Source organism: Akebia trifoliata, chromosome 3 (assembly GCF_017979445.1).
Source record: "Akebia trifoliata isolate Shusen 1 chromosome 3, ASM1797944v1, whole genome shotgun sequence".
In the NCBI taxonomy this organism is placed as follows: Eukaryota; Viridiplantae; Streptophyta; class Magnoliopsida; order Ranunculales; family Lardizabalaceae; genus Akebia; species Akebia trifoliata.
Window position 1 is genome coordinate 58,301,511 of NC_141377.1, and position 265,820 is coordinate 58,567,330.

General features: G+C 34.5%; 21 protein-coding genes, 2 non-coding genes and 2 pseudogenes across 35 annotated transcripts; 15 read left to right on the forward strand and 10 right to left on the reverse strand.

Moving 5' to 3' along the window:
• Positions 1-1,618: 1,618 nt before the first annotated feature.
• On the reverse strand, positions 1,619-8,287 carry LOC147408371 (myb family transcription factor PHL11-like). 2 transcript variants are annotated; one of them, XM_086437351.1, is made up of 7 exons: positions 8,083-8,287; positions 7,369-7,567; positions 4,846-4,922; positions 4,224-4,287; positions 3,577-3,649; positions 2,286-2,355; positions 1,619-2,092 (listed from the first exon to the last, which is right to left on the reverse strand). In XM_086437351.1, exons 2-7 carry the CDS (start codon positions 7,508-7,510, stop codon positions 1,664-1,666), a joined length of 855 nt encoding a protein of 284 aa, XP_086293477.1. In that variant the 5' UTR covers positions 7,511-7,567; positions 8,083-8,287; the 3' UTR covers positions 1,619-1,663. The 2 variants fall into 2 exon arrangements, with proteins under 2 accessions (XP_086293477.1, XP_086293476.1); XM_086437350.1 differs by having other exon boundaries at positions 7,945-8,287.
• A 9,309-nt stretch (positions 8,288-17,596) lies between these two features.
• Positions 17,597-25,033, forward strand: LOC147408372 (transmembrane protein, putative (DUF1218)). The gene is made up of 3 exons (XM_086437353.1): positions 17,597-17,756; positions 23,223-23,425; positions 24,396-25,033. Exons 1-3 carry the CDS (start codon positions 17,661-17,663, stop codon positions 24,724-24,726), a joined length of 630 nt encoding a protein of 209 aa, XP_086293479.1. The 5' UTR covers positions 17,597-17,660; the 3' UTR covers positions 24,727-25,033.
• Positions 25,034-25,943: 910 nt separating this feature from the next.
• On the reverse strand, positions 25,944-28,686 carry LOC147408373 (cell division cycle 20.1, cofactor of APC complex-like). 2 transcript variants are annotated; one of them, XR_015177082.1, is made up of 5 exons: positions 28,357-28,686; positions 27,585-27,854; positions 26,644-27,495; positions 26,336-26,546; positions 25,944-26,238 (listed from the first exon to the last, which is right to left on the reverse strand). XR_015177082.1 is itself a non-coding variant. In XM_086437354.1 (4 exons), exons 1-4 carry the CDS (start codon positions 28,450-28,452, stop codon positions 26,406-26,408), a joined length of 1,359 nt encoding a protein of 452 aa, XP_086293480.1. In that variant the 5' UTR covers positions 28,453-28,686; the 3' UTR covers positions 25,944-26,405. The 2 variants fall into 2 exon arrangements, 1 of the variants encoding a protein (XP_086293480.1); XM_086437354.1 differs by having other exon boundaries at positions 25,944-26,546.
• Positions 28,687-31,032: 2,346 nt separating this feature from the next.
• LOC147408374 (scramblase-like protein) lies at positions 31,033-39,880 on the reverse strand. Its single transcript, XM_086437355.1, has 12 exons — positions 39,723-39,880; positions 37,973-38,584; positions 37,271-37,357; positions 35,978-36,019; positions 35,795-35,839; positions 34,034-34,099; positions 33,869-33,925; positions 33,680-33,741; positions 32,694-32,814; positions 32,489-32,566; positions 32,288-32,394; positions 31,033-31,602 (listed from the first exon to the last, which is right to left on the reverse strand). The coding sequence occupies exons 2-12, from the start codon at positions 38,555-38,557 to the stop codon at positions 31,572-31,574; spliced, it is 1,281 nt and encodes a 426-aa protein (XP_086293481.1). The 5' UTR covers positions 38,558-38,584; positions 39,723-39,880; the 3' UTR covers positions 31,033-31,571.
• A 5,282-nt stretch (positions 39,881-45,162) lies between these two features.
• LOC147408375 (acetylajmalan esterase-like) lies at positions 45,163-47,106 on the forward strand. The gene is made up of 5 exons (XM_086432902.1): positions 45,163-45,649; positions 45,785-45,997; positions 46,086-46,234; positions 46,348-46,624; positions 46,740-47,106. Exons 1-5 carry the CDS (start codon positions 45,364-45,366, stop codon positions 46,952-46,954), a joined length of 1,140 nt encoding a protein of 379 aa, XP_086289028.1. The 5' UTR covers positions 45,163-45,363; the 3' UTR covers positions 46,955-47,106.
• Positions 47,107-51,821: 4,715 nt separating this feature from the next.
• Positions 51,822-84,492, reverse strand: LOC147408376 (DNA (cytosine-5)-methyltransferase CMT2-like). 4 transcript variants are annotated; one of them, XM_086437356.1, is made up of 21 exons: positions 83,880-84,486; positions 82,330-82,364; positions 82,129-82,234; positions 76,509-76,616; positions 76,299-76,418; positions 74,002-74,089; positions 73,032-73,237; positions 72,858-72,923; positions 72,511-72,759; positions 65,156-65,214; positions 65,011-65,077; positions 64,510-64,839; positions 64,367-64,435; positions 64,204-64,290; positions 64,039-64,126; positions 59,120-59,241; positions 58,950-59,054; positions 57,547-57,590; positions 56,410-56,479; positions 56,220-56,323; positions 51,822-52,289 (listed from the first exon to the last, which is right to left on the reverse strand). In XM_086437356.1, exons 1-21 carry the CDS (start codon positions 84,114-84,116, stop codon positions 52,115-52,117), a joined length of 2,535 nt encoding a protein of 844 aa, XP_086293482.1. In that variant the 5' UTR covers positions 84,117-84,486; the 3' UTR covers positions 51,822-52,114. The 4 variants fall into 4 exon arrangements, 3 of the variants coding, with proteins under 3 accessions (XP_086293482.1, XP_086293483.1, XP_086293484.1); XM_086437358.1 differs by lacking the exon at positions 51,822-52,289 and adding an exon at positions 53,376-55,580 and having other exon boundaries at positions 83,880-84,489; XM_086437357.1 differs by lacking the exons at positions 82,129-82,234; positions 82,330-82,364.
• A 6,293-nt stretch (positions 84,493-90,785) lies between these two features.
• On the forward strand, positions 90,786-95,288 carry LOC147408377 (small ribosomal subunit protein uS3x-like). The gene is made up of 6 exons (XM_086437360.1): positions 90,786-90,978; positions 91,116-91,263; positions 92,214-92,385; positions 94,387-94,441; positions 94,596-94,727; positions 94,941-95,288. Exons 1-6 carry the CDS (start codon positions 90,949-90,951, stop codon positions 95,100-95,102), a joined length of 699 nt encoding a protein of 232 aa, XP_086293486.1. The 5' UTR covers positions 90,786-90,948; the 3' UTR covers positions 95,103-95,288.
• Positions 93,195-93,361, forward strand: LOC147408378 (small nucleolar RNA snoR143). Its single transcript, XR_015177138.1, has one exon. It is a non-coding gene; the product is annotated as a small nucleolar RNA snoR143 (small nucleolar RNA).
• A 1,791-nt stretch (positions 95,289-97,079) lies between the features above and the next one.
• Positions 97,080-101,374, forward strand: LOC147408379 (putative polyamine transporter At1g31830 pseudogene; annotated as a pseudogene). The gene is made up of 2 exons (XR_015177085.1): positions 97,080-97,372; positions 99,476-101,374. The product of XR_015177085.1 is annotated as a putative polyamine transporter At1g31830 pseudogene (transcript).
• Positions 101,375-104,045: 2,671 nt separating this feature from the next.
• On the forward strand, positions 104,046-107,277 carry LOC147408380 (putative polyamine transporter At1g31830). Its single transcript, XM_086437359.1, has 2 exons — positions 104,046-106,737; positions 106,812-107,277. Exons 1-2 carry the CDS (start codon positions 106,041-106,043, stop codon positions 106,829-106,831), a joined length of 717 nt encoding a protein of 238 aa, XP_086293485.1. The 5' UTR covers positions 104,046-106,040; the 3' UTR covers positions 106,832-107,277.
• Positions 107,278-108,261: 984 nt separating this feature from the next.
• LOC147408381 (putative polyamine transporter At1g31830) lies at positions 108,262-112,380 on the forward strand. Its single transcript, XM_086437361.1, has 2 exons — positions 108,262-108,903; positions 110,516-112,380. The coding sequence occupies exons 1-2, from the start codon at positions 108,784-108,786 to the stop codon at positions 111,956-111,958; spliced, it is 1,563 nt and encodes a 520-aa protein (XP_086293487.1). The 5' UTR covers positions 108,262-108,783; the 3' UTR covers positions 111,959-112,380.
• Positions 112,381-113,768: 1,388 nt separating this feature from the next.
• Positions 113,769-116,270, forward strand: LOC147408382 (large ribosomal subunit protein eL13z-like). Its single transcript, XM_086437362.1, has 5 exons — positions 113,769-113,922; positions 114,627-114,742; positions 114,901-115,034; positions 115,596-115,754; positions 115,877-116,270. The coding sequence occupies exons 2-5, from the start codon at positions 114,634-114,636 to the stop codon at positions 116,096-116,098; spliced, it is 624 nt and encodes a 207-aa protein (XP_086293488.1). The 5' UTR covers positions 113,769-113,922; positions 114,627-114,633; the 3' UTR covers positions 116,099-116,270.
• A 7,519-nt stretch (positions 116,271-123,789) lies between these two features.
• On the forward strand, positions 123,790-126,851 carry ACBP6 (acyl-CoA-binding protein 6). Its single transcript, XM_086437363.1, has 4 exons — positions 123,790-123,949; positions 126,194-126,311; positions 126,500-126,562; positions 126,650-126,851. Exons 1-4 carry the CDS (start codon positions 123,938-123,940, stop codon positions 126,718-126,720), a joined length of 264 nt encoding a protein of 87 aa, XP_086293489.1. The 5' UTR covers positions 123,790-123,937; the 3' UTR covers positions 126,721-126,851.
• A 2,663-nt stretch (positions 126,852-129,514) lies between these two features.
• Positions 129,515-134,605, reverse strand: LOC147408384 (E3 ubiquitin-protein ligase SINAT2 pseudogene; annotated as a pseudogene). The gene is made up of 4 exons (XR_015175730.1): positions 134,244-134,605; positions 131,162-131,778; positions 130,286-130,669; positions 129,515-130,016 (listed from the first exon to the last, which is right to left on the reverse strand). The product of XR_015175730.1 is annotated as an E3 ubiquitin-protein ligase SINAT2 pseudogene (transcript).
• Positions 134,606-137,881: 3,276 nt separating this feature from the next.
• LOC147408385 (uncharacterized protein At1g51745-like) lies at positions 137,882-144,861 on the reverse strand. 3 transcript variants are annotated; one of them, XM_086437366.1, is made up of 4 exons: positions 144,101-144,834; positions 141,012-141,208; positions 140,166-140,435; positions 137,882-139,571 (listed from the first exon to the last, which is right to left on the reverse strand). In XM_086437366.1, the coding sequence occupies exons 1-4, from the start codon at positions 144,292-144,294 to the stop codon at positions 138,328-138,330; spliced, it is 1,905 nt and encodes a 634-aa protein (XP_086293492.1). In that variant the 5' UTR covers positions 144,295-144,834; the 3' UTR covers positions 137,882-138,327. The 3 variants fall into 3 exon arrangements, with proteins under 3 accessions (XP_086293492.1, XP_086293491.1, XP_086293490.1); XM_086437365.1 differs by having other exon boundaries at positions 137,882-139,544; positions 140,166-141,208; positions 144,101-144,861; XM_086437364.1 differs by having other exon boundaries at positions 140,166-141,208; positions 144,101-144,853.
• A 2,138-nt stretch (positions 144,862-146,999) lies between these two features.
• LOC147408386 (ATP-dependent Clp protease proteolytic subunit 4, chloroplastic-like) lies at positions 147,000-154,098 on the forward strand. The gene is made up of 2 exons (XM_086437367.1): positions 147,000-147,555; positions 153,469-154,098. Exons 1-2 carry the CDS (start codon positions 147,107-147,109, stop codon positions 153,950-153,952), a joined length of 933 nt encoding a protein of 310 aa, XP_086293493.1. The 5' UTR covers positions 147,000-147,106; the 3' UTR covers positions 153,953-154,098.
• A 3,343-nt stretch (positions 154,099-157,441) lies between these two features.
• TRNAK-CUU (transfer RNA lysine (anticodon CUU)) lies at positions 157,442-157,514 on the reverse strand. The gene has a single exon. It is a non-coding gene; the product is annotated as a tRNA-Lys (tRNA).
• A 3,794-nt stretch (positions 157,515-161,308) lies between these two features.
• Positions 161,309-166,004, forward strand: LOC147408388 (replication protein A 70 kDa DNA-binding subunit A-like). Its single transcript, XM_086437368.1, has 3 exons — positions 161,309-161,579; positions 161,693-162,004; positions 163,268-166,004. The coding sequence occupies exons 2-3, from the start codon at positions 161,724-161,726 to the stop codon at positions 165,660-165,662; spliced, it is 2,676 nt and encodes an 891-aa protein (XP_086293494.1). The 5' UTR covers positions 161,309-161,579; positions 161,693-161,723; the 3' UTR covers positions 165,663-166,004.
• Positions 166,005-177,025: 11,021 nt separating this feature from the next.
• LOC147408389 (mechanosensitive ion channel protein 10-like) lies at positions 177,026-185,252 on the forward strand. Its single transcript, XM_086437370.1, has 5 exons — positions 177,026-178,406; positions 181,185-181,305; positions 182,986-183,279; positions 184,207-184,409; positions 184,721-185,252. The coding sequence occupies exons 1-5, from the start codon at positions 177,220-177,222 to the stop codon at positions 184,989-184,991; spliced, it is 2,076 nt and encodes a 691-aa protein (XP_086293496.1). The 5' UTR covers positions 177,026-177,219; the 3' UTR covers positions 184,992-185,252.
• A 5,376-nt stretch (positions 185,253-190,628) lies between these two features.
• LOC147408390 (cyclin-dependent kinase F-4-like) lies at positions 190,629-199,304 on the forward strand. 2 transcript variants are annotated; one of them, XM_086437371.1, is made up of 19 exons: positions 190,629-190,786; positions 192,825-193,086; positions 193,164-193,214; positions 193,325-193,896; positions 193,977-194,055; positions 194,158-194,226; positions 194,306-194,395; positions 194,478-194,616; positions 195,270-195,372; positions 195,500-195,552; positions 195,643-195,709; positions 196,096-196,204; positions 197,546-197,611; positions 197,757-197,825; positions 198,019-198,082; positions 198,198-198,314; positions 198,461-198,492; positions 198,589-198,664; positions 198,877-199,304. In XM_086437371.1, the coding sequence occupies exons 4-19, from the start codon at positions 193,889-193,891 to the stop codon at positions 199,062-199,064; spliced, it is 1,329 nt and encodes a 442-aa protein (XP_086293497.1). In that variant the 5' UTR covers positions 190,629-190,786; positions 192,825-193,086; positions 193,164-193,214; positions 193,325-193,888; the 3' UTR covers positions 199,065-199,304. The 2 variants fall into 2 exon arrangements, with proteins under 2 accessions (XP_086293497.1, XP_086293498.1); XM_086437372.1 differs by lacking the exon at positions 193,164-193,214.
• A 1,646-nt stretch (positions 199,305-200,950) lies between these two features.
• LOC147408391 (thioredoxin-like protein YLS8) lies at positions 200,951-206,567 on the forward strand. The gene is made up of 2 exons (XM_086437373.1): positions 200,951-201,164; positions 206,052-206,567. Exons 1-2 carry the CDS (start codon positions 201,045-201,047, stop codon positions 206,358-206,360), a joined length of 429 nt encoding a protein of 142 aa, XP_086293499.1. The 5' UTR covers positions 200,951-201,044; the 3' UTR covers positions 206,361-206,567.
• A 6,022-nt stretch (positions 206,568-212,589) lies between these two features.
• On the forward strand, positions 212,590-216,041 carry LOC147408392 (L10-interacting MYB domain-containing protein-like). The gene is made up of 4 exons (XM_086437374.1): positions 212,590-212,722; positions 212,914-212,967; positions 214,817-215,161; positions 215,247-216,041. Exons 1-4 carry the CDS (start codon positions 212,651-212,653, stop codon positions 215,823-215,825), a joined length of 1,050 nt encoding a protein of 349 aa, XP_086293500.1. The 5' UTR covers positions 212,590-212,650; the 3' UTR covers positions 215,826-216,041.
• A 153-nt stretch (positions 216,042-216,194) lies between these two features.
• Positions 216,195-218,999, reverse strand: LOC147408393 (uncharacterized). The gene is made up of 4 exons (XM_086437375.1): positions 218,495-218,999; positions 217,775-217,870; positions 217,624-217,672; positions 216,195-216,515 (listed from the first exon to the last, which is right to left on the reverse strand). The coding sequence occupies exons 1-4, from the start codon at positions 218,831-218,833 to the stop codon at positions 216,421-216,423; spliced, it is 579 nt and encodes a 192-aa protein (XP_086293501.1). The 5' UTR covers positions 218,834-218,999; the 3' UTR covers positions 216,195-216,420.
• A 2,238-nt stretch (positions 219,000-221,237) lies between these two features.
• Positions 221,238-237,342, reverse strand: LOC147408394 (GPCR-type G protein COLD1). Of its 2 annotated transcripts, XM_086437376.1 has the most exons (13): positions 236,945-237,340; positions 236,466-236,566; positions 233,701-233,808; positions 232,592-232,712; positions 231,860-231,989; positions 229,998-230,076; positions 229,153-229,241; positions 226,995-227,087; positions 225,321-225,347; positions 223,838-223,924; positions 222,520-222,591; positions 222,084-222,214; positions 221,238-221,572 (listed from the first exon to the last, which is right to left on the reverse strand). In XM_086437376.1, the coding sequence occupies exons 1-13, from the start codon at positions 237,157-237,159 to the stop codon at positions 221,419-221,421; spliced, it is 1,407 nt and encodes a 468-aa protein (XP_086293502.1). In that variant the 5' UTR covers positions 237,160-237,340; the 3' UTR covers positions 221,238-221,418. The 2 variants fall into 2 exon arrangements, with proteins under 2 accessions (XP_086293502.1, XP_086293504.1); XM_086437378.1 differs by lacking the exon at positions 233,701-233,808 and having other exon boundaries at positions 236,945-237,342.
• Positions 237,343-250,727: 13,385 nt separating this feature from the next.
• On the reverse strand, positions 250,728-254,986 carry LOC147408395 (growth-regulating factor 4-like). 2 transcript variants are annotated; one of them, XM_086437379.1, is made up of 4 exons: positions 254,281-254,986; positions 253,313-253,679; positions 251,118-251,602; positions 250,728-251,035 (listed from the first exon to the last, which is right to left on the reverse strand). In XM_086437379.1, exons 1-4 carry the CDS (start codon positions 254,477-254,479, stop codon positions 251,028-251,030), a joined length of 1,059 nt encoding a protein of 352 aa, XP_086293505.1. In that variant the 5' UTR covers positions 254,480-254,986; the 3' UTR covers positions 250,728-251,027. The 2 variants fall into 2 exon arrangements, with proteins under 2 accessions (XP_086293505.1, XP_086293506.1); XM_086437380.1 differs by having other exon boundaries at positions 251,118-251,599; positions 254,281-254,985.
• Between the last annotated feature and the right edge of the window lie 10,834 nt (positions 254,987-265,820).

Genomic DNA, 265,820 nt, shown 5'->3' on the forward strand with positions numbered 1-265,820 from the left:
TGGAGACACAAAGGTGACAAAATGATGTGGTGTCGCGCATATTACTGTAGGTGCTTTTCCGTAAGATAGGAGTAAAAAACATTTATGATTATGTGCATGCCACCACATCATATTTGTCACCTTTGTGCCTCCGTTTGTGTCATTCCAGCATTTTCCTTTATTTTATTTTCTTCTCATGATTTATATGACAAAATTTTAGAGAAAATTGAGTAATTAATCAAATCATATGGAGAACAAGTAAGAATCTCATGGCCAAAACAACCCAAGGTCGAAGACGGGGTTTAGGGAAAAATTCAACAAATTTTGGCAATAGATTAAAGATGAGGGTATTTTAATCATTTTAGCAACTTTCTTAAAAGAACATGGTCAAGGGATCACTATATGTCAAAGAAATGATAAATTTGACGCTAAGATCCATTGAATTTGCTTGAATTTAGTTGAAGTTGTCGAACCTTAAAATCAAATTTACCCATTTTTTCACGTAGTGGGTATATCAACAATTCGAAAACATAAGGAGGCATCTAAGAAATTCACTCAAATGCAAAGTTGGATGTCTAAATCACCCTTTTTGAAATCATTGTTTATGGTTTTCAAAATTATTGTTCTTTCCAAAAATACATTAAAAAGTAATCAATTTTGTGTTTTAATGGCAAAACACAAGAAGTTTTAATGTCATTTAAATAGCATTTAAAAAAATATATATAACTACAAAAAATTATCTACAAAATGTTATTGCACAATGATGTTAAAATCCTTGTATTTTTTTTATTAAGATATAAATAAAATTATTTTAAAAATATATCTTTGAAAAAGATCATGATTTTAGAGATTACTAACATCACATACTTAATTTAACTTACCATCCCCCCCCCCCCCCCCCATACACACCCCCATCACAGAATCGTAGATCATTTGCCATTGGATACATAGAGTCATAAATCTTTTTCTTGTGTATCCCAAAGCAAATGATCTATGGTTCTATGATATGGATGGGTATATCAGAGGGGGGCATCAGATTATCACGACTCTTTTTTTTTTTTCCAGAATTATTCCTTGCGGGCAGTTTTGCCCACTACCAAAATCTATTAGGGAAAATATGGATCCAACCTCGGGAGTCTACGTCCATTGTGGTCTCTATAATAACAATGGGCACCCCTGTTCCTCCCTTCATTACATCTACTCGAGTGAAAGTGCACCGACAACGTTAGTGGAAGGTGTGGCGACCCATGTATCCTGATGTAAGGGTTACTTGTGGACCTTGAAAGAAGGGTACCAAAGTTAAAAAAAAATAAAAAATAAAAATAAAAAAAAAACACACCATAGACATCGATTGAAGACCATAATAATGTTACAACGATTTAAAAAAAGAGGGCTTACCTTTCTGCACCACAAACACCTAGGTACTTTGTGTGTATTGGTTGGTTTCCTATAATAAAACCATGGTGTGTAGTTATTGAATTGTACAAAATTTGTAGTCCATTTTTCCTCATATTATGAAATAGCTCATTTGGAATCAATGTGTTCTCTGTCATTTTGCAAAATACACTATAGATATCAATAATCACATATATAAAACTGAAAGAAGCCCCCCTTCCCCCCCCCCCCCCCCCCCCCAAAAAAAAAAAAAAAAAAAAAAAAAATCTACAATGAAGTGATGAGTGAATCAGCTCAAGTATGATTGTGTATGCATTTGTGATTCAAACTCGCTTCCCTTTGAACCGAGATAGTCATAGCTCCCTTTGACATTGAGATCAAAAAGGATTGAACCTCCCTCGACCTTAATCTTTACTTCTTTCTTCTTCTCCTCCTCATGTCCCTCTTGGTACTGTTGAAATGCTGAATTTTTAGCCTTCTTATTGCTATTATCCAATATGTTCCTCCCAATTACGTCTTTTCGTTCTACTTCATTTACTTGGGTCATGTTCTCCATGAGGCCTGATAGAGCTAAATTGAAGTCGGTGAGTTGGGTTCGCGTGGCCTCTAGACTTCCAGCACAGTTCATGTTGGAAGAGAGGCTTTTTTGGGCTTTATCTAATATCACCTGCAGATACTTCCCCTGGGCTTCAATTCTCATCTGTAATTTCCTCTGCACCTGTGTAAAACATAAGTGCAAAGATACGGAATTATTATAAAAACCCAGCAAATCCCGGCATGTATTAGGCCCCAACAAGGTGTATCATCTAGCCAACATGGTACATTAGTTAGGGTGGGAGCCTGACTAAGCCGGTCAATCTAGAATTTTTTTAAATAAAATGTACTATTGTAGAAGTCAGTGAAAGGTTTACCTCTAATTGATCCTCCAATCTTCTTTGTACTTCAATCTGATACATTAAGGCATCTGCAATCGGGATTTCTCTGTTTATAACACCCAATATTGATTATTATAGGTATACTCAATCTCAAAGAATTTCACATTAAAGTAACAAAAAAAGATGACCACTTTAAGTTGATATGGGTACGGGTGTTAAAGTCCAACATTGATACGGGTATGGGAACAGATCCAATGGCGGAGTTTGGTTTCAGCGTTGATGATTACTATTTAAATTTGTATTCATCTCTTCTGAAGTATGTGTGAGGAGCAATCAAAGAGATTGGGTGCCAGAGTTTGTTGCTTTCGGCTATAATACTAAACCATCTTGAATTTATGTGGGTGAGCCACATAAATTTCCATGCATTATGAGATTTGCTTTGTTATTTTTCTCCTAGTTTTCACTCCTCTAACCATGTTTGTTTCCTACACCACAAAAAAATATTTACATATTTCACCTGATGTGATTTATATTCGAAGAGATTTAATACTAGAACTTAGATCACCAACCAAAGGAGTAAACCTTCTTTTTTTCCTTTCACAGGAAAAATGAAGTCTAGAATCATATTTCTAAGACAACATTCAGATCTATTCTTAGTGGGATTACTTCCCCCTTTTTATCCTGTATTAGACAAACATGTAAACTAAGGGAAGAAAAACGGCTAAGATGGTTTGAGCATGTTAAACAAAATCTGACTACAGTTCAAGTTAGAAGAAAATTCAAGTTCAAGGTCATAAAAAATGAGAAGAAGACTCAAAAGAACGTGGGTGGAGATTGTCGAGTTTAGTCCCACATCGGACACTCATTACCTTGTCTCCCTCCTCATAAGTTTCTGGGCCTCTCCACTCATTGCCAATTGAGTTGAACCCACAAATTTATCATGGTATCAGAGCGGGCCTTTCTCTCCTCCACGTCCCCTAGCTCATGTCTCCATGAGCTATGATCCAGTCCGACCCACACGTGCGGGGGCGTGTTGAGTTTAGTCCCACATTGGACATTCATTGCCTTGCCTCTCTCCTTGTAAACTCCTGGGCCTCTCCACTCAATGCTAATTGGTTTTGAGTTGTACCCCCAAATTCATCAAAATGGTGATTAAACTCACTCTTAATAACAAAAGACTTGGCTTTGAACAAAATTAAATGGGAGAACATGATTAATGTCATAGACAAGCACATAAAGGCAGGGTTTTGATTACAAGTCCAAGGCATTATCACTCACAAAACTTTACCGACACACACAAATGCAGCTTAATGAATTGACAACATACCCTTCATTATTCCCTCCTTTGGGATTGGCACTTGTCACTGTGGAATGCATATGGCTATGTCCATCTGAACTTCCTGAAACCAAAAGGCAATGTCACAAAACAAGGATTTGTAGCCAATGACTTGTGTCGATACCCATACTATATGAATCGAGATCCAGCACGGTGTCCCGTTCCTATACATAGGCAAGGAATCTATGTGTCACATTTGAATTGGATAACATTCACATTGGGCTGTGTGCACGGTTTCATTAGGAGTCCAAGGTGATTTAAAGTCCAACTGAAGAATGCCACGTAGACACCTTTCCTATTTTTAGGAACGGGACTCTGTGTTGGATCCTGAGTATATATCTTTGGGAAATCAGAGTTTCCCACTACCTCCCCATTGTTAGAGATCAATTTCTTGGGAAAATGGATTTTTCTGAAGAAACTGCAAATCACATTTTCCAAGAAAAACTATTTTCCTCCTACGTACCATCGTGCAGACCCAGTCTATTTGATTTTTCATTGTTCCCTGAATGGAATCTAACATACAGGTGATGCTACATCTAAGAAGTGTCCCACCAATCTAACAGTCTGGAATCTAAGCCTAGATTGATGAATCAATTAGACATTTTGTACATAAATTTTAAATAAGAAGAGCCACTTACCAGCACTGTCTTTGCTTTGGTCTAAGCTGCTTTCCTTTCGAGCCTGCCTTCCAAGTCTATATTTCTACACATACACCACCATTGATGCTTAATGAGTAAGCCAAAGTTGCCCATGTAGGATAGTATTGCATTTATTGAGAGTAGATTAATTTGTCTTCTCGCATAGACCCAATATTATTATTATTATTATTATTTTTAATTATATAAGTACCATTAGATCCAATATTGACGTATTTGAAATAATGTAACTATAATAATATAAAAAATAAATTTTTTAAAATTCTCTTAATAACTAACAAAATATACAACAAGAATCGACATTAGTTAATTTGTGAGTGCATATTATAATGAGAGAAAAATGGGTATTATTGATGCAAAACCACACTAGTTAATTTTTTTCTACTTAAATTACAAAAATGTTCTTGCATTACGTTTGAGAGAAAAAGTGAGTATTATTGACACAAATCCACAACTGAGTTATACAGTTAGATTATTCATTTGAATTTCAAAATTAATTTCTTAAATTAATTATAAAGACAATTCTAACCTTACGAAAGACTTATTTTTGTACTTTGTGGCAAAAGAAAATTATAAGAGAGAAATAGATGAAAATCAATCAAACCTGCAAATGGCTCTTTAAATGATACAATGTCAAGCCCTTGAGACCCATCGTCCTAAGGACCGACTTAGGCGTTGCTTCTGTAACAATAGAATCAAAAAAAAAAAACTATTACAAGAACATCAAATAATAATAATAATTATTATTATTATTATTATTTAAATATCCTAGCTAGCGCATAGCTAGTACGCCTCAAGTGCATCTTGCAATTTGTTGAAAACTGTCCATGTGTTGGTGGCATTGTTTTAAATCTTGTTCAAGACCAAGTTGTCTCGATATCATCCACCAATAAGATGAGTTAACAAGTTGTCTCAAAGACATGGCTTGTTCTAATTCTAAGGCAATTTTTTAAATCTCATTTGAGACGATTTAAATAAATAGGATATCTCGTCCTAGACAACTCAGTCTCATTCATTGGCGATGAGACGTCAAATCGAGTTTTAAAACCATGGTTGATAGGAGGTAAATGGACTGAATTCGGACTGTGTTATGTCTGGACCCAGCCCAGGACATGCAACTGAGTCCGACTCTGACCTGGTCTACTGTAGGCTCAAGTCCAGCACAATAGTATGTCTTAATGGGTATAAGGCTTTATTAATTTTGTTGAAAGGTAGGTCCAACCCTGGCACATTTTCTATCATTTGGCCTTAAAAATCTGCCAAACCTAGTCCATTGGGCCTATATATACAGACTAAAGCAAGTCTATTCATGATTTAATAAGTGGGCCCAAAGAGTACAATGCAAGGCCAGTCATATTCATAAAGCCAAGGATAATAATAAATAAATAAAAAGGCCCAAACTGTGCATGGAAACTAACCACCACTAAAACTGATTTTGGTTTGTAACTCTACCAAGGGATTAACAAAAGAAGCAGATTTTTATTATCTAATATCATATGGATAGGGAATAATTTAGTAATTTCATTTGGTGGGCAATTTTACAAAGTTATATGGCTGGGGCGTTCTCATTTCACCTATCTTTTTTGTCTAAGTGCACCACCTTAGAGAGCCAAACGTTAAAAAAAGGACAAATGATCAAATTGACCCTAATCACAAAAAAAAAAAAAAAAACTCTCCACGACAATCTGTTTTCAAACTTTCTATTTGGTAGTTGGAAGCCTTTGGAATTTTTCAATGTGACTGGGTTGGATACTACCGAACGTACCAACATTTACTCGATAGGAACCTACTGAATCTCTATTGGGAAATTTGGCGCTAACTTACTAAATGAAGGGTTCGCTTGATTATTTTTTTCTTGGTTGCCGATATTTCCTAGCAACCCTGGACAAGTAAATAGTTGAAATAGTTGGAAGAAAGTGAAATTTACTCTCAAAATCCCATCAAACTTAATATGAAATCCTCGTTGAAAAAAAAGATGGTACGAGATTAGGATTACAATCTTTTTTTATTTAGGAAAGACGAATGAGAGTGGAAGAATAAAATACCAAATGAGATTGGATTACTTTAGTGAAGAATAACAGGTGGGTACACGGTCATGTTGATGGAGAGGCTATTTATTAATTCGGTGCTGACAGGATTTGAACCCAAACAAGGGCGGGTTTATAGTGGGGGTACTTACGCACACAATTTTTTTGTAAAAAAAATCACACTATCCCCTTGAAAATTTGATATATTTTGAGCATGTCCCCACAAACTTTTGACGATAGCTCCCAATCTCACAACACTCAAGTTTTTTGGGTTTATTAGAATATTTCTATTTGATTAATATTTGGCAGTTGCTCCTATCTTCCATTGATGACTTTACCTCTTCACTTAGGTCTTCTCTCATAAACTCATATGAAATGACCTAAATAACCCTTTCTATAACCCCTAACTAAAAACCCATGAATTTGCACTTCAAAACTATTCATCGTCATGTTCTTCAACCTTATTTCCACTACAATAAAATTTTGACTCTGCTCTTGAGCTCAAGTATTTGATATCATCACCTAAAGACTTTACCAATTAAACTAATTGGCACATACCACTATCGAATAATTGACTATAGTCAATTTTATTGTGTGGGCACCATGATGCTCATTTAGAGTTTTCATGTGCCACATTGCACGCTCTTTTGGGCTCATTGATCCATGAACATTTGGCACACAGCAACATTTGAAATGCCAGCAAAATTTATCCGTAGAAAGATGGGCGAAATATTCATCAACCATTAGTCATCTAAGAGTATTCCACGTGGCAATTAGGGATTTTACATGATTATACGAAATTGGGAAGGAAAATGCCAAAGTGACTTACTACGACATTGCTTTCAACACTACGCTGACATGGAAGTGAGAACACAGAAGAACCACATGCTTTTCCTCGAGATACGATTGAAAAACATCTATGGTTCTGTGCACACCTCCACGTCAGCTCAGTGTTCCACACAGTGTCCGTCCAGTCACTCTAGCATTACTCAATTAGAAATACTCTGGACGCCGAAGGCTCATGTTAGAAGATCCCAATGAAATGGATATGCGAGGCTAAACTACGCCGGAGAGAGAGAGAGAGAGAGCAAGAGACTCACTATCAGGTCCACCAAGCTTGTTGACAGCATCAACGAAACGATCGTGAAGATCAGGCGTCCATCTTAGCCTAGGTTTGGGATCCCTAGAGAGCACGACACCTGTCATATCGTACGGATAACTGCTTCCACAACCTCTCTCCATCTCTAACTTCCTCTTCTCCTCTCCTCTACATGATCAGGATTACCGATTACCTTTGTTCTGCAAATTCACAATTCTTCTCTTTATCAGATCAACAAAAAACAAAAGAATTTTCGATTCTAAAGCTAGCAAAAGCGCGTTCTTATTCCGATTCTTAACTCTGTAAGAAAAAAGTTAATTTCTTTGAATCAGGACAGATTCTTCTAGAAATGCTTTTTGGATAAAAAGATCTTTCTTTTCTTCAGAATAAATCAAGGTATCAGAACAAAAACTTAAATAAATTTCTGATCTGATTAGTTTTTTTTTCTTATTTGAGATCAAACAAGATGTTGAGAACGATCGCGACATCGATATGAACTCTTAGATGATAATTTTAAGATCCTAAATCAATAATTTCGAATCGAAGAATATCACGAACGGCAACAACGAAAACTTACATATAATAGAAATTCTTGGATCAACGTAGATTAACAGATAAAGATCTCAACTTTATATAAATTGTATCTGAATTTCTAATCTTAATTACTCAAATTTGATTCAGAAATCCGAGATGAAGATGATCGAACCGAGAATACCAAGTGATTTCATCGTTAATAAGCTTCGATGAGAAATACTGAAGATGAGAGAGAGACAGAGAGACAGAGCAAAGAATCAAAGACAAAGCCTTTAAACACGGAGGTTCCATCATCGCTTAAAAAAAAAATATTAAATAAAGATGAAAAAAGAATAAATTCAAAACCCTAGATTCCCGATATAAGAACATGCAAGTGGGCGTGAGAGACTAAGAGGACCAGATACCTGAGCGACCAGGCTTGAACTGTTGAAGTATAAAATACTCATGTTCCTGTACTCCGGGAAGTTATTTAAGTATCCAACTACATTTCTTCCTTGGTGATCCACATGTAACTTCTTTTTCATCCCATTAAGGCGGTGTTTGTTTGCGCTATTTTTCAGTGCTTATTGCTGAAAAAAATTAAATTCAGCACTTTTGTCAAAATAGCGCGTTTGTTTACTCATGCTTATTGCTGAAATAAGTGAAAAAAATTCAGCACTATTTTGATGCTGAAAAAAAGTGCTGAAGCGGTAAGCACTTCGTTTTTTTCAATACGGACAAGTATGCCCTTTGTTTTTTTGAACATGGACAAGTATGCCCTTATTCTTAAAAGGATATTACCTCTTATATCCCATGGTAAGTATATAAACACCCCACAAATTAATAAACCCACACCATAGCTAAATTATTTTGTCTTATATGGGTTAAAAGTTTTGGAATGAGTTGATTTTTGGTGAGTATGATCTCTACAATGAGTAGATCATCTTCACAAAAAATCAGCACATCTTGAAACTTCTAACCCTATCAAAACAAGTTCAAGAACCGTAAATTGTCCCTTTTTAAAAATAAAAAAAACTATTTTTAACAAGTTAGAAGTTTCAAAATATACTGATTTTTAGTGAGGATGATCTCTAGACCATATAGACCATCCTCACTAAAAATTTGCTCATTCCAAAAACTTTAACCCATATAAAACAAAACAAAAAATGGTTATAATGTGAATTGTCCTTATTAATTCATAGGGTGCTTTTATAATTACACATCCTTCATTTTCATCGAAAATTATTCATCCAAAATTAAGTTCTTTTAAAGTTGATTTCAAATTTTGGTGACTTGTATGACATTATTATTTTTAATTTGAAATTTGTGGGTTTTTATAAATAGAAATTATTATTTATAAATTGAAGATTATTTGAGTATTATTTATTATTTAAAAATAAATTGTATTTTAGTTTTATAAGAAATAATATATTTTATTGTGTTTGATAATAAATAAGCATTTGAAACATATAAATAATGTATAATATGATTGTAAGGGCAACAAAGACAATTTATCAGTTTCAGCAATGTGTAACAAACATGATTCAGCATCTAAACAAACAACTTTTTCAGCACTTAAATTCAGCGCTTATAAGTTTCAGCACTTATTTTTTTCAGTTTAACAAACAGCACCTAACTAATAAAATAAGAGAACTGCTATTGCCCCACCATCTTTTACTAACACCACACTTAATCCTATGTAAATCACTAAAAAATTGTACAAAATTGGTGTTGCGTTAGTAAAAGTTGTTGTGGCAATAGTAACTCTCTAAAATAAATATAGATTTGTATTGTTGCACTTTTTTTTTTTCCTCCTTATGAATAGTAATCGTGAATATTAAACATAGATCATTGAGATCAATTTAAATATTGTGGGAGAAATGACGTAAGAAAATTACTAAACAAAGGTTTAAAGAATCTAATTCTATAAATAAACGAGAGATATAATAAAAAAGTGAGTCTATTCTTGAATCTATATTTATTCTAACTTAACTTTTTAATTTAAGCATCGGAGACTCCTTGACACGTATCACATTAGTGTCAAGAGATTATGAAAGTAATAGCAGACATAAAAAGATATAGATGAAATTTGTAGGTTATCACCAAATATTTCTGGTCGAAAAAAAAATCGACTCAATATACATAAATAATAAAAATAATCAAGATTATAAGTATTTTTTATCATTCAATCTTACTTTAGAAGTAATCATGATTGATAAATATAGTCATTCGATATGAATATTTTTGTATGGGCTTAGATTAGACTCCATTTGGATCTAAAGCCCGTAAAGAAAAATAATTGAATTTACTTGCTAAAAAATCAATTTTGGTGTGTAGGTTGATCAAAAGGTGAATCAAATTTCTTTGGTGAATGAGACATACTATTAGCCACGTGGAAAATAAATGATACATGACGTTGTATAATTATCTTACTCCCTATAGTACAAATGAGAAGTAATTTAAAATATAGAAAAAAGCGAAGGAAAATTTGGATTGACACGTACATAGATGCAGGTGAGATGTTCCATGTGGATGCTTTCGTGGAATATTCGCCCGGCAATTCTGGCGTGGAATATTCGGGTCCAGCATAAAACCACGTGCCACGTCGGCAACAAGTCTTATGTGGGGTCCACATGGATTAGAACGTATCACGTCTGAAGTGACGCGAGAATATTCGCTGGGCCGAACGGCGTGAAGTCCGTGAAAAGCCGTCTATTGCATGGCCTTCTATTATGCTACTTGTGGGCCTTCTATTATGCTACTTATGGGAAACTGTCGTTACGCGCTAACGCGACGACGTTGACATAAAGCCAATTTGATAATTTAGAAAAACCCCTTTGAGGTATCGTATATATTTGAGATGCCTTTGTATTTTAAACTTGATGAAATGTCCCTTGACCAAGGTCTTCTTACACAGACGAATAGATAATGATCTAAATGCCTTCGTCTTCAGCCACTAGTAAGGCTGCAACCTGGGTGGGCTGACCCGAACATAACCCGATTGATGCAGACTCAACTTATGTCGAAGATGAACTGAGCCTGGGTTAGAATATCTCAACTTGACCTCAATTCTGATTGAGCTTAGGTTGAGGCATCAAGCAACCCTACTCAACCTGAATTTGATACCTATGTACTAATATATAAATATTTTTATATTAATTATATTTTTTTATTTAACTTTTTTGATTCCATCTTATTATTATAGCTTGTGGACAATTGGATATTATTAATGAGAGCTTTGATTTTTCTTAATATTCTCTCAATGATGGATTTGGTGGTTGTATGTGATTTTATTTACTAGTAATTTTATTTTTTTTATGTTGAATTGTTTTAGATATAAAATTTAATTACAAGTCAAAATGAAATTTGGATTATTCGACGAGTCCAACCCATCCAATTTGCCCAAAATTACTAAACTTGGGCTAACTCGAATTTAGAATATCAAACTCAGCTTGAGCTTGGGTTAGGGAGCATAGGCCCAATGGTCAAGTTGAGCGTTCTACCAATTGGGTTCCAACCCACCCAAGTTGCAGCCTTAGCCAATTTTTTTCCATAAACTTATTGTCTTTTAATACTTTTCCATCATTATCAATACATCATCATTATTAAAGATTTGGGATCAGTTAAATGAATCATGTTCCTCTATCTACTATATCTAAAGCCACATATTTAGTTATTGAAAGTATGTTCATATCTATCTTAAAATTCTTTGGTTTGAATATAACTTTTTTAACCTATTCAATCGTCTCTAACCCATCAACCTTTTACCAAAAATCCTATATATATATATATATATATATATATATATATATATATATATATATTTTCACACAACTTTGATGTTCTTCAAGTCCCTAAAGAATTCATTTCTTGCCCTCAAGGTTAGAAAAAGGTTGAAGGAGATATACCCTTTGAGGTTGAAGACGATGGGCTCTACGGAGAAAAAAAATATATGGTTCTTTGTCAAATATTGAAAATGAGTTTGATAAGATTATTTTTGTTAGACTTAGAGAGAAGGCCGCCATAGTCACGTGGTGTGTCATTAGGTAACAAACATGGGGGTATCTCAAATATTAATATTTATCATAACCTAGAGGACTATATCAAAATTACTACGTGGTATGAACCATCTTTTACTGTAAGTTAAATATGGTGGCATGGTGTGGGTTATGGTCTCCATCGTACTCCATTGAATTGTGTACACCATTTCATCGAATTATTATGTAAGAAAGAGGTTAGGATGAAAAACCATGGCCATCAAAGTAGCAATCAAGAGTTCAAGACCATTGAAAATCGAGATCATGGTTATAAGTACGTACTACAACAAAAATAATGTGGATTTAAAACTCAAAGTGCAAGGTGTGTAGCGAAGTAATAAAATTCAGGGAGTCTAAGGTCGATCCACGGGAAATGTACCAAAAGTGAATAGAAAACATGTGTGAGGTGGAAAAATATTTTCCTAAATTATTAAAACATATGGGGTTTTCATACTTTCATATGGGAAAAAAATTAACGGATTTGAAATAAGAATTAAAAGCTAAGGTATCGAGGATCCACTAAAAAACACAATTTTATTTTGTTCAATCTTATCTCAGGATTTGAATAAAAAAAAAATTATATAATCGAACAATATCTCAATTAACACTATAAATTTATCTATTAAAGTATTTTGAATAATCAAAAGTTAGCATGTGTAACACATTTACATATCACAAAGATTATCTAATAATGTAACATTCATCCACACTAAATTACATATATTTTTTCAAGCATTCAATGTGATGATCATAAATAAAAATTCAAAAAGAATTTATAGTTACAAAAATCAACCAAAAGAAATAATTCATTTTTAAACTAATCTAAATAAAATTATAAAAATTATTTTTTGAATAAAATAAATTTATAAATCTTCAAATTTTACCCTTATCTCTTGTTAGGGTTTTAGTCAACAACCTTCATAGAAGAATCCATTAAAATTATTGAATAAAAAACTATTAAAATAAATTAAAAGAAAATTCAAGTGAAACTAGAAAAGAATAACTAGAGAGAATGAAGAAGTTTAAAAGAATAACTTTTTAGAGAATAAATAAAAAATTAGGAGAAGAAATAAAATAAATATAAATATAAAACAAGAGAGAGATTTGAAAGGAAGGGGGGGGGGAGAGAGAGAGTGACATATGGAAGAAAGAAAATGAGAAATATGAAGAAAGAAAAAAAAAAAAGATATGACACAAATGTATGGAATCTTTTAGAAAAAAAATAAGGATGTTTTATTTAATATGTCAGAAAGACCGAGTTTTTTTCTCTTAAATTTTGAAAAATTATTCTTTGGCCCGTTTCCTTTTATTTTTCTAATAATTGCTCATTTCTCGGTTTGCAAGTCTTCTTCACAAAAAATCTATCTATAGTCTTTTTTATCACATTTTGGGCCTTTAACACATATAAAGTAAAAATTAAATCAATTAGCTCCAATTAATAAAATTAATATTACATAACCATCATAAATATATTATAAATATCATTATTTTGTGCCTTTATCCATATGTATAAACAAGGGCGGAGCTAGGATTTTGCTCATGTAAGGGCATTCAAGAGTAGAAAACATTTTGTGGGGACAACTAAGAATGAAAAAAATAATTTTTGAGTAATTAAGAGTGGGAGTTATTTATTTATTTATTTATTTTTTGTGAGGGAAATAGTGGCAAATTTTTTATTTGCCACTAAAACTTGTCGTATTAACTCATTGTGAGGGAATTTTGTTTTTTTTTTAGGGAAAGTGGCAAATTTTTTATTTGCCGCTAAAATTTGTCACAATAGCTCATTAATTTATAGACTTTGAAAATTCTTGTGGGGGCACATGCCCCCACAACCCCCACTGTAAATACGCCCTTACCCATAAACTCATATCCTATGGTATGGAGTATCTAAGTGCGGTGCAAAGCTTAATAATGGTCATGATAAGTGTAAAGGTGAATTCCATCCACTTCTCGAAAAACATAACTATTTTTTAGCACCAGTGTAATATCTTCTAAAGAAACTCCGACGCCATTGTTTTGACTAACTTTCCTCCCTTTTCATAACAGTTCGTTGTTATTTCCACTAGGGATACTTAGTGTTCATGATTAGATTAGTGTTTTAAATTTTTTGAAGTCAACTATGGACATGTTCCACATTGCTTTCACTATTCCATCACTTCTCATTCCTATTTCTACCTCGGGATGTGACTTGATAGTGGTCATCTTTTTTACCCTTGCCACATTGATGGAGTGAAAATTTTCGAGTGAGTCAGATTATCATTAGTCTAGGAAAAAACTTTGAAGTGGGAAGGCCGCTCCAAAATTTTGAAGGAACCCTCTCCATTGGATTACGCGTGGCATTTCCAATGAGATATTCCTACTTTTGGGGGGAAATGTATGGGTGTGAAATAAATTCAAAATGCCATGTGTCTTGTAATGAGGAGGGTTGCTTCAAAAATTTGTGAAATAAAAGGATATAAGAGCAATTAATGAAGTTCATGCTTGTACGTAGTCGATCACAATCGACAAAAATGACTATTTAACATGGATTTCAACACTCTGATGAAATTGTGAGGCTATTTTAATAATGAGTTAGATGCAATTGTGGCTTTTATTGAGATTATTTTCACCCCTTAGGTATAATACTCCCCAAGAATCTTAGAAATCTCATATTCTATCCAAAATCCAAGTTATTCTAAAAATTTCTATTATTGATGATAAACTTTATTTATAATTAATAATCTCATAAATATTTGATCCATGATTGCATTAACTGCATTGGAGAAATAGATTGAAAACAAAGTTCCAATATTAATTTATGCAGAAAATCAAGTTATACAAAATGTTTAGGTGGCATACTGATTTGACTTACAGTTTCAATATGTTCTTACTGGTTGGGAAGATCTTATTACAAATTCAAAAATACTAAATTTCGAACCACGTGGCCTAATTATGACAATAATTTGGTGTTCGTTATTTTAAATAATGATGCTCGTTATTATTTAAAAGAATAGGGTTGTCTTCAGTATGAAAATTTAATTTCAAAGAGATTAATCTTTGTCATTTATCATTAAGAAATGCAATCGAAAGTTTTATTGGAACGTTAATAATGCCTTTTTCTATTTCGATGATAGCATCTCCACACCCATAGAGATAAGAACTCAAGTAGGAATCCAATATCCAAAAGTTATTAGTACATGGATACGACGACAAACAACTCAATGGCTTTGAAGATCAATCATAGAAGCAATATGGAATGATTATCAAAATCATGACTTAAAGTTGAGGAGGATGATTTTTTAAGTGTGTTTTTAGTAATCAGGCCAGGCCCGATCCATACTTAGGGCTGGGCTCAGGTATGAGAGCTAGATTAGTTGGACGACTTGATAGCTTATATTATATTTATATTTATATGTTAGAAATTGGATCCGAACCAGGCCGAATTGGATCCAAACCAGGCCAACCCATGAGTAGGCTTGAATAGTTTCAAATCGGACTGATCCAGGCCTAGCTATTGGTAATTTTATTTGGCATTATCCGACCCAACCATTAGACGGGCCGGACTTCAGGCCTAAATAGCACTGACCCCTTGTGACCCGACCCATTTACAGAGTTATGGAGACTAGAGATGAAGACTGATAGAGTAGTATAGATATTTTAGTGGGACCGACTAGTTGCGCACCACTGGTAGCTGGTTGCACCCCAATATTAAAAATTTACTCTTTTTTTGTATGTTTTGTATTTTTATAATCTCTCTTAACATACAAGTTGCACTTCATTAGGATAATATGCCTGTTCATCTTCTTTGTCCTCTTTTTTATTTTTTATTTTTATTATAGATATTTAAATGTTTATTGATTAACTGATTGGGTTAAAATGATTTCTTTAATGGAATTGGAAATATGGCTGGATGTACAAAGGAAACTAATAAAAAATAATCAAATATCTTTTGCACAAATTTATGGACAAGCAATAATTTTTGTAGGTACAATTGATGAAGAAAATGAAGGAAAAAAAAAAGAAGTGCAACCTTTTCATTTATTTGTTATTTTTATTGAAGTTCAATAATACAAATGAAGTGCAAGAGAGAATTTTTAAGCGAGGGAGTGCAATTGGTAATGGGTGGTGTGCAACTAGTTGGTATTTTTTAAAATTTATTTAACTAATTTAAGGTATTTTAAAGGGTAATTTATAAATACCCTTGTGAAATTTAGAAATACCCTATGCGGGGACAATTAAGAGTAGACTTTTTTCTTTTTGGGACAGCTAAGAACGAAAAAAGATTTCTGAGGACAATATTGGTAGATTATTTTTTTCACTGTCGCAATAGCTTACTACTTTGAAAATTCTGTAAATCCGCCTGTGGTGACATAGGAATGTCACGGGAAAGTCAATTTCAACCGGCTTTTTCCAGCTAATACATTTCCTTTTCTTTCCCAAGAGAATATTTTCTGTGGTACAGTTTGATAATATTATATCACAGATATTACTCTATTTACGACACGTGGCAAAGATCAGAGATAGTACTCCCACTATCTGATCTGATAGGTTTAGATATTGAAGTTTCTGACGTGGGACCTTTTATATTTGGTTTGACCTCTTTTGAAATAGGAGACTGTGCATGTCAAACAATTGCCCAAAAGTTGGAGTGTGTACTACGTTATTATTATAGTCTTAGAGAGCTGCTATCGGCACCCCAACTTTTAATTATTCAAAATTTTAAATTATTCACCACACCCGAATTAAAGATTAAAGAGTGAGTGAAAATCTTACTCAGGCAAGTGGCATACTCAATTGATGATAGACTAGAAGATGGTAGATCTACTTTTATTGGGATACAAAATTGTACCTTTTTATAAGAAATCATAATTTTATATCCTGAGGAAAGCACATCTATGATTTCAGAAGCTATCATGTCAGGTAAGTCTACGGAGTTGCCACAGGCCTAAGTCAGATTATCTAACAGAAAAACACACTATTCAAATATTACAATGACTCAAGTTATTATGAATCGTGATTTTCAGACTCAATCATTTTTTCGGTAGTTATTTTCAATTATGATTAGGTTTGTACAAAATACTAAACCCAGAAAATTGAAATCGAATCACAAAAAAATGAGAGAAATTTTATTGGTACCTAAACTTTTACTTATTTTCTTTATTTTTAAGGATTTTGTACGCCCACACATTAAAGTACAATAAATATACTTTGAAAATTGGAATAGGAGGATATTTCGGAAAAAAGAAATTATTTGAAGGGCTTGTTTGATATAAAATTCAATTTTTAAAGTGTATTAATTACACTTTAACATGTGCCATAAACATGATTTTTAAACTCGTCCGAGATCGAGACGTATCATCCGAGTTAACTTGATATCAAAACTGAACGAGACCAACTCATAAAATCATTTTTTGATCGAGATTAAGGATTCACTTTCAATTTTTTGATTTGTCTCTCACAAGATATCTCAATCATATCGAAAAATTCATTTGAGATGGCTCGGTATCAGGCCTGAATGAGACCAGACGCGAAACTGAGTTTTAAAATCATGGCCACAAGCACACGTTAACAAGACCAAAAGGTATTCATCATTAAATTCCTTTTTTGCCCTTCTTTTTTTTATATGGTTCCTCTTTTGCACTCTCATAGGGATAGGCCCCACTTAAAAGTAATTTGTCTTAGTCTCATCTTTTTTGCTTTTTTCCTCAGTGAAGTCTGCACTCCAAACCCAAAGACCGTGGGAGAGTTTCAGAGGAGAAAATTAATGGAGAAGAGGGTCTTAATGGTCTGTATTACTGCGGGTTTTCTAGGGATTTTAGCTTCTATATTGGGTTTTGCTGCCGAGGCCAAAAAGATCAAGGTATTTCTTAAAGCTTCTTAAGCTTTCCTTCCTTCCTTCCTTCGTTGGGTTACATTTTGTTTAGTTCTTCTCTTGAGATGGGTATCTTTGCAGATTTGATCTTTTTTATGTTTTAAAACCAGGTTTTCTTTAATGGTTATTTGAATTGTTTGTACTTCTCTCTATTTTTATGTGTGTATATAATGGTGTACAGGACCACTTGTTACCTTTATGTTTGCATTTATTATTATCGTTATTTTAAAAATCTTTTTCAGGAGCATTTTTTCTGTTTTTAAATGTTTTGTAAATGGATTTTACTCATTTAGCCAAGAGGGTTGTTGGGTTTTTTTTTTGTTTTTGTTTTTCATTGTAATTGCAAGCCCTTTTTATATTTATTTTATTATTTTTTGCTAATGAGGCTACAAGATCTAAAGGCTACAAGGATGAGGTAATCGGGGTAGTTTCTTTAGAGACTCACAAAGAAACCATCTAAGGGGATAGGGCTTGAGCCATATTTTTAAATCATCACCTAATAAAAAATCCAACTAATTCTTTGTAATCCAAATTGTTTTAAGTTCAATGGAAGTTGTGATAGTTGAAGCACTTTAAGAATTAACCAAGTATTCATTCGAAGAGGGAAAAATAATTGATAGCTATAATGGAAAAGGAGATGATCACTCATTATTCTTATTGACTCTATACCATGATATATTAATGCGTTTGTTACATACCTACTTAGATCGGATCATAAAAAATAATAAAAAGAAGAAAAAGATTGAGATTGATCTTGTTCGAGGGAGATCGGACCTCCTAAGCCACCAATTCAAGATGGTGAATCTCCAAATCCCAAGGGACTTTTTAATAATAATAATTCTCTCATTTCTTTCATTAATCTAATAATGAATTTAAATACAAAGAAATACTACCTTAACCACCCACTTATCCAAACTACCCACTCTCCTATTCATTCAAGTAACTATCCCATAACCATAACTCCATAACTCCTACACAATTCATAACTACCCTTACCCATTACCTAAGACTCCTTAACTAATTAAAACTCTAAAACAATTAAAATAAAATACATCAAGATGCATCAAATCTTGATACAAGATAATAATTTATAGGCACATAATAGCGTTTTATTACAATGACTCATTTGACAGGTTCACCTGAAGACAACTATTTCATCCCTTTATCAGTTCAACATTTCTTTGAGTTTTAATTATTGAGTCGTGATAATCTGACGCCACCTTTGACAATCGCCCCCATCACAGAATTGTAGATCATTTGCCTTGGAATACACAAGAAAAAATTTATGATTTTACGTATCCCGAGGCAAATGACCTAAGGTTCTGTGATGGGGGCGTATGTTAGAAGGGGGCATCGGAAAATCATTAATCTTAATTATTTGGTAATTAAGTAATACCCCCCAACTAACGAAATAGGCAAAATTAAAGTCACCCCCCTGTGAAATGCAAGATGAGATCTATCCTCCTGGACTTTCGTTGACCTGGTCAAACCGTTAAGAAGAACGATTGTTAATTAAGAAAGATGGTAAAATGTCAAAAATACCTTTATGTATTAACATTACAAAAATGTCCTTCTATTAAAGCAACTCAATCGTGTTCGATCTAATCATTCTAAACACAAGAACCTTGAGAACCCTAATCGTTTTCAACCAAGTTTCTCATCGATTTGAACCTAAATATTGTAGTTTTGAAGCTTAATCACATTGTTTCCAACCCGTTCTCATCATTTTCAACCCAATTTCTTATTTTTCAACCTAATGTCATCATGTTCATCCCCAAGCTCATCGTTTTCATCTCGTCCCAAACGCTTTCTTTGACCCAAAGCCATATACTTAAATCCCTGTAAGATTGCTTTGTTGCTTAGGATGACAGTCTTAGGCAATGTCAGTTGGTTGGTGACTAGATTTACTTTGTTCGGTTTAGTTGCATGTTTTAAATGGTTTGACATGTAGCTTGGATGGTCACTTTGGTAATCAATGTATGAAGTTCATCTAGAGTTTCAAGGTTCTTACTATACTATTATACACCCCAAATATAATGAGGAAAAAATCATGAGGGTTTACTATATTTTTCATGGTATTAAATTAAGGTATCAAATGATATATATTGTTTTATGTGGGTCTGGATATACTATGCATAAGGGGGTAACTGGTTATAAATTATTAAAACGTATCGTAATACGTTACCTGATACAATAGGATTCTAACTGTTAAATCTCATAGCTGAATCCAAGTCTTTGGGACAAGGATTTTATTATTGTATTAACATTGATTTTGTCTATGGTCCATTAAGCTTGTGCCCTTGTGGCCCATGGTCCATGCCTAAGCTCGAGGCCGAGCCTGGTTCATCATTCTGTGGCTTGTGCTTGAATACATGTGGCTCTACAGCACATTGCCTTGGGAGGTTTACCAGTCCTTCTAACAAGTGACTAATATTAGTCACTCAATTATACAAAAGTTATAAGCTTCACTTTTATACATAATCTCAAGTCTCCACTCTCATAAAGGATATTCCAACATGGGTGCCCACAACCCATAAAAAATGGGTCCCAACAAGTCATAATGATTACACAAAACCGAAGAAGCTAACATTTAATTTTTGGAATATTACTAGAAAAAGGGTTGATATTTTAATTAATTATTAAAAAAATAATATTTTTTAAGAAATTACTGAAAATGATTTTAATACACTAAACTATCCAGCATTTTTTCAAATTACTGGACTGTCTGGCGTTTTAGGCTTTAAATGACTACTATGAATAGAATAGCACGGCTGAGTATAGAACGATCCTTAGCTTCCTGCGCTCTCGCTGATCACCAAGAGAACGGACCAAGGCAAAAGTCTACCCGCAATCCGAACGCTCTCTTTCGCTCCAATTATCGAGACCGGATTGCTAGTGTAGTGGAATGAGAGCTGAACAACGAAGCCAGGAGTGGAAGGAGGGACTTGAACTGAGTATTTAAAAGGGTAAGGCTAGCCTTACTAAGGGTCATTGAGTTCCCCTAGTGGCATACAAAAACATGATTTGATTCCACAAGGATGTAGAGGACACAAATCTTTGTACTTAAAAAAGGTTATTTTCTATTGTTAAATTTTAATTTTAAATTTGGGAGTTGGGTGGGAGTTTAGTAGCCATCCGTTTTCAAAACCTTGGATTAAGCCCATTTTTTTTTTTTTTTGATGAGTTTTTCCATGAAATCTAGAGGGTTGTGGTGCTAGATTGCCAATTTGGTATTCCATTTGAGTTCAACGACCCCTCAAATCTTACTAAGTTAGTAGGGCAAGTGTTTTTCTACAATGTCCATAGCCATTTTTGGCAGTTAGAATATGTGATAGTGCAGCATGCTAAATTGGTTTTGTAATTTTTAAAAATTTATTATTTTTTCATAATTAATTAAAAAATTAACCCTTTTTTAGTAATTTTCCCTTTAATTTTTATAACTTATTACATGGAGTGCATTTAGTTTATTTATGATTGCTAGAGAAATAGAAAGGTGGGAAAAGGGAATACCTGCTTTGATGCTAATAAAAGGATAGGGGATGCATGGAGAGCAAATGGTATTTCCATGTCTATGGCTAACGATGTTGCGATAATGCCCAATATGGCTTCATTAGTAGGAACCACCAATGAATCCCATCTATTTAGGACATGGTGTGAGTTGTTATTGTTTGAACAAGAGATTGGTAGTCCCTTGGAAAACTAGATTTTGCATAATTTTGATTCATAGCTTGGAATATAGACACATATGTATTCACCCTCTAGAGAAGATAATTAGGCTACATATTTCTTTGCTAAGTTTTTTTCCTCTATAATTGAGATATATTCTCACTCCTTTTGAGTTCACTAGTGATCTATGAAAGATAATTGAGGAAGATGCTAGTAGTTGTACATGTCCCACATCATCACTCGTAATTTCCATTTTTATACTAATATATATTCTAGTTGGGGTACTTCTAACCCCAACATTCCCTCCAAAGAAAGGATATGGGATGAGTGGGTTGATGTAGAGTTATCACTTCGAAAGAGTAAGAGCATTGTGTAAAGGGCATGTGACGCGGTTAAATTGATTGAGATAAGGTGTTGAAGAGGTGGATTTTCGTATCACGAAGAACTAGAAGGAACTTGGGGCAATGGATTAAGAATTTGCTATCATCTAAAGGAATTATGTTCCTCAATTCATTTTTTTTCTAAAGCCATGTCTTCTGTTATTTCAAGTGTGTTCTCTGCTCTCACTATCTTGACCGACATTTGTTTTGGCTTGAAACTTATATTTTTTGGCCTATTCTGTGTAACCTACAAATATGGTAAGTGGTCCCAAAATGGAATAATTGCCCTGCTTGGTACACCACAAATTGTTTGCATTTGCATATGTTTTACAATTTAGGCCTTGTTTTGTGTGTTGCAATTTGCTGAAATCAATTTTATGGGTGCTTGGTTACACAATACAGCATTATTTGTATTACCAACATTTGCATGGATCACCTAAATTCTTAAGAAATTTTAGCAAATGATTTGTGGCATAAAAAGTATCACAAATCATTTGCAAAATTATTCAGCTCCAACTTAAGTGGATCAAAATTACTAAAGTATTCTTTATCAAAAAACAATCAAATTACACAAATACCCTTAGTCCTTGTTATTGTAATATACATCTAAATTTACGAAAATACCCCTCATCAAAGTTAGATTTAATTACACATTGAGATTACAAAAATACCCCTCATCAGAGAAATTTTTAAATCACAAAAATATTCCTCAGTACTTGCTAGAATAACATGCGCATGAATTCACAAAAATACAATTACTTGCATATAATATTACAAAAATACATCTCAATGTTTTTATAAAAATATCACTCATCATAGGGGTATTTTTGTAAATTCATATGCATGTTATTGTAACAAGTACTAGAAATACTTTTATAGTTTGAATAGTTTCTTTGTTGATAGATATTTTGTAATTCTAATATGTAGATATTGCAAGTTTTTTAGACGCATATGAATGTTACCAGTGTAAGTTTTTGGGGTACTTTTGTAATTTAAATAATTTCTTTCATGAGATCGAATAAGTTAAAGTAATTTCCACATTTTATTTTAACAATAAATAATTTGAATTTTTTGTATTACAAACATCAAGCTATCAACCAAACACAAAAAAATGATTTTGCAAGAGATTTTCTGATGACTACAAGCAATAGTAAATTTTTCATCACAAATCATTTGCATTGCAAATGATTTGTAGTGTACCAAGCAGGGCCCACATATCGATTAGATATGCGGTTTTAATAGTCCTCCAATTGCAATTGTTCAACAAAGTCTGATACTCAAAGTTGGGCTTACCAACCTAAAAAACATAAACCCTATGTGTATGATTAAATCACATTGTGTATTAGCAAACTTCTTAGTTTCATGTATGAATATGGTTTGAGTTAGTTTTTGCTTCCTAACCTTGCAGGGCTCAGAGATTCAATTTACCGCTCCTTCCATTTGTAAGTACCCAAGGAGTCCAGCTTTAGGTCTTGGGTTAACTGCATTGGTGGCTCTTACGATTGCCCAAGTAATTATTCATGTTTCAGCTGGGTGCATTTGTTGCAAAAGAAACCCAAATGCTACAAACTCCAATTGGACGTTGGCGTTGGTCTACTTCGTCTTTTCCTGGTAATTTATCTCAACTATGAGGTGCTTAATAAAGCATTGGATGATACCGAGTCTTGGTTTTCATTGTATTGCTTTTGATCTTGTTCTTTGAGGAAGTTTCATATACAAAACACTAACACTTTCCTTACTAACTTAGTAGGATTTTAAGCCTTAGTAAGGCTCATTTTACTCAAATGGATTACCACATTGGCAAAATCCAACATCACAGCCCTCTACATTTCATGGAAAAACTCAGATAAAAAAAAAATCTTTTGGATTTGATCCAAAGGTTTTTAAAATGGACGGCGACTGAACTTCCACCTAACTCCCAAATTTAAAATTAAAATTCACCAGTAAAAATAACTTTTTTTTTCCCGAGTTCATAGAACCTTGTCCTCTCTACAGCCTTGAAGCATCAGATCATGGTTTTGGATGTCACGAGTTGAGCCCAAGGACCCTTAGTAAGGGGGAAAGGGTGAAATACTTACTTAGTAAGGCTAGTCGGATTCTATACAAAATAGTGTATGAGACAGGTCTATCTCCTACCGGAGTCGATCCAGCGTGAATAGTATCCTCAGTTTCAATAATTATTTACATTTTGTGAAATAGTATTTTCTGGTTTGAAAAATTGCAAAGCAACGTTGTGGTCGTGGATTCAAGTCTAGCTTACCCATATAAAGAAATTCTGTTTATCCATTGGTTTAGGAATTCCTCTAAAACTAACCATTGTACTTTCATTTGGAAATCAAGGAAAGATTTGATCCAATTTGCATAAAAATCCTAGGAGGCTCACGCCCACCTAGAATCACGATGCACAGGAGGTTCGATCTGCCTTGAATCAGACCATTCTCACTTCCTATTTCTATTTTATTCTTTGTTTTGACATCCGATCCTCAAGTTATGGCCTCGATTCGAAAGCGCCTACGCCTTATCTGCATGAATTCATTTATGAAGGGGATTGAGAAATATTGAAATTGGCATCATCTTGCAGGTTCACATTTGTTATAGCATTTCTCCTATTGTTAACGGGTGCTGCACTGAATGATCAACACAGTGAAGAAAGCATTTACCTTGGAAATTACTGCTATGTGGTAAAGCCTGGGGTCTTTGCCGGGGGAGCCATATTGTCCATTGCAAGTGTTACCCTCGGAATCCTATATTATCTTATCTTAACATCGGCCAAGAATAGGGATCAATGGGGACCTTCTACTCATCCTAATCAAGGAGGCATTGCAATGGGCGAACCCCAGTTCCCTCCTCAGAACACTCAACAACCAGTTTTTGTACCAGAAGACACATATAACAGGCGCCAATACTCGTAAACAGTATGTTTCCCTCCAATAACTTAATGGGAAAGTTTGTTTTTTTTTTGGCTCTCTTGGCATGCAGTAATCGATATGTTCTCACTGAGCCCATTAATTGATCATTACTGAATCCTTGTAGCTTATCTTGAGAGATGTTTTCTTGTGCTTTATTTCTGTGGGTTGGGTTTTTGTTTGTTTTGTGTCAGCATTGAAGTGTATTTCTTTGTAGAGTTTTAGGAATGTAATGATGCTAAGTGGATATCATTTATACTAAAAAATTCAACATTGTATCTCTTCTGTTTAGTTAGATGGGTGTTTTTGTGAAGATGTAGTAATAACTTTTTATATTGGTTCTGGTTCTTCAAAGATGCAAAAAAAATAAAAAAATTGTGTTTTCATTCATACCATTGTTCAAAAACATTGTCTTTCTCATTCACATTCCACGCATAATTGTGTTTTTAATAGGAGGATGGTCCTTGAAGTCATTCCCATAAATGTATTTGAAAGGAAAAGGGGTGGCTTCATTACACTGAAAATGTTGCAAATAAAGAGAGGAAAATGGAGAATGTTTTGGGGGGTAAAAAGTTGGTGAATAAATCCATTCCAAATCTCTCACATAGTTGTCACATTTCAATTCAAACCAGAATGATTCCAAATCTGTGTCCCAGAATTGTGTTTTCATATGATGTTCCAATTGTCTCATGAGCGTGGAATTGTGTTTTTCTATACCATAAGTCATTCTCATATGCGATATTTGAAAGGAAAAGAGTTCGCTTCTGTACAGAGAAAATGTTGCAATTTAAGATAGGATGTCGGCTTCAAATGTAAAGGGGGAAGAAGAGGGGGGGGGGGGGGGGGGGGGGGGGGGGGGTGGAGACACTAAGACCTCATTCTCCCCTGAAGTCTGAAATATTTTGTTCAGAATTATGTGGAAGTTCCAAATTTCCACACGTAATAGAAAAATGTTGCAAATAAAGATAGGAAAATAACTACACAAACTTTCTATCCAATCTATATATAAAAGTACAAAGAAAAAATGTTGCAAATAAAAATGGGAAAGATCTACAAACTGAATTTCATTATAACAATGTACAAAAAAACATACATCTACAAAATGAATTTCATTCTATCAAATACGAATAAACAAGGTGCTTGTTCTGACCTCCCTCTCTTGAGTTGGGTGAAGAAGCTTGCCATTAAATTCAGAAAGAACGAAAAATGGCAACAAAATGGAGGGGAGAAAAAAAAAACAACGAAATTTCATTTGATTCATTTACAAATTATATGCACACACAGTTAACAAATATACAAAGTTCAGTGGTTTGTGAACTCAAAACGAGGGGGGAGAACAAAAAAAATCATTAAATGTAGAAAGAATCTACAGTTTTTCATAACTTTAATACAATGTAATAGTTTTTCACAACAACTCCCTCAAAAAAAAAAAAAAAAAAAAAAGAAGAAAAAAAACAAAAACCAATGAGAAAACGAAATGTCCAAATTGGACAAGACCTAGCAGTTTTCGGCGATTATCTGCAAGAGAACAAATTATAAAAGAAATTAGTGTAAATTAAGAAGACGTTGACCCAGTTTAGATAAATCTAATTAGTGTGGAATGGTGTTTATGTACCCAAAAATTACTCTCCAAGCCGATTTGATGGAGCAGATTATGATTAACAGTAAACCCATCTTGTAAAATCTCATCTGATGCGGTTTAAGTTAGCGAACGGCTCTGGATTGGCTTTGGGTGCAGGTTTAGCCACTTCAGGAGTCCCAAACACATTCCAAAACCTTAGAGTTTCATCCCCGGCTGCAGATGCTACCGTGCACCCATCTGGGCTCTGCAGAAGATTTCATTAAACGAAACATCAGAAAACAGTGACACAATGAAGAAAACTCAAATCCATTTATTAAAAAGATATATCTGAATTCAAGTACCTGAGCCATGAACAAAACTCTAGAAGTGTGACCATTAAGTTCGGCGATCTTAACCATTGATGGGTACTTCCAAAGAGTTAATTGGTTCTGTGTGAACCCATGAGAGCTCAGAAGTTCTCGCTCGTTCTTGTTCCACAACAAAGAACAGACCTGCGAGCCCGTATCAACTGAGTTCAAGCAAGCACCGGTGTGTGTGTTCCAGAACTTGATACAACGGTCACCTCCACCTCCACCTGAGGCAAGCAAATTACCCTGAAAAGGACACCAAGCGAGGGCTTTGACCGCCGCAGTGTGGTCTTCTAACCTATGAAGCCACTGAGTTGGAGAATTCGAAGATGCCACTGACCGATCCCAAATGTGAAGAAGGTTATCGTTCCCTCCGCTTGCTAGTTGTTGACCCGATGCAGACCATTTTAGCCCACAAACCTCTTGATGATGTCCTCTGTATGTTTCGATAACGTGGGACCTTACCCTTACGTCATTATTGACAATCAAACCATCCATTCCGCCGGTTGTCAAGATGTGATTGTTCCAATCGAGTGACCCCACTCGTGATCGATGTCCTCCTCGCAATGTTCTTAGTTGTCGATTGGCTGTTGAGTCCCATAGCTGGACCTCGGAATTGTTCAAGCCGACAGCAATGTGACGGCCATCAGGGGCCCAATTCACACTCGTAATGGGGCCATTCTCATCGTCAATAGTCAGAAGTTCGGAAGTTGATGCATCCGAAGCGTCCCATAGATATACCGTATTTCCAAGTGCGATTGCTAGAACGTTATTGCTACCCCAATCAAGCAAATTCAAGTAGTAATCATCAACAAGCTCGGGGGCATCCAATGTCCTCTCCGAGGTCTGTATATAATCAAACAAACCAGAAATGTTAAAAGCTTGAACCCATGCATACATTAAAGAATTGAGAAAGAAAATAAGAGTAAACTCACTTGAGGAATGCTTCTACGGGGTTTTACTGGTTTTGATTGTTGAACAGATGAGGAAGGTTCGGAAAAAGATGCGTCAATAGTGGGTGGCTTGTTCTTGAAAGCTAGGATTCGGGTTCTGTTCATGTTGAATGTCTCAGCAAGTTGTTTCCTGTAAGCCTCTTTTGATGGAGAACTCGCGACTGGGTTTTCCTTACCTTTCCTTGCCTCGGTTAGCATGTATTGCGCGTAGTCAAAATCCATTGCAGATCGGTTTGGGATGAATCTGTCCAACTGAAATTACCACAAATTACCCAATCAGAACGTACAAATAAAAGAACCCATAAATCCAGAAAAGGATTGAAGATACATGTAATATAAAGTCATTCATTCAGAGCCCTTTAAAAAAATTAAGAGAAATCCATATTATATTATAATTAAATAAATCAAGATCAGAAAATAAGAAAACCCCACATTTTAATAAATCCATTAAGAACCCAAAATGGAAAAAATGAAACAAAAAATCTGAAATCATCAGAACATAGAAATGGAAAACCCATGAAACATGGATTTTAATAGAACTCAGTAAAACCCCCCAAATACCCAATTTATAAAGAAAATAATTAGAATCAAGAGAATATAAAACCCTAGATTTTTAATTAAATCAACTAACAAACAGAAAATTATGGAAAAAGGCAATCAGAGATCACTGATATAAATTGGAGAAACTGTAAAAACCAAGAAATTGGACAAAAAACATGAAAGTAGATTTTAAAAAAACTGTTGATTTATTTACATTTTCTCTGGAAGTTTTTCTGTGGTGGATCTGTTCTTGAAGAGGGTATCGAGATTGGGTCTTGTTTGAAGAAGTGAATGATCCTCCTGTGTCCATAATGTTAAGAAAGAAAAAGAAAACAAACAAACAAACAACAAACAAAGAAAAGAAGAAGAAGAAGAAAACCTGCAAAACAGATAAACAGATCAAACAGAAAGAGAAATAAAACTAAAGCAAAACCAGAAATAATTATAGAACACAGAGAAAGAAATAGAGATGATTGATTGCGTCTGTGAGCTTTGAGCGTTGCTGAGAGAGCGTCACGGAGAGAGGGAGAGGGAGAGAGAGAGAGAGTGTTTTCGAGATATGGGGTCTAAAGTCCTTCATATATACACGTTTATTAGCAAAAGTAGATTTAAAAATTTCGAACGGCTATATTATCATAAAGAGCCGTTGATTCTTGGTTTGACGAAAATACCCCTTCTAGAAAACGGAAAGATTGCAAATGGCCCACGCCCTCCGATTCCACTCGTCTTTGTTTGACCAGAATACCCCTAGAAAGGATTACAATGTCTCCAGCCACGTCTAGTCTTGTTTCGACCAAAATTTCACCGTTAATTTCTGAAAAAAAAAAAATGCGCATTCACTCAAGGTGTAAATCTAATCTTGCATTTTGTAGGGGTAAATTTAATATTACCAATCAAAACAAGGGTTTTATTATATTACCTTTCAAATTATTTAATAGGGTTAGACCCCTTGTAAGTAATTCGAGATATGACAAAATTTGATTCGTGAAAAATTCAAGTTCTATTTGATTTTGGATGATAAAAATCTAATCTAAAATTCGGTCAAAAATTCAATAAATGAAAAATATGCGGCATATGCTTCATACGTGTATTAATTCAGTTATATGATAGTGATGGTGATGATGAAATTGGTGATGTTGATGGTGGTAATAATGAGGACATATTATTCCATTGAATTTTAAAAGAATACCGAAGTAAAGGTAAAAATTATCAATTTGAAAAATTAAGGTGTAATCTTAAATAAATGTAGTTGTGTCATAATTTTTTTAAAGATAAAAGGGATATTTGTCACTTAAAAATGTAGATTCCTTCAAAATTTTGATGCATGATGGTGTCAAAGTCGACTTGTATTACACATCACACCTTACAAGTTTACACTTTACAACATACAACAAGTTATAGTAGTATATTTTTTCATCAAACTTTATAAAAATTTGTAAAATTTATAAAAACCGCGTTTTATTATTTCTAAACTTAAAATCCGTGAATTATTCAGAATAATTCAATAACCCCAAGAATAATACTTTCATTGAAAAAAAAAATTGAAAAATTCATGAATTTTTCAAGAATAAAATGGGAGATTGCTAACAAGGGTTAAACCCACGTAGTATATCAATATGCACATCCAAAATTTTATATTCAACCAAATTTGGGTCGGATGGGATTATTTTGAACATTTGGCCTTTTGTGTGTGTATGTGTGTGTGCGTGCGCGCCCGCTCTCTTATTTACTTCTTTCTAAGCTTATAATAGAATTTTATTTTACTATGATACTCTTTCAATTTATAAGAATCCATGTGGTAGAAAAGAATAATTTCAAAACTTAAAAAATAAAAATAAAAATTCAAGGCAATATATTCGGATTTGGGTGGATCCGACCACATCCAAGTCCAGTCAAGGTCACTAAATCATATTCGGCCTATTTTTATTATTATTGCTTATTTACTTCTTTCTAAGCTTATAATAATATTTTTGGATCACTCGTATGTTTCGGGTCAAGTCTGACCCATTTTATGTCCCATTTAGGGCACCATTAAATACTAAATAGGGTAATTGTTGTTCTAGAAGATGAGATACTACGTGGGTACGTGCCTGGTGCATCCGGTTGAACCCATTTATAAATATGTAGAAAAATGAACTTCATTTTAATATACTTTATTGATTGCAAATCTAGATGTTCAAGATATGTTGGCATATCTCATGCCCCCATTACTTTAATGCATACACCTTATCTCTATTTGAAGACATACAATCTTAGATTACAATATAGATGGCCCGATTGAACATGTATGCTCACTCCGGTTTTAAAACTATTGATAATTTAAATAATTAGTGTCAAAGAAATCTTCAATACTGATCTAAATAATAAATGATTTGACAAAAAAATATTAAAATATAAAAAATTGCATACCTTTACCTTCTAACAAAAATAATTTTAAAGACTATTTTGAATCATTCATTTGTGTTGAATCAAGATGTCATACATTATATTATCAGATCTTGCCTTTCTTGATATATATACTACCTTATGTCCATCATTATTTTTGTAAACCCCAGCTCCAAGACTACCTAATTGCGAGTCTAAAAATACTCAAATCTCCCATCCAAAGATTACTCGATTTCAAATCTGAAGATAGATCAGGTGGAATTGGAGGTAACAAAAGCTAGGAGTATGATGTGTGTAAGATATTGAGATTTCTAAGAAAAATATGACACGAAATGAAATGACAACCAACAAAACCGAGGATGATTTAAATCAATTCCATGACCTATTACTTCAAGGCAATATTTGTGATGTTCTGTATAGTCAGCAAAAACTAGTTCTCAAATGTAACATGAAAAAGAAACAAACTATAAACATATTCCAAAAAATTGACTCCCAAGACCAAGAATAGGAGGATGTAATCAATGATTGGAACGACGAATCCTGCAAATGATTTGAGCACAAAATTGTGATAAGAAAACCTTCTAGACCATCCCACATCGCACAAGAGTAGGAAGCCAGAAGGCCACTTCTACTCTCCATGATTCTCACCAGACCATATCAATCTTCTCTACAAAATATAACACAGCTTTCACCCAATTTTGAGAATGACTGGTTAGTATAAGAACCAAATGTTCATGGAATGCAGAGTCTGAAATTCCACACAAATTCAAAGGATTTGCACAAATACATGGTTGATACTTGAAAACATTCTTTTGATCGCCACTTGGGTCACTTACATATTTTTCAGGCCATCTCAGATTCATGCCTGTATTTTTTATTTTTCCCTTTTTCTTTTGATAAATTCGGAGCCCCATTGGTGAAAATCCTCCAGAGACTTAAGAGTACGGAAAATTGCAGAGTGATTCCAGACAGATTCACGTGAAAAGAACAAAATGTACCTCCGTAAATGAATGGGATGCGCTGAGTATATACCTGTTTGAAATCCTATTCTCCCACCACAACAAAAGGGATTCCCCTGAGAATAAACCAAAACAAAAGAAAAAAGAATCACTATTATTTTTTCCTAAAAAACAAGAAGAGAGAAGTCAAATAATAATGAATCTGTTGTGCTTTGGATGCTCATCACATATTCGGAAATCTACCCAAACATATCATGAACCTCATTTATTTATCTTTCGTTCATTCTCCCTAACAAGAACAATGAGAATTGCTCAAGTAATCCAGAGGTCCCACCCAAACCCCATCCCCCAAGATATGCAATAAAAGTAAAACTTTTAAGCATCCAATTATAAGGTTCTCTTAGAATCAAACTGGCCTAAAATTCTTCAAAATGACCCATAGCTCAGTTGGTCTGACACATTGCAAAACAGCTTTTGAGGTCGTGGGTTCAAGTCCAGCTTACCCATCAAAAAAAAGAAAATAGCAATTCCTGAAATGGTGACCAAGTTCATCATTACAACATGTTTTGGACTCATTGCTTTAATCATTAATTATAATCAAATGGTAGCACGGATTACCAACAAATACATGGTAGCCATAAATGAGTATATGTATGTATTTGTAGCCGACGATAAGGTTTTGATGATGTATATATACTAAGGAAAGAAATTATTGGGTGAAATAAATTTCAGAAAAAATTATCATCTACAAGAGTTCATGGAGAGGAATATTTGTCAAAGATCAAATTTTCATAAGCTTACCACCCCCCATGCCTCGAGAAATAGTCATTATCCAGTGACACGGCAAGAGCAACAGTCACAGCTCTCTCTGATAGAGTCAATGGACGGATGACCTCCAAGTCTTTTATCTGGAACACAAGCAACATAGAGAGAGAAAACAAATAAGATTATTATCATCAAAACATAACAAATGAGATCCAGAAATCTGCATTGGTACTTTACCGCTCTAGCAGGCCCAGTCTTAGAACTTGGATCAACATCTCCAAATCGGATCACATACTGACCAGCATCAGTAAAGAGCTGTAACATACATTATCAATTAAGTTTAGATTATTGTGGGAAAAGCCTTATATTGACAAACCACTATGCTGACCATGCATTGCAGATTATTAGAGTAATATTAAACACCGAAAAGAAAATATATAACCTCAAAGCCAAAACCCCTCCAATCACGATCTATCTCAGCTAGCACATTCCCGTCGATATCCTTTAACGTAAATGTCCAATTCCAAAAGCCAGGATTTTCAACCACTGCAAACTGCTTGTCCCTACAAAGTTTATCATGTACAGAATTAAAGTTCCAGTATATTTCCGGAAGATGATTTGACAAATACAATTGAGATTTTTAATTCAAGCCAGAAGCTTCTGATGCTGTAGCTTTGAAATAAAAAATTCCCCACGTCAATAAAGTTTTGTCAAAATAATTTCTTTAAGAGGTAACATCCATATGAAAGTAAAGTGCTCGAGCCCATAGTACAAAATAATCACTTTGCATTGGGTGTGTGTCATTGAAATACTCCAAGCATAAATACAAGTTCATCAATCTCAATATCAGAAAACAACAACTTGCAAAACTAAATAGAATTTACCAATACCTTACTACACCCAACTTCTTGATATTTTCTGCCATTTTAGTACTTTACAGTTTAAACTAGAAGGAGCTTCTTCCTATCCCACAATCTTCACATTTATTCTGACTTTCTGTGAAATAATTTCCAATCTTCTTAAACTTTCATTTTTCTAACTATTCTCTGTTATATATATAGTTTTTGTATGTGCTTGATTTCTCATCAACCTATCACTTCACCCTCCTAAAACAATGCTCTAATGTGAAATAATAAAAAAGAACTTTGGGGAAAGGCACTATTACATTTTTTGGCTGAATTAAACTAAAACAAATAACAAGTATTTTAACTTGATGTCATAACCTCCATGGTTTGCACTACGGGAAATTCAATTTGAATCCCGAACTTAACGAATTCATGATCTATGATTTGTCAGGTGGATTAATTAATTATGCTACAGAAGAAGTTTTTGAGCATAGTAATAATCATAATGGAAAATGCAAATTTTGATTTAAGGAAGTAATTTTTCTCATGAAAGCATGAACACAAATCCAGAAAGTCACATTACCCCAAATACAAATCATAAACTCTCCTCCAAAGATGCCATCTTCTGTGAACCACTCCAATTTCCTAGAATAGAACACAAAAAATGTGAAATCACCATAAGCAGATCTCCTTCTACCTAAAGTCTTGCTACACTACCAGCTATTAATAAACCATTTATATGTTATGTTGATAAATAAATCATGATACATACCTTACCATCTATCTCTACAAAAATTGTGCTGTTTATCAACCAAAATGGTCTGCGAACCTAAATTTAGTGGTAAACAGTCATGAAGCTAAAAAACAATACATTCAAATCTAGAATAGCTAACAAAATGAAACTTAGTTCAAGGAGAAAAACGTATAGAGTTCTCACCCTAAAGAGTTCACTCCCCATGCCATCCGTTATATAAGCAATGAACGGGCGCCTCAGGCGGAGTACCTGCAGTGTTTTGTAACATAGGATCCACGCTCAGCAATAAAGTGAAAAATGGAAGAGGAATACAGACACGCATTATGTATCATGGATGACTGTAAAAAGATTGAACTTGATATGGATATTGGTTTTAGTAATCACAAACAAAGTCATTTCATAGCACACACTAAATTTACTTGTTACAACAATATATATATGGGAAGCGTTCAGAGGCCCTAAAGAGAGCCAAACATTGTTCAAAATGGGGGTTAGAAGTTTCAGAATGGGGTGATTTTTTGTGAGGATGATCTCTATGGTGAAGAGACCATCCTCACTCATTCTGAAACTTCTAACTCTAGTTTACAAGTTGAAGAATCGTGGACTGTCCGATTTTAGTAAACCACTTTTGATGGGGTTAGAAGTTCCAGAATGAGCTGATTTTTTGTGAGGATGATCTCCGTGTTACTAGTTGAAGAATCGTGGACCGTCCGATTTTGTAAACTACTTTTGATGGGGTTAGAAGTTCCAGAATGGGCTGATTTTTGGTGAGGATGATCTCCTCATCACGGAGATCATCCTCACAAAAAATCAGCCCATTCCGAAACTTCTAACCATTGACTCATGAGAAAACACATGATCCCAACAGTTGAGATTTATTTATGAGTATCTTGATAACACAATACTTATCCCAAGGATAAATCACAATCATTGGATTTTGTGTTTAAACGGTTGGGATCATGTGTTTTTTTCATAAGTCTAGGGATCTTGACCCTATATATATATATGGTCCCATTCAACAACCCACATTGGGAGTCAAATTTGTCCTATATGGGTTAAAAGTTTCGGATTGGGCTAATTTTTTGTGAAGATGATCTCTATGGTGAGGAGATCTTCCTCACAAAAAATCAGCACATTCTGAAACTTCTAACCCCGTCAAAAGTGGTTTACAAATTAACAGTAAAAATCGACGGTCCACAATTCTTCAACTTTGTAAACCACTTTTGATGGGGTTAGAAGTTTCAGAATAAGCTGATTTTTCTGATTTTTTGTGAGGATGATCTCCTCACCATAGAAATCATCCTCAAAAAAAAAAAAAAAAAATCAGTCCAATCCGAAACTTCTAACCCATATAAGACAAATTTTGGCTCCCAACGTGGTCGCCCTAATGTGGGCTGCCGAACATGTCCCAATATATATATATATATGTAACTCAAATGTAAATGATGGGAACCACTCTTGAGTTTTTACTCAACAACGTTCTATTTGACAATAGTGGGCTCTTGCAAATGCTTAGAAGGATCACAATTTTTTCTTTAAAACCATTACTAATGTTTTTTCCAATTGAGGTTGAGTAGCCTCTTTCCTTTCCAATTGCTAAAAGATTCAAATTTGGATCAAATATGTGATCCAAGCTCGAGAGTCAAAATAAGTCTATTAAATATTTCAACCGAAAGGATTACCTTCTATAATAGTATTCAAGTCGAAATGCAATGTTCACCAAATTTTGGTCAATGACCAGTGATCTCACAAAATATATTCAAAAGGAAACATGTGATATCTCTTGTTGATTACTTTAGAAAAGGAATATTTTGCAAAATGATGGAAAATTGAAAACTAGGATCATATGCAATAGCTAGCTAATACTGAACTTCTAAATGATGGGGAATGAATTATTGAGATTAAACTTATTGGAAATATAAACAAGGAGAACAAAATATATACCTGCCTAGCAATCAAATTACTCTGCTCACTGATAAAGCCCACCGGCTGGAAGTAGAAAACCCAAGTTAATATTAGAAATTTTCTTAGAGTTCAAATAAGAATCAGGAATGCTTTTGTTGTTTAGGACTAATATATGATTGCCAAAATATCATAAGACTAAGAGAAAATATAGTGGTCACATACCATTTGGGGGTAGCAAGCATCTACTATTGCATACCGATTTTCCTGCAATTCCAAATATTAAATTACTAGTGAGATAATAAAATTGAAATTAAGCAAAGACCAAGGGAATCCAATTTTTTTTTGATAACCAAGAACAGGGGAATTCTCAAAAAGATTCTCTGAAGTGTACAAGGTTGAGTCTCTTATCCGGTAACTAAACATGGAAACATTTTGTAATTGGAAGGTTTTCATTGCAGTAAATCTTTGATAGAGAGAAGGAAACATTTGGTATTAGTAACTGACATTAGGAACCTTTAAATGTGAGTGTACCGTCAGAAACCTTTCTCGGGTCTTGACAATATTAAGAAAAAATAAAGCAATTAAGCAACACACAATCACATTGAAGTAGCTGACCTGAGAAAAAAAGACATTTATGTATAATATGGCCAATGGAACTTGAAATTAACGTCATTGAAGTACCAGTATTCAATCTAGCACCCACCACAAATACAACTTTAATTCCTAAGTGTCAGGTAGTTAAACTTTGAAGCAAAAAATTGCAAGGCTGAAAAAAAATTGATGTAAATCATCAACCAATCATTTAATTTCACTATCTGCTTGTCATTTTAATATGAAAGGTACCACAGAAGAAAAGCCAAAAATCTGAACTTGTCAATCACAGACAGTTGGCAAGACCAAAATACAGAGGAATGAGTAGGAAAGGATCACATAGAACAGAATCGAGAGAATATTATCCATGCCATATTCAGAATGAGACAAGAACTTCCTGAACAAATTAAACCAAACAAGATTGGACCTAAACATTACTCGTAAACACAATCTTTCACCCCAAAAATCCTAAGTTTGAGTCCAGAGTCCATACTTCCATCTAGGAATCCTCTAAGTTCCTACTATGGCCATTTGAGTCAGTTATTTGACCAAGAACTTTTTCTATCTAAACAATATAGACAAAGGAAAAAAATATTAAGCTTCCATGGTTTAAAATCTTGGAATGTGTCAGTCAATATGCATCGGTATTGGCTGAGACCAATACGAAACAATGACCCCGAAACATTGAGTGTATTGGGTATTTATAGTAATAGATCGGTTTGTATCAAATGTAACCGTATCAGTTTTTCCATTAACCGAAACATTCAATCGATACGATATTTTAAAACTTAAGCTAGACAGAGAAACACAAAAAATATTAAGTCAAACATAAGCATTATAACCATAGTCCCACATTGCATTGCATGTTGTAACTTCAAGTGAAAATATAGATGGAAAGAAACAAGTTTGCAAAATATAAATCACCTGCTCAAAACCAAAAACAAGATTTGCCCACTCTATATTTCTAGTAATGAGCAGATTCGACCTTGCAAGAACAGGTACAACTTTGACCTGGAAAAAAAGAAAAATAAATAAGCCATCCAAGGAACCATGGGTATAAAACAAATTTATGTAATACTAAAATCTTACAAAGGTATAACACCAAATAGCAAGAAAACATAGCAAATAGCAATTATAGTCTCAAGTGCTCTAAGAACATCTTTTAAAGATTCAACAATCCTAAAACCCATTGAAATCCAATAAATACGTGAAACAATGAACTTATATATATATAACGGACATGTTTGGGGAGATCCAAAACTGACAACTATTTTTACACAACCACCCAGATGCTGTCCATTTTTTTAATGTTTTCTACAACACCGCCAGATGCCGTTGGATCTTGTAAAATGGATGGCATCCGAACAATGCAAAAATAGTTCACTTGTAGAAGTCCCCCGAACACGACCCTATATATATATATGTTGCACTGGAAATATTTAAAGTGACACATTAGGAGAAATATGCAGAATGAATTCATGATATTGTCAAAATAATTCTTCAGTTAATTATAATAAAGAGCATTTAAACAGAATATCATGGTATCTCAACTTCAATGTTACTATAGTAATTGAAGAATAACTAGTAACTGATATAGAAATATTGTTAGAAACTTATTTTAGTTACCTCTTCTGGAGAAGTAGGCTTCAAGAAACCTGTGGCAGATTGGCTAGGGGGCGGTTGCCTAAGAAAAGGTTTGACCTCCTCATAAGGTCTTTGTTTGGGTACAGATGCACGTGAAAACCACCTACCGAGTTGCCGCTGAAAAGAAGGGTGATTTTCAAATAGGCCGCCACTACTTCCGCCGTTTTGCAAAACTCTCTGCCTTTTCTTGCGTCGGGAATTTCTCAATTTCTCGTCTGAATCCCATAGCTTTACTAACCAGTCTCTACTTATGGAGGGATCATTTTGAGCACGCCCAAATCGACGAAATGCAGTGAGAGGAATCTGATTTATTCTCAGAGGATTTCCCTTGCAAGAAGAATGTAGTCCAAATCTACAAAACTCATCTTTGACTAAGCTCAACCTACCTGAAAGACTTATTGAACCAGTCCCCGAGCTTGGCTGCTGCAACAATGTCGGCGAAAGACACAATATATCGTTTACAATCTTTTTGGCATTAGAGATGGAATTCTGGTACTCATTTTTTGATGAACTCAATCTGGGTTTAACATGCTTGGGAAAGAAACCTAAATTCTTTATCCACTTCATCTAATTTATCTGCCAGTATGGAAGCACCTGCACAAATAATAAAATTTAAGAGAACACAAAAAATATCATAATCAAATTCTATTTCGTACGGATCCCAAATTAATCTATTAGATTAGGAAATTGGATTTTAGAGATAAGTATGGTGTAAAGAGGCATTGAAAGTGAGAAACAAAAAATTTCTTTTATTGACAATAACAATGACTAATAATGAAAGGTCTTCCTTTTCACAACATATACATCTGATTGATGGGAATTTAAGAAATCTGATGCGACCCCTTTATTAATAGTATTGTTCTTATTAACTTTGTTCGTTGGATAATTGGAACCATAGGAATTCCTTTCGATAAAAGAGGAATGGATTTTAATATATTATCAAAATGGTTAACTCTGTTGATAAACCTTTTACATCCAAATTGTAACAATTCTGTTGATTGGTACGAATTTCTGACAAAAAAAAATGAGCTTACATCGGAATACTTATATAGCAAAGAGATTAAAAGAACTTTAGTCTATTCTACAAAGTCTCAATTGGGTTATATTATGTTAGCTTTAGGTATGGGGTCATATAGAGCTGCTTTATTTCATTTGATCAGTCATAATTAAAACCAAAAAATTTGGGGTTTTATCTCAAAATTAAAAAGAAAAGAAGAGAAAAAAAATTTGGGTTTTTGATTAACACAAATTGGGATTAACATGCTTGCGATAGATACCTACATTTGTTATCCACTTCATCTAATTAATTTTTCCAGTTTGGAAGAATCTGTACAAAAAAATTAAAAGAATACAAAATACCATCACCAAATCCAACAAAATTAGGGTTTTATCTCGAAATGAGAAGGAAAAGAGGGGGAAAAACAACCAACGGGAAAAAATTCTCCAGTCTCGCAATCTAAGTAACATAGCGAAAACTGGAAGAATTAAAAGATGGAAATTTTGTTACAAGTTACAAGATGATCGATCAAGAGAAGTTTGTTTTGAAGAATTTATAGATCAAATGATACCCTAGAAACACTAGTTTGACATAATAATTTAAACATCAATAGAACAATCTGATTATTCTTCAAGAACAATATCAATCAAAATGTCTGCTTTGCTCTTCTGATTACATCACGACATCCACAAAATTATTTTAAAAAAATAAACGAGATCGATTAAAAATGCGCACCTGAATTCAAGAATGTTTGAAAAAAAGAAGAGAGAGAGAGAGAGAGATTTCTCGTGGGTTCTCAAAATCTGTAAAGAAGGATGGGAGACAAATATATACATCTGTGTCTGAACCTTTCATATTCAGAAAGACATCAGTCTTCTTAATGGACTAATGATAAACAGACCGAAATGGCCTCATCTTCAATTTCTAGTAAAAAAAACGGTGATTTTTCTTAATTTAACCAAAATATTTTAATTCCAGCAGAATTAAAATGAATTGTATACTATTTAGAAAAAGAAAAAAAAAATCAATTTTCTCCACTTTTTTTAGAATTAAAATGAATTGTATACTATTTAGAAGAAGAAAAAAAAATCAATTTTCCCCATTTTTTTAGAATTTCCCCAGTTTTTAATCCACTAACCTTTATCTTTAATTCATTATTTTCAACTTAAAAGTAACCATTTACCAAAAAAAGAAAAAAAAAAAAATATATATATATATATATATATATATATATATATATATATATATGGGTGGGGTTCCTACGACCCCGTTACGACTCACATTGCAACACACCGTTTATCTTATATGGGCAAAAATATTTGGAATGGACTAATTTTTTGTGAGAATGATCTCTGTGATGAGGGGATCATCCTTGCAAAAAAATCATCACATTCCAAAACTTCTTACCCCATCAAAATTGATTTACAAAAATTGGACGATCTAAAATTTTTCAACTTGTAAACATGGGGCTAGAAGTTTCATAATGAGCTGATTTTTGGGAAGGATGATCTCCTCACCATAGAGATCATCCTCACAAAAAATCAGTTCATTTCAAATATTTTTGCCCATATAAGATAAAATGGTGATGAGGGTCTACGGAACCCGACCCTATATATATATATATATATATATATATCTTAGAATATTATCTTTGTCTCTTTTAGAAAATTATAGGCTTTTTATACAAAATACGATTATTTTATAATTACACAAAAATCCTATCCATCTTGCCTTAAGATTTGAAGGTTGAAGACTTAAAGACATAGAATCTCAAGGTTATAATGATAAAGGTTGAAAATTTTACCTACAGGGGTTGGAGGTGACTAACTTTTAGATTTTCAATTAGATGACAAAGATAAGAGTATTTGTCTTTTTCAATCAGGCAGTTAAAAGTGAGTCAAAATGCGAGTTTCAGGGGCATGTCTAAATCACCCTGCTCTACAACTTCAAAGACGTATTGACTTTGTCTTCTCTTATATACTAACAAAGACTCGTAAAAATAACTAAAAAACCCTTGATTTTTTTTTCCAACCATGATAAAATAGATGATGTTGATGAGATAACCATGACATGGTGAGGGCATTGAGGACATTTTCATTAATCTACAAGAGAAGTCCTTGGTCAAGGGTTATGTTATCAATTTGAAACATACAAAATGAGTTGTGCTACCTTTGTTGGACACTGGGTCCAACATTGAGTTGACCAATCAATATATAGATAACCATAAATTTATCTCCACGAGATATAAGTTAAAAAATATACGATTCTCTATGCATTGTCAAGTCAACTCAATATTGGACATAGTGTCCAACACAGGCAATAAAGCATTTTCCATACATAAAATACATGTATCTCTAACCAAACAAGAAGGCAATTATTATCTAGTCAAGAGTCCAAAGACGATCTCTAGTTCATTAAACTCAAAATAATATACAATCTTGAGACCAAAGACTATCAATTATCCAATCCCAAATACGAATAGACGTTTGATACTAGCTCTTGAATCCATAGACACTCAACCTTCAATCCTAAGATCACTCACTCCCAAGTTTGATGATAGCAAAATCGAAAGTAGTCCCAGGGTAAAATGTGCCTTGAGCCCAACATCACAATTTTCGAGATGGGTATAACATAATTGTAGAGGTAAAATCTTAGATGCCACTGATTCCTCAAGATTTACTTTAACAATCGATCTTCATTTTTCTTAATACAAAATAATGTTAAAAAATCATACATAAAAATTATAAAAGAAAATGGAAAAGGGGACAGAAGACAATAAGTAAGAATTGTTCACGGAGTTCATCTTAAAATCGGATTACGTCCCTGAACTTTGAAGAACCATTCCATTATTCTTGAAGTCAATATAAGATTTACAAAACTTAGCCTCCTCTACTCTTTTTCTCTTACCAAGAGTTCCTTTCTTCTACCTAATAATTCTCCTTATATAAATAAAAAATCAAACCCTAAAAAAAAAAAAAGTAAAATAATTCAGGATTCTTCACAAAATCTATCATTGATTAGAAATAAATATTTTCTAAACAATTAAGTGACTTTCTATTTCTGAATAAGATTACAATCTTAACCAACTAAAATTCAATTCAAGATATACCAATCAATATCTCGAGATACGCATTAAATATGTCATGTGACTAATATTCATCTTATTTATGTCACGTGTCTAATATCGATTTTACCCTCTATAATATCCATTATATGAAGCGACAACTCACTAATTCTCCAATTTGTCAGTTCACTAACTAATGACATGTGCGAGTCAATGTAAAGGCATGCATGATAAAAGTAATCTGACAGTTTTAGTGATTTTAATTTTCAAATAAAATTTTTGGCATGTGTTCATCACAATGCACTCCAAAAACATACCTCCTCTTTAACCTCTAAGAGAGCATTTGTTTGGATTGTAAAATCTGATTCTTGCTTATATTCAGATGTTCAAAATCACATATATTGTTTCGTTCGGATTTTACAAGTGTTTCTTTTACAATCGGTACCATTAATCACCAAAAATCAGAAACTGAGATGCCCCTGTTCTTGTGTTTCTTCTCTCCCTCTCAAAGCCCAATAAAGTAATAAAGTTAAAAAACAAATTAATATCACTTTATAAGTTCACTAATACAACAACCACTAACGAGAGCTTAATATTTGGCTAATCATGTTTTTTTTATATTTTTTTAATAGTAAAAATTTACTTCTTCCTCAAAATCTCTTCAATCCTATTCTTGACACAAAAAAGTCAATTCAAATAGATCAAATATTAAAAAGATTAAACAAAACTTTTAGCATGATTTGGTTCCAAAGTTGAGCACACCTTTTTAATATTTTACGAACCAATAAGATTGAAATTGGCAAGGATGTTTTTACGAAACAATAAATTATTATCTCTTTGTTTGAATATTTTACTTGTTTTTTCCTAACATGTTTGTTGTCATGTTCGCTTGAATTTCATTATTGTCACTAGAACATCGATAGCTTAAGAGATAAAATTCAGTTAAATGAGATATAAGAGTTGCATATTATTTTTTTGGAAATGCTATTCTTAATTGGTTATATTCTATTGGAAAAACACTTTTATTAGCATTGCAATGTTTAAAAATTAAGTAGTCATATAAAAGCATTTTTATTTTTGATAAGAAGGTGAGCGCGGCTGGGTTTTGATCCTAGGTCTTAGGTCGTGAGTTCAATATCCAATATGAGCATTAATTCCTCAAGAGGCACCCACGAGGGCGCACCCGCACTTACATGGTGTGTGTGATGTGCGGGAGTTGGCTCGAAGACAACGAGCATTAATTGGTTAATGTTAGATGAATGGTTATTGCCATTTTCAGTTATCTAAATCCTTTTGTGCTTTCTTATATATTATAAACCTAAACAATCATTATGACTTTCTCAAGGTAACTCTGCAGTCCAAGCAATTGGACTTCCCATAAATAAAAGCAACCAGTTTGGGGTGTAAATTGTCACTACTTCTCTCTATGTATATATTGAGTCAGTGAGACATGTTATGGATGGGATTGTGATTTTAATTTTCCACTGCAATTTATCATGTATATGTGGATAATATCATTGATCAAAGTTGATATTGTATTATATTTTCACATTTATATGTGACAATTACTAACATGGGTTCATAGCGATTCATGTGGGAAGTTTAGTTCATTTTGTTTTTGTTTATATTATATTTGAAAATTTGAAGTCTGAACAAAGGCTTTTCTATGTAGAAGCTAACATCTCTCAGTGAGAAACCTTGACAAAGACATGGGTTGCAAATTTATAAATTTTAGCATATTTAGTATAACTTTTCAGACCCCTCGTCTTTATGGTTTTAAAACTCCTTTTCACAACTCGTCCCGGATGAGTTTTCTGATACATTAGAGTTGTCTCGTTCAATAATGAGAAAAATGAACCATGGTTTTAAATCTCGTCCGATACATTTGACTTGTCTATCTGCCTCATTAGTGAACGATACCAAGACGTATCAGACGAGTTGCAATTGTCTCGGTCTGACGAGATTTAAAACTATGCCCTAAGTCCTAATGGGCACTCCCCAATGGAGTTACAGTATCTCAACTGGATCTTAACCACCTAATTAATTGAATTATTTTTTGACAGCTGTGAATCATCATCATCATCAAAGTCTTATATCAAATATTTTGGTTTGGTTGAACAAATAATGTTCCTCCTAGGGTTGTCAATGGATCAGGCTTAAATTTCGGAACATGGTCGATCTAGGACTGATCTGATAGGGATTAGATTCGGAATCGATCGATATGAATTAGATTGAATCCTTGTTGGATTGGTATTTATTGGATCTCAATATTAGGATCTAAATCTCATATGATAACAATTAGTTGGGTCAAGATTGAATCAAATTTGATTCATCGTATATAAAATTTAAGTAAACCTAATATGTTCAAATAAAATAAATAATTTTACTTACATAATTTCCTAAACTTTACGGGATTGGGACATGGTTAATTTATTCCAATTTGATTGATCATTTAATGGAATCTTTATCAAAACCCTATCCTTAATCAGATCAAAAGGATCAGATTTTGGGTCTGATTTGATCTATCGGTAGACCTAGTTCTCACATTCAAATTTTAATTGATGAAAAGAAAAACACTTCCTTTACCAACGAAAGTTTCCTGACTGCATCACCTTATGACATTCAAAAATATGATCATGCTAGAAGAATCTCGAGATCTTTTTTTACACATCTCAAAGTCTTTTGACTATGGATAAGGCTTAGTAATAAGGCCTTTTTCCTCACTATCTTAATAACGAAAGAGTTTCTCTTTACTTAATGGATTTTGGTAAAATAAAAAAAGTAAGGGGATTTTCGATTAAAAAAACAATTTCATAAGTGTATTTATTTCACTTTAACAAGTTCCCTAAGCGCACACGTTAAGAAGACCTGTCTTAGTTACATTTTCATGAAAGTATATTCAACTCAAGGGCATAAATGTAATTCAATGTAGCAATTATATTTTTTTTTTTTAACTACCAGTCTCTCTCGTGAGAGTCAGAATCCATAATCCAGTCTACGTGGCATGTTTTAATTAGAGATTAGATACACCAACCAAACACGTAGACACATCTCCTATTCTAATAGGAAGTACACACCCTATCTGATTCTGATTCTGATTCTTCTATTAATTCTCGATTGAGTTTCTGTCTCCCCATCGACTTCTACTACAATTAATTAATTAATTAATTATAATTTCCCATCTCTAATTCTACTGTGATTCCATCCTATACTTTTCTTATAAATAAGCCCATAGGTAATCACTTCAACACATCGTTGTATTTTCTCTTTCTTCTCTCTCTCTCTCTCTCTCAATTCTCATTCATTAACGAGATGCCTAATATTAGAGTTATTCCAATTCTCTCTTTCCTCTTAATCATCTCATCATCTCTTCTGTTTGTTTCTGAAGCCACACTAAATATTCCTCAAATATTCAAGAAATGCTCCTACGATGCTATTTACCAATTCGGAGACTCCATATCCGATGTGGGAAATCTTATACGTCAAGGAACAGCAGAAGGTGCCTTCGCTCCCATTTCTCACCTTCCATATGGTGAGACCTTCTTCAATAAACCCACTGGTCGATGCTCCAATGGCCTCCTTATGATCGATTTCTTAGGTAATGTTTCTTTAATTATTTTTTTAAGTATTATTTCATATATATATATAGTATTTTGTTTTTGGATTTTTATTAATTATTTTTCTCTTAAATATAATTAATTAATAATATTTGATGTACGTTTGTTTTTTGCAGCTACTACAGTTGGTCTCCCACTCCTCAACCCATACTTGGAGAAAGATGCTTCCTTCAAAAATGGAGTAAACTTTGCAGTAGCTGGAGCCACTGCTCTTGATTATTCTTTTTTCCACAAGAATGGTATCCAATTGCCAGTCACCAATACTTCTCTTTCTGTCCAACTCGATTGGTTCAAGACTCATCTCAACTCTCTCTGCTCCACTCAAACAGGTATATATTATTAGATTCTCTCTCTCTCTCTCTCTGGATCGATATATTTTTGACTTGTTTGATTAACAATAATAATTAATTGTTGCAGAGTGCGAGAAGAAACTTGAGAAGGCTCTATTCATGGTAGGGGAAGTTGGAGGCAACGATTATAATTATGCCTTCTTCCAAGGCAAAACAATTGATGAGGTTAAGACTTTCGTGCCACATGTTGTCAACTCTATCAAGGATGCTGTTGAGGTAATTAATTTTTTTTTCTCCTTCTAATAAAATATATTACTAGAATTAATTATTATCCTTAAGTTGTCACTTGGTTTCAATCTTACTAAAATGGATGTTGTTTGCAATTACAGAAAGTGATTGGTATGGGTGCACGTTATGTGGTGGTACCCGGAAACTTCCCAATTGGATGTATGCCCATATATCTAACTGCATTTAAAACCAACGATTCGAGTGCCTATGATAACGACTTCAAATGTCTCGATAGCCTAAACAGCTTTGCCAGGTATCACAACCACCAAGTGCAGAAAGTCCTGGATGAGTTGAGACAAGAACACTCTGAAGTTGTTATACTCTATGCTGACTATTATAGCACCTTCATGTCCCTTCTTCGCTCTGCCTCCACCCTTGGTAAATTTCCATAACTCTAATTAATGTAATTACAAAGTAGATATAGAAACATATTTTAGAGAATTAAAAAAGGAGAATTACCAACTAATGACACTCTTATATATTTTTGATGTAGGATTTGAAGAGGAATCAGTGTTAAAAGCATGTTGTGGAAGTGGAGGTGATTACAACTTCGACCCGTTCAAGATGTGTGGAAGCAATGGGGTTTCAGCTTGCCCAGATCCGGAAAAACGTATTAGTTGGGATGGTGTCCATTTGACTCAGAAGGCTTATGAGTACATGTCAATATGGCTCATCGGAATGCTTCGTCCTAGTTTCTTATGCATATAGTTGGCGAATTTGAAGCAGTTCTTTGTTTCTTGTTTTTTAGATTACATGGTTATTTTAGTTAGAATATCTAGTGTGTTTCTATTAATAGATGATGAACAAGTGATTTTGTCAAATATATTTCTTATGAATTAATTAGAAGACTATGCTATTTAATTTTTGGGCCAACCTCTTTTATTGTGTGTATGAATCTAGTGCTTGGCAATGGACAATGGATCTCTTTGGCTGATATATTTGAAGCTCAGTTTGAATTTGTGGTGGCATTTAACACTAAAATTGCAATTAATAGGAGGGAGGTAACAGACTATTCCATGACCCCATCAAAATCTTCGATTAGATTCATTCTTTGGGACTTGGATTGTATGAACATTTTGGCCTACCATACAGTGAACCAACACACCAAAATCAGATTGATTTTTTTTTTACTTATTCAATTTGACATTTTTTTCCTCCCAAATGATAACTGGTCAGTGGCATCAGGGGCGGGGCGCTGTATTTTACACTTAATATTAGTAATTTTGAAAGGTTAGCTGAAATTGAATGTAGATGGCTCTTCTAATGGCAATCTAGGTCCCCCATGGGAGTGGAGGGGTTATTGTTATTTCATATGGTAATTTTGTGGCTTCTTATTTTCCTTTGGAAATTCAACGAGAAAGAGTGTACGAATTTCTCACTCAAAAAAAAACAAGCGTCTCCAATGGGAATTACATTTTAAATGTAAGTCGTTTAAGGTTGTGTGCAAGAAAACTACGAATAGTAATGTATTTAACCCAATGCAATCCTTCAAAAGCATGAATTAACATAAAAAAAGCCTAACAAACAAACAATTATAAGTTACTCTTCAAAAAAAAATACAATTTTAAGTCCAATTTCCAAAGATAAATAGCATTAAAAACCAGAACCAAGAGACAATAAAAAGCCCAGTTGGCCATTAAGCTGGACCATCACATAAACAAATAAATTCAAGAAATTCATAGAGAAAGCCATACTACGACTATATACCAATTCACAGATTTCTTTAGGATCCACTTACATGAGAATACTTAGGAATATTCAGCCATCTCAACTTTACATTTGATGTGTAATGTGAGCGTGAAATAAAAAAGAAGAGGTTTACACTAATAGAAGTACTAAACCTTTTAATGATTGAAGATGTTTGAACATTTGATGTGTAATGCGAGTGTGAAATAAAAAAGAAGAGGCTTACACTAATAGAAGTACTAAACCTTTTAATGATTGAAGATGTTTGAACCGTACGTGGAGCAAATAAAGTCACAGGGACACAAGCAACTAAAGCTACAAGAAGGGCAATCAATGCTAATTGGCCGTTATAGAGAAGAAAAGTGTAGTAAGACCAATTATCAACTTTTGTGGTACTAACTTGAGGAAATCTTCTTCAGCGTAGCGAGATATGAGGATGGATAAGAATATTAACACTGAAGTCAATGAAAAAAAGAGTGGCTAGTGCACTTGAAATAGCAAAAATCTTAAATGGTCTATCCTTTACGAAAATGGGGGTGCCTCCGTCACTGTTTTTGGTCAACGCCCCTAATGCCCTTTTCTCTCTCCTACCTATAGTGAAAAAAAGCAAACTTTCTAATTTGATCACCTTGCGACATTCAAAAACATGATCCGATGCAATGGAGTTGTAGAGGACAAAATTATATGGCCTTTAAAAAAAAAAAAAATTCACCATTGAATTTTATTTTTAAATTTGGATGCTTGGTGGCCATCCATTTTCAACACCTTAAATTAAGCTTAAAAATTAATATTTTTTTAATTTCTATTTTTTTAATATGAATATTTTCAAGAAGTCTAGAAGGCTGTATTGTTGGATTGTCAATGTGTGCTCAACGAGCTTTTTTAAGATTTGAAATCTAAAAAAATAAATATGTGGACAACGGGGAAGATAGAGAAGCTCTCTCTCTATTGCTGATGTCAGTGCACCACATGTCAAAGATTTGTTGGGCTGTGAGCTAACGTCATAGGGCATAAAAAAAAATCGAGAAGTTTTATTTTATTTTATTTTTTTAAATCGGCAAATTTGACACTTTAAATTCCATTTTTTTTATTAGGTCCCTTTTGATAATTATAAAAAAATGTGTTACTTTTTTATAATTAATGTTTTTTAGGCTTTTTTTTTAATAATTTCCCCTTGATTTTTTTAGTTAATCGATTGAATTTTTTTTATTTTTTGAATTTGTAGTTAGGTTATTCAAAGGTTCAACATATTATCCATCGATTATATCACAAAAAAGATTAAAAAAAATTAATACAAAAACTTATTAGTACATTTGCATCTAAAAAAAGGAGCAAAATAGATTTTAAATAATTATAATTATCATATAAAGAATTAATTAATAATATTTATATTAATGTATTAAAAAAAATTATTTCAAGTTTTCCGCCTTAGGCCTCAAGTTGTATTAATGCTCTGTTTGGAAAAGTTGTATGTAAAGTTGCTGATGCTGAATTAAATTGCTAAAGTTGAGATAAAGTTGTTGTTGCTGTTGCTGTTGCTGAATTGAATATACTATTTGATAACATGTTGTCTAATTGTATTGTTAAGATGTTAAATTATTTGGTAACCTGCTGTCTAGAATTTACTGGATGGAATTTAAAAAAAAAAAAAGATTATTTATCTTATATAAGTACTAATATGTTGATAATAAGTATAAACATAGGATTTAATATTACAAAATAAAAAAAACGAAATTAAACTTAAGTTCGGTTTTTTAATCATCTCAGTCAAGAAAATCCAAAACACCATCAAAATTATAATAAAAAATTAAAATTAAAATTAAAAAAAAAAACATGAAAAGAAACACAAAAGAAGAAATTTACAACAAAAAAAATGACCACCCAAAAAAGTTTAAATCAAGATATCAGAAAAAAACCTATCAAATTCTTGAATTATAATTTTATAATATCTTGTTCAAGAAAACCCAAATAACCATCAAAGGGGTCGTAGATAATAATATGACTATGATTATATTAGAGAGCCACTAACTTATTACATCCACTTTCTTAAATTATTTATCACACCCCAATTAAAGATTAATACACACGTTTCAAACATTACAAAGGTTCAACTCAAATTATAATCTCAATATTAAAAAACATTATAACACTTGTTGAATAGTGTATGCACTATTGGTATTAGAAACTGATGACATACCTCCGTCAACTTCATACTTCTTAATAGACTAATGATGAAAAGACTCAAAATGCCCTCATCTTCGACTTCTCGTAAAAAGCCCTTGATTTTTTTAATTTAACCAAAATATTTTAATTCCGTCAGAATTAAAATGAATAGTATAATATTTTGAAAAAATTCCAATTTTCCTCCAACTTTTTGAGAACCCCCCCTCCCATTTTTTTTTATTTTTTATTTTTTATTTTTTTATCTCCACTAAACTTTATCTTTAATACATTATTTTCATTATATATATAAACAAAACAAAAAACATAGATTTTTCTACCCAAAATTCTGATTTTTTTTTTCCATTCCAAAACCAGTCATCTTCAAGTTCTATGATAACTTTAATCTATAGAAAATTACCATGATTTTTTTTCCAAACCTATTGAATGATTGATGATGGTGGTGTAAATGAGATAATCATGACATGGTGAGGGCATTGAAGACATATCAAGGGGATATGTCACCCATTTGAATCATATTAGTTGGTTATTTACATGAGTCGTGCTGGGGTGACACAAAGGGAGACACAAGGGTGATAAAAACTCGTGGTGGCGCACACATTACCTTAGATCATTTTTCATGAATTGTCACTTTTGTGTCTCCGTTTGTGGCATTCCAGCATTTTCCTATTAACATTTAAGAAACACGGAATCTCTACCCAAACGAGGCAATTATTATCTGGTCTAGAGTCCAAAGACGATCCCTTTTATTCAACTCAAGACAATACCCAATCTCAAGACCCAAGATTATCCCAAGACCAAAGGCTATCTCTTAATCAGTCCCAAAGACCAAGACGTTCGATACCAGCTCTTGAATCCACAGACACTCAACCTTCAATCTAAAGATCACTCAGTCCCGAGTTTGAGCATAGCAAAGATGAAAGTAATCCCAAGGCAAAATGTACCTCGAGTGCAACATCACAATTTTCAAGAGAAGTGACACTCCATTGGGTTGTAATAGCGATTGGGAGTTTACATATACACCCCCCAGGGAACGGTCCCTACCATCCGTGTGTGCTAAGAAAGGTTATATGTATAAGGCCTAGGCCTCAATCGTCTCAACAGCTCGGTCTGGGCTATAAGGACTAGGTCTCAACCATTTCAACAACTAGTGTTTATAGGAGCCCTGGTTCATCGGTAAATCATACCCAAACAATGGTTATTTTGTCTCTAACAATATTCACTTAATAAGTGGCGACTCATAAAAAATGCAACGCATCCAAATAACCTTTTTGGTATTTGTGTCTAACATTGCACTCCAAAAGCGTACCTACACTTTGCCTGTCAAGCTTTGATTCTTGCCATTTTTTTTTTCTACGCTTTTAAGATTTTTCATAAATAGTAGAGATACATTCTTTTATTGCAAAGAAGTTCCAAAAGTATAAGTGTATTATAGTAATACCGTTAAAAATGTAGGGATGTTAGATTTACCCTACCCCTATCAAATGCAGGATTAGGTTTACCTTGAGAATCCCTTTTTCATTGATGAATGAACCCTAATCTAGAATTTTACAGGGGATGAACTTAATATCACAAATTTCACAGGGGGTATTACTAAAATTCCCAAAGTAAAAAGGTCTCCGCCTAGTAATCTAAAGACCTCTTAAGCTAGAAAATGAATTCTTTTTTCCAAAGAGACATCTAAATAAAAATACAGCACCCCCTAATATGAATTTTGATCAATAGAAGATAAACGACTCCAATTCTCTGAGATAAGACTTTGTTGTTGTAACAATTACATTAAGAAGATCCATGTGCAAAGCAACTTTGATCGTTATAAAAAAGGATTATGTGCCAAGATGCATCCTTCTTCTTTTTTTTTTTAATTATATTGATTTTGATCAGTATAAGGGATTAGTAGTCTTCAGTTGTTCCTAAGCTGGATTATTGGGGGCAAAGGAACAATGAATAAATAGAACAGTGCCTTCAAATTAAAGCAAGGCATAGAAAAATTGGTGATTACTACTCTTCAGTCTCAGAAAAGGATTGTACCAACTGAATAGCATTGGAATGGGAGAATTTCGGTGGGAGCGTCATGAGTGGATGATCCCCACTCACCTTCAGCGACGCCATCCCCAAAGTATATCCTAAAGCTCTTGAAACAGGAACAGCAACTGCATTGCCAATTTGACGGTATCTGCCCAAGACCAAACACCACTCCAAATATATAAATGTTTATTTTCAATATCAATAAGAAAACACATCAAAAGGGCTATCATAAAAAAGAAGACCAAATGATCTCCCATTGAAATAGTAATCCATGCCTCGAACACAATTGCAGTCAAGTTCACTTAACTTTGTAGCATAATATTCTGAGATTACAAATATACCTAAAACTAAACTATAAATAGCAAGGATATGCAAGAGGAGCAAAAAATATACAAGAACTCACTTCAAGATAAACCTTTGCCTGCTAAGGTCATGCCAAAGAGTTAAATGGATTTTATTTTTTTTGGGTGTGGTCGGATGAGAATATGCCTTACTTGGAAGTTGTATGATTTTTAACTTCCCTTTACTATGCTTGAGTATATAGAAGGAGAGGAAAGAAAGGCTATTTAGGATTATTGTGGATCCATGGTATTAGAGGAATTAGTTATGATGCATTATAATAAGGTGTACTACAATACAACGTATCATATCTATTGAGATTAAGATAAGGTTAGATTGATTTGGTTGAGAGTTATTAGGGATAGAATTTTATCTCTAGATATGATTTGATTTCTATAAAACCCTATTTGGGTAATTGTAATTATTATCTAAGAGAATCAATAATATCTCATTGTCTATATGGTATCAGAGCATAGTCTCTTTAGAGAGATCCTGACGGTGGCAACAGTATCGATAGGTTGCCATTCATTAGATTCTTATTTTTTTTCATGAATAAACAACCCCTATTCTACAATTTCCATCTCCTTAATAGTCTCCATTTTTCGTCATTTATAATCTCGATCGAAATATAATTATTAAGTCATGTTATCCAATCAAACACTTTTGGGAGAGATCATATGATATGATTTAGTGACTACCGACTCCGACAAACTCCTTGATGAGCGAGATACAGCAGTGATGGCTTTACAAACAATCAATGACCACTAAAAGCACGATGGATGCTCGTTTGCAATACTACGCATTTAATAAATGAAGTCTCAAGGAATTTGATATTAACCAATTGTATATTCCTTATTTAAAAGAACACGCGATTGCGGGATGGTATTGGAGTAATTAGTTATAATGCATTGTAATAAGATGTACTATGATACATGTCATATTTATTAAGACTAAGATAAAGTTAGATTGATTTGATTGAGATTTCTTAGGGATAGAGTTTTATCTCTAAATATGATTTGGTTTCTATGAAACCCTATTAGGGTAGCTGTAATTATTACTTAAGAGAATCAATAATATTTCATTCTTCCATAAATGGAACCAGTCTTCAACAATATAAAGATCGCTCTTATTCATTAGGTGTCTAAGCAAAGGAGTTCCAAATGGGTCTCATGCATCGAAATACATTGTTCAAATTTATTTATTTCATAATTTTGTATCCATGATCATAGTTGGAATTAATTAAGTAATCATAAATATAAAAGCAATATTAACATAATAATCCAATAATTGTGCTCGAATAGTAACTTTATAATCCAATTAGTGAATTTTTTTCAACTAAACACTCCTCGCCTTAAGAAAATGTTTCAAATACCAAAATACCCTTTCTTCTCAAAGGAACGTCTCTTTTAGCATACATGAGATTTTCCAAGGTTATTGTGACAAAGTCCACAATTTACAACGAATATTAACATTCTCATAGTTTTTTGAAGATCTAGTGTTTCCATGAGAAACACGTCTCGTTCAACCAAAAAAAAGAGATTAATTTTATCAAAAAAATCTGCATTCTACATCATAAACTAGCAACAATTTCGTTGCTTGGTAAACTCATGTGGCAAATTCACTACCTTCTTGGATTTTAAAGAAGCAAATTCGCTGATCTTTGAATTTTGAAGTGACAAATTCTCTGCTTCTGAAAAGTGACATAAATTTTCATCAAGCAGTCTATTTGGACTTTGGCCATTATCATACATGCTTTTATGCCATTTTTAGAGCAACGAATTTGCCACTTTGTAGAATCCAAAAATCAGTGAAGGTTGAAATAGTTCACACTTCACAGTGAGTGACATAATCTCAAAAGTTGGTCGCTTGTAAAAAGTGCCATAAAACATATATACTAGACAAATGGACCCAGCACAAGGTCAAAGTTATGACACTTTTCTCGACTCTTAAGGATTTTTTTAAACCAGTAAATTCTTCATTTGTGAATTTTAAAGTAATGAATTCATCACTTCTAAAAAATTGATTAACTTTTGATCCAAAGGCCTGTTTGACTATTGTTATATATGATATTGCAGTAGTATCTTTGCGAGCTGCCCCGTAAGAGATGAATTTGCCGCTTCTGAAAAGTGGTGTAATTATTGATCCAAATGCCCTTTTGCTATTATTATACATGTTTTCCAGGTAGTCTTTTAGAGCTAACTGAAAAGCATTTATAATAACAAAATAGACCACAAAATCAAAACTAATTCCACTTTCTAGAAGTGATGAATTCGTTACTTTGTGGATTTTTAAAGCAATAAATTTGTTACTGTTAAGTAGTGTCAAATTCACCTCCTCTGAAAAATGGCATAACTATTGATCCAAGTGCCCATTTGGTTATTATTATCTACCCCAAAAGCATATAATAATGGCCAAACAGATGTTTGGATCAAAAGGTACACCATTTTCAAAAGCGGCGAAGTCATAGCTTTAAAATCCAAAAATACAATGACATCAATGCTGGTTTATAGTTAAGATAGTTTAAAGTGTAGTAGCATGACGGAATTTTTTAGAAAAATGAGACATCTTAGAAAAAAAAAAATGATGAATATTTTTTTTTTCTTTTGAAAACGCGACATTGCATGCTTCACATTGAAGATTAAATTTTCCAAAAACTATGAAAGTATTCATCGTCCTTAAAAATTGTTAGACTTTTATTGCAACAACCATTGAAAATCTCATTTATCCTAAAGAGAGATGTTCGTTAATAATGAAAGGGTATTTTGGGTACTTGAAATCTGTTCTTAAGGTGAGGGGGCATTTAGTTGAAAAAACTTTACTAACTAGATAATTATGTTACTGCCCCAAAATTAGGGGGCATTTCGATACAAAACTCTATATTAGGGTCCATTAAGTAATTTCCCTTAAAAAATCATTTTAACATGGACTGAATGAAACATTACTGTGTATTTCCACTTCAAGTAAATATTTTTAGAGTCGTGCTGGAGTGACCTCAAGATTGTACCTCGTATTGCACATCTTGGCGTGAAAGTGTGTAGGAACGTTCCTTAGATACTTTTTCACTCTTATCTCGATGAAAATCATCTATGATTCCTACACACTTTAAACGTCAGGATGTGTGATATGAGATACAATCTTGAGGTCACTTCAGCATTAGTCATATTTTTAATATTTAAAATACATAAACAATGATAAACAATTGTGAAGGTGTATGAATTTTTTTAGGAAACAAATTACAGTTCATTAGTAAAACAATTCTGCCATCTAAAGTCATCAGAAAAAAAAATATACAAAAGATAGTAGTATGTAGATCAAAGTCATTATGACCTCCACTGTTTGTAACCAGTTGTTTTTGTGTGCTTAAATTAAATGGATATGAACATTAACGTGTGTATTATTGACACCCTTGAGTCTCAATGTTTGGGTCTCATTTGCATGTACCACCATGTACCAAACACTATTGACCTTGCTTGTTCTTTTTTTTACTACAAATGGTTGTTTATTGCAAGATGAGATGTTACTTGTGGGTGTGGTTTCATGCTTAATTTATAGCTTGCTAAAATTTCAATACATCTTGTAACTTTTCCATACTATTTCCCTAATTTTTTAAAAAGTTGTAGCATTTCTGTACTAAAGAATATTTCCATGAAATGTTTTCATTTTCGAGCTAACTAAGATGTGAACTTGAATTAAATGTAAAACCTTGAAAATACAGAAATAAAAGAGCATGAAAACATACCTTTCTTTAACTGACCCACAAAACTTGTAATAATCAGGAAATCCTTGAAATCTTGCACACTCGCGTACGGTAAGGACCCGGTCTTGCTCAGGATGTAACATGACCTACACAAATTGGCAAGTTGACAACAAAATCCAGGATACATAAAGGACCAAAACGATTGTGAATAGAACTCAAAACGAGATCAAACCAGATTTCGAGGTTCCGGTGTAGTCAATATAGTCGGCACTGTCTCGTCCCACCATAACCGTGCAAAAGGTCTACAATAATCAAAACCAAGAGATGTCAATAACAACTTTCATGGAATAAAAGGCTGTGGTATAGAAGACCAATACATATTGATCAAGACAAACCAACACAGTGGTTATTGAGTTGACTAACCTGTCTCCATGGTGAAATACTGAAATGACTAAACTGCCCCTAAGGGATTTGGGAGTGGGTGGGTGGGGGGCAAGGAAACAATTATCTTAAATTTGATATGTGAGATGTCCAATTGTAAAATAATTTGAAATCCAAACATTAGTTTCTTTTGGAAATTTGTAATTGCAAAGCAGCAGATCTTAGGCATAATTTATAAACTAGATCACCAACTTTTGAAAGTTCTTTCTTTTATAAAATAACGCATATACATCAGGGCATTCAATCACTTCACCCTGTAATAGGCTTGTAATATAGGTCATAATATCTGAACAAGGGTAGTTTTAAACCTCTGTTTGTTCAGAAATCATCAGAAACCATAGTAGCTTATGAATAAAAAAATTATTGTACTAGTAAAAAAATATTTTTGATTTGAACTTGAAATTAGAAAATAAGACACCATATCATATAAATCCATATGTGTGAATATATAATGCTTAACTGAACCCCACAAAATGCATTTATAATTTATAATTTATAATTACATTTGTACATTATAAGACTATTATGTGAAGGTTCCCATTTGGTAGTTGGGTTAAAGTCTTTGGATGTCGATACCATGACCTAGATTAAAAAACCAACTCCACCTACATGTTACTGAAAACTAATCTCGCTTGCCTAGCAATAATAATAATGACTATCATGTGTAAAGTAAAATGTGTCTCTCCTGTCTGTGCACACAAAATGCTTTATGTAAGTACCATAACCATAATCATGTGATTTATAGAAGTAGATTGATCGGATATGTACTTCAGCGTGAACATATGCTATTAAACTTTTTAATCCAAAAAAATCTGATCTTTCTTTTCCTATTTCCAATGTTTCCACAACACTATCTTTGAAGAATGAAACATAATTAGACAATGACCTTTTAAACATTGCAAAAGGCTCCCAGAGAGCAAGGGCTTACCTTCTAGACTTCCCTTGAGATAAACTAAAAGCAAAGTCTGGAACCTAATTAATAACCAAAGCAGAAAAAGAAACATCACAACAAGGTAAATAATAAAGACTTATTGCAAAACCCATGAACAAACACATGAAAAAAACTTATACAAGTGTGTGTGTGTGTGCGTGGGGGGGCACGTGATCCTGCACACAAACATATACATCAATTCACTTGCAAGACAAATGCACTGACACAAAGGATAAAACTGAGAAAAAATTAGTCCAAAGAAGTTAAAAATGAATAGGAGATACAAGTGACTGAGAAACCTGAAACATAAATAAATTAGACGAAAAATGCAAAAATTAAAAAAAGGAACAATAAAAAAAGAAAGAAAGAAGAAAAGAAACCACTCAAATTATGTTGAAAAAGGTGAACCCCGTGTTGGTTCAATCACATTCCCCATGATTTGCAGGGCTTGCTTTAAAGGAAACAAGCTAGTCAACCATGATTAATATTGTGGGCAGGAGGGATGATATAGTGCATTTGGCATATCTGTTCTAAAAAATATCAACACCCAACCATGTTAACAAGTTGTTCCAAACTTCTCTTTGAGACACTAATTTAATAACTATCCAATGTCATGGTCAGTCATGGATCTTCTAATCTGCAATTTGATTTTTTTGCTAAAGGGTTTTTCATTCCCCATATTTGGTGTTCAATGTTAACCTAGCTAGCAATATCAAGCATGGTTGTAAAAACAGATCTATGAGAACGAAACGTCAGTTTTCAGCCAAACAACTGATACTATGATAATTATAAAAGATTTTTTCATAGGTATGAATATCTTATTAGGAGATGGTTTGGTCATGGCAGTTTGGTGGAAAATTCAAAAACACGAGGAATATTAAAACGGATGGATCAAGGTAGTGAAAACAGATTTTAAGACACTTGAATTAACAAAATACATAGCTTTCAACATAATTGAATGGAGGAATAGGATCCATTTAGCCAATCCTAGGCATTTGGGATAAAGGCTTATGATCATGATGACATTGTGTCAACATTGCCATACCCAATTTCTGGACTCACTTTAACAGAGTACTTGTACCCAAAGAGTTGGGGGTTCGGATGGATAAAACTCCTAGATTCATACCAAAACCAAGCAACCTTAGCCGAACACATCTTGTTTCTACCATAAATGCTTTTGTATTCTTGTTGGTTTGATATCACGCAAGCTCTGGGAGGGCAGCATATGGAAACAATGCAAAAGCATCTACTTGTACAAATAAAACATAAGAGAAAAGAGGATTAACAGAAAAAGAAATACAGAAGAAAGAATAAAAGAGTAGCACATCTATTTACAAACGAGAAGCAAGTATGTGCACCAAATTCAAAACTAAAAAGTCAAATATCACCAAATCTCGCACCAATGGCTTTCCAGATGGTAATAGCAACCGCTCCATTTTTGGATCCAATTGAACAACATTATCAGGTCCAACAATTACTCCAGGGAGGTCCCTGAAATTTGCTCCCTATAAATTGAAAAGATTAGAAATTACAGAATAGTCCAAAAGATAAAAGTGCTCAATTAGCCAACCTTTCTTCGTGGGATTTGACAAACACGCAAATAATTATCTTCATTTAATGGAAAAGGCCGATGATCATAGAGTACAGATTTTTTAGGGAGCTTCAAACCACTGGACATAGAACCTGTCATTTCTATGAAAAAAAGTACAAGAGGTTGCAACACATCAATTTGGAATATCAGATCAAGAAAGTATGAACCAATGACAGATTAGATTAAAATGTTATAAATAAGCTGAGTACACACCAAATGCACTGCATAGAATGGTAAATTAAGAAGACAAAAACTCTTTTGGAAAATAAGAAAATAAAGAATATATATATATATCTATATACAAAACAGGGTTTTTGTCCCAGTCATAAACACAATCCACGGTGTTAGATAGAGTTGCGAAGATACAATGGTTGGAAGCACTCCCACAAACATTAAAAAAATAAAAACTACTTGAAACCACCACCATAAACCAACTCATGATCTCAATTTATCCTTAAAAATTTTCAAAAATCATACTTTGACTGAAAATTTTTTATAGGACCGACAAATATATTTTTTAATATCCAATTTTCAATGCGACATGAATATTCAATGTGTAAAGAACATGTGCACGTGCCATAGGCACGGGCATCCACTAGTATATATAATAAAACAGCGTTGTCCCCCCCCCCCCCCTTTGGGGTTTAATCTCGTCATGAATCTCAAAGACAACTTTCAACTTTATTGTCTTTTCTATTCTCCACATTTCCAAGAATACCCCTCCAACTTTATAAATAGTCTTTCCTCTTCCGACACGGGCAAACTCTAATATATAATAAGGGAGAACTGTTTCTCCTCTCCCTCTCTTTTGTCTCAATCTTTCTCCCCCTACAAAGAGTGGTTTAGATTTAATCTCATAACGCATCTCAAGGAAAATTTTAACCTTATTTCCTTTCTCTTCTATCCCCTTATATATTGAGAATATTTAAATCAAGAAGTTACAATTGATCAAATTATAAGACCAAGTCACTAGTGAATCTATTGGACTAGTTCCGTTTGATTTTGTTATGATTTTAGGGAGTTATGATTGAAAACCTTCTATGCATGTGTAACCCATGTTCCAATACGCAAGACTCAAATTTCTGAAATCTAATGGTTCAAAACCTTTTTGGAAGGTACATCATGACTTATTTGACTGATTGTGACATCAATTAGTGTGTTGTGAAGGGAATGTATCATATGGTGAGTTGACCAAATATATGCTCTCCCAAGAGTCATGGTGGGATAGGGTTCAAGAAACTTCAGTGGATGAATGATACTCTCTTAGGGAAATGGGTATGGAGGATTGGGAGGGTGGGGGGAGAGAGGAGCTAGAGTCTGGAGGAAAGTGGTGGGAGAAAAATATGGGGTGCGGGCTAGGGATTGGGAAAATGAGAGGCTTAAGGGTCCTTTGGGGGCAGAGTTTGGAAAATAATCCTCAAGAGGCTACCTTCATTTAGTAGAAAAGTAAAGTTCAAAGTGGGAGGGGGAAATAGAGTTCAGTTTTGGGAAGATAGATGGTGTGGCGAGAGAATGGTATCTAAACCTCTGTGCTATCTCATTGAAGAAAGGGTTAGTTCTTTCAAAGTTTTTCACTATAAAAGGTATTGAAAAAGTGTGGGGCTTTGGTTTTAGGTGGGCTTTTAATGATTGGGAACTAGAAAGGGTGGGAAGTTTGCTAGAGGACATTGAGACAGTTACATTGCACTTGGGAAAAGAGGACAAGAGGTTGTGGGAGGGCTTAAAGGATGGTAGGTTATCGGTGGCTTCAACGTATAGAGGTTCCTTTGCCTCTTCGCGCCCCATTAAAGTGGATGGCTACACTTGGTATGGAAAGGTTCCTTCCAAAGTCAATGTTTTTATTTGAGCAGCGACTTTAGGGAGGCTAACCACGTTGGACCAAATCATTAAAAGAGGTTTCATTATTCCAAACTATTGTGTTATCTATGGATCATAACACGATGTATTGTGTTATTACAAGAACTATTTGGTCGCATTTTCTGGCGTTGTTTGCCTTAGTAAGGTGCCTTCTCAGCTCTATTATTCCTTTAAGAGTGTTGGATGCTTTGGGGTTCCTATTTTAGAAAATCAAAGAGAATTATGTGAAGCCTGCTTCTTTTTGCTATTTGTTGGAGCCTTTGGAAGGAAATGAACAAAAGCATCTTTGAGGATAAGTCACACTCGATTCATGAAGTGATTATTTTGATGTTGGGGCTGCTCTTCTACTAGGGAAAGCTTTTCAAAGAATTCAAGGGGATCTTTTTCGAGGATTTAGTTGTTCGATGGGATATAATTTGTAATTTAGACCTTGTTTAGTTTAGTTGTGTTGTTCTTCTTCTTCTTTCTTTTGCTGCTATAGGGGTCATCTCGACCCCGATTTTTGGTGAATTAATAAAATATCTTTATTCATAAAAAAAAAAAAAATATTGGCAATGATGCAAAACTTCTATGATGAAGCTTTTTTGGATTACGGGTCAAATTATGCTTTTATTGAGTTGATTCCAAAGAAAGCTGGAGCGGAAGACATTGACGATTTTAGACCTATTAGCTTGGTGGGAGCTACTTATAAAATTATCTCCAAGCTGCCAAGAGGTTGAAAACAATCTTGTCAAGCATTGTAGGGTAGACTCAAGACGCTTTAGTGAAAGGAAAGCATATTTTAGATGGGATTCTAATAGCAAACGAATGCATAGATTCCAAATTGAAGTCCAAAAAGCCAGGGGTGGTGTGTAAGATAGATTTGGAAAAAGGGCCAATTACATTGTAAGTGGCAGTTCCTCGAATATCTTTTGGGAAGAGGACCCATTTTCTCTCCCTCATTCTCTGTCTTAATCAATTGGTCAGCACATGGGTTCTTTAGAAGCTCCAGGGGATTGAGACAAAGGGACATATTTTCTCCCTTCTTGCTTATTATTGTTGCAGAGATGAAGGGTGTGGTTAATGGGGAGCTTTATGGGTCGGTGTCAGATCAAGGAGATTTTCAATCTCGAATCTACAATTCGCGGATGACACCTTAATCTTTTTGAATGCCTCGATAAGTCAACAAAAATGCATGAGCGTAATGTTTTGTTATTTTCAGGATGTTTCTAGATTTTCGATTAACTTCCAAAAGAGCAAGGTGTTTGGTGTAGGAAGGGTTGAGGATACTGAGTGGTTAGTTGTAGCATTGGACTGTCAGGTAGGGAATCTGTCATCATCCTATTTGGGTTGCCCGTAAGAGCTCCTATTAATAGTAAGAGCATTTGGGACCCGATTGTGGAGAAAGATGGGAAGAGGTCAAGTAGATGGAAATCAAGTATTATCGAAAGGTGGCAAGTTGACTCTTTTGAAAAGCACCCTCTCCAACGTACCTGTGTACTTCCTTCCCTTATTTAAATTACCAAAGTGTGAAATTGTAGTTGGAAAAGATATTTTGAGATTTCTTTGGCATGATAGAGAGAAGAAAAGGTATCATCTTGTTAGTTAGAAGAAAATTTTTAAACTAAAGAAGAAATGAATGCTAGGGGTTCGAAGATTAGGGGATATGAAAAAGGTGTCTTTGGGAAAATAGAGGTCTGAAGAAGAAACTAATAGTCTTTGGAGGGAGGTGATGATGGCTAAGTCTGGAGTGAGGGAACTTGGTTGGGAAAGCAGGACTTCAAGGAGGACGTATGGTTGTGGGGTGTGGAACGGAATTTTGAAGGTTTTGCCTACCTTCTAGAACATGATTTTCTTTAGAGTTGGTTGTGGTTGAGGGACTTGAGTTCGATTCTGGGAAGATGTTTGGTGTGGAGATGAGCCTTTGGGAGTAAAGTTTCCACTGTTTTGTGACCTGTCTACAAAGAGAGGGCAGCCAATTTCTAAAGTTCTTGTTCAGTGGCTCATGAAATTTGGTCGGTCTTTCAAGATCTGTTCGGGATCGTTGCTTCCCTAGAAGGGTGAGAAGCCTTTTTGAATCATGACAAAGAGGATTGAGTGGTTACTTCTTCCTTTTGCCGTGTGTTGGGGCATTTGGAAAGAAAGAATCAACTAGTCTTTGAAGAAAAAGAGGGTACAATTGAGAGTATTGTAATCTCCATAAAAGGTTTTCGGTTCTTTTGGTGTAAAGCCTTTGGTGAATTCAAAGGGATCCTTTTTGATGATTTTATGGGGCGATGGGATTGGATTTGTAGATTGTAAGAGCGAAATTGGGGTTGTCTTTGTTTCTTTTCTCCTTCTTGTACTATTTGCTGGTCACTTCCACCACTTTTAATACAAAATTGCATTTTCTTATCAACAAAAAAATCAGTGAGTTTTGTTAGGCTAGATCACTGAAAGACCATTATGCTGAATTGTGTGTATGAGGGATGAACATAATCATTTCCAGCCAATTTCCTTTAGTCATTGGGCAGTCGAGCAACCAATATATTATTGAACAGAAAAAGAAATTTGACCTTCTAAGGGGATTGAACTCTGACTTACAAGTTTGCTCACTCTGGTTTACTTGGGGCGTGAGACCCCCTTTTCTTTTCCTTTAGGGACTCCTCTTTGGAGGGCAGAGGATAAAAGACACTTATGGGTCTCATGTTATCAGGGACAATCACGTCAAGTAGAAAAAGGGGCAATGGTCAATTTGGAGGAAGAGGTAGGGGTCATGGTTCCTATCCCATAGAAAGGGAAAGCTGAAGAGTAAAATCTGTGGTAGGTCTCACTCTCACCACGCAAAGCAAAATGTGTTAGATCTTGTAGGCCAGCTGAAGCCAGAGCATGTTCATGCCTACCATTTTGCTTAGTGATTCCAATCATGGGCAACCCTTCTTGGGAGAGGTGCGCCTGTTGTCTTGATAGATTCATGCTTTAAAATCAGAGAATAATTAGGAACAAAAATTTCATATTAAAGGGTTTTTTTTTTCAGTGGGTGGGGTGTAAGAATCTTCATTTTTAAAGTAATATCAACTTACCATATTCACTTGATCTAATATACTTTTGAAACTCAGTTTGTGGAGTATTTTTGTAAGGCATCTCCTCACGAATTTCTTGACTTGTGACCTGAAATAATGGGGAAGTCTTAGAATATTATCTGCATAAGAGCATCTAGTCAAACAAATTGAAGGAAGTGAGAGTACAGCTGGAAGATCAGATATAGCATCACGAAGAAGAACTGGTTTTTCAAGATTGTGTGCTTGGCCTTCGTCATAAGCAACAGTGCTACGCTGCAAATCAAGTGAATTGACAACTAAGGACAAATCAATTGAAATGTCAGAAAAGATAAGCATGTGTGATCAGCACCTCAAACTCGGCAGGAACACCATATTTCAAAACCACATCATGTGTAGGAAGTGGAAATTGAGGCAATTTCTGCAAGCTAGAAAAAGCAATCATTAGAAACAGATGAGCTTGCAAAATATAAAACAAAACATACGCTTACTTGCCTCATTAGGATGAGCCCCCCACAAGAATGCGCGCAATCGAAATTGTGGAAGACCATAACAACCAGCAGCCATAATTCCAAGCCTTGCTTGGTAATTCATATGAACCAAACGATTTATGGCATACCGACCAAGAAATCCATTAGCAAACCTTAAAATGTCAACAACGTTTTCCATTAGAACATATTTGGGCTTCAAGAACCTCACGATATCCATGAAGACTATTATTTGACGATTTCTCTCATCATCTAGAGGTGCAGCAGAATTTCTATAGCGATTGTAGCCACTGATCCCTTGGCAGGGAGGACCCCCACAAACAACATCAACATCTCCCTGGAATTCATAGATTTTGCTGAGAAAAGGGAAGTTTGATACTAATGGCAATAAGAACATGACAATCTATTGACTGAATTAAATTATTAGCTACTTCTGTAACACAAGCAATTTCCATAATCAATTCTTGGGGAAATATAATTGCCGAAACATTCAACGAATAATAATTACCGGAAGTGGCAGTATCTTTGATTTATGTCCTTCTCTTACAAAATCTCGTACTTTATCTTGGCATTTACTGAAAAAATAAATGTATCAATAAGAAATAATGTAACAAAATGCGGATAAAATTATTAACACCAAAACAGCACCATACCTCAATGCTTCAATTGGTTCCCATGTGTCATCACTTGGACCGTAACCCTTCCAACGCACCTAAAAAAGATGAACATGTATTAAATTCAATCGCAATGCACTACTTTCTCCAGCATAAGAGCAGAAGCAATTTAGCAATATCTCATCATGACCTATGAAAAAGGAGCAGGGGTCGACTATGGGTACAGTTGTACTGAAAGTTGAGGACAGGCATGGTGGATGTGATGCAAGATCCTCTTTTGTTGATGATGTTTGCAACAAGAAGTAGGTTGAGGGTCAGCTTATATGTACCCAAGAATCAGCAACTAGCATATTTTGTTCAGTTTAAACACTATCGTGCATAAAAGATCATATTTTGTTCTTGAGCATTAGATCATGATCATCATCATCCTCAAAGCCTTACCCCAAATATTTAGGGTTGACTAAATGAACCATGTTCCACCATTCTACTCTGTCTAGAGCTGCCATGTTTTTTGTTATTGAAAGAGCATTTATATATGCTTATCTCAATCAACATTCTTTTGGATCTTCCTCTCGCTCTTTTAGAACCTTCAACTTAAATATTTCTTCTAACTGGGTCGGTCATAATCTGCCTTTGTTGAACATGCTCAAACAATTGCAATCAATTTCTCTCAATTTATTGCCTATTGGATTTACTCCAACATTCCTTGAATATGCCCGTTTCTAATTTCCTAGTCTTCCCCCAATCCATCTCAACATCTTCATCTCTACTATGCTCAATTTATTAACATGATGCTTCTTGACCGCCTAACATTCAACTCCATAAAGAGCTGATCTAATCCTCATCTCATATAATTTTCCTTTTAATTTAATTGGTATGCATCTATCACATAGCACTTCAAAAGTGAACCTCCTATTGGAAATGATCTAGTTACTAATTTAGTCCAAATTGTTTTTTAGTGATAGTTTTTAGTTTTATATTTCTCATATGTAAGGACAATTTTATCTTTTGACTCTTTTATTAATATAAATTCTACTAAGCTCTCACATTGAGACTTGACAATTACTTTTGCATAATTCTTCTTGGTATCAAAGCCTTAGAAGACTCATCGACCAAGCATCTCCCCTCTTCTCCTCTCTCTTCTTTCCTCATCAAATCTCCAGAACTTGAAGACTTAATAACCTAGCAAGAACTTCGTAGGAGGTCTCCCCTTCGGTGGTTTCTTTTTTGTGTTTATCAATGGTTCCTTAATCGCGGGTTGCAATAGGGATTGATCACATGCTGCAATAGACTTTTTGAGCTGCATTTCTGCCCTATGCTAGGGTTTTTGCCTTGAAATAGGTTGTTCATCGTTATCCCTAACCTGCATTACGGTTCTCTCTATAAAAATTGGACTTTTTGGTTTTTGTGACAGCAACTAGAGGCTGATTTGTGGCCTACGATAGCAGCTTAATCTCTTCTTGGGCCTACGACTGCAACTGGTGTTTGCTTTGTGGATTGCGACAGCAACTACTGTTGTGTTGGTGATTTGCGATTTTTTTGTCTGGTTGGTGACCTACGACTGCAAGATAAGACTTTTTGGGGGCCTGCAACAGCAGCTACTACTGTGTTGGTGATCTACGATAGGTTGTTTTGGCTGGCAATGGTTTTTTGTGGCTAGTTGGTACGCTATGATAGGTTGTTGGGGCTGGTTGGTGACCTACGACTGCAAGAAAAGGTTCTTTGGGGGCCTACGACAACAGTCATTGTTGTGTTGGTGACCTACGACTGCAACAGAGGGTGTTGGGGTTGTTTGGTGATCTACAACTACAAGAAAAGGCTCTTTGGGGGCCTGCGACAGCAGCCACTGCTGTGTTGGTGACCTATGACAGCAACAGGGGTGTTGTTGGGAAGTGCTCTACCTTGTATTTTTTCGGTCTTGCGACTTTGTTCTTTAGACCTCCTTTCAAACCAAAGAAGTGAGAAGACTGACCATGAGTAAGCACGTTACATTCAGCTCTATCCTCATCCGATATTACGATCTCCATCCATTCCATATTTGGGACAGTCTGCTCCTCGTACCGCTACAGTGGAGTCATCATCCATTTCTTTCACTGATCATCCTTCTTCACTTGGCACAATTGAGTTGCAACAGCTACAGACTCAGATTGCCACTATTGTCTAAGATCAGATTCATGCTCACACTCACTTCTTTTCAACCGTGGCCTCAATTACTATGCCTCTAGGTACATCCTCTACTTTTCATGTCATCCAGTCTAGCTCTGTTCCTCTGACATGGGTTATTGACTCTGATGCTTTTAATCACATGACCGGTGACTCCAACCATTTTACTTCCTCAACTTTTCCTACTACTCATAGAGAGGTTCGTCTTACTGATGTATCTTATACCTATCCATAGCAAGGGTATCATCCCCTTATCTTCTGCAATTTCATTAGATTTTGTGTTTCATGTCCCTCGCCTATCTCTTAATCTTTTGTCTGTGAGTAGCTTACTAAATCTCTAAATTGCTCAATTACTTTTTTCCTTCTCATTGTATTTGTAAGGTCCTGACATCAAGGAGAATTTTTGGCAAAGGGTATGAGAAAGATAGGTTGAACTTGTTTGAATCTCAACCTACAGCTGTGCTGGCTTCTGTGCTTCCTTCCTCTGGGAGTCACGCGTTTACATCCTAGACTCTAGACCTATGGCATGCTCGCTTAGGACAAATCAATTTTCAACACTTATGTTCTTTATCACCTACCTTAAAAATTGCTTATAGTGGACATGAATTACAGTGCTCTGTGTGTGAACTTTCAAAACACACACGTACTTATATTTCTCGTATGCATCGATTTAATGCAATGTTTGATTTAGTTCATTTTGATGTGTGGGGACTTTCTCCCATTACTGCTTTTAATGGTCATATATATTATGTTACATTTATTGATGACTATTCTAACTATACTTGGGTTTATCTAATGCGTTCTCATATTGAGGTGCTTCTTTTTTTTAAAAATTTTCTTAAAATGATTCAGATTCAACACGATGTTACAGTTAAATCTCTTAGGTCTGATAATGGGGGAGGGGGGTGAATATATATCTGATGGGATTCGTTCCCATCTTCATGGGCATGGTATGCTTCAACAGTTAACTTGTCCGTACAATCCAGAGCAGAACATGGTGGCGGAGCGTAAGAATCACCACCTCATGAATATTGTTCGATATCTTCTTCAAGGAATGCATGTTCCTAAGGCATATTGGAATATAGCAATCCTTACTGCGGCTTTTCTTATTAACCGCGTCCCAAGTCGCACCTTAAAGGGACAAGTGCCTCTCCATGTCTTTCAACCTAATAGTATACCTTTCCCCATTACACCTCGAGTCTTTGGATGCATGTGTTTTGTTCAAGACAAAATCCCTAATCGCACAAAATTGGATGACAAAGCTATTTGATGCATTTTCTTGGAGTATTCCTTTATGTCAAAAGGGTATCGGTGTTATGATTCAGTTTCTCACTGTATTATACTCTCTTGATGTTGCTTTCTCTGAAAATATTCCCTACTTCCGTATCGCATCTACTTTGCAAGACTCTTCTACCTTACAGAAACCGTCTCCTATAGTGCTACCTTCTCCAGTCTTTTCTCCATCTTCGCAGACATTTAACGTCTACACTCGTTACGCTCACCCTCCTCCACATTTGTCACCCTCTTCCTTGGATTCAAGTATATAATCTCCTACCTCTACACATATACCCGTCTTTATCCCTTCCATTTTTTACTCTCGTCGATTGCCATTCACAAAGATAAGCGATGGTGTGTGATTAATCATCTTATTGTCCAGTTTGTTCCTTAGCAAAGTATTTCTTCCTCTTATTAGGCCTACCTTACGGCCATTGATTCTATCTGCATTCATCGGTCTGTATCAAAGGCTTTGCGAGACCCTCAGTGGACTAGAGCTATGATTGTTGAGGTAGATGCTTTGCAGAAAAATAATACATAGGAACTTGTTGCCGTTCCATCTAGGGAGCGAACCGTTGGTTGTAAATGGGCCTTCACTATGAAATATCTCGTTGATGGGACTATTGATCGATATAAGACACACCTCATTGCTAAGAGGTTTACACAGACTCTTAAAAAAGATTTTAGTGTTACATTTGCTCCGGTTGTCAAACTTTCCACTGTTCTACTTCTTATCTCTTTAGATGCATGTCACTCATGGGGACTTCACCAATTCGATGAGAAGAACGCATTTCTGAATGGTGATTTGACTGAGGTTATTTATATGGACTCCTCTCCTGAGTTTCGTCTTCAGAGGAAGTACTCTGGGAAGGTATGCCGCCTCCTCAAATCTTTGTATGGCTTGAAGCAGTCCCCGCAAGCTTGGTTTCAGCGTTTTTTTGAGGTTATTTTATCTATGGAATTTTCTAGATGCCACTCGGATCATCCCTGCTTTGTTTGTTGAGAAGTGGATGGTTGTTGTACCATTGTTCTGGTTTACGTGGATGATATTATTGTGACTGGTGATGATGTAAAATGGATTGAAAAAGTTAAGATGTTATTGGGTCGTGTTTTTGAGTTAAGGACTTGGGTTCACTTAAATACTTCTTCAGGATAGAAATGGCCCGTTTTCGCCGTGGTATTTCACTATCTCAACGTAAATACACATTGGATCTTCTTCAAGACAGTAGAATGCTTGGTTGTCCTCCTGCTTCGTCTATTATGGATCAAAATCGTCTTCATATCAACTCCAGTGATCTTTTATCGGACCCTTCTTATCGAAGACATATAGGTCATCTGATTTATCTGACTAATACTAAACCAAACTTGTATATTCCGCGTACTTCTCATCTTGATGTCATTTATGGCATCCTTCGCTACTTGAAGTGCGTCCTGATATTGGGCTTTCTACTCTTACACTACTCAGCCGCATTTGTCTTGTTTCACAAATGTTGATTATGTTGGTTCTCTCACAGATAAGAGATCTACCTCTGGTTTCTGTACTTTTATGGTGATGATCTTATCTCGTGAAAAAGTAAGAAACAAAATCTGATTTCTCGTTCTTCTGCTAAAGCTGAGTATCATGTTATGGTCCTTGGCACATGTGAACTAATTTGGCTTCGATCTTTACTGACAGAGTTGGGATTTCCTGTTTCTGGTTCTTCTACTTTGTTCTGTGACAACAAGTCTGCTATTATGCTTGCTTCTGACTCAGTTCTTCATGAAAGAACTAAGCATGTTGAGGTTGATATTCACTTTCTCAAGGAGAAAGTTTGATCTAATGATCTTCAGATAGTCTCCGTACCTTCCTCAGATCAGCTTGCCGTCATGCTTATGAAGTTTGTTGGTCCTCTATCACTAATTCTCACCTTGACAAAGTAGGTTTAGTTAATATATTTGTCCCAGCTTGAAGGGGAGTATTGGAAATAATCTAGTAACTATTTTAGTCCTAATTGTTTTTTAGTAATAGCTTTTACTTTTATATTTCTTATATGTAAGGGTAATTTTGTCTTTTGACTCTTTTATTAATATAAATTTTACCAAGCTCTCAGATTGAGACTTGACAATTACTTTTTCATAATTCTTCTCCTCCAAGTTAACCGTCCAACTCTAATTATGGGTAACATCTTCCTCAATCTCTTTCTTTTTAAATATAATAGACCAAAGATAACAAAAGTGGTCAAATCAGGTTACTCCATCAATTTTTACTAGACATTTCTCCTTCGAGGTACCAATGCTAAATTTTGCACTCCACGTACTCTATCTTGCTTCTACATATTCAAAACCCTCGGACTCCAACACTTTTCTCCATAATTTTAGTTTTGTGTTGACTCTCTTTCTAGTCTCATCAACTAAGACTACACCATCCACAATATAACATACATCAAGGTATGTGCTCTTAATTTGAGCAATTACGGACGTCAATGGTATGATGAGGAGGAAATATGCTTGAGGACAAGATATCTTCCAAAGCGGTCAACAAGATAAAGCTGATGAAGCTGAACTAGTTAACAGGATGTTTGGTCAGGGTGGTAGTTAACAAAAGATTTGGGGGGAAGGGTTCTTTCTTTAGTTAGGACATCCTTAATTAAATATTCTGACCACAAGGAAAAGCCTTTGATTTCTTAGAAACATAATAATAAGATAACCTTCAGTTGAATTGACATGTTACATTCTCATTAAAGCACAATGGCTCAAAGATCAAAGATCTAGGTTATGAGGCATTTGGTCAGGGTGTATGTTAGCACTTAAAATGTCAAAGGTGTCTTATCTCCCTTATTAGATTTGTAGACACGCCAAATTGCTCAAATCCCAAAGAAAATATTAAAAGAATCAAAGACATAACCAATGGTTAATTTGGGGCAAAAGGCCCAAACCTAAATCCAAAATTGATTTAGGTCCAATGTGGTATATCCGACCTGTATCAAGTTTATTACAAAAATGGTCCACACAAGACACATGGATCTCCAAATTAGAGTGAGTTAGACTCTTTGGACACATAACATATCTAAAGGGTGTATTTACCACCATAACCTCTAGGTAATTTTATTCCCTAAAAATGCCAAGGTACGTGGGTTGGGAAATCACACTTTAAAATCCACCTTAAATAAATTTGGGGTATATACCAAGGTCCCCTTATACCTCTAAAACTTTTCTCTAGAAAGATCTTACAGGTAAATTACTACCTTAACCTTATAACAATAATGTTTGTCAAGACACATGAGAGGTAAATTGCCACTAAGACCTCATTAATAAGGGTAAGGCCATGATACTATCAAGGTAATTCTTGTAATTATTCCAATTTAGGGCTATGTTTGAACAATATCTAGTTAACTTGTATCTCCCTGTGCTCTGTTAATTTCTTGTGTTATGTCCCTAGGTTGGACTGAGTCTGGTTCGAACCTTGGATGTTGCCTCTGACCCTCTAGGTTGACTTTTTTTCCTTTTGAAGATTGGAACTTAACTACATTCCGTAGCTAAGTAGAAGTGAGTGTGAAGTGCAATTCTGAATGAAACTGAACCCAACTTACGCTTTGAGTGTCATGCAAGACTCATTTTCTAATTAGAATCACTTTGTAATTGAAACAGTAAAAGTCATAAAGGGCTGAGATCTAGAAACTTGGGTTACAAACAAGCCCACCCATGTGGTACCTAAAGCTACAAGTGCATAACTCAAGTAGAATAAAAATTCATAATCGAGTGTAACCAGTTGATGGATGCAGAAAGGAAAGTCATAAAGATCTCTAGAAAAAGTAAGATCATGAGTAGATCATGCATGTCTGGAAAAAAAATAGCCATGAACAAAACTCAACAAATCATAGGGATTCCAAAATTAAACATAAAATAAATGGTGTCAAATATAAAGAGTATGTAATTCTGCATTACACCTCCTAAAACAAATCGAAGTGTTACTATACCTTGAATTTCAGCCCACGTTTGCCTGTATCACTAGGATCACTATAACATATATCAACAAGGCTGTAAACCTCATATTCACCAGGTGGAATCTCGGAATCATCATGTGCGGCTGCTTTGGTCTCACTTATTTTTGAGACCCTTGACATAGATGTGCGTGTCTTTCCTACACTGTCAACCACATGCCTTCTGCAAAGTTTTTCCCATTCCTTCAATAGGCCAAGAAAATCCTCTGCAGACTCATTCCTAATCTGATAAAAAAAATAAAAGCATGAAAACATAAATAGCTCCAAGTATTTCAACATACACCTACTTGACCACAGTTCCACGAAAGATAAGGCATATTGACCTGTGTTTCAGGATGATTTAGACTCAAACTTTCACAGGCAGATTTACTAAAATCTAAGGCCCATCTCTGTGCAAAAGGTTAATGATAAGTTAGATAGGACCATCACAAAATTCAAAGGCTGGTTCAACAGTACTATTGAATTTGGGGGGGAGAAAGATTGAAATGTAACTTCACCGTCACTAGATTTATGCGAGAGACTTTGGCACCAAGGCACAATCCAGTTGACATTCCACCACAGCCAGAGTACAGATCTAATAGTGCTAGCTCTGATTTGTTAGATTCAGAACAAGGTATTTCCTCCAACTCAATCTTACTTCCATTCATAGTGATTGTCTCAATGCCACTAGATGAGGATAAATCACTGGTTTCTGCAGGATTGTCTGATGCAATGAAAAGTCACATAACGTATCAAAACAAAATGAAGACTCAAGAAAAGAATGCCAAAACCCTCTTTCATAAGTCAATTGATGCTCAAATGAAGGTTACCACTACATTATTGTTAGGATATCTATTAGGGTATATAGGAACATGTGTCCAACATGAAAAAATCACTAAAATTGTTGTCCTTGTTAGGATATTATTTATTTTTTATTAAGACTCTTATGTGCTAGATTAGAGAGGAATTACAATAAGGGTGAGGAAACCCACATGGAAAAGATCAAAATATAATGCAATCCAATGACTTACCCCTCCCCCTTCACAAGGCTATCCCATCAAAAACAAGGTGTTCAAAGAAGAAACATGTACACTCCATGAATAATGTAAATGAACTAGTCTTGTTCTACTCCATCCTAAGACCCAAACATATTGAAAATAGAAGCAGACTCCAAAGAATCCAAATTCTAGAGAATGCCATTGTAAGTCAGCTTAAAAACTATCAAGCACCTAAAAAGGTAGTGTCTGACAGATACCAAATTGGTTCAAGAAATAGTTAAAACGAATTTGGTTTAATTAGAATTCCGGACTGGAAGATGAAAAGGAAGTCTATAAAAAAGGAGTGGTGAAATTAATTTGTCCATATGTAATTTATGAACTCTTAGTGCTTAGTTTAGCTATACCCTAGGTCCGATGTCAAAGTTTAATTATAATAGTTTAAGCCAACAAGTCTTGATACTATAACTAATCACTACTACCACAAGCTTACCAGTCACCATGGAGCAAAATGTTGAATATTCCACAGAGTATTTCATGTCATAATAAAAGTCGCATGATAATTTTACTTTCAAGTCTACCTGCCACAAAGGACCAAGTTAGTCACTAACAAGTTCAAAAATGAGATGCAAATAATCAACAGGAAAAAAAAAAATTAACAATGCTGAAAACTGTCATATGTTGGAAGTGTTCCTTGAAAGGAGTTTTTTCAGTCTGCTCATTATATGCTTGATTTGTGGGTTAGGTGGGATTCATCCATGAATGCAATAGGCATTCTGCAGAGATGTAGGACAATAGAATCCTAAGCTCTAATACCAAAATTCATGTAGAACAACCTAGGTTTTTATCGAATGTAGGTTTGTTCTACTCTAGGAAAGGTGAGGGAAAGTCTACTTAAGTGATGACAAAGAACAAATAAAATTTATAGAAAGGGTTTTAGGCCCAAAAGGTTTTACTGGCCATTGTGAAAGGTTTCACAAGGCCAATTGGCTACATTTTAAAGGGTATTTACAAAATTTTGCAATAGGGTGTTGTAATAAGGTTTAGGGGTATGAAAGAGGATTAGGTAAATAGGGTATAGGGTAGATTTGAAGAAAAGGTCAACGGTATGGGGTATTTATGGTGAAATGAGAATTGGATGGGTCTCTTGATGGGGTTTGAAGATTCCTGATGGTTGCTTCATGGGTTCAAGACAGAAAATAAAAGAAAACTGAAAAAAGATAGGATTAAAAAGAAAAAGATGACAGATTTTACTTAGAATCAGCCCAATGATTTCCATGGTATCACCAAGTTGAATGCCTCAATATTCAAGCCATAAACAGAAGAAAAAAAATTATAATTTTTCTTACTCCTTCGTTCATTGTCTCCCAAAAAATCTATGACATTGTTTAAATAGAAAAGACCAGTTGGTAAAAGCTGAAGGAGTCCTAATTTGACTCTACATTGTAGTCCAAGATAACTTTCCCAAAATAATAGTAAAATTTATAATTCAGCAGAAACTCTTCTACTAAACTTAACATATACAATAATAAATTTCAAAAATACTTCGGGGTCCAAAATAACCTAAAATAAATATATAAAAAAACACGTATATCCTTAAAATTTGTCTAGCCCATTAATGAGTTACAAAAGCTACTCCCCATCATGCAGTACCTCATAGGGCTCAAGCTTTCATCTGGACAATGGTGCTGGATAAGATATACAAAAAGGATTACACGAACCATAGAAGAATAATGCTCCCTAATTACTTTTCAAAAAAAAGATAATGCTCCCTAATAGAGATATGTGAACACAATTAAGGACAAAAGCTTCATCCATCCTTTATTCCTACATAGTTGGGGGCTGCTTGGCAGGTATAGAGGTTTCCTTTCTCTCTTCACCTTTTCAAGGGCTCCCCAACCTAAGTGACTTCAATTCCTGGCCTAGAGATAAATTTGATTTTTTTTTGTGTGTGTGGGGTGTGGGGTGGGTGGGTGGGTGTGTGTGTGGGTGTGGGTGTGTGTGGGTGTGTGTGTGTGTGTGTGTGTGTGTGTGTGTGTGTGTGTGTGGGGGGGGGGGGGGGGGGGGGGGGGGAGAGAGGTTGTGAGAGGTGGTGAAGCGCATAGATAGTACCATAATTTTTTTAGTACTAGAGCTGTGAAATTCAATTCAAGAGATCTGTCAACCATGAGCCTATTGTTTTCTGAAGGGATGGTGTTTAAAGAATTCAAAAGAATCTTCTTTGAAGACTTCTTCATGGTATGGGATTGAGTTTGTAATTTAAACCTTGATTAGTTCCGTTGTTTGGGCTTTTGCGCTTTGTTTGTTTCTTGTTTGCAGGTTGGTCTCCTTAACCACCCGTGTTTTGTTTGTTAATAAAATTTTACGTATCAAAAAATTCAAGAGATCTATAGTGCAATTGAGTGACTTCTTAAAAATTGGAATGACTAACGAATTTGGTGGCATTATGGTAGACGTCTATGTTGAGAATGGGGGAAGGGGGTTAGTATACAATGTATTATTAACAACACATAAGGAGCTTTGGTCTCTTTTATTCTTTATATTCCAAGGAAAAAGGTTTTCCCAGTGTTGTGTGCTTTTCATGCCTTCAATACAATTTTGGCTATCTATCAAGCGTGTATATGTATATATGTTGTGTGCTTTTCATGCCTTCAATACAATTTTGGCTATCTATCAAGCGTGTATATATATATGTATATTGTTTTGTAATGCTCTCTCAAAAATGATTGTTAAAAAATAACAATGGAAATTACTCAATTTAAAAAAGTAAAATTCAAGATTGAAGCGTACTTTAGGTGCTACTTGAATGATTTTGACTTTTGAAACAATGCAATCCAATAAATTATCATTCATTAAATCGGAATAAAACAGACGCTTCTTGTCATGGGAAGCGGCATGTTCTTTCATAACCTGAAAAATACATAAAAATGGTAAGTAGTAAGTATTAGAAGAAATAAGAACACATGACCAAATAAAATTCAAAAATATCAATATTCTTACAGTATCTTCAGCTCTGAAGAACCATTGAGCCCTAAAATAGTCTTCGTCCTCCACCGTCTTAAAAAACTCTAAGATCCTGCAAACATAATTTTGTCCTCCTTCTTTTCCCTAAAAAACATAACATGCCAACATCATTATTGTTTCAAAATATTCAATATCGTGTAGTACACAATTACTACAATGATGAATTTTGACATAACCAACTATGGTAAGAGAACTAAGTGTTCAAGATGGTCACTGAAGGATTTAACAAAACTCGAATAGTTTATGAAATGTTTCTCCTGTTCAAAGAAAAAGGGAAATAAAAGAACTAAATAAGTTGGCAGTGAATTGAATTTGTTGATGTAGATGAAAATTAAGGTTTCAAATTTTTTAATGTTGTTATAGTTACCACCGTTGTAAAATGATGTCTTTCCATCTTAATATAAAAAAGTTCACGACAAGCATGCTCTGCTTATAAATATGAAAGGTATCATAGTATAACAAGGGTGAACATGAGTATTTTGTTTATATATTATATGTATACTTTAGAATATTTAAACAAACACCTACTCCACATTCTTTAGTACAAATACATTTTGTGGTTTGATAATCAACCATCTACTCTACATTCTTGATCTATACATTTAAATGTTTAAGCATGTGAATTGATTATCAACCACCTACTCCACATGCTTGATTTATACATTTAAATATCTAAGTAAGTGAATTGAGAATCAAACACTTCCTCCATATTTTTAATTTATAAATTTAGATATCTAAGCATGTGAATTGATAATTAACCACCTACTCCACATGCTTGATTTATACATTTAAATATCTAAGTGAATTGATGATCAAGCACCTACTCTACCTTGTTCACAACAAACTAAGTTGCTGAAAATTATTGACAATAATAGTGTTTTTACTAAGTTTTTTATAAGTTTCACAACAAACTAAGTTATTAGAAATTCTAGGCAACAATAATGTTTTCTACAAAGTTTTTCATAAGGTTCACAACAAATTAATTTGCTAGAAATTCTGGACAACAATAGTCTATAAGTGTTTTTACAAGTTGTTCATAAATTTCATAACAAACTAAGTTGCTGGAAATTCTGGATAGCAACAATCCATAAGTATTTTTACTAAATTTTACTTTATTTTCATAAGAAACTATGTTGCTGGAAATTTTGGACAGTAGTAATCCATAAAAATAAAAAATAAAAAAATTAAGTATAAATCACTAAGAATTTAACTTTAGCTTCGTCTACAAAGTTGTAAATCATAAAATTTATAAGTTTAGACCTAAATTTTACTCGACTTGGATTATTTTTGCCTAGATTCTAAGTATCTAACTAATTTAAATAAAATTTTATTTTGGTGTTAGAAAAAGTATATATAAAAATGATTTATTTTTTCGAAAAGACAAAGTTTAGTAAGATGAAACTTATTTAAAATTCAATTACATTACCGTGTTTGAAACTATTACCAAACTAATAAGTTTTCCTTAAATTATAAAAACAAAACAATATTAGAGGACGTAATTTCAAATGAGATACTATAGACTTATTCAGATGACTTGGAGAACAAGTATCTTAGTTTGGTTGAATGTATAGTGTATGAATACCCACGTACATTAGATGTAGCTCGCATGATCACAAGGTATAGATTTAGCTCGCGTGATCACGAGGTGTGCTTTACATACCTATATTTGGCTAGCATTACCATGTGGTGTATATGGTGACGAAATGCTATTTTAATGAAGGACGAGGTATTCATACTCATACTGAGAGCTATTTTTCAGTTTAATTTATGTTTTGAAGAAAAAAATAAAGATGTTTAATGTTTTAGAAATAAAAAGACTAATTATACTTTCTATAAAGAATAGTTAATCGTAACTTTCTTGAGTGAAACACTACTCTAAGATGTAGATTGAGATGTTTGATCAACCTAGTTGGAGATCAACACCTCTCCAAATCCGGAAATTCTCCTCTATCTTTAATAGAAAACAAGGTGTAAAGGTAGTGCCTATATAAGACTAGAGTTATTTGATGTTCACATGCACGCCCGATAGGTATAGACGAAGTTGGTTAGCCAATGATCATTAGCAATCTAGAGTAGTCAAACAAATTTGACCGGCGTTAAGGAAGCATGTTTCACTATTGGCCTGGTCAAACGACCAACCTGAGCCTGATAAACAACAACCCCTAGTGGTTTGCCTTACTGGCCACAGAATCAGGAATCAATAGTGAGTTCCACACCGGTAAAGTACTGGAGCATATTCATATCTTGACTGAGATGTTCACATCAGTCGTGATCCTCAAACCTCTAATTTAACACACTATCATTGATTATATATTATGTGGATGTCGAGATGATTTACGGATATTTACATTTACAGTATTTCAGATAAATTATTTAAATGCAATTATCCTAGTTTGTTAATATGTCTATAGTTGAAATAAAACCTGCATAGTTTTAAACTGCTTTAGTGTGATTAATCTGCATACTTAGGACTATTATTTAGAACTATAAGAAACTTGTTCAATAACTACCTTGTTGCTCACCCTACCAAATAAAAATTTTAGATATACCAACAACTAATGAGCTTCCACTTCAAGGAAGGACAGATTGATGACAAGACCAGGCTTTCAGGGGAGGAGTTTGGAGTTATTACATTGGGTGATTAGTGAGAGTTAAGAGTAGTATCTTTTTAGAGGTCTATCTTCGTATATGCTTTGACATGGTATGTATCTATCCTTTTTATATGTATAAAGTTTTTAGCTTAAGAAATGTTCCAGTGACATTGGGTTATGTGGATGTTGTTCATACTCTAATATGCAAATATTTCAATATATGTTTTGTGTAACAAAAGTTTCGCTCTTATTATGTTAAAAATATTGTTCAAGTTATGTCTATAAATTTATTATCATGATATGGGTTAGATATCATGCCTCGGGATTCAACTAGGAATCATGGGGATTCAGATTGAACTTTTGGGGCGTGACATTCTGCACCACAAGTCCCTCCCAAAATCTAACTAATGAGCCTAAACCTATTTTAAAGCAAGCTCATTCACCCTTCTTCATAAATTACCCATTTCCTTTCCATTTTTCCACAATTAGTTCCAAGCAACTTATGGTTTATCTCCTTGAAATTCCCTAGCCATAGTCTTCCTCAAATTTCAAAAACACGAATCGTGTTCCAAGTCATCAAGTGAATTATTTGTTATCCACCCTCCCCCTTCTCCAACCACTTGGCTACCGACATCAAAATTATAAACAGGGAAAAAAAAATGGAAAGAATCGAAATGATGTTTCTATCAACCCAAATTTAGTCCCAATGGATATATATGTTCATGTCTAAGAGGTCAATATGTTCTCACAACGTTCAATAACCAAGTCATAATCTACCTTCAACTTGTAATTGACCCCTAAAGGAAGCCTCTTAAGAAAATGACAACTTACCCAACTAGCATCCTGAACAAACAGTCAATAGCTCCCAAAACTCCACCCCCTATCCTAAATATCTAGATTTAGTTAAATTAATGAGCAGACCCCAAATACCCTCAAAGCACCTTAAGGTACACCTCAAAAATAACTACAACTGAATAACCTCAAATCTCAACGAAAATAATCAATCATCGACGAAAAAAATATGAGAAGTGATTGAACAATCATCTGACAAAGATATATCAAAGGTGATTGGACCATTCTCCCAACCTAAAAGCTCATGATTGTCCTTTCCTCGACTACTCCAGTTGTTATTATGATAAAAGCTTTTGTCACAGTTATGAGCAGAAGAAAGCAACGGATCGCTCTGCCTCAAACGTTTGGAGTTCTTGAGAACCCAACTAGAAAGTTGTTATCAAAACTAAAATAGAGATTGTTGACACACACTTATCCACCATGTCCATTTCATCCCAAATCTTGACTTGCCTGTCATGCAATTCAAAAAAAAATGACACCCCTGAAAAACTATCTAGACCCAAAGTTTTGCCCCTAGCCAAGTCTTCAATGGTTTTTTTTAGGGGTGCAACTTGATTCAGGTTGGTTTGGTTTAGAGCCAAATCAAAACCGAACCGACGAAGGTCGGTTCCATGGGTTGCCATAAAACTTGCAAAACCATGGACCAAGTTACAAAAAAAAAAAAAACTGTTTTTCTGAAATTTTATTTTTTTGGATGTGAGTTTTTGAAGCAACTTAGAGGGCTATGGTATGGATTGTTGAGGACGTAATCCCTTAGATAAAAATAACCCTTGATAAGGATCAAATCTGGAATAATGGTTTCACGAGTGAATCAATATATATATATATATATGAGACAAAAAGACTGAGAGAAAGAGAAAGAAAAGGATAACCTGATGAACTCGTCGGAGTTGAGAGGCAGCCACGATAGAAATTGCAACAAAAAAAAGTCAAGTCTTGCAGGTTGTTACCTTGTATAGAGACGAAAGAGAGATGAGAGGAAGACATGTATTTCCTTTTATGATGAACAGTGTCTACCTGTACATGGCACTTTTTGGTTGGAGAATAAACACATTGGGACTGCTTTGTTGGAGACAGTTTGTCTTTTACTTGAGTTTCCTCTTTCAAAGGAATATAATATATAATATTATGTAAAAGAAAATTGGTGGAGACAGTCTATCTTTTACTTTACCTTTTTGAAATGAATTATGATAGAAGTAATATAATATTATTTAAAAGGAAAGTGTTGGAATGCTTCGTTGGATACACCATTGTATATTATATATCCGATTCCCGATTTGGTTCAGTTCTTTACAATGCCTGAATCGAGAACCGAACCGAATCAATCGATTCTTCATTTTATTAACCCAGAATCGAACCGATAATCAATCCAAACCGAACCAACTCAAAACTCACGGTTTGGTTCGATTTCAGTTTTAACCAAATTAAGTTGCACCCCTAGTTTTTTGCACCTCTTATTCATCAAAAGGTCTATCCAACCACATGTTTAGTCCCTCTCAATTCACCAAAAATGAGACCACCGATAGTATGGCAAAAATCATAGTGACTTGTATAAATATCCTTCTAAAATCATACCACAAACGCAGGCCAAACCAATAGATCCACATACACCGTTTCTTCTTTTTTGATTTGTCTGGTTTATTTTATTTGCTTTCAGTTGTTGGTCTAAGAAAATCCATGTTCGCGCAGTCCACATTGATATCAATACAGGAATAAAAATTAGAAGCAAATGAAATTTGGTAGTATTCAGAATCTTCTTAATCAACCATGTCAGATCAATTGACAATTTCAATATAATAAAACACAACAATAGTCCCACTCTCTGTCTCAAGATTTACACCACCCCCCCTAACAACATATTTTTAGGACATGCTTGGTCTTTCTTCCCTTTCTCTTCTTCCTCTTTCCAAAATGCCTCTAACTTTATTCTCTTTCTTCTTCTGACATTTTCCAATATTACTCCTCCAACTTTATTGTCTTTCCCCTCCCCCCCCCCCCCCTTCTTTATAATACATGTCCAACTTTATTATTTTTCGTCTTTAACTCCCCTTAACCCCACGGCATGGACAAACTCTAGTTCTAAACATTTTATAACTGCTAAGAAAAGTAAGCAATTAAAACAACTTGGTGGCTGATAAACAAAAATGATCTACCTTTACATATGCACAATCTCCAATGTCGAAAATACACTTTTCAACTTGAGCTTGAGCATAATGAAATTTCACATTCAAAATCATTTCGTCGTCATCATCATCGTCACTGTAGAAAATGGCATGCACAATATTAAGCGAGTAAAGAAAGGGGAAGAAGGATAAATGTATTAAAAAAAACACAATTTGTAGATTATTACTCACTTAGGCATAACACTTCGACCCTTACTCTTTTTACCCTGTAAAACATATGACATCATTAATCAAATTTTCACATCAGCATTTTGTATTAAAATTTAAAAATTTTAAAAATAAAGATTTAAAATATATAAAAATTAAAAACAAGAGGAAGAAAATAATGGAGGAAAAAGAACTACTTTTAACCACATCCCAGGTCCAAACATGAAATTAACAAGATTCTGTAGAAAATTAATTTTATTGATAATTCCCGGATGAATATTACATGAACCCTATTAAGGTATTTATAGAGATTATTACATCAACCAAGATATTAGAAACTAACCTAATTTAGATATACTAATTATCTATAACTCCTAATTTAGAATATCTTAATAGATATTACTAAATATTGTATTCTCGATCACCACCTCAACCTTCATTTTATTATGAGATACATTTACAATTATACAATGTATGTCATGCATCATAATATGATGCATCTCTTACATCCTCCCTCAATTGCATGGTCTTTTGAAGAAAGAGTATGCAATTGGTTTCTTTGAATGAATGTTCTCGATCTCATCAGTTGATATGCTATTAGATCGCCCAAAATCCAATCTTAGTTCTTGGTGGTCATCGCATGTTTGTAAAGTCTATCACTGTCGCCTCTCGCTCTTTAGTTTAGTTTGTCAGAGCTGGTGGCTTACGATACAAGATCTATCATGATCTCTTCCAAGAGCATACAAAAAAGGATTATGCGGTTTAAATAAAATAACTCTCATTGGAGAGATTTTAGATAAGAAAAAAAGAAATGAGATTGTGAGAGATGAATGTTTCGATATAGGAGATTCGTAGAGATATAAAAGGACGTGTGATTTTTATTGAAGAAAACTAGAACAATAGTAAGGGGGGGAAGAGATTTAGGTCTGACGATGACCCCATCGCCGAAGAACGGCTCACCAAGATCGATGTGCTCAGTGGAGCTTGAGCTTTGATACCATGCATAAAATTAATTTTATTGATAATTCTTAGATGAATATTACATAAACACTATTAAGGTATTTATCATCAACCAAGATATTAGAAACTTGCCTAATATAGATGTTATCTATAATTCCTAATTTAGAATATCTTAATAGATATTACTAAATATTTTATTATCAATCACCACCTCAACCTTCCTTTTATTATGAGATACATTGACTATGATAAAATGTATCTCATGCATCATAATATGATGCATCTCTCACAGATTCATCTACCAATGGAAAAAATGATTCACCCAGACTACCCAAAAAAAAAAAAAATTGTAGGGCTTTGGTAAAGGTGATGAACAGAGAATTAAGGGATAATATTGAGTGCGTCCTGTAGCGAAAATCAAGGTTAATAGATTCTGCGCCAATGTAGATGGATATATTGGTGCATAATAAAAATGCCTCATTTTTGGTTCAGATTTTCACTGCTACGACAGATAAAATCGTTATTCTTCAGATTTTTCACAATGTAGATCAAATCTAGGTCGTATAAAAGCAATGTAGATCCAAATTAAGCGCAGGAAATTCTAAAATTTTCACCTTTTCTTCGTAACGCCAAGGCCATCTTTTCTTAGCTTCGTCAGCTGGGATCGGCTCTCCAACGAAGAAACACGCATTCTTCGATTTACTTCGTGATTTCTTCGAAGGAGAGGAGATCTTCGGTTTCTTGGAAGGCGGGGATCTGAGAGAAGATCCGCCATTTTCAACCACAGAAGGAGTTGAAGGAGATGATTCCAAGATTCTTGGTGATCTCCTCAAGATCTTCTGGTTCGTCATTGCGACGATAAGCTAAAACCCTAGCTTGGAAAACTAGGGTTTCGAGAGTTGGTGAAGAAATGAGGAGGAGCGTCTCTAGCTGTCACTAAGAACAGAGAAGAAATTAAAGTTATTTATATATTATTTAAGTTATTTTGAAGCACTATCTTCTTCCGTTGGCTTTTTGGGACAGACGAAGCTTTGGCGGGAGTGGAGATCTATCTGAATTGGCCAATCGTAGCGAAATAATAGGGAATGATAATGCACACTTATGCGCAATATAGCACGTACCCTAATGAAATTTGAAGGCAATACAAGCAAGAGGTTGTTAATTTACCAAAAATGGAACTTTTGATATTAGGGCTTGCAGTTTGGGCTTCCAATTGAGACAGTAGACCTGACCCAATGCTGTTGATACATGATTCACGGTTCCGAATGTATTGGAATCTCTTTTTTCTTTTTTTTCTTTTTTTTTTCTTTTTTTGTTTTCGAGAGGGGGAATTACTTAAAGGACCCTCATGGAGGGATTTATTTTTAAATAGTCCTTAAATTTTTAAGGATTGCTTGGCAAGACATTTAGTAATTTTTTTTCTTTTTAAATAGTTTATGGACCTCATCTCCCATATTTCTTACGATTGAATGTCTAATCATTCGAATTCATCATTTTCATCCAAAAATTGAATTTTTGACAGTTCAATGGAATTTTTTAGAGTTCATTCCGTCATAAAGGATTTAAGAAAGAATAATAAGTTATTTTCAATGATTTTTTCAAATATTTTGAAAATGAACGTAAACAAAAAAAATTATGATTTTTTCAACTTTATTTCTTAGTTTTTTATGAAAATCGATCAATAATGATTCTTTTAGGTTGAAATCATTTAAACAAACTTATCTCAAATTTTTAATCGATCTTTCCATGTATTTTAGTCGAATAAACTCGAAAATTGAAAATTTGTGGGTTTTATCAATATTGAGTTCAAAACTTCTTATTTGAAAAAATGGTAAACTCGATGGTAATTAAAAGGGTGTTGAGTTCGACAATAAATAAAAAGTGGAGAACTCGACAGTAATTAGTAGTGAGTTCAACAGTAAAAAAAATGTGAATTCAACATTAAATAAAAAAACATCAAGTTTGATAGTAAAAATTATGAACTGGATGATACAAGGGGCCATTAAGAAAGAAAAAATTTACTAAATGTCTTGTCAAGCTAACGCGCAAAACTTAATGACTATTTAGACAGAACCCCCCTTCTGGAAGGGTCCTTTAAATATTTTTCCTTTTTTTCTTTTTTTTTTTTTTTATTTGCTAAGCAAGTAAGTTAGGTGTGAAAAAACATTAAAGTATATATGTTCGGGCATAGAAAATGGGTAGAAAAAGGATTTTCCATGAAAATTATGATTTTCTGGTGTATGGTTGTGCATTTTCTCATTCAAAATGATTTTCCCACCCCACCCCCTAGAAAATGATTTTTACTAGTTGAAAGTCCGACTTTGAACTTTGAAGCGGGCATCCCACTTCAAAATATTAGTAGAACCCTCTCTTTGCCACTTGACAAGTGGCTTTTGTATTTATTTCACATCCTAACCTCTTCATCAATATTTGGGATACCTGCTTGGATATGCACGTGCAATCCAAAGAAGAGGGTTGTATCGAAATTTTGAAGTGGACTTCTCTTTTCAAAGTTTTTTTCACTTCTTGATGTTTTTTTCACAAATTATCCTTGAAACTCAATTCTATATCCAACGAAATAATTCATTTTCAAGTGATCATTAGAATCACCCATCAAGGATTAACTGAGATGGTAAGGATGACTAGGTATACTCCCAAGTCACACCTTTGAGTCTTTACATGCCCTTCCACATAAAGTGGTATATTTATTACAATAATGTGTAGATGGATGGTACGTGTGGCTTATCAAAGCAAAAAAAAAAATATAAAAAAATAAATATCATTAGAATTTAAATTTATTCATAAACAAGATTCTTGCAATCATACAAACCTATAGAGTATAGAGTTAAAAATTCAAGATGCTATCAATCATTAGATTCCTCCATCAATCATAGACCTTTGAATTGATGTTGCTTTGATTAAGAACATAGTGACAAATACAGTAAAAGAAGGGAGAGAACAAGATAAAGATTTGTGCAAAGGGTTTATCATGAACCCAACAATTACATCTTCAACTTCAAAAAGTCATTCTATCAAGATTCAATAAGTCAAACATTACATTTTCTTCCTCCCCTCTTACAATTGAGACATGTCATCCACCATTTTTTTCTCTTTTTGTGATAATTGGGTATCCCTGAAGATAATGGACCAGACCTTTATCCGGGCTTTGCCTAGTTCATAGACCATGGTCCTATCCAAGATTGGTCTTGAGGCATGTGCATTGCCCGCACAGTGCACCCTTGCGGGTGGCCCCTGAGGAATTAATACCAATACTAGGTATCAAACTCATGACCTATATACCAATACTAGGTATCAAACTCATGACCTATGGCCATTAACTGTTTATCGATCAGAAATTGCCATTGAGCCAACTCCTTGGGGTTGAGCCACTAAGATTTAGATATATGCACTTAGTATGCTCCCTTAAAACTATGTTAGATCATATCTATTACAAGATTTGTACTTTTGGTGCCATGTGTCAAGTTCAAATGGAATACTATTTTATCTTTATACGAAATACAAATCTTTCTACAAAGTACAATACTAAGGAGGTGAGCCATACTTACACCATTATTGAGTAATTGGGTGCTAAGATTTTATTATTTTTTCTCAAATCTGATTGTAGATTAACTATTTTGTTAATAGCTACGATTGAAGGTAAAGTACTTGAATTAATTATCTAACGGTAAAGTCACACAGCTTGCATTTCCTAACTTCCATAAAGAATTACAAGTGCAACAAATTCATGAAACTAGAAATAACATGGTAGACCAAGTTAGGTAGAAACCGCCACTTGATTTTGATTGGTTGTTAAATATTTTTGGACAAATATTAGGGTAATTTTGACGAGTTTTCGCATATATTTGAGACTCCACTATGATTAACAGAAGATTATTAAAATTTTGAAATACCCTCACTTCAACCCTTATTTTTGGGGCGATTTAAACACATCCCTCCATGTTTTATGGAAAAACCATGGACTTGCTGGGCATAAAATGGGTACGACTTGACCCAAAATCCAAGTGATCCTAAACCAAGTTTAGCGGGTATGAACCCTTGACTGAGATTCGAAACAAAGGGTTAAATATGATTTTGATGTCCCTTGATCCGAGTCGAATATGGGTCGAGTTTGATCTATCCCTATATTCGCCTGGATCCAATAATAAATTGGTTTAAAAATTATACTTTTGAGATTTTATTTAATGTCATTTTCTTCTGCTTCAATACAATATGCATTCTTATAAAATGAAAATTTTGTAATGGTAAAATAGAGTAGTATACTAGTAAAGTAAAAAAATAAAAAATTGTTAAACGATCTGAAATTACCCAATCCAACTCGGCCCAATCAAGGAATTTGTGTCATTCTTGTTTTAGTGGAAAAAAAATGGTTCGGATATGGATTCAAATCTAGATAAAAACCAGAGGCCCAAAGGTTGATAGCAGAGAGTATGAGACATGAACTCATCATATAGTTTGGGATCGTTGTGAGAAAGTTCTTTTCTAGAATTGTCCAAATCAAAAGACTAGTAAAAACATGTAAACGATGCAAAGTTAGAAAGAGATCAATTGAAGATAAATGTTAAAGGAAATACAATTTATTAGAGATAGAGATTGAAGAGGAAAAAATAAAAAATAATCTATGGATAAGAGCAACATCAACATAATTGAGTTATTTTGATATTTGACACAAAAATATCATATGATTGTGCCCTAACTTGTGTGTCAGAGTAATTTTGATAAATAGACCATAGGAGAGAAGTTCGAGACAATGAAAGTAAACAAAAAAATGATAGGAAGTTCACAAGATAGATCTCGAGTTATATACGAATTTTCAAATAATCATCCTTGCATGAATTAGGTATCGACTCAAGATCTAGTGTGGTGTTGTTCATACAAATAGGAATGGTGTCTACGTGGCACAATTTAGTCAGTGTTTAAAACATCTTGGGCTTCTAACTAAGCTGTGCATGCAGACGTCGTATTGGCTCGCAGCTCTTATGTATTTGCCTACTTATGGACGTGATGAATGGTACACGTTGGGAAGCTCCCAGCTTGGTAAGAATTTAATTAAAGAAATCTTTTAGGCCTTAAAATGGGATCAATTTAGGTTCCATTGTGGGCTCGAGGACCATTGCCTCTTTTGGGTCTTAGATGGTCTCAATGCGACTTTATCATGGGCCCAATCATTTACTCTAATATGGGTGATATATTACTTTATTTTAAAATTAAAATATTTGCATTAAAGTGAATTTATTTTTCCCATTCTATAAAATAGTAAATACTTTCCCGTTTTAATTCTAGTAAAACAGTTAAAAAGAGTTTAGTTTTATAAAACAATTATATTTCCCCACAATTTAATGAAATATTTAAATTTCGAAAATGGTAAACATTCAAAATTATAATGAATAATGTATTGTTTTGATATTTTTCAATTTTCAATGCATACTTCCGTAAATCACCCCGGTTAAATTTGAAAAGTTGTGTTTTGCCATCAAAGTTGACACAACTTGGGCCAAATATGGAATTAGGCTAGGATATAAAAAGGGTTTTAGTAAGAAGACCAACAACTTCCAGATGGACTGTGGTTTGTTATGTAGATGGATGGAAGGTTGAGAGGAAGGAAGGGTTACTTGTGCTAAGTGTATAAGCAACATAAAGGTGTTAAATACGGGTTTAAAACGACAATGGAAAACTTTGAAAAAAACGAGAAAGATAAGAGAAGAGTTGAGGATGATGTAGCCATTTGAAAGAGAAATATGAGATTACAAGAGATTAGTTGAGAGGAGAAAAACAAATAAGGAGTTAAGTTGATGGCTCTGATACCATGTGAAGTCACAGAGTATTGGATAAAATCCTTTATATTTCTTGAGATGACTATATTAATTTATGAAAAATGCTGAAGTAACATAAAAATTGACATCGATTCTCACATTGTTGATGTGGATGCAGAACCATAGATGCTTTTCATCAAGGTATGATTAAAAAGCATATATGTTATGTGTGCACCTCCATATCAGCAATGTTAGAATCGACGTCAATATTAATGTTACTTTAGCACGACTCTTAATCTATAGTATAACAGTGAGATTAATTTGGGAGAGGTTAATTTTCTCTCAATTACAAAATGAGCCATGGTAGAGTTACCTCAATAGGGGACATCTTGACGTGGTGGCACACACATATCCATGGATGTATTTTTCTTGTTTCTCGGAGAAAATGCATCTACGAGCATGCGCACACCACCATGTCGAGATGTCCCCCACTAAGATCACTCCAGCATTAATCCTAAAAAATATATGTCTATTTAAAAGCTCGCTATAGATAGTTGGTATATTCAAAAGATATTATAGTGCCAAGAAAATCAGTCAACTAAGGTAACTCAATCATCTTAACACCCCTTTTATTCTCTCCAACATGTTTCCTTTCTTTCTCACGTTTCTATCTTCATCCTTCCAAACTAACAATTTCAATATAATTTCATCAATAGAACGTTCAATCTCAAGTTTTTTTTTTCCCGTTATTATTATTATTATTATTGTAAAATTGTTGAATATCTTAGGTATATTTACGAAAAAATGGTCAACTTTTGACGAACTTACGATTCAAACTCACTATTCATTTTAAAACTGCCGAATTCTCTATTGTTCTAATTTTTTTTTTTTGTTGAGAGATTTACCCGACAGACCCAACTGTTGCAGTTTTATTACAAAAACTCTCATAGAGTTCTGACAATTCCAAGGAAATCTTATTTTATGAGGTTTATAGCCCACCAAATCTCACTTTATCAAGTTTGTTACGGAGCAACCCCTGTAATGGGGATCCACGTTATAAAATTCAAATTTATATAATTAATTTGTTACTTAATATACCTTCGAGTTGATTCTAAACACATCAATTTTTTGCGTTCAAAAACATGATCTGATGTGTTATAGGATTATAAAGGACAAAATTCTAGGACCTTAAAAATATATATATATATATATATACAAAATTAAATTTTATCGTTGAATTTGAATTTTAAATTTGGGAGTTTGGGAGCCATCCATTTTCAACATCTACAATGAAGCTCATAAAGGTTTTATTTTTTGAATTTTGAAATTTGAATATAATTTTTTTTTCACTAAATCTAGAAGACCGTGGTGATTAACAATTTGATAATCCATGTGACCTCAACAACCCTCTTAAGATTTTAAACCTTACTAAGTTAGTCATACTCACCTGATTCATAAAGTAAGATTTGTTGAAGTAGCTGGCAAGCATTATGGTAGTGATAGTAGGGAAGAAGAAAAGATGAAGTTAAGATTTTAATTTAAGAATGAAAAATATGGGTGAATTTTATTTTTCTATGGGTATAAGTGAAAAAATAAAATCAAAATGAAATTTAGATTTTATGGTAATTTTAAAGAAGGGTGAAAAATAAATTTTCATGTAAAAATGCAATTAAATATATGAAAAATGATTTTCCACTTTATTTTTCGTATGCAATCAAACATACCCTACCAAGAGTCCTATACCGTCCATGGCATTTAGAAGTTCGAATCTTGGAGACCACCCACTATAAACCATATTTGTATGCCTTGTAACGCTATCTCGAGATTCCTCAATCCTACTAACTGGGATCTAGGGTTTTCACGGTTCTGAGATTAAGGTCTCGTCGACTTCGTCCTCATCAGAGCATCAACCATGGCTACTCAAATGAGTAAAAAGAGAAAGGTTAGTACCCCCTCTAAATCCCAAATCCCAAATCCAGATCCACAACCCTAATTCTCATTTAATCTCTCTTCATAGAAGCCCATATCTTAACCCTAGATTCGATCTTGTTTCCTTTTTCGTGTTTTCTGTGATTTTAGTTCGTGGCAGATGGAGTTTTCTTTGCAGAACTCAACGAAGTGCTCACTAGAGAGCTTGCAGAGGATGGGTACTCGGGTGTCGAGGTTCGAGTCACGCCGATGCGCACTGAGATCATCATCCGAGCTACAAGAACACAGAATGTTCTCGGTATGGTAAATTTATACAGTAATAGCTTTCAAAATCATGGTAACTAAGTTCGGATTCGGTGATTATTATGTGTGGGGTTTAATTCGAGAAAGTTTCGTTAAAGATAATGTTTTTGGTAAGAATCTGAAACCCATTATCTTTAACGTGCCTAGAAACCTTATATTGTTCTTGAAATTTGAAGGATCAAGAAAATAAAATTTTGAGCGTGAAGGGTAAAATTGTTACCATATTCTGTAATTGACCGATAATCGCCGACAAGTCGTTGATTTCCTGATTTAATTGGATAATCCCTTATTTGGAGAATTTTAAGTTTTTATAAAAGATTCAGAGAATTTTGTGACTATCTAAATCAAAATTGAATGTTGATAGAAACATGCTCTAAAAACAGTACTGATATGGATCTCCATGTTCGTCGTCCTAGTGTGCAATGCCAATCACGTTCAGAAGTCCACAATTAATGTTTAAGGCACACAAAAATGCCTTTAGTTTTCGTTTATAGAGTTCTTTTTTTTTTTTGTAGTTAAAGCTTTAAACGATGGATGGCGAGGGAGGTAAGGATTGTTTGGGTGCATGAATAAATCTTTTCCTGCATAGACAGAACCAGATAAGAGTTATATATGTTGTTTGTTTTGTACATATAAGAGACAATCTCAACTTGAGAATCAATAAGTTATTATTATTACTTAATTTATTATTAAATTTTTTTTTTTGGGGGGTGGGGGACCAATCATATATTCTGACCAGAGTTGTTTTCGTCGAAGCGAGGAAGGTGTAGAGGGAAAAAAAATACAATAAATGTTTATTTATGTTCTAGATTGTTAACCTATCAAAGTAGAATCATGTCTAGCTCAATCAACAATTTAGATGTGTCACATCGGTTACCTTAATTTCCAAGAGAAATGATATTGAGATTGAAGAAATGAACGGGGATATGTAATCTTTATCTGTAGGTGAGAAGGGGAGAAGAATCAGGGAATTGACCTCTGTGGTGCAGAAGAGGTTTAAGTTTCCGGAGAACAGTGTGGAATTGTATGCTGAGAAAGTCAATAATAGAGGGCTTTGTGCAATTGCTCAGGCAGAGTCCCTACGTTACAAGCTTCTAGGAGGTCTTGCTGTTCGTAGGTAACCCCACTTTTTTGTTTTTTTTCTTTTACTACTATTTTTAGTATTTGAGGTTTTTAATCCAAAATCTTAGTTGCTGTCTATTGTCTCGATGATATGTTCAGGTGTTATTTTCATTTGTTATGTTGCAAGATGCAACTTCGAAAGCTATGAATGCTTAATTCGTGGTTCTCTTAATGATTTAGAAATATGGCACAAGAGCGAGAGAAAAATACTCTAGGCTTGGAGGTTCCTTAAGATAGTCCGCGTCTTACACTGCGGTACTCGTTGGCATAACTAGGACCCATGAAATGTTGGCCACTTCTCAATGAAGCCTTGGAAAGAAAATTGTAATGGCCGAGTGATCCTAGCCACTAGTTTATGTTGCTTTTGTTTCATGGGCCATCCAATTGTGATGCACTCCCACCCTAACCCCAATTAGGTCTATTTCAAAAGCCCACAGAATTAATGATTCTAGTCCTTCAATTGTCTATTGACATGTTATTTTAGCATATGGTCTGTTGTCCTTTAGTGGTGAGATCCAAATACAAAAGATAGACAGACTTTAGAATCCAATGAAGCAGTAAAATTTTAGAAGATGAGACTTTTTTTTTTTTTTTTTCAAACTATATTTTTTTTACCTATGTATGTATGTAAAATTTAGCCCAAAGCTTTGCTTGCCCAACTACTGAAGCATTGAGGTTTACATTTTTATTGGGTGAGTGGGGTGAGTCTTATACTTTTGAGGCCAGGTCCTCGTGAATTGCATTGAAACGCGAGCGTCATATGCCTTGTATTTGCACGTATCCGTTTATGTTTATTTTCTGGTCCTGCATTTGTTGGATAGTGAAGGCGTTCCTACCTAGCGTGGGAGGCCTCAAAAAACAATGCATACGGGAAAAACCCTTCAATAGGGCAGCGGCCAGACAACCGTAGATATGGATCCACAGGTAAATAGTTATAAATACCACTTGTCTACTGATTCCATCTCATATTTATCCCTCCTCTCCCGCTCTTTTTTTTTTTTTTAACTCCTCAATAGGCAGAACCATTACTGCCTGGTCATGCCTCATTCTTTAGGAAAAAATTGCCAACAGGTGGTGGGTGCCCTGCAAGTTGCTTCCACTTTTGGAACGTTGGATTAATCTAAGACTAATAACAGCAAGTATTTCTATGGTCTGTATAAGAGAGTTAACTTCCGGCATGCAGGTTTTTGTAAGGATGTGTTCTTGTTCATGTGCAGTTACACTTTCAGGGTTTGAGTGTGTGTGAATGTTATCTGTCATGCCCTTAGTAATAGAAACCGTCCACGAGGGTGCATACAACACAAGCTGTTCAATCTGCAACGGTCAGATAACCATAGAGATATATCTAAAGGTGAAGGGGTCCAAATGCTTCTTACCTACCGATTTCATCTCATTCCTTTTTGCTGAAGATTATATATATTAAACTATAAGTCTGAGAAATGGAAGAGGTTTACATTTGAACGCTACTTCTTGGTTGATACAGACATGCGTAGGAATGTGTCATGGTCAGGTATTGTTGTATTTGATTACAGAGGGATTACTTGGGATGACAAGCAGAGTTTCATTTTTGAGTCCTGATTTGTGTGGATGTGTTTGTATAATCATGGGATAGTGTTTCAATGTGTATTTTATATCTTATTTGCACTTGTATCAAAAGACCAGTCTAATTCTCATAGTGGGGCCTTGAGATGGTGACCAGTATCCATAAAACAAAAGCTGTTATATCAGCAGTAGCTGGACAACCATGTTGATGGTTCCACAGTCGACCGTATTCTTAAATCTTGATCTTTCTACCGGCAATCATTCTATTTGTTGTCATATTGTTGTACTAAAAATAAGCAACAGACCTAAAAGAGAATTTAAAGCCCAAAAAAAGTTGAACATTAAGAATGACATGAATTACATGGGAAACAGTAACTTTATCCTAAACTTATGTCATTTCCCGTAACATCTTCATTTGCTTTTACCTGACGATTAAACTCATTTCACATTCTAGGGCTTGTTATGGTGTCTTGCGCTTTGTCATGGAAAGTGGTGCAAAAGGGTGTGAGGTGAGACTCTTGATCATAGTGCTCCTTTATCGTACTTTTGAGTGGTATTTTTTTCTTTCTTTCTTGGTAGGTGAAAATGGAGTCTATTCTTAGTTGCACAGAATGGTGTGGGGCTTAATATATTTTGAGCCTAGTACATGATGCTCTTTGACAGGTCATAGTGAGTGGAAAGCTCAGAGCACAACGTGCCAAATCGATGAAGTTCAAAGATGGGTACATGATCTCTTCTGGTCAGCCAGTAAATGAATACATAGATTCGGCAGTGAGGCATGTTTTGCTGAGACAGGTCAGTGGACGGTGTAAAATACATGATTTCTTGTAGCATTTTAGGTTTTGAGTTCTGCTGATATTCACATTCAATCTCAAGTTGGTTGGGATTGTATCTTCAATTCATATTGTCCCTACTAACCAGCACACCGAGTAGAATGGTGGTTTTATTTATTTTTCAAGGAATTGGTTCCATCGAATAATTGCTGATGATGAGTGTTGTTGGATGCAGGGAGTACTTGGGATCAAGGTGAAGATCATGTTGGACTGGGACCCAAAGGGGAAACAGGGCCCAACAACTCCACTGCCAGATCTCGTCACCATCCACACCCCAAAAGATGAAGAGGAGTTCATTAATCTGCCTGTGACCAATTTAATCGAAGTTGCTCAATGAGACAAATGCTTTTCCAGTGATTAATGTTTGAGAAATTATTTATTGGATTGGGTAGAGCAGTTGATTGTTTTGGTTAAGTGTGTTTTCTTTTTGTTAATTTTCCAGATAATTTGAACGCGACTGCTTTGTTTCTGCTTGCAACAGTTTTGATTCTTGAGAGGGATCTATCTCTGTGATTGTTGATTAGTTGGTATTTTGTGTTTCTTCTGCTCCTTTCCCTGTGTTTTGGCCGGTTTTGTCGAACAAGTTTTTCATGTATGGTTAGTGTGTTTGTTGCATCACATTGGAAGCTGTGTGTTGATGAGGTTGAGCTAATTTTCTGCTGGAGTTTTGGTTCTGACACCTTGATCAAACTTTGTTTAAACAATCCTTCAATTTTTTGTTTGTTGAAGAAGCTCTGAAGAGATTTTTTTTTCTTTTCTTTTTTTCTTTGTTTGTTTTTGATAAGTAAGCTCTAAGGTTTGCAAGGTGTGCATCTCAATAATTCAGACTGTAGATAGACTTGCTCAAGAATTGCTCATTGTCATTGTCACGCATGAGATCTGAATTACAGTTTAGACCTATGTTTTCTTTTTTATCCTTTTTTTAAATATTAAATGCATATGAAAAATAAGGTATAAACTCCAATTTTCACGTCGTCTTCACAGAATAGTTGAACAGTTTTATTTTGATTAGACAAGGGTTTTATTTTAGTTTGAAATTGATTAATTGATTGTTCATTCGTCCTAGTTTTATTAGTTCTGATTTGTTTTGTTGTTGTTTGTAGTCTACCTTTTGAGACCTTTGTTAAAGTTTGTTTGATTATCTATATGATTGTTTTAATTGTTATTTAATTATGGAGTGTGACTTGTGCTGCTACTTCAAATATAAAGAAACTTTGATTATGATCTATATTTCAAATTCATACTAGGTATTTACAAGGAAGCTCATTCTGAAACTTAAATTTTTACTGGTTGGGGGGAAGCTCTTGCGTCTTCAAATTAGGCGTGGCAATGGGTAGGATTTGGGAGGTTGAGGTAAGGATATTCTAAAAATTTACCTAATACAATCCCAACAGGTATGATAATTGGGCAAAAACTAAAATTCAAATACAACAGATTCCCTAAATAGGGTCACCCATCTGACCTGTGTAACCCATCCAATAAAGTACTAATCTTCAGTTTTCATAAAATTTTAATTCTAAGCGAAAAGAATAGGTTTTATTTCCACATCCAAAGAAACAATTATGGTAAGACTGAAAACGATATGAGGGGAGAAAACCCGATGAGCATGTACTTGATTTTGTGCATCAAATTTTTTTTCTAAGTTAATAAAGTAGAATAAATTATAAAAGAAAAAGATGGAGAGACAAATAGAGAAATACAGACATGGACACAGAGAATAGTGTCGCAACCAAGAAAATAAGGATTGAGAACATTGTAAAATTTTTCCAAGTTAAAAAAGTAGTAGAAATTATAAAAGAAACAGATGGAGAGACAAATAAAGAAATACAGACATGGACAAAGAGAGGTATCTATCACTTGTTTGCGACAAATAAGATCAGAGAGAATCGTGTAGCAACCAAGGAAATAAGGATTGAGAACATTGTATCGCCACAAAGAAGATCAGAGAGAATCTTTTAACCAAAGAGAATTGTAACCAAGAAAATAAGGATTTAGATAATCGATGTGATCTTGTTTTATCTGGGTTCGAATATTGAGATCCATGATAGAAGTTTGGATTGGTTTTGAGTTCGATCCAATCCTTATAAGAACACTGCCAGGTGCCAATTTGAGTATCACACGTGGCATGATGTGAGCTATTTTACAAGAAGTACGACAAATATTCATGGCAAATTTATAACCTTTTATTCTAATTTAAAATTAAGTTAATAATTATGTATAATTATATCCTAATAAAACTAAAATTGGGAACACTGTTACTGTGATTCGTCAGTCCTCCATCCTCTTAAACAAAATTATTTCTTTATTTATTAATTTTACTAATTAGTAATTTTTTTTTATATATAATTCCTATTAAACAAAATTATGTGTTCTCTTTAACAGTTATTTCAGAATTGAAATTATTTTTTGTTTCTTTGGTTTCTCTACTGGAGATATCTCGTATTTGTCTGTGAAGCTCGTAAAACCCTATAGAAGATGTTGGGTATCCACAGCGTATCGGAGAGGACACAAGTTCCTCCCAATATCATCCACCAAAACCAACTGTTGATCATTATTCACCGCTTCTTCCTCCTTATGTTCAATCATCCTCGTCAGATGTCGAAGAGGGTAAAATAATTTTTCTTTTTTGGTGGGTTGGGGTATTTTAGTAATTAACCAGTGAAATTGGTGATATTAGGTTCATTAGCCTTACCGAATGTCAATGTAAGATGATTTAAAGGTGAAATTTTGATTTGCCGGTAAAATTGTAAAATTTATTGAAAAATGCTAAAGTAAGATTGAAATGGACATTGTCTCTCGCACATTGCTGAAGTGGATGTGTATGGAACCATAGATGCTTTTCATAGAGATGTGAGTGAGAAGCATTTATGGTTCTCCGCATACCAATGTGTGAAATGGTGTTGATTTCAATGTTACTTGACTAAGACTCAAATTTATTTAGGAAAAATGCTGAAGTGGCATTAAAATTGACATATCATTTCACACATTGCCGAGGTGGATGTTTATGGAATCATAGATGCTTTTTCATTGAGAAATGAGTGAAAAAGCATCTATGTTACGTGCAAACCTCCACATCAACAATGTGTGAAAAGATGTCAATTTTAATGTCACTTGAGCATGACTCTTTGTTAGGGGTGTCAATCAGTACCCATTTAATCAGAATCAAAAACTCCAGTTCCAATTTTCTTTTTATTGGAACTTATTAGAGTTGGGTCTAAAATGGAATCGAATCGATAGGAATCAAGACAATTAGGTTCTATCCAATGGGTATTTAGAATCGATTTATTTTATCATTTCTTTTCATATTATAAAATAAATGCATGTTATATAAAATTATTTAGTTTTTCATATAAATTATCAATTGGAGTTTAAAATGAGTTTTCTTCTAAGATACATTTTTTACTTTAAAAAAAAAAAATCATTAATTTGTATCTTTAGTATGAAAAATTATAATCAAGTTAAAATTTTATTGATAATATGTTAATTTTTTTAAAGGAAAAAAAGATATATAATGATTTGAATTACTTTTTTTCTCATTCGATTCTTGAGAATCAGAACCGATAGGTACCCATGATCTTTGGCGGTTCCAGTTTCGATTTAATTTATTTTGGAACCGAATCCGAAACTAATAATAACTAGAACAAAATTAAATATAATGGTTATGGTTCTAAGTTCCTTAAGAACCAACCCATTGACATCATTACTCTTTGTTAAGACTCGACTCAATGCTCAAAAAGTACCTAGGTATTAGTGGAGTGGAAAAATTAAGTCTTAACTCAAGGATCCTAACATGCCCCCACACTTCAAGGCCGATCCCTTATATGTCCACTTTATGGTGAGCCTCTTAAAATAATCACAATGGCATATTATGGCGGGCCCCTTCCATATCCCATACTATGCAAGGAGTCCCATTTTTTTTTTCCTAGAACCACCTCCCCATGACTCAAACCTTGGATGTGGGGTTGGCTTTGATACCAAATGTTAGGACCCAATACTCCAAAAATACCTAGGCATTACAGAAAGTTTAAGTCTTAACCCAATGATCCTAACAGAATTAAGATGAGTTGGGTTGTAACCAAAATTTAGTTTGCTCTTTTATATTTTGTTTTAACTATTTGGATTTCTATTTTAATATGTTTTAATGTATTTGTTGTCATTGCCTTATTTAAAAAATAGTAATATTATTAATTATAAAGGAGAGATTCTCTGATTTCTTATTTGTGCAAAACCCATTGCTCAGCATGGTGGGAATTGATCTTGCATGAACTGAGAACACCCTTTTCCTTATAGTGATAATTTGATTTTGAAAAAAAAAAAAAGAGTTTTTCTCAGTTCATTTGCTCGCTCATTTTTCACCTGATTGGAAACTGCACCCTCTTTTTTTTTGTAGCTTTTAGTTCATATTCCTTCTTTGATGTATCCATGTATCAATGTGCAATCCGAGAGAAACCCAGTCTCTAAATATGGTGAGAATATAATTTTACATGAAGAAATCGAGGTTTAATCTTCTTGTTCAGAGGTTTTTATTATGCTTTTTAAAACTTTTGTTATGTCCATGTTTCTGCAATCTAATAAAAATCAATTTTTGTTATGATTAGAATTTGTTTTCTCTTGCATTAGTTAAGAATCAGAACATACTAGTAGTCATTTGAGAACCCCATTTTCATTTTAGTGAGAATTTGTTTTGTGTTTTTTTTTTTCTGCATACAGAACATTAGGACCACAGAGAACAAACAAACTTCGGTTCCAATGGGGGAGCACAATAGTGTAGAATATGTGGAGTTAGGGGAAGGATCTCCTCTGAGGCCACAGAGTTTCAATTCTACCCCTTGTTTTCTGTTAGACTTAACCCTATGATCCGAAGTATAAATCAAGCAAGAACACAAGAATCTCACACGACACAAAATATACGTGGTTCGGTCAAAGAATCGACCTACGTCCACGGGCGAAAACGGCGATTTCACTATATCAACCAAAGAAGAACGCAGTTACAATTTCTCTTTGTCTCTCGTATCTTTCACACACCCTTTAGGGTTTTATCTCTTACCCTTTATATACTTAGGGTTACAAAGAGATTAAATGGGTCGGATCCAAAACCAAACCAAATGGGCCCCATATTTTGCCCGGGGCGAATTAAACGGGTCATGCGGGTCGTTAACGGATCTCAAAAGATCCGGGTTGAATCCACAACAACCCCTCCACATACAAGAATAGAAGACATAACCAACATTTTCCTTATCTTCTATGAGGTATCGGCAGGACCTTTTGGTGTAGAGGACAGTGTTGGTGCTGCTGGTCCCCTTCTAGTTCTTATTGGTTTTCTAGTCTTCCCATTTATATGAAGTGTCCTGGAAGCCCTTGTAACTGCAGAAATGGGTACCATGTTCCCAGAAAATGGAGGTTACGTGGTTTGGGTTTCGACGGCTTTGGGTCCTTATTGGGGTTTTCAAGTAGGTTGGATGAAATGGTTGAGTTGGGTTATCGATAATGCTTTATACCGCACTATGTTTCTCGACTATTTGACATCAACGTTTCTGGCATTGAGTAGTGGTTTTCCTAGGGTGATAGCTGCGCTAGTGTTGACAACTATTCTCACTTACATGAACTGCAGAGGTTTAACCATAGTGGGCTGGATGGCTATTTTTCTAGGGGTGTTCTTAATCCTACCTTTTGTGGTTATGGGACTCATGGAATGGTTAGTGGTGAACTTGCACAATGTGAACTGGGGTTTGTACATGAACACTCTATTCTGGAATTTGAACTACTGGGATTCAATTAGCATTCTTGTAGGAGAGGTAGACAACCCGGGTAGAACTCTCCCAAAGACTCTCTTTTATGCTCTAATCTTTGTTGTTGTTGGGTATTTCTTCCCCCTTTTGATTGGCACGGGAGCTATTCCTCTCAATGGCGATTCGTGGTCTGATGGGTATTTTGCCGATATTGCCAAAATGATAGGTGGGGTATGGTTGACATGGTGGGTTCAAGGGGTTGCGGCAGTGTCAAATATGGGGATGTTTGTGGCCAAGATGAGTAGCAACTCTTTCATGCTTCTTGGGATGGCAGAACACAGTATGCTTCCCACGTTCTTTAGTAAAAGATCTCTTATGGAACCCCTCTAATTGGTATCTTGTTCTCTGCTTCGGGTGTGATTTTGTCTTCGTGGTTGAGCTTTGATGAGATTGTAGCTGCAGAGAACTTCTCATATTGTTCAGAATGCTATTGGAGCTCAGATCTTTTGTTCGACTAAGGATGAAGTATTCGACAGCCTCACAGCCTTACAAGATACCCTTGGGAGCAATTGGAGCCATTTTGATGTGTACACTTCCAACCATATCGATCTTTGTAGTTCTAGCTCTATGTCCTCTCAAGATCTTTCTTGTAAGTATCTTCACTTTGGTGGTTGGGCTTGTAATGCAACCTTGTCTCAAGTATGCCGAGAGAAAGAGATGGCTCAGATTTTCCATCAGTTCCGACCTTCCAGATATTTATGGTGCTCTGGAATAACTAATCCTTAATGGACTTGATGAATCTTATTTAATTAACTAGGATAGAATTGATTTTCACTATATTTGTTAAAATTGCATTTATTTGAGTATGTTTTGTTTCTTCTATGGTTTGTGTTAAAGGCTGGCTCCCAAATGTTTAGCTTGGGCGTCCATTTTCAAAGGGGCGAACATGTTTTAAATCCGATCTTTTAAGTTTAACAGGGGCACCCAAATTCACACAGGTACCCACCGATTTATCTCTTCCTCATCTTCTTCACCACCACCACCAACGTTGTTGCACCTCCCACAGTCGAAAACCACCACCCAACACTCAAAATCTTCATCTTCTGTACCCAGTTTCTCAAGTCCTTCGTTAATTGGGGTCAAAACTCTAGAAATTACAAATGCCAAAATAAGCATAACACTTGATATTATTAGAAATGCCTAGAAAATATAGTATTCGTGAAGCAGAAACATAAATGCATTCCTATGAATTTCATTTTGGAATTCTTTTTAGTTGGGGATGATTTGGATGAATAGTCAACCATATCTTGACTTATTTCTATTGTTTCTAAGAGTTTCAAACCAAAAATGATATAGAGAGGATAAATAGAAGAGAATGAAAAAATGATAAAGTTTCTCGTCCGAAAATGACGATTTTAGATGGAAATTATAGAGGTTTGGCCACCGTCGTTAAAAAGGAGCATCAGGTTTCATCGTGAGTGGAGGAAGGTAAGAGAGAGAAAAGAGTAGAATGGGAGCAAATCAATGGGAGTCTTTTTTGACGATAACATACGTTTTTCTCTGAGTGATTGGGAGCAAATCAACATAATGGGACCCTTGACATTAATCCCTTCTTGGTGAGAATCTTGACTAGCACATATGATACACTTCCCTATCCATAATTTTTATAATAAAAAAATAAAAATGGAATGTTTCATCATTTGTTAGAGTTGCTATTGGCACCCCAACTGTTACTTATTACATCTCAATTTTTTAAATAATTTATCACACCCGGATCAAATATTAAAACACACTATTCAAACATTACAAGGGTTTGGATGAACTTATTCTTTCGTCATTATAACACTTTCACACAATTTCACTAGCTGTTTACTATTACGGTTAGGCTCATATAAATTCCTATAGACAAAAACTAGAAATCTAGAGAAGAAAAATGAGAGAGGCCGTCTTGGGCTTGGCACCCCATTTTTTACATATTCTCATCCATCTCTTAAAAAAAAAAAAAAATCTATTAAGTCCGAAATCAGAACCTCAAAAGAAGGAAATCCAAAAGAATCTCCAACTGTTAATCTTAAACTAGTGAGTAGTTCAAACGCACATGCATAGTAGAAAGAGTCTTTTAGGGGCAGACACAAAGAAGTTGAAATAACCTTTATCCAAACTAGTGGTGCTTGAAGAAAGAAGAAGTTTACTAATTGGACCATTTAGTTATAGCAAAAACTTAGGGGTTTAGAAAAGAGTCCCTCCCACAGGGTTCGTTTAGTAATTTTAACTAGTAGTCTTGTGCAATTTATAGTGATAATTGTCTAACAATAATTCTATCGTTCGTTTCTTTCTCACTTCCTGTGTTCGATATCGACATCTCTCTCTAAAAAAAAAACCTGTATCGCTAGAGAAGATGTCAGGTATCCACAGCGTATCGGATCCGAAACTTATCGGAGAAGGCATAAACTCTTCCCAAGATCATCCACCAACACCAACTGTTGATCAATCTTCGTCTTCGTCAGATCACAAAGAGGTAATCAAACTCACCTTGCAAAGATTTAAAAATAATATTTTTACATTTTTATTTTTCGATTTTTCGAATCTCAAACGATGTTACTTACGACTGAGATAAATCGTAACTAAGAGAAGTTTCCTAAGGATCCGTTTCTGTTCGCATCCCTAGGCAATGTCCTCTTATCTTTTAATGTATCTTTAAGAGTCATAAGTATTCTTCCTGCGCCAACTCAATCGTTACTTTGGATAACAGTCTAAAACGTTGTTTACGGTTACAAAATATCCTTTTATTTAGGAAAATGTAAGTCTCAAACCTACGGTTGAGATGAGTGAATTTTTAGATATTTTCAAAAAATTGTATCCCTAGGAAACTTACATTGCTATTATCTCAATCTATATGATTGAGATCACCTGTTTAGATTTTTTTTTGTTGTGAAATTCCCATTTCAAAGCGTTATTCATTTTAATTAAATTACCATTTTCAAAATTTAAAAAAAAAAAATTGTTATCTATTTTAAGTAAAATATTTTAATTCAAAAATGTTGATTTACCATTTTTGAAATAAAAATGAATAGTATTCTCAAATGAGAATGTCATAATTTACTGTTTTATAAGTTAATTATTGCGTACTTATGTTGAATTAATTAGGATTATTTTTCAATATTTTAGTTTAAAATTATATTTATTTAATTAAGTTATGTTTCTTCACTCTCTTATATGTGAAGCTTTTTAATTTTTTAATTTTTATTATTTGATTAATTCAATTATGTTGACTGATGATTATGCCTATGTGTTGATTACTACTCATTTATACTGTTAACCATTGTAACGAAGTTTGGATTCTAATTACGTACCAAAGGTTAAATCAATTCAATTAAATTAGATAAATTCGAGAAAATTTCATAAAAAAATATTGGGGAAGTAGACAAGTGATGTTTTAAGATTTCTTCTCAAAATGCATCATCTTCAACCTCTTTACAAATCCTACCATGTTCTTGAGATTTAAAACGTTGAAGGAAATGAAATGTTTTTTATCATATTCCATGATTAAAATTGACATATCATTTCACATATTGCCGAGGTGGATGTGTATGGAATCATAGATACTTTTTCATTGAGAAATGAGTGAAAAAGCATCTATGGTTATGTGCAAACCTCCACATCAACAATGTGTGAAAAGATGTCAATTTTAATGTCACTTGAGCATGACTCTTTGTTAGGGATGTCAATCAGTACCCATTTAATCAAAATAAAAAACTCCAGTTCCAATTTTCTTTTTATTGGAACTTATTAGAGTTGGGTCTAAAATGGAATCGAATCGATAGGAATTAGGACAATTAGGTTCTATCCAATGGGTTTTTAGAATCGATTTATTTTATCATTTCTTTTCATGTTATAAAATAAATGCATGTTATATAAAATTATTTAATTTTTCATATAAATTATCAATTGGAGCTTAAAATGAGTTTTCTTCTAAGATACAATTTTTACTTTAAAAAAAAAATCATTAATTAGTATCTTTAGTATGAAAAATTATAATCAAGTTAAAATTTTGTTGATAATATGTTAATTTTTTTAAAGGAAAAAAAGATATATAATGATTTGAATTACTTTTTTTCTCATTTGATTCTTGAGAATCAGAACCGATAGGTACCCGTGATCTTTGGCGGTTCCAGTTTCGATTTAATTTATTTTGGAACCGAATCCAAAACTAATAATAACTAGAACAAAACTAAATATAATGGTTATGGTTTTAAGTTCCTTAAGAACCAACCCATTGACACCATTACTCTTTGTTAAGATTCAACTCAATGCCAAAAAGTACCTAGGTATTAGTGGAGTGGAAAAATTAAGTCTTAACTCAAGGATCCTAACATGCCCCCACACTTCAAGGCCGATGCCCTTGTTGGCCCACTTTATGGTGAGCCTCTTAAAATAATCACAATGGCATATTATGGCGGGCCCCTTCCATATCCCATACTATGCAAGGAGTCCCATTTTTTTTTTTCCTAGAACCACCTCCCCATGACTCAAACCTTAGATGTGGGGTTGGCTTTGATACCAAATGTTAGGACCCAAAACTCCAAAAATACCTAGGCCTTACAGAAAGTTTAAGTCTTAACCCAATGATCCTAACAGAATTAAGATGAGTTGGGTTGTAACCAAAATTTATTTTGCTCTTTTATATTTTGTTTTAACTATTTGGATTTCTATTTTAATATGTTTTAATGTATTTGTTGTCATTGCTTTATTTAAAAAATAGTAATATTATTAATTATAAAGGAGAGATTTTCTGATTTCTTCTTTGTGCAAAACCCATTGATCAGCATGGTGGGAATTGATCTTGCATGAACTGAGAACATCCTTTTCCTTACAGTGATAATTTGATTTTGAAAAAAAAAAAAAAGAGTTTTTCTCAGTTCATTTGCTCGCTCATTTTTCACCTGATTGGAAACTGCACCCTCTTTTTTTTTTTTTTTGTAGCTTTTAGTTCATATTCCTTCTTTGACGTATCCATGTATCAATGTGCAATCCGAGAGAAACAAAGTCTCTAAATATGGTGAGAATATAATTTTACATGAAGAAATCGAGGTTTAATCTTCTTGTTCAGAGGTTTTTATTATGCTTTTAAAACTTTTGTTATGTCCATGTTTCTGCAATCTAATAAAAATCAATTTTTGTTATAGTTAGAATTTGTCTTCTCTTGCATTAGTTAAGAATCAGAACATACTAGTAGTCATTTGAGAACCCCATTTTCAATTTAGTGAGAATTTGTTTTGTGTTTTTTTTTCCGCATACAGAACATTAGGACCACAGAGAACAAACAAACTTCGGTTCCAATGGGGAGCACAATAGTGTAGAATATGTGGAGTTAGGGGAGGGGTCTCCTCTGAGGCCACAGAGTTTCAATTCTACCCCTTGTTTTCCTTATCTTCTATGAGGTATCGGCAGGACCTTTTGGTGCTGCTGGTCCCCTTCTAGTTCTTATTGGTTTTCTAGTCTTCCCATTTATATGAAGTGTCCCGGAAGCCCTTGTAACTGCAGAAATGGGTACCATGTTCCCAGAAAATGGAGGTTACGTGGTTTGGGTTTCGACGGCTTTGGGTCCTTATTGGGGTTTTCAAGTAGGTTGGATGAAATGGTTGAGTTGGGTTATCGATAATTCTTTATACCGCACTATGTTTCTCGACTATTTGACATCAACGTTTCTGGCATTGAGTAGTGGTTTTCCTAGGGTGATAGCTGCGCTAGTGTTGACAACTATTCTCACTTACATGAACTGCAGAGGTTTAACCATAGTGGGCTGGATGGCTATTTTTCTAGGGGTGTTCTTAATCCTACCTTTTGTGGTTATGGGACTCATGGAATGGTTAGTGATGAACTTGCACAATGTGAACTGGGGTTTGTACATGAACACTCTATTCTGGAATTTGAACTACTGGGATTCAATTAGCATTCTTGTAGGAGAGGTAGACAACCCGGGTAGAACTCTCCCAAAGACTCTCTTTTATGATCTAATCTTTGTTGTTGTTGGGTATTTCTTCCCCCTTTTGATTGGCACGGGAGCTATTCCTCTCAATGGCGATTCGTGGTCTGATGGGTATTTTGCCGATATTGCCAAAATGATAGGTGGGGTATGGTTGACATGGTGGGTTCAAGGGGTTGCGGCAGTGTCAAATATGGGGATGTTTGTGGCCAAGATGAGTAGCAACTCTTTCATGCTTCTTGGGATGGCAGAACACAGTATGCTTCCCACGTTCTTTAGTAAAAGATCTCTTATGGAACCCCTCTAATTGGTATCTTGTTCTCTGCTTCAGGTGTGATTTTGTCTTCGTAGTTGAGCTTTGATGAGATTGTAGCTGCAGAGAACTGCTCATATTGTTCAGAATGCTATTGGAGCTCAGATCTTTTGTTCGACTAAGGATGAAGTATTCGACAGCCTCACGGCCTTACAAGATACCCTTGGGAGCAATTGGAGCCATTTTGATGTGTACACTTCCAACCATGTCGATCTTTGTAGTTCTAGCTCTATGTCCTCTCAAGATCTTTCTTGTAAGTATCGTCACTTTGGTGGTTGGGCTTGTAATGCAACCTTGTCTCAAGTATGCCAAGAGAAAGAGATGGCTCAGATTTTCCATCAGTTCCGACCTTCCAGATATTTATGGTGCTCTGGAATAACTAATCCTTAATGGACTTGATGAATCTTATTTAATTAACTAGGATAGAATTGATTTTCACTATATTTGTTAAAATTGCATTTATTTGAGTATGTTTTGTTTCTTCTATGGTTTGTGTTAAAGGCTGGCTCCCAAATGTTTAGCTTGGGCGTCCATTTTCAAAGGGGCGAACATGTTTTAAATCCGATCTTTTAAGTTTAACAGGGGCACCCAAATTCACACAGGTACCCACCGATTTATCTCTTCCTCATCTTCTTCACCACCACCACCAACGTTGTTGCACCTCCCACAGTCGAAAATCACCACCCAACACTCAAAATCTTCATCTTCTGTACCCAGTTTCTCAAGTCCTTCGTTAATTGGGGTCAAAACTCTAGAAATTACAAATGCCAAAATAAGCATAACACTTGATATTATTAGAAATGCCTAGAAAATATAGTATTCGTGAAGCAGAAACATAAATGCATTCCTATGAATTTCATTTTGGAATTCTTTTTAGTTGGGGATGATTTGGATGAATAGTCAACCATATCTTGACTTATTTCTATTGTTTCTAAGAGTTTCAAACCAAAAATGATATAGAGAGGATAAATAGAAGAGAATGAAAAAATGATAAAGTTTCTCGTCCGAAAATGACGATTTTAGATGAAAATTATAGAGGTTTGGCCACCGTCGTTAAAAAGGAGCATCAGGTTTCATCGTGAGTGGAGGAAGGTAAGAGAGAGAAAAGAGTAGAATGGGAGCAAATCAATGGGAGTCTTTTTTGACGATAACATACGTTTTTTCTCTGAGTGATTGGGAGCAAATCAACATAATGGGACCCTTGACATTAATCCCTTCTTGGTGAGAATCTTGACTAGCACATATGATACACTTCCCTATCCATAATTTTTATAATAAAAAAATAAAAATGGAATGTTTCATCATTTGTTAGAGTTGCTATTGGCACCCCAACTGTTACTTATTACATCTCAATTTTTTAAATAATTTATCACACCCGGATCAAATATTAAAACACACTATTCAAACATTACAAGGGTTTGGATGAACTTATTCTTTCGTCATTATAACACTTTCACACAATTTCACTAGCTGTTTACTATTACGGTTAGGCTCATATAAATTCCTATAGACAAAAACTAGAAATCTAGAGAAGAAAAATGAGAGAGGCCGTCTTGGGCTTGGCACCCCATTTTTTACATATTCTCATCCATCTCTTAAAAAAAAAAAAAAAATCTATTAAGTCCGAAATCAGAACCTCAAAAGAATCTCCAACTGTTAATCTTAAACTAGTGAGTAGTTCAAACGCACATGCATAGTAGAAAGAGTCTTTTAGGGGCAGACACAAAGAAGTTGAAATAACCTTTATCCAAACTAGTGGTGCTTGAAGAAAGAAGAAGTTTACTAATTGGACCATTTAGTTATAGCAAAAACTTAGGGGGTTTAGAAAAGAGTCCCTCCCACAGGGTTCGTTTAGTAATTTTAACTAGTAGTCTTGTGCAATTTATAGTGATAATTGTCTAACAATAATTCTATCGTTCGTTTCTTTCTCACTTCCTGTGTTCGATATCGACATCTCTCTCTAAAAAAAAAACCTGTATCGCTAGAGAAGATGTCAGGTATCCACAGCGTATCGGATCCGAAACTTATCGGAGAAGGCATAAACTCTTCCCAAGATCATCCACCAACACCAACTGTTGATCAATCTTCGTCTTCGTCAGATCACAAAGAGGTAATCAAACTCACCTTGCAAAGATTTAAAAATAATATTTTTACATTTTTATTTTTCGATTTTTCGAATCTCAAACGATGTTACTTACGACTGAGATAAATCGTAACTAAGAGAAGTTTCCTAAGGATCCGTTTCTGTTCGCATCCCTAGGCAATGTCCTCTTATCTTTTAATGTATCTTTAAGAGTCATAAGTATTCTTCCTGCGCCAACTCAATCGTTACTTTGGATAACAGTCTAAAACGTTGTTTACGGTTACAAAATATCCTTTTATTTAGGAAAATGTAAGTCTCAAACCTACGGTTGAGATGAGTGAATTTTTAGATATTTTCAAAAAATTGTATCCCTAGGAAACTTACATTGCTATTATCTCAATCTATATGATTGAGATCACCTGTTTAGATTTTTTTTTGTTGTGAAATTCCCATTTCAAAGCGTTATTCATTTTAATTAAATTACCATTTTCAAAATTTAAAAAAAAAAAATTGTTATCTATTTTAAGTAAAATATTTTAATTCAAAAATGTTGATTTACCATTTTTGAAATAAAAATGAATAGTATTCTCAAATGAGAATGTCATAATTTACTGTTTTATAAGTTAATTATTGCGTACTTATGTTGAATTAATTAGGATTATTTTTCAATATTTTAGTTTAAAATTATATTTATTTAATTAAGTTATGTTTCTTCACTCTCTTATATGTGAAGCTTTTTAATTTTTTAATTTTTATTATTTGATTAATTCAATTATGTTGACTGATGATTATGCCTATGTGTTGATTACTACTCATTTATACTGTTAACCATTGTAATGAAGTTCGGATTCTAATTACGTACCAAAGGTTAAATCAATTCAATTAAATTAGATAAATTCGAGAAAATTTCATAAAAAAATATTGGGGAAGTAGACAAGTGATGTTTTAAGATTTCTTCTCAAAATGCATCATCTTCAACCTCTTTACAAATCCTACCATGTTCTTGAGATTTAAAACGTTGAAGGAAATGAAATGTTTTTTATCATATTCCATGATTAATGGGTTAATCTCTAATTCAGAGAAATATTCCAATCTTGTGATGAATGCTAAACAGATTCATGTAAAATGAATCTTAATGAGACTCCTGTCAGTTGGGTATTTATTTTGAGAGAGATTCTATTGACACACCAACTTTTACTTATAGCACGCCATTTCCTTTGAAATAATGCAGTTGTTTCATCATATAGAGTTGGGCAATAACCCTATATTGCCCAACTTTTACAAATTGCACCCTCTTTTTTTTTTTCTTTTACAATTCTTTTTTTTGTTCATATTCCGTCTTTGTTGTATCTGTATGCACTATGAGAAAACCCCATTCTTTAATATGGTAAGAATTTGATCTTACATGAAGAATTTGAGGTCTATAACAATTAATCAATCAAATAATTATTCTTGTTATGCGGGTTTCATTTTGCTTTTTAAAACTTTTATCATGTGAATGTTTCTGCAATCTAACAAAAACCCAGTTTTTGTTGTAACTAGAATTTGATTTTACTTGTACAAATTAAGTAACAAAACATATATTTATTCTTTTGAGAACACCATTTTCATTGCAATTAGAATTTGATTTTGCAAACAGGAAGTGAGGACCACAGAGAACAAACAAACTTCTGTTCCAATGGGGGAACACAATAGTGTAGAATTTGTGGAGTTTGGTGAGGGAGCTCCGTCAAGGCCACATAGTTTCAAGAAGGTTTCGGTTCTACCCCTTGTTTTCCTAATCTTTTACGAGGTATCGGGAGGACCTTTTGGCATAGAGGACAGTGTTGGTGCTGCTGGCCCCCTTCTAGCTCTTCTTGGTTTTCTAGTCTTCCCATTTATATGGAGTGTACCAGAAGCCCTTATAACTGCTGAAATGGGTACAATGTTCCCAGAAAATGGAGGTTATGTGATATGGGTCTCGGCGGCCTTTGGCCCCTTTTGGGGTTTTCAAGAAGGTTGGATGAAATGGTTGAGTGGGGTTATCGATAATGCGTTATACCCTGTTATGTTTCTAGACTATATGACATCAACGTTTCCGATACTAAGTGGTGGCTTTCCTAAGGTGATAGCCGTATTAGTCTTGACAGCGATTCTCACTTACATGAACTATAGAGGTTTAACAATAGTTGGTTGGTTGGCTATTTTTTTAGGGGTGTTCTCAGTCCTTCCTTTCATGGTTATGGGACTCATAGCGATCCCCAAATTGAAGCCTTCGAGATGGTTAGTTGTAAACTTGCACAAAGTGAACTGGGGTTTGTACTTGAACACTCTCTTTTGGAATTTGAACTATTGGGATTCAATTAGCACTCTTGCAGGAGAGGTTGACAACCCAGGTAGAACTCTCCCGAAGGCTCTCTTTTATGCTCTAATCTTGGTTGTTGTCGGGTATTTCTTCCCCCTTCTGATTGGCACGGGTGCTATTCCTCTCGACCGCAAGTCATGGTCTGATGGGTATTTTTCCGATGTTGCTAAAATCATAGGTGGGGTATGGTTGACATGGTGGGTTCAAGGAGCTGCAGCCATGTCGAATATGGGGATGTTTGTGGCCGAGATGAGTAGCGACTCTTTCATGCTTCTTGGGATGGCAGAACGTGGTATGCTTCCCGCGTTCTTTGGTAAAAGATCCCGTTACGGAACCCCTTTAATTGGGATCTTGTTCTCTGCTTCGGGTGTGATTTTGTTGTCGTGGTTGAGCTTTGATGAGATTATAGCTGCAGAGAACTTCTTATATTGTTTTGGTATGATATTGGAATTCATTTCTTTTATACGATTAAGGATAAAGTACCCGGCTGCCTCACGACCTTATAAGATACCCGTGGGAACAGTTGGAGCCGTTTTGATATGTATACTTCCAACAATATTGATATGTGCTGTTCTAGCTCTTTGTTCTCTTAAGATCTTTTTAGTAAGTGTTGTTACTATATTGGTTGGGCTTGTTATGCAACCTTTTCTCAAGTACGCTGAGAGAAAGAGATGGCTCAAGTTTTCCATCAGTTCCGACCTTCCAGATATTTGTGGTGCTAATCGTGATAGTACTTAATCCTTAGCCGATTGAATGAATCTTTAATCTGCACAATCCACATGTGAAATGCCAATCGAGTAGAACATAGTGTCTTCGGTGGTATTACGTGTCAATAATCAACATTCAAAGAGATTTCCATCTTACGTAATATCGATGATCAGAGTGCCACTTTCGTGAATTGCAAATCATGCATCAGTGAAGTAACCCAACCTGACTTTGTTATTAGAAAACCATTATTTCTTTTTGTTTATAATGGTTTAATAAAGGGTAGCTTCCTTGGATGGTTATTTCATTCCATTGTTTTGGATCAGGTCTTCCTTTAATGTATGGACAAGTAGTGATTTAGTGTATATAAAGTTCTGAATTGGTTGTCTTTGTTTTGTACGAGTTGTTTGATGATTATCATTTCATTAATCACATTCCACATGAATTTTATTTGATGTTGTTTCCATAATCTCCATTATGGTTATTATTCTGTTAGATTGGGTGAAAGATTCATTTTTCAAAACTGAATCCTAATTGATGAAAATTTGATCATCTTGGCTGAGTTTTTCAAAATCTAGATGTTGAGATGGCAGAGTTACAGCAGAAATCTTGCTCGGATGCCTTCGAGACTCAGGTTAATTACTAGAACCGTCTCAATCTTGTCCAAGACATAAAGTGTCAGCAATGCTTGGAGCTCGAAAATCATGAGCGAAAGACCATGAAACATATCCATCCGTTCCACTTTTTTTTGTAAGGAGTTGTGCCGGAGTGACCTCAAGATTGTGACATGGAAGTGTGTAGGAACCATAGATACTTTTTCACTCGTATCTCTATGTTTTCAAATTAATGATATTCCCATTAAGTTTAATTTTTTGTGATAGATTAATAGAAAATGACGTGAATTCCCTAGTCTTTAAACCTATAGTCAAAATCCATGATAGATCTTCGAAACCTGTAATATTCTTCAACTGTAAGGTTCTATTTACCTTAACCTAAACAACCTTGAGGAAAAATTAGATTTTTGGAGAAGTAGAAAATGATAGAACTTTGGATAAAAAAATCAAAAAAATTTCTATAAAATGATGAAGATGAGATTGAAAATGTTGGATTGAAAAAGAAAAATATTTAAAACAAAATGAAAGCAAGGTGGGATTTTGATAGGATTTTTAGGATAGAGAATTGATGGTGTGAGCCTTGAGAAACCATACACCCCTCGATCTCGGTCTTTAGCTTTATCTTCTCGAAATTCCTATTTTGTTCTTGAGGTTTGAAGGCTGAAAGAGATGGAATTTTGATTCAATTTAGAACCAATTTGATAAAAATCTATTCCAATGAAACCTATCTAATAAAAATTGGATTGGACAAATTGGGTTTTTATTTATTTATTTATTAAATTTCAAATTAGGAACCAAATTTCATAAATAAATAAATAAATAAAAAGTTGGATCGGCCCAGAGGTTGACCAAACCCAGTCTGATATACAAGATATAAATAAACTTTCTAAATTTAAATAAAAATATATAATATGATTTGCATAATTGCTCTAAGGCCCGTCATTTCGATTGATAATAATTAATCTTATAGGCTATCAAATAGGATTCTTATCAGATGAGAATGGATCGGATTTGGGTCTGATCTGATCCATCGACACTCTCATCAAGAGTTGGATTTTATGCCACGTGGTACAGTAGCCCACATGTTTGGTTCACATCATGGGCTTTGTGGAAGCAAATGGTGAGACTCTGAGCCCATGCTATAGTAGCGACAATTTAGTACTTTTATCCAACACTTGGGATATCTTTGTAATTTCAGTTCTCAATGTGAATCCCGGATCGAGTAATCTTGACCGTCCAAGCTAGGGTTTTTTGTATAGGGTTTATCTTTAAAACTAGAGAGGCCATTTCTTTTGCACAGAGAGAGAGAGAGAGAGAGAGAGAGGTGGGAGTAGATCTCTCCAGCCAAGTCGACATTTCCCGGAGACGTAGTGTCAGATTCCGGTAAGTTCTCCATTTTTACTGATCACCATCTCAATTTCTATATCTTTGCCTCTGTTTTAGTGTTGCAGAACGAAAGCCATAGAAAATAGCTGCCTACGATGCAAGTTCTAGGGTTTTCGATTCTTCTTCTTCTGTTCATGGAGATCTTCAACACATTTAATCTTACAAATTTTTTGCTATAATAATTACAAATTGATCAATATAAATCATGGTTTTAATTCTCTGACGAGAACGGATGTTTCGGGTTCGAAGGCATTCGAGCATAAATTGCATTGTGAATCGGCGTCTAAAATCCTGAGTCATCTCGTCTGGGATTTTGAAGAGCCGTCTGTTTTTCGAGAACTCGACCATTGGTTTAAGATCAATTTTGTGTTTTTTGAATATATTTATATTTAAAAACATACACATATGGATTTTGTGATTGAAATATCTATTTATCTGGTATTCTAGTTTATAATAGAAGAAAAATAACTATATATATTAATAAAATCCATTCGAGTTAGTTTGAAAGGGTTTGATTTGCCCGATAAGAGACTGCTTAACCAAATCATCTTGGTTTCGATGGGTGCCGAGAACGATCCAATAAAGAGATTAGAAACCTTGCTATGAATTATGTTACATATTAATATTTGATCCCATGAAAAAATTGATAAATAGTGTTTCACATTGGTGTGTCGAGATTCAATCTTGTTGTCCTTGTACAGGTAAATCATGGTTAAGCATAACAATGTTGTGCCAAATGGGCATTTCAAGAAGCATTGGCAGAACTATGTTAAGACTTGGTTCAACCAACCGGCTCGTAAGACTAGAAGACGTGTTGGTAAGTATTTTTTTTTTCCAATTGGATTCTTTTTCCTTGTTCCGATCTTTCTCTATTGATTAAATGATGCTAGGTTTAAGAATTTGCTTGTTGTGCTTTACACATCATTTTTAAGGTTGAAGGTTGATTTATGATATTTATTTTTCATGAAATTCCAGCAAGGCAGAAGAAAGCCGTGAAGATTTTCCCACGGCCTACAGCTGGATCACTTCGCCCTATTGTTCATGGGCAGACCCTAAAGTACAATATGAAGGTCAGGGCTGGTAGGGGATTTTCGCTCGAAGAACTCAAGGTGCGATATGATTTGTGATTCAAATTTTTTTGTCTTGAGTTCATTTTTTCGTGCATCTGTTTTGGTGATGATTCGTGGTTATCTGGTATCATTAACTGGAACAAGCAAATTCCTGTTCCATTGGTTGAAATTTATGAATGAAATTGAGGAGTTGATTACAGTTTTCTTCTAATCTTTTAGTTATTAGTTCAATAATCTATTAAATTCTTCTGAAATAGTAATCAATCTGGCTTGCCACTCATTTATGCCAACAGACATTAATTCATTTTGTAATTCATAGAGAGATTTTTGTGGAGGGTTTCAGACTGAGAACAGTTTATCATGTTTTTTTAGAGAGCTTCTATTAATTAACACACCAACTTGTACTTTATAAGCACACCAAATTACACCTTGACAAGTGTTTAATTTGAAAGGGATTTGTGTTTTATTAGTAAAAGTTGGTGTACCAATAGAATCTCTCTTTTTTTATTTGTGATTTTTCTAATTCCTATTGGCTTTGTTCTCTTTTTTGGTAGAATGATATCATGTTTTGTTAAAATATTTTTACCTCGTAATTCCCAGGCTGCAGGTGTCCCGAAGAAACTTGCTCCAACTATTGGCATTTCTGTTGATCACCGCAGGAAGAACCGTTCCCTGGAGGGTCTCCAAGCTAATGTTCAGAGGTTGAAGACTTACAAGGCTAAGTTAGTTGTCTTCCCAAGACACTCCCGTAAATTCAAGGTAAAAAAGCTTGCTAGCCCGTTTAAAATTATCTAATTTAATGGCTACCTGTAGAGTCATGGGTAAGTAAGTAACCTATGTTCCTTAAAAAAATCTTGTCTCCAACGCACTTCTTGTTGCAGGCTGGTGACTCTAGTCCCGAGGAACTTGCCAATGCCACTCAGGTCCAAGGTCCTTACATGCCCATTGTTCGTGACAATGTACCTGTTGAGCTTGTGAAGATTACGGATGAGATGAAATCGTTCAAGGCATATGCCAAGCTCCGTGTTGAGAGAATGAACGAGCGACATGTTGGCGTCAGAATGAAGAGAGCTGCAGAGGCAGAGAAGGAAGAAAAGAAATGATAAGGTAAACCAATCAGACTATTGTGTGATGGTTCAAATTTTGGGACCTGGGTTTGATAACTGTAGTTTCTACCATGGTGCTACTATCATTCAAACGTTATTATATTGGATTTCTTTAGGTATTCAGATTCAGTTTTAAGAAATAGGTAGTACAAATACGTTTATTGCTTAATGCAGACCTTTCGTGCCATTCTTTCAGAACTATATGCCATGATTTCGTTTCTTTTTCATACCCTTGCACTTCCACCAAAATTTGGAATACCTCCTTGAAATGTCATGTGTAATTCACTTGTAAGGGTTCCTTCAAAATTTTAAGCCCCCGCTTCTTAATAAGTTAATTAATTGCAACGCGCAACCTATTTTTTATTTTTTTTCTCTATTAAGAAATTTGTGGAAATTTATTTTATAGTAGAAGTGCCTCCTCAATGAGGTGGCGTAGATCAGAACCCTCTCACTTAAAAAGCTATCCTCTCCTCAATAGTGGTCGATCCGTGAATTAGTTCTCATGTCTCCACCTATTATTACTGCATATAAATTAAATTTCTTAGTTCAAATCCATCTAGAGTTACATTTTAGGGAAAATTATGAAAAAATAATGTTTTTTAACAAAAAAAATTTAAAAACTTACAATACTTAAATCGATTGAAGTGGATAGCATCCAGTTGATTTGAATGTTTTATGCAAAAAAATAGTTAAATATCAAAAATACCCTCTACACATGTCCAACAAAGTAAAATCCTGAAATCACCCTCAGACTATTTCCTATCCCAATCGTGCACTACAAGTGGAAAATAACACATATTTGTCCCAACAATTGTGAAAATATAATCTTTGTTGAAAACATGATGTTTAAGGCATACCTGGATTTGATGGACAACTTGTACCCTTAAACGAGCAGTTAGTGACAGTTGGACATGAACTGTTTTATATTTTTCAAAATAAAAAATTGAAAACATTTTGTTCAAATGAATGTTTTGTTACCTTTAAAATTTTTTGTTTTTTAAATCGTTACTTTTTAAATAATTTTTTCTTATACTTAAGTGTAGTTTCTTCACCCTCTTCAACTTTATAATCTTTTCTCTCCTCTCTCCTTCCTCATTTTTAAATAATATCCCTCCAATTTTATTACAATCTTTCCTTTTTATCATTTCTGCCTTTCTTAATAAGATCTCTTAATTTTATTATTTTTTTCTTTTACCTCTTAATGCCAAAGATTTTTCATAATAAATGTTTTTTTATCTTTCTGGTTTTACACTCTTAACCTCAAAGAGAGATGTTAGGCACGGATGAACTCTGGCCAACTAATATGTTTAACTTTTACGGACAATTATGCTGACTATGTAAGAATATAATAATTTTTTTTTTTGATAATAATTAAATTGCAAGCAACTGTATTACGTGGTCATTTTGTTGTAGGAATGTCAAGAACTCAAATGTGTTATAACAATATTCATATGTGAAATGAAATGTAAAATATGGATTTGAAATATTTTATTATTATTTTTTAAAAACAAAAGAAAAAATAAACTTATGATTGCAATGATAATGTAGTTTTAATTTCTTAATGTAGTGATCATTATTACATCGTACTTTCTTTTTTTCATTTTCACCAATCATTATATTGTATTGATGCTATCTCACCGAAAAGATTGCTATACTATGATACCATAGCGACGACTATGAAATGATAATTATACTTTCATACGATTGTTATGTTTATTTCTTTAAAAAAGTAACCCTAAAATACTTGAAATCAATTTTTTACACTTTTTTTTTTTTTTTAAATTGCAAGCGTTATTTGATTCAATTGAGATATAGACTTGTTATGATTTTTCTTTACTTAAAGCAATTGCGTTTAGGGCTCTAACGATGGAAACAACTATGTTTCCAACGAAAATGTCAAAAAAAAAAAAAAATGAAAAATTGGAGTTTGGGAGATAACAAGGTGTAAACTTCAGTTTAAATTGTTATTAAAAAAAAAAAAAGTAAGTTTGAAAACCATTAGAGGCGTGTTTGAAAAGCTAGAGTATTCCTTGAGAGTTTAGTCTTTTTTGGGGTCAACTTCCTAATGTAGAACTCATAAAAGTTGATGGGGTTTCAAAACCTCATCTTTCCAGCCTATTTTTGGATTCCTTAGGTTATTTTATGCCTTTGTTTATGGTGAGGCTTGAGGAGTGTTGATTGAACCCACCTTCACCTCTATGGGTCCCTCACACTTAAGCTTGCCTAGCCAAAAAAAAAAAAAAGTCTCTTTTTATGGTGCTTAAATTTCCAATGATTGAGACAAATCTTTTATGCGCAGTTTTGTTCATTTTAATTTGTATTATTGCTGAAGATAACTTGTCGTCTATCACAACAGAATTTTACTCATGTATCACACGTAAGGGTCATCATTCATCTTCTTCTCTCCTTAGTTTCGTAAGGAGACAACTTTCGCCTTTTTTGGGTAAGATTTGAAATACTCCCAAAATTAGAATTTAGAGAGTTGACGAGTTCGCATGCATTAACCCTTTCCTATGAACAATAATAATCAAGTCATGGGAGTTATCAACTCTCACATTTAACCACCACCTAGGTCTTTTTTATTTATTTATTGTCACTGAGATAGATTACAATTCTTGAAGTTTAATTTTTTTTAAGGATATCTAATTTTTTTTCTCTCTAAATATCAAATGTGAGCATTTTTTGGGTTGCCGTTGATCCCTTGTAAGATGCATCATAAAATATAAAATTAGACAAAAGAATGATCGAGAGAAAAAAAAAAGAATATTAGTCGATGATTTGTTGATGAGGTTTTTGACAAATTGTTAGGTACGTCTCTGAACTCATGAAGCCATTTGACTATGAAAAATCTATGAAGATAATACAATTAATCTCTTCTAGGACTTAAAACGGATCTGATACGGTCTAGATATGAGTAAGTCCATATCTATATCCAAATTGTTTATTTAGATTCAAATCCGACTCGGATCTAAAAAGGAAAATCATATTTGAATCATTTTACTTTCATCAAATTTATATTCGGGTCGATTAGGTTGGATAATGTCAAACCATTCAAGGTTATTTCAAATAAAATTATAAAAATGTAGTCAAATAGTGACTTAAACTCATAATCTTTTCATTTTGTAGAGAGATCTTGACCACTACACTCAATTATTATTAGTTGATGGAAGATAATTTGAAAAATATAAAAATTCAATTTGCAAAGTAATATATCATTCGGATCTTGGTAGACCAGACTCGTATCAAGGGACATCAACCCATATCCAAACTATATTTTAATTTGAATATACTTGATGTAATCAAACCCATTAAATTTGGATTCAATGCACTCAAATTTTGAATAAAATCCGTCCCATTTCAAGTCATAATTTCATCCACTATTGGTTGTCCCCTCTACCATTCATCATAACTCTTCCTCCCCTCCTTTTATGGGGAAGATGTCTATTTATAAATTTACAACATTACGTCTTAATATCTGCCAAAGCCTTTTGAATTCGTAACCACAATTTCTTAAATACACTATTATAATTCTAAGAATATCTTTTGAATATTCTTTGAAGAATTTCACTTCGATATTGAATAATTAGTTTATGAGATGATAATGACCAAAAAGTGTCATGAGGATGATGAATAATGTATGCAAATTTATGGCTCCCACATCAAAGAAATATAATCTTCAATATACATAGATGAGGTCCTAGACTCATTTACGATTTTGAGAATGGCAAACAACTATATATATATATAAAGAGATAATATTTAGGGTAATTATAAAAGCACCCCACGAATCATAAGGGCAACCAACACCATACTTGAATTATTTTGTCTTATATGGGTTTAAAGTTTCGGAATGAATTGATTTTTAGTGAGACTGATCTCTATAATTCTAAATCTTCTAATTCCATCAAAACTAATTTACACAAAAAATGGACAATTTACAAATTTTGAATTTGTTTTGATGGGATTAAAATTTTAGAATGGGCTGATTTTTGTGAGAATGATCTTGTCATCATAAAAACTTTTAACCTAAATAAGACAAAATAATTCGACTATAGTATAAGTTGACTTTATTAATTCGTGGGGTGCTTTTATAATTATCTTAATATTTAGTGTCAAGTAAGTTGGTGCAAACCCATTTACTCCAATGTTGGCATGGGTCTTCAGTGTGACTTCATTTTGTATTCTTTTTAAGGGAGGTATATTCCTTTAATTGGTTCCATATTCACATGGTCATCCACATGCTTTTCAGCTAAGGAAGACGTGGACAAAAACCCATTTTGTCGGTTACCCAAACTGTTACCAAAACATTAAACCCTCACCCCAAAAAAAAAAAAAAAATGTTAGATATCTTGAGGGGTATTTATAAAAACATGAATCGTGATAAGCTGACCACCCACGTGGCAAACTCAATCAATTATCTTGATGTGACAAGTTCAGGAATTATAGATCTGTACTCTTTGGGATACCTAACTACGCTTCCCCATTAAAAAAGTGTATCTTGAAGGAAACATATTTCCTGATGAGCGTAGATCTATGATTCCCAAACTTATCATGCCAGATAGTTAATTCAGTATGCCACGCGGGGTGGTTAGATTATCACGACTCTAAAAACACATAAGGTGGTATCTTAAATATTCAACAAATCATGGAGGAGTGTTTATAAGACCATAAAGAACAAGAAGATATTTTAATTTTGAAGGGTCATCAAAAGTGTCCCAACATAATTAATAGAGTAGATATATGAAAAGGAAAGAAAATAAAGGACTATAAATTGTCTGGAGTGTCACAACATCATCCTTTCCAATTGAGACGAGGATTTGCTAGAATCTCAAGGTATGATGTGGCATTGGATCATGCATTTAATAGATAGGTGATAATGTAAAACTCTAATTACGCTTTCTTGGAGGTATATTTTCTCTTTGTTCGGTAAAATGGTGTAATCTAAATAATAAAAAAAATTCTCTATATAATGGAATCGATGTGGATCTGTGGACGCTCCTCAATCTTGAGGGAACCACAAAAAATCCTTGTGTTTGAGTATGCATGTGTGTAGAGAACCATCAATTTTTCTTGAGTGTATAACACTTGTATCTCGAGAAAAACCCCTATGATTTTCTGCACACTCGAGTATTCTCAATGCTACTTAGTATTTTTTTTATTACCAAAGGGGCATCCATTCTAGTATTACTTTTGTGATTTTAGCTTTAGTATTTCTTAGTCTTATGGATTTCTTGTAAAAAATGTATTATTATAATAAAAATAAAAATAAATCTATGCATGTTATTTTTTATAATTATTTAAAAATGTATAAGTCACGATGAATGCATGCACTTTTGATGTGGCAAGGGCACAGAATCATAGATCTTTTTCATCGAATATATAGGAAGAAGATGTGCGGTTCTGTCACCTTACCACGTACCAAAACCGTGTGCGTTCATCATTATTCAAAATATATATCTAGACCAATGATTTTAAAATCATAGGCATTTTTTGTGTTTTACTCATATAATTAATATTGGCTTATGAAAAAATATTAAACATAATGGTATGCTAATGCATTTTTCACAAACACAAAACTATTGTGGTTCTCTTAAAAGTGTCTCTGTTGCACACTTACTTTTTTTTGGGTAAAATAAATCAATCAAAGATTAAAAATCAACCATGCCAACTTAGTAAATTAGTAATTGAAAATCACAGTTGCTAAATTCTAACTCGATGGGATAAATTATTTTCAAATTCCGTTAAAATGTGATTTTGGTAAATAAATTATTTTTAAATTTGTTAAAAGCTTTAGAGTGAAATACCAATTTTCCCTCGTTATTTAGTATATTTCGTGTTAAAAAGCATACCATTAGCAAGTGTTTCTTGACCTAGATCAAATTTAAAAAAATAAAGACTTTTATTTTCATTTGATCCATGGCTTTGGAAATAGATGGCCATCTAACTCTCAAATTTAAGATTAGAATTCAATTGTGAAAAGTCATTTTTTAAAAATTATATAAAATTCCTTAATATTTTGTGATCCAGAACTACCATACAAAGATTTTTCCATGCCAACATTGAAGGCCAGTCATGGAATTTTTCTTTCTAATTTTTAAGGAAAGTGTTTTTCATAAGAGCATCTCCAAGAGGCTTGTTGGGCGTAGGGGTGCACCTTGGTTTGGTGTGGGGGAAAAATAGAGCCGAACCAACCTAGGTCGATTCCATTATAGAAGAACCAAACCAAACCGACCTTAGTTCGGTTCGGTTCTATGGGTTGCCTGAATAAATAAATATTTCTTAATAAAAGTGTTTCATAATTGAAAGAAGAAAACTACAGAAAGAGATGACCCGAATGAAATAAGAAAACTAGAGAGATGAGTCAAATGTGCTGAAATGGATGAGTTGCCGGAGTTGAGAGGCAAAAATTAAATTAAAAAATGTCAAGTCTTGGAGGTAGTAGTCTTGCATAGTGACAAAAGAGAGAGAGAGAGAGATAAGAGGAAGACATGCATTTCCTTTTATGAATTGTGATCCCGTATAGTATCCCGTTCCTATGAGTAGTGTCTAAGTGTACGTGGCACTCTTTGGTTAGAGAATAAACACATTGGGCTGTATGCATGATTTGGTTAAGAGTTCGAGTAGTTTAAGTTCCAACTAAAACATGCCACATAGACACCGTATAGGATTTGAGTATTTTGCTTGAGTTTCTTCTTTCAAAGTAATATAATATATAATATTATGTAAAAGAAAATTGTTGGATTACTTTGTTGGAGAGAATTTATCTTTTACTTTACCTTTTTGAAAGGAATATTGATGGAAGTTTAAAAGGAAAATATTAGAATGTTTCGTTAAATACACCATTGTATACTATATGTCTAATTCTCGATTTAATTTAGCTCTTTACAATGCCTAAATCAATAATTGAATCGAATTAATCAGGTCTTCATTTTGTTAACCCAAAATTGAAAAGATAGTCAATCCAAACCGAACTGAACCAATCCAAAACTCATGATTTTGTCCGATTCTCGATTTGAACCAAATTAAATTGCACCCCTAATTAGGTGTCGTACTCTCTTTAGAATAAAAAACGAAATACATTTTTTCACTTCTAACAAACTCATTAGATGTCAAAATTAAAGTAGTAAACTTGAAAATCGATGAGATGATTTGTTACATGTACCAAAGGCCTTTGACTTATTATAAATAAAAATATAACATAAAAATGTTTTTCTTACTAATTTAGTAAGGTTTAAAAAATTACTAAGGGTTGTTGGGCCCACATAAATTATCACATTAACAATTCAATACAAGGTCCTTCTAGATTTTATGAAAAAACCCATATTCAAAAAAATAAATTTAAAATATATATATTTTTTTTAACTTGATCCAATTTGTTAAAATGAACAATTACCAAATTATCAAAATTTAAAATTAAATTTCAATAGTAAAAAATAATATTTTTTTTTATTTTTTAGAATTTTATTCTTTAGAAATTTGTAGTATCAAATCATATTTTTGGATTCTAAAATATGAGATCACGACTTTTATTAAGATTAGTTCATTTTCAACAAATAAAAAAATTGATGAAGAGTAGCTAAAACAACATTTGTGAAATTTTGACAAAATATATACTTTATTTCAGAGAGCATTGCTGGATAAGCTATAAGACTGACACCTTATGATCTGTCCTGCATACAACCTTTTCAATGGTATAAACGTAATTTACGAAGAAATATTGTCCACTTTATCTATCGATTCTCTATATAAACGTGTATTCATGTAAATCATGGGAGCGGAGCAAACGATATCACTGATATTTGGCGGAGAGAAGCAGAAGATCGGTTGGAAGAGAGAATGGGTTTGAAGGTCTCTTTCTCTCTCGTTTAATTTCTGATTTTGATTCTTTTCTTCTTCTTTTTTTTCTGGATCTTTATTGGTTATGATTATAGTCGAATTGTAGACGACTTGAAATCTGCATTAACAAATGGAATCCAATTGATCTGATTCTTTGATAATTTAGATCTTTTTAGCTCTGATCACATTAAATTTCATCCAGATTTGCGTTAATGTCGCAGTTCTCGATCTTAGGGTTTTTTTTTTTTTTTAATCTTTTGTTTGAGTTATTTAAGCTTCATAGCAAGGTTGAATCTTGCGGTCTTACAAGGAAAGATCTTACAACCTCAATGAATTTCGGTGAGAAATATCTTTAGATCAGATTACTTTAATAGATATATATTTATTCTGGGGCTGATCTGAGTCACTTGCAGGCCAATATGATTGCTCAAAGATGGATCCTACATACGTCCACCAAGTATTTTGTTGATTTTTTGAATGAAATATCTGTTGTTTTGGGTGAGATATCAAAGTTTTTTGGTGTGATCTCTTACTTGAGAAGTAATTCGAAGAGCCATACAGAGATGAAAAAAGTTTAGTTTTATTTTTTTATTTTGGGGGGTGGGGGGATTCTTGTCGTCGGTGGTGCTGTGGCGCAAAAGAAGAAGATCAAACCAAAGAGAAATGTCTCTATCCTCAATCTAACGATCCATTAATATCAAAAAAATTAAATAGTAAAATGGGTATTTACTAAAATTTTGTGGTTTAATAGTATAGTGGGATTTATAAAAAATTATTGAAGTAAAACCCTAAGTAATCTTGTAGGAGCCTTCTGGCAACAGTCATTTTCTTTCTCCTCTTAATGGAACCAGTCCAGACTTGGTACCTCATCTTGTAAACTTTTTCTTGATTTGTTCATCAAAAGAACATGTTTTACTCACACCTAAGTAGCTTACTAGTATATATCTATCAAGGGCAATTTTTCCAAAAATAATAGATGAAATAATCTAATTTTGTGGGGTACTTGTTGTCTCATCTTCTTTGATACCATGTGTCTTGAGACTATTGTAATGTGATGCTCCTGCATCAATTTAGGTGGGAGGTTGGATGATCTCATCTCAGTTTAGGAAGCCCAACATATTCAATCCCGTTGGTATTCAAATCACCAACGGGTTCTAATGCACTACTCTAAAACGAATGAGAGTGGACACCGTCATAGGAGGATCTATCTCACTACTTTTTTCTAGAGGGACCAAGGTCATGTAAGGTTATGGAATATCACAATAAGATTCTGACTCTTGAAGTGCTTTTCCAGACAATGATGCTCTCAGTATTGACCTTGAATAAAAGAAGTCAGCATTTTCAAGGCATTTGTTTAAGAAGTTGGGTCTGAAAATGTTTCTCTCATTACCCCATAGCAGTGCAAGTTCTCACCACCCATCATAAGCCTTATCACAATTGTATGGAATTTATTGCACAAATCTCTTTCCGCCATTCCATCATATTGAAAGTCATTCTTTCTTAAGACAAGTTCATTATATCTCCTCTCAATACCCGAATCCTTGTGTACCCCCTAATAACCAAGATATCAGTGATTGCCACTTCTGGAAATCTCCATTTTAAGTTGCTCATGCTCTTTGTGTCTATCCTTTTAGTAATGAGCTCGGACATGTTTGGATTGGACCAACCAACTGCAATGAATGTCGGACTTAAAACTTGAATGCAAGAGGTTTTATTACGTAATAACTGGAGCAAAACTACACCTACCTAGTTTAGAGTTAGGAGCTAAGCCACTTTCTTTAGCCTCTGTTTCATCCTCTGTTTGCTGGGCCTAGCCTACTGATATCAAGTGTAGTCAGGGCCTCCATTTGCTGCTAGCATACTATGGCACTTTAAAGCCTACTACTCCTTCACCTTTGGTAAAGTTGCTTCCTTATCTCCTCTCCTTCAAGTCGAGTGGCTTCACTCCTTTTGCCCCTCCGTTTGCGTAGTCTCTAAAGGAGCACTCTTAAGAGATCCATCAAATGCCATCAACGGTAGACATTTAATTTTCTGTGGTGTACGAAACAGATAGTCCATGAAAGATTGGCTGTTTTTTTTTCTTCGAAAAGCAAGTTATTACCTTTTCTGCGGTTCTGGCTTTGTGAAATTTTTTTGTGGTTTGGTTCCTGGAAATGTTGATGTAACTCCTCTTTAGAAAGAAAGGAAAATTTTAATTGCTGTTGTTATTTTGCACTGTTGCTTGAACTAATATGTTGTCTTTTACACACGTCGCAGGAGGAGTTTGAGGAGTATGCTGAGAAAGCTAAGACCTTACCTGAGTCCACAACAAACGAGGACAAGCTTATTCTTTATGGGCTTTACAAGCAAGCAACTGTTGGACCAGTGAACACCAGTATGTAATAATCAATATCAATGTAATAATGTTAAATTCACGAATGAAAGTCCTAATTATAGACCTGATATTTGCTTTAATATATGAGATGAAACAAACCAGCTATTTAAGATAAGCAATAACTTAGTAATTTATTTTCCTTAGTTGAGTTGATTTTCCGTTTCTTGAATTCCTTGTTATCATTGCAGGCCGTCCCGGTATATTCAATATGAGGGACAGAGCAAAGTGGGATGCATGGAAGGCAGTTGAAGGTAATGGACCCACCCACCCTGGAACGTTTTTAAGTTGAAATGTTTGATGTTGGTCTTGGAATTCTTATTCTGATTCTGTTCTTGCAGGAAAATCACAAGATGAGGCAATGGGCGATTACATTACTAAGGTGAAGCAGTTGCTGGAAGCCGCTGCTTGATGTTTATTTCCATTTTCTTTAACTAAGAATGAGAAATTCCATATTGTGTGTTATTGAGTATAAGTACTAGTACTTGTACTGTGTTCTTTCTTGATGTTTCAGTCGATAAATCAAGTACTTCCAATTGGACATATTTCTGTTTATGCTTCTCTTTTAGTGTGTTTTGGGAATTTGTCAGAAAAAAAAAAATTCACTAGACAATAGGATGTCTGGAAGAGATCAGGTATGTTGGATTAGAGTTTTGAATCAGCTTTAGTGCTTCAGATATCCTCTCAATTCAAGCTCCTCAAAGTCCCTCTAATTATATGGGCTCACAATGAAGTGAAAATGCTGAAATCTGCAAGAAAATGATTGTCTGGATTAAGTGTGTTTTTTAGGAAATTGAGGATTTTTTTCTTCTTCCCAGTTTAATGACAATGGGCTTTTGAGAAATGCTTGGGTGGGAAAATATTTTCACCTAGTTCGGAATATCACTTTGGTTGAGAAAATAAATTCCAAGGAAAATGTATTATGATACACATGAAAAGTACATTTCCAGGGAAAATAATTTTTCCACTCATTTTCCATGCTCAATCATTCAGATCCTTAGGGAAAAGAGGTTTCATAGATAAAATGGGAGCATTAGCAAAGTTTTTCATAGAGACAAGGTTTGTTGATGTTTTGACCACTCACTTCTTGTAACTGGTTGTTGTCTTAATTGTCTTAATTACCATGTATTATTACATTTAGAGAGTTGTATGAATAGGAGAACATAAGGGGGGGGGGACTTAGAAGGATGACTGTGTCAAGAATGAACTATGGGGCACGACCCTTAATGTTCAAATTTTATAATAACCAATGGTAATAATTGTAATTTACTACTTATGCTGTTATTTTGTTAATTTGTGGAAGAAGAAAAACCAAAAGCCTAAGTCAGAATAAACTACAATTATTAACATTGGTTATCATCCTATATCATTGATATTCTCTCTCTTTATTTCACCCCTCCATTTATCCACATCCCTTTATTTTCATTTAACAACCTATAATATAATCAGATTGATTTTTCTTTGATGAAAAAAAAATAATAATAATAATAATATTTCAGTTGTTACGACTATATGATGGATATATCATTTAGTGACTGGTTCCTTGATCCAGATAATATGCAGTAATGAGCTGGTTATTAGTTTATACTATGGGCTGGTCCATTGTGTTTTTCATCCTGTGCTTCCATTCAATTCTGTCTAAAGTTATGATTGCTCTTTTCGAAAGCGAGTTCACATCCTCTTTTATTTTCAGTATTTCAATCCAACTTTTTTTGGCAGATGAGAATAGATTGTAAAGAAAAAGAAATTTAGACAATGGGTTTTGGTGGAAGAAACCCGAGGGGTATATGATGCATGATGTGATGGCAGTAACTCAATTTTTAGGGTTTACTTTTAATTTTCATGTGCCGGATATTTGGGAATAACTTTGGGCCTATTTGGTAAGTGCTAGTTAGCTTACTTAGTAAAATCTTTGGGTGATAATGCCCAAGACTTAGGTTTGATTCCCGCCCATGGTTTTAAAACTTGTTTTGACGGACGAGTTGTCATATTTATTTGTGTTGTATCAGCTCAACAATGACACAATTGACTGACTTTTAAGAGACACATCAAGTTTGAGTTGTCTCTGCTGAACAATGACACAATTAAGAGATGACACCAAGACGAATCAGACAAGTTGTCTCGGTCTCAGACTCAGAAGAGATTTGAAACCATGTTCTCGCCAGCACCAAGTTATGGATCACATTATTATAATAATAATTAAAACGTGTTTATCAAAAAATAATAATAATAATAATGTGGGCTATAAAGAAACTGCAAGGACTTTTGACTATTTCTGTTATCGTAAGAGAGATCTTCACTTGATAGAATTTGAGTGGGTACCTCCCTTTACCCCACTGATTCAAGGGGTACGTTAATGAAATCATGGTTTTTAAACTCGGTATCACGTCTCGTCTCGTTCAGCTGAGATACCAAGTTGACTCGGATGATACGTCTCGTCTTGTTCGACATTGAGACAATGGTTTTTAATCATTTAAAAAATCTGAAAAAATTCAGAAATGATTTCTATTAAAAAAATGAATTCAAAAAAATATATAATTAAAAAAAATCGATTTGGGGGTGAAAGAATAGAAGGTTGAGGCTTTAACTCATTGTCTCGGTTAATTCGGACGAGATTTTAAAAATCTCACTCGATACGTCCTATTTAACTCGTGAGTTAATAATTTTCTGCACTGTTTCATTTGTATCATCCGAGATATTGGAAAATATTGTCTGAGACAACTTGTTTATCTCACGATACGCGATCATTTCAAAATACTTTGTGAGTTGGTCTCATTCAACTCTGATATGGAACTAACTCAGTTGATACATCACGGTCTCCGACAAGTTTAAAAACCATGAATGAAATCCTCTCTATTTTCTTTCATTTTGTTTGATGGAGAAAAGTGAGTTCACAAAAATTAGGGTCTTGCAATTGGGATTTAGTATTGTCCTTGAGAATGGTTCTCCCTAGTGGTTTTAAGAAACTTGGACATTGAGGTACTCTATAATGCAAATCCTTCGCTAAACCCTAAGCTATCAGTATAATTTTGAAAAAAACCATCCTAGGGGTTAGGGTTTCAGGCAACCGATGGTGATCAATTCCAGGTAGCCATAAGGCAACAAGGCTGGGAGAAGATTTTCAAAATATCTGCCATCAACCAATCATGTCTCAGATAGCTTGATACTGTCAACCAGCACTACTAATGACAATGAGATGACATACGTGCATGACAACCATAATTCACATACATGTCATATATAGTCTATATATAATTTACAAGTCCTTAAGCAAGTACCAGATCGGATAACCATTTTTCGTTCTTGGAAGTAAGTTTATTCACATTTTCATTAATAAAGAGTGAATATAAACCTTGCCTCGAAAACAGAGGAATATAATTAAGGTCGTCATTGCTCTTTCCATATGCGACCAGTCACTCGCAGCTTCAATTCCTGCCTATTGCCACCAGAGAAGAAGAGTGCCATGTTCCGATGAATAACCAACCCATCATAACTGTCCCGGACCTTTCTGTGGTTGTCCCGAATGCTCCTTGGCACCCCCTGCCATGTTAGTTTCCGACCATTGCCACCCACTTCTAGACTATAACTGAAGTTCTTCGCTTCGTTTTCATCTCCCATGAATCTCAAGAATGCCATATATACCGGAGCCACTCCCAACAGGAAGGCCTCAAAGTGGAGACAGAATTGTTGTCCAAAGCAATTAAAAACCTGCAGAGAAAATTTGGAGTTAAAAGAGGAAGAAACTAAATGTAGAATACTATAGTAAACAATAAAATTAAAAGAAAAAAAAAAAAAAAACCATAAATCAATGTGCATATGTGGGCATCAATCCCCAGTGTCCCACTTGATGTGCATTTGGACATACTACATAAGTAATATAACTTGAGCAACTCCAATATAATCAAGTGTACCAACTTATAAAGCAACCTTATAAAGCATTGAAAAAAACTAAAAAAAGGAAGGACAAAAGGGCTTACTGTGAGCATCCAAGTTGCATTCTCAACTTCTTGTGGATTGGATTTGACATATCGATGGTTGAATGTGCACCCATCATGCATGTCCACCTTGTGATCATTTTTCAAGTGAGTTACGAGAGTAGGAATGTCACCGGTAACCAGGCACTCCGAACCTGCATAGGGGCAATTATAGGGCCTGTATCTGCACAGATGCTCATGTTTCAACTTGCTGTAATACGGAAACACGTCAGGGCATCCAAGGATCTGATACCGACAGGGGAGTTCAAGGGACTCGGCCACTTTCTCAAGAGCAAGGCATCTTATGTTTCCCAGTTCATAGCGACAAGTAGGGCAGTGATTATGCCTGAGTTTGCAGTTCGAGCAGAGTGTGTGACCATTAGGACACTACAAATGGAAATAATGGGAAAAATAAATTTAATAGCAAAGGAAATATAACTCTCGAATATAACATGGTAAAAATATTAGTGGTGAAATATTTTTTATTGTTTTATGAAACTCCAGAAAAACTAAGACTAATGGAGCAAGAATTTCCGAAATAGCATTGAGATAAAAGGCAAGTGATTGAATGTATCTATAAAATAATGGGAGCTTCTATTGCCACACCAACTTTTACTAATGCCACCTCAAGATGTGAGTTACTTCTTTGGTGATTTACGTATGAATTGGGGTGGTGTTAGCAAAAGTTCGTGTGGCAATATAAACTCTCAAATTAATAGAGGGAGAAGGAGAAAAAAATCAACATCCATGGGGACACTTACCCAACTATTGACTTAGGCCTTGGGAAAACTAATCGCAAAAATCTTCAAGATGACTTGACAAACATTATTTAAAAAATAATTCAATTCGATGGCAAACATGATCGCAGCCATCTTACACAGGAACAATAGAGCATAAGCTTAGAAGACAGGAGAAAGACCTGGTGTATGGGGGATACATTGACTTAGTGCAAACTGTGCACTCAAGAAGCTCATGCACACCATTAGTAGAAGATATTCCTGCTTTAGTGCAAGTATTGGAAGGCTTACTAAGCTGGAAATTCTCTAGTTGGTCATTTGCGGTAGACAATTCCATATCTTCGGATGGAGATTCAGGAACCTCCTTATAAATGCTGCTTCCCGGAGCCATACTAACTTACCAATCTTGGTTTCTCAAAGATTGCAACACACTACTCCTCAGGAATGCATCTATTTGATTTTTGTATCAATGAATTTTTCATGCTTGCATGAAATGCAGTACATGGTGAACAGAATTCCACTCCACTCGCAGCTTAAGTATCAAGCATCCAAATCAGTAGATCAGATCACTTAAGAAAATAATACCAAATCAGGTTTCTCAGAAAGTGTGTTGATAACGATGCAAGTTTACTTAATGTTTAATTTCACAAATAGCACAATGTTAGTGGCAAGTAATCCAACCAAAACAAAATGTCGAGACTTCAAGATCAAATCCCATTGGTTACAAATAGAGCTGTTTTAGGCTCAACAACCATGCACCTGACAGGAAGGGCAAAGAAGAGGAAGGAATAAGAAATAGCACATTATTTCACCTTTCAAACAAAAAGAGTGGAACGGCAGTCGTGGCCCTTAACTGTAATTCACCAGTACAATAGTTATAGCGGCTATCACAATGGAGCAATTTTTTTATATCTTATTTTGTGTTTTTCCAACAGAATACTCCATATAACTTATTTGAAAAAAAAAAATGACAAAATATTATTTTAAGGGAGGTGAACTCAACGACCCTTTAGTAAGATTTCAAATCTTACTAAGTTAGTTAGGCTAGTCTTACTCTTTACAATACTCAAATATAAAAGAAGCCTAACACGTTGTAGTCCAACGATTTGAAAAAACACTGCACAGTTCAGTATGTTAAATCATTTTCGGTAATTTCTCTAAAAAAAAATTAATAATTAATTAAAAAACAACCCCATTTTAGTAATTTTCCCTAAAAAAATTATAGATAAAAATGTAAATTGCTTGTACAAAGGACTTGAAAACAACAAGAATAATAATAATAATAACTAGCAAAACAACTTTGAGGTCGGGGGTTCAAGTCCAGCTCACCCATCCAAAAAACAATAATAATAATAACTAATAAAAAATGTACTTAATTTTCATACTGTCATACATTAATTTGAGTGAATTGTGATTAGTCAAATATTAATATCATCTTATTTTCATGTATTCTAAGCATATTAGTAGATTTATATAAACAAGTATGCATCCATGCTTTAATTAATTGAATACATTAATATAAAAAATTGATTGGTAAAAACAAATCAAATGAACCGAAACAACTAAAAATCTCACCTTGTGATCAACGTGAATACATTAACAATTTAGCCATACATATTTAAATAAAAAATAAAATAACATGTTTATGTTGTACTTAATAATTTGATCATTTAAGCACGTGATTTATGTATTTAAGTGTATGCAGTTAATGTGACATTGTTATTCTAGTTTCCATGTAGAATACTATCGTATTTAACTATTTGGATCTCAAATACGTGTGCGTATGCATGGAAAAATGTTGGTGATCTTCCTTTCCACACTCCATATGGTTGCATATTGTAAAATGATGGCCTAATAAGTGTGATATAATACCTATTTTATCATTTCCGGAAGTTTCAATAAAGATTTCCACAACATTTCCATCGTTTTAAAATATTGTAATGATTTCTACATTGATCAAAATATTTCCATTTCTAGGCTAACCAAAATAAATATTGAAATAGAAATTCAATGCTTTGCTCTCAATCATTAAGGTTTCACCTAAAATCGAATCTGAGACAAAACCTCTCCTTCTCATACCATAAATACTTTGACAGGACACCCCTTCTTGGAAAAAGGACCAGATAATTGATGATACAAGATATTCAAAGGATGGAAGTGAGGGGGAAAAGAGTTACCCAAGAAACTGCTGGAAAAAAAATCGATTTCCAACAAAAGTGTCACACTTGACCAAATCATCTGTAAGTACCATTACCATCTCTACCACCATAAAGGCCTTAGCCTTCACAATCACAATTTTCACTAGAGCCATGACTATAAACCAAACTCACACAGCAAACAAAAACTCATCGGCAAGAAGGATTTGAAACGAACAAAAGAACTCAAAGAAAAAAAGCCTCCAAAACCAAAATATTTGACTCCTAACTTCAATTGTCCAAAACAACCAAGGACCTCAGAACAATGTGTATTAATATTTACCTCTTGAAAGTAATTTATTTCCTCATATAAATTTTGCAAATCAGTAGGGCGAAATTGCAAATCTATTAAAATATCAAACCCAACAGTTTTCGGTTTACAGAAACAAACAATAAGTCCAACGATTCTTTCTTCTTTTCTCGGTAAGTAGGTCCAACAATTTTTAAAGCCAAAATGGCATCTTTTCTGTCCCGAAGAGATGTCTTTTCTTGGTGTGAAACTGGAAACAACGCCACCACTAACGTAAACTCAACAAAAGACAAATTTATCCACTGAAAAAGCTCCATAATTAAAATACCAACAACAAAGAATATTTTGTTGCCTAATTTCCCTAGAACACTTGTAAATTGCAACCAATTTTTCATATTTTCCCCTTGGATTAACAAGAAGTGTAGAGGCACTATTTGAATTGCCCTTTTTTGCACCAAGAAAAGGCATGTTTTGCAAGTAAATAAATACAAATATGCAACCCCAACAACAAAAAGCTTTTGTTGCCTAATTTCCCTAGACAAGTATAAATTTCTATCCAATTTAGCAAATTAGGTTAATTTTCCCTTATCAGATTAGATCAAACTGAGCTGCACCCATGTCAAAATGATTTATTTTATTTTATTTTAAAAAGCACCTTGAATCAAACCCTAATACCCAAACTGTATTCAAATCATTATTCAACATAACCCTAGATTCAAATTCAAACTATAATCCTAACCTCAGCACAGAAGATCAACCAAAACTAAGAAGAAAATTACCAGAACAAAGCGTACTCTTCAGAAGAATCTGAAAATGGTAATTGGAGAGAGCTTTAGAGATTGAGAAACTCAAAATTTTCTCAAAAAAGAGTAGTGGAATCTCTGATTTTGAATTCGAATTAGAATCATATAGAACAAAAAGCGATTGAAGAGAAAAAGCGGAGAAGATTCGTCATCTCGATAGAAGCCAAGAAGAAAAATCCAAAAAAGAGAAAGAAAACCCTAGTTTTCTTAGTGGTGGTCCGGCAACGCGTGAGGAATTTTCAAAGCTTTCTGCCCAATCTCCACTACAAAGCTTTATACGAGTTTCTGCAAATATTGTTGTTGTCTCAGACTCTGCGCTCTGTCTGTCTGCATTGTTGACTCGTCCGTGATAACTGAGTCAACCCGAAAAATGGATGATTTAGGCATTGCCCCTTCCAGATTTTGATGGATATTTGAAACTGATTGTTTACTCCTTGACCATAGTCTTTTATAAGAAATTAATACAGAATGACTAAAATACCCACACCTACACCATCTTTAGATTTAAAGTTTTGCTTTATTTAGTATCACCTGATTCCACACAAAACTCTTGATTTTATCTCCCAAAATGTCTTGAACGCTTCATTTATTTGGCTAAATCACCCAAGTTAAAACTTTATTTATTTATTTATTTATTTTGATTTGTGTGATTGTATATAAAATTGGATGAGAAAAATGATTTTCTTTTCGAAAAATGCAATTTGTAAGTGCATGATTGTAATTAGTGGTAAGAAAAGAAAGCAATATTCACCTCTTGTCGGAAAATATTTTTTGATTCAGCCCTAGCAAAAAAAAATACTTTTCTCATATCTTTATGTCATTATCTCATTATTACGCCCGTCCCAAAACTAAAACCCTACTCTCTTTTACTTTTTCTAATATTTTCTCAAGAAATCTATTTTTCTATGAAATAATGTATTTTTCCTTGAAACTTCTTTCTCTGCAATAGAATAGTAGATACAAATATGAGTAATTAACCAAAATGTATGGAAAGTGTCATAAAAAATCCTAATGTTGAAGAAAAGGGTATTTCTACCATTTTTCATTAGTCTCTCATTGAAGATCACAGTCAAGAAGTATGTAATGCCTTTGTGAAGAAAATATGGAAATTTAGAAAAACCACCTTCATGTCTTGGTAAATATTTGAGGTACCCAGCATTTTTAAGTGATGACTAGCACCTGATCAGGGTCTTCTATGTTAGACAAACAAAAATGATTAAAATACTCTTTAGTTCGTTGACTTGCCAGACACGCTTGAATTTTTTTTTTTATTTTTTCTTTGTTTTCAACCTTGGTTTAGTTTAGATGACAAAAAAAAAATGCCACTTGTACTCATCACAATTTCAATTACTTTGCCAGATAAATTAAGGATCGAAAACAGACAAACCTTTTAGGGAAAATTTTAGGAGATTTAGAGGGGAGGAATTTTCTACCATACAGATTGAAAAAGTCGTCCTGATGGAATATTTAAAAAATCCAGGATTTTTTGCAAGAGAGATTGAGGATGAGGGTACATTAGTCATTTTATTAGTACATCATAGTAAAACGATGGTCAAGAGACATACCATCACTTTGATATCACGGAGGGCATCTCAAATATTCACCTGAACTTGTAAAGGACCCACACACAAAAATAAAATATTTCAGTGGGCCTAAATTAGGATGCCCATGTAACACAATATATATTGGTTCATTGGAGTCATTAGGGGCTTGTATTTATTAAAGAATCTCAAAAAAATATATATATATATATATATATATATATATATATATGGGTCAGGTTCAAGGGCCATATGAGAAAACATATGAGAAAACTTTCGTTTTTCAAAATAAGGGTTAGAGGTTTTGGATTGAGCTGATTTTTTGCAAGGATGGTCACTATGATGAAAAGATCATCCTCACAAAAAATCAGCTCAATCAGAAACTTCTTAATCCATCAAAAGTGATTTACAAATTAGTGATAAAAATTGATAAAAAATCGACGGTCCACATTCTAAATCACTTTTAATGGGGTTAGAAGTTTCAGATTGGGCTGATTTTTTTTTTTTTGGATGATCTTCCCATCATAGAGATCATCCTCACAAAAAATCAGTTCAATCCAAAATTTCTAACCCATATTTTAAAATTTTTTGAAAAACGAAAGTTTTCTCATATGTTTTCTCATGTGACCCTTGAACCTGACCATATATATATATATAGAGCGGTTCAGCAGCCCCATTATGGTGCCACGCATTTTTCAAAACATGGGTTACAAGCTTTGGAATGAGCTGATTTATTGTGAGGAGGATCTCTATGATGAGGAGATCATCCTCACCAAAAATCAGCCTATTCCAAAACTTCTAACCCATCAAAAGTGATTTACAAAAATTGGATGGTCCACGATTCTTCAACTTGTAAACTTAGGTTAGAAGTTTTAAAATTAGCTGATTTTTGGTGAGGATGATCTCTTCACCATAGAGATCATCCTCACAAAAAATCAGCATATTCCAAAACTTGTAACTCCATCAAAAGTAATTTACAAAAAATGTATGACACCATGTGTGGCACCATAAGGGGCTGTCGAACCACGCCCTATGTGTGTGTGTGTGTGTGTGTGTGTGTGTGTATATATATATATATTGTTGTCTACCATCTATTAGGCTCCCATCATGACCGCTTATTAGTGATCTGTTGTTGACATTAACGCTTCTTTTAAACTTACGTTGTTTCATTTTTCACAAAATAATGCCCTACTTGTTGGATTTGCACTACTTTACGAATAAGGATCTCATAGATAGATAGAAAGATTTTACGACAAACGATAACTACAATATATTATAAATAATGAAGGGTTTAATTTAAAAAATTAATTAAAAGATAATTTTGAAGATTACATAGTAAAAAAGATATTTTTGTAATTTTGAAATCTAACCAAAGTGATTTTAGGAATAAGGGATTGCAATTTTCTTGATTTTTGACCAAAATGACCTTAATTATATTAAATTTAAATGTTATGATAAGGGCATGTTTAAAACCCCTTGTCACCTCTGTACCTTAAACAGATGCACACTGCACTTTATGATGTGCGAGTTAGTCCTAGTTCTTGTAGGAAGAATGGGAGGCACATGGCAAAACCTGCTTTCTTTCACACTTTATGAGTCTTTGCCTGCCAGATGAATTGAGAGCTCTACCTCATCAACCAGCTGGCACACTTTCTTCACATACATCTTTGAGTTCCCAAGCAAGCACAGCTTATAGATACATCTCCAGCTTGAAAGTTGTGTATCATACATCCTATGCCTGCTTCAAAATGCTTCAAAAGAGACATTCCAACTCCAGAACGAAACACTGAATTTTTCGAATTGTCTCAAATCTTTCTGAGTGAAATATTGCCTTATTATGTAAATCTCACTTTTCTTGGCGGTCTAAAAAGATCCATAGTGCTGCTAGTGAAAACTGAACTGCAAATGATGAGATGGATGACGAAGAAGATCATCCTAACAACTGCTGTAAGCTATGAAGTTTTTCAAGAAGGTCATAATCAGAAATTGTTTGTATAAGCATAGAAACCTTAGTCCAAGCAATTCTACAATAAATTTAGAGATATATGTAAATCAACACAGAAAGGATGGATATAAATTCCAATTTCTGACCCTATTGTATAAATGTTATTAACGAAATCGTCTATTTCTATTTTTGATAAAATGGCTGGCAACACTGACATACTAAACAGTTGCATTAACTACTTTACATGAGGAAGCCAGTCCTTCAGTCCACATTTATAAAAATAAAAATATAAAAAAAAAGACCTTATCTTTGGACTGAATCTCTCATAAGGTAGTAGTTTCGCAGGAAGCATCTGCATCAATATCTAACAAGCAAATTGTGATAGAACACATAAGATTTATGCCAGAATAAAACTTACATCACTCTTGATGAAGCATTCAGAGCACGAACGGGTTCAGTGGCTTCATCCGATTGAGAATGGCTGACTCACCTACCTCATCCCTATGGTTGGCGAGTGGCATCATTCATTGTAAATTGGGAATTGATCCCAAATTTAACAATTTTATATCGGAACTTACGATGGCTTCCTTTCTGTATCACCATGGATCGGAACACTATGACATGATGTCCTAGATGGAGGCCTACCGACTGCTTCCAGTAACCTACTGAATGCAAGTTTCACAGGGATGCAAGTTACTGTAGGCAGCCCAATCTCAGGTTTGATCAACCCACCCAAGCTACTCTTATTAGCAAGTTTGGGGTACCCAGCCTTGCTTCCGAGTTTCTGTTCGGTGGCAATTGAAGATAGTGTTCTTGTTTTCTGACTAGACAGGCTTACTTTCCTTGTTGGCTTCTTTGGGCATTTCCTTTCTGTTGGAGGCCGATGAGTGTTAGTGAAGCTCTTCCTCACTGGTTGTGCCTTGTATGGAGGCTTGCACTCGGGATCTGAATTTTGAGGAGGATCAGCAGCCACATCACCATCTAATGCCGTCGAAGGATGAGGACGTGGGACTCGATGCATGGCTGTCCGTCTGCCAGTCCTCCAAACCGGGGTAAGCGCTGCATTTCCATCATTATCGATGGGTTCATCACTGAAATAATCAGTTGTAGAATGAAGTAGATCAGTGGAGCCGTCTTCTAATGCTTCAATTTGTATTGGATGTCCTATTATTGCTTTCCCATTCAATCTACTCATCAGGGAAACCAGAGGGACATGTTCCCCTTGATAGCTTGCTTGGACCTGCAAATCCACGTCTACCAACATGGGTTCCTTCCCATTACCAAGAAAATGGCCACCATACATTGGATCAAAGCACTTGCCTGATTCATCCCAGTACCCTCGATGAAGCTCATTGGCCTCCCAAACTGAATCTTCTTCAGAGTCAACAATATCAGTGTTTCTTCTGCCACGATCTTTTGAATTTGCTTTTAACATTGATGGGTATCTTCTATTTCCAAATCCTAACTTTTGGGCCTCGTCATAGTCATAGCTTAAAGCCATACTTCCATGGTAGAAGCCTTGTCGTGGGGCCCTTCGATTTAAGCTGTTTGCCTTGCCTTCCAAATATGTTCCATGAATGGACCCATTGGTAGACTTTCCATCCAACTCCACGGGCCGCTTCAGTAAATTACGAATGTTTCTTTTCCCTTTCAATTGCCATTTGGACACTCCCAGATCAGCATCTGCAGTTTGATCGTGAGTATGAAAGTGAGACATGTAACCGGTAACTGCTGACTCATCTAGATCCTCACTGCTCATACTTCCTTGTTGCCCTTGAGAATTTCTTGATCCTGCCACTCTCAGAGTCGGATCAGAATCTGTACAACCGAAAAAAGGGGGAAGAAAATTGAATTTTGATCAATGAGAAAGCAGAATGCAATGGCAAATCATGAAAATAACTTGGAAATACTGATGCATTAGCTTTAAAAAAACTAAAACAATAAAATGAACTTAATCAAATGGAGGACAAGAAAACACGGGTATCTATTTTTGTTCAAGAAGTTCCCAGTAAGGAAAAATATATATAAGAATAAGAATTGGATACATAAGTCATTGCCAAGAACAAAGTTCATGAACAAATAAAGGGTTAAATAAATTGAGAAAGTTGTAAAATCTATGCCGCAGTTTGGAAATTACTCATGCATAAATGAAATCTTAACTTTCTTTGCTGCTGCAAACCAACAAGTAACATTCTTCGGTTCTCAGCAGTGACAACAGAGGTCAATCAATCTAAGTGAGACTCACCCAAACTCATTCCCCTAAAGCTAACCTTGCCAGTCCCAACTCCCAAATTCACTCTCAAATTCCACTAACAGTTCACTCTCACACCCTTTCTTTTAAATAGGCCAAGTAGTAAATTTAATATTCAATCCAACGGAATGGAAAAGCTAAAAGAGAGTTCAAAATCTAACCTGAAATTACAGCTGTCTCTCCATTCATGTCTGGATCCAGAAAATCACTAAGAGAAGAATCAGATTCTACCTCCTCCATCAATCCAGAAGTGTGCTCTTCCACCAAAGAACCCGGTTGGAGATGACAGCTATCTGTTCCAAACTGGGATGGTGTTATCTGCTGCTGTTCAGAGGGATATTCTGTATCATCCAAACAATCACTTGACGCAGGCAGATAGACACATCGGCTTCTTTTTCCTCGGTATACTCCTCCTGTCTGCTCCTTTCCTCCTTGCATAGATAAAGAAACACCATCACCATCAGACAGCAAAGATTGAGAAGCTGACAACTTTGCACTACTTTGTAATACTTGAACAAGAGGACGACGTCTATCACGTTTCTTGACAAGGGATTCCTCAATGAGACCACTTTGTGTTCTTTTCCGTTTGATGGACAATGAATTTTTACCATTCCTAACATGGTTCCCACTTCCCATGCTTTGAGCACCACTAGGAAGAACATGGTTATCAACAGAGAAAGGTTTCCGAGAACCCTCAGAGACAACTAAACCAGAAAGCTTTCTCTTTGAGGCAATCCTGAGCCCAAAGTCCTGCAAACCCCTCATCCGAGGTATAGCGGCTTCAGAATTATCATCTTCCAAGCTCAGTTGTTTCCCATGTTTGGCTTTTTGACCATGTAAAGTATTGTCCATGCTCTCTTCCTCAAGAGAAGAATCCAGTCCCTTGGAAAGCGACTGAGATTTGAGATTTACAAATTTGCAATGTTCATTCCCTAAATTTTCTGAAGTGGTAGCCAAATCTTTTTTCAAAAGCATGGCCATTTTATTGCTTGCACATTTAGCAATACCTAGTTTCTGCTGTTTCTTCTCCAGTTGCTCCCTCTCAAGCTCAAGAGCGTGTAGAATAGCATCTTCTCGGCGTGCATATTTCTCTCTTTTCTTTATAGGAATGCCCTGGGAAGATTCTGCTCTTTCAATACAATCATCGAATTCCCCACACCGAAATGCCTTTACACGCTTTGATTTCTCTAAATTGTACCAGTCCCTGAAAACAGATTCCAAACATCAAATTACTAATGATCACACATAACTCAAAGAGATAAAGAAGAAAATCTAGGTGCTTGTATACATGAATGGGATCAAGTTGCAAAGTGAGATATATATTTTAAAACAATTGAATAGTGAAACGTATCAAGCATGAGAAGCTGAAGTAAGACTAATGTGGTCACAAAGAGATTCAAAATACTACAGCCATTATTATTTCTATTTTATTTTTATAGGAATAGGGTTAGTGGTTGGCAAATGAAGTTGGGTTCAAGGGGGTTTGAACCTAGACGTGGGAACAAACTCCGCACGTCTTACCACTTAACTAAGTTGGCACTTCAATACTACAGCCATTAATGAAAATGGAAGAGTAGACAATAAAAGTAAGGAGCCATAAATAACAGGAGTTCATTAAGCATTTCCTGCAATACATACTCTAAGGGGAGTACCCACCATACTCGAGCATCAACTAAATGATATTTCTTCTTCAAGACCTTCCTCTGTCATGTTTTTTTTTTCTGATTGATAAACCTGTTTTTACCATCACCAATATACATGACCAACTAAGCTAGCTGGCACCTTGGGCAGCACTGCTTTCAATAGAAGTGTTTCTATGGCATCAATTAAGTATCACGGTTGTGATATTGATTTTTTTGGTGACCAAGGAGTCCTTTTGGGGGACTAGAACCACTTCCACAGGCTGTGCGGATTGAGGTGAAAACAGTTTTTGTATTCTTGATAAAGAGGAGTTAATCTTAGAATAAACATTTGAGTAATTGACTTTAAAAAAAGATATATTTTTGTCCAAAAACTTCCAATTTTCATCCCATCTGATTTCCTGCAAAAGCTAAACGCCAAATGCAGGGTTAGGCAGCTTCCGCTTCTACATTCTGTAGGAATCCAGAAGCTGAGTGCCTACCAAACAAGGTTTGGAACCTAAAAGTACTTTTGATGGGTGGGAAGCTAACCACCAAAGCAACAGTAGTACGCTAACTAGCAAATCTAACACATTCTTGACAATACAAGTGGCCCTAAAGAGAGAGTACTTCATTTCCTCATTTGCAGACCTCCTTTCAAATAGGGTACCAAATTCTTTCAACAAGGGAATGGGCGCCAAGAGGAAGACCACGGTATTTAACCAGAACGGAAGTCAAGGCACAACCCATGCAATCATCAAAAGCTTCTCCACCCAACCAAAAGGCTCTCTAAAATTGATAATTAGGCACACTTCACCTCAAAACACCAACAAATGCTTCACAAATTCAAGCTCGCTGAACTTTGGCTACACAAAAGATTACAGTATGGTAATTATTGAAAAAGTAATTATAGTATGGTAAGTGGATTCAAGGGTGACCAACTCAAAGAACCAAGTTGCTATCAGAAAACTTTAACTAACAACTTTCCAGGAGATAGCTTGGTCTAAGCTCTCCAGAGCTACCAAAAGAAAGCCAACTAGGGAGTCATTCATCATTATTAAAATATTTAGGCAAAGCATGCCATTGCCTAGCCTTTATTTCAAAAAGAATCCCATTATCCATGTACCACATTCGAGAATATCACACTCAACATGGTTGTACACTTTTTAAAGTAAAGAATGTATTTATTCCTTGCCTACCGATTTTTTATCGTTGAGTTCACGCATTACTTAGCAATAAATGATATCTTAGATTTGTTTCACAAAAAAACTACAATGATTTGCTCCTTCACCACCTCCTTCATTCTTGAAAGACTTCCATTTTCAATCAAGTGCAAAAGGGTCCAAGATCAAACCAACAAAACTCGATACACCGTACCTCAAACAAGCACAATATCAACCCATCATCCCTCATAGAATGAGTTTCATTAAAAAGGAAATACTCATTTTAATAATGGCCCATTCCTAGACTATAAAAAATGGCATATTCTTTTCCAAGAAAATCATGTTCCATTAGAGGTAAGAAAATAAAATCTATGAATGAGCAACAGTGGTGGATAACAATATAGACAAAATATTGCATACACAAGAACCTTTGTGATTATTACTTCATGGATAACTAAATTGTTATCTAATAAAATGCCTAACCAACAAATATAAGCATCTCATCTTCAAATAATAGACAGTGAGGTTATGGTACCTTTGCTAAGAGGTGGAGAACGCCAAAAGGATTTAAATTCTTAATTCTTTACTCAACATCTGACAGTAACCTTCGATGCAAAGAATTATAGGGAGGATACTTGGAAAAGACAATCCCATTCCAAGGAGTCAAAAAACTCCAACTTCTATCCCATGAGAGTTGTTTCAGCTAGACTAATAAAGGCAAGAAACACGAAACTCATAAAATCTCCAATGACCATCATCATGCATTAACTCAATGCGTCTCTCAAGTTTTTAGCTTTAGCCATCTATTAAGTCGTCGCATCTAAATTTCCCTGAGGCCTAGGTGAAGGTTAATGAAAAGAAAACATGTATCATACAAGCCAATGTCCAATAACACACATTTTGCATATTCTGCGATATCTATCTTGGCCTCATGGTTGGGTCTGTGTTTTTTCCATATTTCTTTTTTTGTTATTTTTGCTTATACTTGTAAAAAATACAAAAGCAAACAATCACTGAGTTCTGGCAGCAAATAAGATGCATGAACAGCGAAATTTGAATAAATAAGATATCCAGTAAATGATAAGTCTTCAATCCTTAAAATTACAATGAAGAACTGAACTCAGTTTAATTCTACTAAACAAAAGCAACACAAATTAAAGATCCAAAAATTCTAATAAACAAGGTAATTCAAACACCAACTTAGTCCACTTAAAAAATCATCAAAAACTGAAGGAAAAAAAAACGGATAATAATTCACAATCCAGCAATCAACATGAGAGCGATTAACATAAAATTCTAAAAACTGAAACTTACACACTGGCATCTTCTCTTCCAAGAAGCTTAACTGGAGTTCCAGATCTCGGTGACATGAGATGAGAAGCTGAAAGCTCGTTAGGTCCAAGTATTTTTCCAGGCCACCATGATCCGTTCCTGCGTCGAACCCAAACTATAGTACCGACACTGCAATCAACCTCACCTCCCGATCCCAAACCATCCGATATTCCCATCTCTCTCCCTACCTACCTAAATGCAACTAACAAACCCTTGTAAAGCAAACCCTAACAGTTGATTCGTTCGATCACAAACAACCTAATATCACTGATCTCCTACTCAACCTCCTGCAAAGGAAATAGCGAACTCGTAATGGCGCCAGAGGATTGGAGACCACCCCTGTACGGGCTTTCTTCTGGTTTCTAGTGTTAGGGTTTCCATTCAAATCCCTGCGAATTTCATATCTAAGGTTTCAATTTCTTCGATGGTTCAACGACTTGCATACGGCAATGGGTCGGAAAGGGTTTTCGATCTAAGAACAGTTTTTTCTCTCTCTAGATCTTTTGTCGTTAGGGTTTCCATTCAAATCCCTTCGAATTTCATTTCTAGGGTTTCAATTTCTTCGATGGCTCACGGATTTGCAGACTACAGATCGATCGGAAGGGTTTTCGATGTAAGAACAGTTGTTCCTCTCTCTCTCTCTTCTCTCTCTCCTTCGTTAGGTAACCCTAGGTTTGACTCAAGGGTTAGATTTAAATCACAGTTGGGAAATATCGCGAGTTGAGCTTTAATTTCTCGTCATCTTTTGGTACGATACGTCAATACCAGTTTACCACGTGTGGCCTTCGGTAAGCGTGCTCCTCAATATCTCATGAAGCGATCTTTTCGCAATATGAAAATAACGAGCAGTGATTTTGTACATCGCGAAGTAGTAAATTAAATAGTACCGGTGTTTCAATCAGAGAAGCTACGCGCCCATCACTTCTTGGACAGTTCAAATTTTGGCTGATCTATTCACTGTAAAAGGACTATTTATTGTGGGACCCACAAAGATGGACGTCTCACGCGCTTTTCAATTAGTAGCTTATAGATGAAGCTAATACAGAAAGAAACCAAAGATATTGTCACAAATATTTGTCTTGGGTATTGATATGTTCTATATCGCCACGTGGCATACTATTTGATTCAGTGAGCATAAGGTTCTGTGGATCCAACCCAGGTCTCGTCCAACTAAGCTGTTGACTGTGATATGCGACCGGCTGTCTTTGTAAACGGTGTTTTTCTTTGTAACTTTTTTTTTTTTTTTTTTTTTGTTTTAAAGATGGAATGCAAGTCATCCTCATATTGGAGGCAACCGGACAAGAAGGTCAATCCGACATGTAAATGTCATTTAATCTTTATTTGATTTGGTCTTTCATTAAATGTGTGAATGGGTTGGTTGGGGTTGGGGTTGCTAAGGTACTGAGTTAGAGTACTGGTGATGATGTGCCCATACGTCATATTCTATCGAAATTGTGATAGAATCATAACGTATTAAATTTGGATAATTGATATTGCCACACCAACTTTTACTAACACCACACCAATTGTGGTCAATTCTTTAATGATTTATAAAGGGTTTGGTGCGGCATTAGTAAAAGTTGGTGTGGCAATAGTAACCCTCTAAATTTGTTAGAGGCAGGTGTCAATGGTTCGGTTATTAAGAAACTTAAAACCATAACCACCATATTTATTTTTATTTCGGCCTTGTCGATTCTAGGTCAGATTCTAAAACAAATGGAATCAGATCCAAAACTACCAAAAAAACATAGGTACCCATCGGTTCTGATTCTCAATAATCGAATAAGAAACAAAAAATTCAAATTAGTATAAAAAAAAATTTCCTCTAAAAAAATTAACATATTAACTACAAAATTACTAACTCAGTTATAACTTGTTGTATTAAAAATAAAAATTATTGATTTTTTCAAAAATAAAAAATGCATTTTAGTTAAAAGTAATACATTTTTTGAAGATATAATTCATTTTAAGTTCCAATCGATAATTTATATGAAAAATTAAAGAAAATCTAATATTATGTTAGGAATTATATTTATATATAAAATCAGTCTTGACCTAATATAGACTTACCCAATTGTCAATGGATTGGATTTGGCTCTTAATATTGAGATCCGATTAAAAACCTGATTTGATGGATCTGATATCGGATAAATCTTATATCCGATCCGATCCGATCCTAATTGAGCTGGTACCAATTCAACCTTGATCTAGTTTGACCAAAATCCGTTGATAGTCCTAGTACCTTGTTAACTATCTCCCATTTTATTTTTGAAAAGTTCACGAATTTTTCATTTTGGTTTTAACTATTATGAATAATTCACAGATTTTAAGTCTGAAAAGAATAAAATGCGTTTTTACGAATTTTTATAAAACTCAATGAAGGAAAAAATGTTGCAAAGTGTAAACTTGTAACACAAGTCCTCTTTGAAATGGCCATGCTTCAAAACTTTGGTTAGGAATCCATCTTTTTACGTGACAAATGTCTCTTTTATCTTAAAAAAATAATGACATGGTCCTCGATATTTATTTGAAAGTACACCTTAATTTTTCTAAATTGATGATTTGTCCTCTGACTTTCGTCTTAAAAAAATAAAAAAAAAAACCAATAGAACAATAATCTCAGTGTCCTCATTATCACCATCATCATTATTATCATCACTATAACATCATATGGTTGAATTTTTTATTTGCAAAATTATGAAATGAAATGGATAATAATATATGAAGCATATATATAGATCAGAGGTTTTACAATCCAAAGTAGGGTAAGTCTCGAATTTTTAGTGAATCGAATTTTTGCCGTATTCCGAATTGCCAACAACGCGTCAAAATGGTGGTGGAAATAATTGAAAACAAACCCAAACCACTGCTCGAGTTCAATCTTGGATGCCAAAAAGTCAAAAAATCTAGACAAAGCTCAAAGACCATTTACGACTCATAAATTAACACGCACAAACGCTGTCTGTCTGTCTGTCTCTCTACGCCACCATGAACTCTGTTGCCATATCCACTCTCCTCGCACCCCACTCCCTACTAACCGACACCTCTTCTTCATCTCTTAAACTGCGTACCCCTCGCTGTAAAACCCCCCCGTTTTCAATCCAAGCTCACATTTCTACCTCTTCGACAAGCTCTCATGTTCTAAAATCCAAAACTTTAACCAATGTCGAAACCCTAGGGTTAGGGTTTGAGTTCCAACCATTTTCTCACACTCACTATTCATCTACATCTCCTGTTTCTCAGGCACCAGCAACCGCGACGAGAGGCGCAGAATCGGACCCCATGGGGTTGTTGTTGAGGGAGAGAATCATTTTCTTGGGCAACCAAATCGATGATTTGGTTGCGGATGCGATTATAAGCCAATTGTTGCTGTTGGACGCTCAGGATCCAACCAAGGACATCCGACTCTTCATTAATTCCCCTGGTGGGTCTCTAAGGTAAGATTTTTCGCCTTATTTCGATTTGAATCCATATTTACGATCAGTCGTTAATTAGAGGAAATTATACATTTTGGTAAAATTTAGGCTTCATTCGTCACATTGAATGGTTCAATACTTAAAAAAGAAAATATTCCGGGGTGTTATGATTGCAGAGAAAACGTTTTCTTGGGAAAATTTCCCCGTGAAAATGTGCACTCGTACACTTGCAAATTGCATGATGCAAAAGGATGCTAGAAATGAAATTTAAAACACTCAAAGAACTCCTCCAAGAATGTAACAGTTAATGATGCAAAACATGAACCAAATCACGTGCATGCCACTTAGATCGATCATGAATGAGTTGGGAAACTCACAGTCTACGTGGGGAGGGAGGGTGGAGAGGAAGTAGGTTTGGAGGCCAAGGATTACTACGATCAGCATGATCATGCAATGTTAAAAAACAATAAAGACCACAAAAAAGGGGAGAATGATGCTTTTGCTGTCATGTTTCATCTGTAGTATAATCACCGAAATGTCGCATTGCCATTGCTCTTGTGAGGTGCTAGGGCTTCACCAAACCCCAGATCATTCAGAGATTGAAGATGAAAACGTCTTCCCTCTATTGACCTAGTTCCATACCAAGCCAAATCAAGCCTGACTTGTTGTAACCTTCTGTGTCTAGCTTTTGGGGTTGTGCTTATCCTACCCTTCTTTTCCTCCTTGGGATCCAAATTGTCTTATTTGGCCCAATTACTAGGAATCCGAATCGTGAGGGCAAAACTTGGTCCAATTGCGAGGGGGCTTAGCCATGACCAAACCAATTCACGTGGGTTTTGATGCACGACACAAACGCTATTGAAGCCCTATGCATGCTCATCATGGCAAGTGAGAACAAATACACACAAATGTTCATTTCACTTTTCATTTTCTCTTTGTTTGATAAATATAAATGTCAAAGAAAATCATTGTGTTTCCAAATAAATGGTGACCTTGGAATGTCAAACTGCTGTGAGTGCCGTTCAAGTCACAAACAACCTCTTGGGTTGATCACAGTAACCATGATCATTGTTGGACGAAGGTAAAAGGTGAGCACTCAAAATCCCTTTCAAATTTATTTATTTATGAGGGATCTAACTCTGGCAGCGTGCCAACATCATAGGCGCTTTAGTATCCTCTATCTAGTCTTGTCAAAGAAGGGCATGTTATAACACTTCTTGTCTTTTTTTTTTTTTTTTTATGAGTAAAAAAACTTTATTAAAGGGGGCTTCTTGTCTTTTGTTGGGTTGGAGTTTTGACCAAACCCAACCAAGGACTGAAAGTTCAAGTTCATGTATATACTATATTGATTTAACCACATTAAGGTGGTACTCTCCAAACGAGAATTTTAACCAAGCTTGCCCAACTTCGATGTTCTTCCACAAACTCTACTGTGAATGCTCTTTCCTCGAGGAAAGATTTCCTTCAAAATGCATTACTTTGTTTTCTACATGGCTTAATTCATGTGTCACAAGGACCCCTTGATAGAATATTGTTGATTCCTTGTCTGATGGCTTGCTTGTTACATTGTTACGTTACAGTTGAGTATCTATTTTTCTCAAAAAGTATTCATGATGGATGTGGACTTACATAAGGGTACCCTGGTAGGATTAGCTACCATTCACCCTTGTAAAATTGCGCAATGGAGCACGCAACTACTGTTTTGATTAATCCACATCTATTGTTATTTTTGAATAAAAATGTCGAGCATAACATGTTCTGCGCCCAAAATCACTGCCCCCTTTGATTTTTGTGGCATGAAAATAATATTTTTGATAAAATTATCAAACATAGCTTATTTCTACCCAAAATGTCACTATCATCATTGGGGTGGACAAAATGGGTCAGATCAACTTTTACCATTGTTGCACTCCATGGGCTATGTCACATCTTATTTATTGTTAATGCTTTTATATTTAGTTCAAAGTAGACATGGTAGAATACAAGTTGTTATCTTATTATTTATATTCATTTGTCATGTGCAATCTCGGTTCCTGCTGCATTGGTTCCTAATGGGAATAGGCTATGATGGAGATTATGGGCTTGATTGAACGAACTATTGGACCCTTAGGTTAAACTAAACCTCAATCCCAAATCCATGTATCCAATACCCATGTATGCGGGCCCATTCTATGGATTTAAGCTTCTAAACCTGTTTCTCCCAACCTTTCTAAATGGGTTTCAACATTGTTTAACTCAATTGCATGGGTTCAAACCATAAGTACAGCCCCAAATTCTTGGGCCTAAACATTTGACAAAGCAGACTATCTACGAAGGCACAAAATGGCTCCATGCCACAATACCCATGCTCCTACTTTTCTCATTTTCTTAAGGGCTTCAACTCAAATTTTCATTAAAAAGAAAATCTCTTTTTTTACTAAATGAGACCCAACCAAGCGATCGTGGAACTTGTCTTACAATTTTTCCTTGTCAAAGCTTAGGCTTTCACTGATATTTGGATCCATTTTTATTGTCTAAAACTAATCCCAAATCTGAATTGGGCCCCAAACCTTTTCACTTAAAATCCCAAGTTTTTCCATGGTCCAAAGAAAAAAATCGTTTTCATTTTTCAATTATTTAAATGTTATAGGTGTTGGGACAATCCTTTTGGGATCCATTTTAGTCCAATCAAGTTGGTCTAATAATGATCAAACTGCACTCTCTTGTCATTGAACATGGCACTATATTGTGGTCCCTCAATCCGTAGCTAGACCATATTAATCCTAGCTGCAAGGTACCACAAACACTCTCAAAAGTCTATTGTCTTTTACTCTTCCCCCACCAGCAAAAAACTTATGTGGTTAATCCTAACATTAGGAAAAAAATGGTCTTAACATTTTGACCAAGTGCTTAGCCCCGAAATTAAACAAAATGGGCCCAAATTGTACAAGTGGGATTAGACCCTTGAGCCCAAACCTTCCATCCAGATATGTGGTCTATAGGGCTGCAAACTGGGCAGGTTGGCCGGAACTCAACCCGGGCTCAACCCAATTGATGGGTGGGCCTGGGCCGAGTTATGTAGAAGATGAGTTGAGCTTGGGTTCGAATATTTCAACCTGACCTCAATTCAGGTTGAGGGTTCGTGCAACCCCCCAACTCAACCCGAACCCGATGCTATATACTAGTATATAATTTTTTTTTATTAGTCATTTATTTTTAAAATATATTTTTAATTATTTCTTCCTACATATATTTGAAGGGAAGCTCATCATGACTGTTTTTATTTAGCCTTTTGATTCCATCGTACTATTATGGCTTGTGGACAACTAGATATAACTAATGTGGGCTCTGTTTTAATATGGTTTGTCTAAATATTTTTTCAATGATGGATTTGGAGGTTGAGGTTGTTTGGGATTTTACTTACTAGTGGTTTTGTTTTTGATGTTGTGTTTCTTTTTTAAGATATAAAATGTATTTGTTGATCAAAATGAAATTAAGGTTATTCAACGTGCCCAACCCGTCCAAAATTACCTAAACTAGAGCTCAACCCGATTTTAGAAGATCTAGCTCGGGTTGAGTTTGGGTTAGTGAGCTCAGGCCCCATGGTTTGGCTGAGGGTTTATCTACTTGGGTTGAGCCTGGGTTTACCCTCCAACTTGCCCGACCCTCCCAGGTTGCACCCCTTTGCGGGATACACGTATTTGTCCGAATTCATACTGGCTTACGTAGCATGACACAAAGCCCATCTTATTGGGTACAAATCTGTATGGTCTGGCCTAGGGAACGTGGACTTACATTAAAGCCCCAGGCATGGACAAAACTTAGGGAGCCACCAACTTTGCACAAAGTACTTGAGCCAATCCATATGAAGCTTGAGTTTGAAATTGTACCCAAGGCCCATATTTCATCATTGACAATAGCAATAATCTGTCTTAATTTAGAAGGAATGAAACATGAGTCAAATATACATAAACACAGTCCCTAAGGCTCCAAGGGTAGGGGTTGTTTGAATAGAAAAATATAATTATATTGCGAAATAGTGCATATTGTCACCATCTTCATTTTCTTCCAGAGAATATACGATTCTTCGTTAACTCAAGATCTTTAATTGTAGTATGCCCTCAGTCTGGTGTTTTTTGAGGTAGATTAGAAATGCACTCAGTGGATTGTTTCTTCGTTTCTTTATCCTTCAGATTGACAGAAATTTGGGGTTTGTGAATACAAAACAGGGGATTGTTTCTTCCATAAACACTCCTTTTGGTGGTGCTTCTGAGCTTATGGCTGCGGTCCAGCCATTCCTAAAGATCAACACCTCTCATTTATGGGGGAGTTGGGGAGCTGTTGCGGGCTCCTTATCTGCCGGGGGCACTTCCGCTGGTTATGGAGCCAGCTGAACGAGTGGAATAGAGAGCATTCTTTTCTTCTCTTCCAGCAACGATAACTCCTATTCTAATGGGATGGAAGAGGAGGTCCCAAATGCGGGTGGGGAACCATGAAATGCAGGGGGAGGGGTGCAGCTGAGTGTGGTATTCAAAAGAAATCCAAGCATTAGGCAGCAGAAAATGACTTATTTAAGTGTATACGGAAACTAGAAGCAATGTGCAGGCATGGGGTACTCCCCAGCTTAACTCCGGGGGGTACCTCAATGAAGTCCATGCTCATTTGAGCAAAGCCATGGCCCCACCCCACCCCACAATGTTTATTCCCCACACAAAGAGGGGTTAGGTTCAATTTCACACGCAACTCAAGGGGAACTTTAACTATTGCCTTTTCTCTTCTCCCCCTTTCCAAGAATATCCTTCTAATTTTATTGCCTTGCCTCTCTTACTCTGTTTCCAAGAATACCCCAACTTTATGTATTACCTTTCCATTTCTCCCCTTTTTTCAATAATACCCCTCCCCTTCCTTTTTCCAATAATACCCCTCCAACTTTATTGCCTTTCCTCTATCTGCTTCATGGTAAATTCTAGTTGGTAAATAAACCGCCTATATGCTTCATGGTGTAGATATAGAGGTCTGAAACGTGCAACATGGTTGGAGGGAGTGCTTCCAGCACATGGGCCCTTTTTGGCTGCTACATCATCTGCCATGTGAAGATAACCTTATAGTGGAGATAACTTATCTCATCTGGACGTGAACATTTTCACATACAAAATTTCACAGTATTACCATATGATCTCTGTATGCAAAATTTACCAGGCTGTTGCAAAATATTCAAAGGAATACACAACAAATACCAGCAATATTTAAGTTTATCAGGTTGTTTTTTTACATCCGACACTATGTTGGATGGTTGGCGGGACAAACCTGCACTAATCGCTTCTCCGATTTTTTATTTCCCTTTCCTGTTGTGGTTAATGGTCGCAATATTTAAGTTTTAGAATTGAAGGGACACATCCTTCAGGATGTCTTCTTTAGCATTTTAGGCAATGCTTTTTAAGAAATTCAAGGTATATTTTCAAGGATTTCGTGTTTAGGTGGGAGTTGGTTTGTAAGGATAGAGTGCAAGCTCTGGTGCTTTTGTATTTTTCGTAGGTAGGTCGTCTGGACCTTCTCCTGTAATAAAATCTCATGCCCAGCAAAAATTTATTTTTGGTTTTCTTTTTTCTTAAGGGCACAGTGTCAGTGAATGCTGCCCTTTAAACTCATGTAATTAGTGATGGAAATAACAAAATTATCATCGTGTTTGAAAAGGATGTTTCGAATGACATCCAACTAAAATCATCTGGTAGCAACACCAAATTTTTGGTTCTGTAGTTAAATTGTTTGGTGCAACCATGAGGTCTCAAGTTCAATCTTCAGTTTACCCACCAAACCAGAAGATGCAAAAAAAAAAAAAAAAAAAAAAGATATTACAAAGAACCCTTCATATAAGTTTTATGTGTTTTCTTGTATATTGTCTTCACTTTTTTTTTTTATTATGCTGACTATTGTTGCTATGTTATCTATGTTTAGTGCTACAATGGCTATTTACGACGTGGTGCAGCTGGTGAGGGCAGATGTTTCCACTGTTGCACTTGGAATCGCAGCATCAACAGCTTCAATAATCCTTGGCAGTGGCACCAAAGGCAAACGTCTTGCAATGCCTAATACACGGATAATGATTCATCAACCTCTTGGAGGTGCCAGTGGACAAGCGATAGATGTGGAAATTCAGGCGAAAGAAATTTTGCACAACAAGAATAATATCACTAGAATTATTGCAGGGTTCACTGGTCGCACATTTGAACAAGTCCAAAAGGATATTGATAGAGATCGCTACATGTCTCCTAGTGAAGCTGTTGAGTATGGAATTCTTGATGCAGTTATTGATAGAGATAGTATTATCCCGCTTGTTCCTGTACCGGATAAGGTGAAACCAAGACTGAGTTATGAGGAAATAAGTAAGGATCCAAGAAAATTCTTGACACCAGATATTCCTGATGATGAAATATACTAGTTAGGAGGCATCTCATGCGGGTACATTGATTTAAAAGTTGATCTTAATTCCTATTTGTTTTCTTGGAAACTTTGTTAAGTACATTGGAGAATGAAGTTTTTGTGATTCAAAGTGTCATCTGGTTATTATCGGTGAATTATTTCTTCCAGTTGGTTTAACTATTTTACGAACTTTAATAGCCAAAAGTAAGATGTGATGCTCCTTCTTTTTTCTTTTTTTTCCCGGAGCATGGGGTGGGTGTTACAGAATGAAATCTTATTAGGGATTTTACTTTCAAAAAGATGATGATAGAAAATTCTGTTGCATGGTTTTGGACCGTATAGTGTTGTAGTTTCAGGGAGGTGTCTCACTGTAAATATAAATATATAATATGGTAGCACAAGTGACAAATAATAACATATGGGCGTAACTGGGAAGAAATGCTCCATTTGGACATTACGTGGAATATGTTAATTTCAACCTTGTATCAATCCATGTTGATTAATTGGAACTGAGCTTTTTTGGGTTAGATCCTTATTTAATTGGAGGATCTACTCTTTTAATGAACTAGAATGGATTAATATGCAAATATAAAACACAGAATAGGCTAACTGTGCTAAACCTGCAGACATTAGAAAAAATAAGTTCTATATAAGTCTGATTGAAATGAGTGAGAGGGGAGGAGGGTTACCTTAGGAAGCACAACAACTCAGTTTTGTTTATTACCCAATCCCTGGATTAATTCGTCTCTTTTCCATAATATAACCCTCTTGTATTGGCTGGCCCTCCTCTTTTGGCTAGTAGAAGAAGGGTGTATATATAGATCATCTGATGTTGGCCAGTTGGGCTTTGGGAAGATCTAATTCCTAGATGGAACTTCGGTCATTTTGGCAAAAATCTGTGACTTTCTTGAAAATTGCTATTTGGCTTTAATTCAATAGAGTTCTAAAGATATGTAGGTTTGGAAATGGCGTTGGATACCTTGAAATTTGATCTTTTAGAGAAAATCTGCTAATCACTGGAAACCTAAACCATCCCCAGGGTGAAGAATTGATGAGTCAGCTATATACAAAATGGCATCTTACTTAATATTTACAGAAAAGGACAGAGAGAATTTGGTAAGGGGGGATAGAAACTCTGCATACTGAAAGGAGGGAAAAAGCAGGCCAATTCATGCACCTTCGGTGGAGTACCACTCTTAGTGGTTGCTTGAGAAAAGAATTTTGATTCAAGTAATTGAGTGGACACTGCAAGCACATGAAAATGGAAGAGGATGAGAAAGCTACGTCAATTGAGAATATACTATTTTATGTGGTCTTGTTGGTTTCTGGGGGGAGGGGGTTCTTATAGTGTGGTTTTATGCTCACTGATCACTTAAAAATTTTCCTCAGAGAAACTATTAGTTATTCATACTCCACGGTCTCCAGCTTGAAATCAAACCTGGATTCGAAACCCTAACTATGCATTCGAACAAGCCAGGGCAGGAAAAATTCATATTCGAAGGCACTCAAGCACAAACCCCTCACTTCCTTTCGGTTCTTCATTCTTCTCTCTCCAAATACACAATAACCAATGTTTTCTCCTCTGATTATTATTATTATTTTTGGTTTGAATCCTAACATGCTTTATAGCTTATTAATTGTGTGTTGTTGTCATGTGTCGATGATTGATAAGTTCTTGTAGACTTAATGTTAAAATGTCGGAATTGAGGATTTTGGTGTCCTATTCTGCTTGATCGACATTTTTTTCTTTCATTAATTTGGGTCGAATCGATTGGGTTTTGAAAGTTCCCGAAGAATTATTATGTGATGGGCATATAGTTACATTATTATGGATGGATTTCTCAAGAAGAATGAAACATTATGTGTTTGCATTTTATGTGATGGTTAATAGAGGCCTCATCCCGGATATCATTTTCTGTTGTAAGATTTAAGTAGTCTTTGCAAGGGTAGTTAGATTAGAGTTGCTTCTGGTCTCCTTTCTATAGTAGTTGGGCATTAAACAATAATGATGGAGAGGGGCATAGCTCTTGATGTTGTTGTTGATGATTTGGATGTAATGTTATAATGATGGAGAGGGGCATAGCTCTTGATGTTGTTGTTGATGATTTGGATGTAATGTTCTATAAGTGACCTTAAATCAAGGGATTAAGCTGGACATGGTAATTTTCAGTTCGGTTATAAAGACATGAATGTTGGAGGAAGGGATACAGCATAATGTGATATTACTTAACAGCATTCTCATAAATGGGTCGTGTCAAAAAAGTCATATTCTTGAGGCTCGTGGGATGTTTTGTAGGATTGTGAGGCACGATTTTTGAACCATTGGTTTTGACTTACGATGGTCTCATTGATAGATTTTGCGGTTGGGGAAATTTGAGAGATTTGGTTCAGCTTATAAGTGGTGTACATGGTGAAGAAGGATTATGTTGTGTGCTTATAAATGGTCTCAACAAGGGAGGATAAGTTATGATATTCTTAGGTTCTTTTGAAAAGAGATGAAGAGTTGATTAGAACTTATTGTTCTTAATTTTCTTATTTTGTTAGGATAGGCAATTCAAAATGAACAAAAACAACATAGCCTTGTCCCAAAGGTTTGGGATTTGCTAAATGAAACTTGTTCCTCTGTTCCACTCGATCTAAAGCCCAGTCTTCTATTATTAGGAGTGAGTTTAGATTCTGATGCATCTTCATGAAGTCTTATTTCGATTTCTTCATAAAAGGAGGATGAACCATCACAAACTCAAACTGGTCTCAAATGATGTTGGGTTTTGACAAACATTTGATCACTCGCATTTTCATCAAAACTTTTACATATTTTTCTCAAACCGACGACGTGCCCTAACTATGGTCTTCTTGAGAGACTATCAACAAATTTCTTTAATGATCTCTTCCAAAACCCTTGACTTTACTTCCAAAGATCCGTTGTCTATTGCTAAAATTGAACGTCAAAGGTAGAACAAGGTCACAAGCTTCTCCTTGCTTAGGAGATCATCTCTTTCTTGTTGGTTGAGCTTTCTACTTGCCTCGTTCTATAATTCATTTGAAGTTTTATAGTGATCCATTATATCCTAAAAAAGGTCATCTTCGATGATCCACTTCCCGATGAAAGAAATTGTTAACTTCATTTTCATCGTCTTCGACTCATTATTATATTCTTCAACCTCTTGCCGATTTTATTTTTATTTTTTTGATTTTTTCTCCTTCAACTCCCCCAAAATTCCTATCTCGTTCTTGAGGCTTGAAATTTGAAGGTAATTGGGCTTGAATGCAAGGATCGTTGCCCTAATGGAGTTTTAGGGCCTATGATTTAGGGTTTTAGCACGAGGTTAGGTCATTTTATGCTAGCCTTTCCAAGTAGACCACAGTCAAGCGGTATATAATAAGTTTGAAATCCTGGGAATATCCTTCCATCTCAGGCGTCCGTTTAATCCTGTCCGTCAAACTTCGTTTGAGGTTCATTCAATTTTCTAAAGAAAATAATTAAAAATTTTAAGAGCAAAAAACAGAACGCCCACCGTGGGGCTCGAACCCACGACCACAAGGTTAAGAGCCTTGCGCTCTACCAACTGAGCTAGACGGGCGGATATATTTAAAAGTTCTACAAGATAATAATTATATATGAATAACACTTTCCTAATGCGAGAGTGTTGAGCGTCAATGACCTTATAGAGTGATGGCACTCCTAAAGTTTGGAGGAGTTCTTCAAGTTCTTTTTTACTCCCTTTTCTATCAATTCTACTAGATAATAATTATATATGAAAAACATTTTCCTAACTAACTTAGTAAAGATTAGACCCTTAGTAAGGGTCGTTTTGCTCAAATGGATCACTACCTTAGCAATCCAACACCACGACCCTCTAAGTTTCATTGAAAAATTCAAATAAAAAACAACTTATTTTTTTTAACTTGATCCAATATTTTAAAAATGAACAGCTATCGAACTTCCACATAACTCCCAAACTTAAAATTGAAATCATTGAAAATATAATTTTTCCAAGGTTTTTGTCTTTTACAAAGATCGTAGAATTTTATCCTCTACAACCTTGAAGCTTGGATCATGTTTTTGGATGCCACGAGTTAAGCCTGAGGACCCATAGTGAGGGTGAAATCCTTATGAACTTAGTAAGGCTAGTTGGACTCATTATTCATAATCCCAATCTGATGGGAAATCAGTGTGAAAATCCACTTATAAAATAAATAAAAACACACACACACGCGCGCGCATCATCCCAACTGTTAAAACATGAATGCATGATTTAATGGTTTAGTGGCAAAGATTATATGATTTTATATGAGTTGTTTTTTACCCCAATCCTTTGTCTATTGGAAGAGAACATCATTAACATTTTACAAATCACTAATCCATGAAGAAAAAATATTAATTTTTTTTGTTGAAATAATCACTCACAATGATTTATTATATGAGTCGAGATAATCCGACTCTTTTTTTTCAGACACCTCCATCGTAGAATCATAGATACTTTGATTTGGGATACACAAGAAAAAGATTTATGGTTCTATAACTGTCAAGTTAGAGAGCGTATGGTGGACGTCTGAAAAAATAGTGTTAGATTATTAGTAGTCTTATTATAATCCTCATAAGACATAATATGTGTCGGATTTGACCCAAAGTTGAAATGATACGAGAACATACTTTTGGGGATTTTTAAAAAGCAAACTATTGGCACCCTACTTGTTACTTATTACACCCCAATTAAAAATTAATAAACTAAATAAATGATTGAGAATAAGTAAAAGTTTGGGTGCCAATAGAAGCTCTTTCTCTCTCGTTTTATGCGTTTGGATAGAGCTTCTTGACTACTTCTGCTCTTGCGGGGAGTTAGCAAATGTTTGGATAAATTTTTACTCTTGCGCGGAGAGGTTTTTTACTCTTTATTGAAAAGCTCCAAGAACCTACTCTTCCGCGGAGAGATTTTTACTCTTGCGGGGAGAGATTGAACTTTTGCTCTTGCGTGGAGAGGTGTATCCACACAAGGCCATAATTTTTAAGTTTAAAATTTTGTTTGAACCTAATCATAATCATAAACAATTGAAATTGTTTTAATGATTGTTATAATTAATTTAAAACACTGAAAATGTAATACTTGTTGGAGTGCCAATAGTAACTCTCTATTTTTATCCTTGGGGGGTAGATCGGAAATGCATGGCTTTACCTTAATCTATAAATAGAGAGATTTATCGGGCAGACCTCTCTTTAGTAATTTTATTAAAAAACTACCTTACTTTATCAAGTTTGTTACATGAACATACCTTACTTTATGAACCTGTATACCAAGACTAACTTAGTAAGATTTCAAATCTTACATGGGTTGTTGGGTCCACATTTATTATCAAACCTTCCAAATTTCATGAAAAAACTTCGATTTAAAGGAAAAAAACAAGTTTGATTGTAGATGTTGAAAATTGATAGCTACCGAACTTCCAAAATTAAAACTAAAATTCAATTCTTGGAAATTAATCCCCCTCCCTTTTTCTTTTTGTTTTTTTATTCTTGGAATTTTGCCTTTTATAATCCTGTGGATTATATTATATTTTTTGGATGTCACAAATTGATGTAGTTAGAATCCACTGCAAGGTATGTTAAGTAACAAATTAACCGCATGAATTTGAATTTTATGATGTGTATCCCTATTTTAGGGTTTGCTCGATGACAAACTTGATAAAGTGATGTTTGGTGGGTAACAAACTTCGTAAGTAAAGTTCCCTGGGAGTTGTTAGAACTCCATAGGAGTTTTTCTAATAAAAATGCAACAATCAAGTAAATCTCCCAATAAAAAAAAGAGATTCACTCGACATACCTATTTATTGCATTTTTATTATAAAACTCCCTTGGAATTCTAATGAGGAGATGAACTTTGTTACCCACCAAACCTTATTTTATCAAAGTTGTTACCTAGTAAACCTTGAAATGAGGTCTATGTCGACAACAAATTTCACTAATCTACTTCGAGATTTATAAAACGAGACCGCAAATGATTTTATTGATTTGAATAAAAAAGAAATTCAAATCTCAGTATTTTCCTCTAATTAATAGTCAAGTATAAAAATAATGATGATGTGTGTAACTTTCTTTTCTCCGAGTTTTGCGCGTGATTGACTGAAAATGTTATTTTGACGATGATTTTATTTGTGTTTGAATTTCTTAGAACATTCTATAGATTTTCTTCTCTTCAGACTTCATGCTATATTGACCGAGAAGATTTTATTGATTTCCGGAGAAGGACTTTAGGCATAATCTTCTCTTTAATCGAAATTCAAGTCTTTTGAAGAATTTTGCTTTGTTTTTAAATGAGGATTTGAGAGCTTCTTCTTGTCTATAGAGAAAATTTATGTGTTTCAAAAGAAAGTGATCTTGATTCCTTTCAAGTGAGGAAAGCTCTTGTATTTATAGACCTAAAGATAATTTAATTTTTTGATTATACCTCAATTTAAAGAGATTTGATTGGTTTGTTTAAAGGCTAAACTTCTCAAAATCTAATTACAATGATTCTATGGATTGTTATTGGGCCAAACTCATTTATTTGGGTATAAGGCCTAATATTTAATATGAATCACTTGAATTTATTGGATCATCAATTTATCTACGAAAATCCAAAACCCAAAATTTAGAAGGCTTATCCCAATCAAAAGGCCCAATTTGAATGCATGGTTTCAATTATAATTTCTAGGGACTTTGTTTTGATTTATAAATTTTACAAAGATCTTTCTTAAAATTTTGATTCCCACATTTCACATCATACAATTCAAATTGATACAGTTATTTGTTATTTAACAAACCTTGGAGTAAATCCTAACCGCATCTACATCCAAAAACACAATCTGATGTCACAAGGTTATGAATGACAAAATTCTATGAACTTTGAAAAAAATTCAAAAATAAAACTAAAATTTTATCGAATTTTAGTTCTAAAGCTGAGAGTTCGATAACCATCCATTTTCAACCCCCTTCAAACAAGTTCAAGATATATATTTTAAATATGAGTTTTTATACGAAATCTAGAATGATTAATAATCCATGTGGGCTCAACGAACCTTAGTAGTTTTCAAATTTTACTAAGGTAATCATGCTTGCTTGACTTATAAAATATGGTTTGGGCCCAGGCCCACTGACATATTTATCAAGAGGTTTGAACCCAACTAACCCACAGTCCACACGATACTTTTGATGAAAAATGATGAAATATTTATTAAGATGAAGTTCGTGTGTAGGTCCACCAATGGTTGGGCCAGAGTCCAAACATATATGGACTAGTGGGGCAAAAGATAAGAGTGCCACGTAACTACTTTGTGGCGAGTGGTGTCAAGCGTCCGAGAGAAGTGATACTAATCGGATCTCAAATCAAAATCAAAATCAAAATCGAAATTCTGAAAACGTATGATTTCGCGGGATTTCCCTCCAAAAAAAATGGCGGTTTGTTCTATTCTATTTGTAGGGTTTTAACATCTTTTTCTCTCTGTCTGTCTCTCGACTCTTCGAGGTTTCCAATCGATTTATTTGCAAATCCACGAGGATTACAATCGATCGATCTTCTTTATCTCTCTCTTTGATCTTCTTCCTTTCTAGTTGCTTAATTTCTATCAATCTCAGAGAAAGGCTGAGAACGAAGGATTCATCGATCGGACGGGTACAACATCGATTTAAACGATTTCTATGTCTTCATTTGTGATGAAATTTCTGATCTTGTTCACTAATCTAGATCTAGGGTTTTTGATGGTTTCTGTCTTGTTTTTATTCTAGGGTTTTCGGCTTTGTGACCGAGAAGCAAAAAATGACGATTAATCTGACTAGCAACGCAATAGAGATGATCTGTAATGGGGAGTTCCAAGGGGATGAAGCGAAACCGGTTGTTCAAGTTGCAGACATCAAGCTACTTAGCGCAGGACAGCAAAACAGTACGGAACGGTACCGAATGTTGCTTTCGGATGGGATGCATCTTCAGCAAGGGATGCTTGCAACGCAGATGAATAATTTGGTACATTCTGGGAAGTTGCAGAAAGGATCGGTTGTTCAGTTGTCGCAATTCGTCAGCCAAATCATCCAGAATCGCAAGTGAGTTTTGGATTCTTCGTTGCTGGTAGTGTTTTTTTTATATATAGAATCTAATTTTCTTGCAAGAGCTGTGTTTAAGTTGAATAGAGGCCATCAGGGGTTGTAGATATTAGGCCAATTCTATTGGATTTTAGGTCATTGGGACACAGCATTAGAATACAAAACTTGAATGGGTATGCATCTCAATGATTGACAATTTAGTTAATTTTTCGTGTTTGATCTATATTGCAATAATTTGTTTTCAACAGTTTTCTTTTCTTTTCTTTGTTGTTTTTTGAAGAATTTATGATTTTTTGGTTGTTAAGAGAAAACTTGAGAGTAATCGAGGAGGTGAGCAATGATTGTGATATTTCACATAGTAATTAGAGTGCTGTTCTGGTAGACGTAGACCTTCATTGAAGATTGTGACCTTTAACATGTTAATAAGAATATTGTTATGGAATGTGTAAGCATTCTATTTCTTGTGTTGGTTTGCCATTGGGGCCTCATGTAAGACAAGTCTATTTAATCATCAAGAGGGTTGCATGCAGTTAGCATCATAGAACAGGATTTTCTCTCTAAGGGGAATGATGGCTTTCATTGAAATTACTTTTTTCAACGATGGACAAGTTTCATATTATTAACCATTTGTACAATAGGGAATCCCTTTCTTAATGTGCGCTTGATGTGTAAAGAAACAATAAAGAGTATGAACCACTACTCTATTGTCTTGTTTCCATGAGTGTGCAGGTTATTATCAATATTAACAACTACTCCATTGTTTTTTCTGCTCATTGGATGCCACAAACAAATAGTATTGGTGATGGTTATACCTCTTATGATTGACTTTCAAATTGAATCAAAGTCTTCAAACTTATATCTTCTAGAGTCTTGCTAATTCTTGCTCTAATTTCTATAAACAAAAAGTATTGGTACTTTACATTTTTTGGGTTGCTATCTAAACTTTCCCGTCATGTGTGTGCGAATCCTTCGTTAAATAAAATGTGTAGATATTTTTGTTTATAGTAATAAATAGTAATTTAATTCTGGTAATGAGGGGAGAGAGTGTATGAATATGATATATCTTACGGTGGTAGTTTTGGATACTTAATTTTTTAAGTGGTTAAAAAACATATACTATCACTTTCCTAAAGGCACTTTCCCAATGGCTGTGATTTCTAGCATCTTGTATTTTCCCTTCTTTAAAAATAAAATAAAATAAAAAAAATCTTGGTAGTGTGTTATATTCCTTGCTGACATTCTGATTTTGTTTATTGTTATCAGGATAATCATTATCATTGACTTGAATGTGATTGTTGAAAAGTGTGATCCAATTGGAGAACCAAAGCAATATGTTCAAGGTGGTGGCACTGCCACCACTCCAGCTCCGCAGATTAGACCTTCAATGCCTGTGCAGTCTTCTGTGGATCAACCAGGGATTGCATTAAGGAATACTCAGTCATATGGTGGTGGTTCACTCACCAGTGGTCCTCTCTCTGGACAAAATACAATTGGTAGAGGTCAACTGCACCAGCCCAAACTAGAATCTAGCTCAAATCCTCAATCTTATGGTAGCAACCCTGACTCGAGAGGGTTTGTTGGAACTAATGGACCTTCTGTGTACCCCAAAGCAGAATCAGGTGGCAGGCTTCCAGCATCGGCACCATTATCTGGGAGTTACAGTGATCAAAACCGAAGTTTTAACAATCCTAAAGCTGAAGGTGGATCACGGGCTCCTTTCAACACTTATGGCCGCCCTTTGCAGCCCACATACCAACAACCACCTCCTATGTATGTGAATAGAGGACCCATAGCTAAGAATGAAGCGCCTGCCAGGGTAATCCCCATTGCTGCTCTGAATCCCTACCAAGGAAGGTGGACAATCAAGGCTAGGGTGACATCAAAGAAAGATCTGAGGCGCTATAATAATGCTCGGGGTGAAGGGAAAGTATTCTCTTTTGATCTTCTTGATTCTGATGGCGGAGAAATACAGGTGACCTGCTTTAATGCTGTAGTTGACCAATTTTATAACCACATTGAGGTCGGGAAAGTATACTTTATATCAAAGGGGATGTTGAAACCTGCTTCAAAGAACTTCAACCGCCTCAACAATGAATATGAGATATTCCTGGAAAGCACATCAACTGTACAACCTTGCCTGGAGGATGACGACTCCATACCAAGGCAACAATTCCATTTCCGCCCCATAAGTGATATCGAAAGCATGGATAACAATTCCATTGTAGATGTGATAGGTGTGGTTTCATCCATTAATCTCACTGCTTCGATAACAAAAAAAGATGGTACTGAAACCCTGAAACGAACCCTCCAGTTGAAGGATATGTCAGGCCGAAGTGTTGAATTGACGCTATGGGGAAACATGTGCAATGCTGAAGGGCAACAACTCCAAAATATGTGTGACTCTGGTGTATTTCCTGTTTTGGCTGTGAAAGCTGGTAGAGTCAATGATTTCAACGGCAAAGCTGTGAGTACACTCCAAACTAGTCAGTTATTTATAGACCCTGACTTCCCGGAGGCCTGTAGGCTAAAGGAATGGTTTGAGAGAGAGGGAAAGAGTACCCCTTCTGTCTCTATTTCCAGGGACACATTCGGACCAGGGAGAACAGATGTGCGCAAGACTATATCCCTAATCAAAGATGAGAGACTTGGGACGTCCGAGAAGCCAGATTGGATCACTGTAAAGGCAACAGTTTCTTTCATAAAGGTTGACAATTTCTGTTACACAGCTTGTCCCCTCATGGTTGGGGATCGCCAGTGCAACAAAAAAGTTACTAATAATGGAGATGGGCAGTGGCGGTGTGACAGGTGTGATCAGTCTGTTGTGGAGTGTGACTACAGGTACATCCTTCAATGCCAAATACAGGACCACACAGGTGTAACATGGGTAACTGCATTCCAAGAATGCGGTGAGGAAATCATGGGTGTTTCAGCAAAGGATTTGTATTATTTGAAATATGAAGAGCAGGATGATGACAAATTTGCTGATATTATACGAAAGGTTCTCTTTACTCAGCATGTATTCAAGTTGAAAGTGAAAGAGGAAACCTTTAGTGATGAACAACGTGTAAAGTCGACGGTCGTTAAAGCAGAAAAGTTGGATATTTCATCCGAGTCTAGGTTTCTTTTAGATATGATGGATAAGCTTGCAGCAGAAGATCCTAGTGCTTTTCCTGGGATGGCAACAAATGGTGTTATGGACTCTCGAATGAATTCTATTGGATACCAAAGTGTAGGAATCAAACAAGCTAACCCTGCTATGAACTCTGTTGGGGGTATCAGCAATAGTGGTAGAGATATGGGGTTACCTTCAAATCAAGTGGGGCAGTATGGGAACCAATATAGTAGTGCGAAGGGTCCAGCAATGGTGGGTACGGGTGTGTACCTTTACTGTAACAGCTGTGGTGGCACTGGTCACAACTCCAAGAATTGCCCAACCATCAATAACAGACAAGGACAGACAATGGTCGGGGGTTATGTCGATAGGGTTCCTTCCACTGGATCAGCTGTTGGTGGTGCCTCTGATGAATGTTACAAATGCCATCAAAGTGGGCATTGGGCCAGAGACTGTCCAGGATTGAACAATGCTTCTGCAGTATATGGAAGTGGGGGTATTGGTGGGAGATATGGTGGTGTTTCAAAGCAACAGGCAGGTTTCTAAACTTTGCTTGGCAATGACTGGGCTTTTGAAATCTGTCCAAACAAGTGCATGCCCTGTCTATATTCAGTTTCGGCGATGACTTTTGTGATCATGGGCATGCTTGTGGTCTTATAGGTTTGGGTTGTCATGCTTCTGTACAGTTTTTTGGAACTTTGGCAGGTCTTTGTATCAACGTACTGAGGTAATCTGTATTTTACAGTATCTTAGGTAAGTTGTTTTGCTGTTGCCATACATTCTAAGGAGCTCATGGTCAGTTATTGAACTTTGTTTTGACTATGAAATCTCGTTGAGTTTCAGTTTTAATTTTATATTATCTGTTTAGGATCCTCTCTTATGAGTAAATCTGAGTCTTACCTGGAAACCTGTCATTAGGGGTGGCAGGAGTTATTTGTGGTAATTGTTGTGTTACTTTTGTTCTTTTTGGTCCTTCTATCAGGTGAGAACTAGTTAAGATAATTTGCCTAAATCAAGCCTTTGTTACATGATGGTTTCTATTGATTCATCCTTGATGTCCAGATCAAAAATAGGCAATCTGGGTATTGCTGTGGTTATCTTTCCTGATGCCCATATGAGAATTTCTACTTTTTACTGTCGGATATACTTTTTATTCTATGCTGTTTAATCTCTGGAGTGCCTAAGCAAATTGGGATTCCTCCTCCAAATAGTTGGGAAAGGGCATAGATGTCTACACAATCCATATGAGAATTTATGCTTTTATCTGTTGGATATTCTCTTTAATACTATGCTATTTATTCTTTGGAGTGCCTAAGCAAATTGTGATTCTGCCACTAAATAGTTGGGAAAAGACATAGGCGACTATATAATCCAGTTAATAATTTTTATCATGGTGGTAGTTTGATCACATATTGTCCCATCTCTATTTCTATTGATATAGTTAGACTTATTTTATTTATATTTGTAATATATTAAATAATGATTTTAATTAGTCAACTGATATCATTGCCATTATGGCTGGATCATCTTCAGACGTCAGAGCATCTTTTTGTCAAAAAGTGAAATATTATTTTAACTAGTCTAAAATTTGTTAATTGCTTCAAGAGACTCAACAAATATTTCTTTACTTAATATTTTATATTTGCTAAAACTTATTTAAATCTTACTAAAGGTCTTGAGCTCACATCTTGGCATCTAAGAACATGATTTGATGTCATAGGCTTGTATAAAATGAAATTTTAATTATTTTAAAAAATAATAATAATTAAGAATCCTATTATTTTGCGGCGTTAGATTTAATTTCTAGTTTTTAGAGTTCGGTAACCATCTGTCATCTTGGATCAAGCTCAAAAGTTATTTTAAAATAAAAATAAAAATTGGAGATTTGAGTTTTTCAATGAAATCTACAAAGATGTGTTGGATTGCCAATGGGTTAATCTATGTGGGCTCAAAGACCCTTAGTTAAGACTTAAAAAATCTTGTTAAGTCAGTAGTAAAAGTGTTTTTTATTTTTTAACATTAAAATAACTAGTTCAGGCCACTCTACATGTAAAGAATGAAATTATTATTTTTTCTTTTAACATTTACTTTTAAAGAGTATCTTGGAGGCAGTTTTTTCATCTTTCACTCTTTAAAATAAAGAGGCAACAAACTCTAAAGAGTGTTGGAAATGCTCTTAATGATTTTTCTTCTTCCAATTAGTCTTCTATTCCCCTTCATTTTCAACAACCCATACCATTGTCACTTTTGAGCCACCCATATGATTTTCCTCTCCAATGAGTTATTTTCTGGTTAGCTACTACTCCTAGACACCATTGTGGTGCTTGTTTAATACTCTCAGATGATTGAATGATGCATTGAACAAAAGGAAGAAATAAATTTAAAGTTGCAAAGAGAGATTTCCCTAAGAGCTTTAGGGTGTGCTTGTGTGCCTCTTCTGTCTAGCAATCTTCTTTTCAATATGCCTTCAAAGAGCAATTCCGATGCAATCAGGCTCGGGCTAGGCATCTCTTCCCAACTGTTGTTTTGCAGAGCCAAAACGTAAAGACGTAACTCCAACGTACTCTATTATAGAAGAGACATTTTGAAATTATTTGGAGAGAGAATGAGGAAGAGGCAAAAGAAGAGAGTGAAATTCTCTCTTTATTTATTGGCGGTAAAAAACATGGTAATTGAGAGTGATTTTATTGAGAATGGTGTAGAGAAGGAGAAATCTTTTTTTAGCAGAAATTATACAGTTGGATTTTTTAAACTTCAGAAGAAAATGTGAATAAAGATGATAGATCTGCTTTTTTTTTTTTCGCCAAGGAAGGCAGGAATCTCATGGAAGTTAAAATCTGTTTCTTCAAGTTCAAATTTATTAGTTTACCGTATGATCTCATTCATTTGTCTCTATAAATATGTTCTTTAGAAATTTAGAGATATATCAATGTTTGTTTTTCTTCTTCTTGGTTGTTCATCGATAAGTTGCTAAGGTGAAATTTTGTATTGGTGACCAGAAGAGACAAAAGCATCATTCATAGCTTTTGATTTTATGATTGAGTGTCTAATGGAAGTTTATTATTTTTGTTGAGCAGTTAAGGAATGCTTAAAATTCGAAATGAGACAAAATCTATTCAGTGATAGTATAGCTTTAAGAGAGTCGTGCTGAAGTGATATTAAAATTGACATCAGTTCACACATTGCTGATGTGGAGGTGACTACAAAACCATAGATACTTTTCACTTATGGGTTCCGTTCAGCAACAAACATTTTGGCAAAACATTTTTCAAAACATGTAGAGATCATCCTCACCAAAACTCAGCCCATTCCAAAATTTCTAACCCCAATTTACAAGTTGAAAAATCGTGGACCGTCCATTTTTTGTAAATCATTTTTGATGGGGTTAGAAGTTTTGGAATGGGCTGATTTTTGGTGATGATGATCTCCTCACCGTAGAGATCATCCTCACCAAAAATCAGCCCATTCCAAAACCTCTAACCCATGTTTTGAAAAATGTTTTGCCCAAAATGTTTGTTGCTGGACATTTCCCTTCACTTATATCTCCATGAAATGCATCTATGGCTCCATCTATACACCCATATCAGCAGCAATGTGTGAATTGATGTCTGTTTTAATGCACTTCAGCATTTTCCAAAACTTTTCCAAGTTCACTCAATTAAGTTATGCACTTGTAAATAAGTTGGATCCAGTCCTATGGACCAATTACTTACTGAGACAATTGTATATCTTTCTCAAACCTCCACTGAAAGAATGAAGAAAAAATTGATTTGATTGATCAAAATTATGCCCAAAAAGAGAGGGGTTATGAATGATTGGTCATAACTGAACTCCTTACAATAAGGTCTATTAGCTTGACTGATGTTTAGCGAATTAGTCCAAAAACTTGTTAGTTTTTGTGCGAATCCCAATGAATCTTGAGGATCAAGATGCGTGGAGAATTTGACTCTTACAAAAAAACTTTCAAAAAATTGGGAAATCAAGCAAACTTAAAACGTTCTTGGTCGATTATTTTTCAACAAGCTGATTAATCCTTTATTTTTTGGTCAGAATCCTCATTTTTGTCTTTCTTTTATTTGAAGTTTTGAAAATTTGATGAATTTTGTGAACATCAACTCAAATATTAGCACACCTAAAGTAAGATCGAGCAAATCTATAAATTTTTTTTTTGTCAATCCTTAAAAAATCAGTGTTTTTTTTTTTTTCTTACAAATTGATATTTTACCGAGACGGGTTTTTTAACAAATAATACTGAAGTGACATTGTTTCTCACTTTTCTAACGTGGATGCATGTACAAACCATAGATAACTTTCATTGAGACACAAATGAAAAGTATCTATGGTTTTGTGCGCACCTCCATGTCAGGAAAGTGCAAAATGAGGTCAATCTTGAGATTACTCCAGCATGACTCTTTTGTTATAGTTTATATGCCTTAACATTTGGTGCTTTGTAACCCTTGGTTTAGGATAATGCCAAAGTAACATTAAAATGTACAACAATTGTACATTCTGATGTGCTGGTGCACACATGAAAAGCATCTATGATTATGTGTGCACCACCATATAAGATGTACATTTCAATGTTAACAGTCCACAATTTTTGAAGAATAATACTCAAGTAACATTGTGAGGGACATCATAGAGGAAATTGGTGTGCATAGAATCATAGATGCTTTCATCGAGATCTCACTCAAATCTTGATGAAAAACATCTATGATTTTAGTACACAACCACATCAACCGATGTGCCCCCCACAATGTTACTCTAGCACGACTCATTTATAAATAATGAACTTTTTATACCAAAATGAGCACAACATCTTTATAGTTGTGGAATCAAGTTTATGACTTGACCAAGTTATCAAGTCAACCCATCAAAGTTGATACCAATCAAGTCTAGATATCAACTCGAGAACAAATTCAATGATTTGAGTAAACTCGAACAACTTTGAAAACCATACTGCTTACTGACCAGTCCTAGACATTTTCTTTGCTTAATTGGCACCTTTGCCATTTGATTTTTCAAATTACCTCCCTCATAAATACTTCATAATATATCTGTCTCCTTATAGTAAAAAAATTAGAGGTGGATTGACTACACATGATGTTGAGAAAAAGAACTTGAAAATAATGAAGAAAATTGTTATGAGGCACATAGTAATCTACATTGTCTTATAAACAACAAACACACATACTCCGATTGAACACGAATATGCAGATGGATTGCTGGCAAATTTGTATTCAAGATACAATAGAACCTAATTTTATTAAAACTGTATACTTCTTCAAAATTTGTACTATTTTGAAAAAATCTGTCACACAATATCTCGGATATACGAATGTCATTTTTGTAGAAAGTCATGATTAAAATTAAATTTTTTTTTTTATAACAAAATTGATCTCTATAAATAGAAAATAATTTCAAAAGTCACATATATTCATAAATGGATTAAGAAATTTAATAGGTATGAAACTCATTGGAACCAATAGGCACCTATTCGGATTAGAAAGTCCGTTAGGCACTTTGTAGGCCCATTTGACACCTTTCGAGTTGATTTTGGAACTTATCCAAATTTGGATGACCCTCCTTTTTAATTTCTCTCTTCCTCTCTTTCTCTTTCTTTTACATATATATAATAAAAAAGAATTATTAAAATTTTCATATAGCTAGAAGTTATTAGGAGCTCTCAAGGACAGTCTTTAGAAAAAAGAAAGAGTTGAGAATAAGTTCTTATTTATAGGTTTAAAAATCCTTTCAAAAAATTTAAAAGATAATGTGAGATCTACAAATTATTTGAAAAAAAAAAAAAATCAAAAAGTACTTTTATAATTTTCAATTCATATCAACCCATAGAAATATTCTAAATAAAAAATACTTATTTTTTATTTTAACAAAAAAATACATCAATCATAAAGTAAATTTTAAATATATTTTTAAAATAAATTAAAATAATTTTATTTAAATTAATTTTAAATAAATATTAATCAATATTTATTTTAACACATGATGCACGCTGTAAGCGTGGATAGAGGGTCCCACAAATTCTTGTATATAAGATATTAGATTGAATAATGCTGAAGTGACTTCAATTCACTAGACGGTGTACGGTATCTTAGAATACCTGTTAAATAAATTTGTTCCATTATGTTGTTATGTTATCTAATAAGTAAGAGCTCCTCAAAAATATACATTAGAATTGAGTTCCGATCATGTACAACCGCAAGTTGGGTTTCTGTGCAACTCCATGTTTTTTCTTTTTCATGCACCGATCCACTGTTTGGCCTACCATTTACTAGACCAAGGAACCTGAAAAATCAATCTGATTGGTACTTTTATCTTTTAAAGGATTTAAACGAGGCCGAGTTTGAAGAATTTTAAAGGAACCCTTCTCATTACAAGACATGTTGAATTAATTTCACATCCTTATATTTTCACTAAAATTTTTGAATACCTCCTTGAAAATGCTACACGTGATCCAATGGAGGGGGTTTCTTCAAAATTTTGAAGCGGCCTGCCTGCTTCGAAGTTTTTCTCAATTTAAAGATTTTTATTATATTCCTCTTTAAAAAGATCAGTGAAGTTTTTAATGAGTGTGAGACTACTTTATTAAAGCATTAATTCTATTGCATGATAATAAAGAGGAATTCTTGATTCCTATGGTTAATGGAGCTATGGTTAGTAAATCTTTCTTTCTCTTCGACAACTTTTTTTATTCTTCCTAAAAAGGATTGATTTTTTGAATTTCAAAGAAGTGAGGGAAGTGCTCCATCATCTATAGGATATGGATATGTACCAATCAAATTAAAATGAAAGTTTTGCGAAATGATCGTCAAATTTACTATATTTTATGGAACTAAGTGTTAGATGTTTAAAATGTAATATATAAATAAATTGAGAGTAGTAAAGATGACGATGGTGGGATGAATGAATGGAAAGACTAAGAAAAGAAAATTAGAATGAACGATTCGAAAAAAAAATATAAGAATAACTCAAAGTGACAATAAATTAAGTGAATGCCAAATCAGATGGTATGGGAATGTTCAACAAACATCGATTATAACACTAATTAGAAAACATTCAAATTGATGGTCCTAAAAGAATAAGATGAAAGTCTCAAAAAAAAAAAAAAAAAATAATTATTGTCCTGAACTAAGCAAAGTAAAGGAATATGATTTGTTCTATTGACCTAAAATCTTTAGGTTAAGGCTTATTGCTTGTTGATGGTTGTATCAAGTTGTCTTCTTCTAGGATTTTTATTTTCTCCATTTACTATTTCTCTCTTATTTTATTATTGAATAATCCTAAAGTAACCTCAGGTTGGAACCTCATATCGCAGTTCTTAACGTGAAAGTGTATGGGAACCACAGATGCTTCATCGAGATACAAGTGAAAAAGCATCTATGGTACATATCCACTTTCATGTCAAGAAATGTGATATGAGATTTTAGTCTAAGGTCACTCCAACACAATTCTTTATTATCTATTGGAATTTTCTATGGAAAAAAAAAAATCATACAAGATGACATTATTTGTTAATTTATATAATTTCACTCAAGGTGATTTAGAGAGAAATCTCCTTGTTTTGATGAATTCTTGAGATAACCCCCATTGTGTTTTCAAAGTGGGGACATGCCTCCTTCATGTAGAATAATGAAAATGGTGAATAAAATGCCTTTGTCTTCCACTTACAATTGAAAAACCTTGATTTTTCTTCAAAAATCAGTCAACAACTTCAACAGTGGTTTTAAAATCTCGATTTCTCATTTCATCTCGATACGTATCAAAATCAAGATGAATCAGACGAGTCATCTCATCTTAGACGAGATAAATCAAACAAAATTATTATAATTATTCAAAAGAATTCAAATTTTATTAAAAATTAATGAAAAGTGAAAACTAAAAACTATTTTTTAAGAAATTTTCAAGTTACAAAATCAACAATACACGTGTGCATGGATGCATGAAATAAAAGAGTGTGAGTGGGTGCAAATGTGTTTAGAACATGTCCATAAGCAAACTTTTTTTTTTTTGGTATGCTTTGAGTTGTGAATGTTGTTCCATGAGAACAACACTCTTTGACTCTTTACATTTTTGAAATAAAAGTATGTGGTGTGAGCTAAAGTATATGCATGCAAAGCTTCCTAAAAAACTTATTATGGACTTGGAAAAGGGAAATTACCTCACATAGAGGTAAAATTACCTGCAATACAAGTAAGTTAAAAATAAAATAAAAGGCTATTGAAATTTAAATGTTTCCTAGATAACTTTTTATGGCCTTATAAATGAGAGATTACCTCATATGAAGGAATTACTCTTTTCCTCCTTAACTATGAAAAGTACTACATCATTTGCTTGGAATTTAAATGAATTGTAAGTAAGAATTGAAGACAATTTTAAATCGAGATATGAGTGAAAAGCATCTATGGTTATGTGTGCACCACCACATCAGAATGTCAGAATCGATGTACATTGCAATGTTACTCTCGCATGACTCTTTTTGTTTTTTTAAGAAAATTTGATATGCTTTTAGGGTTGCTCAAGTAATTTTACTACACTTCTTTATTATAGGAAAAAAAAAAAAAGAGGGGAAGTCACACATTCGGTCAATTATATCAATCAATTAGTGTATTACATTATTGAATTAATTTTGAGAATTTCTATTGACACCCTAACTTTTGCTTATTACATCATAATTTTTTAAATTATTTCTCACACCCCAATTATATATTAAAACACACTATTTTATACTATTAGTTTGGTATAAAATCTTAAAATCAAAAAATAAAATTATAATAAAATAATGAATTGAAGTTTATATTGGCACCCCAACTTTTACTTATTCTCAATCATATAATTAGAGAGCTGATATTGCCAAATCAATTCCCATGCAAAATGATTGAACTATTGCACACAGTTGGTATCGCAATAGTAACTCTTTATAATTATTTTCTTGTATTTTAATTGGTGTGTAATGTCTTGTATTTTAATTGGTGTGTAATGAGTAAAAGTTTGGGTGCCAATAACAGTTCTCTTAAATTTTTTTGGTTGCTTAGTACCGTACATTCGTGGTAAGGTAGAATGACTGTCATACCTGAATCGGACAGCCAAACTTTTAAGTCTATGACGTCATGAAGATATCAAAATTCACATGACGCAAGCCTTACTTATAAAATTGCATTGGTGTTGACATCGTTTCACACCTTGCTGACGTGGATGTTACTTAGCACGGGAATTAAAAAAATAATTATAATAAATAATAAATATGAATTTTGAGGGTCCAAAATTCAAATTTAAATCCTAAAAGAAATATAGGTTGATCCCACAGGCCTATATTTTTTTCCTCAAACACAGATCAACCAAGTTTGGATCCAACAATCATTTAGTGGGGATTCAGTTAATTTTGGATAAATTCGTCAAAATTATGTAAAAATAGACTTACAAAAAAGGCTCACAAGGCTTACGATCTAATACAATGCCCCGTTCCTATAACATTGGATAAATGTGTACATGGCATGCTTCAGTTGATGTTTAAAACACCTAAGCTCCTAATTAAGCCGTTCACGCAGGTTAATGCATTTGTTTCTTGGTCGAGTTGTGCCATGTAGGCAATGTTTCTTATCTATAGAAATGAGACACTGAATGGGATCTCGATTCATAAAAATAATGTTTTGAGATTTTCTCTCAAAATTTATCATTTTCTAATTCTAAAATCTTTATCTTCTTAATATTTGAATGCGCAAGGAAATACAATTTTGAGGACAACAATTAATAGATTTAATTTGTGAATTTTTTAGACAACATTTTACAATTGATGCTCTCCATCAAACAAACAGTTGAGATAAAAGGGAAATTATAGAATTCCTAAAGAGAATCACTGGAGATAAATAAGTGTCATCTAGCAATTCCAACTATAAATAAGTGTCAACTATTTTGCTTGAAAATTCAATTTCATGAAGAGCCTTTGTGCCGCTCTCCATCAAATTGACAGTTGAGATAAATGAAAAAAATACAGAATCTTCACAGAGAAATCCTAGAGATAAGTACAATTTCTCTCTCTTGGGAAGTGATTTTATGGAGAGCCTATGTTTGTTGAAGTCTTTTAATAAAGGATGACCCTCAAATGTTTATTTCTTGCACCTAAATGGAAGGGTACACGCTGACAACAATACCTTTTCAGGAAAATTGAATGAAATGAAGAGGACAAATTTAGGGACAGTATGATTGCAGTTGAAAAATAAATGAGAAAATGATTTTTCATGAAATAATTAATATATTTATTGTTTCCTTTCATCACATTTTACTATGTAATATCATTTCCCATTAAAATTAGATTCCCACAAATTCCACTAAGGAAATTGAAATCTCTCAAATAGCATCACATTTTTTTTTTTTTTTTTGGAAAATCAAACTCTTAGATTCCTATAGGTACATACTTCGTCCTCTTTTTTTTTTTTTTTTTTCCTTTTCCATCTCTGTCTAAAATCAAAATAATCTTCATTTTTATTCTAAAAGATAAAATAATAAAAATTATTAATAGAAATATTGATACATTATCATTCTCCATGTCTTTCTAGGTGCAATCAAATTATAGAATTTATAATTTCACTAAAGAAAGTAGATTCTTTGCAGCACATGGTTATTGTAGCAATCCTGTAGCACATCTTTAAAGGAAGAGAGACATGTATTTTAAAAAAAATAATAATTAATATCTCATTATCTTGTGATCATGACTTAGATTTGATTTAAAAATATAATTTTTTTTTTAATGCAGACTCATGTTTTAAAAATGAACAGCTATCGAACTCCTCACATTTTTAACATGAGATTTAATTTTATCACTGATGTAGTGTTATTTCAATTGTTGAAAGTGTGTTACAGGATTACTATAGGAATTGTGTGCAACAGAGAATCCTCTTCCTTTGACTAAATCATTTTTTCATGATAATTTTTTTCTCTCTCTCTCTAAAGGAATTCAAATTTTATTTTATTTTTTTAAAAAAGAAGAGTATTGTTGGAGTGACATTAGGATTTATTATGAGTCTCACATTTCTTCTAACATGGAGATGCGCACATAATTATAAATGATTTTTTACTCATATCTTCAGAAAATTTCTATCATCAGTGGTAATGATGATCTATACTTATTGGATTTCATCATTTTTCCATAAAGGGTTGTGTGAGCACGCTAATAGGTTGGTTGAAATTGAAAATGTGCTCTACTACAATGGCTAGAGGCCCTATTGAGATTTGTATCTAAGGTGAGTGGATCTAAAAGACTATCTCTGCGATATGGTAAAAAATGTAGATCGATCTGTCCTTTGTTAGCACCAAACGACTTAGAGCACATGTTCTAAATGCTCACAGGCAATCGCGTACCAGGATCAGTTGCGTTCATCATCACATTTCGTATTTTTATTATATATGTAAAACTTAGGCTGAGTGATCCTTAGGTGAGACAATGACATGGCAATATATGGTTGTCTGATGGATAAGGTCCACTTATTTCTTCTCTCGTTCTCATGTCCTCCTCTTCGTCTTAGTGCAGCACGATAGGTGGTCATAAAACTTTCAACCTGTTGGTAGCATGCGATTTCAGTACAGAAATCATATTGCCTCGTACACATCGTGGTGTGGATTTCGGCTCTCTCACTCAAGGTGGTCCTCGTAAGTCGTAACCTATACATACATCCACTATTAAGATTCGCCACTATGATATCTGGTGAAATGCATAACACCTAAGCATTTCTCTATCAGAAGAACACATTCTTGTCCTTCAATGTACATTTGACCACCTTTACCCATCAAAATGTCAAGATTGCCCTTTAATTAGAGTCATGTCCTCTTTCCCAAAAACAAGAATTGTTGTGTCCAAAATATCACTAAAAAATATGAATTGCTGTATCTATCCATTTATCATAAAACGTATGCGCTCTGTCGTTTGAGGTCAGGAAAAGTCCAAAAACGAGACTCCTTCTTCACTTTTGTAAATTTTCAACTTTAAATGAGACTGTGAGAGTCTATAGTTACCAACGAGGCTCGTAAACCTCCCCAACTTCGTCTCTCTCGCTCTCTATGAGAATCACAAACCACAGTCTCAAAGGAGATGCAGAACACAGAGACAGAACAAGTAGTTCTTCACATGGACCAACAAATGCCGAAAACCAAATCCGGAACGGAGCTCAACGACTTAACACCCATCAGTACAGAAAAACTCCCCAACTCATCAAGAAACAGAAGTCTCAATCGTCTCAACTTCTCTAAACCAAAATCACGATTCGTCGAAACCAATTACCCTCTCCCCTCCAAATCAGAAGAATTTCTCCAACCCCTCATTTCCCAAGAAAACCACCAATCAAGCGATGAAGACTCTGACTCTGAAGATTTCTCTGAAGACGATGAAGGTGGAGATTCGATCGTTAAACACAAGAAGAAGAAGAAGAAATGGAGAAGAATCCATTGTCGTTGGAGATGTTTAATCGAATGGATCTCCTTTTTCGTCATCATGACTGCTCTGATATGCAGTCTTACATTGAAATCTCTTAAAGATGAAACCAAATGGGGCCTCAAGATCTGGAAATGGTGTTTGATAATGATGGTGATCATATGTGGTCGTTTGGTTTCTGGATGGGTTGTGAGTATTATCGTCTTTTTCATCGAACGAAACTTCATGCTTCGTGAGAAGGTTCTCTACTTCGTCTACGGTCTTCGAAAAAGCATCCAGAAAGTTTTCTGGTTTGGTTTTGTTCTACTAGCTTGGTCGCTCATGTTCAGTTCAGATGTTCAACAAAACAACAAAATTGTCCAGAAATTCTACAAAGGTTTGGTTGCGTTTTACATTGGCGCCTTGATCTGGCTCGTTAAGATCCTTTTGGTGAAGGTATTGGCTTCTTCGTTCCACGTGGCGACGTTCTTCGATCGGATGAAAGAGAGTGTGTTTCATCACTATGTGCTGGAGAGGTTGTCAGGTCGTCCGATTGACGAAGAGCCGCAGATTAATGGTGAGAATCTGACACAGTCGACCGAGAGGTTGAAGTACGGGAGGAAGGGAACGATGAAGAGATTGGGAACGAGGAAGATTGATATGGAGATGTTGAGGAAGCTTAGTTTGGAGAATTCTGGATCAGCTTTGACTGCTAAGAGGTTGATGAGTTATGTGATGTCATCTGGTATGTCGACGATCTCGAGGACAATCGATGATATTGGGAAGACTGACTCGGAGATCACGAGTGAGAAAGAAGCGAAGAGCTGTGCGCAGCGGATCTTCAAGAATGTAGCTAAACCTGGAGCCAAGTGAGTGTTACTCTTCTTCTAAGTTCTAACTCTTTTTTTTTTTTGAGCTAACGTGCGCCGCTGGACTGGTCTGACTGTGCGCATTGTCCCCTATTTAACCATGCGAATGTGCGCACTGCAATATATTGTTCGAGGAGGAAACTGGATTGAACGATCATTGTTGGGATTCTCTTGTTGTAATCCCCAGAAATATCTTCTCATCTCATCTGTATGCTTAATTCTTTGCGTCAATCGTCGTTGGGTACTCGTAGTGTCCAAGGAACGGTTGAGATTGGAAGATGTTTTCTAGGGATTATGCACAGAGATTAGTAAGGAATCAACTGCTGATATCTATCGAATAATGTACGAGCCTTCCTACAACAGTGCCTTGAGCAGTGTGTGTGTGCATAGAACGATTGGTTTTTCTCGGGTGTGTAAGCACGCATCCAAGGAAAAAGTATCTATGCTTCTTTCCATACAGTGCTAAAGGCAGTGTTATTTTTGAAGTCAAGCCGTTCATCTTAGGATGACGTACGCTTCAAAATTTGAAGAAACCCTTCTCATAACAAGACACGTCACGTTTTGAATTTATTTCACGCCTCTAAATTTCAGCTAAAATTGGAACACCTCTTAGAAATGCTACGTGTAATACAATGGAGAGGGTTTGCTTCAAAATTTTGAGTTATTAACGGAGTCAACTTTTATTATTATTATTATTATTATTATTATATAAAAAACTTGGGCCTAAGTGATCCATGCCTGGTCAAGCGTCAACTTCTATGTGAGACAATAACATTTAATAAGTGGACCCAATTACTTTTCCACGTGGCAATATATTGTTGTCTGGTGGATAAGATGTACTGATTTCTTCCCTCCCTCTAGAGTCTTCGTCTGTGGGAGGTGGATTCAGTACGGCTTAGTGCAGCATAATAGGTGGTCGGTCATAAAACTTTCAACATCCACTATTAAGATTAAGATTCTCCACTATGATGCCTGGTGAAACGCATAACACTGATCATTTCTCTCTCAGTTAGTGTGAAACGCATAACACCTTGACCTTTCAAAATGTTAAGATTGCCCTGTACTTAGTACGTAATCATTAATTATGAGAATTTGACCCAATATGTTCTACAATAAATGGTTACAGCAATTCATATTTTTGTAGTGTTGTATTTTGTTCCCAATAATTCTTTTTGGGAAAGAGTACATGATCTATGAGTCGCTCTCATTTTTGAGAGGACTCCCATGTTCTTTTTATGAGTTACTGGAGGAACAAAATCTTTCAATTATTTATTTTGCCACTAAAACTAAAATAGTAAAGATGCCTTTCTGATGTCTGCCATGTCTTCCAATCGTTTCTAGAAACTTTGATGCCATTCTGTTTTGCTATTCAAATGAAAATTATTAGAGGTCTTCTTTTGTTTAGGTTTGATAGATCTGAATGAAACTCTACTAGGTCTCACCATTTAATGAATTGCACTGAGGAGATAGGAATCAAAACTAGTGTTGCCAATGGGTTGGATCGGACTGAAACCCAATCCATTTGGATCCAATTTGATATCTCAATGGGTTTTGGATTGACCATATATTGAGCCAATAGAGAACCATGATTTTTAAACTCGTCCAAGAAGACTGAGACGTATCGTCCGAGTTAACTCGGTATCGGATCTGAACGAGATCAACTCATAAAGTATTTTGAGATGACCGTGTATTGTGAGATAAACAAGTCGTCTCCGAAGATATTTTCCAATATCTTAGGCAATATAAACGAGACAACATAGAAAATAATTAACTCACGATTTAAACGGGACGTATCGGATGAGATTTTCAAAATCTCGTCCGAGTTAACTGAGACAAACAAGTTAAAGCTTCAATCCTCTATTCTTTCACCCCCAAATCGATTTTTTTTTTTTTTTTTTTAATTTTATATTTTTTTGGATTCATTTTTTAATAGAAATCATTTCTGAATTTTTTCAAACTTTTTAAATGGTTAAAAACCATTGTCTCAATGTCGAACGAGACAAGATGTATCATCCGAGTCAACTCGGTATTAGAATTGAACGAGATGAGACGTGATACCGAGTTTAAAAATCATGTAGAGAACCCATTTCGTTAATTTGTGAGAAAAAGTAGAAATTATAATATATATATATATAAAAGATATAATTCTATCATGTCCAATCCAAAATATTGATTTAAAAAAAAAAAAAATTGTAGATCGAATCTGATCTGGATCTAATTAAGTTTGAATTGTATTGGTACTAATCCGAGTATCCAAAATCCGAATATCCGAGTTGAACCTGGTCCATTGACAAGCCTACTCAAAATTCTCAGACCACTTGATGGGTCCCAGCAGTGAAGATCACTGGTGTAGAAAAGCTGACCTGATTTGATGTGGCAGCTGGATTAGTCTATATGCCTTCTATGCATTAACATCTGTGTTTTTTTTTTTAAAGCCGATGGGGATACTTTTGGAGATGCTGTAACAGTTTTTCAGTTTTCGGAGTATTTATTTATTTTTATATGGGATATTTACGAAAAAGTGATTAACTTTTGACATATTTATGATTCCAATTCATTTTAATTACCAAAATGTGAATGATAACGAATTCAAGGTTTTTAAAGTAACTATTTCGCAGGTTTTTAAAGTGGCAAATTCGTTACTGTTCTGAATTTTTTTTTTAATGAAAGCGTCATCATTCACATTTTAGTAATTAAATGAATAGATAGCCGGAATTGTAAATAACTCATTTACATCTCATGAAATGGTAATTCACCCTCTTTTTATGTTTTTTACAGGTATATTGAAGAGGTGGATTTATTGAAGTTTTTAACTAGGGAAGAAGTATATACCATCTTTCCTTTCTTTGAAGGCCATGAGACCGGACAGATAAGAAAATCTTCTTTCAGAAATTGGGTGGTAAGCTAAACCTTATCTCCTATAATCTGGCAATAATAATAATAATAATAATAATAATAATAATAATAATAGGGCTGCAAATCAGGCAGATTGGGCTGGGTTGGGGATCAACCCAAGCCCAACCTGAACTTGACAAACACTAACTTGCGCCTGGCCCGTGCCCTACTTGACCTTGGGCATGAAATGCTTGACCTGAACCCAACCTAAGTCAGGTTAATTTATTCTTTGTTAACACTAGATAATTAATTTAGTAATGATAAGGGTTTAATTAACGATAAGTGGTATGTAAAAAGAACTTAAAAAGTTGCAATTATTTGTTCTAAAAATATGTTTCAAAATTTATAAGCAAATTTAAAGAAGAAAAAGATGATTAACTAATGTAACCATCTTCATTTACTATTAATCACAATTTCCAATAAACCAAACATTTAAATTGTAATATAATTACTTTATGGCAATATAGAATTATAGAAACAAAAGCATTAACAACAAAGTAATTGTTTATTTAATGAAAATAATCGCACATTAGTTTTGATATGTAGATAAACAAAAGTATATATGATGAATGAATGTGAAAGAAACCAAAAAATATATATATATATATATTCTTAAATTATAGTCATATTAAGTTCTGGTTCATGCAAATCAGGTTGCCCGATGCCCATATTCCCAAACCCAACCCGATTTGCGTTGAGCATTTTTTCTTTCCCCCAAACCCAAGTTAACTACGCCCAGATCTGACCCAATCTCGGGTTCAACCCAACCGATTTGGGTTTGACTCGCCCAAGTTGCAGCCCTAAGCCCCTAACTAATAATAATGATGATGATGATTGTACATCCAAAATCACTAATTTTTACGGGGATATTTTTGTCTCTCATTGATCACTTAACTATAACTCCATTTGTCATACATCATTATGATTTATCTGTGAACTTGCCTGGTCAACTTGGTAAAGCATCGAGTAAATTTATCAGTGTGGCCTTTTTAGCTCAAAATTGCAGCGAGTCAGCTTAGACACTATATCGAGTTATTTGACTATATAAAACATTACTGTGGAGTTATTCGAGAGGAGTCGAGTGTTTGAGCTTTAAAACTATGGTTGAAGTATCATGGACTGTAAATATTTTAATTTTGAAAAATGTTTGAAAGTCAAATTGACTTTGATTTTTTTATTTTTAGTTTCCTAGCCAAGCCAGATAAGTGATCAATAATTAATGCATGAAAGCGGGTTTTGAACCTGTCATGGTATCAACACTGATAAATTTAACCAACTTAGCAAGTTTGCACCTTTAATCAACTTTGAATTTAGGGAAGTTTAGTCATACCCCACCCCCCGCCTTGAAATTTTAAATAGAATCGAAATTTCAATGTTAATTCATCAGCAAGAAGGGACGTTGACTTTTGATCACTTAATTATTAGATGAAGGTGGGTTTTGAACTGGTCATGGTATCAACACTGATAAATTTGACCAACTTACCAAGCGCTTTGCACATTTTTTTTTCTTGTGTAACAATGCTTCTATTAAGGAAAATATAAATATTTTTTTAGTGGATCCAATATAGAGGTTAGATTGGGTGCTTGTGTACTATGGCATAAGAGTGTAATAAATATGAATTACAAACATATTGATTTAAAAAAAAAAAAATGCCTTTGGTAATAATGATCTTTTAATCTCTAGGTACGTGCTTACTTCGAGCGAAAATCTCTGGCTCATTCCCTTAATGACACCAAGACAGCAGTGCATCAGCTTCACAGGTTAGCAAGTGCAATAGTGATTGTGATTATTGTTGTGGTTTTCCTCCTGGTGATGGGTCTCGCCACATCCAAGATCATCGTCGTGTTTTCATCCCAGTTGCTACTTGTGGGTTTCATGTTTCAAAACACTTGCAAGACAGTCTTTGAATCCATCATCTTCGTCTTTGTCATGCATCCTTTTGACGTCGGAGATCGTTGTGTCATTGATGGTGTTCAGGTGAGAGTTTAGTTTATAAATGAAATATATATACAGTGCAATTGCTGGATTGAAACAGTGAATAAGGTAAGGTTAAAATTTAGAAGCAATGGGAAGCAATAGATTTCATAAGGACAAGGTATGTCAACACACACTATTACAATATATCTTATCTAATACTTTATAGGGTGAGTTATGAACCATTTCGGGAGCCGAATATGGCGAAATTCCGATTCCGTCTAACTGTTCAATTTTAATTCTCAAAACGTGAACGTGCAAGATCGCTGGTTTTTTTCCCCCAAAGTGACAATCTCGCTGGTTAATATAGTGACGATCTCTTTAAAAGTCACTTGATACCTGCAAGAGTGTAACTTCAAATCTGCAAGATGGTTACCATTCACGTTTTGGGAATTAAATGAACAGTGAATCAGAATAGGAATTTCGTCAAAAGTTGATCACATTTTGGTAATTATCTCTACTTTATAAAGAGTAAACAGGCCTAAACTAGGAGACGCATTACACGTAAGGGGGAGTGTAAGCAATAGTCCCACATCGCTTAGGTATCAAGACCTTGTGCTCTGTATAAACTTGGTGCAATCCTCACCTTACAAGCCGGTTTTGTGAGGATGAGTTGGGCCCATGGGCTTCTACAAAGTGACCCCTTTTTAGCTAAATTAATGTTGATCAGTCGCATCTGCTTATGCTGGAAAAAGGGGAGGGTGAAACTGATGGGAGGGAATAGAAGAAAAACACAAATGGAGAGAGAAAGGAAGAGATTTAAATCTCTCCAAGAATAATGGTTTTCCATTCTTAGTCATGGAACATGTGTCATATATTTATATTCTTTACAACATAAATTTTATTGCTAATAGGGTTGAAATATTTTCTCCATGGAAGATTGTAACTTTTTATGTTTTATTTTTTATTATTTCTTTTTCTTTGGTGCAGATGATAGTAGAAGAGATGAATATTTTGACGACAGTGTTTCTCCGTTATGATAATGAGAAGATCTTCTATCCCAACTCTGTTTTGAGCACAAAACCCATCAGCAATTTCTATAGAAGTCCTGAGATGGCTGACTGCATTGACTTCAACATAGATGTCTCAACATCTGTTGAAAATGTCAATGCTCTTAAGAAGGCCATACAAGTGTAAGCAACAGATCACACCAGTTCCCTTCTTCATGGTTTTAAATCTGATCCAATATGTCTTGGTATCATCCACCAACGAGACGGATAGACAAGTCAAACATATCAGATGAGATTTAAAACAATGGTTCATTTTTCTCATGGTTGAACAACTCAAACGCATCGGAAAACTCGTCCGAGATGAGACGTCAAAACGAGTTTTAAAACCATGGTTCCCTCGTTTGTCAAACTGAGTTACATGAATTGGGTTTTTTCACTTGTCTTTTGTTAGCCCTCGTTTAACTTAAAAAGATAAATGCTTTTTATGAATGCAGATATATTGAAAGCAAGCCAAAGTATTGGAACCAAAAACACTCATTGATAGTGAAAGAGATCGAGAATGTCGACAAGATGAAGATGTCTCTATGTGTCATACATACGATAAACCATCAGAATTTTGGTGAGAGAAATATCAGGAGATCAGAACTTGTCTTTGAGTTGAAGAAGATATTTGAGACCCTTGGAATTAAGTACCATGTTCTTCCTCAAGAGGTCCATCTCACCCAAGTAAACATGACTGGTGGGAGGATTCCAATGCAGTCTTGACGTGGAATGACACGTGGACGGTCATGATTTTTCTACGCCAAGCTTGCAATTTTTTTCCTTTTTGAAAATGGCAGTTATGAGTGGTGGTGACTAGTTGAGAATTCACATGGGCTTTATCAACTGATGTATGATGCCCTTTTATAAGTTTTTGAAATTCAATCTAGGCAATAATAGGTTGTTGTTGTGTTGTAAAGCTTGAATGTGACTGTTTTAGTAAATGTTTGTTATGGAAATCTAGTTAAATGTTTGCATTTCTATTAAGTCCATCTAGTAGTGAGAATATGGAATCATATATTGGTCTAAATTCTGAAAAAGATTAGAAACTGAGATTAATTGTGATTCAACTTCACTTATGGAAGAACTTGATTGTAGCTGAAAGCCCAAAACAGTAAAATAAATTGCGGAAGAGAAAATGTTGTGATACCAAGAGATAAGAGCTTAACTTTCCTCACCATTATCGTCTAGGTGCTTTTGGGATATTGGTTGGGTTCATATTGAATATCTTGGTGCTTTCGAGATGTTGGTTCAGTTTGTATTTTTTTTTTTTTTTAAGTCTATCATGGGTATCTCACCCTTCGGGTGAGACTAATCCCAGTCACAAGCACCGCTCCCTTGGAAGGTTCAAACTTGTAAAGGATGATTTCGGGGCCAAAAATAAAATTAGCCCCACCCTCCCACCAACATTCGCACCCATCACAAAACCGTAGATCATTTGCATCGGGATACGCATAACCACATCTTTTTTCATGTATCCCAAGGCAAATGATCTACAGTTCTGTAATGGGAGCATCAGATTATCACGACTCATGTTATTATAATGAGAGAAATCGCGGAACAGGTGTTTGTTGACACTCAAAATTTAAAAGACCAAAGATGCCCCCCATTTAACATTTAATTTCACTATTATCAAGCTCATTTTTGTCAAAATGAACATAATTAAAATCCCACCACTCCTATAAGTATGCTAGTTAGTTATATTTGAAAAAGTCGTGCGAATAAAATGACACTCTGACCTTGCAGTTGACAGAATCATAGATCTCTTTCTTCGGGGATACACAAAGAAAAAAAAAAATTGTTCTGCTCACATGTCACGTCAAAGAGAGTACAAAGAACGTCAATTTATTATAACTCTATTTAAAATAACTGTGAAACATTTAAATTTATGCAAAAAATCATAATTTTTGTAATACATGTGAGTTCACACATGCTGCCTCCTAGTGACATTGAGAGCTTCTATTATGACACTAGAGTTTCATGATAAAGAAAGGTACTGAAACCAAAATTATCATAGAGTGGGTTGTTGCGAATCCAATTAGGAAATTTTGCTTCAACTAAATTGAGCTGATTTTTAAACATTCCATGTATTTTTCCTAACAATAAGTTGAGATGTCAATGGAACTGTTGTAGTCTACGCAGGCATATTGGCATATGCTTAGTTCCTTTCCCATCAATGGGTCAAATTACTTTTCTATGGTTATCACCGAGAAAGTACTCTTCAAACAATGATAAATATATTGAGAGTTGCTGTTGGCACCCCAACTTTTATTGAATATAAAAACATGGATTGAGTTATGTTGACTTAAGAAATGACACAACATCTTGACCTTGTAAACACAAAATCTAATTGTTGAGATTTTATGTGTATCTCACCAATACATATTTCAAGGATACTCATCTCAAGGATAATTTTCGACCATTGAATTTTGTGTTTGCATAGCCAAGATCTTGTGTCATTTTTTGAATCAATGGAACTCAACCCTATTTTTCAAGTTTTCAAAATCCAAAATTGCATCAATTTTTATTTTTATTTTTCAGTTTTACAGATCTTAATCCGCATCCAATCCAAATCTTATATCCAAATCCTATTTTTCGAATCAGATGTCAGATAAATAACGGATCATTGCCTGCCCTAATCCTCGATGTTTGGATGAATATTTGAGATACCTCCATGTTTTTAGTTTAATTATTCTTCTTTGACAGACTAATAAAAATGACGCAAATACCATGTCTTCAACCTCTAGCTAAAAACATAGGTTCTATCTCGTTGGGTGTGTTTTTTCTAAAAAATAATGATTTTCTAATTAGAAAGTCTTTGCTTGGTCAATACTCGGATGATGTGGCACGGACACCAAATCATAGATTCCATTCCTTGGGATACACCATTGCACATATTTATAGGAATGTGCAATTGTGTATCCCGATGAAAGAGTTTATGGTTCTGCATCCATGCCAAGTCAGCCGAGTATTGACCAAATGAAAATTTTCTTGTTAGAAACTCAGGACTCTTTTTCTAAACCGTTTGCAAAAAGGGAAGGGGAGGGGCACACCTTGTCAGGGAGGACATGTCTTCATTTTGAAAACGTGAGGTGTATCTCAAAATTTCACTAGACGTTTATTTCTAGAGGACTTAAAAGATTGAGGGATCCCACCTTTATATACATAAGGGAAGCAAATATATATATATATATTCTATTTAATTCTAATAAGTTTTTAAATTTTTATAATTGTATTCGTAACTTGTATATTTTTAACTTACATAAGCGAATTGTTCGAGAGTGGTGAACCTTTGACCACAAATCCAAATTCGAATCGATTGAAGAGATGAACCAAGCAATTGGCATAGACCCACAGCTTTGTTGAGATCGTGGGTTAAAGTTTAGCTTACCCATTTAATACAACTATAGGTAAAAAAAGATTACTTCATCCTTAGACTTAGATCTCGATAAAGATCTTCCTTTATTTCCTACAAAAAGTCTCAAATTTTGAGAGATTTTCCTAGATTAAGACCCGCGATGATCAAGTCATCAAAAATCCAAGAAAGTTGAGCTAAAAAATGGGTCCAAAATCCTTTGCCTGTGTTTGATCATCATATTTATAGACTCATAAAGGCAATTCTACCTGCTCCCAATTTCTAAAGTTAATTTGTTTCAAGCTTATTATTATTTGTTACTCCAACAAATTCATTAATAGCATAAGTTTTTTACTTGGTCATAGATTTTCAATTTGATTCACCCTATCACTTTGGATGGATAACAATAAGAATGCTTTCCCAATTACTATATATGACAAATGGAGGGAGATATATAATATACTCAAATTTCAATTAATCTTTCTCGGAATCGAGGTATCTAGGTCTCTCAGAGCACCTGACTAATCCCCCCTTCAAAAAAAAAAAACCACTAGCTAATTTCTGGGATAATCCTTAAGGATGGATTCAAACACAAGACTTCTGTGTTCCTGAGATGTAATCTTAGCCATCTCACCAACCTTTGGGGGTAAATATCAATTAAGCTCTTTGTTTTAGAATTCATCTCTTTACTATTTTATATGTATATCATGCGATTGAAAACATTATTAAGTAGATCGGAAATGGAATTAAGCATTGAACGAGTCACATTTATGACCAAAGACTACTATATTTACATGGAATTTGTAACAATATATGCTCCATTGTTAATATTAACTTTAGATGCCCTTTAATCTAAAGAATTAGTCATGAATTTTGCATTCGTTTACTTTCTATGTTGTACAGAAGAATTAGCACGGAAAGTCTACGCTCTAAGGACAACCCCCCGCTCTTCCCATTCGATTAACCAATTATAGGTACCCAAGCAATAAACTTTTTTCTTCATGCTTCAATATTTTTTGTTATAGTAAGTTTTATTCCACGATGGATATCACCAAAATATTCAATCTTATGATTTTTTATTTTTATTTTTTTGCACTTGTAAAATGAGATGAATGGACAAACAAAAGTTTGAATGTGGAGAGCTGATGCCATTGTTCCGAATTCAACTTTTAAATTGTTTGGAACCATAGCACCAATGGATTGGAACATCAAATCCAAATTTGACTTGTTCCAACTTGATGTTTGGATGATGGATTTGAGTTGCAATATGGATTTTATTTGGTATCTTATTACATGATCCTTAATCCTCTTTGTATCTAATTATTAGGGATGTAAGTTTCATGAATTCATATCGTAACCTCATGTTGCATTCATTTGGTATTTTTTAAGGTTTTTATAAGCTTCCATTTCTTAAGTAATATAGAGGATTTTTTTTTTTTATAGATAAATTACTAATTTTTAATTATAAAAAAAAATACCATTTTCAACCATGTATTTTGTTAGTCTTTGAGCAAGTAATTTTACCTATTTATGATTTGAATATCTTAAAATAAAATATTAAAATGATTTTTATATTTATCTTTTAACGGTAACTTAACAAATCACACGCGACGCATGTGCATTTTACTAGTAAAAAAAAGGTATTTAGTAAAACCCCTAATGAAATAGGTGGAATTTGGGTTATCCCTTATGGAATGCAAGATTAGGTTTGCCCCTTGGACTTTCATCAGCTCTGCTTATTTTGATGACGTTATATTTTTTGAATATAAAAAATACTCTTGTAGTTTTGATTTTACGAAAATGTCATTCAATACACTTTTTCTTTAAAAAATATAGATTTATCTTTGTCGTTGGATTGAATTTTTATAAATCGTTGGATTAAATTCAAAATCCCAAGTTCATCTTATTTAAGATGATGAAGTTAAACTAGGGTTTCCTATCATCTGACCATTCTTAGTCCAATGATTTAGTGAGTTTGATACTGGAAAGAGCGTTTTTCATCTTTGTTTGGAAACTCCACTGTTTAAGATGAGGGTTTACTATTAATAAATTATGTTTTTGTTTGATCTTCTTTAAGACAATACTTTTGATACAATGGATGAAAGTGAGAAGGCTCAAGTGAGTTATTTAGAATTTTTGGAAATAACATATCTATTTTGCGTAGGTAGAGGGGTGGGGTAACACTAACAAATATATTTACAGAAGGGGGTTTTACTAATTTATATTTCTTTTTAGTTTAACAAATATCTTGAGTGTTTTGCATGTGAAGATCTAAAGTACTGGGTTACCCTTGAGTTGAAAAGAATGAAAACATGCTTAGAATCCATCAATTTACAGTTGATATCAAAGAGAAAAACTTCAAAAGAGTTAGGATTTCGTTGCTCGTTCATTTCAACAGTAAAAAATAGTGAGAAAGGAGATGAATGAGATGGTTAATTAATCGAACCCTTAAATAAGGGTATTTCTATCATTTCATATATATGAGGGTATTTTGAATTTTTAATAATCTCTGTTAATAGAGAAACGATTTAGATAATAGCTTGACTGGGTTAATGAAAGTCCAAGGGCAGATCATATCTTGCATTTTGTGGGGGTCTGACCCTAATTCCGTCTATTTTGAAGGGGTAATACAAATTAAAACAAAAAAAAGGGAGATATTTCAACACAAAATTCCAACCTAAACGCTGGTTCTTGCGTTTTGACTCTAGACCAACCTCGATTACAGCTAACCATAGTTATAATCGTGGCGCCACTGCAAGCATATATCTCCCACCTCAGCACCCACATGCCTCAAGAAAGTACAACGTACATCCCCACCTATAATAATAAGTCACGAACGAGTTCTAAATCTAAAGATCACTCTAAATCGACGGTTGAAACATTAGAAAATGTACGACCAAATTTAAGTCCCATCCGCGCCTTTCGATCTTTTTATCATTAAATGGTGTTTTAATTGAGATAAGCGGGTAACATGAGAGACAACTTAACTTGGTAGGGCGTGTAACAGTCAATCGAGAAAATTTTAACTATAAGTAGGCCGCTCGTGGTAGGACAATATCTTTTATTCGAACTATTTGATTATTCGTTCGTGCTTTCGGTTGCAGAGAGGTAGCTCTGGAGACGACCTGGGCCTGTTCGAGGCGAGGTTATGCCTGAAGGCGTTGAGGTAGTAATTGTTTTCGATTTAGTTCTCTATATTTGTGTCTCTTAAGATCATATGTCTTCGATTTGATGATTCGATCATGTTGCGTTTGGAATAGTTCGATTTACTCTAGGGTTTTTTTTTTTTTTTTGATTTTCCTCGTGAATAGGGTTGTATTTATTTGATTTTTCACGGAATAATAGGAAATCTATGATTCCAATTTTGTTGTTGTTGTTGTGTGAATTAGGGTTTCGTTATACATGAACTTGTGTTTGGATTCATGAAGTAGGGTTTGGTTTGATAGCTTTGTGATTTTGAACGGAGGATTGATTGTTGGGTTGTTTTCAATCAAAATGTTTTAGGGTTTTTGATTGGATAATTTTGTTTCTCGGAAATTATGAATTGATGGATTTATTTGATTTTCATGGAATAATAAAAAAAATCTAGGGTTTCGTTCTACTTCTGGGTCTCTTATTGTTTTGTATTTATTTGATGTGAATTAGGGTTTCGTTATACATGAATTTGTGGATTCATGATTTGGGGTTTGGTTTGATATCTTTGTGATTTTGAACCGAGGATTGATTATTGGTTTGTTTTCAATCAAAATATTTTAGTGTTTTTGATTGGATAAATTTCTCAGAAATTATGAAGTGATGGATTTATACTGTACTTGATAAGATATTCATATTTTGTATAGTTGATGCCTTTGATTTAGAATTCACATTTCATTATGACTTCATGGTTCCACCGATTGACGATCTAGATTCAAGGGTTTGATGTTGGGTTTCTCGATATTCTGGTTCGAAGATTTCATGATGTATTGATGTTGTTGCTAGAATCACTTCTTATGAATATCCCTATTTGCACACTTTCATGATAAGACTGTATCATCTACTGGTGCATTTTCTTTGTTGATTTGCTGCGTTTCTATTTTTGATTGTGGCTACAGAAGGTATCATGTTATTTGGTTATTCTAGGAATTTATTAAATCTAGTGATTTAGGTTTCCATATGAATTTCGATCATTTCGGTGGAAGGTTCATGTGAGTTCATGTTTGATTCTAAAGATTCGTTTGGGAATATTAGGACTCATGGTTCTATGGATTTGTCAGACCCCCATGTTTGGTTTTACGATTGATTTCAATGGAAGGTTCGTGTTTGGTTTTGTATTTGTTTCCAACTTGTGGGAGAAGTTAGTTGAAATGCTAGAACACATTATTGTAGAAGACAAAGGAATTGATCTCGTGATTTGTGGCACCTTCACCTTTGCTTTCACTGCTTTGCACATGTGTTTCTATTTTCTCAAGTGTTAGGTGATCCAATAGTTTGCTTGGGCTGCAATTCTCTCACTAGCTTTTTTGTATGATATTGGATATCAAATACGGGGTATGACTGCTTATTCCAAAGTGTAGGATACAGATTCAGACATGAGTATCATAGTACCATGAAAATCTATAATATAGATACTTATGTGTGAAACAATGTAAGTGTGATGTAGATAGGCTTGCTGACACTTATCTCAATGCCTATGATCGAGTTAAGAAGTGTTGAAGAAATAAATCAACAACATTGACCGAGTCAACTCGATCAAATCTTTGACCGTTCCTCAATACTTAGTTCAATTTCTCTGATGACATATTCTTTTATTGAGTTTCTATTTTTAAGTTGTTTAAGTAGTTCTAGTTAGTTTATATTTCAATTTTAGAAAATTTCTTTTCCTACTTGGTTTCTATTTCAACTTTAGGTAGTTTCTAATTTGCTTTATATTTCTATTATTCTTTAAATTTGTTTTTATTCTTTAGGTTATAATTAGAAGTCCTTCTAGGTGTCGAAATTGAGTTCTAATAGGATTAGAAGGTTAGTAATATGTTATAGATAGATTAGAAAGTTACTTTTTAATATTTTAGAAGGTTTCTAAGTTATTACGAAGGAGTTATCTATATAAGGAGGTCCAATAAACAAATTCAGTAGTTAGATTTTTTGATGATTGATTAATAAAATAAAAAGAGACTTTTCCTCCCTGTTACGATGATTGAAGCTTGTGTGTATGCTTGTTTTTCCAGGTTGTGTCATACTTTGATAAAAAAGGCTTAACTTTCTCTCTTAAGATATGGAGCAAGCACACCTGCAATCAAATTTCTACCAGTATCGGGTTTTGCCATTTCGGGAGGTTATTGACTGGTGGTTTCTCATCCTTGGAGAGTTCTTACTTGTTTCCTTTGTCAACTGCACCTAGTGCCCATCTACTCTCAAATGATAACCCACAAAAGGCCTGATGCAATTTTTTTCTGAAGTTGGTACTGGATCTATGTGTCAGATTATTGAGTAAGTTATCTTGCTATATTTGTAATTCAACAGAAAACTTTAATAATTATCCTCTCTAATGTTCTGTCCATTGCCAGTGCATTATCGACACAAGTTCCATTTGAGATTTTGGGGGAACATCTTGTGGGGTATGGTACCTATTATGGAGTTTCTGGGTTTTCTATACTGACAAATTATTACTATCGTTGTTTTTCATTATTATTTCATTAACTTCTACTTTATTTTTACATTATTACAGGTCTAAATTCTGCAAGTAGCAAGGGAATGTTTCTTACATAATTATCTTTGAACAAACCTTTTGCCTCCGTCCTATGCAGACTTCTAGTTCATAGCTAATACTCTGTCATTGGTTCAGTTGAGTATTTGTTTAGAGTGACAAGCGATTAGTGACTGAAGATCCTTCCAACAAGTTCAGCAAATGAAATAGCTATTATAGAAATTCTGAGCATCTCGTTTTAATGAGTCCTTGAGTTAAGGATTGTAAAAGTTGGCAAAAGACTCTGCTTGGGAGATCAGCACAAGATGAACTATGAGATGCAACCTTACCTACCTAAATCCAGTTACAGTGTTCAATCCGTGCTCATGGACCTATTTGTGAACAGAGCGTTGAAGCCCATCCATCAGGACTCCAGTTTTGTAATGATGCGTGCTACTTGTCAAAACTAATGGTGGAGTTGGCGAGAGAGCTTACATATTATATATAGTGCATTCAGTAGTTCTTAGATATTACTTTCGTACATTCTTTACTCGAATAAGAAAGAGCCAGGCATCTTGAAACCTGTTTTAGTGTACTCAAATCGGAATGGATCGGTGAGTTAGTTCCTTATACTTAAGTTACTTGAATGTTGTTGGTCTTGACGTTATTTGAAATAATTCTCTTGCTCTTACAGATACATGATAATAAAGGAAGTTGGTGATGGAACCTTTGGGAATGTCTGGCGAGCTATAAATAAGCAGACTGGTGAAGTGGTATGTGTTTTTATGGTGATGTAAAGAATGCATGTTCCAGTGTCCTGCATACCCACATTACGGTAAAGATTACTTCTAAATAAGCATTACTTTTTTGGACAGGTTGCCATCAAAAAAATGAAGAGGAAATATTATTCCTGGGAAGAGTGCATAAATCTTAGGGAAGTAAAGGTAATACTAATTATCTTTCCACATCCAATTATTCGCTTCATTTCAGTGTATTTGAAGATAAAGCTCTTTATTTTTGCAGTCGCTGAGGAAGATGAACCATCCCAATATTGTGAAGCTCAAGGAAGTCATAAGAGAGAATAACGTCTTGTATTTCGTGTTTGAATACATGGTATGCTTGTGAGAACAACGGAATATCTGTGGTGGTATCAACTTGTTCCAACTTTAATTTTGGTCCTTAATGTGTTTTTCAGGAGTGCAACTTGTACCAACTTATGAAAGATAGGGGAAAACTTTTCTCGGAGGCTGAAGTCCGGAGTTGGTGTTTCCAAGTATTTCAAGCTCTTGCTTACATGCACCAGCGTGGATATTTTCACCGCGACCTTAAGCCTGGTGAGCATCCTGTGTTCTGCGGTTCCTTTTTCAGTTTGGGTATTTTCACTGCAAGCCTTGTGATATGATACAAGTTTGTCGGTTTAGGTTTCTGTTCAATCCTGTTCTTGTTCTACTGGGATTTTATACTGCTAAAAGCAGCTAGTGGTCTCGCGTACTAGAATGGATACTTTCTGAGCCCGACTTATAAAAGAAAAACTGATCTGTAGAATACTGTGGATATTTATGCAATCCTGACGAGTTGCTACTCTGAGTATCCAAATTGTCCACACTTGTATGTTTCTGTTATGCATAATTGTTGTCAATGGTGCACTTGAAAGCTCTTCATATATTTAAACCTTTCACTACATTCTATGAAATTTCCATTATATAGTTGCACATTGTTATTGCATTTCTTTAAGCATGGACGATATTTTAACTGAGTAATTTCCACTATCATTAGCTTTTGCAGTAGCTAAATTATGTATCCTGGATACTGATAAAGAATTACTGCAATGGTACAGTACATGTATGACTATGAAATTAATCTTGATACAGCCTCAGCCACATCCTATAGGGTCTAGAGGGATGATTTGCCTAATGGATGTTTAAGTTATTTTTAGTTAATATCTTCAACTTTGAATTCCAACTGACACTCGTGATCAATTTTTCAGAGAACTTGTTGGTTACAGAAGGCATGATAAAAATTGCTGATTTTGGTCTTGCTCGAGAAACGTACTCTCAGCCGCCATATACGGAATATGTCTCGACTCGCTGGTTAGTTGTTAGGGTTGATACTCAGCTGTGCTTTTCCCCCCACCTTTCCTTTCCTTTCCTTTTTGTTTGTTTGTGTGTGTGTGTGTGTGTGAGTGTTTATCCTCATCCAAAGTTGTCAATGTGTCAGGTATCGAGCCCCTGAAGTACTGCTCCAGGCATCCACATACAATTCTGCAGTTGGTGTGTATATATAACATGAATTATGAAATAATATTTAACATTATTGAAATGGGCAAATTCATGTTTTCTTATTTCCTACTTTACCACCAGATACATGGGCGATGGGTGCTATCATGGCTGAATTGTTTACTCTTCGTCCTCTTTTTCCTGGTTCAAGGTACTCATTCACATTGTGCTGCCAATATTATTTTATTTTGTTTAGAGCAGTTTTATTGATAGGAACACCTTTAAAATTATTTTATGAGGTTGTTAAGTAGGTCATAAGTTGTCTTTGAAACAGAATGGAACTAGTTAAACGATGATTTTATTTTTTATTTTTTTCCTTATTGTAGGAAGAGATGGTCTTTTCTTAGTTGTGAAGAATTGATGTCTTTGTTATACTTCTAAAAAAGCTTAATTAGTTTTCTTTGTTTTTTCCCATTATTTTTAGTTGTATACTGTTTGTTCTCCTAATTTGATTCCCCATTTAATGTCTTCAGATTTTTTTTTTGGTTATGGTTACTGGAAATTGTTCTTGATGATTTATTTTCTTCTGAAATGCAGTGAAGCAGATGAGATATACAAAATATGCAGTGTTATAGGCAGTCCAACTCGGAATTCATGGGTTGAGGGGCTTCAACTTGCAAATGCTATGAAGTACCAATTTCCACAGGTAAAACTTGTTCTTGATTTTTTTTCTTGTGTCCTTGCATAAATGCTAGTTGTTGCCTTTTATTATATTCCTTGAAGCTATGTAACAAGGAAAAGCCACTTATTAGATTTTTGCCATGTTGGACACATCAACACGTGCACTCTCTTGAAAGTGGGGTGGTGTAACTAATTCATTGAGCTAAACACAATCATGATTTTAATATTAGAGTTCTATATTTATTAAGCAATGGCGTATAGAGTTATTTCTTTACCTTTCATTTATTCCTTAATTTATTTTTATTTTGGAGTACATTTCCGAGTTAAATACAACTAAATATTATATTACAGTATGTATGCATGTTTCGAGTTTCTCAAAGGTATCATGTTAGAGACCTCATATTCAGGTTGGATGTAAAGGCATGTCCATATTCTTGTCTGGATCCTTGTTACATAGCTATTAAGTGGTCATACTTGTTCTTACAAGATGTTTTACAAATATTGATTGGATGATTGTAACTGTCAGATCTATCACATTCTTTTTTATGATAAAAAAATATGCCTTAGTTGTTGAAGGAAATAAAAGAATGGAGTACGATAGGGGAAAACTACATGTGTTGTTGTGATCTTTGAGTGAGAGATGATGGTGGTCGGTTTTAGGAAGAGGTGCTTTAGATAATGGTGAGGGGCAGTTGATTTTGTAAAAGTTGAATAGGCTGGGTGGTTACCCATCTCTGAATCATATTCGATAGCAGTCAGTGCGGTTGGGTGCAATGTTTTCAAATATTGATGTGTGGAGGAAAGGTTCTTCAATGTACTAGAGTGTTAAGTATAAGCCTCAAGGCATTATTATTATTTGACCAAGGGTTTGGGGGTCAAAAATATGAAATAAAATTGCAGTTTAAAGATCCCACCGCTGCCATGTGCGTTTATGATGCAATGACATGAGACACTAGAGAAGACATAGAAGGTTCATGGAATTTGTGTTTTTCAAAGTGTTATCCCATGTTTTATCAAAATTCTATTGCATGAGCTGCATGCACTAAGAGTTTAAGCCTTTCTAAAAACGAGAGGGCATCTTAGGTAGTCCCGAGGCATTAGCCTCAAAAGGACTTTTTCATAGTGTTATTACTTTTGATGACTTAGTGGTGACCATACTGAAAATGTTTTGAAGTCTAATTTTCTCCCACAATGATTAGTTAAAATGTCTCTTGATGGGGAAGGTGTGTTGAGATGACCATATGAACAATCTGGCAAGCATGGCTTTGCTATATTAGTACAGAAGTTCTTTTTTATATTATTGTTTGGTAAAAGTGATATTTGTTTTTGAACACCCTTTAATATTGTTGGTACCTTGATATTCCAGTTTCCAGGTGTCCATCTTTCTGTGATGATTCCATCGGCTAGTGAGGATGCAATCAATCTCATTACAGTAAGTATCACTTTTGAAGCAATTTAGTTTTTGAATGGACGTTCCAATTTTTAAATTTTTGAATGGGAAGGACAATGAACATTTTTCTTAAATTTAAGGTCAGCATGATTGTTGCGTAATCATATGTTATCTGTGAAATTTGCAGTCACTTTGTTCATGGGATCCAAGCAAGAGGCCAACAGCAGCAGAGGCTCTTCAGCATCCATTCTTCCAGGTGAGTTCTTTTCTGGGCATAGATTTTTTATTTCATGAATAACACACACACGCACACACACACACACACGCTCGCGTGCACACGCACACGCACACGCACGCACACACACACATGTTATAATGAACATGATTACAAAAAGAAGTTCTTTTGATCTTCATGGCTTAAATAATGTATATTTCATTTGATATGACAGACCTGTTATTACATTCCACCATTCCTTCGCTCAAGAGCTGCAGACCCTAGAACCCCTCTAACTGGTTTGTGCCTTGTTTCTTGGGTAACAAAAACATCATTTCTATATTTAGGTCATGGTTAGATGCTCAATTACATCATATATCTGTTTACACTTTACTCCGTTTCAAATTCTTACAGGTGGAACAAGGGCAAGTTCGGAGCAGAAGATTGCTAGTACATATTCTGGAATTTTGTCTGATGCGAAGCCCCCAAGCATCAATTTTTCTGCAAAGACAACTGCTGCTTTAACTGCAGGTGACAATAGAATTGTTTTGTGTTTTTTACAATAGAATCATGCCGTATATTGACGTAGCGAGGAAGGATAATCCTTTGAATTTTTCCGAAAATTTTCTCATCAAATTGGTCAATAAATTCTCATCTAACATTAAAGATTGGTACAGGTGTGCAAAGGGAGCTTGAAATGGATTATCAGGTAGGATGGGAAGAAGCTTGGTTAAAAGTATTTTGTTGGTTCTGTGTTGACATTGGTCTTACATACTGACTACTGGATTTTCCTATTAAAATTTAGGGTACAAATAAGTATGATAAGTCCTTGAAGAGCTGTGCTAAGCAACCAAGGTTTCAGCCTGCAAGGAACAACCCAAGTAAGTGTCTCTCCTAAACGACTCACTCATTTTTTCTATTTTTGGTTTGTACACGGCGCTTCTGTGGGATACTAAAAAAAATGCCAACTCTTAATTTAAACATACATTTAAGAACTATAAAACAAGAATTTTACATCAGCTGAACTGTAGCTTGAGAAAAGAGGTTTCTCAAAAGCCTCGTATTTTGATTGCTTTTGTATTGTGACCTGCAGTTTCAGATTACACGGGCTGCAGGGTTGCGCGTGGGTTTGTTTCTGATGTAGCTAAGGAGCTGGCACAAATGTCGATTGACCCTGGGAGGTTGGTGGTGCCTGCACGACAGGCGGTCGTCAAGCCGATAAAGTCTGGAGGCTGGAACATTCCACCTGGCAGAAGTTATTCCCGGAAAATTATGGGATGAAAGATGAAAGTGCCCGTTATAGTCTTTTAATAGGGCTGAACCTGTGTTTGGTGGAGATGCTGTGTTGCTACTCTATAGTTGGGACTTAATTCATTTGTGAGGCGTGCTAAAACCATACATATGTCTATCGTTAGTATTTTGAAGACATGGGCAGTTTCTTTTTGGTGGTGTTTATTAGTTGGGACTTAAGGAGTCCAATTTTGATGGACCCAAATGCAACATTATTAGTTTGGAGTCAAATTTTCATGAACCCACCCAAAAATGGTGTGGCCCATTTCTTATTTGCCCCGACTAGGGAGATCTCTAGCAAGGAATAGGGTTCACAATTGGTGGGTATGAAGCAGGGTGGGTTGAGCTCTAACGAGGCCTTAAAGAGGTGGGTTATTTCTAGATTAGCTCTATACTTCATTTGGGTCTAAATTGGCCAGGGCCTAGTTCGGGATGATTTCTGAGTTCGATAATAAATAAATAAAAACGTGCAATTTTTTTAAAAGGAGGGGTGTTAAATCGTTAACCTTGTTTGAAATTTTGAGCCCAATAATATGGAAGTAGTTCATGTAAGGATATAATATGTAGAAGTGGAAGGGCAAAGATAGGTTGCTTTAAAGATTTGAGTGACCAATCCATCATCATGATCGGTTGCCCAACTGATGGTGTTTCACTCTTCTCATTCTCAAATAATGGATCACGTCATGCAACGTTGGAAAAACTCCCACATTATCATTCTCAAATAATAAAATAACATGTTAATATCATTGACCTTGTTTTAGGCACCCCAGTTCTTAGTAAGGGCAACCATCTTAGCACGGGTACCCACAAATTTATTTCTATGATTTAAGCACCCTTACATATTTCAACACCCATGTTTTTTTTTTGTCTGGTCATTGACCAATCAATGTCAACATGAACATGTCAATGTAAGTCAAAAAAAAATCTTTTGGAGGCATGCCAACATGCCTCCTTCAATGTTGACTCTTGACATGAACATGTTTGTGTAAAAATGGGTGCTCAAATCATGGAATAACTTAAGCAAAAAACTTAAGTTTTAAATAGTTCATGGGCACCCTCTTATTAACACGGTGGGCACCCTTAACTGCAATCTTGTTTTATGGGTGTGTCTCTATTTGCATACATCAAAAGGGCCCATTTTCGCTCACTTTCTTGTAATACCCACCTTAACTTTAAAATAACTATCTACACATACATGTTAAATATACTTTAACCTAAATTGTTTATTTCAACCACTTCAAGGTATCGAATCATTTTTTTTTTCTTTTTCGCTTCTCACTCTCTCATTTCTTCTTCTTCTTCGTATTTAGAAAAGTTTCAATGAGGGTGCTAAACTTTGATCTTACTTATTTTTCTTATGCTAAACATTTTCAATCGAGTTGAAATCGTTCATATGAGAAAGTTATGTTCGGTAGGTATCTATCGAGTTTGTTTGATAACATTCAATACTAAAACAAGTTCGATCTAAACCAATCGAATAGAACTGTAAAAAATCTTCGAGTTCCGATTCAAAATTATCATTTTAAGATTTTAATAGAAATTACCATCTTCCTTAATGATTAAATACAAAAAAGTAAAATAAATAAGATAACTTGAAGAAAAAAAAATCCTAAAACCTAATCGTTATTAATTCAACCTCTCACAAAATTCAGAAGGAGATGAATATGAAGAAGAGGAGGAAGGAAGGAAGGAAAAAAGAAGAAGAAAGTGGGTGTAATAAGCCAAAATAAAAGCGCAAAATGGCAATTTACTTTTTATTTTTTATTTTTTATTTTTTATTTTATTTTATTACCAAAGTCATTTAAGTGGGTGCATTTAGCCATTTGGGTGTGTGCATATAGACGCACCTTTGTTTTATTCTACTTTTTAGTGGAGAAAAAAGAACAAATCTGCTACTTCGTTTCTGCAAGTTCCGAGTTTCGACTCCATTTTTCTAGGGTTTTTGTTTTTTTAGAGGAAGAATACGAAAGGATGTCTTACCTTCTGCCTCACCTCCATTCGGGTTGGGCTGTAGATCAAGCCATCCTTGCCGAGGAGGAACGGCTCGTTGTTATTCGGTTTGGTCACGATTGGGATGAAACCTGCATGCAGGTTCTCTCTCTTTCTCTCCCTCTCTAATTTCTTTTCTTCCATCTTTCATTCAATTTTCTATTTAGATTTGATATAGTTTCTTTAATGCTATTTTATATTCTTGAAATTCTTAGATTATCTCTTATTATTACAGATTCACAGCTGAGGTTCTCTTTGAATTCTCATGTGCCCTAACTTTGAATCTTTAGATACTCTGTTCTATCTCTTATGAACTGTGAAAGTAGGGTTTGTATTAGGGTTTAGCCCTTAATTCCATTGTTGATCACTGCTTTATGGAATTGTAGATGTTGACCATCTTAACATATGGATTGATGAATCTGAGAAGATGTTATAGTTATTTACAATCTTCTCCTCCCTTAGAAACGCTTTTAAATATATATATATATATATATAGGAAGAAATGGCAGAACTTTTGACCTTTGCGTTTCACTCTGTTGCCTTATTTTACGTACCTGATTTGAGGCAGATCGGACCTCCAAAAACAATTCAAGAATAGTTTAATGCGCTCAGCTCATCAACGCCTGACACAGACATGTGGATCATCCTATGCACATTAGCATGGTGTACTCCTGTTTGAACCAGAGTTTGAAACCAAACTTCTGGTGAGATCAAATGTAGATCCAACTTTCTATTCATTTGTGGGATCTGGGAGGTCCGTCATTGCCCTGCTTCTATCTGTGTAGATGTGATCCAAGTGGGTTAAAGTGCCCACTGAAACAAAAAAATTGCCTTGATAAGGTATTCCCTTCTTTCTCTCTCGATGTTATTTATAGAATCTCCAAAATCCAACAAAGGATTCTTATAATATTTCCTTTGGATAATCCATTCAAATTAATCAAATAGTTTAAATACAAAGAGTCCACCTACAACTTACCCGTACCTTCTCCTAAAATATTGAAAAAACTACCCATTAACTTAGCCCACGTAGGACTTACCTATTCCCACAATTAAAGAACCACTCCTAAGAAATGATCCTATGCATTTAATGTACTTTACACTACATCACTACCATCTCCCAGCGTAGGAATGTATCATCTTACTTTGGCTTAATATCTGTGTGAAAAATTTGATGTGCAAGGATTTTTATTAAAGAAAACTCCCCTAGTGAAATTGGGTATTTTGGAACTTTGGGTTTGTTGCAAATTATGCTTATTTATTATTAACAGAGGAAGTGCATGTTTGATACCAAATGGTTTCTTTTGTTTTATTTGACATGTAAAGAATTTTATTAGAGAAAAGAAAACAAAGAAAGACACAATTAAGGTGATTGCTCAAGTGTGTATTTGACCTCAGAATATTTTCTTTAAGACAAGGCTTGGTCAAAACGATGTGATTTTGAGTAGGAACTCAATTTTTGTTTCCACCTTTTGAAATCATTTTTGTCAAAATAATCATTCTAACGAGGTCTTGGTAGATGAATTTGATTGTAGTTTTAGTGTATCCGTTAGTGATCTATCTTCAAATTATTGGACGATCAAGTCACTGAGAAATGAAAAAGATGTTGGAAAGACAAGCTAGGAGGCAATTTTTTTGGTTTTTAGTAGTAAGGAAGGGGTTAGTGGTTAATGGAAGTGAAAGTGGGTTCAACAGGATTTGAACCTAGGTCATGGGAATCAACTCTACTCAAGCCTTTACCACTTAGCTAAGTGGCACCTTCTTGAAGATGGTTGAGGCTACCCAATGTCCAAGGGTCTTACAGAGATACTATGGTACTTCATCGAATGCTTGAATTTTTTTATTATTGTGGGGTTTATTATTTCTCATTTTTATTTGAAACAGGTGGGGGAATTGTTGGATTTTTTTTGTTTGAAATAAGATCAACTTTGGTTTATTCTTATTTATCTATTTAGGCTGGGTTTCTCCTTTAATATGAGAGGTTGTATGTTCAAATGTTGTGAAGAAAATTTTTACATAAAGTAGGCACGGTTTTGTGTATATAAGGGTCTATGTTCTCGGTTAAACCATGATATACTAGAGGTCGTTTTGGCTGTTGATCTAATCAATATGTACTGTCAGGTGCAACTCATTGGATGGATGAGATTGGAAACATTGATTTAAAATCAATAGTTTAAATTTATTTAATGGGTGTGATGAATCCACATGTGTCTCTACTCTCTATAAATGGAGACAATTACCTTTTTTTTCTTAGTGGAATCCTTCTGCAAAAGTTGCATGACTTTTCAATAATTATAGTTCTATCATTTTGACCCAGAAATTATGAGTTTTCCATTGTTTGTGTCATTTGAGAAAAGTCACAAAACTATTTTGGGGAGCCACCAATTTTATTATGAAAAAGAGTTCTTCCGTCGCTTACCATAACTTCAAAACTTGAGATCCCGGAGTTAGTGTTGCTGTGAGACCTTTGGACATTAGGTGGCGTTAACTATCTTCAAGAAGCTGCCAAGCAACACACTTCCTAGTCTTGCGTTCCAAAGCTCTTTTCCATTTCTCGACGACTAACATCTAATGCTTACTGTTTTTCTCAATATGTTTACAAACCATTATGCATACCAGGGTAATTTTCCCCTTCCATCAATTTTTCAATGCTTAGCACTTACCACACGCCTACTCAAAACTGAGAAAGAGGGGAAGGGAAGAGTAATGTTTACAAACCTTTAGGCCAGTGTGCCTTTTTTTTTTTAAGCCAAGAATTCGTGCATCCTTGAATTGTCAGCCATGAATCTCTTGAAGATCCTCTTTTTGGGATAGCCAATTCAAAGCCGAAGATTAGTAATCAATGCCAGGCTTGAGAAACTTTATAGCTGAAAATGTGAATTGAAATCAATAAACAGGGAGTTGTTAAACAAATTAAGAGAAACAGCAAGCATTAGATGTTAAAGTCGTCCATAAATGGAAAAGAGCATCGGTGTGAAAGGCCAGGAAGTGTGTTGCTTTGCTGCACTTGCAGTGAATGGCCTAATGTTGAAGTTATTTCTAAAACCTGGATGGTAGGTTACCGTAACAGAGAATGGCCCTAATGCGCTGGCATATGTTGTGGCAATATTATATGTGTTAACTCGGACCAAAAACTGGATTCTGAGCCCACACCCCAATTTCATGATAGTGTGTAGAACGATATATATATATATTTTTGATAACCAATAGTGTAGAATGATTCACCACCTCTCATTCAGGTTTTCTTCATCGTGAAGCATGCCCCTTCTTGCTCACAATATTTTGAGACCTACCTTAACCCCAAATAGTTGGGAGACAACTCTGATGGTGATGATGAAGACATGATTCTTTGCTTTTAGAGTATGATTTGTTGGCAGTGTTATCTTCCATGAGTTGCTTATAGAAGGAACACATTTCGTTTGGTATTTTTGCCTTTTAAATTAATATTTGTTAGCAAGGTGACAACTAATATTTTCAGGTACATAAAACTAATTCAGGATAAATATTGTATTAATATGAGGAGTCATTTCTTTGCATAATATTTATTTCATTAATTATATTAGGTTTAGTGGGTCTTTGTTTTGTCTCCTTAAATCTTTTCGTTAAATCTTTTTTGAGTATCTTTTCAAAATTAATGTAAGACAATTTTTTTGATCGGTATTAATGTTAGACATTGATCATAAAGAAACTTATAGATTTGTGCGATTCTAGCGTGTTCTTGTTCTTATGGTAGTCAATATCTGATCCAATTAAAAAACTTATCACACAAATATGCAATGGTTTTATTATCTTCTCATTCTTGTTTCAGCACAATATGATGATATTGGACAATATTGTCTAGAAATACCTTCCCAAAAAAATATTGTCCAGAAATCCCGAAGTTTCACAAATTGTCTGAGATCTGTACCAGTGTAGTGAAAGTACCATCACCTTTATGACCACAAATGGTCAAACACAACACTGAGATGGGATGAATACCGGTTTCCTAGGGATCATTACACCGCTGAGTAGGGCTGGTACTGGATCAGTATCATACCATTACCGATCCAAAAATTATACCTTATGAACCATAACCGAAACCGAAACTGATCCAATCAATGAATTGTTGAACCAAATCCTATCCGATTGGGATTTTGCTCAATCCAAACCTGATCCAACACCTTTAAAAAATGGGTTAAAGACAATGGGTTTGGGCACCTAAGGCTTTGGGAGAGGAGATGTGGAAGATGATGATGTTTAGAATTTTGTTTTTTTTCGGATCGAATCGGACTGGATGTCGGATAAAAATCGGATCATTGCCACACCTACCGCTGAGATGGGATACATTTCAATTGTGAATCCGGAATCCCTAGGGATTATCCTTCCATCTTGAGTGTATCCTTAAACACTAGCTTTTCTTCCTTGCATGCAAACAAGTGTGTAACAAGCTCTTACCTATAATAAAAAAGCGTGTTACAAGCTCTTTCTTGTATTTGAACTTATTAGTTTGTCTCAGTTTTTTGTTTCTGTGGTATTTAAGAAATCAAGAATTGATTTTGTGTTCAAAGAAATATTGATATTTTATGTGTTATTTGAAGTTCATTTTTATATGAAAATTAAATTAGAAGTAAATTTGGACTCTAAGCACCTGAGGAACTCCCATGACCCACATTTTGGTTGGCACTTTCTTATACGAAATCAATTAAATAAAAGTAGATTTGGTCACTTGGCGCCTTTGGAACTCCTGCAACCCACATTTTTTTAGCGCTTTTGGCTATGCTCATTTGTTCTTGTGCTATTCTCTCAAGTTTGTCACATCAATTAGTCTGCAGTTCTCATTTTGTAAAAAAGTGTTTCTATATTTTTGTGGAAAGCTAGAAAGACGACAACGATGAGGCTCCTGTAGTGGATTTTCCCTATTTGTATCCAAATACAGGCCATTCTGTCAGAACTTGTCCGTGCGCCAAACATCAATTTATTCTTTTTTTTGTGTGTGTGTGTGTGGTTTTGCAGATGGATGAGGTGTTGGCATCAGTTGCAGAGACGATAAAGAATTTTGCAGTACTCTACCTTGTGGACATCACCGAGGTGCCTGACTTCAACACCATGTATGAGCTCTACGACCCTTCAACAGTCATGTTTTTCTTCCGCAACAAACACATTATGATTGATCTAGGGACTGGAAACAATAACAAAATCAACTGGGCCCTCAAGGACAAGCAGGAGTTCATTGACATCATTGAGACTGTCTACCGTGGGGCCAGGAAGGGCCGCGGTCTGGTGATTGCACCCAAAGATTACTCCACCAAGTACCGTTACTAGGTCTTATCTCAAGTGTAGCAATATGTTATACATACTGCATAAAACTGTATCTCTACAATTCTACTAAGTCTATCTACACCATGTAAGGTGAGTGAAACATTTCTTGCTTTAAATTCGAGTCCATTTAAATGTATTGCCATGGTGGGGCCTATGTGAATTTCTTGTTGAACAATCTATTTGCACTCTATATGATCATCTTTGTCGGCATTAGTTCTTTATGACATCACTAACTTGTAAAACCTCTTGTTTCTTAAAAAAAATATAAGCAATTATCAGATAGTAATTTGTATTTTAGTAATAATATTTATTATTCCATATCATCATAAAGATCCTAGCATCCTTGTCGAAGCCTTATTTGAAACCTTAAATCTTGGTGGGGCTGGAATTTTGTCATATTAGACAAAATCACTTTAAAATGTGAGGTTTAAGATTTTTATGTGATCTGTTGGCTGTTTACCTTTTATGAAATCTGCTATATTAATATGTCAGACAAAATCACTTTAAAATTTAAGGGTCAGAGTCATATGTGATCTATTGGCTGTTTACCTTCTATGGTATATTCTATTAATATGTCAATTAATATTAGCAAATTAAGATATTTGTGTGCCTACAATGTATCGTTCTTGAGTTAAAATATTAGAAAATATTTTGAAAAAAAGTAAAGAATTCAAATTGAAAAAGATAAGCAAATATTTATTTATTGACAATCCAAGGGCACCTTTACCCTAAAGATAAACAGTATAACTGTACTTTGGTTTTGGGTAAATCGAATGTTTTTTTTGAATTTAGAATTTTTTTTTTTTTTTAATAAAACATAATATAAGTTATATTTTAAAATATATTATTACCATAAAATAATTATTTTGTTGTTGTAGGCCAATTGTATAAAATATAATGATAGAAATATTTTTGTTTATTCTATTGCCTATTGTATGTGTAAAGTATATAAAATATAAAGATAGAACATTTTGTTTTCTATTTGATAACTATTTATTACAATAATTAGTTACTTAAATAAACTTTCTTTTGATGGGTAACTATTTACTACTATAAAATATATATTTTGTTGCCAATTGTATAATTATAAATATAGAAGGTGGGGGTGGGGGGAAAATATTTCCAATTTTTTTTTAATTTTCCAGGTTTTAATCGGGTCAATTCCAATTTCGATATTGGGTTTGGGTTCGGGTTCGGCACGGTTTCTATCAATGGAAACCGAACCCATACCAAAATAATTCAGTTCATTTCAACTCGGATGGGTATGGATTTGGTTCCGATTTTTCAATTTTCGGGTAAGGGGTAATTTGTAGTTGTACATCCCTAAGCCCTATCGTTGCACCCACAGGGTTTTATCCCCGTTTACATGGTATGTTTGGTTTGTGGGAGTATTGCATGTATCAGGGGATTTGGGGGAGCTATCTGATGAGGAGCCTGATTCAATTTGTGTTGAATTCTAGCATTCTTTGAATAATGGTCATTATAATGAGTAGTGTGGGTGGGGTTGAAGCCTACACTTGAATCCAACAACTACTAGAATTTATTGATTGAGACTCTGTCAGGATAACAATATTTAATATAAATTTAGAAAATTAGTTTGCTATTAGGAGTTGAATTTTTTAAGAATCGTGATAGTGATAATTTGACACTCTTTTTTGTATGCTGTCTTACTTAGCCGTTCACAAAATCATAAATATTTTTTCGTCTACGGTTTTGTGAAGGGAGCGTATACTCATTTTTTTTTTTTTTTTAATTAGTTTATTTCAATTATACTTTAGATTGTTTCCTATTAGGGATTTGCCTTGTAGTTATTTTATTTGTTTCTTAAGTAACATCCCTGGGAACATAGGAGGTAGGTTGTGTTTTGTTTTTAAAAGTCTCATTAATAAACATAGTACTGATTGGTCGTGTGGCACCAATCAGTGTTAGAATTGATTTAGTACTAAACTTGATGAGTATATTGAATATAGTACTACATTTTTCTACCTATGTTTTTTCAATTGAAGGTGTTGCTAATCGGCCTGCCAAACAATTGTGAAGAAAACTAGGAGGTTCAATCATCAAAGGAATCTTCTTTAAATAGGTTGAAGTCTCTAATCAAATATCTGGATCGAAATTGTTCAAAACTTGGAAGTCGACGAGTCTCCTTCACATATAATGGATTTGTAGGTACGTTTACAATATCATGCATGCAATTGTGTCGAAAATGCCCATCAAGGGTGTGGCTTGGTGGTAAGGCGTAACGACAAGAGTATGCTCCTCTCGATCGTGAATTCGAAATCAAATGCAACCTCTAAATAACCTACTTAGCAGGAGTTGTGGACTCTAGACTTAGTCTCATCAATGTAGGGATATTTCATAGGTTACAAAGAATAAATAAATAAATAAATGTGTCGAACATTCCAAGGTTTAACCAAAAAATTTATCTTGTGATATAATCAAAACAAGGGTTCAAATTTATTATTTGCCAACTACCAAGTCAAGCGGGTCCAATTCCGCCCAATTTGTTAATTGGTGACTCAATCAAGTTAATCAAGTCTACTTGGACCCAATTGGTAATTGATGACTCAAATGAGTCAACTTTATTATTCAGGAACTCAACAGAGTCAACTGGTTCAACTCTAACACACATGTCTTCAAAAAATCCCTTATTCGTGTGGTCTCCTTTGTAAATTATTGCATGTTAATAATAGGGTCTCAATATTACCATATCATTATTGTTTGATTTTTTTTAAGATCTACACTCTAAGTTATAATATCATATTTTATGTAGTGAAAAATTAATGTGGGATTTATAATCTTTTGGTTGGCATTATCCATAATAAACGATTCACTTGAAAACTAATAGAAAATGACTTAAATGCTCTCTTTTTAAATATTTTTTCAAGAATCTTTGATTTTTTTTTTCTCTCAAATAGCCATTATTTTCAATATTTGGGATACGTAATTTTACTCTCATTTTCAATCTAAAGATGTATAATTTAGTAAGTAAAAAATACTTCACAAAATAAGTTTTCAGAAACAGTGTTAGCCAAATGAGATTTTGGATTCTAGAAATCAATTTCTATGAAATGATTTTGATAATCTATAATTATAATCAATAATCACGTTCTACAATCTGAACCAAACGCCCCCATTGTCTTGTACGGAACCCGTCAACGTGTCAATTGTCTAGTGGCGAGATCATTTGACTTCTCATAGCATTCACCACGTACTCTAAATGCATCGTAAGGTTCCAAAGGATTTCTCCATAACTTGAAGATTTGTTATCTTTTCTCCATTAGTATTCAATATTCATCCGAAGAAGTATGAACTGTCTTCTTAAGGTGTAACTTCACCCTCATTACCTTTTCAAAACTTTTTGTAAGAATTTTGCATGATGCCCCAAGCTGGTTTCACCAATATTGAATTAGCTATTTTTTCAACGATTAGTTTGTCTATCGATTGAAAGATTAAAAAAAATTGTGTTTTGTGATATTTCTTTTTGTTCTCTCAATGCATATCTCCATACTTGGATGAGGTTTACTTGATCTATCAGTTCCACGTAAAAAAAAAAAAAAAAAAGGCTTTTATTTCTCTTCCCAAAATCAGTCATCCTTCAATCCCTTGAGTAAAAGTTATAGCACATTCTTCAATCTCAAGATTAATCTACTTTAATCATCAAACCTAAAGAATAAGATAAGATTTTTGAAATAGAAGATGATTAAAAAATTTAGTAGATAATTATAGAGTTCTCTACTAGGGATTAAGGTGAAGTTCAAATCAATGGATTGAAGACGAAGTTAAATAACTTAAAAAATTAATTTACCATAAAGGTTGAAGACCTTGGAGATGACAAGGTATAAGAAGAAAAATTAAGGGTTTTTGGTTACAAGAGTTGGCAATTTGTTTAAAATGGCCAATTTTTTTAGGACCCTTGCTCCTTTTGCACTCTGTCGTTTGTTCTCTCGGAGTTGATACAAAGTGGTTTGTTCCCCATTCTTGTCTGCAATCTAGCAGTTAAAAGTTCCAAAGTGATCGAGTTATAATGAAGGTTCCATGTTCTTAGGGATGCAAGTTATATTTAGCAGCTTAGATTAGTCTTTGCTCATAGAATACTTGTCTTTGCAAGTTGGTTCTTTAAATCATGATTTCTTGGAAAAGGCATACCAGAATACATATACAAATTGTACTTAATAATCAATTTCATCATCATCAGTGAACGATTCAAGCTCCTCCTTTCAACTATATATATATATATATATATATATATATATAATTTACTGAATTTTACGACTTGTGTTCATTTTATTAAAAATGTGTCGTTAACAAGTTCAACAACTTCGTTAATTTTTCTCAAAATTTTATTCACTAAGTTCAGGATCAAGATCAAGGCCCTAGCCCTTGTTTTTTTTTTTTTCTTTAGGCAGATCGGGCCAGGATAGTGGGTATCATGCCCAATTGACAACCCACTGACTTGATAGTTGATACTAATAATAAATTCTTTCAAAGAAATCAAACTTTTGAAAAGAAAACAGTAGAAAATAAGAATCTAGAGTCTTTGTTTAGTTGCGCTTGAAAAGAAATAAGAAATATAAAGGAACATTAAGAGAAAAAAAATCATGTTTGGTGGCTCATGAAGAATGACTCTTGGAAAGATCATTTGATCCCAATCGTGTAAACATGAAATCGTATTGTGGAATTGATCCTTTGAGATAAGACGTATCGAGATGTATGTTTCCAGGATACATATAAATCTGACCATAGAAATATAGGATTTCGTGTTTGCAAGGTAAGGATCATGTGTTTTCTCACGAGTCATTCTGCACAAGTCATTCGAATGACTCAAAAAGCAAACACTCCATATTTTCTTTAAATCATAATTTTAGCTAAAGTGCATTTACATTCGACAACCTCATTGATTAATACTTAATTAAATTATCCAATCTTATAAATAAGTTTCATGTAAAACAAATTTACAATCAACGGTAAAATGAGACCCAATTCTTATCTCTCGCAGGCTCATGGGATCTTTTTGGTTGACATCTATATTCAACATGATTGATGAATTTTAATTATTTAGTTAAGATGAAAAAGTGTAAATTTGTTGTACATAATTTTTTCTATGGAGGAACTCACTACAAACTCAAAGTGTAAGGGACTCATAATGTCAAATTAAGATAAAGTTAAGGGTATAAAGTAAGGGGAATTATTTAAAGTACGCATGCAAAGAGATTTTTTTCTTCTAAATAATCCCTAAGTTTTGGGCGACATCTTAAAAGTCCATTTAGTAAAAAAAAATTTCTTAATAGTCCCACCCTATCTCACATTTATAATGTCTTTGAAATACCCAAATCATCCTTTTCACATAGTTAGGTTTTCCAATGGCGATTATGATCATTTTCTTCGACAATCTTTGATCCTGAATGATAAATAGAGAATGATATTCTCTTAATTTTGAATATTTTGACGTATTTTTTTTATTTCAATGATTTATTACAAAAATTAAAGAACAAAGTTGAGATTCTAATTTTTTTTAATGATTATGTTGTAATTTTTTATTTGCAACTATAATTTATACATTTTGGTTATTTCAAGGAGAATTACCCAACATCGAAGTTCAAAAGAAAGAAAAAAATCTCAATCTCATTAACAATTTTTTATTGTCTATTTCAACATTTAATTACTATCGAGTTCGACTGGTTTTTTTTAATGAAAATATTGTCAAACTCAACAATAATTAAATATTAAATTAGACAATAAAAAATGATAAACTCAACAATAAGTAGTGAGGTAGACAATAAAAAATTGAACTAGACAATAAAAAGTGGTGCAATCGACACTGCAATTTGAAACCAGATTTTTCATTTTTTTGACTTCGATATATGGTAAATCTCTTCGAATTATCCAAAATTCATATATCATAAATGCAAATAAAAAATTATAATATAATCATAAAATAAAAAATTAGAACCTCAACTTTGTTCTTCATTTTTTTAATGAAACATTGAAGTAAAAAAATAAATTTAAATATTTTAAATTAAGAGAATATCAATCTTCATTTATCATTCATATTAAAAATTGTAAAAAAAATGATGACAATCGCCATTGGAAAACCTAAGAGAAAAGATGAGAAAAGCATAGTTTGGATATTTCAAAAAGGCATTATAAACGTGAGATAAGGTTCAGGGACCATTTAGAAAATAAAAATTCGCTCCGCCAAGGTCCTTTAAGTAATTTTCTCAAAAAAAAGTGATCGCATACCATTAATAAACCAGTCTCTCCTCCAAAATAAGAAAAAGGGGCAAAGGGACATGGCTCCAGCTGCTTCGTCGACCTCCTCCACTTCAGCTGCCGAAGACACCAAACACGATCTTATCAAACAGGCAATCAATCTCTACCTACAATTCTTCTCTATAGGGTTCTTATAAATGGCTGTGACGAGGATAAATCTAACTGCTGAGATGGGGTTTCCTAGGGAATCTTCACTGGGGAATCCCTGGGAGTATCTTCCAATCTCAGCTCTATCTTTGAGGCTAGTATTTTTCTTTCTTAAATGGTTTCTTGGATGTTTCAGGTAAGAGGGCACGAGGTTTCAATTGCAGAGTTAAACAACCCCTCGTCCTCTCGAGTAAGCTCTGATCAATCATTAATTTTGCTACGCACCTCTTATCTAGTTATCGATTGCTACTTCTTTTATTGAGAATTCTATGACTCAGTATTATCAAATGCAACTACATGGGTTGTATACTATAGGAGTCTCACCGATCTAATAATTAAAAAAAAAAATGGGATCTTTCCATCACCACCGATAATACGTTTGTGGTTGTTGTAAGTGGAAATTTAAGGGTGTGGATAATGAATCAATTTTCCCCCCATTATCTCGATCAAACATAGATATTGATAGAGAGGGAGAGAGTTTTACGAGGTTCATAGTGTAATCTGAAGACTTCATCCCAGTATTGCCGAGACCCAATTCACTAATCTTCATCAATATACATGAATTTCTTACAAGCTTTGGCTTTGGCTTTTGAGAAAGAAAAAAATACATTAATACATGTATCCCATGCCCTTTTGGGAGATCCTTATAAAGGAACACTGTGCTTGTAGTTGAAAACTTGACTCAGAGGGATCTATAATGGACGTGCGGCCACTTGGTTTTAATTTTGATTTTTTTTTTTTTTCCAGTTTAGACAGTTCTGTAGGCGTTGAATCGATCAATCATCTTCTCATTCATTGTCCGTTTGCAAACAAGTTATGGGTTCAATTCTTGTTGTTATTCAAAATCCTTTGGTGTTTCTCGGGGTGTTAAAAGACCTACCCCTTAGAAAGAAAATTATGTGGTCTTTAACCTGTTTGTTGGACGATATGGTCGGAATGAAACTATTGAATCTTCGAAAAGAAAGACCACACTCCTCATGAGGTGTTAGTGTCCATCATGGGGTGTTTTTATTTGCTTGGAGTAGGTTGTTTAGGGAGTTTGAAGGAATCTTCTTTGAATATCTAATGTTTGAGTGGGATCTAGTTTGTGATGTCTGAGGGGGTGTTTTTGTTCTTTCTATCAGTTTGTTTTGTTTTAATTTCTTGTAGGCAGACCATCTTGACCTCTATTTCCTTTTCTTCAATAAATAATTTTTTACCTATCAAAAAGAAAAGAAAAGAAAAAATTTGATGTCTATCCCTTCCTCCCAAGATACTTTGCTGAAACGAAGGCTGGTGGTTCCTCCAACACATTTTGAAGTTGACATGAAGGATCTCATTCTTCAGTATGTCTAACAATTACCGATAAAAAGAAAAAGAAAAAAGTGATGTCTAACAATTGAAGTACTTTCGGAAACTCAACAAAAGCACAACTTCATAGTTCATACAACAAATTATGTAAGAGGAATTAGCAGCGAGGAAGGTCTAGTGCAAGAGCAGCGAATAGTTCCTATTGCTTTTGGTGATGATGAAAAACCTTTGGAAGGAAGCTTCATTAGAAGTGACGAACTTAGAGGAGTTATTAAGTCCAAAATATTAGGACAATGTTCAAAATCCCACGAGGAACATTGCATGACCATTGTTGTTGAAATTCCATGGAGTTTAGACTAGAAGTCGGCTCAATCCTCATTCTATCAGAAAGAGGAAAATCAGGGAAAGTTGTGGCATTTGACCTTTTTAAATTTCTCCCAGACTTTAGGTTTGTTTTACGTACCATGTACTAGAAGTCAGGAAAGTTGAATTTTGATGGTTACTTGATTTTTGTTGATAAGAATGCTATGAAATTGTTACATAATTTCAAGAGTGATAATGAACTTTCATAATATGCACACACACAAAAAAAAAAAAATTGAGATCAAGATAAACGTGCAATTTTGTTTTTCATTCTGTCAAGCAAGATGATATAGTGTTTATAGTATTATATCTTGTGGTAAAGGATTGGTGATATGGGTTATTTTTTATTATATTTTTAAGTTTTGAAACGTGTTTACTGATGTCAGATGGAAAAAAGCCAGCAGATAAACGCAGGATCGTCTGATGTGAAAATGAAAGCCTATTGGTCATATAAACACCATAAGGTTTGGGTTGAACTATGTTTGGAGTTGGTGAAACAAGGGAGAAGACCAGGTACTTGCCTTGACAAAAAAGGGTATGAATACCTTCTGAAGGAATTCACTAAAAGGACTGGCCTCAATTACACAAGAGCACAATTGAAGAATCATTGGGACAGAACGAAGAGTGAGTGGAAACAATGGAAAAAACTTGTTAGCAGCGCAGGTTCAGAGTGGGATCCAGAGAATGAGACAGTTGTAGCCGATGATGAATGGTGGGCCAACTGGTTACAGGTATTTTATAATCTTAGTGTTGTATAATTTTATGTTTCTTGTAAACTCGGATAAATAATACACATTGCTTTTGTTCATTATATAGAAATACCCAAAAGATGAAAAGTGGCGTGATAAAGGACTAGAATTTGCCGAGGATTTAGATATTATTTTCGCTGGAACGATATCAGATAGTGATATTGCATGTACACCATCACAAGAGACTAGGCGAGCTTCCAATGCTGATCAAGTTCAGTCAACACTCAATAGAGCACAACGAGACTTATCTCTCGTGGGAACTGAAATTGATGAAGATGATCAGGTTGACGTAACAGGTAATAGTGCTCATTCACAAAGAAAACGAATAGTTGGAGAGGAACCATCACCTAGACGCCAGAGATTGACTGCGAGACTGAGTAAACAACTTGAACGTCTTTGTGATGCTGTTGAGTCAAGGAATAAGGCAACGAGGTCACATTATGTTGAAGGAACATCCATCAAGGAATGCATTGAGTTATTGGATGGGATGCCAGGAATTATAAGGGGAAGTAAGTTGTACTTTTTCGCTGTAGATACGTTCTTGAAGAAAGAATGTAGAGAGGCTTTCGTTGCACTTGAATTACCAGAGGTACGACTTTTGTGGTTGGAGCATCAGATGGAACTTGCTAATGGTGACAAGCAGTAGTTGTTGTAAGTATATTTGTCTCTTGTTCTTTCACGTTCATGATTTGCTTTGGACATGGTGGTGTCTCATCATCATGTTTTGATGCTTGTACTGTATAGGCCACAGATGATGGGTTTTTTTTTTTTTTTTTAATTTTAATTTTATTTTCGTGATATTAGTTGTTTGTACTTGCTTTATTTTCAGATAATATGTTCATGGATGCTACGATCTGTGGAATTGTTGTTGAAATCTTTTTTTTTTATTTTTTTAGTAAGTGGGAACCATTCCTTTGTTTTTTTTTTTTCTTTTGGTAGTGTGTGATGTGATCATCAGATGACAAAATTAACAACAGATTCAGAGTCTTGAACGGTTAAAAGCACATAAAAAACTAAAAAAAGCAGCGGCCTAGGAAGAATATGTAGTCACAAATATTAGAATGTAATAAGGATTCGCTTGTTAAATTGCAATGAATTTATTCCAAAATTTCGATTTTTCTTCAATCCTTCATCCGAAATTTTAATTCTACCAGTGAAAAGATTGAGAACAAAGATGTTAAGCAAAGCACTGCTACTACTCACTGAGAAACTCTTATCAGTGATGGGAGAGTACTGAGTTGTTATATTGAAGTCGAAGGGATTCCATAACGGCTACGTAGACCTTCAATAGCTTTCTCCATGGACTCCGTAAGCTCAGGGATTGATGTTTTGCAAACTAATCAATATAACAGGAAGGAAAAAAACGTGTCAGAATAGGGAATAATGGGTGTATGGTAATAAAACCACAGTTTTAAAACTCATGGAGTCAACTCGATTCACTAGGATTTTGAGGTGACCCAGCTCCTATATTTAATGGTACCAACTTAAAAAATGCACTTAACTCGAAAACTTTATTTTCGGCTCTTCTATCATGGTGAGAGCAAAAAAAATATTTATTTTTAAATATTTATAAATTTTATATATTTTGACCCGTGAGTTTTTGATTTTGTGGTCAGTCGAGTCAAGCTGTAGATGTTTCTGATTTTAGCACATGCCACGTCAAGGGAGTATTTTGAGTACACATCATGATGGAGTCCGGTTATCACTACTCTTCAAAATTTCATTTTTGAAAATATTTTTTTTAGTACCGATTTTCCGAACCCCCACCCCTCATGGCATACCCAAAATATTCTTCGGATGTGGCATGTGCTAGATGCATAGATCTTTTTTTCTTGGAATACACAACTGCAAATATTAATGTAAATGTGCATATGTATCTTGAGGCATAAAATTTATGATTCTTAACACATGTCACGGCAGGAGAATTTTTTTATAATGCCACGTGGGAGAGTCAGTATCACAAAAAAAAAATTATTTTCTAGAGAGGTTCTATTGGCCCGTCAACTTTTACTTGTAACACACAAATCTACATGGAGTCGCACTAAACTGATAGAGCGTGGCATGTGCATTCTTGGGATACAAGTAAAATAGATCTGAGCACATGCCACACCAACCACGTCAGTTTATCATTAGTCATCTACACATGCACAAAAATAATTTCATAATAATTGGTGTGTTGTGAGTAAAACTTGGTGTGCTAATTTTCTAAGGCTAGAAGTATCTGGAAAGGTCTGTTCTTAAGTACGATGTGGCTCCAAACTCTCATCCAGACACTACAGCAAATAACAACCAACATAAGATAATTTTGACCATCATCCTAACAGAATGATTTTAATTGTAGACATCATTTATACACCATTGACCATCCTTACGCCAATAAGACTCAAAACTTCAATTTTTTCCCCAAAAAGGTAAAATAAAATAAAGAAACAATAGGAATGTACCACGAGCTGCTGAAGCCTGAGCTTCTGAGATGAATTCCGCATAAGAACCCTGAAAAATGAACCATCAAGTTACTATATTAATGATTGATGTCAAACTTCAAAGATAAATCTGATCATTCATGTTTTATTATAAGAGGAAACCGACATACACCTTCATTACTTCAACACTTTCACTAATCCGACCAGACATCTTCTTATAGTCCAGCTCTGCTTCATTAATCGCTTGCTGGCATGCTTGTGTGTGAATCTGTTGTAAAAATAAATAAAAAAAGAAGGCAGAAAAATTAGGAGATGAAATTGCAAATACAGCAAAGCTTATTCTATGTTATATTTGAGCTTCACGATCCAATTAAAAAGAAATAAAGAAAATTAGTAGCTTACATATCTTTACGATCTCTGATCTAAACATAGAGAACTAAAATCTGATTCGAGATTCCTTGTAAAAGTGCAGAGCTGATTATTCATGTGTTTTTACGTCAGATCCAGAGAAATCGCTACATTTGTGAACGAGATGCTCGTTTTTTATATTTTGAACTTGGAGGAAACCTTATTTAAAATTAGTAGAATAAAATCAAACTGAATTCTTGTAGGACTCCGAAATGAAATCATCAAAATGGCTGAATCAGAATCAGACAATGCTTTTAGAGATCAGATCTACCTAGTTCGAGTAGAAATTAAAAGAATATGTAGAAAAACAATAAATAAATAAAAGAGCATCAAATTGGTACTTTCGTCTCAGATATAAATTAAAACAGATTAAACATGATCTCTGCATCAAATTCTGCTCTCAGAGCTAAGAAGGAAAAAACATGCAATCTGAGTTCTCAACTAAAGCTTGTCACATCTTTCAAGTAAAAAAGAAGAGAAACACCTTGAATCGTTTGGAGATTCTAGATTGAGATGCTTCGAATTCCTTGAGAATTTCGGAGTGAGAGAGATCGATATGCCGTGTTATCGAATCAGAGCGAGAAGACACGAAAGTTTTCAGATCCGATATGGTGGTAAGGGTTTTCGGAGGTGGAGATCTGGTTCTTGGCTGGATTATAACAGAGGCAGCAATTACGGTTTTCCTCTTCCTTGTGGAGGAATTGTCGAATCGATTGAGATTGAAATCGGGAGAATCGCTAGTGAGATGAGGAGTTTTGAGTGGGATTGGAGAAACCAGAAGTTCTACTGTTGATTTCGGTGCTGCTGTTGATCTCTTCTTCATCTTCGTCTCCTATCTCTCTCTCTCGTTCCAATTGCGCGGTAAATGACACCTTGAGTTCGACTTTCGAGAGAATTTATAGTGGCGGGAGATTATTTTGACCTATAAGAGGTCCACATCCGTCAGATACAATCCCTTGAGATGCGTTTGGAAAGATCCATATCTAGAGGACGTACAATAACGGAGTTTCGCTTTCGACCCTTGTGCCTATGACTATCCAGATCCTGACAGCTTAGACGTAGCCATCAGGGTTTTAGAGAATATTTAATATTACTCAGACTTTCCAAAATTATGAAATACAATCTCTAGCAAAAAAGCCTTGTATTTCTCCTCAAAACCCTTCAATCTTAGATTTTTATGATAACTTGTTGACCAAATGATTTGATTGATCATTCAATTCTCTCTATTATTTTTTTGTCTTCAAAACTTAATAAAAGATAAACAAAGCGTTGAAAATGGGATTTTTCATTTTTTTTTTTTTTTTTTTTTAAATCAAAGGTTTACCAAATAGATTGAAGCTTTTAATCAAAAATTGAAGAGGTCGATTATAATAGAATTTTGTGAAAGTTGAATAATCAAGGCTTTTTTTTTTTTTTTTAAATAGATTTTACAAAAGGTATTTTGATCAATTTTTGTTTCTTTTAAAAGACCTCAGGCAAGTGGGTTATACTCATGTTTCCATAACTTATCCGAGACTGAGACATATCATTCAAGTTGTCACGATATCAAGTATGGACGGACAAGTTAATTTTTCGGATGAGATTTAAAATCTCGCATTCATTTTTCTCATTTTCTAACGAGACATCTTAAACATATAAAAAATCTCATCCAAAACAACTTGGTATTTAGCACGGACGAAACAAGACGTGACACTGATCGTTCTATCAATTTCAAAACGTGGATTGGCATCTCAAATTGCACGTCCTAAATAGGATAAGGCTATGTTGTACATTTTTTTTTGGAAAAAATATTTTATAAAGTTAAATAATAATAATATTGTTTTAATATTTGACTAAAACAAATATTTTGAAGAGCTGTTATTGGCACCCCCAACTTTTACTTACTACACCCAATTTCATAAATTATTTATCACACCCCAATTAAAGATTAAAACACACCATTTAAACAATAAAAAAGTTTGGCTCAAATTATTATCCCAACGTTACAACACTCCTTCAAACAATTTCAGTAGTTGTTTAGGATTAAGTTTAGGCTCACATAAAACCTTAAAACAAAAAAAAATGAGAGAACTCCTATTGACCCCCAACTTTTATTTATTCTCAACCATTTACATGTTATTCATTTTTAATTGGGGCGTAATAAGTAAAAGTTGGGGTGCCAATGGCAGCTCTCTTACTTTAACATCATTATCATCATCAGCAAAGCCTTGCACTAAACATTTGAGATCGACTGCATTATGTTCCATTCAATTTTCCATGCACAAAGTAGAAGAGTGATTTTTAGATATTTACAATAAAATAAAATAAGAGAGATGATGAAAATAAAGAATATTAAAAACAAAAGTTATGGAGCCTAAAAAGAACATACGTTTTGCAAATAAGTTTGATAAAGAAAGAAATATAAAACCTAGAAACAGATACAGTGATGTAGTATAAAGTACCTCAAGGCATTAGAGAGTAGAGAAAGAATTCATTGAGAAATCAAAAGAAAAAAATCACATAAAGAAACTTAATTGTGGAATGTTAATATCCAATAGATCATTAAAGAAACAAGATACATTACAAGTCATGGAAAAATTTTAGAACGGAAGAAAATTTAGAAAATATAAAATATTAAGAAAAGAAGAAAAGAGACAGATAAATTATGTGTAGTATAGAACATGTGATGATCTATACTGCAAGTTGGCTATTAAAGAATGTGAGAAAGACATCTCTAATTGACGTAAATTAAGAAAATTAGAGATTTAAATAATGTTAGATACAAAGGTAAATATGAGAGAACAAGATCATCAATGACACCATTCCTATTTTACAGGAATATTGGATCCCAAGTCTTTAGCATATCAGTTTAGGTACCTAACATTTGGTATCAGAACCAATCCCACATTGTTCGAATTATTAGACTAATGCAGAAGTGACCTCAAGATTGTGCCTCACATCGCACACCAAAACACAAAAGTGTGTAGGAACCATAGATGCTTTTCGACTCATCTTGATAAAACAAATAAAAAAGATCTATGGTTCCTACACTTTCACATCAAGATGTACAATATGAGGTACAATCTGACGGTCACTCCAGCACGACTCATTACCTAGAAAGACTACAAGCGAGAGAAGTCCCAAACAGTGCCCAAGGGCTAGGGGCTACAAACAGGAGGAAAAAAAAATCTTGGTGAGTGCCCCGTCCAAAGTGAGTTTTCATGAACATTGACTGTGAAACGTGGTGGTTTGCTACGTCCTTAAATGATTTAGGGGACCTTATATTTGACGCGTTCCAACAGGTCTTGGCCTTCTGGTTATATTGTACCTAAAAGAAAACCAAACTGGAAGGAACAATCTACTATTACAAAAGTAATTGAAAAGAAGGTAATTTGTTATTACAAATTATACATTCAAGAAATCAATCAATCAATCAATGGGGTGTTTGTCGGCCTGACGAGATGTGTAATGTGCAGAAAGCAGAAGTAAAGAAAGGAAAGCACTGGCTACAAAGATTGCATCGAACCACCTGTGGTAGAAGTCAAACTGAATGTCTCCCCCCAAAACATCAGTAATGATTACCCTGCCAAATTACAGTGTCTGAGGCAAATCCATCCAACTAAAAGGAGCCCAAATTGTAAATGAAGACCCAATTAAGCAAGAAAGCTACCACAACTCAAATAGTCACCAAACATAATATTAAGCTGTGACACATGTTACACACCCTTTGGTTGCTTACATCCTATACATGATTCACCACAATGTAGGGACTAGCATACATGGCTTTAAATCAAGGACGAAACAAGAGACAAGAGACAACTTGGGTGAGTCATCTTGGTCTCGAAGGCCACCAAGTTTTAACCAAGATGTCTCTCTCAAACATCTAAGTATCATTCGTGAACAAGACAAAAAACTGTAATTGAAAGCCATTATTTGAATTGGTTTGGAAGTGTTTTGACTTGTCCGATACATGAAGAGGTCTCAGTGAGTACTAAGATGATCCAAAAACCCAGGTTTTAAAATCATGCCAACTAAATCATTGAACTTAGCATAATACATATGCATGTACAAATAACAAAAATATGGAAGATTACCTGTAATCATTTGCCAAGCTTTTCCTTATCAATAGAATCGAAGATACAAAATACATTCCCATTATTTCAGACAGAAAAAGTACAACATTGGTAGAGGACCCACTCCCAACCCTGGAAACTGCAAAGAAGAACTGCATACAAACATATTGATCAAAAAAAAGAACTGCATATAAACAATAATTGTGTGAGGTAAAACATAGAACAATCAAATTCATGGGAACAAACTCTTTTAAAATTCCTATAAAGTAACTTTTCAAATATAATTTTTGCCCCGAGATTTTTCTTCCTTTTTTTTTTTCTTTCTAATATTTCAAATTGGATGGATGAGCCTTCTTTAAAAACGGGGCAAAAGGGGGTATTGTACCTATCTTAATAAAACTCTTCTAATTAACAGGAATAAATAAAATCAACAAAGCAGCAGAAAAACCAAGTCTACCTTCATTAGATTTGTTAAGAAGCCCCGGACAGAGATCACAACCAACATCCCAATGAATAACAGAGAGATATACTGCAACCAAAAAATGTATAAGAGAAAAAGAAAAAAGTGGTGTCTGCCCATTTATCTGGATGCACAGAAGCAGAAAACAGTGAAGAAGTGCATTCAATGTCATTTGTTTTATGTAGATCAACTATTACCATTCCAAAATATCCACACCTTTTTCAACCTTGGGATTGAAATATAGTTAGGGGACACAGACTCATCCAAGATGATAATGACATGAGACCACTAAAATCAGGATCATCAGGTACAACTCGAGCAAGTTATGACAAACCGACAATTCAGTACCCGTGTTGACCATACGAAGTGTCTAGAGACTCATGTCAGATTATACAGTGTACATCACACAGCAAAGACTCGGTAGTCTCAGAATTTAATCTTCAAAAACAAGCATTTCATAATCTAAACGCACATAATTTACCAATAATTTGCAAAATACAGGGAAGGGATTGGTTGATTTTTACAGATACGAATAAAAAAGGAAAGATGGTATGGTTAGAATTGTTAGAATAGAAGCTTTTGTGATATTAGCAGTCAACATAGTTCAAAGTTGTGCATGAGCAGTGTTTAAAAAAGGGGGAGGTGTATGCCTCAAGGCGAAGGTAAGCAAAATACCTAGGGGCATGTCCTGGAAGATGTGAAACAAGAGAGGTGTATGTCTTCCGTGTTGAGCCACACCTTAATGCATACCCCTCGTCAAATATGAATTATTTACTACTGTGTTTTATATTACCCATGCTCTGCCTTGCATCTCTTTCCTTTGTTATAGGTTTTTATTAGTATATGTGATGCAGGAGCATCCTAGGTGTGGAGAATCCTAGCACTGATGTGGGTCCCACCTCGATTGACTGGATCCTTGCGCTATGGGATAAAGGGATTGATTTCACCTTTCTCATCAGTCACAGATTTTGGGACAATAAGGCCCTGCATCAAATGGTATCAGAGCAAGAGGTATTGAGTTCGAGACTCTTCCAGAGTGGGTGTATGATGCAAGAGCATCCCCACACTGATGTGGGTCCCGCCTCGATTGACTGGAACCCTGGACTATAAGATAAAGAGATTGATTCCGCCTTTCCCATCAGTCGCGGCTTTTGGGATAAATGGTTGGGTCTCCCTCCATCAAAATGGCATGCGATTATGCCCCATGCTGCCCCAGTCAACTTGAGGTCCCAATGCCTCAACCTCCTCCCACTTTTAAACACATGGCTAGGATAATTGTCTAGTGCAATATGGTACTGTAAGAATAACAGCTAACCTGTGATAAAAGTGCAACATTTATGCCTATATCAAAGAATTGCAAGAATATGCTGATTGACATTGTCACAGGATCAACTGAACCAGCCTGTTAAACAAGAGAAAAATGAAAAGATTAGTTTACTTGTACTTAAACTATAGCAAATCATTAATTTAGGAGATGCATAACATGCAAGGGGGAAATGTTTATCTGTAACAGGATGTTAACACCTTACAAAACATTTCCAGAGTAACATTTCCCAGTAAGATATACATGTGACAAATGAATCCAGGCAAAGCTCATGATCCCGGCCCCAAGGCTTAAGCCTCAAGGCATAAGAGGCTTCTGCTTCACTTAGTCAAGGTTCAAGCCTCTAGGCTCAAGGCTAAAGGTGCAGGTGAGAGTTGAGCCTCCCCTCTACAGTCTTCACAAACGTACGGAAGCGGGGAAAAAAAGGTCATTCTTTCCCCAAAATGCCTCTCCTATTTGTCCTCTATGCCTATAAGAACCTTAATAAGATACTTTATATATTTTTCCTCTCATTTATATTAGTAAATTGGACATGCATGGTTTGGGTAGCTTTAGCTAAAGTTACAGAATTTCTTTAGTGGAGATACAAAAAAATGATAGGGTATCAAACTCTAAAAACATTTTGTTTTTGCTAGGCAAGCAAGATTAGTTGTCATTATTAGTATGTGAAGGCGGGTTTTGAAGCCAGGTAGTGGTATCAATACAAGTAGACTTTAACCAACTTACCAACCTGGCACATTCATCCAAAAACTCAAGCCATAAGTACGAAGGATAAAGATTCCTGATATTGAAATTCATGAACTATCAAATAAGTCACCAACCCGCCATGACCACCAATGTCATCGTTAGCTTAAAATAAACTTAGTTTACTTCATAGAATAAGATTCATAGAATAATACTCTATTACAACACTGAACTGAAGTCAATACAATAAAAATAAAATATAGGAAAAGTAACAAAGATCTTTAAATGTTAAAAAGGGAATTTCTCTTCATGGACTATACATAATAATCCTTGGGGATAACTGTTAGAAGGGATTTTAAAATGTTAACAAGGATCTTTAAATGTTAAAATATTGCCTTGATATATGTAATATGTATGGTAAATAAAAATAACTCATAACTACTTTCACTATTTCTCTAATTCATTCATTTTAATGTTTTTTATAAATTGCTTAAGCCTTTTTTGTTAAAATTTGAGGCTTACGCCTACCTTAGAGGGGCAAAAGGTCCCATATATGCCTTAAAATTTTAAAACAATGTTTCATAGTACCAGAGTGAAATGAATTAAGCAATTCAATAGCAGATGGCAGCTAGCTTAGTTGGTAAAAGTCTTTGGGTGATGATAACAGAGACCTGGGCTCAAATCCCACCAGCACCAAGTTACTTAACTCATTAAAAACAGGCTTACAAATCAAAAAATAAATAAAAATTAAGCAGTTCAATATAGAGGATACTTGATAAAAAAAACATACCTCCTTGAAAACAACACTCTGCAAAGACTGCACAGATCAAAAAGATTAGTTAAATACCGAATTTAAAAAAAATGTCAACTGTGCACAACAAAAAATGAAAGATAAAATAATTAAAATAAATAAATAAATAACACATGCACATATATATATATATGCTTGCATAAAAGAGGCACCAAATGGTAGAATCAAAAATTTTACAAACACACACAAAAAAAGCTCCATATACGACTCTTGTACCTAATTATGCAGATTCTGTAGTCATCAATAAAATCCTCAAACTGTCATCTTACAACTCTTGTCAACTATTTGGGGTCAACATACCAGTCAGATTTTATCACTCTAAATCTGGACCAATATTCTTCATCTCATAATACTAGTCAACGGTTTTGTTTATCGCCCATTGTGGTTACCATATTAACTCACATGCACTGACTTTGATTACTTTTCCTCTCTAGCTCACGCCTTTTAACTTGGCTACACTCATTCTATGCACTTCTAATTTCTTAATTGCTCATAATTTCTCCATAAAACATACCCAGTATCAAACCATCGTATGTACGAATTGATGTTTCATGTCTAAACATCAAGCACTATATAGTGCAATATATCCTATTATCTTAGTAATCAAGTGTTGATACTAATCAGATATTCAGCTTACCGATATACTGAACACTACTGATATTTCAAGATTTGCCACCGAAGAATTAACTTATCAACAATTTTCGCCAAGTTTATAAAACAGCTATATAGATTTATTGCAGTAATGAAGTACAGAAGGATGCACAGTGATGCAAAATGAAATTTGAATTACCCAAAATATGCACTTGTTTCCTAATTCTTCTTCAGACTAAACATGATGGTACCATGTATGTGTGTGTACACATATTCTTTTTAGGTGAACAAAATAATATATATTAGGAGAAAGGAAACTCATAAAATTGATCCTGTAGTTTATTGTCTTATTTGTGAAGATTTTTTGCATATCACAAGTATAAAAAGAAGAAAATACCAAGAAGAAAAAAGTTCTAAAAAAATACGTGTCAATTACTTTGGATTATTGATATTTATAAATACAAGGTAGGAGTCACTGTCAATAACCATTGACAAGTATGTGTGGGCAAATGACTAGTGTGAGGACAAAAGGAGAGGAGACGAATGAGTTCCTAATAATAATTAGTCTATAGCAAGGATCAGTTTTGAGTCCGTAATTTTATTAGCTCTTGTTACACATGAAGTAATTGTTCATATTCAAAAACACATACTATATTGTATGTTATGTACGGATGATATAGTATTAGTTGATGGGATTAGGGAGAGATCAACACAAAACTAACATTATGGAGAAGGATGTGGGGTTCAAGTGCTTTGGAATAAGCAGAACCAATACCGAGTAGTGAAAATAGATGAACTCATTTTCAATAACAGAAGACTTGGCTCTAGAAAGAATGGAATGGAGGAACAAGATTAGTTTAACTGACCCCAGATCTTTGTGATAAAACTTTGTTTTTGTTGTTGCTGCAAATATCAAGGAAGTTTTAGGGAAATCTTATTTGAAGAGAAGATTGACATGCTAATGCAAAAAAAAAAAAAACAAATTTCATTTTGGTCCTGAGAATGAGTTTCCACATCTAATAGAACAATCAATGGTCAACCATCCAGATAAAAAGTGAGCACCTTTATCATTTTATACACACAATAGATGGAACAAGCATAGCCCAGTAGATTCTGCAGGTGACCCCTCCAGGTTCGAGAATATGCAGCTGCTTCCTGAAAAAATATATACAAATTTAAGAATCAGCTGCTCAGGAGAACACAGAATGTATGATTAAATTTATAGGAGCATGTCAGTATTAGTTCTATATATGTTTCCATATTAATTGATCTATTTTCCTAGAATTATTAAAATTGGCCCACTATAAAGAGTATTTCACAGTACGCCCTCTTTCACAATGATTATTCATATTTTCAATCCCCATTTCAATTGACTCAAAAGAAACCTTGAATCCCTCCTCACAAGACTATCCGCAAAAGACCATATGTCCTAGCAATGTTCTTCAACCATGCTTCCATTCTCTTCAACCTTCACTGACGAAATTCAATTCTAGTCTTAGAGCTTAAACTTCTTTGGTCAGTTGACACAATCACAAATCACCATCATCAAAGCCTAGTCACAAATCCTAATTAGAATTCATTGTACACCATTTATGTTGTATTACAACTATCTGAGATTTGTAGCAAGAATTATTTTCCACCATGCAATTCTATTTATAAGACTGGAACCATAACCTTCATAGAATTATTAAGTCAATCCACAAACCTCAACTAAAATTCTTAGATTTTTTTGATAGGTAAGCATGTGAAGGCAGGGTTTCGATCCCAGCCTACAATATTACCACTCAGACTTTGCCACCACATTAAGCAGACACCTTCGGTGGAAATTTATTTTTCCCTAGTGGGGAATTATAGTTTCTTCTGTAATTTTGGCTTTTCATTGGTGGGATTGATAATGAAATACATAACTTGATTAAAGAACAAAACAGTCCGTTAGTCACTCCTTGCACTTGCATCAAGAGTAATAAGATTGAGTATCTCCTCAACTTTGTCATGGCTTTCAATTTTGCGGGGCCTGTCTGAGTTGTGTACAAATAACTTAAATGTGCTTCGCTTCTCATTTTGTGCATAACACAGTAGTGCGATTATGAGTAGGAAAAATAGGGATGAGGCACTAGTTAAGAATTATGGGCAAAAACTACTCCAAAGAAAACACTCCCCTTAGGATCAATTGTACACACAAATAGAAAAATTGGATACGTCGTGAACCTAAGTATGAATGTTGAGTGGTCAGTGGATGCATGCTTCTGAAGTATTATGTGACAGATGTACTAATTAAGCTAAGGAAAACTTTACAATATAATAATAAGACAAGTTATGCTTTTATTTATAAGGAACAAGTTATGCTTTATGGAGCTGAATGCTGTGCAATCAGTCATAGATCGAGCATATCAGATATGAGGATGTTGAGGTGGATAAGCAGTAAGACTAGGAAGAACAAAAGTCAGAAAAAAGTACATTCGAAAGAATCTACGAATCATGGTTTCAAAACTCATCCAAGACCGAGACGTATCGCCCGAGTCGTCTCGGTATCCGGCATGGACGAGACAGGCAGACAAGTCACTTTTTTGGACGAGATTTAAAACCCCACATTCATTTTTCTCATTTTTGAACAAGACATCTCAAGCGTATCGAAAAACTCGTCCGAGACGACTCAGTATCTGGCATGGACATGACGAGACATGAAACCGAGTTTTAAAATCATGCTAGGAATAACCCCAATAGGAGATAAAATAACGGAAAGCCAATTGAGAATGTTTGAACCTGAGAAATGAAAACCAATGTCAACAGCAGTGAAGATTAAATGCAAGTTGAGGCTTAAAAAGATCTGATCACAGAAACACTGACCAACTACATAACTCTCTTGATTGAGTTGGATGGTGAAATAGGATTCATATTGCCAAATGCCAACCCCAATATTGGGGATAAGGCCTAAATGATGAATAGCACAATATGGTGGTACAAAAGTAGTATACCATTTACGTTATGCATCTTATTGATAGGAAGGCATTCAAAAAATATAACTAAACTTACCCACTTCGCTTATATTAGTATAATAGGACTGGCTTTCCATTCAAGTAACGGAAATGATAAATTATTCACACATTCAGGAATAGCAAGTAAAATCAAACCAAATAGGCCATAACAATGATAGCGCGCCCAACTAGAGCCATAAATTAAAAATAAAAAGGACAAACAAGTGTTTTCTATTAGAATAGACCTTAGCTTGGCGAAGCTCATAGATCTCCAAAAATAGCTGCTTTGAGAGCTCTTCTAAAGCTTGTACCTCTGCTTCCATGCTCTTAATATCTTTGCAATATTGTGGAAAACAGACATTAGAGAGGGTAATATACTGTGATGATAAAATTACAAAATAGAAGGCCAAAAGAAGCAGAATCTTTATGCTGCATTGGAACAAAAGCATGCACTTACAGATCAGATGAAAATTGACATCATTTACTATTCCCACTGGTATGTGCATAATGAGCACATGCTCATACACGTAGAACACTACCAAACAGCGTTACCACATCAATTCAACAAGATGAGAGATACAAATCCCCCACCCCAAAAAGGGGGGGAAAAAGTACATCCACACCTTGAAAAGGCAAATGCACAAACCATCCTACACATGAACGCAACATAAAAAATGTTTTTAAGCATTCTTGTTTGTAATCGTATCCCTAGTCAGTCATCTTGACCACTTGACCATTTTATGAACTTATTTTGCTTATATAAAAAAACAATGAATGCAACAGAAAAACAACAAATGCCTAAAAACTTGAATGCCCATCCATCCACTTGCTGGACAGGCATGTATGTAGTTCATACAAATACTTGTGCCAATAATGGAATAGGGTCAGGGGCTCCATTGCATGATTTGTCTTGAAATGATTAACAGAGACCCATCCAGTCCTAGGAATGGACAAAGACAGCATGGACAAACAGTAATAAAAGTAAGAGAATGACTAAGCAAAAGATGAAAGAAACCAAATCAAAGTTCACCAATGTTCTTTTATGAGAAGCTGAACAACTAAAGAAGAATTGAAACATCAAAAAATTTACCCTGCTCCTTTTGATCCTCCTGCACAGAACGTACAACTGTTCCAACAATACGCTTCAGAAAAGATCTCGCCTTCAGCTTCTGTGACAAGCAATTCCCAATGAGCTTTCACTAAAGTTGAGAGAGGAAATAAATTGACCCAGAGTTTCATCACTAGAAATAAAAAGACAATTCCTGGTCTAAAAATCCTAGTTATTATATTTAAGTACTGTTTCAAAAGGGTCACAAACAGATAAAGTCTAAGATAAAGGATCCTATACCGAATGTGGAGATATTTAGATGCTTAACCATCCAACAGAATAGAGAGAAAGGTTACAATATCGTCTGAGTCCCTCAAGGATATGATGCACAATCAGGAAACACATGAAAAAGGGTACCATTTTGCATTTAAAAAGGATGTACTTGTATTTGATTCTTAACCATCAAAAAGAAAAATAAGGTAAATGTTTTGTAATGGCCTTTGCTTTTACTTGATGTAAAGCCTGTGAGGTCGTCTCCACTTTCCAGGTTGCTGAACTCTTTTGGTAAGATTCAACACGTCTTCTACAACAAATATTTATTAAGCTAAAAATAAACACTAGTCGTGTGTATGATATAACTATAAGATTATGAATCAAAAGTACACACAATATTCAATTATCAACATACATGAAAAACAATGAGTATCAAGTTTAGAAAATTTCACGGTTGGAAATTTTCATTTGCCATTTGTTGGGCAGATTTTTAAGAAGAAATGGTGTACCTTAAAAGACAAGGTTGGTCAGTAAGTTATAGTAAAGGCTTTGGAAGATTTCATATTAAGATGGGATTATGCCATTCCTGGGTCTAATTAGTCCTCTTGGAGGTTTTGTTAAGCTTTGCTAATGAAATTAACATAAAAAACAGTACTTATAATCTCCCACTCTCACATATATACACCCTATTAAGATGGGATTAGGCCATTCCTGAGTCTCCTTAGTCCTCTTGGAGGTTTTGTTAAGCTTTGCTGATGAAAAGCTTCCCTTGTTAGCCCCTCTTTTATATATCGCTCTTTGTATAGTCAGGTTTCCCAGCTTTTTTCTATCAAAAGATCAATCATTAACATAAAAAAAGATACATATAATTGCTAATATATATATATATATATATATATATATATATATCAGTCCCCCATATCTGAAAATCCTGGTAGTTTTTCATATTCTTCCTAATTTTTCTCTGTCGATGCAACTCGGTAGTCTGTATTACATTGAACAGAATCCACTAGCACGTGAAATTCATGAAAAACATCAAGCAGCAGTAGCACTCCCCTGCATATTGCATTAAACTTGAATATAGAGGAACTATTGAAGAAAGTAGAAAACTAGGAAGGCAGTTATGAAAATGCAATTTTCAATGTTATTCACGGAGGGTTTAGGACTTTAAAGGTAAGGATGTTAGCATCATTTCAAGTGCCACTGTAGAATGTCTAAATCCTAACACTGAAAATGTGCTTCAATAAGCACCGATCAACAAAAAAAATCCAAAAAAAAGGCATGCAGGCAGAGAGAATTTTGCCTAAACAATGTACTGCACTGATGATCAATTTCATAGTCATTCAAGAGCAGCATTCTTTAAAATGAAGATGATTCTATCAAAAAGAACCAAAAGCTACTTTAGCAAATCGATATATATAGGACAGTAAAGCAAGCACCCATAATTTAGCAAATTATGAGAACGGTATACATAAAACAGTAATATATCTAGTAGTAAAGAAGACAAAATTAGTTGCAAATTCAATATAGAAATTAAGAATATTAATTAGTTTCATTGATGTTTATCAAATTAGAGGCATTGAAACCACTTTAAAACAACAGGATAAAGGATATGATATGATGAGCAATACCTCTTCTGATCCTTGAATTCGCTCCATCTCCATTTGACTGAGAATGATTTTCTTTTTCTTTGCAATGCAGGTCTCAATTGATTGCATCAAGTGTCTTTCCAAGGATTTGATATCTGTTTCCTCAATCTCCCTACCAGATACAAATAGATGTATAAGTGTGAAGAAAATATTTTAATGGTCAAAAGAAAAAAATAACAGAACGATTAATTATTTGGCAGATTTTCTTCAATGATATGTTTTAGCCTTCTAAACTTTTTTTTTAAAAAGGCGCTTTAAGTTTTTTTCCTTTACATATGATTTCTCTTTATCAAGTAGATAAACTGGAAATTCTCATCATCCATCGGCATAGGTATTTAAAACAACTTTCACAATGATGCTACTGCACATTGTAATCCCATCAAATATAGCTATGTCAAAAGTTGATCAACCATACACCACAATCACATAGGATAATTCCACATATAAAGCTAATCAATCAAAGCATGGAAGTTGAAATGTGACCATTAGGAAATGCTTTAAATGTGTCTTATCTTCGAAGACCAAGAAACAATAAGATGCTGCTCAGCTAAATTTCAGGATCCCGACTCAGTTATCTTGAGTTAACTTACAAAAAAGCATGCCGATCATGAACAGGAATTGTTACTCAACACTAAGATGGGGGCCTAAGGAATTCAATCGCTAACCTTTTTTTTCTCGTAACAGTATGGTCAAGAAGATAATTTATTTTATTACCTGATGAAGAGAGATAGGTAACTGTATGGCAAATTAACAGCTCCAAAACCAGATAGCACGGCCATGACAGACACACCTATCACTCCAATTCTGCTAACCAACTGAGGCATGGTGAAAAAACCTGAGAAATGAAATGGATCAAAACTGACAGATTTAGGACCAGTAACTAACTTATGCATGCCACCAAGAAGGATGATAATGAAAATTGAATAAGAAGACGACGAAAATTATCACTTAATCAAGACATAAGAGGAATTCGCGGGTTTATTCAGACAGGCCGCCATTAGCCAAGATACAAGGGGGGGTTTGCTTTGAAGACTTGTTGTTCAAGTGGAAAGACATTATTTTTGTAATCGTTGCTATGTCCAATATTTTTTACCCTTGTGAGAAGCTCTCTCAGTTTTATTCTTGTCTTCTTGCTTGTTCTTCTTCCCTCTTTAAAATGCCCCTTTATTGATCAAAAGAAACAAAGATAATGAAAGGTTTTGAAAGAACAGATTATATTCTAGGTGTGAAAAGCATAGACATCGTTGTAGCAGTGAGGGAAGAAGATTGAAGAAGTCAAATGGTATTTTAATCATCAAAAGAGGAATTGGGCATACAATGCATAAAAAAGCTATCAAAAAAGTACATAACAGGGCTGATGCAGTAAGATGCTGTCATGACAACTACATCGCAGTACAAGATGCAACTTTGACATTTGCACCTAAGAAAAATCAAAATACGGGATTCAAATTGATGCTTCAATGGATTTCAATAGAAAAATTGATGATATTTTAATTTTTAAGGATGAAAGATTTGAGTTGGCTTGCATTCAACCATAAATGCCTGCATGAAACCTTGATTGGTGATGCACCAAGAACATATCATGTTACATTCAAGAAAAAGTAGGACAAACAGGCAGGTAGAAATCAGGCATCATGAATAATGAGAGGTTTGGTTCTCATCCATTCAAATGCAGAATACAGCTGGTGCTTGTACGCAACCTAGAACATGTCCAGAGTGCAAACATGAATGGCAGAAAGAAAAGGAAACTGATTAAAGCTAATATAGTAGTCCTAGCCTGTCAAATTTGTTGGTGTAAACCCAAAGGAAAAGTGCAGTGAAACCTTTATCAGGTGAAGGCATGGGAAAGTGAATGCCCATGCGCCAAAAAGCGTAGAGAAATGCCAACAAGAATAAGATCGCTCCAAGTGCAGCTCGTTCCTTCCGTACTCCTGAGATTATATCAATGGTTCAATTTATATGTAAAAATAAAAATAAGAGTGATCTGTGAAGGAGATGGGTAAGAAACTTCATATATGAAAGGTGCCACCTTGGTGAGGTGGTAAAGTCTGTGTAGTAATTTTAACCACAGACCTGTGATCAAAACCCCAACTTCACAATTAAACCTATCAAGAAAAAAGATACTATGTACATATATATAAGATATCAGTCAAGTAAGAAAGCACTCTGGTCCCAAAAAATAAGAACATGGCATGAACCAAAAGTCTATAGTGATTTCCACAACTGATTAGATTATTGATGGTCAAGATTTTTTTTAGGTATGCTGATTAGATTAGCTGCTACTTTGAAATTTGGTAAAATGCGGAAAAAATCAAGGGGGGGGAATGGAGCTAGGATTAGGACTGTAATTGTTCCACTAGGTGGTGTTCTCTTATTATATAATCAAATTCCACGTCAAACTGCAATAATAAATCACCAAACCCCATAAAGATATCATCCACGTATCTACAACAAATAACCGCAGGTCTACAATACATTCAAGGTTTATATTGTACAAAATGTTAAATAGCTTACAAGCATGAGTCCAAGTTAGGATTTCATCAACCGATTAAAATCAATGTCATCCTCATTTGTATCCTTATTATCCAACACTTCATCGATGCAATGTCATCTTCATCAAGGTCATCTTCTTTTACAAGTGCATCAAGCTTATCTTTCAATTTTTTTTTTAATTTAATCGCAGAGTTAATGATTTAATCATAATGTTTGTGATTTAATCACAAAGTTCGTAAAAGTCGAGACTTCTTGAACAAGTCGCAATTAAATCATGATTAAGTTGGAGAGGAAAAAATCACAATTCAGCCGTGACTTTTTTTCAATAAGTTGCAAAATTTGTCAACAAGAGTTGCATGCGATTTAGGATTCTCACCAGTTTATAGATTCCAAAGGCTGGTATACCAACGCATTCTCGCTTAGGATTGATTAGTTTGGAGATGCTTACCTACTTTGATTTGTTGGGGTCTTTAGAATGATAAAAATAAAAAGGTATTTGAGGGCAAGGGAGAACATAGTCATCTCATCATTCCCCACCTCAAGGATTTCATGATGTATAAGTTATCAAGGATTTTGATGAGAACTTATTACAAATGGAATAGGATAATATCCGTGTATATATATTTATTTTACTTTCCTTTAGGCCACAAACTAATGATTCGCACAAGTATGAATACAAATCTTCATTAATAAGATAGTCATAAAATTCTTTTCAAATGCGGCAAAGTGACGTTGATAAAAAGTGCAAGCATTCTGATGTACTTATCCCCATTCTCTATCCCCTGTAGTGTTGAAGCAAGGTTAGAAAAACCAAACAATTTTTTTTTTGTGGGATGATAGGGAGATTGTAGTCCAAGAAGAATGGAGGATTAGGTGCCATGGGATTCGGGTGTATTAATTGTGTCATCCAAGGAAAATGGCTTCGGAGGTTAGGGGTGGATCATAAGAGCTTGTGGAGGAGAGACACTAAGACAATGTACGGTGAGAGGGCTTCTGATTGGAGGTGGTGAGTTCTACAAGAGGATGCTTTTAGGGTTGGTAAAAAAAAAAGGATCAAATTTTGGTAAGATTGATGGTGTGCAAAGTCGCCCATGTTCCTACAGTATCCATCTTTATATTCCATTTTCATCACACAAAAATCGATAAATTGGAGGAGGCATTCATGTATCGTAACGGTGGCAATTTGACATGGGACTTTGGTCTCAAGAGGGTTAAATTATTGAGAGATCTGGGATATAACCAACTTCAATTGTCACATATCATGTATCTTGATTTCTCTGTTAGAAGAAGACCAAAGGGTTTAGACCCATACGTGGGAAAGATCTTTCATGGTCAAGTCATTCTACAACACCCTACATCCTCTAGATTCATTGTCTAAGGTAATTTGTGTTAGCTACCTTAGACAGAGTATTGACCATCAATCATCTGAATAAGAAGGGATTTCCAATGCCAAAGCTTTGTTTCATGTCTGAAGCCAATGGCAATTCGATTGATCATCTTCTCATTCATTGTTCTTTTATCAATGAAATTTGGCCTTACTTCTCATTGTTCATCCTAGATTGTGCATAGAAAGAGAATTTTATGATCACAAACTCCCTTTTCAGTATGTTGGGGGATCTAGAAAAAAGGAACAATAGGATCTTGGAAGGGAAAGCTGAAACCATGCAAGGAGTGATTAACAATATTCTAGGCTTCTTTTTTTTTTTTTTGATCGATTATATTCTAGGCTTCTTCTTCTTCCTTTTCTTTTCTTTTTTTTTTTTGCAAACTCTTGGATGATTTTAAGGGTCTGTTTTTGAGGTTGTTTAAATGAAATCTTATGTGCCGAAAAACGTGCTTATGTCTCATCTTTTTTTAAATATAATTTGTACTTCTCAAAAGATAAAAAGATGGAGCCTTAGCTTGACATTGAATGGCTTCAATTAAATTGACTATGACCTAAATATACACCTGAAAGTGAAACCACCAACAACTTATTCGGCTCAAATCACTGTAATTCTCACAGCATTCTAATAAATAATTTTAATATAAAGTGCAACAAACCTACATCATTTATTTAAGCAACTGAGAATAATAAATAAATAACGTAACATACCACTGTTGCAAAGCATCAAATAGCAATGATAATATGGATAAATGAACACCAGCAGCATTATCAAACAAAATAAATCCACCTTCCAATTTATCCATCTTGCCCTGCAATCAAAACATAGCGTAACCTCTTCAGATCAACACCACAAACTCCTTTTTCAATCTGTCTACTTTAAAAATTCAAGAGAAACTAAAATGCATAAAACCTACTAATCAAACCAAATTGACAGAATCTTCCCTACGTAATATCTTAAACAACATTGTCGTAAAACCCTAGATTTCAATGCAACAACTCACCAAAATCAAGAAATTCAAATTAGCAAAAACAACAATGACAAATAATCGTGCCACACATTCGAGGTCAAAACAAAAACCCCAGATCTAACACAAAACCCTAAATCTCTGCTACAAAAGCAGATCAAGAACCAAATCAAACACTGTGAACAAACATAATTAGAGACGAAAATTACAAATTTTGCTTACTCTTTGGAGAGGACTGGAATGATCTCGAAGATGACAAGCTGGAGGAGATTACAGGAGAAGGCGAAGACGACACTGAAGAGGATCTGAACGAGGGCTCTCTTCTCCTCGTACTCTTTATATAGTCTTTGGTTGAGGAACCAAAGCCCAGCCCATCCCAGCAAACCAAGAGATCCAATCACCACCACTCCTTCGTAGATCGCCCATCCCCAACCCATCTTCTTCAGCTTAGATCCTTCAACTTCATGTCTCTCTCTCTCTCTCTCTCTCTTCTTTTTTCTTTTTTCTTTTTTTAGCGGTTGGTCTCAACTCTCAACTCCTGAGTTTCGCGGCATGAAAACGCAAATGCATCATTGCTTTGCGATTGTGGACGATAATGAATGTCTAGGAAAAGGAAGACGTTATGGGCATAGATTCATTTAAGATCAAATAAACAAATGAGCTGGATTTCTTGGGACCTATGTTACCTGGTTCGCTCGGTTCGGATTCGGATTCGTGGTTCACTACTCTGTTCCTCAGTGAAAATATATAATTCAAGTATACAAGTTATAAGTATAATTATAATGTTAAAAAAATTTATATATATTTAAATTAAATATAAATAAATAAGTCAAATTTTAAATATGAATAATAAAAATAAATATAATAAATTGATTTGGTTCGTCGAACTTAATGCTTTGGTTAGTTGAATCAAATGTTTTGATTTGTCAAACTCAACCAAAATTTGGTGGGTTTGTGGTTCATTTGATTTTATGAACTTAGTATGAATCGTACCACAAATTGGTTTGCTTTGTACTGATTTGTGATTTTGACTAGTAGCAACAAATTGAGTAACATAGCTTGGGACGACAAATTAGACTTTGGAGGATCGTTATAATCCATGAACTTGGAGCGTCAATGGATCAGATTCGACCTATTCCCATCAGGAATTTAGTTTCTCATAATGATTTGGTTTGATAAATCGACCGTGAGTCCATTGACTCCACAAAGTAACATTGAACTCAAAAAATTTCAACCTATGAACCTATTCTAATCCACTAATACATTTTAGATCGATATATGAGAGGAGGTGAGATGGACAAAATGACCATCCATCCATTCAGACCGTATGTCCATGTGGCACCCAAAAACACGGTGAGATGCAACATGCATGAAAATTTAAATTTGGGATTTCAACGTCCATAAAATAAAAAAATAAAAAAATCATTCAAATCTAATCTCGACCATAAAATCTAGATAGCGGAGATGTCATTTGGACCAATATAACAGTGCACATAGCCCAAATGAGGACCCCAGCCCATGCAAACTTTCCCTTCATGTATTATGCGTGGATGGGTGTCTGAATTTCATGACAAAGGATGACCAAAACTTATAATGGAACTCAAAATTTTAAGCCAAGCCCAATCCAACCCCGTTAGGGCCGGGCTTGGGCATAACTAACTTTTAATAAATTCGAAGGGATAGTCTAAGTTTATATCATATTTTAACAATTAATATATTAACTTGGGTGTAATCTAAATTATTAGTTAACGTGATTTTGCCAAGAATGCAATTAGTGACACTTTCGAAATTTTGAAAAACTAATAAGCATGGTTATTTGGGTGTGGGAATGTGAATGCCTTTCTTTAACGTAAAATATTAACTAAGATATATTTGATTCCGTGTAGAAAATTAATTAAGATCTAAATTTCATATAGTAATTTTTTTAATTTCCGTGAAAAAATGTGGGAGTATTTTTAGTATTCCAAATATTAGTGTCAAACCACACTTGATCTGCCTTCTCTCATTACAATAATAATGGGGAAGAAATAACTTATATTTTTTATTGTTTTATTTGCTTTTTTTGATTATCTGTTTTAAATTTCATTGAAAATAAATAAAAAATCTATCATCCTATTTATTTGAGACCAAGTTTAAAAGATTTTGGGATTTGGTCAAATTAGGGATATGATATGAAATCTTACTGGGCCAAATCCAATAATACTTTCAAATCAAATTTTGGACCCATCAACCAAAACTCGATGCATCAATGCCCAAATTTGGATCCCAACAAGCAAATTGATTGAAGATCCCACCTTGATTTAATTCGAGTTGGACCGTTTATGACACTATATATAGTTATGTCCATTGGTCAAATATAGTTGCATTAATAGAATGGGGAAATGACTTCATATAAAATTTTGCCATTCATACATCTCTAGAAGTAAAAACTATTTGAGAAAAATGGCCATGTCTTCAAACTATACCTAAAACCCCTGATTTTTATCATTAAATATATTGACTTCAAACTCTTCAATCTACAAGGGTTCTCTTCTTCCATAGTCATGTTGTAGTCATTAAAATTGACATCGATTCTCACGTTGTTGATGTGGAGATGCACACATAGCTATAGATATTTTTCACTCATATTTCAATGAAAATCATTTATGGTTCCTTACATACATTCACATTAGCAAATGAGGAGAGGTATTATTGAAAAAAAAAAAGTATTGGACAATGCTAATATTTCCATGAAGTCTTGGACGTTAGTATTAATATATATATATAAAGGCTAACATCCAAGACCTCATGGGGGGGGGGGGGGGGGGCATTAACATTCTCTAACATTTTCACTTTCCAACCCATGCCCATTTTATTTTGGATTTTGTTAGGGAACGCGTTAAAGTGCAATAAATACACTTTGGAAATTGGAATATGAGGGTATTTTGGTAAAAAGAAGAAATTTTAATGGAGTTTTAACACTTTCACTTGCCAACCCATGCCCATTTTATTTTGGATTTTGTTAGGGAAGCGTTAAAGTGCGATAAATACACTTTGGAAATTGGAATATGAGGGTATTTTGGTAAAAAGCAAAAATTTTAATGGAGTTTAAACACTTTCACTTCCCAACCCATGCCCATTTTATTTTGGATTTTGTTAGGGAACGCGTTAAAGTGCAATAAATACACTTTGGAAATTGGAATATGAGGGTATTTTGGTAAAAAATAAAAAATTTAATGGAGTTTTTAGTACAATTTCCACTTTCCAAAGTGTATTTATTGCACTTTAACATGTGCCCTTACAGCATACATTAACAAAACCCTTGTATTTTTTAGTGAAAAAGCAAGTGCATCTTGATCTTTTATAATCAAATATTGTTAATGTATGCTATATTTCATGTTTACCTCATTTTCAATAATATCCCTTTTTAATTTTACCATTTTTTCTCTTTTACCCATTTAACTCACTTCATTGTCTTTCCTTATTTCCCCCAACTTAATAATACATCTTCAATTTTATTATTTTTTATCTTTTACCCCTCTTAACTTCATAATTTTTTAATAATACTTTTTCAATTTTATTATTTTTTTCATTTTTACATCACTTAATCTTAAAAAGGATGCCTATACAGACTATAGCTCTATTAATGTTCCAAAGAACTCCATTTTATTCTTGAGATTTTGAAGGAGATAAAATTGCACAAATAAAGATGAAGTTAAAACCTTTTACCCATAAGTTTAAGATGACAATTTTTTTGTTCAAAGAAAATCACAAGTTTTCACTGCGCGACTCTATTTGCACACGTGTCATTGTTCTCACTTACTAGTGATACTCACATAATAGATAAAATTTCTAATTGCAGACACCTAAATTTGTTTTGTCTAATTCTCATTGCGCCCACCTAATAGGTATCAAACAAATTTTTTCTTCCCCCTCTCTCTATTTTCTTCATCTTCATCTTTTTTGTATCTAAAAATATTTCAACAAGAATTTTAAGCTTTGATATTACTTTTATTTTTTATTTTCAGAAAGATTTCTACATCTTCATCTCCTATTTTCTGATTTTTGATAGATATTTACTGAATTAATTTTATAATATTCAATAGATACTTATCGAATTTACTAGAACAAGTTATATATGAATCTATAAAAAAATCTTTAATTTCAGAGTCATCGTTTTGCGACTGGCTGATGTGGCAAGGACAAAATCCTGATTTTTTTCTTGTGTATCACGAAGAAAAAGATCTACGGTTCCAAATATTTGCCACGTCAGCCGTTTAGCGCGTCGCCTTATCACGATTCTTTAATAAAGTTCACCGAAACCTGGAGCGGTACGTCTAAATCACTGATAAATCAATAACAGAAGTAGTAAAAGTTATAGGGTCCACATTTGTTGGCGATTCGACAGGTCAGAGGCTAAAGCAACCAATATGACAAAGGCACAAATAACTATCAGATAAGATCGAAAAGCCAAAATTATCAAAATATCCTGATAAAAGTTAAAATAAAAAAAAATGGGCCCCAATTAAAAATATCCTCGCGGTGTCGTTCTCGCCTCCATAATTTTGTACCGAGTAGTGCTGCAGTAAACACCTATGGTTTCGTACACACATCCACGTCAGCAATGTGTGAGACAGTGTACATGTTAGTAGTGTCAATCCATCTATTCTTTTCGTTCGGACAAAGCTTTTAAACATGACGTGGACACTTTATGAGTGATGTGGCAGTATCGTTATAGTCTGAGTGTCACGTCATACCATGTGAGGCTTCTGACACCATAGCAGCTGTCTCGGACTCGACATATAAAAGTTTCGGTTCCCAAAGCGCACGCTGACCAACAACAACTTTTTTTTATTCGTTTATTTATTTTCTTGGCAAGGTATTAATTTGTTCCCAAGTGGGACCCATGCGTGACACGTCAGCAATCATGTCGGATTGAGTGATTGGTTAGTTGGTGGAGAACGAAATTTTAGTTTAACTTCAAACACGACGCTGACGGTGTACACTGTAGTACTGTACCGTCGTGCAGACTGGAGACTGCGCATTCCGTGAGAGTGTCAATTTGGGTCCCGTTCGCCACCCTTAGTTTTACCACACACTTTAACAAACGCGTTTTGTCTTACATGGGTTAGAAGTTTCGGAATGAGCTGATTTTTGGTGAGGATGATCTCTATGGTGAGGAGATCATCCTCACCAAAAATCAGCTCATTCCAAAACTTCTAACCCCATCAAAATTGATTTACAAAAAATGGACGGTCCACGATTTTTCAACGTGTAAACATGGGGTTAAACATTTCGGAATGGGCTGATTTTTGGGGAGGATGATCTTCTAATCATAGAGATCATCCTCACCAAAAATCAGCTCATTCCAAAACTTCTAACCCATGTAGGACAAAAAACGTTTGTTAAAGTGTGTGGTAAAACTTATGGTGCTGAACATTTCCCATATTTTAGTTACAAATTGGAGGGACACCACAAATCTCTTCACTGCATAATGAGAAATTGGTATTGGATGTGTGGCAACTGAGATGGTAGGGTCCACTTGTATTCTATTGTTGTCTCCATGGTTTCAAAACTCGTTCGAGACGAGATGTATTGTTTGAGTCGTGATGTATCGTCCAAATCATCTCGGTACGAAGCATGAACGAGATGGATGGACAAGTCAATTTTTCAAATGACATTTAATACCACACGTGCATTTTTTTAATTTTTGGACAAGACGCCTCAAACGTATCGAAAAACTCATCCAAGATGACTCCGTATGTGTAATGGACGAAATGCAAAACTGAATTTTAAAATCATGGTTGTCTCTCATTTTAGAATAATTTGGATGGATCCCTTTTGATTTTGGTGAATGTTTGAGATACCCCTCTTTATTTTTGTGGCATAAGCTCTTTTGCTATATGGTCTAAACCTACTTACCACGACTTCAAGAGAATTTCAATTGCCTGGCCAATATTTTCGTATAAAACACCAAACATATAATTAAAGAGTCGTGATAATATGACTCACCAAGTGGCATACTCAATCAACTCCATGACGGGACAAATTTGAAAACCATAGATTTGTAAACCTTGGGATATTCCCCATATAAAAGTGTATCCATAGGGAATCGTGTGTCTCGAGGCATACATATCTACGATTCTTGAATTTGTCTATGTCATGGAGTCGATTGAGTATGCTAAGGAGTAAAGTCGTTTCCCCATCCACTAATAGTTTCATCTTCAAATTGAATGACAAAAAAGGGAAGAGAGAGCAAGAAAGTATAACGAAGAAATAGAGTCGAGGACTTTTTCAAAAATGAAATCCAAAACAATAAGACTTTAAGAGAGAATGAAATAAATGATTTTCTTTCAAAAGGAAAAATCCTAAAAAAAATGGTTGAAAAACGTAAAATTAATTTTGGATAGAAAAAAGATATGCTACAAGAACGAATAATGGTTCTAAGAAAAAGAAATTGGATAGGTAGTTAGACATTTGAGTTCGATCAAATTGAGTTGAATCTATATAGAATAACCAGTCAAGAAGTAACGATTTTTCAGTCAAGAAATAACAATTTTTCTCAATTAGGATTTGCACTCATTCTCTTTTCGAATTTTGAAGAAGGGATCTTGTTCTTTTTAGGACTTCTTCAAAAAAAATATGCTAGAAGAAGAAAATTTAGAGACAAATAAAATTTGACAATAATTTATTCTTATTTGATGTCGTTATACTTAGTTTCATCTGCCATGTTTTAATGAAAAGTTGGTGCAACAACAGAAACTCTTCAAATTAATATGAAGAAATTAAATAAAATCTTAACTCAGATGACTTTACAAAAAGAAATTAATATTTTTTCTTCTTCAAACGTTGAAGTTATTCCAATCATTTTCTATTGAGTCCTAATAATATGACTCGTCAAGTGGCATACTCAATTGATTCCCTGATTGGATAAGTTTGAAAACCATAGATCTATACGCCTCGGGATACATGACTATTTTGGGATACAATTTTTTTATTAGAAAGTACAACCGTGTGTCCCGATGCATACAAATCTACAGTTCCCTAACTTGTCCACGTTAGGGAGCCAATTGAGTATGCCATCTGGCAAGTCATATTATCACGAGTCTTTTCTATTATAATGAGAGACAGTAAAATAAAATGTGGTTTTATACTAAAATATGAAAGACTTAAAATTCTCCCACATATTCTTTTAATCTTATTAATATCTAGCTCATTTATGTTAAAACTAATAAATTATGATTCTTAAAATCGGGTTGGTTGATATTTTAAGAGAGCTGCTATTGGCACCCCAACATTCACTTAGTAGTTATAACACCCCAATTTAAATTTTTAATCACACTCCATTAGAGTTTAAAACACACCATTCGAACATTGCAAAGGTTTGGTTCAAATTATTATCCAACCATTACAAAACATTGCAACACTCATTCAAATAATCTTAATACTTGTTTACAATTATGATTTGATTCATATAAAAATAAGAGAGCTTCTATTGGCACCCCAATTTTTACTTATTCTTAATCATTTATTTATTTTTATTTTCTTTTGATTGGGTTGTAATAAGTAAGTATTGGGGTGTCAATAGCAGCTCATGAGGACGTTATCATCATCTATCACATTTATTTCCGTTAATATCATTCTTAATTTTGTCTTTTAGTAAAAAATACAATGGCATATTAGTCATTTATTATATTGGTATTGATTGTTAAAGCATTTATTAAAAGAGAAAAAAACATAGAAATCAAAAAATTAAAGTGTCATTAGTATTTATTATGCAAACAAACATTTATTATGTAAAAGACCAATATACTACTGTCTTCTTCACTAAAAAATAAAATGAGAAAAAGTATTGTTAGAAAGTAAATGTGGTGGACAATGTTAATGTCCAAGACTTCATGAGGAAGTTAGTAGGGTTGGCAATGGGTCGGATAATATTTGTTTACCTGACTCATCCGACTAAAGTTATTTGGGTATGGGTCTAATTTTTTTTTTTTTTATCTAATTAAGAATTTTGGATAAAATTACTCATAATTATTTTATTTGAATTTTTTTAGGGTCAAACATGGATACACATCCTATTGAATCTAAATATCCGAGTTTTATACAGAGCATTCACAATAAAGATACATGTATAGCCCAAAATTAAGGTTCTTCCATTATCTTCACAATGATATACATACAACTAGGATATCCACTTAAAATATAGGTACAAGTAAGGTATCAATATCTGTAAAAAAAAAATAAAAAAAAAATTGGATAAATAATCAGATATGGATACCTTAACAAAAGTGGGTAAAAAATCGAATATGGATATCTGAATATAGAATTGGATAAGGAAACGAATCTTTATTCGACTCACACTTGACTCATTGCCAACCTTAGACATTAACATTCTCCAACACTTTCATTTTCTAATAATAGTCATGTTAAATTTATCTTTTAGTGAAAAAGACAAGAGTATGTTGATCTTTTACATAATAAATTCTTGTTTACATAATAAATGTTAAAGACATTTAAATCTTTAAATTTATATTTAAATATTATATTTGCAATTAGTGTTAACATAATAAATATATTCATTAAAAGCATAATAAATGCATTAATTACGTAAAAGATCAAAATATCCTTGTTTTTTTACTCAAAAACAAAATGGACAAAAGTATTTTGAAAAGTAAAAGTGTTGGAGAATGCTAATGTCCTTTTAAGATCTGGGACGTTAGCATTACCAATGAAAGAAAGTCAATCAATTTTAAAACATAGGTATCTCTAATGTTCATGAGATCCTTGAAGAACATAATTAACTTACTTATAGGAAAATGCTCAAATAACATAAAAATTGACATCAATTCTCACATTGTTGACATGGATGTATTATAAAACCATAGATGATTTTCATTGAGATACGAGAGAAAAGCATCTATGGCTATGTGTGCACCTCCATATCAGCAATGTGAGAATCAATGTCAATTTTAATGTTACTCCAACATGACTCTTATCTTTAATTTCTCACCATTTTTATAAAATTATTATTAAAAAAAGTTGGGGCAAGTGTTGTGAATACCTTGATAGTGATTTTGCAAGTCGGAGCAAAGTTTTTGTCATACTTTGTACAAAGGAATACGACACTTGGCCCTTATTGTGCTGCCTCTTGTAGAGTCATGTTGAAAGATCAACCGAGTCACATTGAAAATGGAATGTCAAGTTCTTTGGACAAGCTAGTCGAATAGTGCTTTAAATTTAGATAGCTGCCATTAGCACCCCAATTTCTTAATTTAATTAAAGATGAAAACACACCATTCAATGGTAAAAAATTATTACCACCCCAAGATCCTCAACATTATAACACATTCAAACAACTTCAACAGTTGTTTATAATAAAGACTTGGTTCATATAAAAATCCTAAGTCTAACAAATATAAATATATATATATATATGGGTAGCGATCAATGGCCAACAGTTTGACAAACATTTTGGCAAACACATTTTTCAAAACATGGGTTAGAGGTCTTGGAATGGGCTGATTTTTGGTGAGGATGATCTCTATGATTAGAAGGTCATTATCACCAAAAATTAGCCCATTCCAAAACTTCTAACCCCATCAAAAATGGTTTACAAAAAATGGACGGTTCACGATTTTTCAACTTGTAAACTGGAGCTAGAAGTTTTGGAATGAGCTGATTTTTGGTGAGGAGATCATCCTCACCAAAAATCAGCTCATTCCAAAACTTCTAACCCCATCAAAAATGGTTTACAAAAAATGGACGGTCCACAATTTTTCAACGTGTAAACATAGGGCTAAACATTTCGGAATGGGCTGATTTTTGGGGAGGAGGATCTTCTAATCATAGAGATCATTCTCACCAAAAATCAGCCCATTCCAAAACTTCTAACCCATGTAGGACAAAAAACGTTTGTTAAAGTGTGTGGTAAAACTTAGGGTGCTGAACATTTCCCATATATATATATGGGTCCCGTTCGCCACCCTTAGTTTTACCACACACTTTAACAAACGCGTTTTGTCTTACATGGGTTAGAAGTTTCGGAATGAGCTGATTTTTGGTGAGGATGATCTCTATGGAGAGGAGATCATCCTCACCAAAAATCAGCTCATTCCAAAACTTCTAACCCCATCAAAATTGATTTACAAAAAATGGACGGTCCACGATTTTTCAACGCGTAAACATGGGGCTAAACATTTCGGAATGGGCTGATTTTTGGGGAGGATGATCTTCTAATCATAGAGATCATCCTCACCAAAAATCAACTCATTCCAAAACTTCTAACCCATGTAGGACAAAAAACGTTTGTTAAAGTGTGTGGTAAAACTTAGGGTGCTGAACATTTCCCATATATATATATATATGGGGAAATGTTCAGCACCCTAAGTTTTACCACACACTTTAACAAACGTTTTTTGTCCTACATGGGTTAGAAGTTTTGGAATGAGTTGATTTTTGGTGAGGATGATCTCTATGATTAGAAGATCATCCTCCCCAAAAATCAGCCCATTCCGAAATGTTTAGCCCCATGTTTACGCGTTGAAAAATCGTGGACCGTCCATTTTTTGTAAATCAATTTTGATGGGGTTAGAAGTTTTGGAATGAGCTGATTTTTGGTGAGGATGATCTCCTCACCATAGAGATCATCCTCACCAAAAATCAGCTCATTCCGAAACTTCTAACCCATGTAAGACAAAACGCGTTTGTTAAAGTGTGTGGTAAAACTAAGGGTGGCGAACGGGACCCTATATATATATATATATATATATAGGGAAATGTTCAGCAACACACATTTTGACAAACATTTTGGCAAAACATTTTTCAAAACATGGGTTAGAGGTTTTGGAATGGGCTGATTTTTGGTGAGGATGATCTCTACAGTGAGGAGATCATCATCACCAAAAATCAGCCCATTCCAAAACTTCTAACCCCATAAAAAAAGTGTTTACAAAAAATGGACGGTCCACGATTTTTCAACTTGTAAACTGGGGCTAGAAGTTTTGGAATGGGCTGATTTTTTGTGAGGATAATCTCCTCACCGTAGAGATCATTATCACCAAAAATCAGTCGATTCCAAAACCTCTAACCCATATTTTGAAAAATGTTTTGCCAAAATGTTTGTCAAAATGTTTGTTGCTGAACGAGACCCATATATATATGGGGGCGGTTCAAGGGCCATATGAGAAAACATATGAAAAAACTTTCGTTTTTCAAAATAAGAGTTAGAGGTTTTGGATTGAGCTGATTTTTTGCAAGGATGGTCACTATGATGAAAAGATCATTCTCACAAAAAATCAGCTCAATCAGAAACTTCTAAATCCATCAAAAGTGATTTACAAATTAGTGATAAAAATTGGTAAAAAATCGACGGTCCACATTCTAAATCACTTTTAATGGGGTTAGAAGTTTCAGATTGGGCTGATTTTTTTTTTTTTTTTGGTGATCTTCCCATCATAGAGATCATCCTCACAAAAAATCAGCTCAATCCAAAATTTCTAACCCATATTTTAAAATTTTATTCAAAACAAAAGTTTTCTCATATGGCCCTTGAATTTGACCCTATATATATATATATATATATATATATATATATATATATATATGGGGACGGTTCAGCAGCCCTAAAGTTTGCCAAGTTTGGTGCCAAACATTTTTCAAAATATGGGTTAGAAGCTTTGGAATGAGCTGATTTTTTCTGAGGATGATCTCTATGATGAGGAGATCATACTCACCAAAAATCAGCCTATTCCAAAACTTCTAACCCCATCAAAAGTGATTTACAAAAATTGGATGGTCCACGATTCTTCAACTTGTAAACTAGGGTTAAAAGTTTTAAAATGAGCTGATTTTTTGTGAGGATGATCTCTTCACTGTAGAGATCATCCTCACAAAAAATCAGCCTATTCCAAAACTTCTAACCCCATCAAAAGTGATTTACAAAAAATGTTTGGCACCAAACTTGGCAAACTTTAGGGCTGCCGAACTGCTCCCTATATATATATATATATATATATGGGTAGCTTTCAATGGCAAAACATTTTTCGAAACATGAGTTAGAAGTTTTGGAATGGACTGATTTTTGGTGAGGAGATCATCCTCACCAAAAATCAGCCCATTCCAAAACTTCTAACCCATGTTTACAAGTTGAAAAATCGTGGACCATCCATTTTTTGTAAACTATTTTTGATGGGGTTAGAAGTTTTGGAATGGATTGATTTTTGGTGATGATGATCTCTACATCTGGGTTGATTTTTGGTGATGATGATCTCTACGATGTAGAGATCATCATCACCAAAAATCAATCCATTCCAAAACTTCTAACTCATGTTTTGAAAAATGTTTTGCCAAAAAGTTAGCCATTGAACAGGACCCTATATATATATATATATATATGGGTCCCGTTCGGCACCCTAAGTTTTACCACACACTTTAACAAACGCGTTTTGTCTTACATGGGTTAGAAGTTTCGGAATGAGCTGATTTTTGGTGAGGATGATCTCTATGGTGAGGAGATCATCCTCACCAAAAATCAGCTCATTCCAAAACTTCTAACCCCATCAAAATTTATTTACAAAAAATGGACGGTCCACGATTTTTTCAACGTATAAACATGGGGCTAAACATTTCGGAATGGGCTGATTTTTGGGGAGGATGATCTTCTAATCATAGAGATCATCCTCACCAAAAATCAGCTCATTCCAAAACTTCTAACCCATGTAGGACAAAAAACGTTTGTTAAAGTGTGTGGTAAAACTTAGGGTGCTGAACATTTCCCTATATATATATATAGAGAGAGAGAGAGAGATATTTTCCCTTGACACCTCAACTTTTACTTATCGTCAATCATTAACTTTTTTCTTGGGCGAATCTTCAAATCGTGCACTAAAAATGCCAAAATTCCAATTTTGATACATTGTTCATTTTAATTCTCAAAACATGCACTCAAGACACTGTTTACAATCTAGAAACTCAAAAATTTGTCACTTTTAAACTTATGAATTCAAGAATGAAGTGAAGAAAGTACCATCACAAGTCACCTCAAGAATGGGACTCAGAGTACCGACTAAGGGGATAGAATCGATCTGAGAACCGTGTGATTGGAGCACCGAAGGAGATTCGATCTCGTAAGCCAATTGAAAGCGACATCCCAGAGTGAAAGTACCCAAAGAATGAGTTAGCTATACGCCAGTTTATCCCGACTGTAAGCATAGTTCGTCACTTTTCATATCTATAAATTAAGTTCATCACTCTTAAATTTACGAATACGGAGATGCATAATCTAGGGTTTTATAAATCAAATGAAGTGTGAATGTTTTCGTAAATAAAATGAAGTGTGCCAAAATCATATTTAGAACAAAAGTCGTGCATATTTTCATAAATCTCTTCAAGCTTCACTGAAGTTGAACTACTTAGAAGTTTTAATCCCATCACACAACAATAACAAAATCTAGGGTTTTATAAATAATCAAAATCTAGATAAAAATGCCTAACAACTCAAATAACTAAAAGATTAACAGGAAATTAAATGTTCAAAACTTTGTTCAGGGAATATATTATAAGTCCAAAATCCACAATTTTAAAATTTTGAGTTGCTATTGGCACCCCAACTTTTACTTATTACACTTCCAACTTCTTAAATTATTCCACCCTAATTACAGATTAAGACATGCCATTCAAACATTACAAAACTTTGGTTCAAGTAATTAGCATTATAACACATTCAGTCAAACAGCTTGAAAAGTAGTTTAAAATTGGGATTGGGCTTATAAAAGATCCTAAATATAACAAATAGGGATCTAAATAAAAGAGTGTTTCCATCAGCACCCCAATTTTTACTTATTCTCAGCCATTGACTTGTTTCTTTTATTTTGATAATTGGAGTTTAATGTTAAAGTTAAAAGTTGGGGTGCCAATAGCAGCTCTTAAAATTTAAGTCTAGTACTCACGATGAAGTTGATGTTACCTCTAGTCATTCAGAGGGAAAAAAAAAAAAGAGAGAATCCTTCCAACCACAATATTTGGATTTCCATAGAGTCCTGCCACATGTTATTTTTATTTGGAAAATAAAACTCAAGCTTCAATCTGTAATTTCATACAGGCAGTTGGATTGTAGAGAGCATTGAAACCCAAATCCAGTGCAGGAATGAAGATCATCAAACCCAATAACACACCAATTAAAACAAACCTAAAAAATTATAAAAGCAACAATTCCACAGCAGCAGCGGGAAGTCGAGTACGAAGACAAGGCAGGAACTCTTCCTACAGCACTCAGACTAAAAAACTAAATAGTTATCGTCCGAACCAGCAGAAAGATAGTAATCTTCTAATCATCTGCATCAGAAAGTAAACACAAGAGTCAGATTCATGAGAGAAGTTTGAGGGACGAATTGGTTTGGATTGGAGACTCACTCACCATTTGGGGAGCGAGAACTTGTTGCAGAGAAGTCAGATGAAGCCATTGGTATGGAAATAGAGAGCTGAGTGGTAGAGAATGAGGTCCGGTTGGATCTCTCATCTTCAAGATCAGACCACGAGTCTCTGGTCTTAGGCCACTCATCAAAGAAAGGTCGAAGAGACTGTCCTTCCTGTTTCACTGGCCCGGGCGAACCAAACTCGTTGCCGAAGAAGCAGTGCGGCTGTTGCTGATGCTGCTTTGGCAGAGCAGCGGTAGTAATGGTTGAGTTCCCAAGATCTTGCAGTGTGTGCATTTGAGGGTAATCGGTTGGCAAAATGGAGCAATTTCTTGACCTTGATGGAGGAAATGAAGAGACTCGAGATGGCATCAGACGCCATGTGCTGTCGAGTGAAGAGTCTATCCCAAGACCCCTCGCACTACCTGAAGCTTCTGAGAAGAAACTATGCTCATCGGTCTCTGGTTTCATTCCATGAAGATACCTGCTGCATACTCAGTCTGGTAAAAATTGGTGTAATTTTTGCATTGGAGCATAATAATGGTGTCAACTTAGCTCACTTTTACTACTAAATCAATTTCCTGACCAAGTATGCACTATTATATAAAACGAATCTACGAGTTCAACACAAATTTTATTTAATGCAAATACTGTTGCTAATGCATAGGAGAATCTTGATTGAGTATGCACTACTAACTCAATTTCTTGACCAAGTACACTATTATATAAATCGAATTGACGAGTTCAACTGAAATTTAAACACCACAATTAATGCAAATACTGTTAATGCATAGGAGAATCTTCTTACATTCACCCCCACCCACCCCAAAAAATTAAAATATATTGAGCAAAAATTCCATGAACAATACTACCATATCAATAACTATGATCAGGTTACAATTGGGTCTACAGGCTTGCAAAGATGGAGAAGTAAAAAAATCTACAAAAAAATTGTAACCATGGCATATGAAGGAAATAATAGGTTAAAAAGCCTTTCTATATGCCATCAACGAGATTCCTTGGGTCCAAAATTAGCCCATATGAAAAATTGGTGGTCGCAACCAGCCCAACATGTGTTCCTTACTGCCTTGACAACCTTTTTATAGATATGAATTAGTATCTATAATACTAAGGCTATATAACTTCACCTGAAGATGAAAATATTCCGTTATGATGGTTGTCAGTATTTAACTGTAAACACTAAACAGCTGTATGCTGTGTGGCTTTGCTTGCGAAGGACTGCAGAAAAAAATCATCCATAGATAATATTTGGAAAGTTGACAAATCCAGAAGTGTTTTCCAAGGGTTCCTCAGGGGAAGGACAACTTGATTATAATTAGGAAAATATCCCAAAACCCAGAGAACCAGAGTTTGGAAGGAATTGTACATAAGGGCTAAAATTAAAAGGTCGTTCACAAATGACACCTAATTAGACTGAAACTGAACCAACAAAGAATGATTAACAACACAGCATAAACAAGAAATTCAGGCTTGTTCACAAAATTGTGCAGAGATGTTTTCCAAGGACCTGAGAATATCTACAATATGTAGGTCCCACACAAAAAATTAATAAGATCTAAAACTATACAACTGTCTATAAAACCAAAGAATTCAGGAAGATGGAAATTATAAAAGATGAAACAATTTGCAGAAGAAACTGTCCATTTAGCTTTCTGCAACTGAATTCAAAGGGCAATCCTTTAAGACAACAATCTGCTAAGTTCTAAAGACTACTACTCTTCCCACCTTTCCCTTTTTAACAGAAAACTAAAGGTGCTTAATAATCTGTCATTAATCAGCATTCCTTATGACATCTTCCAAAGGTTTGTCAGATTTCTGTAACCAAATTCATAAACAGAGAGAGCCAATAACCAGCACAATTAAAGACTGTCATGACCAACAGACTGCAACATGACCACACAGTAACCGATCTCATAAAAATTTAGGAGCACTATATAAGCATGGGCCCATAAGACCCATTGCAGAAAACCATCAGTTTTCTGCTACAAATCCGTTACCCAGTTCTCCATGTAAGCCCTACAATCCAAATTCGCCGATGGGCCCGACAAGAGAAAATAATCAATGTCAAACCTCTTTAGTTTTCTTGACACAGATTCTTCATACCAATATGATTAAGACACATCGACGAACCCAATTGATAATGTAATTCACAGAGAGACAGTAAAAGTTTAAGTACCTATAGTCTTTGTTACCAATTCCATAAGATATGGGCTCCATCTGCAATTGGGATGGGTTGCTTCCAACACACAAGCCTTGAGGGTTACCAATGGAGTGCAAGGGCATGTTCTGGAAGCTTCCACCAACACCACCGCTACCACTGCTTCCGGAAGCGGTGGTAAGCGATGTCACAGTCGATGAGGACTGAGAGATAGTTTGCGTTTCCACAGGCTTTCTTGAACGGTTGCGGCCGCGGTGCATGTGCCGCTCGCAATATTTGGAGTCTGGGTATGCATCTTTGGAGCATCTCCACTTCTTCCCATCTGTCCTCCTACATCTTCCTGGCTCTGGGTCTGGTTTCTTCCCATAAAAGGAACAATAACCCACTGCAACCAAACCAAACACTCTCATAAATCGCATCTATCCGATATCCAAATCAAAGAATTAAACAACACCCATTGAACCAACAAGCCGATCAAAAAATCAAAATTTTACATTAAAAAAAGATCACTGAAAACTCAAAAGTACCAAAAAATGAACAGGATTTGATTAAAACAAAGTCTAATTTTTCTCATAAAAACAACAGCCCAATTGAATCAACAAGCCGATCAAAATATTACAAACCAAAAAATGTGGCGGATTGGATTAAAAAAAATAAGTCTAATTTCTCATAAAACAACACCCATTGAACCAACAAGCCTATCAAAATATTACAAGCCAAAAAATGTGACGGATTTGATTTTTTAAAAAAATCTAATTCTTCTCATAAAATAAGCTCTAATTCTTCTCATGACGGTGTTGATGTAAGAAATCTAGATCAAATATCCAGATTTAACTGACCTAAAATTGAAAAGTAACAAACGCTATGAAGAGAAATCCCCAAATCAGAACTATAATGATTTAATAAATAACAAAAAGTAAGATCAAACTAAAACCGAAAAGAAATTCAAGAATAAAAGATAATAAAGAGAGATCTTCCTTTCTTACTGCTCGGATGCTGGAAGAACCTTCCAGATATGGATTCAAAACTCTTCCGAATAGGGATCACAAGATCAGGAGGAATAGGTAGTCCCGCCATTAAATACTTAAAGATCAAAGCTTGATGTTCGAGTTCCTGCCATTGTAACGCCGTGAACGGCGGCCGGAATCCAGTAGCCATCCCCGTCGCCGACGAACCACTGTTCATTTTTTTTTTCTCCTTCTCAACCTAGGGTTTCTAAACAGTCTTCTTCGCAGAAAAAGCTGCAACAAAGCAACTGTAGCTCAGACATAACCTAACACACAGAAAAAGCTGAGATTCAGGGCAAAAATGGTGGTTTTTTTTGAAGAAACGTAGGGTTTCTCCATTTCTGAGTACTGTTTTAGCAGAACTGAAGCTAAAAGAGTCACTAAATATAGCTGAAGTAAGGATTTATATCTCTCTTTGTTGTTTTTTTTTAAATATATATAATAATAATAAAGAGAACAGAACCCTAGGAAATCGATCAATTAAGATACATTAATATAAGAAAAAATGAGGTTTCCACTAAATTTAGTGAAGGTTCAGCTAAGTTTAGCGAAGGTTCTGCTAAGTTTAAAGGAGGTTTTAGAGGCGGTGGTGGTGAGATGAGGTGAGAGAGACTCTGTCTTTGTGTCTCTGTCTCTATCTGTGGCTCTGTGGGTTTGTGTGTGTATTGGGAAAAGGAGGCAGTATCTGATCAGAAGCCCCAAATTATAAAGGCAACTAAAATTCCTTCATTTTTATTTATAAAAAAAAAAAAAAATTATTTAATTTTACCTAATTAAATTTATTTTTAAAAAAAAGTATTTTTAAAGGTTAAATTTCTATTATTAGATAGATCTCTACTTTAGCTATTAGTACATCTACAGCTATTAATGTACTTTGAATCCGACACCAAGCATTTTTTCTCACCATTTCAAATAGTGTATAGGTAACCTTAAGCAATCAAAAGCCAATGAAATTGTGACACGTGGAAGGAATGATGTGTTTTACTGTAGTTTTATTCGACTAAACTACACGATTTAAAGGGCAAAAAAAAGAGTGGAAGGCCTTCTCTTACCTCTGGGCTGGGCCCCACCCACCATGAAAATAGAAGAAAATGATGAATTTGTGTGTAATAATAAGGTGTGAATGTGAGTTGGGCAGATAGAAGATGAGATTTTCAATTATTTGCATAGAAACTAAAAAAATGATAAATTTTGTGCAATATAATAAGGTATGAAAAATATTTAAAGATTAATATTATTTTTTAGGAATTAATAAAAAGAAAAAATAATTTTTTTTCTTAAAGATTAATATATATATATATATTTTTTAGGAATTAATATTATGGGCACATTTTTCTTGGGAATCTTACGCCTAGTAATTTTCAAAAGATAAAAAGAAGACATATTAACCATTAAACCAAAAACTAAGATGGGAGAATATTTTTAATGATTCCTAAGAAATACAAATATGTAAAAAACCTATATTGATCCTTACAAATCTAGGACATTATTGTCTTTTTCCCACATTACCAACTCATGATGCAATTAGGGAAGAGTGAAACCTAAATGAAATTTTTTATCACTATTTGTAAAACAAAAAATTCCATTCTATTTGTTCTCCCACATGACTCTACTTCTTAGGCTGCTCACCACCACTATATTTGTGAGGGTTGAATAGAATAAAATTTGTAAAAAGACACATAAGAAGAAACAAGAAGGATTCTGAAAAATGAAATAAAAAAGAAAAAAGAACGTCTAAGAATCTAAGTTTCTTATTTACAAATGGCACGGAATTATTTTATTAAGATGCAAATAACCAAGTTCATGGATTGGAGTATTGGACAATATAATCATGAGAATCATACCTTTTGTTTTTTGGAATCAAGGTATCTGGACCTCTTAAAGCATCTGATTAATCCTCGGGGCACATGCAGTCCCCTACCCCCACATGCACAAAGTAATGTATAGGTTAAATCCAATAAATCCATGAGGGTATGTCCTAAGGGGATTCGAACTCAGGACCTCCACTTTTTTAGATGTTGTCTTATCCATCTCACCAACCCTTCCAAGAATTTAAGAATCATACCTTGAGATAAACTAAGGCAAATTCAACTTGGTCAAGAGAATTAGATGACCAAATAAGGTTCCTCCATTAAAGTTTAATATCCTTGTTAGTTACTAGCACTTGTTCATAACAAGTTTCTTAGGTGAGTCTTAAAACGACAAGCATTCTTAATGAATGATCCCACTTCCCATTTTAAAGATTTTATAGTCTTTCATGGAGTTTAAATTTTACTCAACATGACCCATCTATATATGCACACGTCATCAATATGTGCACATTTCAAAGAGAGACTAGCGCAACCATTATACACATTTATAAGGTAATTTATATATATGGCTCGTTATTTTGGTGAATATTCGAGATGACTCATGTTTTCAAAATGATGAATTAACCCGACCTCGACCTTCTATTAGATCTTAATAAATAAAAAAAATGCAAAAACCATTGTCTTCAACCTTAAGCCAAAGACTCTTGATTTTTCTTTATCCAGCTTATCATCTTCAACTTTTAGGGCAAAAAAATGGTTACCCTTATCTTGAGAACCTCATCCCATTCTTAGGATTTCATCTCCTTGAACCTTCAAACTTTAAGAGCCATTTAGGTTTTTTTAAGAAGAGTTGAAAAGAGGTTTTCAACTGAATGTTGAAGGTCGAACAGGTTAAAAGAGAATTACCTTAAAGGCTAAAGTGGTTGAAAATGACATATTCTTGGGAGAATAATCAACGATTAAAGAGGTTTTTTAAAGTCATTTTCTATTAATCTCTCACAAAAGACTAAGGCCAAGGGCTACATCACCAATTTGAGAACACAGTAGTATCACAAATATTCACCTGAACAGTTATACCTAAATCACTCATATTTATAATAAATTAAAGGCAAACTTAATGTTTCACCAACTTTTTTCATGTTTACTTACCTTGAAAAAAGATCTCTCCACCATTATATCATTATTTTCAAAATATCTTCTTATAACATTTATTCATCATTATAGTCTTTCATAACATTTCTTTAAATAGACACAAAACATTGTATTTAAGGTTCACCAAGAGTTGGTATACATTATTTTTGGTTTTATATTTGTAGTTGGTCTCTATTATAAATCTCCACATTGAATTTCACAATTACACAATTGGGATCGGGTTTTTTTTCTTGGACCATCTTATGTGATTCAACAAAATTTGAATCTTTAACCCCCAAGAGTTGGTAAGATGGCTAAGATCACACTTTAGGAATCAGGGTTCTTGAGTTCGAATCACCTCATAGAAGAATCGTCAGGGATTTATCCCAAAAATTACTTGATACATGTTTGGGGGAGGGGACTATACTTTCCCTGATGATTATTCAAGTACTCTAATAGACTTGAATATCTAGATTTCCAAAAAAAAAAAAAAAAAAAAATTGAATCTTTTATAATTTATTGAGTTCGAGTCCCTCAAAGGGGTACTACGGAGGATTTATCCCAAAAAATACTTGTTACGTGCTGGGAGAGAAAACTTACGCACCCCGAAGATTTTTCGGGTGTTTTAAGAGATTCGAATACCTTGATTTCCAAATAAAATTGAGCATTTTATAAAATTTTGAAAAAAAAAAAAAAAGAATTTATTTTAGGCCCTATGAATTATAAGAAAAGATGTTGCTTGTATTTTTTTGGTGTCCTTATCTATAATGAAAAGAAAAAAAGATAAATATGTCTCCTAGGTTGGGCTGATGATTTAATAAACAAAATAACAATCATTTGTCCGGTTCCCCGATTGCTCCTTTAGACCGCACCTACAAAGCATGGGCTTAGCTTAGCTGACACTCTTGCTGTAAGACAATTTTAAGTGGTCCCGCAAATACAAATGTTTGCCTTTGGTGTTGCAATTTTCCCAACCAAACCCAACCCTAAAAGCAGAAGAAAACGAAATAAAGCACCAAACCCTAGCCCTAAATCCCTAACCATAATTTTTTGCCCCCACACCACACCATACCCACTTACTGCTATTACTTTAGCTGACAGCAAACACACGTGATGGGCTGGATTGAGACCAACCCAAAACCACCTCGAAAACCACCATTCCCCCCCCCCCCCCCCCATCCATTTATCTTGATAGGCTCTTGGGTTGGGTCGGGTCGGGTCGTTTTCGACGTGTATTTTTCAGGACCACCTAATTGTCGACCACCTAATTGTCGAACATTTATCGAATTTGCTCTTCTTATATTAAACCTGTGTTTACCATATTTGTTCCTACTAGATCGAATCACGAATGGGTACAAAATGAATCAATATATAATAAGGTACTTTATATTGAGTTTGCGAAGTACAATAAATCACGTACTAACAAATTGTGAATCCAATCTTTTATGTTCCTTGAATTTTGTCATTGTGTTTGATGAACAAACCAGTGAAGATACAATGTACTTTTTAGAGGAATTTTGATTTATCTTCTTCTTCTTTCTTTATAAATAAAAAAGAGGACTGAATATTCTATGATGTTTATGTAAATTTGTTAAAAGTTTGACATTGTATTTGTATTTGCAACTTCATGTTTGAAAAGCAAACCACAATAACTAAACTAGTGAACCAAGAAACAAATTGTATCTACCTACATGTTCAAATTGGGTTCATCTTAGAGTGGTTAACCACGAAGCCGAATTCAAACCATGAACCTAAAAACCTGATAACATAAGAATCAAATATTAATATGCCAGATTTTATGAAGCCAATCAGTTCGTGGTATGATTAAGTTTATGTTCACGGAATGCAATGAGCTATGTATCATTAGCTTGTGAGTTCAATTTGTTGCGGTTCATTAAAATTTTCATTGGGTTCAACAAGGGGCAATCATCAATGGTTCTATGCACACCTCCATGTCTAGGACTTAAAATGGGTCGGATTTTATCCAAAATCTGAGGGATCCGAATCCAAATTTTAACGGGTTCTATCCACCTATATCTGAATGATATATTATTTTGTATGTTGTATGTTATATTTTTTAATCTATCATTCATCAATATAAATGAGTATTTAGTGTAATAGTCAAAACTTGTCTTCGAAAGAGAAGAGGTCTTGAGTTCAAACCACATTTAAGTCACATTTTTTAATAAATTACTTCATAATGATTTGAAATTATCTGACCCGATTGACTTGAATCAATTAATTTGGTCGAATCTGATCCAGATATGAGTTTAATTAAAATAAAATAAAAATTGAATGTGCTTTAAGATCTGATTCGAACCCGAATTAAAAATCATGATATGGATATGGGTAGACATATATTCGGCCCATTTTAAGCCCTATCCATGTTAGCTCAGTGTCTAATGCCGTGTCCTACCTCCATTCCCTTATTTATATATATTTGATATTTTTATTTTAGTTTCATAATATTTTTCAAATATTATGGTTGTAATTGTAACTTACATGCTAAAATTGTAAACATAGACAAATCAAACTAGTAAACACATGAAACAAATGATCTCTTCCTAATCTTGGGAATTGAATTCATTCTTCTATTATTGATTAATTATCAAAAATATGTAACTAACTGCACATTTATCATTATCAACAATATCAAAATCTTTGTCCAACATATTTGAGTTCAACATGTTTATATTCATTTGTTTCTAGAGTCACATCTTTTGGTTCATTTGGTTGTATGTCGAACATTATTAACTTCTGTAGATGGTCCTAAAAGGGTACAATGGTCCCCAAGGGTGTTAAACTCAATAGTTTTAAAACTTGAAGACTCACACTTGATATCAAAAACTTGTGAGTCGGCTTGGATGAGTCAAATAAAATTTATTGAACTTATGAATATTTGAGAAATAATTTTAATATTTTAAAATAGATAAACATATTTATTTATTTTTCTCTATGAATACTATACATAGCTGAATAACCCAATTGAGTTTTTTAACTTAGTCAGGTTGACTTTACCAAGATGTCGAATTGACTCAGTAATTTTTTTGAATTGAATTGGTGAGTTGGCTCCATCGAGTTTTGATGTCGAGTCATTGTAAAATCCAATCAAGTCTGATTCGTGGTCCTCGTCTGTTGATCTAAGAATAGCTAACATTCAATTCTTTCCTAAGGTACTCAAAGATATTTTCTCACATATATCGAAGGTCGAGTCAAACAACTTTGTACGAAAAAGAAATAAATGAAACGAGACTTCAATCATTGAAAAAAAATAAGATATATGATTATTTGGTAATATAGAGGTCTCAAGTTCTCGATCATTCCCATAACCCAAAAGTTTGGAGACATTAGTCACAAAATTTATAAAAAAAAAACATTGAAAGGGGTCAATCGAAAGAAAATTAACGATTAATCAGATGGTCAAGAAAAATAATTGATTATACTAAGAAGATTGAATATTTAAAAAACAAATAAATGATTATTTTTTATAATAATAAAAAAACTATATTTTTTTTTATTTAAAATTTGCGGATCTAAACTTAAATACTATTGGAGAATATTTGTTGTCGACTTCTTATAGAATAAAAATTCCCAAGAGACTTTATCAGGAAACTCTGAAAAGGAAAACGATGGTTGCATATGTCTCGAAACTGATTGCATAAGATGACGATACGTGTTTGGGAAGTTTGACAAAGCAGTGAGGCCATAGGTAGACTCCTTCAGGTCTTGAAAAATGTATTAGTTAGACTATCTCGATAAGATTTAATCTGATAAAATTATTAATTGACTATCATTATATAAAAAATCGATTTTTAAATTAAAGATGTGCAATTTTTCATCTTAAATTTTATTAGTATTTTTCAAAATTATAATTGATCTGATTGTTAAACAAAATGTGATCATAATTCATAAACTATAAATTTTGGGAGACAAAAAAAAAAATTTGCTAGAAAAAAGCAAAGAGGAAAAAAAAATTGTTTGCTCAAGAAACAAGAAAGAATCTAAAACCATGATGAGATGGCCTAAATATCCATCAGCTTTGATAGAAAAAAGATACATCCATGACATAGTATGACAGAGTTAATTAGTAGCTAATGTACATTATGGTTCCTCAACGCATCCCAAGGTCCTCAACTGTCTATGTTATGATTAGACACAAATCTCAAGGATCATCGATGACATGAGGGTATATAAAGCAATTAGTACGGGTGACCATCACTTTCTGTAACAGCTGTTTTTGGGTCCCATTCCAATCACTCCTAGTTGCAACACATGTCTGTAATGCTTACATCAGCTGTCCTTTGACCTTCAATAATGTGAGAGAGTGAAGTGGATGGTGGGGGCGAGGGGAAGCAATGGAGGGAGAGAGGGTGTGGAGAAGAAACCGATGGGCTTTAATTTTAGAAGATTGGTTTGAGGGAAGGAAGCAAACAAACAGCCAACAAAGGTATTGAAGTTAGTCATGTCCACGCATCATTTCATCAATGAATCTTTACTAGTCCCCATTTCACGTGACAAAAGTAAAGAAAGAGATAGAGAGAAAGAAAGAAGAGAGTGTATTATGATTGATTGAACACAACTATAGCTGTTTGGCATTCACTCTAAAGAGAGTTCAATCTTTCATGATCTCCTCCTGTTCTCATTTGAGTCATTGATGGTTATATTTATTTCTCCTAAAAATGAAAAAAAAAAATTTAATAAAATTATAAAAGATAGTGCTAGAAATATAAATGTATTTTTTAGACTAATATATGGTTGTTATTATGAATGAAAACATTAGAAATAAACATTTTTGTGTGTAAAATCTAAGAAAATTTTAATGGATGATAAATTAGGAGTGTGAATGATTGGAGAAAAAATATATAAAAAAAACTTAATTTTCTAGACAAATTGCACAATTTTTAAGAGAGGCGTGTTTGATTGCAGACGGTTGAGAGAGTACCACATGTTATAGATATCCAAATCCCTTCGTTACAATGTTGGAGTTCAATCATTATTTATTTTCAATCCACAAAATCGGGCTTAATATTATTTTTAAATTTATTCCAAATAACAGTGATAATTACATGATTGATGGGTTAGGTTTTATTTTTCAACATTACTCTCAACTATTACATGCAACTGCATGAAAAAAAGTACCACTGAGAATCCACTTGAGAGAATGATATTGGGATATTTTTTTCTTCCAAATCCAAAAATCATTTTCCTACTGGTTTGGTTTGGATTGTAGATTTTTTTTTTCCCACTAAAGAAGAAAACCAATTTAATGTGAAAACTGATTTTCTATGTACACTAGTATTATTTGTGGGTTGTTTCTTCTCACCCAACAATCATATACACCGTAAAGGCAAGTCAACATAAAAGAAAGTATATGGAGAAAAAATTATCCCCACAACTCGACATTAGTACCAAGAAGTAACCACATAGACAAAACACCAAAGCACTACACGTACTTTGTACCCATGTCGTACCTGCCAATTGCAATCAGATGATCAGGTCTTGACTCACACATTAAGCCAAAACATATTGAATATCACAAGGGTACAATTGTTATTAATTTTCACAGGTTCTCCAAACTTGTTCCCCTTCTTCTTGATAGATTTTGGGGGACAACCACTGTCTCCAACTATCTTTACAAGAAGATATTTAGAAATCAATCTAAGGAAATGTTAAAATGGAGATATTTTAGGCAACAATCCTTTGCATTGGAAAATTTTTTTTTTTTTTTTTTGCTCACAGAGCTCACAAAAATCTGGGATTCACCAATCACACGTACTCATGTGTATTGAATAGCATTTCTAATTTACAAAACTACCCTTGTATGCTTGACGTAGCAAGCACTAAGAAGTTTGTGAGAAAAAAACGACTCCTTGGATTGGGGCTTACATTTCATGTGTTGAGGTGTGGGAGGATGGTTTCGATCCTCCACCCTAGCTGCATAAGATCTGCATTCAATTCAAAAACACATATGCGACACATGCACTTAAACTTATAAGAGAACTAATACGATCTTTCGGTTGTTATTTATGTATCTTGTATCTCAACCGTTTGATCATGTCTTAAATGACAATGTTGAGTTTTTTTTTTTTTTTGGGTACTTTTTTAATTAGGGTATTTGAGAGAAAGAAATAGAGATGTATAAGGGTTGTAATGGTTGGACTTTTTATTAAAAATTGAATGTTTCTTTTTGTACCATTCTTCTTTCATTCTCATAGTAAAAAAGATTTAATCCACTCATCAATGTAGGCATCGTTGTCAGGGGCGAAGCTGGGATGTGAGGCCCCAAAATTTGGGTCCACGACCCAACCCATAATCAACAAGTCAGAATGTAGATCTGAATACTAGGGGTCAGAAAATTATAACTCCCCAAACTCACAATAGTATAATATTATCAACTTTGGAAAGAAGCTTGTATGGTTTAAAAACGAGTTGTACTATATAGGATCTGAATGCTCTTATGTTCCATGTGAGACTAATTGCACTCTTCCCTACTATTCCACCTTGCCATATGACGGCTCTACTTCGATCATTTGATCTCCGTAGTCCTTTCCACGTCTAGCCAGTGATGTATTGATGAAGTTGTGAAAATCTTTCCACCAAACAGGAAGAGTCGTCATCGATTCTGATACCATTTATAACGTCCCAGACCATAATAATACAATATTATTTGCTTTGGGTAGAAGTTTGCACGATTTTAAAACGCGTTGTACTATGTAAAGTTTGGATTATTCTTATAAACTAGGATCTAAATGTTCTCATGTCTGGTGTGAGAGTAATCATACTCCTTCCTGCCATTTCACCTTGTCATGTGACGACTCCACTTTGACCCTTTGGTCTCCGTAGCCCTTTCCACACTAGCCAATGGTGCATCGACAAAGCCATGACGTGGGATTTTCCCCTCATGGGGGCAACTAAAGGCGGAAAAATATTTGTGGGGGCAACTAATTGTGTGGGCCACTAAGAGTAGATATATATGTTGTGTGGGGCCACTAAGAGGAGATATTTTTTTTGTGGGGACAATAACAGTGAATTTTTTTTATATATGTCCCAATAGCTCATAAATCTTTTGATTTTGAAAATTCTTGGGGGGGGGGGGGGAGATCATGTAAATCCTGACACTTTACTTTGCTACTTTCTTTGTAATTGTGTCAAATAGGTATCTCTAAAATCGTAACTCAAGCCTTATTTAAAATTTTAGGACATGAAATTTGACAATGATGCCGACCACAACTACATATAATAGTTTCAAACCATTAATGTGAAATCCTATACTCCTTCAGTCTAGATATTCCCTAGAAAATGGTTCTTTGCATTATAATTCAGGGAAATAGGCAATGGATCAGGTTCACACTGATCCAATCTGATGCTGAATCAGGATATTTAGTCCAGAAGACAAGGGTTTGGATCTGGGCTTGATAATCAATATGAAATTGGTTTGGCCAAGGTCAAACCTGATCAATTCTGTTCTAGACCCAATAAAGATTATGTATGTATAGTTATGTATCTCATCAATTAAATCTATAAATAATTTGTTCTTACAGGGATGAGAGATTGGATAGGAACCAATCATAGAATCATTATTATTTTTGATTGACCCAATCGATGGACAGTCCTATTTATAGGAGGATATCATTGAGATTATGGGTTGGGCATGGTGGATCCACCCATCACATCTTTATTTATTTTTTTTTATTTTTTTATTTTTTATTTTATGAAGGGGAATCCCTGTAGACAGCTGACCAGGCCCATATTTGGGCTTTGCCCAGTCCATAGACCATGGTCTTGTCCAAGGACTAGTCTCGGGGCACGGGCGTTGCACCGGCCCAACACGTCTTATGGGAGCAGAGAGAAAATTTACTTGGATTTTTGTGTTTGGTTATTGAAAAAAAAATGTTATAGGCTCCCTACATTACCAAAAATACAGGCCTAGGCCTCAGATCATTGAACCGTCTTATAAACAAAAATAACCTAAAAGGAACTTAGATGAATGGTTAAGATCATCCAATTTTCGATAAATTTTTTGCTGGAGGGTACATCCTACTCCAGAAAAATTTACATGATTATGCAAACAAAGAGCTCAGATCATCTATTTTCGCAAAAAGTGGATGGGCCTTAGGGAATGGGTCCATTATCATCAAAGTCTTATCTAAATGATTTGGGGTTGGCTAAACTATTCTTGTTCTTACATTCCACCGTTGGAACTATGTCCGCACCTGTGTAGTAGGTTATGTCCAACTCATCAAATTATCACTTAGTTTATTACATATTGAAGATGTTCCCATATTTTTTCGATTACATTTATTTCTAATTTTATTTTTACCATTCTTACGTCTATATGATGCTCACAATGATACTTCTTGACGATCCAACATTCAGTTAATGAGCTAGTATGCCCACAAGTTTGATATGATATTAAAGGCTGGGAAGAGGTGATAATTTTTTTCCTCAAAGATCTCATAAGTTCTCCAATGTGTGACATGTGGAACCTAATTAGGGTAGTTTTGTAAATTGGGGGTACCCTGAATGCATGCGGGCTCATGTGATTGGTCGATTATAGATCTTTTGAGATTTGTGAGG

Coding starts and splice junctions, on each gene's coding strand:
- LOC147408392 (XM_086437374.1), top strand. CDS start 212,651: ATGGCTCCAGCTGCTTCGTCGACCTCCTCCACTTCAGCTGCCGAAGAC. Junction 212,968..214,816: donor ACAACCCCTCGTCCTCTCGA/GTAAGCTCTGAT, acceptor TACTGATGTCAG/ATGGAAAAAAGCCAGCAGAT. Junction 215,162..215,246: donor GGTGGGCCAACTGGTTACAG/GTATTTTATAAT, acceptor TTCATTATATAG/AAATACCCAAAAGATGAAAA.
- LOC147408389 (XM_086437370.1), top strand. CDS start 177,220: ATGCAGAACACAGAGACAGAACAAGTAGTTCTTCACATGGACCAACAA. Junction 183,280..184,206: donor GTGTCATTGATGGTGTTCAG/GTGAGAGTTTAG, acceptor TCTTTGGTGCAG/ATGATAGTAGAAGAGATGAA. Junction 184,410..184,720: donor CTTAAGAAGGCCATACAAGT/GTAAGCAACAGA, acceptor TTATGAATGCAG/ATATATTGAAAGCAAGCCAA.
- LOC147408381 (XM_086437361.1), top strand. CDS start 108,784: ATGTCAGGTATCCACAGCGTATCGGATCCGAAACTTATCGGAGAAGGC. Junction 108,904..110,515: donor CTTCGTCAGATCACAAAGAG/GTAATCAAACTC, acceptor TTTTGCAAACAG/GAAGTGAGGACCACAGAGAA.
- LOC147408395 (XM_086437379.1), bottom strand. CDS start 254,479: ATGAACAGTGGTTCGTCGGCGACGGGGATGGCTACTGGATTCCGGCCG. Junction 253,680..254,280: donor GTTCTTCCAGCATCCGAGCA/GTAAGAAAGGAA, acceptor GTTTGGTTGCAG/TGGGTTATTGTTCCTTTTAT. Junction 251,603..253,312: donor ATTGGTAACAAAGACTATAG/GTACTTAAACTT, acceptor CTGAGTATGCAG/CAGGTATCTTCATGGAATGA.
- LOC147408380 (XM_086437359.1), top strand. CDS start 106,041: ATGGGTACCATGTTCCCAGAAAATGGAGGTTACGTGGTTTGGGTTTCG. Junction 106,738..106,811: donor TCTTGGGATGGCAGAACACA/GTATGCTTCCCA, acceptor TCTCTGCTTCAG/GTGTGATTTTGTCTTCGTAG.
- LOC147408388 (XM_086437368.1), top strand. CDS start 161,724: ATGACGATTAATCTGACTAGCAACGCAATAGAGATGATCTGTAATGGG. Junction 162,005..163,267: donor CAAATCATCCAGAATCGCAA/GTGAGTTTTGGA, acceptor TATTGTTATCAG/GATAATCATTATCATTGACT.
- LOC147408393 (XM_086437375.1), bottom strand. CDS start 218,833: ATGAAGAAGAGATCAACAGCAGCACCGAAATCAACAGTAGAACTTCTG. Junction 217,871..218,494: donor GAATCTCCAAACGATTCAAG/GTGTTTCTCTTC, acceptor TTTTTACAACAG/ATTCACACACAAGCATGCCA. Junction 217,673..217,774: donor AAAGTGTTGAAGTAATGAAG/GTGTATGTCGGT, acceptor TTCATTTTTCAG/GGTTCTTATGCGGAATTCAT.
- LOC147408394 (XM_086437376.1), bottom strand. CDS start 237,159: ATGGGTTGGGGATGGGCGATCTACGAAGGAGTGGTGGTGATTGGATCT. Junction 236,567..236,944: donor ATTCCAGTCCTCTCCAAAGA/GTAAGCAAAATT, acceptor TTTTGATTGCAG/GGCAAGATGGATAAATTGGA. Junction 221,573..222,083: donor AGCTTGGCAAATGATTACAG/GTAATCTTCCAT, acceptor GTAATTTGGCAG/GGTAATCATTACTGATGTTT.
- LOC147408374 (XM_086437355.1), bottom strand. CDS start 38,557: ATGAAGTGGATAAAGAATTTAGGTTTCTTTCCCAAGCATGTTAAACCC. Junction 32,815..33,679: donor GTTTATGATTTGTATTTGGG/GTAATGTGACTT, acceptor TAAACTTTGTAG/GGACAAGCAGTTTGCAGTGG. Junction 32,395..32,488: donor AGACTGGGCCTGCTAGAGCG/GTAAAGTACCAA, acceptor CTTGTGTTCCAG/ATAAAAGACTTGGAGGTCAT.
- LOC147408385 (XM_086437364.1), bottom strand. CDS start 144,294: ATGGGAATATCGGATGGTTTGGGATCGGGAGGTGAGGTTGATTGCAGT. Junction 141,209..144,100: donor GGAAGAGAAGATGCCAGTGT/GTAAGTTTCAGT, acceptor ATCTGTTTTCAG/GGACTGGTACAATTTAGAGA. Junction 139,572..140,165: donor AGAGACAGCTGTAATTTCAG/GTTAGATTTTGA, acceptor TCGGTTGTACAG/ATTCTGATCCGACTCTGAGA.
- LOC147408390 (XM_086437371.1), top strand. Junction 196,205..197,545: donor TGAAGTACCAATTTCCACAG/GTAAAACTTGTT, acceptor TTGATATTCCAG/TTTCCAGGTGTCCATCTTTC. Junction 198,665..198,876: donor GCCTGCAAGGAACAACCCAA/GTAAGTGTCTCT, acceptor TGTGACCTGCAG/TTTCAGATTACACGGGCTGC.
- LOC147408375 (XM_086432902.1), top strand. CDS start 45,364: ATGCCTAATATTAGAGTTATTCCAATTCTCTCTTTCCTCTTAATCATC. Junction 45,650..45,784: donor CCTTATGATCGATTTCTTAG/GTAATGTTTCTT, acceptor TGTTTTTTGCAG/CTACTACAGTTGGTCTCCCA. Junction 45,998..46,085: donor TCTCTGCTCCACTCAAACAG/GTATATATTATT, acceptor TAATTGTTGCAG/AGTGCGAGAAGAAACTTGAG.
- LOC147408386 (XM_086437367.1), top strand. CDS start 147,107: ATGAACTCTGTTGCCATATCCACTCTCCTCGCACCCCACTCCCTACTA. Junction 147,556..153,468: donor TCCCCTGGTGGGTCTCTAAG/GTAAGATTTTTC, acceptor ATCTATGTTTAG/TGCTACAATGGCTATTTACG.
- LOC147408373 (XM_086437354.1), bottom strand. CDS start 28,452: ATGGACACAGGAGGATCATTCACTTCTTCAAACAAGACCCAATCTCGA. Junction 27,496..27,584: donor CCCGTAGAAGCATTCCTCAA/GTGAGTTTACTC, acceptor GATTATATACAG/ACCTCGGAGAGGACATTGGA. Junction 26,547..26,643: donor GAGTTTTGTTCATGGCTCAG/GTACTTGAATTC, acceptor AATCTTCTGCAG/AGCCCAGATGGGTGCACGGT.
- LOC147408371 (XM_086437351.1), bottom strand. CDS start 7,510: ATGGAGAGAGGTTGTGGAAGCAGTTATCCGTACGATATGACAGGTGTC. Junction 4,923..7,368: donor CAAGCTTGGTGGACCTGATA/GTGAGTCTCTTG, acceptor CTATTGTTACAG/AAGCAACGCCTAAGTCGGTC. Junction 3,650..4,223: donor CCAAAGCAAAGACAGTGCTG/GTAAGTGGCTCT, acceptor TTTTGGTTTCAG/GAAGTTCAGATGGACATAGC.
- LOC147408376 (XM_086437356.1), bottom strand. CDS start 84,116: ATGACGAACCAGAAGATCTTGAGGAGATCACCAAGAATCTTGGAATCA. Junction 82,235..82,329: donor GGTCGAAGTGTTATGCCTAA/GTGAGTAATAAT, acceptor CATTTTCTACAG/TGACGATGATGATGACGACG. Junction 57,591..58,949: donor TACCATCTGGAAAGCCATTG/GTGCGAGATTTG, acceptor GTTATTAATTAG/GTTCCAGACTTTGCTTTTAG.
- LOC147408382 (XM_086437362.1), top strand. CDS start 114,634: ATGGTTAAGCATAACAATGTTGTGCCAAATGGGCATTTCAAGAAGCAT. Junction 114,743..114,900: donor TAAGACTAGAAGACGTGTTG/GTAAGTATTTTT, acceptor ATGAAATTCCAG/CAAGGCAGAAGAAAGCCGTG. Junction 115,755..115,876: donor GACACTCCCGTAAATTCAAG/GTAAAAAAGCTT, acceptor TTCTTGTTGCAG/GCTGGTGACTCTAGTCCCGA.
- ACBP6 (XM_086437363.1), top strand. Junction 126,312..126,499: donor TGTTGGACCAGTGAACACCA/GTATGTAATAAT, acceptor TTATCATTGCAG/GCCGTCCCGGTATATTCAAT. Junction 126,563..126,649: donor TGCATGGAAGGCAGTTGAAG/GTAATGGACCCA, acceptor CTGTTCTTGCAG/GAAAATCACAAGATGAGGCA.
- LOC147408377 (XM_086437360.1), top strand. CDS start 90,949: ATGGCTACTCAAATGAGTAAAAAGAGAAAG. Junction 94,442..94,595: donor GTGGTGCAAAAGGGTGTGAG/GTGAGACTCTTG, acceptor GCTCTTTGACAG/GTCATAGTGAGTGGAAAGCT. Junction 94,728..94,940: donor GGCATGTTTTGCTGAGACAG/GTCAGTGGACGG, acceptor TGTTGGATGCAG/GGAGTACTTGGGATCAAGGT.
- LOC147408372 (XM_086437353.1), top strand. CDS start 17,661: ATGGAGAAGAGGGTCTTAATGGTCTGTATTACTGCGGGTTTTCTAGGG. Junction 17,757..23,222: donor CCGAGGCCAAAAAGATCAAG/GTATTTCTTAAA, acceptor CTAACCTTGCAG/GGCTCAGAGATTCAATTTAC. Junction 23,426..24,395: donor GTCTACTTCGTCTTTTCCTG/GTAATTTATCTC, acceptor ATCATCTTGCAG/GTTCACATTTGTTATAGCAT.
- LOC147408391 (XM_086437373.1), top strand. CDS start 201,045: ATGTCTTACCTTCTGCCTCACCTCCATTCGGGTTGGGCTGTAGATCAA. Junction 201,165..206,051: donor GGGATGAAACCTGCATGCAG/GTTCTCTCTCTT, acceptor GTGGTTTTGCAG/ATGGATGAGGTGTTGGCATC.